This window comes from Mobula birostris, chromosome 6, assembly GCF_030028105.1.
Source record: "Mobula birostris isolate sMobBir1 chromosome 6, sMobBir1.hap1, whole genome shotgun sequence".
NCBI lineage: Eukaryota > Metazoa > Chordata > Chondrichthyes > Myliobatiformes > Myliobatidae > Mobula > Mobula birostris.
This window is the reverse complement of record NC_092375.1, coordinates 36,946,924-37,235,281: the sequence shown is the minus strand read 5'-3', so window position 1 is coordinate 37,235,281 and position 288,358 is coordinate 36,946,924. Positions and strand designations below refer to the sequence as shown.

The window sequence follows — 288,358 nt, the reverse complement described above, 5'->3', positions numbered from 1 at the left end:
TGCACCTCTATTCATATATTCTAAGTTAATAAAAAGGATACGGAAAAGGTCAAACTACATCATATGAAAATGTTGAATAAGTGGCTTCCAAGTCTCTTCAAATTTAACCGAAGGATCAAAAATGTTTCTTCTGATTTTTTCTAAATTTAAACATGATATAGTTTGGGAAAACCATTGAAATGTAGTAGGGGAGTTGGTCTCTTTCCAATTCAATAAAATGGATCTTCTGGCCATTAATGTAACAAGTGCGATCATCCAACAAGCTGAAGAGGATAAAGATCTATGTTCCGTCATTGGCAAACCAAAAATTGCCGTAATAGGATAAGGTTGTAAATCAAAACGCAAAACTGTTGAAATAATATCAAAAATATCTTTCCAAAATTTTCCCGAGACAGGGCCAAGAAGCCACCTCAGAGTGACATTTGCAACAAACAGGATTTATATGGGAGTAAAAACAAGCTAGTTTATCTTTAGACATGTGGGCCCTATGCACTTCCTTAAATTGTATCAGTGTATGTTTAGCACATATAGAGGAAGAGCTAACTAATTGAAAGATTTTTTCCCATTTCTCTATAGGTAGGCGAAGTTGAAGTTGCCTTTCCCATTCATTTTTAATTTTATCGGATATACCTGGCTGTATTTTCATAATTAGATCATAAATAGTTGCTATTAATCCCTTCTGATAAGGATTTAAACCCAAAATTTTGTCCATGATATCAATAGAGTGTGATATCAGAAAGGTAGGCAGCATGGTATTTAAAAAATTTCTTATTTGTAAATATCTAAAAAAATGGGATCTGGGCAAGTTATATTTATTAGATAACTGTTCAAAAGACATGAAACAGTTATTCAGAAATAAATCACGGAAACATGTTATACCCTTCATTTTCCATATCAAAAAAACTTGATTCATAACAGAGCGTTGGGAAAAAATTAGATATAATAGGGCTTGATAATATAAATTTGTTCAAGCCAAAAAATTTACGAAATTGGAACCATGTTCGTAATGTATGTTTAATTATTGGATTAACAATTTGTTTATTCAATTTAGAAAATACAAAGGGAAGTGAAGTTCCTAAAATAGAAATCAATGCAAACCCTTGGACAGAGTGACCTTCAAGGTTTACCCATTGTGGACTTGGAATTATATCCCAATCTTGTGTCCAAAATATTAAATATCGAATATTAATTGCCCAGTAATAGAATCTTACATTCTGCAATGCTAAACCACCATCTTTCTTGGACTTCTGTAAATATTTTTTACTTAACCTGGGATTTTTATTCTGCCACATATAAGAGGAAATTTTAGAATCAATAGTATCAAAAAAAGATTTAGGAATAAAAATTGGTACCGCTTGAAATAGATATAAAAATTTAGGTAGAATAATCATTTTAATAACATTGATTCTCAGCTTTCTCAGTGTCCAATAAGATGACGGATTCTGGAGTTCTAGGTGAGGAAGCATAAACAATATGCATTAATCTCCTAATGTTAAAGAAGGAGTAACGATTTTTAATAAATCCAGTCTGATCGACAGAAATAATTTGAGGCAATGCATTCTCCAGTCTCGTTGCCAATATTTTAGAAAAAATCTTAGAATCCACATTCAGCAAAGATATAGGCCTATAAGATTCAATTTGTAACCAGAAAAACTACTAAACTGAGCAAGCAGAGATAATACTGCCGGAAAGGATTTCTCAGGGTTAGAAATATATACAGGTAATAGTAAATCATCTGCATATAGTGATAATTTATGTATCTCATTCCCACGGGTAATACCAAAGGAGAGTGACGAATATCAATAGCTAACAGTTCCAGGGCAATTTCGAATAATAAGGGACTAAGAGGGCAACCCTGCCTAGTACCACGAAATAACTGAAAAAATGGGATATCTTTGATTATTGGTAAATACTGAAGCCAAAGGAGTAGGGTATATCAATTTAATCCAAGATAAAAATATCGGACTAAAATTAAATTTCTCAAGCGTACTAAACAAATATGTCCAATCAAAAGCTTTCTCAGTGTCCAATAAGATGATGGATTCTGGAGTTCTAGGTGAGGAAGCATAAACAATATTCATTAATCTCCTAATGTTAAAGAAGGAGTAACGATTTTTAATAAATCCAGTCTGATCGACAGAAATAATTTGAGGCAATGCATTCTCCAGTCTCGTTGCCAATATTTTAGAAAAAATCTTAGAATCCACATTTAGCAAAGGTATAGGCCTATAAGATGCACATTCAGTAGGATCCTTATCTTTTATAAGAATTAGGGGAATAGAAGCTCGATAAAAAGATTGTGGTAATTTACTTATAGATGCTGCATCCCTAAAGGTTCTACATAACCAAGGAGAAAGTATAGTAGAGAAGGATTTAAAAAGTTCTACTGTATAACTGTCTGGATCAGGTGTTTTACCTGAATTCATCGAGAAAATAGCATTTTTTATTTCTTCTACCATAATAGGTACATCTAGTTTTAAACGTTTATTGGGTGGTAATTTTGGAATATTCAATTCGTGCATTATAGTGGAGTCATCAGGAAATTTTGATTGGTATAGAGAGGTATAAAATTCTTGAAAGGATTTGTTTATCTCATCATGATCGACCGTCAGATTACCATCTTTTTTACGAATCTTAACAATCTGGTGTTTAACTGAAGCCGGTTTCAGTTGATTAGCTAGTAGTTTCCCAGTTTTATCACCATGTATATAGAATTGACTCCTAGTTTTAATAAATTGATTTTCAATCGAAGATGATAGTAATAGACTGTGTTCCATGTGAAGTTCGACTCTCTCTTTATAAAGCTCCTGATTAAGAGCAATAGAATATTTCTTGTCAATTTCTTTGATCTTGTCAACCAGCTTAAGTATTTCATTATTAGCTCACTTTTTCAGTCCAGGAATATATGCTTTAAAAGTGCCCCATAGTACCCCGCTGGAAATACCCTCCATAAAATTCGTTGTGAAGAAAAAATTAATCCATTCCTCAATAAAATTAACAAAGTCCGAGTTCTGAAGCAAAGTGGTATTATATCGCCATTGTCTAGTACTAGAAGATGTATCCATTGACTTAATAGATAGTTTCAATGGCGCATGATCGGAGACAGCAATGGAGTCATATTTGCAGTCAATAACAAGTGGAATTAATCGAGAGTCAATAAGGAAGTAATCAGTTCTAGAATAATGATGATATACATGTGAAAACTCTTTATCTTTGAGGTGTAAGAATCTCCAAATTTCTGAAATTCCAGAGTCAACCATAAAAGAGTTAATAAGAGTAGCCAATTTGTTCGGAAGTGCCTGATTAGACATATATCTATCCATCAAAGAATTTAAACAACGGTTGAAATCTCCACCCATAATCAACATATAATCATTTAAGTTAGGAAGGGATGTAAAGAGATGTTTAAAAAATTCAGGACAATCAACATTTGGAGCGTAAACATTAACCACAACAACTTTTTTGTTAAATAACAAACCAGTAATTAACAAAAACTACCATTCGGATCTGAAATAGTCTCATAATGCACAAAGGAAATTGAAGGATCTATAAAAATAGAAACGCCTTTCACTTTGGCTTGTGAATTCGAATGGTACTGTTGTTCCTTCCAAAACCTAAAAAAATCGCTGATTATCCTCTTTCTGCACATGAGTTTCTTGTACGAAAATAATATCAGCATTCATCCTATGGAATACTTTTAAAATTTTCTTCCGTTTAATTGGGTGGTTTAAACCATTTGTATTCTAAGGAATCAAATTAGTAATCTTATCCATAGTACTGAAATTGAACATAAGGTTTGTAAAGGGTTAACCAGAATACAAACTCATAACCCCGGAAAAAGAAAAAAGGTTCAAAGAGGAACTGGAAGTCACAACATTTCAGACATTTTGGTAGTTTCAAGTCAGCCCATTTAAAGAAAAAATCTAAATTAAAAGTAAGAACAAAAAATACCACCCCCTTCCACAAAAACCCAGAAAAAGCCAGTAAGTGGCCAATGCTAAATCTAATACTAAATCTAACCCCATCTCTCCAGAAGGCAACCCAAAAGAAATGATTTTCTTAAAAAACACTGCCCATGGTCAAAAAAGTAAAAAAAGCAATTAGTATAAATGTAAAGAAAAGATTACAACAATTACAAACATAAAATAGTTTCTTCTTACTCATATTTCAAAAAAAAAGAGACCAAGCACCAACTCATATTATTAGTTTTTTCATATATAAATGATCGGAAATGACACAGCAAGAAAAAATAAATTCTGAGAAGAAGGAGAGAGCAATCCACCATCTTAAGATGTAATACTTCTCCAATAAATTTTCAAAGAAAAGGAAAATCAAACACTGAATCTACTACTTAATTACTCTCAAAAGAAAAAGATTAGAAGTGAAAAATACAAAATCACTAACGAAAAAGAAAAAAAGAATACTTTTATTCAAAAGTACGAAAAATACCTACACTACAAAACCAAGGAAAGAACCCTCAAAATATAGAAATCTAAATCTGTAAGCTAGATATTAGCTTTTTTTTAAAAAAACGAAAAGCAAGTTAGAAAAAAGAAAAAAAAACAGTACATTAATTAGTCCTTAGCAGAGGAAGACAGATTGTCGAGAAAACTTTGAGCTTCGTCCGGAGTCTTAAACAAACGATGAGAGTTATCCGCCAGAGCAATCCTCAGACACGCTGGGAACAGCGACGCTAATTTGAAGCCCTTACGATAAAGTTCTGATATCTGTGATTTAAAAGCCATCCATTCCCTCAATACTTCTTGGTTGAAATCCTCAACAATGTGAAATCTGAAACTTTGAAATTCGATCATACCTTTCTGCCGAGCAGCTTGTATCACTCGATCCTTAATATGAACATAGTGAAACCAAACAATAATAGGCCTCGGTTTAAATTCTTTGGAAGGTTTGGGGCATAAAGTACGATGTGCACGATCTAGCAATGGGAAGGGGGAGCCTCCAAGACTTCTGGACCAAACACATCCATTAACAATTTAGAAAAGTATTTAGTAGGATTGCCTGTCTCAACATCTTCGGGAAGCCCGATTATTCACAGATTCGGTCACCGAGATCGATAATCTTTGATTTATAATGTTCTAACTGCTGAGATGTCGAAGCTAGATTTTTCTCCAAGGATTCAGTTTTTCGGTCTCTCTTCCGACCGGCTTCATCCAGCTCTGAAATTCTAATCTGTTTTGATCGACTTCGCGTCTAAACGATTCAACATCATCTTGAATCGTCTTCAAAACTTCTTCAAACATAGCAAACCTTTGGTTAAGTGTATCCTCTAGAAGTTTCAACATTGTTTCAAAAGTTAATGGAATTTGCTTAGGTGCTTTGGGATCGCCACCTTTTTTCCCGGTCCCGCCAGAATCTTTCCCATTTTTAACATCTCGTCCTCTGGTCAGCATTTTCAGTAAGTTCAAATCGAAGTTCAAAGATATATTTGTGGTATAAACCCTTTAGTGTAGGCATAGATAAAGTAAATAAGGGTGGTTACAGGTAAAAGAGGTAAAGGGAATGGAGCGAAGCCAATGTGTACCTCACGCCACGAGTGCCTCCTGGAGAGTCCCAGTTACTTCACATCTGATGCTACGCTTTCCCCTATGCCTGTGGAGTCAGATGTTATACACACAGGTCCTGACAAAGTGGTCATCTGTGTACGTGATGAAAGGGGCTACTGAGAAGGCAGTATGTCAAGTAACTATCTCTTGTCCTGACTTTGGTTTCCATGGGTGAAAAGGGAGTACCATTCTGTTCTGTCTCCAGATAAGGTCTCCCTAGTTTTGAGTTCATTCTGAATAGTGTTCACGCCCTGCCTGTAGATGTTCTTACTCCATCATGTGCACAAGCCTCCTCACCTTCAAGGACATCTTCAAAAGGCCTCAAGAAGTCGACATCCATTAAGTAGGACCCTCGCCATCCAGAACATGCTCTCTTCTTATTACTACCAATAGGAAGGAGGTACAGAAGCCTGAAAACCCACAGTCAAAGTTTTAAGAGCAGCTTCTTCTCCTCTGCCATCAGACTTCTGAATGGTCCACGAACACTACCTCACTAATCCTCTTTCGCACTACTTATTTATCTATTTTTATTACAACTTATCGTGATTTTTAATGTCTTTCACTCTATTGCTGCCACAAAACATTATTTCATGATATATGTTGCTGATAGTAAACTTAATCCTGATTCTGACTCTGGAGAACATTTTCCAAATCCTTTCTCTTTCCTCTCCCACTGCAGTCTGCTCTTACAAAATACAAGTGTTCGAGTGGTGAATTCAACAGGTCAGCTCTGGTGCCCACCACATGTCGATGATTCTCTCTTGTCGTTGGGTGTTATGGTGGAAGCTGTTGATGCTTTTTTTGATATGTATGCATTGGCCATGGCTCGCCAACATACACAATTTTGTCTGAGATTTAGAGTGGCGAGGTGAAGATATGCCTCTGGACAAGGTGCAGCACCTGCTTAGCCCCCCGATCAGGTTCACGTGAAGCCTTGGAAGCTAGTGGTGGATGGCTGTATGAGCAGCTGGTGTCCATCACAAGTCCTGGTTATGCAACCACTGCCAGCCTCTGAAGGGTATTGATAATGGCTGGGGTCACTTGTCTTGTAAAGGCACTGCCCAGAAGAAGGCAATGGTAAACCACGTCTGTGTAAAAATTTGCCAGAAACAATCATGGTCAAGGAAAGACCATGATGTATGCATACACTTGCCATAATACACAAATATTCTGAGAATGCAGGGCATGTGTCCATGTCATAACAACATGGCACATAACGATGAATGATTTAGAGAACTCACTGAGATTGGAAGCAACCTTTTCATTAAGTGCACATTAGTCTTCATCTAGTGGTAGGTTGTCATTCAGCATAGATCCAAGGGGCAGAATCATCCATTTCCTTGAGGTCCTAGAGTAACAGAGCACTGCAGTACAGAAACAGACACATCTAGTCCATGCCGAGCTATTATTCTACCTAGTCTCATCGACCAGCACCTGGAACATAGCCCTCCATACCACCCCTCCTATCAACGTACTTACCAAGTTCCTTTTAAATCTTGCAAAGGATAATCGTTAGGACTAAAGACCATGCAGTCCTGGGGCCACCCTCGTGAGGATAACGGTCAGGGCAAATATCCTGCAGGAATACGAGAGGCAAGTCTTGAAGATCTGTAATTACTCCTCACATTCTGAGTACAGTCATTGGCAAAAGTCTCTTACAGTGTGTAATTACCCCATGGAAATCTTGGTCCTTTGGCATAATAATTGTAAAGTTCACTATCTATCTTGAGTGTAGTTCTGTCTGTCCAAGGTGCTTCAGCAGCTATCTGTTAAATTATTCACCAAGCAGTTAGCAGGAACATGACGCAGAGGGTAATTGACTCCTAACACACACTAACCTATGCCTTCAAGCTACAGCTAGCATAAATAGCCTATATATGTAATAATATAAGAACACAAATGGGCTATTCAACCCTCTAAACTATTAGTCTTTGGTTCCCTATTTTCATTTGAGATGCTGCTTTGATCTCTCTTCAAAGCATTCATATTCCCCTTGAATACCATAATTCCAAAGTTTTGTATCAGTTTTGATGGCTATCTCAAGTTTATTTCCATATTATCATTTGGCATCCCTTCTTCCCTTTTTGATCAGTGTTTGGTATTTTGTTATAAAATGGGGAAAATTTGGAAGAATATTAATGTATCTCACTTTAATGATAAAACTTAATAGTCTCCAGAATTGGAATGGGAACAGAAGCTGCTCCTAAACTCTTCAAACCAGACATCAGGAAATCAGACTCACTAAATAACTACCTTTGCCACTTTTGCCACAATGAGAACTTGTATTTATATAGCACCCTTAACATGGTAAAGCACCATCAAATTAAATTCTACATTAGGAAATAACACAGGACAGGTGAGTAAACAGGAAGGAGGTCTGGATAGGGACCTGTCTATTTCTGTACCAGAGAACTGCCCATAATCCGAACAGTTTGTAAATTCTAAATGAATGAAAACATCACATGGGAGAGGACCACAGAAATGGGCGTGATGGGAGTGCAAGCAGGCACAGGAATATTGGCCGTCAACCAGCCTCAGTGACTTAGTGATTAAGCCCCAACACTCCCAGCTAGGCTTGGCCTGTAGAAATGTCCTTTTCCCAACTGGCGGAAGATGCCTGCAGCCTCTTAGCGCCAGTTAAACCATCTCATCGATCTCCACATTTTTGGTCCTAAGTACATTCTATGCAATAAGTCAAGCATTTGTAACTTGGAGAACAGCAGGAGTGGAATAGGCTCTCGGAAAGTGATAACTATTAAAATTGGACACCCATTATATTCAAAGGACTTTTTTTAAGAATTCTTGAATAAGTTCAAACCTATTTCTAACCCAGTCTATATCTGGCGGGGCATAAAGATAATAGAGTCCTGTATACTGGTATTCTAAACCATTAATCCCTGCAGAAAGTGTTTCAAATAAACATTATGTTCTAACTACTAATTGATCGTGAAGATAAGTGCCATGGACAGACTGCACAGTCTAAAATCTGAAAAAACCGGATAGCATGTGACCTTTAAGTTTGCATGTTATATCTGATTCTAAAAAAAGGACACCTAAACCAGATGATGAAAGTGATAGCAATGATGAAATAGGAGTCGGAAGGATGTGATCTGATGGCAAGCAAAGCCACAGATGATAAACAATCTAATACAAGTCTCCCTAATGTGAAACAAAATTTAACCCTGACATAGATAAAGCAAATTGCGCTGATGTAGCACTGTGTACAGAATTGCACAAAAAGAGAGGTCAGACCAAATCACCAAAGGGCTTACCTCAGAGGAATAGAGGGAGTTTGAAAGGCGAAGAGGAATTACCAACTGCTCAGAGCTCTAATCAAGGGCCCCCTACATGAAATATTGTTTCCTCTCCACAGACAGATCATCATTGGGTATATTCATAGTGGAGGTTGATAGGTTTCTGATTAATCAGGGTGTCAAAGATTACAAGAAGGAGGCAGGAGGAATCAATCTAGTCTAAAAAGGATTTCGGAATAAAAACTGGCACCGCTTGAAATAAATATAAAAATTTAAGTAAAATAATCATCTTGATAGCATTAATCCGACCTATCAATGATAGAGACATTGGTGACCATTTAGTAAACAAAAGTTTAATCTGATCAATTAGAGGTAAAAAATTAGCCTTAAATAAATCCTTATGCTTTTTTGTAATTTTAACCCCTAAGTATGTAAAGAAATCGGAACCAATTTACATGGTAAGCATCCATAAATTGGAACCTGCGTATTTAGGGAAAATAGTTCACTCTTATTAAGGTTTAATTTATAATCAGAAAAATTACTAAACTGAGCCAACAAGGATAAAACAGCAGGAATAGATTTCTCAGGGTTAGAGATATATAATAGTAACTCGTCTGCATATAATGATACCTTATGTATTTCATTCACACGGGTAATACCAAGAATGCCAGGTGAATCTTGAATAGCAATTGCTAAAGGTTCAAGGGCAATATCAAATAATAATGGACTAAGACCCTGAAATAAATGAAAAATGGGAGAGCTTTGATTATTGATAAAAACTGAAGCTACATGGGTATAATATATCAATTTTATCAATTTTATCCAAGATATAAATATTAGGCTAAAATTAAACTTCTCAACCACAGTAAATAAATACAGCCATTCAACTCTGTCAAAAGCCTTCTCAGCATCTAGTGAAATAACACATTCTGGAGTAGTAAGTGATGAAGTATAAATAATATTAATTAATCTCCTAATATTAAAAGATGAATAACGGTTTTTAATAAATCCAGTTTGGTCCACAAAGATAATTTGAGGTAATACCTTCTCTAACCTAGCTGCTAATATTTTAGAAGAAATCTTCAATTCTCTTCATACATATGGCAGAATAAAAGTCCTAGGATAGATAAAAGATACTTACAGAAATTTAAAAAGGCGGTGGGAGGGTGGTGTCTGGCATTGCTGAATTTTAGATTTTATTATTAGGAAATTAATATTTGATATTTAAAATTTTGGTCATGGGACTTGGACATTACTTCAAGTCCACATTGGATAAAACTTGAATGTAAATCTTTACAAGGGTTTTCACTGGGTTCTATTTTAGGGACCTCGCTTCCCTTTTCTCTTTCTAAATTGCATAAACAAATGGTTAACCCAATAGTAAAATACACTTTACGAATATGGATTCAATTTCAAAAATTTTTTGGGTTGAATCAATTTATTCTAGCAAGTCCTATTATATTTAATTTGTTTTTTCAACCCTCTATCATGGATCAAGCCTATTTGGCTTGGAAAACTAAAGGCATATTAAGGTTTTGTGATCTATTTTTGGATAATTGTTTCATGTCTTTTGAACAATTATCTAACAAATACAATTTGCCTAGATCCCATTTCTTTAGATATTTACAGATTAGAAATTTTAAAAATATTGTTCTTCCTACCTTCTCAAATTTATATTCATCGGATATTTTGGAAAAAATTTAGGTTTAAATCCTTTTCAGAAAGGAGTAATAACAAATATTTATAATATAATTATGAAAATACATCCAGACATATCTATTAAAGTTAAGATCGATTGGGAAAGGGAACTTACGTTTACTTTACCTATTGAAAAATGGGAAAACATTCTTCAATTAGTTAATTCATCCTCTATATGTGCTAAACATGTGTTAATACAGTTTAAAGTAGTGCATACGGTTCATATGTCTAAGGATAAATTAGCTCGTTATTACTCTCATATAAATCCTATATGTGATAGATGTCATTCCGAGATATCTTTTTTAACTCGTATGTTTTGGTCATGTCCTCTTTTAAAAAAATACTGGAAAGATATCTTTGATACTATTTCAACTGTTTTGAGTATTGATTTACAACCGTACCCTATTACTGCAATTTTTGGTTTACCAATGATAGAACCAAATCATTTAACATCTTCAGCCTGTCGGATGATTGTATTTCTTACACTGATGGCCGGAAGATCCATTTTTCTAAATTGGAAAGAGATCAATCCCCCTACTACATTTCATTGGTTCTCTCAAACTATTATGTGTTTAAATTTAGAAAAAAAATAGAAGTGTTATTTATGATCCCTCTATTAAATTTGAAAAGACTTGGAGGCCACTTATTCAATACTTTCATATGATGTAATTTGACCTTTTCCAAACCTACGCTATTTCTTTTTAGTATATGTTGAGGGGAGCAGAGTCAACGACACTAATGATTCTTTTTTTTAATGTTCCACAACTGCCCATGTCTTTTTTTTTCTGTAGTTTAGTTGGTCTATCTTGTTACATTAGTTTTTTGGGGGGTATATGTGTTTTTTCTTTTTTCCTTTTTCATGTTAATTTGTCTATATATAATATTTGTATCCTGTAAGATTGGGAGGTTTAATATCCATGTATTAATTGGGTTTATATTTATATATGATAATTACATCAATGTAATCCCAATAACTTTGTATGATTACTATGTTATGTTAATCTTTATCATTATGATACCAATAAAAAGATTGAAAAAGAAAGAAGGAGGATGAGGTTGAGATGGATAATAAATCATCCAGAATGGAATGGCAGAGCAGACTCGATGCGCCGAGTGGCCTAATTCTGCTCCTATGTCTTATGGTCTAACATGCAGAGTGCTTCCAGTAATTCCTCTTATTACAAGTGTCTACCCCCTGAAGCTTAATATTTTTGCTACTTTCTTTTACTTTTAAACAATGAATCAAATATTATTGCACCTGTGTTGGCAGTATCTACTTTGAGTATTCCTCAGTTTCTTGACAGTTATAACTCATGATATTAACACTAGGTACTGTCACTCCTACAGTTTTACTATTTTTCAGAATTAACCATAATTTAATCAATTTAAAGTTTTGTAGCACATAAAACCTGTCAGGGAATGTAAAGGCTCGACCCAAATGCAGAGCAACAGAAGCAATTTAGCAGTGAGTGATCGCTTTAATAATAAACTGCAAAATAACAAGCCTTGAAAGGGCCACAAAACAAGAGAGAATGAATACTTAATGATGAGGCAACAAAGCAACTGAAGGCTAAAAGCAATTGGTTGAAGCTAGCTGGCTTGATGGATGAACAAAGACTATGGATGAGAGCTGGGTTTAAGTAGGCTGCAGGTGATCAGTTGGAAACGTGTGGCAGGTGACTCCTGTTAGCTGGGTGGAGACTGGGAGGCGCCTGTCTATGCAGGTCTGACAAGACACATCCCTCCTATCCCCTTACAGTTGGCACCCGACAGCCCAGGTCTACCCAGATGGTCCACTGTGTTACGTTTTGTAACTTCAAAACATTAAACTAATTCAAAGAAACTCATGGGAGTCCGAAAATATGAGTGTAGTTTGAGTTTACTTCAAGCGAGGTGCGCTCGTATCACATGGTAGCATGATTACATGTGCAGTTAACTAACCAAACAATATATATACAAGATTACTCAAACATTATTGAAATATTAAATACACAACACTCCTCCCTGTTTAGCTATAAACACCAACTCAGTACTGAAAGCATCATAATTAAATACACAGCTTATTACATAATACACATATTATACACAGACATCTGCAGCATAGTAAATTTTAAATTGTCCCATTCGGGCTTAAAGGTTTAATCTCTGTGGAGGATTTTGTACTCTTGTGGGATAACGTCTTTCCTGACAAGGGTTACCAGATAAGGCTTGTAGCTGTGAAAACAATCTCTGGTTCTGGGGCCTCCTTTGTCGTGATTGTAAGATTTGACTCTGAGACTGCAGGAAGTGTTTTTGACGGCCCTTGACACATTTTTTTCTCCTTTTCTCTCTCTGGATCTACTTCGATCCCTTTCCTTTTCTTTCTCATATTCCTTCTCTCGTTCACATCTTTCTCTTTCTTGTTCACATTCTTTCTCTCCATCTCCTCCTCCTTTTTCTTCTTCTAGTTTGTGCATCTTGATCTTAGGAAGGAGTATTTAGTTCACTGAAACATTCTCTTATTATTCTTTCTATTGCTCGCTTTACGATCTGATCTCTCTTCTTGCTTTCCTCATCCACAACATCATCTGACGAATCATCTTGTTTTGTATTTCCATTAACTCCTGTCTTTTTTTTGGCCTTCCATTCATCCAGCTGGGCTTTGGTCTTTGCATTTACTTTTACAAGCAGCTTTTTGTCTCCCACTTGAAGTTCATGCATTAACCTTAGAGCACGCAGAGTAGATTCTGGTTGTTTATACTCACAGAAGCTGAATGCTTGCAGCTTTCCTGAAGCTCCTTGAACTCTCTTCCAGCTTAAGACCAAGCCACATTTCACAAATAACTGCCTGATTAACATATCAGAAGCTTTCTCAGATATGTTGCCAACAAAAACTGTTGGAGGCAGACCACGACTTTCTTCACTTGCATGATTCCTCTAAGCAGCATGGTCCTTCCTTGATCCAATATGCTTCCCAACCAGAGGCACAGAGGTTGACACCAACACATGTTTGTTCTCTGCTGGGCAGTGGTTCATGATGTTCGGCATGGAGACAGTTGTGGCATCATCCAGCTCCTTTCTTTGTTCACTTTCAGTTGACTTCATTGCAGGGGATTTGGCACGCAAATGGTTAATGGATCTCCAATCAAGTTGTAGTTGTCTCAGCCAATCAGATCCCCAGAGTGCTGGTCCTTCTGTTTTCACCACATACAAGCACAATGTGGCTTGTTGGTTGTTGTATTTCACAGTCACGAATGTCATTCCCACAGAAGTTATCTTTTCTCCAGTACAAGTTCTCAGTTGAATAACTGCAGGCTTCAGTTTAGTATCTTTGAAATGCTTTTTGAAACTCATATTGTGGAATGTCTGAAACAGCTGAGCCAGTGTCCAATTCCATTTTAATTAATTTTCCATGCACTTCCGGTGCAGGCCATATTGCTGGTCTGTTAGTTTTCAAACTGCAAATCTCAAGGCTACGCAATCCTATGTCACTCTCATCATTATCAGATTTTTCATCAACAGTATACAGATCGTGCTCTTTTTGAAACTGCAACTTGACGTTTTATCTTTTTCTCTTCCCTGAGCAGACCATTCATTTTATTCTTTGTACATGTCCTACTTTGTTTCATTTTGTGTAAGTTTCGCTTTTAAATCTGCATTTGTTTAATGAACGTGACCCCTTTTGCAATGGTAACACAATTTGTTCAGTCAGGCTGGTTTCAGTTTGGACGCTGCATTTTTAGCCACACTCACTTTCATTCCTGACTGCAACTCAATTGCACCTCCGTCTGCGGTTTCCATTACTCATTTGAGTGTAACCTGTTCTTCAGTTATGAGTTGTTTTTGAATGCTTTCTTTTAAGATTCCACAAACTAAATGATCTCTCAGTGTATCATTAAGACTATTAAGAAACTGAAAATGCTCACCAATCTCTTCAATTCAGCCACGTACGCTAAAATGAAGGCCCCTACTCTTTGATTCTGCTTATGAAACGTAAAGTGTTCTACAATTAACAATGGCTTTTGTTCTAGGTGTTCCAGCATCACTTTTTACAAGCTCATTTCTAACGGTTTGGTTGGGGCAGTCAAACTTCGAAGCAACTGAACACCTTTAAACCTAATACACTTAGCAAAATTAGCACTCGTTTCTTGTTGGTTATTTCAAAATACTGTTTGAATAGCTCAGTATACATAAGCTTTTTACCCTTTGTGCAACCAAAGTCATTAATTTTTTCTTTATAGCCAGCCATTTCTGATTTTTTTAATGAGTAGTATCACCTGGTGCTCACAGTTTATGAAGAGTGGATTATTTTGGGTGCTCAATCAGACATGGTTCCCAGGCTGGAATAGTCTGGCTGGGCTCCACGGGTGGTTGGCCTGGAAGCAGTAGGTGTGGTTGGCAGCTAGGATTGCCCTCTGTTCCCTCTGAAGCATTCTGGCAGTGGCAAACAATGGCCCTGGAAGACTGGACTTTCACCGGTGTTCCTCTGTGGGGAAAGGGTGGGGGTTGGTAGTCTTGAAGAACTTCAACCGGTGATTACCCTGGCAGTGGAGGTGTGTAGGTTGTGGGACAGTTCGGCCCAGAATCAATGCTTCTTCCACGTGGAAAGGTTTGAGGCAGCAAAGCATTGCAGAAACCTCACCATTTGCAGATTGGCTTTTTCGGACTGATCATTGGTCTGCAGCTGCTGATAACCAAAGAACAAACTCAGTGAGGTGTGGAGGTGGGAACCAACGGCTTGCCAGAAGCAGGGGACAGATTGTGAGCCTTGGTCAGACAATATGTCCTCAGGGAATTAGTGGAGATGAACTACACATTGCAGAACCAAGTCCACCATCTCAATGGCTGACGGGGGGTTGGAGAGGACAATGAAGCTGGATGCTTAGAGAACCAGCCCACCACCATCATGATCACCATGTCCCCATCAGAAGTCGGCAAACCAGTGATGAAATCTATGGAGATGTAGGGCCACAGCTGTTCGTGACCACAGGAGCCCAGAGGGCCATTGGCTGGAGGAATTGGACTGGGCTCATTGAAGGCTGGAGGGGTTTGAGGTGTGAGCCCACTGGAATGCATCAGACCACACTGTCATCAGCACAGTCATGTGGTTGTGGACAGAGCAGGCTCACGCTGTAGCGTCTGGTGGATCTACCAGGTGTTCTGGGCCAGGATCGGCAAGTATGGACTACTACACTGAGAGCCAATCTAAATTTCAGCTGGGCCAAACTGCTTGAAGTGGAGGACCCAGTGAGCCTGACATGAATTGAGTTGGCGATTTTTTTGTGTAGATATAGGTTCTGGTGATTAGTGAAGAGGTTAAGTATTTCCTTTCAGCCAATGTCTCTATTCTTCCAAGGCCCACTTAATGGCAAGTACCTCCCTGTCTCCTACTCTATAAAGGCGCTGTGTAGAGTTCAACTTGCACGAGAAGAAGGCACAAGGGATGTCTTCCCATTTGGTCCTCGCTGGGAAAGGATGACCCCGACACCATGTCAGATCCATCTACTTCTACCACGTGAGGTCTGGATGGTGAAGATCAGGAGTAGTGGTGAAGCATCCCTTGACTTCGAAAACGTGGCCCATGGCAACAGGCCAGGTTTTCCATGAGGAAGGGAATTGGTGAGGAAGGTGAGAGGATCAGCAACTCGGCTGCAGTTCCTGATGAAATGGCAGTAGAAGTTGGAGAAAGCCAACAAGCACTGTAGCTGTTTGAGGGAGTGTGGTCAGGGCCATTCAACTATGGTGAGCACTTTCTGTGGTTCCTTGGTTATGCCCTGGGGTGGCAGGACGTAAGCCTGGAAGGAAATGACTGGGGTGTGAACTGGCACTTTTCTAACTTGCAGTACAGTTGTTTTTTAATGAGATGCTGAAGGACTGGTCAGACATGACAGGTGTTTTCTTAGGGATCCTGGGAGAAGATGAGAATGTCGTGGAGGCAGATGAAGACATATCTGTATAGCATGTCCCAAAAGATCTCTTTAATGTAGACTTGGAAAACAGCTGAAGTGCGAGAAAGTCCAAAAAGCATCATCAAGTATTCGTAGTGGCCAGTGGGTGTTATGAACGCCATCTTCCACTCAACCCCCAGCAGATGAAAATCACGTTGTATGCACTCCTTAAATCGAGTTTGGCAAAGATCTGAGTCCTGCAAAGTGTTTGAATATTCTATCAATCAAAGGAAGAGGGTAGTGTTTCTTAATGGTGATTTTGTTGAGTACATGGAATTGTATTCAATATTGAGGGACAGTGCAGACCACACCAAGACATCAGCATGCAGGATATTCAGGTGAGCTTTATTGATAACCCTCCTTGTAGAGTATGTGAACTCCTCCCATGTGGGAGCGGCTAACTGAGTGACACTATTAACACTATTTTACGAACTTATTTTTCCCTGGCCCCATGGCCACTTTCTTTGTTGGATTTAGTGTAATGTCTGTTTTCTTCACCAGTTTTATGAACAGACATTCAACGATGGCTATGACATCTGCCCCGGTCTCCATTTTGAATGCCACTGTCTGATTTTTCAGCTAAACCACGGTATACCAGCCTTGTCTTTCTGGCTTTTATAATGGCCAATTCTATGCATTGGTGGCATTTCAATTCTTTTGCTGGATTGAGCTCTTTGACATGGAATGAAGATCTGCTGCATCTCCTACAGGTGGACATTTTACCTGCCCTTTGTTTCGCTTGCCTGTTTTATTTGAACTGAGCTCTACTGTCACCTTTTCTGTAGTCTTTCTGACTGCACCTTGTTTGCACCCTTCTTCTTGTACAACTTCTAGCTTTACCTCGGTATCGTTTTCATGCCTGAGTTCCGCCTATTGCTGACGAACATCCTCAATCTGCCTGACTATAGTAATAGCTTTCTCCAGTGTGAGATCTGCCTGCAACTGGTCTTTCTGACGGTTTGCTGTCCAGTGGCCATATAGCAGTCCTATCCTGAATGAGCTCACCTCTCAGATTTCCAAATGCACAGTTGTCTGAAGGGGCATACAATGTTGAGCTGATGTTATTTACATTTGGCTCCTCTTTTCTGAACTTTGCCATTTCATATATCACATTTCACTTTCCTGTGAAATATGCTTTGAAATTATCCTGCACTGTTTTGTACACCTTTTCCTTAGCATCTGTCAGTCCTAATCCTCCCACAATGCTCTCTGCTTTGTCACCCATGCAGTATATCAGTGTGCTTACTTGATGCTCTTCTGAAGCCTGAGTGAGATTGTTTGCAACCCTAAAGTCCCATCTCTCAAAGTCCCCTCATTTAGAGAAATCAGATGACTCAGGCAGGCTTTATTAGGTAACTAGATGTAGGAACTGCAGGATTTGCTCCATTTTCCTGTTTCTTTGTTTATTATTATATTTAGATTAGATTATGAGGACACGCAGTCCTCTTCTATTGTCATTAAGTAATGCATGCATTAAGAAATGATACAGTATTCCTCCGATGTGATATCACAGAAACACAGGACAGACCAAGACTGAAAAACTGACAAAAATCACATAATTATAACATACAGTTACAACAGTGCAACAATACCTTAACTTGATGAGGAACAGGCCATGGGCACAGTAAAAAAAGTTCAAAGTCTCTCGAAAGTCCCACATCTCACGCAGACAGGAGAAGGAAGAAAACTCTCCCTGCCATACCCAACCACAGTCCGACTCTGAGTCGTCCAAAAACTTCAAGCCTCTGACACCGAGCACCGAGCACCATCTCTGCCGAGCACTTCGACCCTAACCCTGGCCGCCAGCAGCAGGCAAAGCCGAGGATTTGGGGCATTCCCTCCGGAGATTCTCAATCACACAGTAGCGAACCAGGCATTTCAGAAGTTTCTCCGGATGTTCCTCTGTGCTTCTCACGGCTGTCTCCATCAAATCAGAATTGTGCACGGTACCCCATTTAACAAATACAATATCATTTCACCGGAGAGGTTGCGTGCGCTGCATCGTGCCGCCATCTTCTCCTCCCGTATTTATTTGGACTACAAAAGTCCTCTTTTCTCTCCGAGAGTTTGACTGACTTCTCTGCTGTGTCTGTGTCTCTGTGCACTTCCCCAGGCTAGCAGCTCGCAGATTATTATTACAATTTTTTGGGTGTAGCTTGAAGGCATGGACTAGCAACCCTGGGCCTTTCTCAGTTCTTGCCTCAAATAGTGCATACAGAAACTAGCACAGGCAGTTTAGGTTGGATAGGCCTCCAGATATTTTTCTTTTTCTCCACAGATTTATGGGGTGAAGTCAACTGAGGTTACAGGCAAACAGGTCCCCAATTCAGCAGTGAACTGGATGACCAGGCCAAGTGAGGGTCGTGACTGCAGAGCTGGGGGAACCCAAGATGAGAGGGGTGTTGGGTTAGTCAATGAGGAGGAATTGGATGCTGGAAATCCGAAGTAACAGGCACAAAATGCTGGAGGAACTCAGCAGGTCAGGCAGCATCTGTGAAATGAACAGCTGACAAATAGGTATCCTTCTTTCCCCTCCACCAACGTTTTTATTCTGGCATCTTCCCCCTTCCTTTCCAGTCCTGAAGAAGTGATTCAGCCCAAAACAACAACTGTTCTTTCATACCATAGATGCTGCCTGACCCACTGAGTTTCCGCAGCATTTTGTGTGTCATATATCCGTATTGAGATAATCCTCTGCACCATGCCAGGCCACTAGCTGGTGAGTAGATGACCAAGGTTATATGCAAATAAGAGCGCTGTGCAACCATGCATGCATGGCCAGTATGTCTACAGTAATGACTACAACTACAAATGAAAGTATGATGCAGCTGCTTCGGAAGGGTCCTTCAGTACTTGATAGGATGAGTATCGAAATGTATAAACACAAGTGACTCTGTAGGTACTGGAAATCTTGAGCAGGACATGTAGAAGACTGGAGGATCTCAGCAAGCCAGGCATCAGCTATGGAGGGAAAAGATGAAGGGTCAGGTCCAAAACATCAATTGGTTACTCCCCTTCGTGGATGCTGCCTGACTTGTTGATTCCCTCCAGCAATTTGTATGTGTTGCCCGACTGTCAACATAGTCATAGTCATAATCGTACTTTATTGATCCCAGGGGGAAATTGGTTTTCGTTACAGTTGCACCATAAATAATAAATAGTCATAGAACCATAAATAGTTAAATAGTAATATGTAAATTATGCCAGTAAATTATGAAATAAGTCCAGGACCAGCCTGTTGGCACAGGGTGTCTGACCCTCCAAGGGAGGAGTTGTAAAGTTTGATGGCCACAGGCAGGAATGACTTCCTATGACGCTCTGTGTTGCATCTTGGTGGAATGAGTCTCTGGCTGAATGTACTCCTGTGCCCAAACAGTACATTATGTAGTGGATGGGAGACATTGTCCAAGATGGCATGCAACTTAGACAGCATCCCCTTTTCAGACACCACCGTCAGAGAGTCCAGTTCCATCCCCACAACATCACTGGCCTTACGAATGAGTTTGTTGATTCTGTTGGTGCCTGCTGCCCTCAGCCTGCTGCCCCAGCACACAACAGCAAACATGATAGCACTGGCCACCACAGACTCGTAGAACACCCTCAGCATCGTCCAGCAGGACCTCAGTCTCTTCAGGAAATAGAGACGGCTCTGACCCTTCTTGTAGACAGCCTCAGTTCTGTTGACAATAAACTGTTCTTTGACCAGTCCAGTTTATTGTCAATTTGTATCCCCAGGTATTTGTAATTCTCCACCATGTCCACACTGACCCCCTGGATGGAAACAGGGGTCACCGGTGCCTTAGTTCTCCTCAGGTCTACCATCAACTCCTTAGTCTTTTTCACATTAAGCTGCAGATAATTCTGCTCACACCACGTGACAAAGTTTCCTACCGTAGCCCTGTACTCAGCCTCATCTCCCTTGCTGTGCCTGGTTTGCGACTTGTTGCACAATCTCAGTCTCACACAGCCTCTGCCCTAGGGTGGAGGAGTGTTTACAGCAGCAGTGTTCCACTTGTTATCAGCGTTAGGTCTAGAGTTAGTGATAACGAGAAATATTGCAGCATTTATTTTTTTTCCCCTGACCTTAATTATGTTATAGGTAGCTGAAACCAGGTCAAATACGAAAATCTTGAAAGGAAGTTTATCCTGTGTTCTTGTTCCATTTCATCTTTTGTTTTCTCTTAAACAAAAGAGAATGTCTTAGCTGGGTTCTCTTAACATAAATTTGTACGTAGGTTGAGATAACGTTTCCCTGCCTTGTAGAGTTTATAGAATTATTTTATTCAGTTTCTGACCCTAAATACTCTTCTTCTTTTGGGAGAGTACTCTACCACTCTCATGAGCTTTCCTTTCTGCAAACTATCATGTATTGTTTGGACTTCTAAGTGTTGCCTGCAGGCAAGCCTCCACACAGGAGCAACACTTCTTCCCCCACGAATGCTTAAGCAGAAATATACTACCATGAAGCATCAGGTACAGGCCACCAATCAACCATCCAATGGCGCGGTCTACCATCAGGCAGAATGGGAAACGTATGGACTTCTAAGTGCTTGCATGGTGCATGAGTATCATGAAATGACGGTAACCGTGGTATCATTGATAGCAGAACCAGTGAAGACTGCAGAATGACAGCAGATGCTAGAATCGAGGCAAATAATAAACTCATGTCAAGCAGTAACTGGAGGAGAACAAGGATCATGGACGTCTAGGGTTGAGATCTTGCATCACCCGAAATAGAGCCATTGGGTAATGTGGAAAAGCTATTGCTTGTGACAGGGGTTGGCTAGTGAAGTTCAAAGTGAATCTTGCATTATTATCCCAGCCAGAGGTTGACATCTGATGATAGTTATGGTTATCACTTTTCTTTCCTTCATCCTCCTCCTCGGAATTGTGCCAGATGGACCTAAGATTTTTGGCCTTTTTTTAGACTTGGTCACAGTGTAACTACTTTCCATAATGGCAATTAAATTGCACCCAACAACATCCATATATGCTGCTACTTCTGCTTTATTCTGAATGCCTCCCTCTAGAGTACCTTTATAGTTGTCTTGATAATATTATTAGACAATATAGAACTTTCTGCACAATTTTTCATGTTTTGTATTTGTCTTATTAATTTCATTTCTGACCCAGCCCAGATTTATTAATGCATTCTTTAGCTTGTGTGTTCTGTCCTTTCCCAAAACAATTTGGCAATATTTTTCCCAGTCTCTTTCTTGACTACATCCTTACCATTTTTTTGTTGCATTCTAGATTTTTCTCCAGCAAGACACTCCAGACATACTGAATTTATATCTGGGAGCATCTTGCTAGAGAAAATTCTGGAACATTAATGAGTCATCTCATCCTCCCAGTTATTCCATTTGATAGTTCACAGTATCATTTTGTGTGAGGATAGTCAACGGTTTCTATGTTTTTCTTGTGCCAGAAAAGAAATGTGGTAGGACTTCTAATGTATTGTTGTATTAGACACAGGTATTTGACAAAAGTTAACTGGCTTCAATAAGTAATATTACACTGATAACTCTGTTGTCAGTTTTTGCAAATACCCACAGCAAAGAGTCTGAAAACATTCTTAAACAGGTGTTCCTGAACATCATTTTTTAAGTGTTGAACGGTTTTGTCAGGCCTGCACAGGCAGACACCTCCCAGTCTCCACCCAGCTAAGAGGAGTCACCTACCACTCATGTCCAACCCATCACCTGCAGCCTATTTAAACCCAACTCTCATCCACAGTCCTTATTCACCCATTGAACCAGCCAGCCACTTGTTGATTTTTTTGTGTTAAGTATCCATTCTCTCTTGTTGCGTGCTTCCCCTCTTCCTCCGGTTTGTTATTTCGAAGTTTATTATTAATAGGATCACTCACTGCTAAATTGTCTCCACTACTTTGCATTGGGTCAAGCTTCCTCTACACTTCTTGACAAGATGGGTGAAGCAGCAATTGATCCAGCAAAGTTTTCTTGCCTAAAGGAAATTGTCCACTGACACAAGTACATCAACGTTCAAAGCACATTAATTATCAAAGTATGTATAAATTGTACAACCATGAGATTGTAAAGCAGGAAACCTGAAAGAACCCAATAAAAAAAAGACCAACACACAATGTGCAGAGAAAGAGGGGAAAGTACAAATCATGCAAACAATAAAAGCAAGTGACAGCATTGCAAACCAAGTTGAGTCCATAGACTGAATCGCGGAGCAGCCGGGGCAGGCCCATAGCCTCGGTTTCAGAAGCAGCAGAAAACCATTGCATATCTGTTCACCACTCCCAATCAACTCACCATCTTGTTACAGCAACCCTGTGCCAGTCAGTCTCTTCCCTCAGGATCCCGGATTCTGGAGGGCAAATGCTTCAATGGATCCCAACCCGATGCCGTAACTTCCTGCCCCAGTGCATCTTACCGTCTGAACTGCAGCCATCTCTGTATTCTATAGACTGAGTCAAGATTGCCTTTGTCATGTCTCTCCTGACTGGGCGAGCTCTGGCCTGGGCTGTCACTGACTGGGACAACAGAACCTCCATCTGCAATAAACATGTGGAATTCACCGCTGAGATGCACCAAATTTTCAATGATCTGAGAAGTGGAAGGGAGGCAGTGAATCGGATACTTCACAGTATCAAGGCTCACGCTCTGTGTTGGATTGCACTGTGGAATTCAGGGCTCTCCGGCTGACTGCGTAAGTGTTGCTGGCCCGTTACATCACAGCCTTGGGGAGTGTTCGAAAGATGAGCTGTCTACCCGAGAGGTGACCACCTTCGTTGAAGGTCTCATCACTCTGGCTGTCCGTGCTGACACTCCAGACCACTGCTAGAACCCCTCATCAGCAACACCTTCAGCACCCATGCAGTTAGGGAGAACTTCCTTGACCCTTGTGCACACCACCACCCCCCCCCACCCCCACCTGGGACGTAAGCATTGGTGGAGAAACAACTTCTGCGCTTAACTGCAGAGCCCCGCCAATCACCCACTCATCAAATGCTCCCTGCATCCGGGACAACAGCGCCACTAGATAGAGATGAGGGGTCTTCCATCTAGTAAGCTCTTCCAAGCCCCTCGTTCCAGCACCATAGCCCAATTTACTCTCTCTGTCCTCCTCCACTTTCCAGTGTACATGCATAGGAGGCTCTGCTGGATTCTGGCACAGTAGGCAACATTCTAGTCTGACACTGTGTGCAACTTGGACTCACTACCAAGCCTGACCGTAGACTGAATGTGCTCCCTGATGTTCAGTGCACAGGCCATTCGTGTTCTGATCAACCCAGACCTAATCAACGTCAGTCAATGGCTGTGATGCAGAGGGGATGTCAAAGGTAGGACTTCCAGGAAGTTGGTGAATCAGACGGAGAGGGTTTGTGCTGGTTTTCCATAAGGATGTGAGAGCGCTGGAAATCTAAGATGCAGAGGAGCAAGATAAATACAATGTCAAGGACATCCATTTCTGTTGCAATCTCATCTCATGTCCACGACAAGTATCTACTCACATTCCATCTATCTTTCTCTTCAACATTACTCCTTTTACTTGCACGGTATCAGTGTGTTCTGAAGAAAGCACTTAATAATCCAAAGGATGCTGGTGGAGTAAATATGAAAATAAGATAAATGAATTGGAAGAGGAAGAATACTCAATAACAAATCTTCTATTGGTCCCATTTTGCCAGCAGCAAGTCACACCAGCAAATTGTGTTAGCCCCAACATGGCTGTTATAAACAGGAGGAAGTATAAATGCTTAAGATAAGTGAAAGCATTGAATGATAATTGTTGAAGATCATATCCATTTCCAGTTACGATGTATGTGATTAAGTTCTAAACACAGACATCTGTTATGAAGAAGCCAGTAGAGGAAACCAACTTCACGTATATGTTTTTAGAAAAAGAGTCCACGCTGAGAACATGCACATTGGAAAATCAAACAATTTTGCATCATTTAGAAAGTTAAATAGATCTTAATTGTGGGTAAAATATCCACAAATTTTTGCATGGATAAGATAACAGAATGTGTAAGAGGTTTGAAAGATACAAATGGTGTATATCAGGAGGAAAGATCCAATGATGATTTTCACCAGTGATCAGAGGGAGACAGTATGAAAAGCATTATGAACTCTTCATAGACTAATTGTGAAGAAATATCATTATGGATTAAAAATTAACTCTTTACAAATGAAAACTGGACAATGAGTGGCTCAGGAAGCTAAAGCTTGTGGAGTTGAGTCCAGTAATTTCTGAATTAACTCAAGGAATTCTACAAACAACAGGAATTCTGCAGATGCTGGAAATTCAAGCAACACACATCAAAGTTGCTGGTGAACTCAGCAGGCCAGGCAGCACCTCTAGGAAGAGGTACAGTCGACGTTTCAGGCCGAGACCCTTCGTCAGGACTAACTGAAGGAAAAGTTAGTAAGAGATTTGAAAGCGGGTGGGGGAGTGGGAGATCCAAAATGATAGGAGAAGACAGGAGGGGGAGGGATGGAGCCAAGAGCTGGACGGGTGATTGGCAAAGGGGATATGAGAGGATCATGGGACAGGAGGCCGAGGGAGAAAGACGGGTGGGGGGGGGGGAACCCAGAGGATGGGCAAGGGGTATAGTTAGAGGGACAGAGGGAGAAAAAGGAGAGTGAGAGAAAGAATGTGTGTATAAAAATAAATAACGGATGGGATACGAGGGGGAGGTGGGGCATTAGCGAAGTTAGAGAAGTTAATGTTCATGCCATCAGGTTGGAGGCTACCCAGACGGAATATAAGGTGTTGTTCCTCCAACCTGAGTGTGGCTTCATCTTTACAGTAGAGGAGGCCGTGGATAGATGTGTCAGAATGGGAATGGGATGTGGAATTAAAATGTGTGGCCACTGGGAGATCCTGCTTTCTCTGGCGGACAGAGCGTAGGTGTTCAGCAAAGTGGTCTCCCAGTCTGCATCGGGTCTTGCCAATATATAGAAGGCCACATTGGGAACACTGGACACAGTATATCACCCCAGCCGACTCACAGGTGAAGTGTCACCTCACCTGAAAGGACTGTCTGGGGCCCTGAATGGTGGTGAGGGAGGAAGTGTAAGGGCATGTGTAGCACTTGTTCCGCTTACAAGGATAAGTGCCAAGAGGGAGATCAGTGGGGAGGGATGGGGGAGACGAATGGACAAGGGAGTCGCGAAGGGAGCAAACCCTGTGGAAAGCGGGGGGGGGGGAGGGAAAGATGTGCTTAGTGGTGGGATCCTGTTGGAGGTGGCGGTACACCCAAGCCAAAGGATGAATCTTCACAGAAATGAGTGAGGAAATATTTAGGTTTAGGCAGAATATTTTTTCTCTAAAAACAGCATGCAAACACTTGTGAATTGAATATAATATTATTGCAAAAGACTTTGAAATAGCTACAAATGAAAAATCTGGGGAATCAGATCAGATCAATGTACCCTTTGTATTTAAAAACTGAGCCTTTTCCCCAGTGCCACACACCACGGGGGTTACCCCACAGAAAACTGCATTACCGCTTCATTCAATGGCGATGCACCTATGAGAGATTGCACCTACTGTATAATGTCATTATGTACAACAAAATTTAGTATTCATTTTAGTGTCAAATTAAATTTTAATTCAAATTATTGCAGTGGGTAGAAATTCCCCGAAACAGAGGATGCATATCGGGTGTAATCGTGTTCTTCCAAAAAAGGAGGTGCTGACACTAGCTACAGTTACTCTCTCATTCAGCAGCAGACAAACATATTTGTCCTCAATTTCATGTAAGTACTTTATTTCATTATCCTTTACAAACATATAATATGTCGTTACTGTATATACTAAACTCTCCGAGCTAATTGCAATTCGGGAGTAGCACACAATGAAACCTATCCAGGGAATGATTCTAACTGGCAAACAGATCCAGAGGTAGAAATAACTGTGGCTGCAGTTTCACTACTGATGTTAGCAGTATTCCAGATACTTCCCATTCTGAACAGAATTCTATAAGGATTGTGATACTTTTTACTCGTATTTGGTAAGACGGACAGAATTTTTGACTTTTATTTATTCTCTTTCAGCTCCTTCCCACATCAATGTTGTTTCTTTTAATGGTGCACTTTTCTTATGAGTTAAAGCATATGTAAGGTATTAAACCAAGTTGTGCTCAAATATTATGTTAAGCAGTAAATCAGAGCTTGATATGAATTTAGTTGAGGCTTGTTTCTCTAACAAAGGAATGTTGGAAATATATAGTTATAGAAATTATGTAACATGTCACATTAGTGTTAATATCTCTGATATGATTAATCAGCACAATCTTCAGGAATATTATTAACAGACATTTTATAAAACCTGATAGATAAATTTAGTTTTAAAAATATAATGTTTTTTATTTTGAATTTTCTTCATTTTGGGCAAAGAAATTTCTTCAACCAGATAAATACTCCTAACTAGTGCTTGACTAATAATACTTGGTTCAGGTGAACTACATTTAAAGACAAAGTCAAGTTGATTGTCATATGCCTAAGTACATGTCTGCACAGGTGCAATGAAAATCTTACTTGCAGCAGCATCACAGGCACATACACAATATCAGATACACAGTATTGACAAGAAAACATAAATTAAACATTAATTATAAACTAATTTTAGGGATACAATGTTGCACTACATTCTTTGTCAATATTTAAAAATGAATTGTGTCATCTCATGTCTATGGTAGAAAAATCCCATTTCTTCTTTCGTTATGAGAAATCGTTAAACAATTAGACAGGAGAACAGAACATGAACATTTACAACCAAATATTCATTGCTATCAATTGTGCAATTTTATATTATTTATAAACATTCACCAACAAAATATTTTTTCAAATGACAGTATCATTAAATAACTGAAATATTAATCAACAGTAAGTTTTAAAATGTTATTTTTTATGTATTATTTTTCAAATTTATTCATCATAATATCCTCTAATGATTATCATTAAAAATCAATATCCCTCTGATTTTCTCAAAAGCCTGGTTATTATCACCATATTTTTGTCTAGAGCTGTGCCTGTCAGCTGATGTTATAATGTGAAATGTAACAACATGCCATGTTCCAAACTTCATGCATCAGTCAGATTTAACTTGATAAAGGCAAAGAGGCTCTTTTGGACTCTTAATACAAATTTAGTTACTTGCTGCTTGATTCAAAATTATTTTTAGGAGAACTTGAAATGTTTTGAAGTGTTTATTTCCAAACTCCACAGCGGTTATCCTATCTTAGAATCACTAAATAAAAATAATAGATATTAAATTCTGCTACTCTCTCTTGTCTACCATCTTACAAAGTATTTTAATAGTAAAACGGGATAAGGAATTGAAATCCAAGTATATATCATAAAGAAATGGATATAAAATAGCAACACATTTATAGTGAATGTAGTCGTGGACCAATCCAAAATATTTGGTATTCATCCCAGAATATAATTCAAACATGGAATTTATTTAATTAGTTATGTAAATTATAGTTTCAGAAAGTATAAATGTTCCTTTGTTACAAATAAGTGTATCTTCTGGTTGGTTAGTGGGGATGGTAAGGGAATCTGCTGGTAATGCATATACACACACTTTAAAATATTATATGCATTGGATATTAAATATAAAATAGATTCTTTTGCAGTTTGTACTCAATATCCTGTTAATCAGACCTTTTGCTAAGCATATTATAATCACTACATTCATAAATATAGTGAGGTGGTGCAGTTTTGCTATAGAGATTACTTTAAATTCAGTGTTAACCTTGAAGTAGCAGCTTCAAAAATATTCTGTACAGTTTTCCTATTCAATTAAGCCTATTTCTTATTCACCTAAGTCTATTAAATTAGTTTGAACTAAATGCTGACTCTTCCTAAAGAAGGGTGTTAAATAGTGAGGAATTACATTTAAATAGTTAATTATACATTCCCGTATTTTATTCACCAAGAGGATATGAACACGACTGATAAAGCAAGCATTTACTGCATGCCACTCTTGCTGCCATGGTGCGCTTCAAAATCACATCATTAGACTAATAAACCTCTGTATATTAATAAAGCATTTTAATCATGATTAATAATATCTTATAATATCAGTGTGTTAGGTCTGCGTTCTGATGAAAGGTCTTTGACCCAAAATTGTAACTCTTTTTCTCTTTTCCACGGGCACAGCCTGACCTGCTAAGTGCTTCTAGCTTTATGTTTTATAACATCAGGTCAACTTTGTTGCCTTTCACAATGATTCAAAGCTGGCTATTTTCCCTCAGCTTCTGTTTCACCTAAGAGTTTTGTGAACTTGACCTTGGTCTAATGAAACTAAAATAGTGCTGCTTCCTCTTCACTGATTTCTCCTCAATGAAACTCCACTGGAGTTTTCCAAAGCCTGTTCAAAACCATTTTTTTCAAGTGTGCCATCATCTTCCAAATCAAAACTTGTCATTTTTTAAATAACTGCTTAACATAGGTTGCTTTTTACATCCCTTAAGATAAATATGGCAACTTCTTCCTGCTGGTGAGCCATACTGCAGAAATCCATCACTTTTGCCTGGTGACCTGGATAAATCAAAGCAGTCTTCCACCGTATTACAGTATTGCCAACAAAAGACCTTCATTTGAAAGTTATTTCATTGATAATTTTATGCATCGACAAATACCAACTAATCTCATTGCTTGCCTCGAGTGTCAAAGCACCTTTTCTGTCTTTACTGAATGATAGCATGTAATAAGCTAGCGAACCGGATAAACTCATTCCATTTTAGAACTCTGAATTAGAAAACAGTAGTATACATTTAAATTTGACCCAGTTCTATGCCTGATTTGTTCTGCTGTCTGCGTAGCCCATTGGATTCCTTCAGAGTTTGGTTGAATAATTTTCACTGAACTGTTTGGTTAGAAAAAAGACACTTTAAAATAACAAATCTAGTTCCACCCATGGTCTAGGGCAGAGTGGCAAAATCATATCCCATGTCATCACAGTCATGGAGTAGGAACATAGCATATCAGCCTTTAATACAAGATCAGGTCTTACATTCAGTTTGTGTTGTACCACACTGTACATGCATGTGTAATTCATGTGATGAACTTTTGGCTTGGGAGATTTGGGAATTTGCTGATACTTGCAATTATTCCTTCATTGTTGAATAAAGCTTAATTCATTACACCAAGATCATTAAGTATTAATAGGGTGAAATACATGAAAATACAAGGAGATTATGATTTCAACTTCATGTGTTCTCTAGCAGTACAATAAAGAAACATAAAAATAGAGGAGTAGGAGTAGGTCTTTCGAGATCGTGGTTGTGCCCCTATCTCGATTCCATGTTCCTCTTACCCTTTAATGCTTTTAATGCCTAGTTATCTGACTGCCTTCTTCTTAACCATATTTAGTAAATTGATCGCTCATTCCTAAAGGCTCACCATCCAATGTGTGAAAGAATTTCTTCTTATTTCAGCCCTTACCACATTTTCTGATACTGTGACCTCTGGTTCTAGTGTGCTGAGACCTGCCAGGATTTTGTACATCTCAATTACCTCTCATTCTTTCTTCTAACTCTAACAAATACAGACCTAATCAACTCAATCTCTCTTCAGAAGGCACTGATGTCATCTCAGGAACTGGCCTGATGAAACTCCATGCCATCTATGACAAGTATTGATCCATGTTATGAAAAGCTGAAATTCATGTCCTGATCCAAGTGGTCAACACTGGATGCCCAGAAAATATCTCATTTTTTCCTACTCTATTTTTATGTGTCTGTCAATTCTGAATCCATGTCTGTATACAGGTACTTGTACACAGTGTTTTATAGAATTTTGCTTTATCTTTACATGTATTGTGTGTTTTTTGCTTACTGTGTTTCTTCAAGGTGCATCAAGTTCAGAGTAACAATCAGTTTGTTCTCCTCTACACTCATGTACTGAAGAATAGCAATAAACAATCTTTAATTTTGAATATAACCCCAACCCCGTACACTGTTATTTTAGTCACTAAATACTTCATGGGATTTTATTAAAATCCAAATACACCAGTTCTCCTGGTTTCTCATTATCTGTTCTACAAGTACATCCTCAGAAAGGCTAGTTTATTTATTAAATGTGATATCCATTAGTTGATCCATGTTGACTTTGCTTACAGTTTTTTTTGAAGTGTTGCACTCTCACATTCTTTGTAATAGAGTTCAGAAGTTTCTCTACATCTGATGAAAGGCTAATGTACTTTAGTTTCTCGTTTCCTCTTTAAATAGTTGGGTTTCATTTGTTACCCTCCAATCTACAGGAACCATTGCTTAACTTCTAGAATTTTGGAGGGTGACAACCATTGTATCTACTATTCCCATAGTTAATTCGTTCATTTCTGGGATGCAGATTATAGGTGATCGGAATTTGCTGATTTTCACTCATTATCTTTCCAGCACTCATTTTACTTATATCATTTTTGTTAATTCCTTCTTCTCATCAAGTTAATCATTCACTAACATTTCTAGTAAGTTATTTGTATATCCTTCTAAAGAGACAAAAAATTAATGCTCTAACATTTCTTTTTTTGCCATTATGAATCCTCCCTCTCTAACTGTACAGAGCCTATCTTTGAATTCACTTATCTTTTACACATTTGTAGAATTTTTAAGGACCTTGTGAATTTTCATGATTCCAACAAGTACGTGTGTTTATACATTTACTTCTTTAATTCATGACCTTTCTCTTCTCATGATGAGGCCACTAAGAGCAACAGATGTAATGCTGAGCTTTGCAAGGATTTGGCCAGTTCACATTTGGAGTGCTGCGAGCACTTTTGGATCCGTTATCTAAGAAAGGATGTGCTGGCATGTGCTGAGAGGGAAAATAAGGCAGATAAGACTTAATGAGCCAAATTGCCTAATTCTGCTCCCATGTCTTATGGCTGGGGAAAGATGTTTGGTGTGAGAAGCAGAATAAACAGGAGATAGGAGACACTTTGTCCCATGACTTATTTGCCATTTACAATTTGAATAAATGAGTATTTAACATCATGTTATAGCATCTAACAAATAACTGGGTTGTGATTCCAGTGTTATGTCACAGTGTCTCCTTCCATCTGATGAATTAATCATTCCAGCACTCTAATGGTGAAAATGTATTAGGTAATTGAGATACACCCAGGCAATCTTCACTGTAATTATGTAACTTAAATTCTGTGCTTTTATCGTTTCCTTTTCTATTTTGTTTAGAAAACTCATCAGTAATGTCTGCACTGGGAAAGCAATTGCTTCTTATTTTACTACATTCCCTTCTCAGTGAAGGTAAGGGAGCTTACAATGTCAGCTGGTTCCTGTGTGTGGAGTTTTGGACACTGTGAATGAATGTTTTAAAACTGACTCCTTTAAGCTTTCCATTGAAGTGGAAGCTCCACCTGAAACATTTGACTGATACTCTTTCAGAAACTTTAGTCAGTATGACAAATTTAAGCAGATGGGGTGATAATAATTCTCAACAGGTCAGATAACAGGTGTGGATGAAGAAACAACTTAAGGTCAATAACATTTCATAGAGTCTATTTCAAAGAGAAAAGAAACACATAAACAGACACTTCTTCCCATCCTGCCCTTGTTGGCCTTTGTGTCTATCCACACTAATCCCATTTGCCTGCATTAGGACTGTATCCTTCTATGCTTTTCCTATTCAAAGTTCATTGTGAATGTATCTTATACTATTGCATATATAATATATGCAATTCCACTACCTCCTTAATGAGGATATTTCAGATATCAACCACTCTCCGTATGAACAACTTCCCTCTCAAATTCCATTTAATCCTTCTAACCCTCCCCTTAAAACAATGGCATATGGTTTTTGATACCTTACAATAGGGAAAAAAGTCTGATTGCCTACACCCCGTCTATGCCTTTCATTATCTTTTATGCTTTTATAAGGCCACCTGCTGACCTCCCCACCCCCAGCCTCTTTTGCTCCTGGGAAAATAAACCCATTGTATCCAGTCTCTCCTCAGACTAAAGTCCTCCAATCCAGGGAGCATCCTGGTGAGTCTCCTCTAAACCCTCTCCAATGCAATCAAATCCTTCCTTCCAAAAGATTGGTAACACTACTCCAAATGTGGCTTAAGCAGTATTTTGTAAAGATGCTATATAACGTCCCAGCCCTATGTTTCTGTACCCTGACCTACGAAGGCAAGCATGCCATGTACTTTCTTCAAGACCTATGGTGCCGCTTTCAAGGAACTAAGGACTTGGACCAAGGTCTCTCTGTACATCTCAGAGACCTGTTTCTTAGAGACCCACCAATTGCTCTACAGTGTATGTCTTATCCCTAATTGACTTCCCAAAGTGCATCACTTCATGCATGTCAGGATTAAATTCCATCTGCAGATGGTCTGCCCAACTTTCCATCTGACCTATATCTCACTGAAAAGCATTATAACTATTGAAACATTAACTCTCTGAGCAACAAGGCCAGTTACCCTACCTCTGTTCAGGGACATGTAAAACTAGTTCAATAAATTTAAGAGCAGCAGTCTTCCAACAAGAAATCACAGTGGTCCTCAGGGTGAAGCCTGAGATCTGGTGAAGAATTGGCTGGAGTGGATTGGAAAGGTAAAACAGAAATTGAGAGTGTGGAGAGTACATTCCCTCTCAATAATGGGGAAGAATTTGGTCATCATGTGTGAGGTGCTCTCAGACTCGCAGGTGTGACCTATCCACCGCTTATCCATCTTGGAAATCACCTGGGGATCCAAGATGGAGCCAATCAGGCAGGTCATGAAACACACATCGATGGACAATGGAGGCAAAGACATACCTAATGCTGCCCTCACACCACCTTCCCCTAATCTGAGGAAAGACATCCTTGCCATAGAGGGAGTACAAAGAAGGTTCACCAGATTGATTTCTGGGATGGCAGGACTTTCATATGAAGAAAGACTGGATGAACTGGGCTTGTACTCGTTGGAATTTAGAAGATTGAGGGGGGATCTCATTGAAACATATAAAATCCTAAAGGGATTGGACAGGCTAGATGCAGGAAGATTGTTCCCAATGTTGGGGAAGTCCAGAACGAGGAGTCACAGTTTGAGGATAAAGGGGAAGCCTTTTAGGACCGAGATTAGGAAAAACTTCTTCACACAGAGAGTGGTGAATCTGTGGAATTCTCTGCCACAGGAAACAGTTGAGGCCAGTTCATTGGCTATATTTAAGAGGGAGTTAGATATGGCCCTTGTGGCTACGGGGATCAGGGGGTATGGAGGGAAGGCTGGTGCAGGGTTCTGAGTTGGATGATCAGCCATGATCATAATAAATGGCGGTGCAGGCTCAAAGGGCCGAATGGCCTACTCCTGCACCTATTTTCTATGTTTCTATGTTTCATGTGTGTGTGTGCATCCAGGTACATGTGGAATCGAAGTATGTGGGTGCCAAGTAGAGCTACCTGTCGAAGGATGGGTCTGGCCCCATGGCTGTGCAATGTCCCAGTTAGCTGGATGCTGCTACACCACCTGTTCTTTGTGGAAAAGTTCTTCCAGACCAATGCCTTTGACTACAAGGCAATTAGGCAGTAGCCAAAATGGAATGCCCTGCAGACATTGCAGAAGTACTCAGTGGGGTGGTTCCCTAAGCAGAGACTCAGACCATCTGACAGAATGCCTCAATGCTAGACCTCACCAACAGGCACCAGCACCCTTCCCGGCTGACAGTGAGGGTCCCTTCCAGAATGACCCTTCATGTATGCCTGGAGCATCGCTCTCACTGTGTGCTTTAGTGGGGATGAGAAGGTAGCTCGCCTCTTTGTGGACTGTGGGTTTGCGAAGAGTGTATGGAGGAAGATGCAAGGGCCTGAGTCACGGTTCATCCTGGGCAGCTGTGTGACAGAGGACGCTCTCATCTACGGGCTGTTCCCAGGGAGACACTTACTGATCGACACCAGGTGCTGCTGGAAGATCAGCAACTCAACAAAAGACCCTCTTTGGTCTACCTGAAACTTGTCAGTATGCCAGCACATCGAGATGTCTGTGGGGGAATGCCTCCAGCAGGCACACTCCAGGTTGCAGGAGTATATGCTGAGGAACACTTCCTGGGGCAGCCTCTACAGTGGGGGAGGGCCACAGTGTGGGGTTCCTCCACTGCTGGACAGGGATGGCCCAGGTCAGGTAAGGAAGTCGCTCAATTATTGTAGTATAGTTCCGCCCTAGAGGGCCACATCAGTGGTAGCCATCCTATTGGTGTTAAGAAGATGTAAATTAACACCACTCAACACATTGACTAGAAATGTAAGAATGAACAGGCATTACACTATTTATTCTTGTAAATACTTTATATTATGAATAAAGTTTACTTTGGTATAAGAAATACTCTTGCACCACACCACCTTGCTGTACAGCTGCTGCAGCCAGTCCACTGGGACACTTAGACCCAGGGCTGAAGTGCAACCATGGCATAGCACAAGGAGCTGTACTGAAGATGAACTCACTGTGGGTTGAAATGTAGTAATATATAATACACAAATTATTAATGCTGGCCTTTCTACACAAATTAATTCTGTTTATCTCTGTCTCAAGGAAAATATCAAGATCTGATGGTTTCCCAGACACCGTTCATGATAAACGCACTGAAAGGACAGACAGTGAAAATAAATTGTTCCTACAGCCATGAAAACTATGAGCAATTGTTGATTGAATGGCGAAGAAATAACTCTGCACAGAAGCTTTGTGATTATATTTTCAATAGAAATATGATAAATTATACTCAATGCCATTGTATACAACGTACCAACATTAATCTGGACACCTCAATGAATTTGTTTATATTAACAATCTACAATCTTCAGTTGAGTGATTCTGACATTTACTTCTGCCGGGTTTACTTTCAAATACCCCCTCCGGTACAAGGCGTAGAGGGAAAAGGCACCAACTTAACAGTGGAAGGTGAGTTTATCTGATTAACAGCCCATAGAACAAGGTAACACAAACATTTGAAAGGAGTAACAATAAGGACAGGTGATTTGATGCTCCTCTTTGTAGCACTGGTAGTTGCTCCTCCGGGATCAGCCAGACCTGATCCCCATCCATTTTGCTCTATGATTGCCCCACTTTTCCTTGGCCAAGAGGTTGCCCAATATTCCTGTCTCCCAGAGATGGCAGGTTGTTCATGTACAGAGAAACCAGCACAAGAGTCAAATCTCCAAATGCACCAGGGTAACAAGTTGGCAATCTTCATGCCCGGCTTCACCAAACTTCTCACAGGGTCAAAGTCTGTCCACAATTTTCTTTCAGTCAGCTAAATCAGTGAGTTTGATTTGTGATCAGAATGACTTGTGAGTATAAGTGCCCATTTGTGCTTCTCATCCTTTGGATCATCTGTTGAAGTGTGATCTCTGTTGTGTATAGGATATCGCAGCAATTAGATTAAATGAAGCAAGATCCCACAATGACAGTGCATAGAGGGCTAGTTAATGAGTTTTTCATAGCTGAGGGACAAATGGATACCAGATGAATTTCTTACTTTTCACTGCATAATACACTAGACAAACAAGCGTCTGGTTACATTAGCCCATATTGCAAGGTTTTGCCAGTTACTCACTCATCCATTCATTAACGGCTGTAAGGTTTAGGGTCCCTGGAGTCATGAACTTGTTAGCTGAATGCTGCTAAACCTTTTCAGCTGTCCCCAGCAGCCCAGCTCCCCACAGGGTTCAATAGCAGAGTAAAAGCTTGCTGAGATCCCATGGCGCTTACATTATGGAATCTGCTCACCTATTGAAACTCAGCATGACTGCAAAGTAAGGAAGGGAAGAGAAAAGTAAGTAAGTAAGTTGCATAACTTATATGCTTTAATTACTTTATGTGTTTAAAGTATTATTTAAAATAATGCGTACAGTTTTGTGACAAATTATTTATTTCAATAATTGTAAAACTGATTTTGAATGTTGAGGATTGGAACTCTCAGCAAAAGCCAGAGTTAAAGGAGTCAAAGAATTGTGGAAAGATACAGCCCGAAAGCAGGCCCTTCAGCCCATTGAGTCCATGCTGACCCCACCCTTTTATTCTAATTCTTTAGTAATTCCGTTTTTATTCTCTGCAAATTTTCTTCAGTTTCCCTCAGATTCTCTCACCTACTGTATATATTAGGGCAATTTACAGTAGCTAATTAATGTACAGAACCATGAGCTTTGAATGTGGGAGGAAACCAAAGCACCTGGAAGAAATCCATGTGTTCACGGGGAGAATGTGCAAACTTCACACCCAAACAGCACCCAAGATCAGGATTGAAACTTGTTCTCTAGCGTGTCAGTCAGTGGACTTACTAGTTGTACTAAAAACGCAAACAACAGGAATACTGCAGATGCTGGAAATTCAAGCAACACACATCAAAGTTGCTGGTGAACGCAGCAGGCCAGGCAGCATCTCTAGGAAGAGGTACAGTTAACGGTTCAGGCCGAGACCCTTCGTCAGGACTAACAGATCTCTTACTAACTCTTCCTTCAGTTAGTCCTGACAAAGGGTCTCGGCCTGAAACGTCAACTGTACCTCTTCCTAGAGATGCTGTCTGGCCTGCTGCGTTCACCAGCAACTTTGATGTGTGTTGCTTACTAGTTGTACTACTGTGTTTGTCAAATATTTCCTGGACAGGCCTGCCCAAATCCATCAGTTATGTTGCTAGAGGTTCTGTCATCATTGTTGGCTTGCTGCCAGACCCTGGGCAATCCTGGCCAGCAAAATCCATCTTCAGGGCACAGAATATGAATCTGAAGCTTTTAGAAATGTGCTTGGTGAGTGTACCCAATTTACCCTTGAGCAATTGATTCTCGTCCCTTCCTCCTTCACTGGAGCTCACTCACCTTATGGACATTTCCAATATTTTCTGCTTTTTTCTGAAGTTGGATTTGGAATAATGATCTCACTGCAGAGCATTTTGTAAACTTCACTGAAGCAACACTGGGAAACGATGCAAGGTAGCGTGGACAATGGAATTAATTTTTGTATTTGTTTTTCAGCTTTCCCAAGGGTTTACCTGAAAGCTGAGCCCCTGCCTGCCCCTAACGCTAGCGTACAGCTCAACTGCACATCAGTGGAGTTCTACCCGGGCAACATTCAAGTGTCCTGGTTTAGAGATGGGCAGTTGATCACCAACGGGACAGAGGATGGGCCCCTCTATTCTAATAGCGACGGCTCGTTCTCCATGGCAAGCTTCCTGAATCTGTCTGTATCTGACTGGAGTGATGGTGGGAATTATTCCTGTCAGGTGAACCACTCAAGGCTCTCTAAACCTATTGTCCAATACATTTCTGTCCAACTTGGAGGTAAGAATAATGTTGTATTGTTATTATTGAATACACCAAGGAGGTGCAAATGACAATAAACTCAACTTTGATTTAGATTGAAAACAGTTGTGACTAGCAAAAAATATTTCGGCAAGCAGCTTCTATCCAGTAAATGGGTATCACTCTCTCGCCCACTCTGCTGCTATTTCAGGACACGCCCCCCTCCCCCCCCCCCCGTATGATTTGAACTGCCTCTTGAATCTCGCTAGAGGATTGTTTTTCAATCTATATGGTCAAAATCCCCTCCATTTTGCATGAGCACCAAGTCACTGTTGTTTGATGCAGACAGGAACAAGCATTTCTTTTTTTCTCTCTATGCCCACGAATATTTATTTTCATTCATTGATTTCAATTTGCAATTGCATCTATTCCTGTTTTTTATCCCTTATTTCTTCTCATTCGGTGACCAAAATGTCAGGTAGATCTCCCCTCTGTGCTTTAAGCACGATCCCTGCACCATCTCCAGCGTTCCACTGACACCATTTACAGTGTAAATGCAAGTGGCAGTTTTAATGTTGAGCCAGAAGACGCTACGGATATTGAAAGCACTTGCTTGAAAGAGCAAGAGATTCTCTTGCACATCCGATTGTGTATTCCAGCATCTCACTGCTCAGGATGCATTCCCGAGAACATGGATAGAATCATCACTAAAAGTACTATTTACGGAGATGAGCGACATGCCTTGGGATGCCGTGTAGGAATCTGGGTACCAGGGAACTGGCGTGAACCTCTAACCTTCATTGACGAGTCCCCACCAGTTGGGTGTGGAGAGCCCGCCTGTGAGTACTGCTGCTGGCAGGCTAGGGAGACTGGTGCATCTGATCAGACTGAGATCTGGGGGTGCAGGAGTGGACCCTGGCCGGCAGAGTAGGTACAGGCCAACGCTATGGGAACGGGCAGTACCTGATCATGTGTTCCCAGAACTTACAGTGTCTGTCATCACTGGTTAGGTGTGACAGATGCTGCCGTCTCCCTCCTTGTTTGGCCGTCTAGCTCCCCCCAGCACAGAGTAACGGGAGAGAGCAGCTTCCCAGAAATCCATTGCACTACTGAGAGAAATGGCAGTAGGACGTGAACCGTATCCGATTGATTGCGAGAATGTGGCGAGTGCGCATGCGGCCAATTGATCCCGCACGAGTTGATTGAGCCTCTTCTTCGCGGAGGGCTCGCTCTTTTTCCGCGACCTTTGGAATGAGCATGTTTTTTTTTGGTCTCGAGTCATTGCCCAGCTTGTACCGTGGCTCGTACTGTTCCGTTGCCGTTCTGGATCCACGCATTTGTAAGGGGATCCAGGTGGCCTGTGTCAATGTAAGGAACAGGGATTCCCAGTAACGCTCACACTCACTGTGCCGGCGGGCGCAAGGTTTACCTCCCCCGTCTGAGTAGCCACTCGGCTTGGGCTCAAGGCGTCCCTTCCCGCGCAGCATCGCCGCACAGAACCGCGGGGCTATCCGCGTATGGCAGGAGTCTGCGCCGGCTTCCCGGCACAACAGCCTGCAGCCTGAGAGTACCCTGAGTGTTCAGACTGGAGAACACAGAGGGACTGCGAAGCAGCACTCTCTTTGATCGTACTTAGTAGGATGGCAGTGTATTTTAACTCAAACCCCATGAAAGTTCAACAGTTGCAAAAAAAATAACGGCAACTAGAAGCTTTACTGATTAAATAAAACAAAGCTTAATTGTATTCAGAATCGCTGCCGCCAGATATCATCATCATCATCATCAAGTGCCGTGCCCGCCCAGTTTGAGCTTTGACTGCCATGGCCCACACACTCCCGTTTTGGGTCAAGTGGATCAATTCATTGGTATTCGTTTCCAGTTCTCTGGCTGCTGTCTCCATCATCATCTGTCTTTGCCTTCCTTTTGCTTTCTTCCCTTCAATCTTTCCCATAATTACCATGCATTCTAACTCCTCTTTCCTAATCACATGTCCAATGAAGTTACGTTGCTGTTTCATGATCTCATACATTATTTCTCTTTTGTGCTTGCTCTGTTCATAACATCCTCATTAGATATTCATTCCATGATATTCTTTGCACCCTCCTCAAAAACCACATCTCTGCCCCTTCAATTTGTTTCCTCATGTTACTAGATATTGTCCAACATTTTGATCCATATAACATAACTGGATTAACGTAACATTTCAGTACTCTGAGGTGGGTTGTCATGCCTAGTTTAGTATTGGTCAGCATACTCTTCATTCTCGTAAAGGTGCCTTTTGCCATCCTTATTCTTCTTTTGATGTCCGTGTCGCATCTGCCATCTGATCACCCAGCTTCCTAAGTAGCAAAAGTTCTTTACTTGTTTTATGTCTTCCCCGTTTATTTTCAGCCTGCAGATAGGATTCTCCTTCTTTTTGGATATCACCATACATTGTCTTTTTGCAATTGATAGATAGACCCATTTTTGCACTTTCTTCAACAACTATATCAATTAAGTTTTGTAGTTCTTCCTCCGTACTTGCAATTAACACAGTGTCATCTGCATATCTGAAATTATTGATGTTTTCACCGCCAACTTTGATTCCCAAGATGTCTCCTATTTTTTGTAATATTGTTTCACTGTACACATTAAATAAATCAGGGGAGAAAACACACCCTTGTCTAACGCCTTTCTTGATTTTCGTGAACTGACTCACTTTTCCATCTATTCTTACAGCAACAGTTTGTTCCCAGTACAGATTTCTGATTAGGCGGAGGTCTTTCGAATCTAGATCTAGAGTTTTCTGTAATTTTTCAAATAACTTATTGTGCTTCACTTTATCAAATGCTTTTTGCACTTGAATAGCTTGTTCTGATAGTATCCTTAACATCAATATTGCGTTTCTTGTACCTTTGTCTTTCACAAAACCACATTGTTCTTTACCTATTTCAGCTTGTATCTTACTTTTAGCTCTTGTCATCAAAATTCTTAGAAGTATCTTGGTGATATGACTCATTAAACTTATGGTCCTATGTAATTAACATTCTATTGCTCCAGGTTTCTTAGGAAGACTGATGATTACTGATATTATATATATAAAACCAAAAATCGTTCATTTAAAGCTATGTGCAGATAATGGAACAATGTTTTTATCAATGTCTGCTGATCGGTGGATAATCATCTAAAGCCTTATCAATAATTTTACAGATAATGAGAATATTACATGCGCAATAGAAACAAGAGTCGCTGCCTTAGCTGTGGCAACGTTGATTGTGATAACAGGACTTACTCTGTACTTCAAAACAAAAAGTATGTACTCTCAATTAAGTTAAATTGGAAATTTGTTTTATTATTGACACATGTACCCAGATACCGTGATTAACTTGCCCTGCATTCTGTTCATACAGATCAATTCATTATAACAGAGCATTGAGGTACTGTATAGTATAGGGTAAAACAATAACAGAGTGCAGGATAAAGTGTTACAGTTGCAGAGAAAGAGCAGTGGAGATAGGCAATGAGGTGCTGAGTCGTAAGGTATTGTGAGGGCAAGAGGCTATCATATGGAAGCTGTCCTTAAGCTTATGGTAGGTGTGTTCAGGCTTGTGTGTCTTATGGGACTGGGGAGATAGAATGTCCGGGGTTGGTTGGGTGTTTGATTATGTTGGCTGCTTTACTGAGGCAGCAAGAAGTGTAGGCAGAGTTCAGATATATCAGTTGTGTTTTTTTTTATATTTTGGAAGTGTTGGCTGTTTAAGGGAAGATATTTGTTTAAGTTTCAAAGGAAATAAGGTTCTCCCAGCACCTTAAATTCAACAGCTGACTCAATAGGATTGATGTAATGAAGCTGCGTGAGGTGAGTATTACAAGGCCATATTCTCCAACACTAATAAACTTACCATGCTGAATAACACTTTTAAAACTGAACTGGAAAAACAGTTGTGATCAAATACAAGGTATAAATGATAACTCATAGAATGGATACATTTGGTGGTTGAGTTTTATTGCAGTGGGAAATTGAGTAAACTAGGAAAAACCTATGAAAATTTTTACCAGACAGAGCACACTGCCCACCTCATTCCCATGTCTGTCCCCTACAGGTCCCCGCAGTATGAGCCATGATTTTCCTCATCTAAAACCCATGTCATCTGCACCTATGTTAAGAAATGTGGGTTGAACAAAAAAGTTATGTTGATTTATATACCTTTTTCACACAAGTTCTGAGCAAGAACTTTATTCTGTATCTCAAACACTTGGGTTGTTATTTTTTGAATTCTGTGAAGGCGAATTTTGTTACCCGAACGGCTGTAATGCAGGGGTCACCTGTTAATGAAGAATTCCCACAGGCTCCAGAGACCCAGGCTCATTGCTGGCCTCTCAGCTCCAGTTTCCTCCCACATCCGGTAGGTAGAATTCCCCTGAACTTGGGTAGAATTCTTCCTGATAGGTAGAATTCCCCTGAGTTTATGTCAGTGGTCAAAGAACCAAAAGGCAATTGAAGGGTATGCAAGAGTTAAATAAAGCATACACAGCTACTTAAAAAAATTATAAATGTTATTTAAAAATATGTTGGTGAGAAACCCCGCAAAATTTACTCTAAAAAGTGGCAGGTTATAAGTAAAATGAGAAAAGTTGCCTGTATTAAATGAAAACAGTAAAAGCACCGGGCACAATTAGCATTTAAAAGAAAAGTATTTAAGTGATTGTTTGGTACTTACTGGATTTGATAGCTAATTGTTAAATGATTGAATTGAGGTTCATGAGGCCTCCATTGGTCAGAGCCTACCATGGATATTGCTTCCTCGCTGTCTGGATACGCAAGCCAGGGCAGTATGATATGGAGAGCAAGCTGTTGCCCATGTAGCAAGCACCCCCCCCCCTCCCCCATCTGACGGACCCAAAGGAACGGCAGGGACCGATACAGTTTGGCACCAGCAGCATCGTGGGAGTTGCCAGTCAACATTGAACTCAATGTAGGACTGCCTTAGGGACTCCAGCTCCGGATTCTTCCCTTGGGGTTTACTCTCGAAGCTTTCCCCAAGAGTGGCAGCAGAGGTTTGAGTGAGATCAGTTTTCCTTCTAGATGAGATGCCAACCACGGCTGACGAGCCCCATCTGCCCAAAGTGAATGTGGGGCTACTGATTGATTTAAAATAATCAAAATTAAATTATTTATGTGTTTCTTTAAGTCCATCTTGAATTTCAGTTTTAGCACATTATGTGCTAATTGTTTCTTTCTTTTTTTCTAGACTTAACGATGAATTTGAACTCTGCCAAGTGTTCAAGCATCAACTGTAACATTCATTAGTTCAACAAGCATGGGAAACTTGACCTTGGGGTCCACAAGTGCCTAATTCAAAGGTTACAAATTTGAGTTTCCTATTTAAAATAAGAATAATTTACAGTACCTTTTGAAGTGTATGATTTTCCATATTTCTTTGAGAAATCTTTCTATCGATGAAGAGATTGTTCATGATCAAAAGATGAAATTTCACATACAAGTTCTTTTGAATAGCTATTGTATTCAGATTATTATTCATTCTTGTAATTCACCACGAGCTGTTCTTTGTGTTTGAGAGGTAATGACCTAAAGCTTCAATACCTTGTTTCCTTGGTCCCAAATTTATTTAACTAACAAAACTTCAATTGTCCCAGTGCCATAGTGTGATTTGATTTCCCATTTGGATTTATAGTCCAAGACTCCTTTGCATCAGTCTTCACTGTGATAGACACTAGCAGTATGGTGGGAGTTCCAGGTGTCAGGGGGCATGAAGTGTATGAAGTTTCCATAACTAGAGAGAAGGCTGTTTGGAAATGGAAAGGTCTGAAGGAAGATAAGTCACCTGGACCAGATGGTGTACACTCCAGAGTTCTGAAAGAGGTAGCTGAAGAGATTGTGGAGGCAAGAATCACTAGATTCTGGAATAGTTCCCTAAGACTAGAAAATTGCAAATGTCACTCCACTGTTCAAGAAGGGAGAGAGGCAGAAGAAAGGAAATGATAGGCCAGTTAGTCTGACCTCAGTTGCTGGGAAGATGTTGAAGTTGATTATTAAGGATGAGTTCTTGGGGTATTTGGAGGTACGTGATAACATAGGTCATATTCAGCATGGGAAAATCTTCTGGAATTCTTTGAAGAAATAACAAGCAGGATAGACAGAGGAGAATCAGGTGAAGTTGTGTACTTGGATTTTCAGAAGGCCTTTGACAAGATGCCACATGAGGCTGCTTAACAAGCTATGAGCCTATGGTGTTATAGGAAAGATTCTAGCATGGATAAAGCAGTGGCTGATTGGCAGTAGGCAAAGGGTGGGAATAAAGGGAGCCTATTCTGACTGGCTGCCTGTGACTTGTGCTGTTCCATGGGGTCCGTGTTGGGATTGATTCTTTTCACATTATATGTAAATGATTTGGATCATGGAATCGATGGCTTTGTTGCAAAGTTTGCAGACAATTATGAAGACAGGTGGTTTGAGGAAGTAGAGAGGCTAGAGCAGGACTTAGACAGATTAGGAGAATGGGTAAGGAATGGGTGAGATGGAATGCAGTGTTAGGAAGTGTATGGTTGTGCACTTTTGTGGAAGAAATTAAAGGGTTGACTATTTTCAAAATGGAGAAAAAAATACAAAAATCTGAGGTGCAGGATTCCCCAAAGGTTAATTTGCACATTGAGTCTGTGGTGAGGAAGGTGAATGCAATGTTAGCATTCATTTTAAGAGGACTAGAATGTTGAGACTTTATAAAGCACTGGTGAAGCCTCACTTGGAGTGTTGTGAGTAGGTTCGGGCCCCTCATCTTAGAAAGGATGTGCTGAAACTGGAGACAGTTACAAGGAGGTTCTCAAAAACAATTCCAGGATTGAATGGCTTGTCATATAAAGAGTATTTGATGGCTCTGGGCTTGTACTCAGTAGAATTCCGAAGAATGAGGGGTGACCTCATTGAAACCTATCGAATGGTGAAAAGGCCTTGATAGAGTGGCTGTGGAGAGGATGTTTCCTATAGTGGGAGAGTTTAAGAATAGAGGGGGCGATCTTTCAGAACGGAGATGAGGAGGAATTTCTTTAGCTAGACAGTGGTGAATCTGTGGAATTCTTTGCCACAGGCAGCTGTGGAGGCCAAGCCTTTATGTGTATTTAAGGCTGAGGTTGATGATTCATGATTGGTCAGGGCATGAAGGGATATGGGGAGAAGGCAGGGGACTGGGGCTTGGAGGAAAATTGGATCAGCTGTGATGAAATGGCAGAACAGACGCAATGCGCCAAATAGCCTAATTCTGCTCCTAAATTTTATGGCCTTATGGACTCAGAATATTAGTTCAAAAATTTGCCATAATGCTACTGATCTATCCATTTGATACAAAAGAGCTGTACAAATGATCTACATCGTGCTTAGAGAAGCACCTTTCTATCCTACACTGAATCAGGTTTAATAGCACCGGCATTTGTCATGAAATTTGTTACCTTTTTGACAGTAGTACAATGCAATACATAGTAATAGAGAAAAAACTGTATATACGTAATAAATAGCTAAATTAAATTAGTGCAAAATAAAAATATAAAAGAGTAGAGAGCACTGTATCTGCAGTGCATCTTTGATTGGGCATGAACTTAGAAATGTTGAATATTAATGGATCATTTAAATATAGGACCTTTACAAAATCAACTCGCATAGCAAAATCTGAGGTAACTCAGCCTAATTCTTGCCGCAGTCCAAATTATAGCACCCAATGTGGATGCGTCCTTACTGATCAACTCAAATGTAGGCTTTGAAGTACAACTGATCACCATGAAAGCTACTGCTTGGCTTAGAATGCAAATGTTAAATAAAAAGAACGATTAATAATGTTACAGTGTTTATTGACTTTGTGTACAAAAAACAGCTTTTGCTTGGATTGTTAAAGTATTAATAATCAATTAACTGATTTCAATGTCATCCCACAATGTATTAAGATTAAAACTCATTGAATTTACTGAGGTCTAAAGTATTCATGAAGTCATGTACCTTCTGATATTCAAAAAACTGAGACTAGTTTGTGTGTGTGTGTGTGTGTGTGTGTGTGTTTGCCTGAAATCTGAATTAAAATGGAGAATATTGCAAACACTCAGTTCTCAGTTCTTCTGGCATAATCCAGTGAAAATGAAACAGTTTCACTGTTGAAATTGTTTTGGCAGAACTGCGAGACAGAGGAGACAAGTTAGTTTTAAGTTGCAGAGAGGGCCAGGGAGGAATGGACAAGACAAAGGAGATAACTCTGATAGGCCGAGACCCAGGTTGTTGACGTGATTCTACTATTTATAGAGTTGTCTGGTTAAAAAGATGAGAGTAATTAAAGAGAGAGTGAAAAGGGAAAGCTGAAGGATGCAAACCTACAATTCAGACCTGACACGTGGAGAACTTTCTTCAGAACTGACCTGCTTTGACAAGGAAAGCAAGTTACTATGACTTGTTGATTTCCAGAAAAATATCTTGAAATCTGCAATGTGTTGAGGAGAGGAGATGCTCTTTATGAAGCTAACGACAGGCAGCGTTGCAACTGTGCAGGAAGTCACAGGTAACTAACCTTTTGCCAGAACCATCATCGGCCCTCAGATGTTCTAGTGGCTGTTAAAATTCAGACTTTTACCTTCAAATATGGAAGTCGAAGAGTCACATCAGATCTGTTGCTAGGCTTCACGTGGAGGTTGGGCTGGGATTCCTGGCATTATGCTGGGCAAATCATCATTCAGATCCTGCATCTCTGTTGATTTCAGTTGCTATGTTTAAAAGGCATTTAAGTAAGTACTTGAATAGGCAAGGCAGAAGACTGAGGCATAGTGTAGATTGGGACTGGTATTTTTGTACAAAAAGGTCAGCTTGGACACGTTGGGTTGAAGGGCCCATTTCTGTCCTGTACATCTCTGTGATTTTATTAGGAAAGGGGAGGTAAGTTGCTTAGTGAAAAAAAAATTGTTTTTTTAAAATGTATTAGTATTTTAATTAAGTATTTTGAAATTCTTTTCAATTTTACGGTTTCTATTTGTCCATCAATGTCAGAAACATACAAAATCAGATATGACAGGTTTTGGGACAGCAGTGCCAACTTCACCTTCCATAAGGGCATTTCAAGTGTGGCATGTCTTTCATGCCATTGTGGTTGGTCTCCAACTCAGGCCCACATTTAAGTGCAGGAATTACCTGAACCAACCTGAGGAGCAATTGATTCAAGTAAGATGGTTACATTTGAGATTGAGGGAGAACAAATCTGACACCTAAGGTGGCCTGTTGAGACCTCAGGTAGTCTGGATGCACAACCACTCCTCCCTCCCCATCACCCTCAACACGGGTGTCCCCTCCAGGACTGTGTACTGATCCCACTGCTCACACAACTGCATAGCCAAACAACTGAGCAAACACATCACCGGGTTTGCTGATGACACAACAGAGGTGGGGTTCATCACCACCAACGATGAGGCAGCCTACATAGAGTAGGTGGCAGAGCTTGAGGTCTATTGCCACATAAATAACCTTGTTGTCAATGTCGACAACGCAAAAGCGATGGTCGTTGTCTTCAGGAGAACTCATACCATCCACACACCCTTTGAAACTGGCAAGCAATTTCAATTCCTAGGTGGGTACATCACACTAAAACCTCTCCTGGCCCCAGAACAAATCCTACAGAGTCAAGAAAGCTCATCAACGCCTCTACTTTCTGAACAGGCAGAAGAAAGCTGGAGTTTGCACATCCATACTCTCACCGTTCTACAAATGTGCCGCAAAGAGCAACTCGACAAGCTACACTTTACAACGGGTAGTCAAGACTGCCCAACCCATCATCGGCTCCAGCCTACTTGGCATCAAGGACAGACTGTATAGCGTATACAGAAAGGTGTTGGAAAAGGGTCAGTAAAATCATGAAGAATCCCATACACCCTGTGCATGGTCTGTCTGTCCCTCTCCCTTCAGGGAGCAGGCTATGTCACATCCACACCAGGATAACCAGACTCGAAAAGTTACTTTCCCCAAGCAGCGAGGCTGATCAACACCCCCACCATTACTTCATTATTTCCTGTCAGTCACCTTATGTACAGCTTGGCACCACGTTATGGACACAAATCAATCTATGTATATAAGCTACAGTATTTATTTGTTTGTTTTTTAAAATTATTATTGCATCCTTTCAAGTTATTTTTTGCTGCATCCACTTGCATTAGAGCCCTGCCAATTCACAATTTTTGTTGCATAGCATAAAACTACTGGAAGAACTCAGCAGGACAGGCAACATCTTCAAAGGGAAATGGCCAGTCAATGTTTTGAGTTGATCTGGTCCAGACCCAGTTGTCCAGTTTCTTCTACAAATGCACAGTTGCAATTTGTTTCTTGCTGTAGATTATTAGCAGCCTATTTTGTCCCCTCTTTGTACTGCAGTTTATTTGGTGTATACGGTTGTTAAACGCAGCACAGTTCACTGAGCTTTTCTATTTTATCTAAAAATAACCTGCAGATGCATTGGTGTGGATAATTTCACTCACCACAACTCTAGAACTCATTCTATGACCTACAGATGTACTTCCAAGGAGAGTTTACAATTAATGTTCTCAATATTTGTTATTTGTAGTCTGTCTTCCTTTGCACATCGGTTGCTCACAGTCTTAGCATTTAAGAAAAACTATCTATTCTATTCCTTTATTTTTCCTGTAAATGCCAGCAAGAAAATGATTCTCAGGTAACATATTACTTTGATAATTAATTTACTTTGAATTTTGATGCTGAAAATCTGAAACAAAAAAGAAAATGTGAGCTTATCCAGCATTTTTCTGTTTCTGGGTCACATTTCATGTGACCATGCTACTGTTCAGTTACTGTTTTGGAAGTTGTATTTTTTATGTACAATTATACTTGTACTTCATTGTGCAAGTTAAAGAGACTCATCTTTATCTCAAAATCATCAGCCAAACATCTTGTGAAATGATCAGTGAGGTTTCTAATTCAATAAACATGTTTTAACTGAAGTTCACAATTACATATTCTTTCAGCAAAATGTAAATGCCGGGGATGTTTGTCTAGGATAGAATCTGTGTGTCCAGAATCTTGTCTTTCTAATTGACCTTAAATATGCTGTGCACCCAGGACAGGTGGAAATAGCAAAGTTGTCTAGATGTTGTATCCTGTCTGCATCTTATAAGGAGAGTGGGTATGATAACAGCATCATACACCTTCAGATGATTCCTCTTTGTTTCCCCATTTCCTAATTTTCCAAAAGCAGAGCCTATTTTTCCTATCCTCTTGTTGACTTTGATCTTGGGAGGATGCAGCTAAGGTATGTGAACTTGTCCTTCTTCAACCATTATAACTTTGAAGAAGGTACCTTCTTCAACCATTATAGTCTTTCTGTTGAAGGCATGTTTTTAATGCAGCTGGGAGGAACTTACAGGTTTTGGATTTGGTATCTATGAAAGGCCAGCAATATATTTCCAAATCAGGATGATGAGAGACTACTGGAGGGGAACCTGCAGTTGGTTAAGTTGCTGAACCTGAAGATCTCGTGCTTTTTTGGCAGTTAAAATATTGAAATGCATAAAATGTTTTGCAAAGCATAGGCTTCTGTGTTTTTTTTTAACCATCTTCTCAATTTAGCCCAGGGGTTCCTTACCTAGGGTCCATGGACCCCTTGCTTAATGATATTTGTTCATAGCATAAAAAAGTTTGTGAGCATGATTTACCCCAGTTTCAACAACTTTGCATCTGTACCCCTATTCCAGTATGCCTTATAGCATTGCTTCCCTTTCATATATATGAAACACTTAATTTTTTTTAAATATTAAATTTCATCTGCTGTATTTGCTCATTCTACCAGCACATTTATATCCTCACACAGTTCATTACTATCCTGTTCACAGTTCACTACTATTCCAAGTTTTGTGTCGTGCTGGTTAGGCATTGTACACACCAGTCCCAGTCAATTATATTAAGCCATGATCTGAGGTCTGCCCTTTGGGAATACACTGTACACAATTCTTCATCCAAAAAAAAACAACTATTCACAACGGCATGCAGATGGGAGGAAATCGCTTCATTGAATACCTTCACTCCATCTGCTGTAAAAGTCAGATTTCTCAGTGGCCAGCCATTCTAATTTCATTTTCCATTTGACACCAACATGTATATGCACGGCCTCCTCTACTGATGAGTTGAGGCTTAGACAGATTAGAGGAATACCACCTCAAATTCTGGAATGGTAGTCTCCAACCTGATGTCATAAACATCAATCTCTTTAACTTGCATTAACCGTTCCACTCTGTCCCCATTTTCCCCTCATCCAACCAGTTCCCTTCTCGTTCCCCTTCCCTGCCTTCTCAATTTGCCTATCATCCACGCATTGGTTCCCATTGGTTACCTCTTCACTGCCTTCCCTTTATTCCATGGTCAAGTGACCTCTCCATCTTCTCAGCACCCTGTCACTTCCACTTATCACCCCCCAACTTCTTATATATTCCAATTCTCACCCCTCACTCACCTGGCAGCTCTTACTCCACCCCTTCCCTCCACCTTTTATACTGGCCATCTCCCCTCTTTCTTTCCAGTCCTGATGGAGGGTCTCGACTTAAAACAATGACCATTCATTTACGTCCAAGGACGCTGTCTGACTTGCAGAGTTCTTCCAGCTTTTTCTGTGTTGCTCCAGATTTCCATCATCTGCAATCGTGTGTCTCCTATTCACTACCAATCTGTTCCCTCTTCAATACAACCTTACACCCATGTTGTTACTGCTCCTTTTGTTCTATGGTTTTTCGATTTTGATGCTAAGCTAGTCAACTTATCAAATGCCTTTAGAAGGTCATCACGCATATCAATTGCATTTCTCCCATCATACCCATTAACCCACTAAAAAATCCTCCATTAAACACAAGTTGTCATTCTGAATTACCCTATCAATCTACATTATAATGTCCAAATCACTGCTAATCCTTTCTACATCAGAGGTTAAACAGACCAAGTCTGGATTTATCCCTGTAACTTTTCTTGAACACTGATCCAATGGTTACAATTTAAAGCTTGACCACACTAACAGGTGTTTGGAAGATTTTGGCCAATTTCTTTGCAACTTTCATTGTTATTTCCCTTAAAAAGTTTGGATACATCCCATCTGGATCAGGTGATTTATCCGCTGTAAGAATGACCAGTTTTTGTTACACCTCATGAAACTCTAGTCTTCACTGATCACTTCTCAATTCTAAATTTTCCAAATCCGGGAGGATTTGTAGCAATGCCCGTAGTCAAGTTAATTTTTAAGACACGGGGCTCGACAATGTAACTTAATGCAATTTGATACAGTTATTAAATGAAAACACATATCTAAGGAGTTGGAACATTTACGCATCCAGAATCAATTAGCTGAATTGAATGCATCATGTTCATTTACTTTCCTGTAAAACTAATTCAGTAGATTGAATAACTTTGGGATTGACTTTGGTTGTATATTAAGACAACTTTTTGCTATAAATAATAATCTTACTCAATTGTATAATACTGTACAATATGCTTTATTGCCTGCTTGGAAATAATGAGAATAACACTGCAGCAGCATACAGCATTATAACATAGTGAAAAGGAAAACTGTGTTTCAATCACAAAACTAAACAGACAGGCAATAAACAGTACGCAATATAAAATGATCATCTGTCAAATTATGCAACTTTTATATAATTAGTGGCTTTAAACTCTTAATTATCAGTAGTAAAATTTCTGAATTCAATTTCTACAGAGCATATTAGTAAGAAATATATAAGGGACTCTGCTCAAAGCAATACAAAGGAGCTATATACACAGGCACCTTCTGTAACAAGAACTAATTCTCATGTAATAGGGATCTCCTAACATCACCAAGAATTTTGCTTCATGTTTTTGAAATTATACATCACTGGCATTACTCTTTCAGGAACCTATAGCAGTCTCCTAGTTACCACAAGTATGTTTAAATGAATAGCTTAGAACCACAGTGCCTTGCAAGACTTAGCAACGACTTTCAGCCATACTATTAACCCTTTCAATTAATATTATGAACTGTGGTACTCCATTAAACGGTGCAGTTAAATGCTACGTCATCTACTTTGTTGCCTGCAACAAGAGTAAAAAAAAAGGCAAATAGTTCAGTATACTGAGGATCAACACCATCATCATAACTGCTCTGTGCATTTCTAATGTGTACCAAGCCTACAAGCAATTTTAAATGCCATCGTCTTAGGAACCACAGTTAGCCCCCTTCAAACATTGTGATTTTGTACTTGGATCAAATTACAGATGACAGTGGCGGTTAGCTGTTTTTCTTTTAAACATCAATGTATCTTGGTGCTTCAGAACTGATGGGAGGATTACTAGCCATTGAATGTCCTGCTCTTTGGGAGTCTACTGACAGAGACACAACATCCAAAGTGCCTGTTAAGTAAGCTTATAGAGGAGGAACCAGCACTGAGCAGAGTGGTCAGGCTCAGACTGTGATCTTTGGGTCTGTATGAGTAATATTATTAAAGGAAATATCATGTTTTTAATGACCTTAGATGTTTTTATAAATGAAGGTATATATAAAGTGCCTTCAATGAATTTGATCAGTCCCTTCATGAGTTTTCAAACTGTAAATGGATTATTTGCCAACAAAACACTACCATAATGGCTCTATTGGTTTCATGATTGCAGTGACACATCCGAAACTCTGAACTTACATTTTACCAGTATAAACGATTTAAAGTATCTGGATCACCAAAGGCCTCCAAACACTGAAGGGAAGAATTGTTGATTGTGATCTGTCTATCTCAAAAAATTATGGCCTTTTCCTAATGCAGTGTTAATATCAAAATTATTGGTTCATTCAGTGACAGTGACCTAGCTTCCTCAAAGCTCACCAATGCATTCTTTCCACCTCTCAGGAGAAGGAATAGAAATTCAAATCAAACTAACAGTTAAAAGAGAGTGGTCCAAATATTTCCAGGAACTTCTAAAAACCAGATGGTTGGCATTTCATTTGAAAGAATATTATAATAGCACTATTTAAACAAGCCCTCCAAACTAATTTTTAATTGGAATCAAAATTACTATGTGATCATTTTTGAAAGAGAATGAACAATTAAACTAAATTAAAGTTTTCTTGTGCTCCATAATTGATTTATTTCATCAACTCAAGGATAAAATGGACACTTTCTGTCTTTCAACAAGTGCCTTGAATGTGTAAAATTGAAACTGCAGACAATGCAATTCTGTGTGTGCAGTCTGCTCTTAATTTAGTTATTTATTTCAAATGGTCTGATATTAATTTTCTCAAGCATTAAACAAACATTGCTGTTAATAGCCTTGTTTAATTTAACCATTAGAAATTTTAATTTGAAGTTCAAAAACAATTGACAATTATTAGAAGTATGCCCAAACATTTCCCTGTTGGTCTGGAATGAGTGCGCAAGGTGTTGATCTTCATTTTAACTGTTTTAACTAAACCCTAATGGTTCGAATAGTGACAGAAATTAATGCTGGTCTTCAAAGTTAGTAAATATCATTCAGACTGTCTATGTATTTATAAATTTGCTTTTTATTCTAATGAAATATAATTCCTTTAATACTTTTTTGTGAATCAGAAAACATCCCTGCATTTTTGGTATTAAAATTAAAATGAACTGTACATTATTACATCATTCTACCCCTTTCCAAAAAAAAAATTAAATATTTCAGCCTACTTGGTGAGCCATCATTTACAAATATACTACTGAAATCATTTTAATTGGCCAAAAACAAATATTTATAAATTATTAAATTGCATCATACATTTGGTCAATAGATTAGGTGCATTACAGCTTCCCGCCTCCCTTTTTAGGCCACACTCCATGCTTTTAATGGTACATTACACAATGTTTTATCATTGTATTCCTCTTGTTATTTGGAATTTCTACTGGACTAATTATTGTGGCCAAGGCTTCAACCTGACCAAATGGGTGTAATATAAAAGATGTTAGTTTGTCGACACAACTAGGTCAGTAGACTTATTTTCCTTTCAATATATATATATTTTAAAAAGTAAACATTTTCTTCATTCAACTTCAAACAATGTGTAAGAAATACTACTACAAATGAACCCTTTGGCTACATTGTTACTGCAGCAATTATAACTAAGACATAACAATATTAAAAAGTTTAAATTTTGTAAAGCTGTCTTTGTTTTCAATTCCAATTTAAGAAAAACTTAAGTAATTTTAAGGCCAGAGAACTGTCTTCTAGACACTGCACATTTTCAGTTTCTTAAGCTATGCCTTACAATAGAAGGTAAAAAAGAAATTACATTATATTATCTGTTAAAGTTCTAATATTTAAAATAAACATCTACAATAAAGATGTGCATGTTATATCTGAATTACGAAATTCCATCTAGAAAGCATATTTTCACATCTACAATGAAATTAGATCAATATCCCAGGATTTCTTGTCTGAATGATTATTAGTTACTTGACAATAATAATCTGCTGCCATCTCCATTCTAATTCAGAGTAATCTTTAACAATAAATCTATTAATGCTCAGTTTAACAAATTATTATTCATTTTTACAGCACAGGCTTTGAAACATTGAGTGACTTATCAACTTGGTCTTCAACAAATTTAAATGAGCTAAATGTTTGCAATCAAAATTAGTCTTTTTTGTCTCTGTATGCAGGTAATAGAGTTATGCCTTTAAGACTGTTCGATTGCTTTCTACCTTTTCTACAGGAGAATGAACTCCAAATATACATACAATCCTACCCTTAACTCTCTTTCATTGTACTCACAATAGAAAAAGTGATTGGTTATTGCATTTCTTAATACCAAAAGCTATTTAAAATATGCTACCATAAATTATGCATGTGATGCTTTGTAAATAAAACACTTAAATCAAGGATTAGATAAACCTTCTGTACATATCAGACTGAAATTGCCTGGACTATTCCCATGCAGATTAATGGAAATTCTTAGGTTGCTAAAACTAAAAGTGTAACTTGTAATACCATGTAGATTGGCAGATCATTACATCATTTTAGTTACACAAACAATTCCAGCAGGAGGAACAAATTAGAAGCCTTACATAACTATTATTGCAACTCACTTAAAAGAAATATAATCATAGGATGTTTTCTATGTAGAAATAATCTCTGAACTGATTTAATAACTAACTTTCAATGATTCAGCATTTTTAAAAATGATCAAAATAAAATTTGGTAATATGTAATCCCAATGTATAAATGTTCTATGAATTTTTCCAATAGTTATATCAAGTATCAAATCTTCAACAAACCAAACTCCCCAAGATATATGTTTGTTTAAAGATGGTAATGAAGTTGAATGCATATCAGGGTTAATTGCCTGGTTGTTAAATTTCTACTGTGGGCCTTCCTACATTCACTCCCACAGAACGTATTTTTACAGGGTATCCATCAAACAACTTCTAAGGTTCTGGCATTGGAGCAGAAGCCTGGAGAGATTTCTGGCACAGACCCAAGTTTCACACGATGTGTCCATTCAAATATGCACAGTGGGCAAAATTTAAGTGTGCTAATGCTTCAGGAAAGGAAAGATTGAGCCACAAAGAAAAATTCAGCAATATCCATCCTACTGTCCACTTCTGCACAATGGTGGCAAGAACAGTACATTCACTCTGTAATAGCTCCTGCTATTTCCACTGCTTCTCCCATAACAATTTACTGTAGTGAAAACAGAAGCAGTATTATACAGATATGATTCATCAATTCTCCCTGTTATTTGCTTTGCTCAATCCATGAATAGTAAAGCTCTTTGTAAGCAAATGGGTACACTTCCAGAATAGGCACCAGGACAGCTGATAGGCATTCAATTACCTGGTTTAGGAACTCACACTTCTCTACATTGGTGATCAAATTTTGCAGTCTTTTCACATGCTAAAAAAGTGATATCAAGTGCAATAAGCTATACTTCAAAATAGTCACACTCTCTTTCTATAATTCAAAGGAGGAGCTCACTATTAAACTCCATACCCACCTATCAATGTCATGGAAACGTCACTTAACAGTAAAACAAACAAAATTAATGCAAAAATACAATGAATTGTATTCTACTTGGTCAGGCATAAAAAGTAGACATTTTTATCATTATACTCAACTTTTGTGAAAAAGCATTGTAACATTTAAATACAGTTACTTTTGTGTACTTCTCCATTTTTAAATATTAGCTAGACTTTGGGCAGAAGCTGGTTTCTACAACAAGGAAAAGACGATATTTCTAATGACAAGCGAAGGATGACAATTTCACAAAACTTTAACAAGATGTTATTTACAGCTAGAGTGAAAAGAGAAACAAAATATTGTATAAAGCTGCATACAATTGTATAAAGGATCATGTTACCAGGATGGAGTGTTCCAGCTACTTTATGCCTAATCATGGCCTGTACTCCGTGGCTGGAAAAATAAATGGCAAATTTCAAATTGCGCGCAAAGAAAAATCGGGATGTTTGTTTTACAGTTTCATATATTGTTGGTTGAGAAAAGTGCATCTATCTTCTGTGTCAGCAGTTAAGACCGAAGCCCAGAATACAGTAATACAGCCTTAGCTTTCTAAAATATATGTGGCTAGTTTGGTATTGCAATTCAATCAACAATTCTGATACATTAATTTCCCTGTTGATGATGTGCCAGTTCCAAAACTCATCCTAGGGATTGTGTCTTTGCAGCCAAAAATTCACTTTGGTAAAGGATTTGATGGATGATATTTGCAGATCCAGGTGAACCAGTTTCATATATCTGGGCAATGTTTAGAACTTACTAATCATTTTTATGATCTTCCCAATGTATTCAAAGTTGAAATATGAACCATAAACTAACACAACATTTAAGTGGATCCTGCAGTTGGTTGTACATTTCAAATAAGAAAACAATACATGCTCTAGTAGCTGAAGTTTCTTTGAACAGTGCAGTATATATTTATTTCCCTTATCTGAGTCATACAAGTAGATGTATTCAGGTTTCTGTGCTTTGCATTCTGTAGAGAATCAAATCCCCTCCCGATTCCTCCACCAGCTCCTATAACCACAGCTACTATTTTCCCCACGCATCCCCAGCCTCTCTTCTTCACTATGATTTCACTGCAGAACTAACATGGTGAGCTTACTTCTGGTTTCATTTGCCGCCCACATACTATTACGTTCAGTGGCACATGCTGTTGGAAGACATCATTGGTCATATATTTGGTACAAGTCCTCAGCAATAGTTTTATTTGTTCCTCATTGCTAGCAGATTATACCTGGGGTAAAGATACAATGTAGAACTGTCAGTATAATTAACAAAAACAGCACAAGAGTGCAAATTTAAATAAAAACAGAATCATGATGGCTTGTACCATTTAAGGCGTTACTGAAAGCTTTTTATATCACTTTTAGAAGTCCTGAGAATGACCAACATTACCACAAATCTTCTTTGAGGCAAACACTTTAGATCTTCAAAGCACCTGTCTAGTTCACAAGGCCAAATCAAGTTCCTTTACTGAGTTTGAAAAAGCACATTAACCTGACAATCAAGATTACTTTTGAATTTATAATAATGAATCTATTATTAAAGTAACTGTTAAGTGTATCTTATTTTAGAACTCTGAAGTAATGGCACATACTCTGAAATAATGGCTCTTTGCTATTCTGTCACTCGTCTGATTCACTAATTCTACTCATCAATCTAAAATATAAATCTTGAAAGTTTAAATTTTAACTTTGCAAATGTAAATTGTAGGGCATATGATCATTTTGTCAAAAGATGTATAAAATTAGTACAAAGGCTCAATGAGCCCAGTTAACATCTCTGTTATAAGTGTCACGCCAAATTTAAGATTAATTCAGACCTAGTCCAGAAAAAAGTGTTTAATCAGTAGGAATGCTTTGGAAAAATTTGTTTCATTTTAACTGTACTATTTCATTGCAAATTCCAATAAAAATTTACTAAAATAACCAAGTTTCATTGCTGTGAACAGCATGTACCATTCCATTCTGTGGTGCTTATTAAATATTAAATGATCCTTGCGAATGTCCTGAAAATAAGACTACTGCTTGCACAGTATTAATCTATTTTCAGGATTACTGGTATCAAGATGTTGAACTAACAACCATAAAATACAACATAGCTTATAATTACATCTGTATTACTGTGACTTCACTGAACTGCATAAGAACTGTGTTTGAGACTGTAGAATAATATCCTTAAAATTTGAACAACTACTTTGAAATGTTCTTTGTAATTCCCAGTTGTTTTCCCATTCTGGTAACATGATCTTCAACTATAATAGGATAAAATATTTTGCATTTAAACAAAGTAGTACAAAACATCAGTAATTCTAGCTGTTGGTCTGACAGAAGATGTTGATTTCTTTGTGCTGATATACTTCTGCAACCTGAAACAAAACCTGAATTTCTCTTCAGTAATTTGCTGAATTAGTAACCCTACAACCATCATAATAATCATTCACTGTAAAAAACACAGCAGTGCAACAGTTGGGACCTAAAAAGCTTACAGGATTTATGCCACTATTAGTGCCTAATTGCTTAAAAAAATAAGCAAATTATTTTACATATCTTGACAGTATATAGGAAAACAGTCATGTCCAGTAAACTGGCCCAGTGCAGGGTCAGTGAGGTTTAGCAATATAAAGCGAAAACAATAGGTATGAAGTCATAATGGAAAAAAAACTCAAGCAAAAACAGTGTGTAAAAAAAAAATGTACCATCTGTTCAGAGGCAGATTCGCTTTTAAACTCAACTACAGAGTAAGAGATACTTTCAACTAAGTAGATGCTGTTGAAATAAAATTTCTTAATGTAATGAGCAAAATGTTAAGTATTTTTAATAATATATTTTCTTCCCACCATCATTTCAGTGATCAGGTAGAAGTTCATGATTACAGTTTTTGTAAAACTTAAATCATAATGTGCTTCTTTTTTAAAAATAGGGAAAATAAAGAGAACTTGACGATATCTAGTCACTAGCACAGTGCATCAGTGTTACTTGAGAAAAGCTAAAATTTGCAGCAAATCTGAGTAGCTCACACTCTAATCGCACAGCGTCCAACTGCAAGAGTTGCCAGTAGATTTCATGGCCTTTTGTTCTGTGTAACAGCGATTCTTTTATATAACCAAGTTGTCTTCAGATTGGGTGCAACAGCTGAGGAAACTGGATTAGCCCCATTCGTTTATATTCTGAGTTTATGGGACATTATTCAGACTGTGCCTCCCTGTCCAGCCATGGAAAGGTGAGGTTCCCACAATGCAGTCAATATCAGGCCTTATGCATTCATCCCTCTGCGTTGCAGGTTTTGTTGGGATACAAATCAATCACAGATTATTGGTCTGCACAGGAGATAAGTACTGCCGTTTGCGCCATTTCCTTGGGCTGTCCATCGTGGTTCAGAGAAACTGAATGTTGGCCTCTGCAGATGAAAGATAAACTGAGAATCAGCACAACAGAAATAAATATTGATGGAGTGTTTTAATTAGTAGCATTCTAAGGCCAGATTTCCTTGGGACTCAATTTATTGCAATTTGATGAGCTTTCTGCATCTGGATCTATGTGTACATATGCAACGGTAGGTGTGTGAGTGAAGCTTTGATTAAACTATTAAGCTGATACCCCAATCTTGGGCCCTTGGTTCTTGGATTGCCTACTCTGGTCTCCTACAGGATCCCACTAACCAGAGAATCTCAAAGAGCCCTATTGGAAGGTGAAAGGCTGAACAGTAAATATTAAGTATGGACCCATTACTATGGAGGAAATATCATGTACCCATTGGATCAAACACTCCCAACTAGTACGAGTCTGTCAGAGGTGTTAGGTTAAGCAAATAACCAACAAAATTATCCTAAATGTAGACCTAAAAAATTACTGTGAAAAGCATTAATGGGCTGGATTGCGTGGGGAAATGCTACAAATCCAAACTTCTTGATATTTCTTCGACGGGCTCCAATATTGACTTCCATATAGAGTCCAGAGGCTGAGTGGAAAGCTACAGGAATTTCACGCCACTTGAGTAAGTTCTTATACACTGATATCTTCCCCACTGAAATAAACAATGAGTAGCTGCAAAGAATTAAGGATTTTTATTCACTTTATCATTATATGCATCTTAACTTTTAAAACTGTAACATATTAAATATGCTAACAGCTTGTCTACAGGGAAAACCTTCGCAAGCTTTCTTGCTGCTGCGTTAGAAGTGGCTCCCACGGAATGGCATTTATGGCTCAGGAGCTTTGCTATACTGTAATGTCTCAGATTCATTTCGCAAATTCTCAAATTTGCTTTGTTAGTCGATATTAATTTGAGTGCCTCACTGGCAACATCTTAATCTGGGTCATTATCACATTTTCATAAAATGATTGTAAAATAATTTATTTAATGATTCTGGTGTGTGCTCTCTCACCCATTTATTGAAATCGTCTTCATCTGCTGAGCAGTTCTCTTTGTCACTCTGTAGTTTCTCTATTATTATACAGGAACTGATACCTAGTTTACTTCTCACCTGTGTGCATTTTCCATTGCCGCAACCTCTGCCAAGGCAGCTAAACTGAAGAATGCTGGGATAGCTGATGTAGTTTGCACTTCTGGTGAAATACTGCAAGCCTGTTCATTTTCTGAGCTACCATAGTTGACTCCACTAGTCAAAGCATCTGTCTTTACTGGCTGCTTTTTCTTCTCCTGTTTACATAACATCTTCTCCTTTGTTAGGTCTGCAGAAATTGAAAAGCAATTTTAAGATATGTTACGTACTTTTCCTTTTCAACATTACAAGTGAATTATTTTCCACAACGGATTAAGCCTCTGCCAATTGTGCTGTGGTGTTAATGATGTTAGCAGATACATGTACACAGACTGGATGATTAGATCTGTCCATTACCTTTCCCTGGAGCTACATGCTTACTCCTCATTAATGCTTATGCATGAGAGATCAGAGACTCACTGTGATATGAACTGTTTAACATCCAAAAGATCCAACAGAATTGTTCATATTTATTAGCCAGAAGAATCTATATTTAAGGTGAAATTACACTCCCATTTTCTGCTGCTGTTTCCATGGATTCCAGGAAACTTTGCATAGGGAGTTCATCAGTGCACTTTATATAGTTTATCACATTGTACAGGGTTACAGTGATCATATTGAACTGTAATATTGAGAACATGGCCAGGTTTACTGATAAACTGCTTCACAATGTTCTCCAAGGAACAGTTGTCCCATTTACAACTCGAGACACACTACATAAATAACTCCCTCTCATTGGAACAGTTCAAGTTAGCTTGTACTCAATGATAAACTTGGTTTCTTTGCCACTAACTAAAATCTGCCATAATGTACTCACCCCCTGCAGGTGACAATCGTCCATCAGCTGTTCGGATTAGGTGTGTTATTTTTGTTTTTCTGGCCTTGCGCTTTTGGCTGCCAACGAGTGGTTCTTGTGTGACCATTAGTAGACTGCTTGAAATTGATGGTGCATGATCTTCTTTCTCTGCATGTTCCTCAGAGTTTGTATCTTGTGGGAATATGGCTGAAGTAGAAGAAACAACTATGCTAAATTACAAACATCACAGCTGTAAACCTGAACTTGAATCAAGGCTTCTTCAGTAGTTTATTCAGAGACAATGTACACATATATTTAATGCCAAGTTATATCTTAATGGTTAGATCTCCCTTATTGATTTTTGTGTGGACTTCAAACAAATGGTCCACCTAAGCAGCAATTTTTACTTAGTGTCTCCATCTGAAGAAGCTATTGGATCTAAAAGGAAACCTAATTACATGTAGTAACATTACAGAGAACAGCAGAATGTTCATCTTTATTTGAAATGAACACTTCAATAGAATCTAAATATACATGTATATAATTATTATCTGACATAGTTAAATTGTATTGTTAATCATAGTTGTATCAGAGCAAGTTCAAAATTCAATTCCAAAATCATTGTACAGAGGTCTACTCTGTTTTAAGTTTCTCTTCCTAAGTAAGATTTCATGCTACTTAGCATTACTGGCAACACAAAGCAGTGTGACTTTTAAGAACTAATAGTAAAACAAACGCCTTGAAACAATTTCATAGCAGTAATTCATGTTAATGGATACTCCGCTGGAAGAAAGCACAATCTGTCTCAGAAATATTGTAATTAATGACCCCTGTAATATGCAGAGGTTACCAGAAATGATTATCATGGGTGTGATTACTATTTAACAGATTACAATGTCACAATATAACCTAACAGTTTCACACAGGCAGTTAAATCTGTATATGTTTTAATGTGTGGAAATGCCACTGGATTTGTTTTGTTCACATTTCTGTCTATGCACTGTCACCTGAATAAATGGACTTACAACTCTTACGCTGAACCTGGATGACACAATAAATCTGAAAGGATCAAGAGGTGCAAGCATCCTGACACTTACCTTGACACCCACACCCTATGAGAAAATGTATACAGCAATGTTAACCCCTTTTAGTACCTTTATCAGTTAAATGAAGTGTGTCCTTTTGGTGTTTAAACTTGCTGACTATTTTCTGAGGTGCAGATGATCCTAAAAAATATAAATAAAAATATAAAAAAAAGAAAATGCTGGCCTTCACCAAACTGATTTGTGATACATGGTAAATCCATAATCTATTCCAATTTATGGAAAGTCAAGATATAGGTAACCTTTAAGCTCCTTACATTAGCCTTTGTCACTTGCACTACGAGGATAATACAGCACAATATCTCTGTATATGCTGTGTTGATGACAGCATTATTAGTGTGGCTACGTATGAAATCATACAAATTTTGTCACTTTTGAATAGAGTGTTATTATTAAAGATCACATCTATTATTATTGTATGAAAATAAGCTCTGTCCATTCTAAGATCAGTTGATAGAAGGTGGTCCATGGCTACTTGTGTGAAATATAAATGTTTAAATAGCAGCTATTGTACGTATTGTAATCTCCTTTCTGCCTCGTACCTACCTATTTATTGTCAAGCTACTTTGCCTTATCGATAACTCTGACTCTTAGATCCCATCGCTGAAGTACGTAACTCCACACTTGACCACTTACCCTCGTACTAAATCTCTGCCTGTACTGAATGCCTCACCCCTGGATCTGAGCAATACATTTCCAAACACAAAATATGCAATATACATTTACAAAAAAAGTTTATAGAGGGGCATCATGAGTGTAAGCTTTTTAGTACACTGATCTAACATTCATCTACAGCACACATTTCTGGGTGTATTAACATTTCTAAGCTTACACATTTAACAATATGGCAACCCCAGGAACAGAAGTGGAAGATGACAACACAGCTCCTCAAGCCTGCTTCATTATAAAACACAATGAATTGTGCTTCTCACTCTCCGAATCCCCAAAACTCCACCCATCTGAACCTACAACACAGTGTGACCAACCACAGCTATCTAAGGTGTAAGGTAGAGTTCAAAAGACCTTGCAGAAAGAAAAGTCTCTATTTCACTCCCAGCTTGATCTTTCCTCCGTCCAAAGGCAAGATCTCTAGTTCGAGGTTTCCAGCTCAATCTCCCTCAGGCAAGTTGAGCAGAGGAACAGTGGTGAAAAACATTGATAAGGAGTGGGACACAATCAACAATGGGAGGAGAAGAGAGACAGCAAGGAGTAGGAGTAGAGGGAATACAAGGTGCACAATTACAAAGCACAGATCTAAAGTACAGCTAAGATCAGAAGCACCAGATGAGATCATCAAAAGGTGAGGCAGAAACTGCATAAGTAATGACAAAGTAGCATTCGATCCAGCGCAAAGGGTTAGCAGAATCTGAGAGAATTACGCAAGCACTAAGATAAAGTAAGTTCTACTTTAAAGAACACCGTTTGATTAATCTAGGTCAACCAAGAATTGTGTGGGCAGTGTTGGGCAATGCTCATGTCCGGGCTCACGGTTACCAGTTGATTGTACAGCAAAGTCAATACTGGCAAGAGCTAGTTCTTTTGAGAAGTACACTCAGAACCATGACCACAGTGCCATGCATGGATCTGCTGCATAGTACTGGGTAGAAGATGATCAACAAAAGCTGTGGGGGATGAGTGGAAAGGAGAATCAATTCTCTTCCACAGATAGCATCCAGAAATGGACTGTTGCGTCCCTGATGCCCGAGACAAAGCCGAGCCTGCAAACATAAATCTCAAACAACAGGAATTCTGCAGATGCTGGAAATTCAAGCAACACACATCAAAGTTGCTGGTGAACGCAGCGGGCCAGGCAGCATCTCTAGGAAGAGGTACATTCGACGTTTCAGGCCGAGACCCTTCATCAGGACTAACTGAAGGAAGAGTTAGTAAGAGATTTGAAAGTGGGAGGGGGAGGGGGAGATCCAAAATGATAGGAGAAGACAGGAGGGGGAGGGATGGAGCCAAGAGCTGGACAGGTGATTGGCAAAGGGGATATGAGAAGATCATGGGACAGGAGGCCCAGGGAGAAATACAAGGGGTGGGGGGGACCCAGAGGATGGGCAAGGGGTATAGTCAGAGGGACAGAGGGAGAAAAAGGAGAGTGAGAGAAATAATGTGTGTATAAAAATAAATAACGGATGGGGTACAAGGGGGAGGTGGGGCATTAACGGAAGTTAGAGAAGTCAATGTTCATGCCATCAGGTTGGAAGCTACCCAGACGGAATATAAGGTGTTGTTCCTCCAACCTGAGTGCGGCTTCATCTTTACGGTAGAGGAGGCCGTGGATAGACATGTCAGAATGGGAATGGGATGTGGAATTAAAATGTGTGGCCACTGGGAGATTCTGCTTTCTCTGGCGGACAGAGCGTAGGTGTTCAGCAAAGCGGTCTCCCAGTCTGCGTCGGGTCTCGCCAATATATAGAAGGCTACATCGGGAGCACCGGACGCAGTATATCACCCCAGCCGACTCACAGGTGAAGTGTCGCCTCACCTGGAAGGACTGTCTGGGGCCCTGAATGGTGGTGAGGGAGGATGTGTAAGGGCATGTGTAGCACTTGTTCCGCTTACAAGGATAAGTGCCAGGAGGGAGATCAGTGGGGAGGGATGGGGGGGGAACGAATGGACAAGGGAGTCGCGTAGGGAGCGATCCCTGCGGAAAGTGGGGGGGAGGGGAAAGATGTGTTTAGTGATGGGATCCCGTTGGAGGTGGCAGAAGTTACGGAGAATAATATGTTGGACCTGGAGGCTGGTGGAGTGGTAGGTGAGGACCAGGGGAACCCTATTCCTAGTGGGGTGGCGGGAGGATGGAGTGAGAGCAGATGTGCGTGAAATGGGGGAGATGCGTTTGAGAGCAGAGTTGATGGTGGAGGAAGGGAAGCCCCTTTCTTTAAAAAAGGAGAACATCTCCCTCGTCCTGGAATGAAAAGCCTCATCTTGACAGCAGATGCGGTGGAGACGGAGGAATTGCGAGAAGGGGATGGCGTTTTTGCAAGAGACAGGGTGAGAAGAGGAATAGTCCAGATAGCTGTGAGAGTCAGTAGGCTTATAGTAGACATCAGTGGATAAGCTGTCTCCAGAGATAGAGACAGAAAGATCTAGAAAGGGGAGGGAGGTGTCGGAAATGGACCAGGTAAACTTGAGGGCAGGGTGAAAGTTGGAGGCAAAGTTAATAAAGTCAACGAGCTCAGCATGCATGCAGGAAGCAGCGCCAATGCAGTCATCGATGTAGCGAAGGAAAAGTGGGAGACAGATACCAGAATAGGTACGGAACATAGATTGTTCCACAAACCCAACAAAAGGGCAGGCATAGCTAGGACCCATACGGGTGCCCATAGCTACACCTTTAGTTTGGAGGAAGTGGGAGGAGCCAAAGGAGAAATTATTAAGAGTAAGGACTAATTCCGCTAGACGGAGCAGAGTGGTGGTAGAGGGGAACTGATTAGGTCTGGAATCCAAAAAGAAGCGGAGAGCTTTGAGACCTTCCTGATGGGGGATGGAAGTATATAGGGACTGGACATCCATGGTGAAAATAAAGCGGTGGGGGCCAGGGAACTTAAAATCATCGAAAAGTTTAAGAGCATGAGAAGTGTCACGAACATAGGTAGGAAGGGATTGAATAAGGGGGGATAAAACCGTGTCGAGGTATGCAGAAACGAGTTCAGTGGGGCAGGAGCAAGCTGAGACAAATAGGTCTGCCAGGACAGGCAGGTTTGTGGATCTTGGGTAGGAGGTAGAAACGGGAAGTGCGAGGTGTGGGAACTATAAGGTTGGTAGCAGTGGATGGGAGATCCCCTGAGCGGATAAAGTCGGTGATGGTGTGGGAGACAATGGCCTGGTGCTCCTTAGTGGGGTCACGATCGAGGGGTAAATAAAAGGAAGTATCCGCAAGTTGTCGCTGTGCCTCGGCAAGGTAGAGGTCAGTACGCCAGACTACAACAGCAACCCCCTTATCGGCGGGTTTAATAGTAAGGTTAGGATTAGTGCGGAGGGAGTGGAGAGCAGAGCGTTCGCAAGGAGTGAAGTTGGAACGGGAACAAGATGCGGTGAAGTCGAGACGGTTGATGTCCCATCGGCAGATAGCGATAAAGAGATCCAGAGCAGGCAGAAGACCACAGCAGGGTGTCCATGAAGAAGAGGAGGGTTGAAGACGGGAGAAGGGGTCATTGGTGGGGGTGGAAGAGTCCTTGCCGAAGAAGTAGGCTCGGAGACGGAGACGGCGGAAGAAAAGTTCCGCATCATGGTGAACACAGAACGCGCTGTGTGGGCGAAGGGGGACAAAGGTGAGGCCTTTACTGAGGACAGAGCGTTCTGCCTCTGACAGTTGAAGGTCGGAGGGGATGGTAAAGACCCGGCACGGATGAGAGCTGGTATCAGAGGGGGGAGGGGGAGGCTGGGGGTGTCAGTGGAGAGGGGAGGGTTGGGGTGAGAGGAAGATGGAGCCTCTGAGTACCCAGGAGCTGACGATGGGATCTGAAAGAGACGGGATTGCAGAGTATTGGTGGGGGAAGGGGAGATGGGAGTCACAATAGCAGCACATAAAGACCCGGCCTGGAGCCCAAGGCTGGAGTCGCAGTTGGTGGTTGTGCTAGCGCTTTGAATGTGTCCATGGTCGTTGCTGGAGTCTGGGTTTTGAATATGCCCTGAGGTGTTGGAGCCGGCGAGATCAATGGCAGAGGCAATCTGAAGTTCATGCCTGCTAGCTTCAGGACCAGCAGGCTCTGGGGTCCGCAGATGTAGGATCTTGCGATCTTTGCCTAACATGACAAAGTCAAAAAAATGGCGATTGCAGGCATGGATCCGACGGAGGATGAAATAACGGGTAGGACCATTACAGATGGCAAAGAAAGTGTCCCGAAGGTGTGGAAGGGTCTGGGATAGGGACACCAAATACCTCCTCATGGCGGAGAGGGTCGCCTTCAGAGCATGACGGGAGAAGCGACGAGAGGCAGAGTCAATAAAATGATAAAACATCAATAAAACATAAATCTCACTTCATTCAATTTAACACTCTCACCTCTTGTAAAAGGGAAAGAGATGAAAGCTCACATTGAGGAGCAGTTTATCTATCACAGTGAGGTTTGTGGCCAACCTTGCTGTGGCAGAAATGATAGCACTGACTAGCCCTGTTGGTAGTGGCATTATAGATTTCAAGTGAACACTCACAATGCGCTGGAGGAACTCAGCAGGTCAGTCAGCATCAGTTGAAAAGATTAGGTGACGTTTCGGGCCGAAACCCTTTGACAGGACTGAAGGAAGAACTTTGGGGAGGGTTTGAAGAATGCTGGTAGTTGGAAAAAAACAATAATTTTAAAGACAAAGGGGTGGGGGACAATGCGAAGTAGTAGAAGGAGGTGGAACTATGAGGGTGGTGATGTAAAATAGGGATAGAGGAAGGGAGGGGGAGGGAATTACCAGAAGTTGGAGAATTCTATGTTCATACCAAGGGGCTGGAGACTACCTAGACGGTATATGAGGTGTTGCTTCACAAAACTCACCTAATATCACAATCAAGATATAAACTAGTAACTGGTTTGATGTTGTGGTGTTCACCGAGCTTCGCAATTAGTTATTGGTCCCTCAAAACTACCAATCTGAAATACGCATGCTTAATAATCTACCCCTCATACCACTAACCTTTTCTGAACCCAGCAATAGCTAAAACTTAGTTCTGTAAATTCTCATATGCTGTGAGTTCTCTTAGTTTCATTATTTGCAGTGCATAATTTTTTTTTATTTTACGTATTTAAGATATAGCATGGAATTGGCCCTTCTGGCCCTTCGAGCCACGCTGCCTGGTAGCCCTCTATTTAACCGTAGCCTAATCATGGGACAATTTACAATGAGATAATAATTATTTGGGTCCTTCTTTTTCTTTTGGGGCATTAATGTAAAGTAACTGAATATGTCCATTTAAAATAAAGTACAAAATCAAAATAATGCAGATACTGCAAATTTGAAATAAAAACAATTAATGTAAATACTTGTCACGCAGGAAGCACTTGTGGAATAAGAGACAGAATTATGTTTCAGTTTGGTAGCTATCCATGAAAGATCTTCACCTTAAAAGGTTAATTATGCTTCTTTCCCCAATGTGACCGTCTGATCTGCTAATTGTTTCCCAGGGGTTCCTGCAAAGTATACAGGTACCTGAAGTGGCAATTACTATTACTGAAATCTAAAGACAATGAACACTTAAATCACAGCCAATGTTTGGCATTTCTACTTCTGTTCATGATTTAAATATCCCTGAATATTTCATTCTTTCTGGTCCCACCTTTATCACACTTCAGTTGCTCAGTAGATCCACTCCTATTCTTCTTCTTTTTCCTTGTCATTGTTGAGTTCTTGCGGTCAAAGGTTACTGGACTGTATTGAGGAAGGCTGTTGAATTTCTTTTCAAATTCCTGCTCTAGATTCCCTAAGCTGGAATGAAAGAAACAGAACCCTTAAATCCTTGTTATAATCACAATGTTGGTCAAGTCATCAAACTTCAGTAGATTCCCCTTTAGTGAAGTTTCTTCAACTGAGATAACATTGTTTCAGATAACAATGAAGTTTTGTTGGATTCTTGATGAATATGTGGACTATTTATGTTACTCAATGCATGATCTATAATGCAGTTCAATGGTAACGTGCCCCCTCATCCCGACCACTGCTTCGTCATGGTTGATTCGTTAACAAAACTGATCAGCAAAAAAAAAAGGGTGCTTTCACCAGGTTTCTGTTTGCTAAATTACATATTCTAATCACAGTTTACAGATAGTGAGTTATTAAAACTATTAATAACAACATCCAAAATATTAAAGAAATAAGTTTAAAGATGATTTTGGCAATAGTAAAACATAGTAAACCATTGCAAGGTTTTTTTCTAACCCTAAGCCAAGCTCTGATAACAAAAATAAATTATAGTAGACACATTTTGACATATTCCATACGGCACCTGACAAAAGAAAGTACTATTTGCTAAAAGCTGCATGTTAATCTTGTAGAGAAGTATCACCTAATAAGAGATACAAGTATCAGCTAGAAGCATACAAACAGATTGCTGGGGCCACAATATCATTTCTTTCAAGACTCACTGAAAATCAAGTTGTAGCAATGCTCACCTCAGAACATTTCTTAGAAATTATGTACGAATAATTGGTAGGCATAAAAATCCATTTGCTGAATGAGTGAACTGCAGGTTAAATTTCTAATAGCAGTGAAGAAGAAAACGGATTTCTTACCCAAGGGCTGATTCATCTTTTTGTTTCAATTTCTTCAACTTTTTGGTTCCACTGCTTCCAACATTTGAAAATGTCCAGTCTTCCTCCTTCCAACATCCTTCATGATCAGACGATCCCCCTTTCCCTGAAGCTTTCTTGCCTGTAAGTATAAGCATATATTCAGTGAACAGATGCAAATTACAGCCACATCCATAACACTAACTGATAGCAACCCATTTCCCAAGTTAATCTGGTTCCTTAAGAACACCAGTGCTTACGTTCCGTGATAGATCTAGCTCAAGGCTAACATGCAAGGCTTCTTTCTGTGACCGACAGCTGAAGTACAAGGAATACGAGGTTAGAAATTCCAACTTATAAATTGGTTTGGTGTTCCACTAGCAATATGGTGTATTCAATGGAAAACACTACATCTACTCTTTTGTATTTCTGATCTAAATAAGATCTGCAGTGCTCCTTAGAGCAGAAGTTCCGCCGTTATACAGCTGATGGTAATTGCCTGTAACTGCAGTTTCCAAGCCAGCACAGATCAAAACATGATGGACAAAATGTACCCTTATACAAATGAAATTTGTTTTTTTTATCTCCCAGTTACATAAGGTGAACATTAAAGCTAGTAAATTCACTTCCTGCCTGATGAAGACAATATACTTAAGAAGGCACACTGTATACTACTAACTCTCCGAACATCAGCAATTTCCAATGTGATATTCAACCAGACTGGAATCTGACTAAACCTTATTCAGCATTTGCATACACAAGGGTGCTGATCAGTGAATAGTTATCACAAAAGACAGAGCTGCCTGTACATTTTTTTGTTCTCCACTTTCTAGTTACTGAAGGCGGATGTAATTCCTCTGTCGAGTGCCCTTGTTGAAACTAACATTTCCTTGGATGATGCATTTCAACAATAACATCATCACTTCTGAATCTTGAACAGATTCCAGGACAGAGCCTAATACACAGCACAGCTTATAAGGGCTCTGTGGAAAATCGATACAATATTTCTCACAGGGCAACCATTACTACGGAATTATTTGCAATGCTGCCATCTAGAGACAACAAACTTCAATTGTTTGGAATTTCCCTGTGCTCTAAATTAGTTATCAAAGATGTGAATGGAAGTTATTTCACTTCAGTCATTCTAACAAATTAAATTGTAATTTATATAGCTGTTTGAAAAATCATATCAGGATCTAAATAATTATGAAAACAGTGGATTTTTGTCACGTTGAACTCAACAAAGAGGGAAAGAAACAGCTTCTCAGTTGGGCTGGGGTGAGAGCTGTGGGTTGGAAAGCAGAGATGGGGTGATGAAACAAGAACGTAGGATTGAGGAGAACCCCAAGGCATTCTATGCATATGTGAACAACAGAAGGATGACAAGAATGAAGGTGGGGCCGCTAAAGGATAAAGAAGGCAACAGGTACCTGGAAGTGGAGGAGGTTGGGGAGGTCCTAAATGAATACTTTACTTCAGTATTCACAAGTGAAAAGGACCTTGATCAGGGTGCGGTCGAAACAGAACAGGCCTGTGTGCTGGACAATGTGGAGATTAAGGAAGAACCGTTGGATCTTCTTAAAAACATCAAGATTGATAAGTCCCCAGGGCAGGATATGATATACCCCAGGTTGCTGTGGGAAGTGAGAGAAGAGATTGCTGGAGCAGTAGCTATGATCTTTGAATCCCCTTTGGCTGCAGGGGAGGTGCCGGAGGATTGGAAAATGGCAAATGTTTAAAAAAGGTAATAGGGAGAATCCTGGGAACTATAGACCAGTGAATCTTACGTCAGTGGTCTGCAAATTATTGGAAAGGATTCTTAAGAATAGGATCTACAAGCATATGGAGAAGTACAATCTACTCAAGGATAGTCAACATGGCTTTGTGAAGGGAAGGTCGTGCCTCACGAGCCTAATTGAGTTTTTTTTTGAAGAGGTAACAAAAGAAATTGATGAAGGTAGGGCAGTAGATGTGGTCTACATGGATTTTAGCAAGGCATTTGACAAGGTCCCCCACGAGAGACTCATCGAGGAGGTTATGAGGCATGGGATCAGTGGCTGTTTGGATAAAAAATTGGCTTACAGGAAGAAAGCAGAGGGTAGTAGTGGAAGGAAAGTATCCTGCCTAGAGGTCGGAGACTAGTGGAGTGTTGCAAGGATCTGTCCAGGGACACCTGTTCTTTGTTATTTTTACAAATGACCTGGATGAAGAGGCAGAAGGATGGGTGAGTAAGTTTGCAGATGACACCAAGATTGGAGGATTTGCAGATGACACCAAGATTGGAGGAGTTGCAGATGGAGCTGTAGGTTGTTGAAGCTTACAAGAGGATATAGACAGGATGCAGAGTTGGGCAGAAAAGTGGCAGATGGAGTTCAATCCGGATAAGTGTGAGGTGATGCATTTTGGAAGGACAAACCAGAAGGCTGAGTACAGGGTTAATGGTCAGCTACTTAAGAGTGTGGATGAACAGAAGGACCTTGGGGTTCAAATCCATACATCCCTCAAGGTCGCTGCACAGGTTGATAGGATAGTTAAGGAGGCCTATGGGATGCTAGGCTTTATTAATAGGGGGGTTGAGTTCAAGAGTATAGAGGTCATGTTGCAATTCTACAAATCTCCGGTGAGACCACACTTAACAGTATTGTGTTCAGTTCTGGTCACCTCATTATAGGAAGGATGTGGAAGCTATGGAGAGGGTGCAGAGGAGATTTATCAGGACGTTGCCTGGATTGGAAAACAAGTCTTAAGAGGCAAGGTGAGCAGAGCTGGGACTTTTCTCTTTGGAGTGTAGAAGGATGAGAGGAGACTTGACAGAGGTCTGCAAGATTATGAGAGGCATAGATAAGGTGGATAGCCAGTACCTGTTTCCCAGGGCACAAATAGCTAACACCAGAGGGCATATGTACAAAGTTAAGGGAGGGAAGTTTAGGGGAGACATCAGGGGTAAGTTTTTTTTTTTTGTTTTGTTTTTACACAGAGGGTTGTGGGTGCCTGGAATGACTTGCCAGGGATGGTGGTGGAGGCTAAAACATTAGGGGTATTCCTAAAACATTAGGGGTATTCCTAATTAGGGATAGTAATCCACCCACCTCCCCACTAGGGATAGGTTTCCCCTTGTCCTCACCTACCACCCCATCAGCCTCCGGGTCCAACATATAATTCTCCGTAACGTCTGCCATCTCTAATGGGATCCCACCACCAAGCACAACTTTCCCTCCCCCCCTTTCTGCTTTCCACAGGGATCGCTCCCTATGCGACTCCCTTGTCCATTTGTTCCCCCCCCCCATCCCTTCCCACCGATCTCCCTCCGGGCACTTATCCTTGTAAGCGGAACAAGTGCTACACATGCCCTTACACGTCCTCCCTCACCACCATTCAGGGCCCCAGACAGTCCTTCCAGGTGAGGCGACACATCACCTGTGAGTCAGCTGGGATGATATACTGCGTCCGGTGCTCCCGGTGCAGCCTTCTATATATTGGTGAGACCCGACGCAGACTGGGAGACCGTTTCGCTGAACACCTACGCTCTGTCCGCCAGAGAAAGCAGGATCTCCCAGTGGCCACACATTTTATTTCCATGTCCCATGTCCCATTCTGATATGTCCACCCACGGCCTTCTCTACTGTCAAGATGAAGCCACCCTCAGGTTGGAGGAACAATACCTTATATTCCGTCTGGGTAGCCTCCAACCTGATGGCATGAACTCTAATCTCTGTTAATACCCCTCCTCTCCTTCTTACCCCATCCTTTATTTATTTATTTGTTTGTTTTCCCTGTTTTCCTCTCTCTGTCCTTCTCACAATAACTCCTTGCCTGCTCTCCATCTGCCTCTGGTGCTCCCCTCCCCCTTTCTTTCTCCCTAGGCCTCCCATCCCATGATCCTCTCCCTTCTCCAGCCTGGTATCCCTTTTGCCAATCAACTTTCCAGCTCTTAGCTCTATCCCATCTTCTCCTGTCATTTCAGATCTCCCCCTCCCACTTTCAAATCTCTTACTATCTCTTCTTTCAGTTAGTCCTGACTAAGGGTCTCGGCCTGAAACATTGACTGTAGCTCTTCCTATGGATGCTGTCTGGCCTGCTGCGTTCCACCAGTATTTTGTGTGTGGGATGTTTAAGAGCCTCTTGGACAGGCACATAGATGAAAGAAAAATAGAAGGTTACAGGGTAGTGTGGGTTTAGTACGTTTTTTTTTAAGGAATATATGGGTCAGCACAACATCGAGGGCCGAAGGGCCCGTACTGTGCTGTAGTATTCTAGTGTCCAGTGTCTACTGTCTAATTCTAGATTCTAAATCAATATATAGAGGTACCAACTACAGCGGATGCAATATTGGATCTCCTGTTAGGAAACGAGTTAGGACAAGTGATGGAAGTGTGTGTAGGGGAGCACTTTGGTTCCAGTGATCACAACACCATAGTTTCAACTTGATCATGGACAAGGATAGATCTGATCCTAGGGTCGAGGTTCTGAATTGGAAGAAGACCAAATTTGAAGAAATGAGAAAGGATCTAAAAAGCGTGGATTGGGACAGGTTGTTCTCTGGCAAGGATGTGATCGATAGGTGGGAAGCCTTCAAAGGAGAAATTTTGAGAGTGCAGAGCTTGTATGTTCCTGTCAGAATTATAGGCAAAGTGAATAGGAATAAGGAACCTTGGTTCTTAAGGGATATTGCAACTCTGATAAAGAAGAAGAGAGAGTTGTATGACATGTATAGGAAACGGAGTAAATAAGGTGCATGAGGAGTATAAAAAGTGCAAGAAAATACTTAAGAAATAAATCAGGAGGGCTAAAAGACATGAGGTTGCCTTGGCAGTCAAAGTGAAGGATAATCCAAAGAGTTTTTACAGGTATATAAGAGTAAAAGGATTGTAAGGGATAAAATTGGTCCTCTTGAAGATCACAGTGGTTGGGTATGTGCGGAACCAAAAGAAATGGGGGAGATCTTAAATGGCTTTTTTGCATCTGTATTTACTAAGGAAACTGGCATGAGGTCTATGGAATTAAGGGAACCAAGTTGTGAGATCATGGAAACTGTACAGATTGAAAAGGAGGAGGTGCTTGCTATCTTGAGGCAAATTAAGTGGATAAATCCCCAGGACCTGACAGGGTATTCCCTCGGACCTTGAAGGAGACTAGCGTTGAAATTGCAGGGGCCCTGGCAGATATATTTAAAAAGAAGCAACACACATCAAAGTTGCTGCTGAACGCAGCAGGCCAGGCAGCATCTCTAGGAAGAGGTTCAGTCGAAGTTTCGAGCCGAGACCCTTCGTCATTTAAAATGTCAGTGTCTATGGGTGAGGTGCCGGAGGATTAGAGAGTGGCTCATGTTGTTCCGTTGTTTGAAAAAGGGCCGAAAAGTGATCCGGGAAATTATAGGCTGGTAAATTTGACGTCGGTAGGGGGTAGGTTATTGGAGGGAGTACTAAGAGACAGAATCTATAAGCATTTGGATAGACAGGGACTTATTAGGGAGAGTCAACATGGCTTGTGCGTGGTAGGTCATGTTTGACCAATCTATTAGAGTTTTTCGAGGAGGTTACCAGGAAAGTGGATGAAGGGAAGGCAGTGGATGTTGTCTACATGGACTTCAGTAAGACTTTTGACAAGGTCCCGCATGGGAGGTTAGTTAGGAAAATTCAGTCGCTAGGTATACATGGAGAGGTGGTAAATTGGATTAGACATTGGCTCAATGGAAGAAGCCAAAGAGTGGTAGTAGAGAATTGCTTCTCTGAGTGGAGGCCTGTGACTAGTGGTGTGCCACAAGGATCATTGCTGGGTCCATTGTTATTTGTCATCTATATCAATGATCTGGATGATAATGTGGTAAACTGGATCAGCAAATTTGCTGATGATACCAAGATTGGAGGTGTAGTGGACAGTGAGGAAGGTTTTCAGAGCCTGCAGAGGGACTTGGACCAGCTGGAAAAATGGGCTGAAAAATGGCAGATGGAGTTTAATACAGACAAGTGTGAGGTATTGCACTTTGGAAGGACAAACCAAGGTAGAACATACAGGGTAAATGGTAAGGCACTGAGGAGAACAGTAGAACAGAGGGATCTGGGAATACAGATACAAAATTCCCTAAAAGTAGCGTCACAGGTAGATAGGGTTGTAAAGACAGCTTTTGGTACAATGGCCTTTATTAATCAAAGTATTGAGTATAAGAGCTGGAATGTTATGATGAGGTTGTATAAGGCATTGGTGAGGCCGAATCTGGAGTATTGTGTTCAGTTTTGGTCACCAAATTACAGGAGGGATATAAATAAGGTTGAAAGAGTGCAGAGAAGGTTTACAAGGATGTTGCCGGGACTTGAGAAACTCAGTTACAGAGAAAGGTTGAATAGGTTAGGATCTTATTCCTTGGGGCGTAGAAGAATGAGGGGAGATTTGATAGAGGTATATAAAATTATGATGGGTATAGATAGAGTGAATGCAAGCAGGCTTTTTCCACTGAGGCTAGGGGAGAAAAAAAAACTAGAGGACATGGGTTAAGGGTGGGGGGGGTAAAGTTTAAAGGGAACATTGGGGGGGGCTTCTTCACACACAGAGTGGTGGGAGTATGGAATGAGCTGCCAGACGAGGTGGTAAATGCGGGTTCTTTTTTAACATTTAAAATTAAATTGGACAGATACATGGATGGGAGATATATGGAGGGATATGGCCCGTGTGCAGGTCAGTGGGACTAGGCAGAAAATAGTTCGGCACAGCCAAGAAGGGCCAAAAGGCCTGTTTCTGTGCTGCAATTTTTCTATGGTTTCTAGACCGAGCTGAGAGGATAAAAAAAAGAAAGAATACGAGTCTGGACAGGGTGGATTAGAGAATGGGAAATTTGTTTGTGAAGGATACAAAAATCTACAATAGCTCAGGTGAACTTTTTGGTAGTTGTGGCTAGGCTGTCAGCATGCAACTTCTAAATTGGTAAACATTGATTTCACCTCAGTCATACAGTGATGAAAATATATTTTCAGCATAAAGAACTGAGATTCATTTAAACAGAAGCCATCAGACAACCCATTCAAATTGAAAAGAAAACCTGAGTTTATATTTGTATCTGCCAAGTCAGTTTTCTTATAAAATTTAATGCTGTTGCCAAGCATAGTGATTTAAAATAATTATATTATTGATTTATGCATATTTACATTTTTATACATTAAAATGCAACAATGTACGTTAAGTCACGATAATTTGTTTGCCCCAACTTCCTAATTTTGAGAAATCCTTAAATTTCTGATCCATTAGGTCAATGTCTTCAATCTCAAACCTGCAAATCAAATCAAATCTCAAATTTGCCAAATTGTTGAGAAATAAAGATCGATTTCCACAAGCCTAACCATGACTGATTGCAGAAAGAGTTGAGGTTTAAAAATTACAGTTTACAAGCAGCATCAATAAGCTGAACTACATTTATTGATCAAAATATACAAAGAAGTTGTTTAAGATTGCAAGAAAATCTCTTAAATTAGAGGCTTCCAAACCATGGTCAACATATTGAACTGATTAGCTACCGCTGGGTGAAAAGTTTCCCTTCACTTCTGCTTGCAGTGCACCGCGGTGCACTTGATGGCCTCTCAGTGTCAGATACTCAGCTAACAACACCAACATTCCAGTAATTCTCACTTTCATCCACATCAGCGTGGCATGAACCGGAATCAGTTTCAATTTACAAGCACCTGGAAAAGTCTTTGTAAATTAGTAGCACAAAGTGCTTGTTTGTTTTTTTTGTGGTATATAAGGGAACACTCTGCTGACAATGGGAGAACTGACTAGCAGCTTCAATACTGATGTAGGCTACTCAAACGCCTTCAAAAGATCACAGAATGTATTAAAATAGCAGCAAGTGTTCTATCCAGAGTTTAACTGCTGAGATACTTAACCAATAGATGCAGTGACAACACTGGCACCTCTCCATCACTGGAAGAATCTTTATAGCCATAGATGACCACGCAGCTTTGATTGGAGACTTTGAGGCATGAGATGAAACAAGGGTTGCTATCAGAGTCTTCAGAAGCACCATATACCGTTAAAGTGGCCTCACAGATGGATAGGGTCATAAACAGATCTTTTGGCATATTGTTTTTCATAAATCAGAGTATTGAGTACAGGAGTTGTGATGTTGGATGTTGGAATGAGCAGTTTTGGGCCCCTTATCATAGAAAGGATGTGCTGAAACTGGACAGGGTTCAAAGAAGGTTCACTAAGATAACTCCAATATTGAATGGCTTGTCATATGAAGAGTGTTTGATGCCTCTGGGCCAGTATTCACTAGAACTTAGAAGAATAAGGGGTGACCTCGTTGAAATCTATTGAATGGTGAAAGACCTTGATATAGAGGATGTGGAGGGGATATTTCTTATGGTAGGAGAGTCTAAGACCAGAGGACATAGCCTCAGAATAGAGGAGCATCCTTTTAGAACAGAGATGGGGAGGAATTTCTTTCGCCAGAGAGTTGTGAATCTGTGGAATTTGTTGCCACAGGTAGTTGTGGAGTCTTTATGCATATTTAAGGCAGAGGTTGATAGGTTCTTGATTGCTCAGGGCATGAAAGGGATACGGGGAGAAGGTAGGAGATTGTGGCTGAGGAAAAAAATGGATCAGCCATGATGAAATGGCGAAGCAGACTTGATGGGCCAAATGGCTTAATTCTGCTCCAATAATTTATTGTCTTATGGTTACATTGAAGTTATTCAAGACATTGTTGAGGCCATATATGGAGTATTGCATGCAGTTCTGGTCACCTACCTACAGGAAAGATGTCCAGTAAGATTGAAAGAGTACAGAGAAAATTTACAGCATCTATAAAAAACATTCATCCCCCTTGAAAGTTTTCATGTTTTATTGTTTTACAACATTGAATCACAGTGAATTCACTTGCTTTTTTGGACACAGATCAATAAAAAAATACACTTTTGTGTCAAAGTGAAAGCAGATTCTACAAATTAATTTGAAATATAAAACACAAAATAATTGAATGAATAAGTATTCACCCTCTTTAATATGACACACCAAATCATCACTGGTGCAGTCAATTTTATTTTAAGAAGTCACATAATTAGTTAAATGGAGATCTGTTTTTGGAGACCTGTGGGCACTCAAAGTGCTTCCATTCATAGTAGTAAAAATACACCTGTATTTGGAAGGTCAGTTGATGAGTCAGTATCTTCGCAAATATTACACCAGGAATACAAAAGAACACTCCAAGTAACTCCAAGAAAAGGTTATTGAAAAGCACAAGTCAGGAGATGGATACAAGAACATTTCCAAGTCACTGACTATCCCTTGGAGTACAGTTAAGTCAATCATCCAGAAATGGAAAGAATATGGCACAGTTGTAAATCTGCCTAGAGCAGGCCGTCCTCAAAAACAGAGAGACTGTGCAAGGAGACTAGTGAGGGAGGCAACCAAGAGACCCATCACAACTTTGCAGGAGATACAAGCTTCAATGGCTGAGATGGGAGAGACTGTGCATACAACCACTTTTGCACGGGTGCTTCACCAGTCACCTTTGTGAGAGTGGCAAAGAGAAAGCCACTGTTGGAAAAAACTCACATGAAATCTCGGCTAGAGTATGCCAGAGAGTATGCATGTGGGAGACTCTGAAGTCAGCTGAAAGAGGGGTCTCAGCTTTTCAGTCATCAGACTAAATGCTATGCTTGGCATAAGCCAAACACTGCACATCAAAAACACACCATCCCGGCCATGAAGCATGGCGGTGGCTGCATCATGCTGTGAGGATGCTTCACTGTAACAGGCCCTGGAAGGCTTGTAAAGGTAGAGGGTAAAATGAATGCAGCAAAATACAGGAAAACTTGATGCAGTCTGCTAGAGAACTGTGACCTTGGGAGAAGATTTGTTTTCCAGCAAGACAATGACCCCAAGCATAAAGCCAAAGCTACACAGCAATGGCTTAAAAACAACAAAGTTAATGCCCTGGTGTGGCCAAGTCAGAGTCCAGACCTCAATCTAATTGAGAATTTGTGACTGGACTTGAAAAGTGCTGTTCACTCATGATCCCCATGCAATCTAACAGAGCTTGACCAGTTTTGTAAAGAAGATTGGGGTAAATTTGCAGTGTCCAGATGCGCAAGGCTGATAGAGATCTATCCACACAGACTCAAAGCTGTAATTGCTGCCAAAGGTGCATGTACTAAATACTGACTTAAAGGGGATGAATACCTATGCAATTATTTTGTGTTTAATAATTGTAATAAATTTAGACAAGTTTGTAGAAATTTGTTTTCACTTTGACACAAAAGGAGTCTTTTCTGTTGACCAGTGTAAAAAAAGCCAAAGTAACTCCACTGTGATACAATGTTGTACAACAATAATACATGAAAACTTCCATGGGGGGCAGGGGGGTGAATACTTCTTATAGGCACTGCACATGGATGTTGCTGGAGCTTGAGGACCAGTATTGTAGGGAAAGTTTGAATATGTTAAGAGTTTATTCTCTGCAACATAGGAGAAAGAGGGGATATTTGATAGAGATGTATAAAATTATGAGGAGTTTAGATAGTGTAACACCCTGAGAAAGGATTCACTGCAAATGTAATGGTCTTTCTGTAGAAGCAGTGTTTGGTTATGGTTAGAGATAATGGGTGCTTTGGAATGTGAGCTGTCCAATGAAAGGAGTGTGTTTTCATATTTTGTGCCTGACACCGGTATGAGCTGGGTCTTTTTTTTTCCAGTGGGAGATGAAGGGGAAAAGACACCGGAGAGAAGAGGGTGTAGGACTCAATCCGGAGCCGGGCCATAATTCGACGAAGCCCAGGGAGAGCGAAGGAGGATTGGCAAAGGAGAAACTGTGAGCTCCAACATGTGCACGTTAGACTGTTTCATTAAAATGGGCCCTTTTCTCTTTTTTTCGCTTTTTCTTTACTAACCCTTTTGTCAAATTAAGAATTATAAAGCTAAAGCTTTTAATTGTATTCGTGGTTCTTAATTGTAATAGAGTAATGAATCACACAGCCTCCACACAAACCCGAGGTTCTCGGGTTTTGCAACTCAATCTGACACGTTTGGCAGGGCCGGAGGGTGTGTTCCCTAGACTTATGCAGTCGATGGAACCAGAGTGTTTCAATTGGATAAAAGCAAACAGGCTTTTCCCACTAGACTGGGTGGACTACAACTGGAGGTCATAGTTTAAGGGAGAAAGGTAAAATATTTAAGGAGAACCTGCAGGGGAACTTCTTCACACAGAGGATAGTGCAAAGGTAGAACAGGCTGACAGCAGGAGTGATGGATGCGGGTTTCATTGCAGCATTTAGAGATTATTGAGTAAGTACATGGATGGAAGGGTATTGAGGTCAATGGCCCAGGTGTGGGTCGATGTGACTAGGAAAAATGGGCTGAATGCCTACTTCAGCACTGTAGTGCTCTGTGACTCTACACTCTATGCTACTTTAGCCTCTCTGATGAACAATGTATTTATGGCTCATGGTTTTGGGAAATATTGCAGAGAAAACCCATTGTCACATTTGTCTATGCCTCAACTGCTCTCATGGAGGTCAAGGTCATGATGAACCTCAGCTTCCTAGCCACAGTAAAGGTCTATAATTTTCTCTGTGCATTTCTCCAAGTTGCTGCTCAATAAGCACTAGAGAGGTGCTTTCATCTACTTCGAGAACCAGGTGGTATTCAATGCACTGGTATTTACCACCATTACCGGCAGACACCCATTGACCACACTGGGATCCATTAAGGCTCCCATTAAGAACCTTTCCATCAACTGGTAAAGGTTTACACTCCTTCAAAGCTGAAGCAGGATTAAGAGAAGGAAGAAGGGGATGTTTTGCTTGGCATCCAAAGATTAATCTCTCCAATGAGCAGAGATGGCAGGTATTATTCATGTAGAATTTTGGCAACAACCTTATAAATTGGTGGTAAAATTATAACACCCAATGTAAAATAAGCAACCTCAACACTCCAATCATTGCTACCAATATGGTAATCAGGCAGGGTATTTCAGCTAACACATAATAATCCTTCAGATATTTTGCAAGGATACCCTGAACAAACAAATCTGTGATTCAATATTTGCTTGTCACATCTGTTTTTAATTGTTTGCAGCTCATCCTGACAGCGCTACTGTTCCTCTACCATGGGGAATATCATTGAGGGCTGACACCTTATCCGGTCTAGTGCATGGTGACTTGTCAGAGAATGCATTTGTGCATTTTTGGGGTGGGGGAGAACAAATTATCTTAATGCTGTTTCAAATGCCTTTTCATCAACCTTATGGCATTTTACAGTGGACTAGAATTACTGCATTAAAAGCAAGTGAAATCCAATTGCTTGACTTCTATGTGCTAAATTTGGAGACATCTTTATAAACATATAGAAGTTCAAGAACAGCTTGGAAAAATTATTTATATATAATTGCTACTGGACTTATAAGCATATAATTGGCAACTCAGAAAAGCTCTGCAGAATTGTGACTTTAGTTATTTTAATTCAACCTCCTTACACTACTTGCTGCGCGTGGTGGTGGTACAGTTGGTTGAAACAGGGCCGCGACGTGAACGCTTCCACCTTGGCCCGACAACTTGAATATGTGGAACTGAGCCACAAACTATGCAACATCTCCTGCAATGCCCATCGCTAGGGGAACCCCGTACTGTTGCAGATCTTGCTGAATTCAACAACAAGGCGCAAAAATATGTCCAGTTCTGGCTGGACCATGTATAGACTATCCGTGGACACGATAAGAAGACCACCTTACATTTTTGAGTTTCAAAATACAAAGTTCTATTAAAAAACAATGGTCATCAAACATATTCATAACTTCCAAGGTGTAATACAAGAATCCCAAAAATATAACCAGGAAATCTATGTTTTGAAATCTTCACTTACCTCTGTCAACATTAGCCCGTAAAGATGTCAACATGCCTTCTGACACTAAAGTCTTGTAAAGGGCACCTTTACATGCTCGTTCAGATTTTCTGGACCCAGAAGCTTCTGTTTTTTTGTTGATTTCCTTGCTTTCACCTTTCACTTCACTTAGTGCACTATGTGAAAGCAGTTGATCAGTTATAGGAAACGTTTCAGTTTTGACAGGGCTGGTGGTAATCTTCTCAGAATCAGACACCTTTGAGTGTTTGTTGAGTTCTGAAACTTTCTCAGCAGATAATTTTATTGGTTTTGGTTTAATTTTTTTCTTTGGTGGGCTGGAAACAGAGTGTAATTGATTTTCAGTTGACTTTGCTGAGCATCGTCCACTTTTTACTGGACTTACTGAAGGCTTTTCAGTACCCCAGTCACCTTTAGCCACAGCATCAATAGTATACATTAAACTATCTATGTCAGACTCAGAAGATTTCCGTTTCTTTCCACTTTTTTTAAATGTCTGTTTATCAACTTTGGTAGAGTCAAGTTTAACTTTCTTCTTCTTCTTCTTCTTAATTTTTTCACCTTTGTTAAGACTTGCCATAGAATTGTCAGTTAGCAAAGACAATGGTTTTTCATTAGCAATCCACTCCCTTGGCTTAGTATCAATGTCATTCTTTGTATCAATTGGAGAATTAACAGTGGGGATTTCAGGCTTATGTTCATCTTCCAGGATAATTGTAGAAGATTCAGTTTTTACTCCTTCTGTTACCAACCGGTCTGAACACATCTGAAGCAAATAATACACAGTGCAATTAAACAGAATTTCAAAAAAACCCATACTGGAATACACAAACCTTCCAATTTCCAATTTAGAAAACAGAGGATAGCATGTGATTTGAACTGCCAACTTCAGTTGGCTCTATTCTTAGCAGTTTCATAAAAATTCCATATTTATAATAGTGTTATAAAATTAATAAATTTTAAATATTCAAATAAAAACCCTACAATTTTTTTGAGTGGAAATATGACTTTTCTACTCCCCCAGAATTCACCCTCCAGCCCCATCCCTCCTGATTGTTCACTGTCTGATGGACTAATCGTTAATTTATAGAGACACCATAATCCTGTAAGGCTGGCAATGATATTTGAAAACAAATAGCCAAGAGGCTGCTGGCAATTCTAATTAACACCATGGTAACAGCAGTGTGTTTTAATACCACCACTAGAACTATAACATTTAAGCTAAAAACAACTTATGGCCAAGTGTCAAAAGGCAAGTTCCTGAATTTGACGACACGGCATAAAGCTCTGATAAGTGTGGTTCACTTGAACGGGAAACATGATTAATGGCCAGAGTCACTATAAAATAAAACACTTATTTGAATTCTAAAAAGGAGGAACAGAAACTTCATCCAGCTGAGGTTGAACTAAACACATCTCAGTTCCTTGTGATCACAGGTTACAAGCTGACATCCATAGATGATGAAAATTGATGCCTTAGTACAGGGGTCCCCAACCTTTTCTGCACCGCGGACCGGTTTGATATTGACAATATTCTTGCGGACCAGTCAACCAGTCTGGGGGGGGGGGGGGGGGGGGGTGTTAATCATGACCGGAATATAGGTGATAAGTCAACTAAGTCACTTATAAGTGGCTAATACACTCAATTTCCTTTCTAAAAAGGTTTATCTAACAAATTTAATATTAAACACACAGCACATATTTTCCCCGTAGGAACATATAAACTCATTGCAAGAAGATGGTCCCATCGAAGGGTAATGGGAGACAGCGATACTCGAAGGGGGTTCCTTGTGTCCAGTCTATTTGGCAATTTAGTTTTCGTTGCATTCATTGCAGAAAAGCCCACTTCGCAGAGATATGTTGGAAATGGAAGCAACGTTTCGGTGCTTTCATGGCTATCTCAGGATATTTAGCCTTGACTTTGATCCAGAATGCTGGCAGAGATGTTATGTCAAACATACTTTTCAGCCCACTGTCATTTGCAAGCTCGAGGAGTTGATCTTCTTCCCGTGCTGATATGGATGACGCGTGGGTCATGACCACACGTGCGTTCAAGTTCCAACAGTGGGCGTGACAGGGAATGAGGAAAGGTGCAGCTGACTCATATTGTTTCATATCGCCAAATCATATCATTTCCTTGCGGCCCGGTAGCACATACTTTGCGGCCCGGTGGTTGGGGAACACTGCCTTAGTACATTAATATAACTTTAGTTCTAATACACTGTAAGTTGGCAAGTACTGGGGAAAAGTATTGACTGTTTAAAATAACACACACAAAAAATGCTGGTGAACGCAGCAGGCCAGGCAGCACCTATAGGAAGAGGTACAGTCAACATTTCGGGCTGGGACCCTTCATCAGAAATGTCAACTGTACCTCTTCCTATAGATGCTGTCTGGCCTGCTGCGTTCACCAGCATTTTTTGTGTGTGTTGCTTGAATTTCCAGCATCTGCAGATTTTCTTGTGACTGTTTAAAATACATCGTTTACTTGACTTTTGTCGATGAATTTAATATATTTCAGAGCAATTCAACATATCACTGACTGCAAAGTACTGTGATTTTATTTCAATTGGCTTTTGTACAATGAAGAATATTTGGCTGTCCTTGTCATCAAGAACACATTCATGTTCTCACTTGAACTATTCAGCTGATAAGTCTCAAGGTCAAGAGATTTATAGACTGACAGTTCTGTTTTATTTTTCTGTAGAACTACTTAAGTTATTTTATTCACTATAAACTGAGGTGACTTTAAACTAAAATGGTTGGGGGGTGGGAATCAAATTAAAGAGACTAGAAGAGAGGAGGTTAGTTCACAGATAGAGAAAGCCAGTAGACAGTGTGTGAGGGAGGATAGGCAGGGGACAGAGATCAGGAGCACTCAGACCAAAGATGTAGGGGACAAGGAAGAAAAAGATAACAAAGTTGTTTGCTCCATTAAGGATAAACAGAGAGTAAGAGGTGGAGAGTTTCTTAAATGCATCTATTTTAATGCTAGGAGCATTGTAAGAAAGGTGGATGAGTTTAGAGCATGGATGGATACCTGGAAATATGATGTTGTAGCTATTAGTGAAACGTGGTTGCAGGAGGGGTGTGACTGGCAACTAAATATTCCAGGATTTCGTTGCTTCAGGTGTGATAGAATAGGAAGGGCAAGATGTGGAGGTGTTGCATTGCTTGTCAGAGAAAATATAACAGTGGTGCTCTGGCAGGATAGATTAGTGGACTCGTCTAGGGAGGCTATTTGGGTGGAATTGAGGAATAGGAAAGGTGTAGTGACGCTTATAGGGGTGTATTATAGACCACCTAATGGGGACCGAGAACTGGAGGAGCAAATTTGTAAGGAGATAGCAGATATTTGTAGTAAGCACAAGGTTGTGATTGTGGGAGATTTTAATTTTCCACACATAGACTGGGAAGCCCATTCTGTAAAAGGGCTGGATGGTTTGGAGTTTGTCAAATGTGTGCAAGATAGTTTTTTCCAGCAATACATAGAGGTACCAACTAGAGAAGGGGCAGTGTTGGATCTCCTATTAGGGAATGAGATAGGGCAGGTGACAGAGGTATGTGTTGGGGGGCACTTCGGGTCCAGTGATCACAATATCATTAGTTTCAATATAATTATGGAGAAGGATAAGACTGGACCCAGGGTTGAGATTTTTGATTGGAGAAAGGCTAACTTTGAGGAGATGCGAAAGGATTTAGAAGGAGTGGATTGGGACAATTTGTTTTATGGGAAGGATGTACAAACCCCATTTCCAGAAAAGTTGGGATATTTTCCAAAATGTAATAAAAACAAAAATCTGTGATATGTTAATTCACCTGAACCTTTATTTAACTGACAAAAGTACAACGAAAAGATTTTCAATAGTTTTACTGACCAACTTAATTGTACTTTGTAAATATACACAAATCTAGGAATTGATGGGTGCAACACACTCAACAAAAGTTGGGGCAGAGGCATGTTTACCATTGTGTTACATCACCTTTCCTTTTAATAACACTTTTTAATTATTTTGGAACTGAGGATACTAATTGTAGTAGATTTGCAATTGGAACTTTTGTCCATTCTTGCTTGATATAAGACTTCAGCTGCTCAACAGTCCGTGGTCTCCGTTGTCTGATTCTCCTCTTCATGATGCGCCATACATTTTCAATAGGAGATAGATCTGGACTGGCAGTAGGCCAGTCAAGCACACGCACTCTGTGTCTACAAAGCCACGCTGTTGTAGCCCCTGCAGAATGTGGTCTGGCATTGTCCTGCTGAAATAAGCATGGACATCCCGGGAAGAGACGTCGCCTTGATGGCAACGTATGTCTCTCTAAGATCCTAATATACGCCTCAGTCAATGGTACCTTCATATACATGCAACTCACCCATGCCGTGGGCATTGATGCACCCCCCGCACCCCCATACCACCACAGATGCTGGCTTTTGCACCTTTCGCTGATAACAACCTGGATGGTCGTTTTCATCTTTGGCACGGAGGACTCAACACCCATTTTTTCCCAAAACTAGCTGAAATGTGGACTCATCTGATCACAGCACACAGTTCCACAGTCTTTCAGTCCATCTGAGATGAGCTCGGGCCCAGAGAACTCGCCGGCGTTTCTGCATAGAGTTGATGTATGGCTTCCCCCTTGCGTAATACAGTTTCAAGTTTAATTTCTGGATGCAGCGACGGACTGTGTTGAATGACAATGGTTTTCCGAAGTACTCCTGAGCGCAGGTGGCCATAATTGTCACAGTAGCATGACTTTTCTGTGCACTTTTCAATCTTATTTTAACTCTGTCCCAACTTTTGTTGAGTGTGTTGCAGCCATCAAATTCTAATTTTGTGTATATTTACAAAATACAATTAAGTTGGTCAGTAAAACTATTGAAAATCTTTTCTTTGTACTTTTGTCAGTTAAATAAAGGTTCACGTGAATTAACATATCACAGATTTTTGTTTTTATTGCATTTTGGAAAATATCCCAACTTTTCTGGAAATGGGGTTTGTAATAGAGAAATGGAGGACATTTAAAGGTAAAATTTTGAGGGTACAGGATCTTTATGTTCTTGTTAGTTTGAAAGGAAAGGTTAAAAGTTTGAGAGAACCATGGTTTTCAAGGGATACAGGAAACTTGGTTTGGAAAAAGAGAGGGATCTACAATAAATACAGGCAGCTTGGAGTTAATGATGTGCTCGAGGAATATAAAGAATGTAAAAAATTCTTAAGAAAGAAATTAGAAAAGCTAAAAGAATATACAAGGCTGCTTTGGCAAGTAAGGTGAAAATAAATCCAAAGGGTTTCTACAGTTATATTAATAGCACAAGGATAGTGAGGGATAAAATTGGTCCCTTAGAGAATCAGAGTGGACGGCTATGTGCGGAGCCAAAAGAGATGGGGGAGATTTTGAACTATTCCCTTTCTTCGGTATTCACTAAGGAGAAGGATATTGAATTGTGTAAGGTAAAGGAAGGGTAGATATGGAAAGTATGACAATTAAAGAAGAGGAAGTACTGGCGCTTTTAAGGAATATAAAAGTGGATAAGTCTCCAGGTCCGGACAAGATATTCCCCAGGACCTTGAGGAAAGTTAGTGTGGAAATAGCAGGGGCTCTGACAGAAATACTTCAAAAATCATTAGAAACGGGGATGGTGCCGGAGGATTGGCGTATTGCTCATGTGGTTCCATTGTTTAAAATGGGTTCTAAGAGTAAACCTAGCAATTATCGGCCTGTGAGTTTGACGTCAGTGGTGGGTAATTTGATGGAAAGTATTCTTAGAGATGGTATATATAATTATCTGGATAGACAGGGTCTGATTAGGAACAGTCAACATGGATTTGTGCGTGGAAGGTCATGTTTGACAAATCTTACTGAATTTTTTGATGAGGTTACTAGGAAAGTTGACGAGGGTAAAGCGGTGGATGTTGTCTATATGGACTTCAGTAAGGTCTTTGACAAGTTTCCACACGTAAGGTTAGTTAGGAAGGTTCAATCGTTGGGCATTAATATCGAAGTAGTAAAATGGATTCAGCAGTGGCTGGATGGGAGACGCCAGAGAGGAGTGGTGGATAACTGTGTGTCAGATTGGAGGATGGTGTGTAGTGGTGTGCCTCAGGGATCTGTACTGGGTCCAATGTTGTTTGTCAGATATATTAATGATCTTTTTGATGGGGTGGTAAATTGGATTAGTAAGTATGCAGATGATACTAAGATAGGTGGCGTTGTGGATAATGAAGTAGGTTTTCAAAGCTTGCAGAGAGATTTAGGCCAATTAGAAGAGTGGGCTGAAAGATGGCAGATGGAGTTTAATGCTGAAAAATGTGAGGTGCTACATTTTGGTAGGACTAATCAAAATAGGACATACAGGTGTCCCCTGCTTTTCGAACGTTCGCTTTACGAAACCTCACTGTTACGAAAGGCCTACATTAGTTCCCTGTTTTCACTAACAGAAGGTGTTTTCACTGTTACGAAAAAAGCAGCGCACGAGAAAAAGCAACGCGCTGCGAGCCTCGAGCAGCTGCTCTCCCCCAGATTCGGAACGGCATTCTCGCTGGCATTGTTTAAACACGTGCCTGTGAGCAGCTGTTAGCAAGATGAGTTCTAAGGTATCGGAAAAGCCTGAAAGAGCTTGTAAGGGTGTTACACAGCGCAAAACTAGACATAATTAAGCATTTCGATCATGGTGAATGAAGTAAGGACTAAGTGAGTTTGGCTTGTGGAAGTTGATGAAGATGATATTGAAGAGGTTTTGGCATCCCATGACCAAGAACTGATAGATGAAGAGCTGATGCAATTGGAAGAGGAAAGGATAACAATTGAAACCGAATGCAGTAGCAAACGGACCAAAAGTGACTGCGTGAGATTTTCGCTGCAATGATAAAGTACGACTTTAATTTTGAAAGGGTACGTCGGTTTAGGGCATATTTGCAAGATGGTTTGAGTGCTTACAAAGAACTGTATGATCTAAAAATGCGCAAGGCTAAGCAGTCAAGCAAGCCTTCCACATCAGCCACAGCAGACGACGAACCTCGACCTTTGACATTGAGGCAGGCAGTCATAGGAGAAGACAACCTGCCTGCCGTAATGGAAACAGATGACGATGAGATGACACCCCAGTGTCCCACCACCCCAACCCCCAGGCCACGGACAGATTCCGATTCGCGGAGAATGCAGCGGTAGCCAGGGGGCACACAGCACATCTTTAAGAAAAAAGCCGAAATAAACAAGCTAATTAATTAGGTGCTGCCCGGCACGTAACTGTCGGCCCAGATCAGAGGCGATTGCCGATTGCGTCGCCTCTGATCTGGGCCAACAATTACGTGCCGGGCGGCACCTAATTAATTAACTTGTTTATTTCGGCTTTTTTCTTAAAGATATGCTGTGTGCCTCCCGGATACCGCTGGACCGCTGCATTCTTTGCGGATCGGTATCGGGTCGCTGCCCAGAGGGTGGGGGCCACTGCACCACCCCAACCTCCAACGACTGAGCCTAACACACCATCATCAGTGTGCTTGCTGTCTTCCCAATTCCGGTAAGTGATACTACACTGTACATACATTATTTCTATTTCACATAGGCTGTGTATTTTTACGTGTTATTTGGTATGATTTGACAATTTCATAGCTTAAAGGTTACTGGAGAGAGTGTTTTTGCCAACAGCGCTTGCGTGAGATTTTCGCTAAATGATTGTGGAAAGGTTCTACTTTATATAGGCTATGTATTTCTCATATCATTCTTGTTTTTACTATATGTTATTGTTATTTTAGGTTTTATGTGTTATTTGGCATGACTTAGTAGGTTACTTTTGGGTCTGCGAACGCTCACAAAAATTTCCCATATAAATAAATGGTAATTGCTTCTTCACTTTTTGACATTCCAGCTTACGAACCATTTCATAGAAACGCTCTACCTTCGAATGGCGGGGGAAATCTGTACATGGTAAATGGTAGGGCATTGAAGAACGCTGTAGAACAGAGGGATCTAGGAATAATGGTGCATAGTTCCCTGAAGGTGGAAGCTCATGTGGATAGGGTAGTGAAGAAAGCTTTTAGTATGCTGCCCTTTATTAATTACAGCATTGAGTATAAGAGTTGGGATGTAATGTTGAAATTGTATAAGGCATTGGTAAGGCCAAATTTGGAGTACTGTGTACAGTTCTGGTCACCGAATTATAGGAAAGATGTCAATAAAATTGAGAGAGTACAGAGGAGGTTTACTAAAATGTTGCCTGGGTTTCACCTCCTAAGTTACAGAGAAAGGTTGAACAAGTTAGGTCTTTATTCTTTGGAGCATAGAAGGTTGAGGGGGGACTTGATAGAGGTGTTTAAAATTATGAGGGGGATTGATAGAGTTGATATGGATAGGCTTTTTCCATTGAGAATGGGGGAGATTCAAACAAGAGGACATGAGTTGAGAGTTAAAGGGCAAAAGTTTAGGGGTAACATGAGGGGGAACTTCTTTACTCAGAGAGTGGTAGCTGTGTGGAATGAGCTTCCAGCAGAAGTGGTTGAGGCGGGTTCAATGTTGTCACTTAAAGTTAAATTGGATAGATATATGGACAGGAAAGGAATGGAGGGTTATGGGCTAAGTGCAGGCCGGTGGGACTAGGTGAGAGTAAGAGTTCGGCACGGACTAGAAGGGCCAAGATGGCCTGTTTCGGTGCTGTAATTGTTATATGGTTATAAACACACACACATTCCAGTGGCCAGAGCAAGCAACTCAAGCAGTAGATTGTAGAAGTACCTAGCCTTTTAATGAATTAAGATGCATATATTTACACGTTATTTCAATTTTAGATGACATACCTCTGCTAGCTGAAATAATGCAGAATTCCCACACTGCTTTGAATCAGGAACCCCTGGCTGTGTTGTATTGGATGAAATCTGCATGAAGAAGAAAAATAAAATCACTTTGATTAATTGTCATATCCTTTATTATAATTATATTTCTATGGCTGAGAAGAATTGTAACCAGCATAAAGAAGTATTTTTTGTTATGAGTACTTGAATATTACTGCTGTTATATTCATGATAAGTATCGAACATTGTGAGTAAGCAGTCTTCATTAAGGGTAGTTTAAAAACTGTCAGCTATTGACAGCAACTTCTCATTTCTGCATGGAAAATTTATAAGCAGCCCTACTTAATTTAACATACAGCATCCAGTTAAAGGTGATTACACAAGACCAATACATTCTCTGTAAAATATAAAACACAGAAGAGTACCATCACTGAGATATACATGAATTACTGTAAATAAAGATATCTATCATATAATACAACTCAAAGGTAGGGAGAACTATATCTAACTTAAGATGGTGAGGAATGCCTGATACCCATGTGGAAAAGCTTTATCTGAAGAAATAACTGTTTGTTCAACAGAACATGACTGTTGCAATCGAGGACTACTGACACAATGTGGTAAATTTACGGTAGAAAGGTCATTCCATATTGGTATCTACAATTTTGCCTGAATCAATGAACATTTGTCTTTGGTGGGAAGTATAACCACTGGCCATTTTATTCGATATAGGAGTGGAACCCACTCTTGTGCTGTTGCCCATCCACTTCAAGGTTTGACATGTTGTGTGTTCTGCACACTACTGTTGTAATGTGTGGTTATTTGAGTTAATGTCACTTTCTTGTCAGCATAAACTAGTCTGGCCATTCTCCCCTGACCTCTCTCATTAACAAGGTATTTTCATTCACAGAGCTGAGGCTCACTGGATGTTCTTGTTTGTCACACCATTCTCTGTAAACTCCAGAGACTGTTGTGCATGAAAATCCCAAGAGATCAGCAGTTTCTGAGAAGGTCAAACCATCCCGCTTGGCACCAACGTTCGTTTCATGGTCAAAGTCACTTCGTCAGTTAGGTAACTTCTTTCCCATTCTGATGTTTGGTCTGAACAAAAATGGAACCTCTTGACCATGCCTGCATATTTTTATGCACTGAGTTTCCCCCACATGATTGCTAATTAGATATTTGCATTGACGAGCAGCTACACTGATGTACCTAAAAAAGTGGCCACTGAGTGCATGTATTGCCCTTCTTACGAGGGTAATCAAATTTGTGGATGTGTGGATGACCACAAATCTCAGGCATTGGGATATTTAAATTGTCAATTAAACTTGAAAAAATCCACAAGATCTTTGCAGTTATAAAACTTTTGAAAGTTACATGCATAAAATACTGATGAATATTTCAAATCGGTGACAATAGATCTGTTACCTATAGCAAGACAGAAAACACTGCAGGCCTTGTATGTGCTGGTATAGGCAATAAGTAAAAGAAGAACAGACAGTATCTTAAAGGGAAATATGTTCTTTCCTCAGAGAAGAGCAATATTTTGTGTTATGTAAAATGGCAATTAGTTTGTGATTTCAATATAATGGGTATACAACGGGAATCGGGAATGGAGATGGCCATCAAAAACTACTGTACAATTTGCAAGAAATTACAACGATCAATTTATTATTAAGATGAAAATTTGCTCATTAAGTTAACCTGTAATAAAACCTATACTTTTGTTTCCACAAGACGAACTTTCCTAATTTTACTTCTTTTCATAGTTTTTAAGTTGTGGGGTATAAAGCAAGACAAAGTGAGGAATACAGTGACAATGCACTTTTAAATAAAGCAACCTTACTAAACTCGCTCAAGTTCTGAAACTAATCCGTGCCAAAGTCCATCCTATCAACTTACCTCCTTGGCTGTTAAGGCATGTTCTCCCGCTAACAGCAGCATGCTGAGTCCTCCCATTTGAGTGGGATCTATCAGTAATGAGATACATGTATGTGTTATTCATTCCCAAAATAATCCCATGACACCATCTATCACAAATAACTACAACTTAGACAATAAAATGTTTCTCATTTGACAGCTACAAATTCATCTCCATTCTGCCATCTAGTAAACAAAACAATTATTGTTGTATTATTGCAATATACTACTTTGAACAAATATTTTCCTGTCTGCTCAGTGGGCAAGTGAATTGGAGGTGTGGATCCTAAACTATACACATTTTCATCCCATCATTTCGTTAAAATCATTTCAAAGAACAAATAGAAACATGCAGTATAGACACTATACTGTAGTAAAAGAATTAATGCAGATAGATACTAAGGGAATCCTTGTTAGTTTACTTTCCTCTGCTTAGTAACATGCATACATTCAACAAGTTGTCACGTCTGATCTGAGGTCAACATCTTCGTGGTTTCATGCCTTCTTGACACAAAAAGATAGGAAAAATGACATGTTACATCTGTGAGCTAGACTGTAGTAGATCTTCACCTTCTGATTAAGGCCCTTCCATATGTGTGAAATAACAGTTCCTTAAGCTAATCACATGCACAGAGAAACAACTTTATCACTTTTTCCCACTGTGCGTGCAAGTGCTTGAGTTGCTGATTGAAATTAGCCCACTAGTTTTCACATAAAAGTTCTATTCTACAGGGCTACACAACAGGATTCTGGTCCAGGTCCCAAAGCAAACACCTGAATTCCTTCTTCACCCCTTGTTTACAACTGACTTCAATATTATGTGCATGACACTAATCTGACTTTCAGTTTCATAAAGAATATTCTCCAATTATTGCTAGTTATTTCCCATTCACACCTTGTAAAATGTATAGGAATAGGGACAAAGAGATTTAATGATATTTAATGAAATGCGGAATATGTTAGATAAAATATGGATGCAAATTATGCTGAATTCTTTAAAAGATCGCTGGAGCCAATCTTGAGTCAGCTGGAATTCTGACTTTTAAAATATTATCCAGATGTAAATAAATTATGGCTCAAAGTTGATTTATGGTTTGGCTCACAGATAACAAGGGAGTTTCACGATTTGAGATGTAGTGATTTTAAAGTAACTTTCCATCTGTGGTAAATACTACAATCTGGATTGTTCATAAAAAAAAGGTGAGGAATTCAGCTTGCGTTTAAATCTGGTGGAACAAGCTTCTTGGTTGAAATGCATTTCTGCTTATTTGTACACTCTAAATAGGTTTCCTTTGAATCTGTGAGCTGCAGATGCCAATTCTATATCTCTGTTGGGGCCTTGTCAATACTGTGATCGGGTTAAGTTGGTATAAACATGGGAAAATTGAATGGGGTACAAGTCCACATTGTGTCATATTTGGAAATGGGATGCTCTAAAATATGGGCTCTAATCAAGGAGCAGGAGACACTGAAGGGAAGACCAGCAACAACCAGATAGGAGAGAACTCTAAGTAGTCAAAACTGAGATTTCCTGCTTGTTAAGCTCTAAAATAATGATAAATGCCTTTGAACCATTCATCAGATTATCTACCTGCCATAGCAAAGTTGATTTGTGGCATTTCCTCAGTCTTTACCACCCTTTTGATGATGGGAAAGTCCTTTGTTGGTTCTGTTGGAAATGTCCAAAGCTTCTTCCTTGTTGTGACAGTAGGTGATGGACTCTTCAGTGGCTTGTTTGTTGTTGGACACCATTTGTAACCAGGGTTGGCCTTTAGAAAAGCATCCTTATACTGAGAAAAAGCAAAAGTAGAGTCATTGTTAAGAACAATCCAATACTTTATTAAATCCATTACCAGCTTATTGTCACAACTATTCATCCAAAGAACAGAAAATACACCCAAATAAATATTATGATAGAATTTATATACAAATTTCAAAAGGCATACAAATGAAAAGGCTGGTGACCTGAAAGTCATTTTCTATGGATGATAGAATTCATGATTTTGTGGCCAAGTTAGCGACCGAGACAAAGAAAGGTGAAGGGGCAGGTAGTGTTGAGGAAACAGGGAGTCTCCAGCACTCAGATGAGGAGAATGGGTATATAATTTCAGATCCAATACAGCGTAGGGAAGTGCATGGTCATGCACTTTGGTAATAGGAATAAAGGTGTAGACGATTTCTTAAACTGGGATGTAATTCAAAAATCCGAGGTGCAACGAGAATTGGGAGTTCTCATATCGGATTTCCTGAAGGGCAACTTGCAGGTTGAGTCAGTGTTAAGGAAGGCAAGTGCAATCTTAGCGTTCATTTTGAGAGGGCTAGAATATAAAAGCAAGGATGTAATGCTGATGCACTAGTCAGGCCACATTTGGGAACATTGTGAGTGAGTTTTGGCCTCTTACTAAGGATGGTTGTGTTGGCATTGGAGAGGGTTCAGAAAATGATCCCAGGAATGAAAGGAGCAGGAATGATTGTGAGGAGCATTTGACGTTTCTGGGCCTGTACTCACTGGAGAATGAGGGGCTAACATTGAAACATATAAAATATTAAAAGGATATATACAGAGTGGATGTGGAGAGCATGTTTCTTATAGTGGGTGAGTCCACAATCTCAGAATAGAAGGATATACGTTGAGAACAGGAATGCGGAGGAGTTTTTTTAGACGGGCTGGTAGATCTGTGAAATCATTGCCACAGATAGTTGTGGAGGGCAACTCAATGGGTATACTTAAAACAGAGGTTGATAGGTTCTTGATTAGCAAGGGGGTCAAAGGTTACAGGGAGAAGGCAAGATAACTGGGTTGAGAAAAATAATACATCAGCCATGATGGAATAGCGGAGCAGACTTGAAAGACCAAATGGCCTAATTCTGCTCCTATGTCTTATGGTCATGTAGTCAAATGCAGTCTGACTTGATGAAAAATTCAAACACCCAGTTTTCATTTCAGTAAACATAATTTTGAGTGTACTTGCAACAATTTAGCATAAACTCTAGAGGAATTAAATGCACATTTAAGAATACACTGTGTTGACAAGCTCGAATCCTGATTCCTATGTTCCTTAGACAGGTTGTAACAATAAAATTGTATGTAGTCTGTCTTAAGGAATTTGCAATAAGTTGAGTGAACTTGCCACTCTTAAACATTTAGGTCATTTGTAATAAGGCCCAGAAAAAATACTATGCTTTCTGTATGTCCTATACTACCAAAGCAAAGTTAAAAGATATAACAGAGAACCTATTCTAATACTGTTCACTTGTTAACATACAATAAAATCAGTATATTATTATCAAGTTTTGAAATAAAAGTTCAGATTCTGTTACCTAATCAGTGACAGTTTCCAAATTGATTGGAAGCATTAAAAACTAAAAAGAAAATCTCTAATCGCAATCATTCTGAGCCAACAGCCTAACCTGATTCATTGGCTCAAGATGAAGTACCAATGATCATATGGGCAAAGTAACCAGTGGAGTCAGGGTTATGCTTATGAGGAAAATTGAAGAATGGAACTGAAGTTAACCATTTTATTGATTATTGCAATTAGGGAAACATTCTTACATTTCACTGTGTCAAATGAAGACAATGAATTCAGAAGTTAGATAAATTAATCCTAATTACTCACCTGTACTTTTGAGCCATTACTCATTTTTTCCCTCACCTAAATCAATCAGTATAAACTCCCAAGCATTTCTCTCACAATTGTCCAGCCTCCACTTGTATGTATTCATACTATTCATTTCAACTATTTACTGTGGTAGTGTGAGCCACATGGGTAAAGCCATTTCTAACAATTCCCTATTGGATTTCTAGGTCTCTCTCACCAATTTTCTATTACTGAAGAAACTAATGCAATTAGAATGCACGCACCTTTTCCTGTACGGGTAGTAATTTTAATACTGTCCACCTTGCCACTTAAATGCCACAAGCCTTATGCACTGAATTGAGATCATAGCATACAGGTTTCAATGTTGTATTGCTCACCTCTTTAGCAAGGTCAGTGTATTTCTGCTTTTCCTTTGGATCTAAGACAGACCACCAGTCTGCCAGAATTTTTGTAGCACCACGGTTGTCTAGACGAGGATGTTGTTGCCGAACCAAAGAGCGGTGCCGTTTGCAGAACAGAAGAAACGCATTCATTGGCCTGCGAGCTCGCTGTTCAGAAGAGTCATCATCTGTCTCATCTGCCTCATGTTCAAGTCCCTCTGTGCTCAGAGCATCCTGCAGAAAGCATAATGTAACTCAGAATATCAATACAAGAATCTTTGCTGCAAAGCATCTTCACTTTCATACTGAAATCAGATTTAGAGATTTTCAGTTTTCCAAATTATATCCTGTAATAAAAAGATCTCAAATTAAAGAGTAATCTTGAATGTTCTCACAAAATTAACAGTATTATGAATATTTCTTTCCATTTACATCTAATAATGAATTTAATTATTCCCTTCTCACTACAAGTACACACACAAGTGATGTCAATTGCACATCACATAGGTGCTGATAGTTTTAAACTGCATGTCAATTATGGTGCTCACTTTGCAATATTAAACGAAATGTCACTGCATTTTGATTGTCAAATGAATAATAATATTTTGCTATATTAATATAGTTGAATCATTTTACTGAGCCTGCTCTCCTACGATAAGTTAAAGTCAATCTTCTAAAATAAAAGAGGCAATTACTGACTATGTGAATGTTTCTCCAAATCAGCTGTGTTTGTATAACATAAAAAAGGTTCAAATTATTGTCAAAGTATGCATGTATAATACAATTCTGTTATTTGTCTACAACCTATGTCCATTAGGTCTCTGCTTCAGTCTCCATATCAGAAGGCCAGTGGCACCTCACCTCTTCAGTAACGGCCATGAGATAAGATCATACAATATTTCACGTCATTTGATGTTATGTACTCGAACACAAGTAATACATAAAATACTTTTAAATCCTGTTTTTTTCTGAGCTTAACGATTATGAGCCACAGCAATAGGAATAATATTCTCATAATTTAGAAAAGCCAGAAAGTAGAAAGCATAGAGCAGGGGTCCCAAACCCTTTTTGCACAGCGGACCGGTTTAATATTGACAATATTCTTGCTGACCGGCCAACCGGGGGGTGGGGGAGGTAGGGTTGCCAACGGACAAGAGTACAAGAGTAGCAGTCAAATACGTTGGGTTTACCCCGAGAAAGACTACAATGACCATGAAGCCTTGCGGGGCACCAGTGTGCATGCGTAACCTGTGTACGCATGCGCCAGCCGATTTTTTCCCCCTGCAAATCGTTTTTGTTGATTCTGTTCGGGGGGGGGGGTAATCACGACCGGAGCATAGGTGTTAAGTGGCTAAAAAACTTAGTTTCGTTTCTAAAAGGGTTTATCTAATGAATTTAATATTAAACACACAGCACATATTTTCCTCGCATGAATACAGTGATAAGTCAATTATCAGGGGAGGACAGGGGAGCTTGAAGTAAGTGTTGAACGAACTTCCAGTAGAAGTGGCAGAAACAGGTTCGATATCATCATTTAAAGAAAAATTGGATAGGTATATGGACAGGGAAGGAATGCTCGAGGAGTTGATCTCCTTCCCGCACTGACATGGATGACGCGCGGATAATGACCTCACGTGCGTAATGGCTCAACAGTGGCCGTGACAAGGAATGAGGAAAGGTGTAGCTGACTCATATGGCCAAATCATATCATTTCCTCACGGCCCGGTAGCACATGCTTTGCGGCCCAGTACCAGTCCGCGGCCCAGTGGTTGGGGACCGCTGGCATAGAGCATTCCCCAGAATCTATCCTGCAGAACAACTGGAACAGATAATCATTTTTTGTTGGGTTTAAGGTATCACAAGCAGTCACTTGTTTGGAGAACAAAAAAGTAAATCAAAGAGTTGAGATATGACTAGAGATAATGGAAAAATAAGCTAGAAATATGAAGAGTCTTGACCAATATTTTAAGCAGAAAAGATTCCCTTTAGGTAGTGTAGCCAGGTAAATTAAGCAGGAACTTCGCATTGGATTTCACCACCGTGGATACACTAATATTCTAAAAATGGCTGTAAACAGGAATTAAAACAAAAGGAAAGACTCAGGATAATTATAATAACCATGGTAGTGATACTAATGCAAACAGCTGGAGCAACGAGCTGGCAAGTTTCTTGGTCCTGGTTGACGCTTTCCTTGGGTCTTAAAAGAAGTTGCTAGTTAGCTAGTTGAGGTGCTTCTTTAAATTTTTTAAATTGCCTAGATTTCAGAAAGGTTATATTGGATTTTGAAATAGCCAAAAGTAATTCCTTTACTCAAAAAGGGACAAAGAAACCAGAAAACTACAGTCTATCATCTGTCATGGGGAAAACATTAGAAATTATTATAAAAAACATTATAGCAAGACACTTAGATACTTACTGACTTGAGGATGCCACCTTAACATTGAATGTAAAGCCTTTTTCTCCCTGCCCCCCATGAAAGCCAAGTCACTAACATGGCAAACAGAAGTTAGAAGAATTTCAGCATTTAAAAATCAGAATGATTTCTACAAAACTCAAAACAACATGGGAACATCTTGTAATGTACCTAATCCCAGGAATGGATACTAAACTTCAAATGAACAACTGTGGCACAGATTTATATTATTATTCATAATTTTACAGTCTGGCCCCCTCACACTAGAAACAACACTAGCACATCTATTTTATTAAGAATGCCAGAGCCAAAGAGCAGGACAGAATGTGAAAGCACAGTTGAAAGATTTTAATTATGAGTACATACAGGAAAAACTGGGAGTCCTTCCAAAAACACAGAGCAGGCTGAGAAAAGTCTGATGCAAATATTCAAGAGGTGATTTAATAAGCTGTTGCTACTTTTAATAACTAGACCTATACATGTATCAAAAGCAGCAAGTGAGTGCTCACCAAGACTAATGTTGCTGAAAGGAACAAAATCTTGACGTAGAAAAACGTCCTGAGTCACAGATACTGTTGCATCTGTTGCTTCAGTCCTTTGCTGGGTTCCCCATGGAGTTAATTCAGCGAAGCCTACATCAGTTGTGGTTCCCAACAATAACCAAGAGAATGTACCATTTGATTTCTATGTAGTCAGATGTGGTATAGGGTCAGAGATTCTATATGTTTCAGTGGAGTTTCTTAAGCTCAGAAAATGAGGACTTTTAATTATTTTTAATTGATCAGTAAATAATATAGTGTCTCAAGGAATGTGCAATTTTAATGCTTTTTAATACTTTATGATACCTTGGTATTAGAGACATTCAAAAACTGTTAAAGGTGTTACAAGGTTTGACAGAAGACAAAGTTTCACCCAGCGATGCCTCCTGTTAAAGTCCGGATATTCCAGGAGTGGAGAGTCACCAAGGGTTCCATTGTTGCTGAAACCTTGAAATGCCTCACAAAGTTTAGCAGAGTCAGCCCTTTGGACTGACTGGTGCAAGTTTGGGTGGAGACCCTAGGTCAAAATTCTGAATGGTGAGCTGGCATCAGCGTGATCCAGCCCATTACCAACGGTGGAGTGTAGTTGGGTGGTTCATTTCACTGACCACATCCAAAGATGAAAATACCAAATAGAAGCCTGCCAATGACAGACAGAGAGGGAAAGAGCAAAATCTGGCAAACAACACAGAAGTAATCCAAGCAGCTGAAACTGGGATAGATACAAATGGATCCAGCGAATAAAATTACTAAAAGCAGGCAAAGTAGAGAATTCAGCAGATAAATGCCAGTAGTGTTAAAAGATCAGGTGGGACAAGGCATATAACCAAATATGTTGATGTTTAAGTCACTGGAGGCTCCTTTTTTATGGAATATGGTGTGATGGCAAACATTTAGCACTTATATTGGAATATCAGCACAGGCAGGAATAGACCAATCAGGTCCCAAGTTTAAAAATAGCTCTAAGTCTATAATACAAACTCCTATTTCTACCTTATCAATATCTTCATCTTCCTCATCCTCCTCCTCCTCCTCAGAGAAGTCCAGCATCTTTTTGGCAAGCAACGGATGCCACTGAAGACACTTCCGTTTTGGTCTCTTTCCAGTTCCATCGCCATCTGCTGAGTGGTCTTTATTTCTGCTGCTAGCTTTCATGGTGCTGTGCTGCATAACATAAATAGAAACAGCACATGATTAGCAACTCGGGACGTCATGGTGCATCAGAACTGTAGTGGCATATTGCAATATACCTAACCTCAGGCATGGATACTAATCTTCAAATGATACAAATATAAGGAACTGTGACACACCTCATTGTTACAGAGATTCATATTGTGGTTCAGGGATCTGTAAGGGCAACAGCACCCTCTAGTGCACAATTGTCAGCCAGTAACAAGCATAAAGGAGCAACATTCTCAGCACTCGCAGGCTTGCTGCAGAGGTTCTTAAAGGGGAAGGCGCATCTTCGAATGGTAAGTCTTTGCACACTGTCAGAATGGCTTAAAAGGAATTTGTATTGTTTCATGTCCATAGCTGTTTCTTATCCTAGAGCTTGTGAATTTGTGAACTAAAGCTTACAGAGAATATCAATAACCAATAATGGTAATGAAGTCAAAGTTAATGAAATAGAGGGTTTCTCATTTGCCAGTTCCTCATACAACGTCACCCAAAAAAAATCACTTGAACAGATCCTAGTTAATTGATGAGCCACAAAAATCGTGGTCGTTTTAGCAGTGCACCCACTAGTTCAGATCCTGGCACCTTCCAGACATGAGAATGTAGTTTAAAGGACTACAGGTAGGCTGGGCAAAGGGAAGCTCATATTAACTCCCCACAGGGTTAGTCTTAGCAGCAGTTTTGCTTGAGAGAACCTGGATGGTGAATTGGGCGGAGAGCCGAGAAATGTTTGGAGCATTGTCTAGCCTCTGGAAATCCCGGTTAAGTCACCTGGGAGCATGGCACCTCCAATAGAAACATAGAAAATAGGTGCAGGAGTAGGCCATTCAGCCCTTCGAGCCTGCACCGCCATTCAGTATGATCATGGCTGATCATCCAACTCAGAACCCTGTACCTGCCTTCTCTCCATACCCTCTGATCCCTTTAGCCACAAGGGCCATATCTAACTCCCTCTTAAATATAGCCAATGAACTGGCCTCAACTGTTTCCTGAGGCAGAGAATTCCACAGATTCACCACTCTCTGTGTGAAGAAGTTTTTCCTCATCTCGGTCCTAAAAAGCTTCCCCTTTATCCTTAAACTGTGACCCCTCGTTCTGGACTTCCCCAACATCGGGAACAATCTTCCCGCATCTAGCCTGTCCAATCCCTTTAGGATTTTATACGTTTCAATATGATCCCCCATCAATCTTCTAAATTCCAGCAAGTATAAGCCTAGTCGATCCAGTCTTTCATGATACGAAAGTCCTGCCATCGCAGGAATCAATCTGATGAACCCTCTTTGTACTCCCTCTACGACAAGAATGTCCTTCCTCAGATTAGGGGACCAAAACTGCACACAATACTCCAGACAACAGGAATTCTGCAGATGCTGGAAATTCAAGCAACACACATCAAAGTTGCTGGTGAACGCAGCAGGCCAAGCAGCATCTGTAGGAAGAGGTGCAGTCGACGTTTCAGGCCGAGACCCTTCGTCAGGACTAACTGAAGGAAGAGTGAGTAAGGGATCCCTTACTCACTCATCCTTCAGTTAGTCCTGACGAAGGGTCTCGGCCTGAAACGTCGACTGCACCTCTTCCTACAGATGCTGCTTGGCCTGCTGCGTTCACCAGCAACTTTGATGCGTGTTGCCACAATACTCCAGGTGTGGTTTCACCAAGGCCTTGTACAACTGCAGTAGTACCTCCCTGCTCCTGTACTCGAATCCTCTTGCTATGAATGCCAGCATACCATTGGCCATTTTCACCGCCTGCTGTACCTGCATGCCCACTTTCAATGACTGGTGTATAATGACACCCAGGTCTCGTTGCACCTCTCCTTTTCCTGATCCACCATTCAGATAATAATGTTTTCCTGTTCTTGCCACCTAAGTGGATAACCTCACATTTATCCACATTAAATTGCATCTGCCATGAATTTGCCCACTCACCTAACCTATCCAAGTCCCCCTGCATCCCCTTAGCATCCTTCTCACAGCTAACACTGCCGCCCAGCTTCGTGTCATCCGCAAACTTGGAGATGCTGCATTTAGTTCCCTCATCTAAATCATTAATATATATTGTAAACAACTGGGGTCCCAGCACTGAGCCTTGTGGTACCCCACTAGTCACTGCCTGCCATTCTGAAAAGGTCTTGTTTATTCCCACTCTTTGCTTCCTGTCTGCCAACCAATTCTCTATCCACATCAATACCATACCCCCAATACCGTGTGCTTTAAGTTTGCACACTAATCCCCTGTGTGGGACCTTGTCAAAAGCCTTTTGAAAATCCAAATATACCACATCCACTGGTTCACCGCTATCCATTCTACTGGTTACATCCGCAAAAAATTCTATAGGATTCGTCACACATGATTTTCCTTTCATAAATCCATGCTGACTTTGTCTGATGATTTCACCGCTTTCCAAATGTGCTGTTATCACATCTTTGATAACTGACTCTAACATTTTCCCCACCACCGATGTTAGGCTAACTGGTTTATAATTCCCCGGTTTCTCTCTCACTCCTTTTTTAAAGAGCGGGGTTACATTAGCCACCCTCTAATACTCAGGAACTAGTCCAGAATCTAAAGAGTTTTGAAAAATTATCACTAATGCATCCACTATTTCTTGGGATCTTTCCTTAAGCACTCTGGGATGCAGACCATCTGGCCCTGGGGATTTATCTGCCTTCAATCCCTTCAATTTCCCTAACACCACTTCCCTACTAACATGTATTTCCCTCAGTTCCTCCATCTCACTAGACCCTTGGTCCCCTACTATTTCTGGAAGATTATTTATGTCTTTCTTAATGAAGACAGAACCAAAGTAGTTATTCAATTGGTCTGCCATGTCCTTGTTCCCCATGATCAATTCACCTGTTTCTGACTGTAAGGGACTTAATTTGTCTTAAACAACCTTTTTTCTTTTCACATATCTATAAAAGCTTTTACAGCTAGTTTTTATGTTCCCTGTCAGTTTTCTCTCATAATCTTTTTTCCCTTTCCTAACTAAGCCCTTTGTCCTCCTCTGCTGGACTCTGAATTTCTCCCAGTCTTCAGGTGTGCCGCTTTTTCTGGCTAATTTGTATGATTCTTCTTTGGAATTGATACTATCCCTAATTTCCCTTGTCAGCCATGGGTGCACTACCTTCCCTGGTTTATTCTTTTGCCAAACTGGGATGAACAATTGTTGTAGTTTAACCATGCGAGCTTTAAATGCTTGCCATTGCATATCCATCGTCAACCCTTTAAGTATCATTTGCCAGTCTCTCTTAGTTAATTCACGTCTCATACCTTCAAATTACCCTTCTTTATGTTCAGAACCCTTGTTACTGAATTAACTAAGTCACTCTCCATCGTAATGAAGAATTCCACCATATTATGGTCACTCTTACCCAAGGGGCCTCTCATGACAAGATTGCTAACTAACCCTTCCTCATTGCTCAATACCCAGTCTAGAATAGCCTGCTCTCTAGTTGGTTCCTCGACATGTTGGTTCAGAAAACCATCCCGCATACATTCCAAGAAATCCTCTTCCTCAGCACCCTTACCAATTTGGTTCACCCAATCTATATGTAGATTGAAGTCACCCATATAACTGCTGTTTCTTTATTGCAGGCATTTCTAATTTCCTGTTTAATGCCATTCCCAACCTCACTACTACTGTTAGGTGGCCAGTACACAACTCCCACCAGCGTTTTCTGCCCCTTAGTGTTATGCAGCTCTACCCATATCGATTCCACATCCTCCCGGCTAATGTCCTTCCTTTCTATTGCGTTAATCTGCTCTCTAACCAGCAATGCTACCCCACCTCCTTTTCTTTCATGTCTATCCCTCCTGAATATTGAACATCCCTGAATGTTGAGCTCCCATCCTTGGTCACCCTGGAGCCATGTCTCTGTGATCCCAACTGTATCATATCCATTAATAACTATCTGCACTTTCAATTCATCCACCTTGTTACGAATGCTCCTTGCATTGACACACAAAGCCTTCAGGCTTGCTTTTACAACACTCTTAGCCCTTATACAATTATGTTGAAAAGTGGCCCTTTTTGATTTTTGCCTTGGTTTTGCCTGCCTGCCACTTCTACTTTTCACCTTACTACTTTTTGCTTCTACCCTCATTTTACACCCCTCTGTCTCTCTGCACTTGTTCCCATCCCTCTTGCACATTAGTTTAGCAAATGCTCCCCCTAGGACATTGGTTCCAGTCCAGCCCATGGAATGCATATGGATTGGTTGGGTCTGAAGATTCTCCTTTCTAGAATGCCTGAATTTGCTAGTTTCACGACTTTGCTTAGGTAGATTACGTGATGACAAAAGTCAGTTTCCACTATTGCACAGGCTGAGGCTACCAATGTGTGAATGCTGCACCAGCTCAAACTTCTGCCATCGAAGGTCGGACTGCTGTCCTGTGAGCACTAACTGCAGCCATTATGCTTCTAGATTCCATAGATGCCAGTGTTTAGGGATGTCATGACAGCTGAGTGAGCTGTTCTCAGACTCCTGAAATGGGAGTTGGCCATGGCTCTGCAGTACAGGTTTGCTCATCTCTCTGAAGATGCTTGATCTATTTGGACTGCTCCAACAATGCCTCCACGACTGCCATTTCTTGTTGCAGTTAACAGTACAATGGTACAGTGGCAAATTGTATCACCTTGGCACAGAACTGCTTGTGATTGGCTCCCCGTGGCATTTGGAACAATCCAAACAATCATCCATCTATCTGTCTCTTGGCTATAGTAAGGGATAAAAGGTAGGTAGTACAAAGGTATTTACTGGGTGAATAAAAAATGGTTTAATCTTAATTTGATTGGTTCTACATTTCATCATTTGTGTAGAAGGTGATAATAGGATTCTCAATAAAATGACACCAACATACAAACCATCTCTTTAGAGGAAATTAGGTCTCCATTTATTTAAGACAGCTTATCCACTGATGTCTACTATAAGCCTACCGACTCTCACAGCTATCTGGACTATTCCTCTTCTCACCCTGTCTCTTGCAAAAACGCCATCCCCTTCTTGCAATTCCTCCGTCTCCGCCGCATCTGCTCTCAGGATGAGGCTTTTCATTCCAGGACGAGGGAGATGTCTTCATTTTTTAAAGAAAGGGGCTTCCCTTCCTCCACTATCAACTCTGCTCTTAAACGCATCTCCCCCATTTCACGTACATCTGCTCTCACTCCATCCTCCCGCCACCCCACTAGGAATAGGGTTCCCCTGGTCCTCACCTACCACCCCACCAGCCTCCGGATCCAACATATTATTCTCCGTAACTTCCGCCACCTCCAACGGGATCCCACCACTAAGCACATCTTTCCCTCCCACCCTCTCTCTGCATTCCGCAGGGATCGCTCCCTACACAACTCCCTTGTCCATTCGTCCCCCCCATCCCTCCCCACTGATCTCCCTCCTGGCAATTATCCATGTAAGCGGAACAAGTGCTACACATGCCCTTACACTTCCTCCCTTACCACCATTCAGGGCCCCAAACAGTCCTTCCAGGTGAGGCAACACTTCACCTGTGAGTCGACTGGGGTGATATACTGCGTCCGGTGCTCCCGATGTGGCCTTTTATATATTGGCGAGACCCGACGCAGACTGGGAGACCGCTTTGTTGAACACCTACGCTCTGTCCGCCAGAGAAAGCAGGATCTCCCAGTGGCCACACATTTTAATTCCATATCCCATTCCCATTCTGACATGTCTATCCACGGCCTCCTCTACTGTAAAGATGAAGCCACACTCAGGTTGGAGGAACAACATCTTATATTCCGTCTGGGTAGCCTCCAACCTGATGGCATGAACATCGACTTCTCTAACTTCCGCTAGGCCCCACCTCCCCCTCGTACCCCATCTGTTACTTATTTTTATGCACACATTCTTTCTCTCACTCTCCTTTTTCTCCCTCTGTCTCTCTGAATATACCTCTTGCCCATCCTCTGGGTCCCCCCCCCCCTTGTCTTTCTTCTCGGACCTCCTGTCCCATGATCCTCTCGTATCCCCTTTTGCCTATCACCTGTCCAGCTCTTGGCTCCATCCCTCCCCCTCCTGTCTTCTCCTATCATTTTGGATCTCCCCCTCCCCCTCCAACTTTCAAATCCCTTACTCACTCTTCCTTCAGTTAGTCCTGACGAAGGGTCTCGGCCTGAAACGTCGACTGCACCTCTTCCTACAGATGCTGCCTGGCCTGCTGCGTTCACCAGCAACTTTGATGTGTGTTTCTCCATTTATTTGTTATCATCTGAGCGTGAGAGGTGCCTTTGGAAGGTCAGCGTTATTTAATGATCCCTGACTACACTGAGTAGCCTTCCTGACGTGCCAGAGTGCTTGCAGTGAGGAAATTCCTATACAGTGTTTATGAGTATATTCCAATAAAGTAAAAGATCAAGTATTTAGGAGGAGGGAAAATAAATTTCTAAGTGAGGACATTGTTTGATCTGAAGTCCATCTTCTAATCATTGAAGTACCAAAAAGGAAGCTTCTTTTGAATTTCTAGCTGGTACACATTGAGGCTTTCTCTTGAATTTAATAGAAAGCTTTGATGACTTGTATCAAATGGATGGAAGCATGATATGCACTAATTATTTGTTTCAAAAGCAAATAGTATATGATCTGTAGGAGGAAAAAGTGTGGCTTCATGCCAGATCTTTTCTGTGAAACCCACGCAGGAAATCCCACCCACCCCTCAAAATGGAGGAAACTAACCTGACCCGAGGCCACAATGTTCAAAAAGCTGCATAAATACCACATTTCCCTGTATTGTTAACATTTGAGGTTGCTGTCAGAGCATTTCACTCCAGTGCCAGCAACCCAGAAGAGAAATGGAAGAGAACGCCAATGGTGCTGATGGAAGAAGGTGGCCTATTGTTGGTCCACTTAAACCCTTTCATCTTTACAGTCAATCTTATATTAAATTCATTGAAATATTTAGGTCACTCTACCTTTGTAGAGGCTTCTTTTCTTTCTGATATTCCAATCTACTCCCACTATCAGTGTTTATTAAGCCTTTAAATTAAATGTAATTTAGAAAAAAGTTGTGGCAATTGACAGCAGCAAAAATCCTCTGAAAGAATTCAAGAAGCAAATGCTGACATGGACAGTTGTCCAGGACACCAGTTCCCATCTTGTATTCAGTTTGAGTTTATAATTATTATCTAATGCACATCTAGATGTTACCCAATATCACAGCACATCTTGGAGTACATTACAAAGCACAGTCTTTACCTCAAACGAACACTATTTTCATGTGCAATGATAAACACAAGTAATAAAGTTCCACAAGAAATTTACCAAGATAGATTTTTTACAAAATAAAAATGACCAGAAAAAAAGGTACCATGCTCGACAATGGAGTAAATGGCACTGCATTTACAAAAGCTGTTAAAATATCAATATTACATAATCAGAACTTAGTTATGGAAAATTGCCCAGGAATTTTCTATCCAAAAAAAAAAAACAAGGTCTCCTCAACCCCGAACAATTATTACCCTATCAACAAAGTAACAAAAGTTGTAAAACAAGAGTGCCATGAAATATTGTTTCTAATAAACTGCATAATGATTCTCAGCTTCGTTTCTGCCAGAACAGTTTAAGCATACAAAAAGGGTGGATTTCTAGCAATGAAGTGTGAGTTTACTGTATAGCACTGTTCTTTCCTGAATGCACATTCCTGAACAATGTGAACTTCCCTCTGCTGATCACCAGCGAATGTTTTTCATAACTTCACGTCTTTTGACAATGCTTAATTCATTTGAACAGGCTCATTGACGGTCGATCTACCCAGGACCAGTAGGTGGCATGATTCTCCTGCCTCGAATCAAAGCAACATTTTACCATTTCGGAAAGGAACGCCTATATAAAAAAAATGAAGTCAACGCTGTGCGAGTGAAAACCTTCCTGCCCAGAGTTGTTCTTTGGTGCAAAGGTCATGGCTGTTAGACACTAATCAACTCAGTCCAAGTACAATGCTGAAGAAGCACTCAGAGCAGCTTCTTTTTAACATCAGCTGCTCAACCACTGTTTTATTAAGAAGATTATTGCAGTATTCAGCTCCATTCACATATTTGCAGATGTAAATAGTCCATGGCACATGAAGAAAACCCTGGAGAACTTGGATGCAACACAGTTGCTAGTCAATGTTCCCCTACAACAAGAGCGCCAAAGCAGCTCCCTTGGACATTCAATATTATCACTGCTTAATCTGGACAAACAAAATCCTGGATGCACACTATTGACCACAGCTCAGTAAATTCTATGGAAGTGACAAGTCAGATGCTAAACATTCTACAAAGGAAGTGGCTGAACTCCTGCTTACTTACTCACTCTCATGCAAAGGCAGGATGAAGTGGGCACAAGCGCAACAATACTTGAAAACTTTTGAGTCCATTATGCTAAACCCCATTATGCATATTGTAACTGTATAACGCAGCACCTTGCCTCGGAGGAGTGCACTAGTGCAGCAGGTGGTGCTGCTGCCTCACAGATCTTGCTGACCCTGTGTGCGGTTTGGAATTTCTACATTCTCCGTGGGTTCACGTGAGTTTTCCTTGGCTGCTGTAGTTTATTCCAACACCCCAAAGATTGTGGATTGATCAGTGAACTTGCAATTGTCAATTCCTCCATGAAGCTGGTGTAATTAAATACATCAATATAAAAATAATGTATAAAAAAAAACATCTATTTACTTCATAGACCCTTTGCAATGGCAGTCAATGACACCATTCATGGACGACACCATTTACACCAGCTAAGGGCCACAAGGAACAGTATCCCCATCCTTCAGGTCGGTGCAAGTGAGCTGCACCCCAGAGCCAGTGTACTGAATAGGAGGCCTGACAAAGAAGTTAGGAATGCACATCCCTGTGCAATTCTGCCTCTTGGCTATCTAATGCACAATTTGTTAGCTGATTAAGGCCACTGAATTAAAGTTTATTTTGAAAAAATATTCATGTAAAACAAATTCAAACACTCATAAATAATTAGAAAAGTTAAAATAAGCGAAAAAAAAGACCCTTTAGTTTCCAGCTGGAAATCCCTACTATGACAGAGTCCTTCCTATGCAGGGGTCCAGCTGGTGTAAAATTGAAAAAGCATGATGTTGGGGAATCCCTGTACAATCAGGCCTTGCTGTTCATCTCCATTTAAGTTCAGCAACCAAAAATCATAAATAGTCCAATAGTTCCATTTAATATCAGATAATGTATTACATATACAACCTGAAAATCTTGTTCTTTGCAGACATCCACAAAAACGGAAGAGTGCCCCAAAGAATGAGTGACAATAAAATATTAGCACCCCAAAGCCCCCCCACTCCCCCCTCCCCCCTCCCATGCACAAGCAGCAGCAAAGCAAAGCACTTGCATCTTATTTAGCTGGTTTTTTTTGACACACCCAATATTCGATAATTGGCTGTACACCAAATCCTCATTCCTTGGTTTATTCAGTACAAAATGTGTGCAGAAGCAACTAGCCTGTACCTACTAATTGAGAAAATATAAGGAATTTTTCATTCCCGGTAGATGGTAGGTATATACTTCGCTGGTATGATGGACAAGAAAATCAGTGCAGCAATGTTTAGCTTTCTTTATAAAAATATTTCCCTCAACCTCTCCCTGAATCACTTTGAATGTGAATTATGATGACATTAACATCATTTAGTTTGAGAATGGTTGTAGATTTTTCCTGAATGAGAAACAGCTTATTACTACACTCAGTGGACTCTTTATTATGTACACATGCTCATTAATGCAAATATCTCATCAGCCAATCATATGGTAACATCTCCATGTATAACAGCATGCAGACATGGTCAAAACGTTGTTGTTATTCATTAGGGGTTTCCCAACCTTATTTTTTTAATGCCAAGGGACCCCTACCATTAACCAAGGGAATCTAGTGAATGACAGCTTGATGGCAAAATTTCCTTATCAATGAGAGGTCAGTGGAGAATGGCCAGACTGGTTCAAGCTTTCAGGAAAGCAACAGCAACTCAAAACTACGCATTACAACAGTGGTGCGCAGAACAGCCTCTCTGAATGCACAACACATCAAACCTTGAAGTGATGGGCTGCAGCGGCAGAAGACAACAAACATACACTCAGTGGCCACTTTATTAGGTACAGGAGGTCCCTAAAAAAGTAGCCACTGATGGTATATGTCACCATATATTACCCTGAGGTTCACTTTCTTGCAAAATGTGTGCAGAAGCAACCACCCTAAGTCTAGGTAATACAGAATTTCCCCATTCAGTGTGGATGGTCAAAATGTAAACTAAATGTACACTTGGCTAGTGGGGTGGGTCAAGAAAATCAGTGCAGCAGAGTCCATCTTTCTTTATAAACATATTTTCCTCAACCTCTCCTTGAATTGCTTTGAATGTAAATTCTGATTTGACACTAACAATGTCTTTAAATATGAGTAAAGGTGCAGATTTGTCCTGAATGAGAAACTGCCTCCAACTGTCTGGCTCTGAACAATATTATTCTTCTCCTTAGGGAGTGCTTGCTTCTGCTTTAGCTCTCTGGGTTCAGGAGTGATTGAAGGCCAATATGGGAATTACTGACTCTGCCACAAATGGGGGAGGAGGTGCTTCACTGGGCAGGCAGGTAGGTAATTGCTGAGATGCACCGCTTATGCAGCACTTCTGTGTACTCCCAATGCACAGACTCAAGGTTTACAACAGCATTCTGACTGCTGGGTCTTCACTTTAAGCAGTCATGGGCCTAGGGATTCCAAACTGCCAATGAGGATGTGTTTTTCTTTCCCTGAGGAAGATTTGAGCATTTTCTTTGAATCTTTTTCTCTATCTGCCTGGCAATATCTTCCTTTTGAAGACACTGGAACAGCGATGTTTGTTAGAGGCTGATGCCAAACATACAAATGATAAATCCTGCAGCCAAGTGAACGTTACTAGAGTCTCAATGACCTAGTCACTTTAATGGCATTGTCATCACATTTCTAATACCAGGTTTTACATAGGAGCCTTTCCTTTCTCTAATATGGAAGACTTTAAAGTATACCTGATAAAGCAGGCACTATCAATTCATGTAGAATTTGAATAAAGTGTTTCCTGAATGAACCAGAAGAGTTCTCTTATGAAAAGGAAAATAAAGCTGGTCACAGCCATCTGCGACCGATAAGGATGTGAAATTTCCTGGAGAAATACTCCATTTGCAGATTTCAATTAGAAATATCACAGATTTAAAGTACCTTGCAATGAAGTAAGTTCCACCTATGCCATTTTATACTTGATAGGATGCATAATTTTAAAATCAAAAGGCAAAAATGTCAAATTGCTACTAAGCTAAAATTAGAGTCTAGTATTATCCTGCAATTACAGTGAAGCTTCCAAGACAATATCATGAAAGACTGGCTAAAAGCACCACGTTACTTTAGGTGAATACCTAATTTTAGCCAACACTCTAAGAACATCCCTCAGTTATTTTATTCAGTGAATACACAAATCACATGTCTGGGAATTCCCAGATCCTGTCCCAGCTCGACTGAGTAAGCTGTTCTCAGCTGTGCAGCAGGTGGAATATGATGATCGCTCTCAGTGTCCATGTTTTGCAGTAGGGTAAAAATAAAAAAGGAAAGGTACATCACATCTGGAGTTTCTCCCGTTAGCGGACAATTTCCCTCCATGCCTCTCTGACGTAGTGGGGAACTGCGTACGAGGCAAGTTACAGCAGTGGTTTGCCATTGTCTTCTGCTGGGTGAGTTTCCAAAGAGACCACCAGCTCGTAACCCAGCACAGATGGAAAGTGTGCAGGGGAGCCGGCTGGATTCAAACTCGGGACCTTTCGTCCCGAAGTCCGACGCTGATGCCACTACGCCACCACCCATCACACAGTCACAGAAACGGACAGCACAGGGGAGTCCACCCAGCTCACAATGCTTGAATTTATGAGATTTCCAAGAGATGTACGGATAGAATTTGACCTTACTCACTAATAATCTATTCACTTACTCCAATTTCATTATCAACAGGACCATTCACCTCTGAGCCCCACAAGTGCCTTGGCTGAAATGTGGGCCAAGAGCTGAAATTCAGATACGAGCAGAAACTGAAACTAAGGCAGCACTTGACTGAACATGGCACCTCGTAGGTGGCACCAAGTCAATGAGAATCTAAAGAAAGCTCTTCAGTGGCTGAAGTCATGGTTTGGTAATTTAAATGTACAGGAGCATAAAAAGCTGCAGAGAGTAGTGAATTCTGTCGAATATATCACAGGCTTATTCCTACCCAGCACTGGTAGTGTCTGCAGAAGGTGCCACCTGAAGTAGGTAATAATTATCATGAAATATTCCTACCTACCATCTACAAAATGCACATTTATTCATACAAGCTACTCCAACAGCATCCCCTAAACACAAAACCTGTACCACTAAGGACAAAGACTGTAAGGACATTTGAATATTTGCAGATTACTCTTCAAATTGGAAATAGGCTGTCAGGCCTTCATCAATGCCAGGTCTAAATCCTGGAACGCACCACTAAGCAGCAACATTGGCGTATCTTCACCAGAAGCACTGTAGCAGTTCAAGGCAGCCACTCAACATCAGTTTGTCCATGGGTAAATAGCAATAGGCAATAAAATCAGCCCAACAGCACGTCGTTCCCAGCTCTTGGTCCTGGGCCCAGCTACTTTGAATCAGCTCCAAGTTCACTCCAGTAATAACCAAATATTGGCTCATTCCCCACTCTCGGACTCAGACCCCGCTGCCTCGGTTCAGATCATACCCGCCACACCATAACCATCCTGCACCTTTGGGAACACACATCAAAGTTGCTGGTGAACGCAGCAGGCCAGGCAGCATCTCTAGGAAGAGGAGCAGTCAACGTTTCAAGCCGAGACCCTTCGTCAGGACTAACTGAAGGAAGAGTGAGTAAGGGATTTGAAAGTTGGAGGGGGAGAGGGAGATCCAAAATGATAGGAGAAGACAGGAGGGGGAGGGATGGAGCCAAGAGCTGGACAGGTGATTGGCAAAAGGGGATACAAGAGGATCATGGGACAGGAGGTCCGAGAAGAAAGACAAGGGGGGGGGACCCAGAGGATGGGCAAGAGGTATATTCAGAGGGACAGAGGGAGAAAAACGAGAGTGAGAGAAAAGAATGTGTGCATAAAAATGAGTAACAGATGGGATACGAGGGGGAGGTGGGGCCTTAGCGGAAGTTAGAGAAGTCGATGTTCATGCCATCAGGTTGGAGGCTACCCAGACGGAATATAAGGTGTTGTTCCTCCAACCTGTGTGTGGCTTCATCTTTACAGTAGAGGAGGCCGTGGATGGACATGTCAGAATGGGAATGGGATGTGGAATTAAAATGTGTGGCCACTGGGAGATTCTGCTTTCTCTGGCGGACAGAGCGTAGATGTTCAGCAAAGCGGTCTCCCAGTCTGCGTCGGGTCTCGCCAATATAAAAAAGGCCACATCGGGAGCACCGGACGCAGTATATCACCCCAGTCGACTCACAGGTGAAGTGTTGCCTCACCTGGAAGGACTGTTTGGGGCCCTGAATGGTGGTAAGGGAGGAAGTGTAAGGGCATGTGTAGCACTTGTTCCGCTTACACGGATAAGTGCCAGGAAGGAGATCAGTGGGGAGGGATGGGGGGGACGAATGGACAAGGGAGTTGTGTAGGGAGCGATCCCTGCGGAATGCGGGGGGGGGGGGGAGGGAAAGATGTGCTTAGTGGTGGGATCCCGTTGGAGGTGGCGGAAGTTATGGAGAATAATATGTTGGACCCGGAGGCAGGTGGGGTGGTAGGTGAGGACCAGGGGAACCCTATTCCTAGTGGGGTGGCGAGAGGATGGAGTGAGAGCAGATGTACGTGAAATGGGGGAGATGCGTTTAAGAGCAGAGTTGATAGTGGAGGAAGGGAAGCCCCTTTCTTTAAAAAAGGAAAACATCTCCCTCATCCTAGAATGAAAAGCCTCATCCTGAGAGCAGATGCGGCGGAGACGGAGGAATTGCGAGAAGGGGATGGCGTTTTTGCAAGAGACAGGGTGAGGAGAGGAATAGTCCAGAAGCACCTTTGGGACTTCAGTTCACACTGCAAAAAAATGCCAGGCGGTACAGGTGGTTCAAAAGCTCAAATCTGAAAGGCAAGTTGCAGGCTATTGATGGCAGTGACTGTTTCCAAGAAAAAGTGAGAGTTATAAAGTAGTTAATAGTTCTGTTTCCTACTAGCAAGTTGTCATTGTGTTTCACCAGTGCCATCTTAAACCATACTCCATGATGTTTCATATAAACTACTGAAATGAACAGTCTTTAAAAAAATTACACATTCATGTTTGGAACGGCCTTTATCAGTGAGAAAGATACATTTCACCTCCATTTTAAAAAAAATGGAGCATAGTTCTCTGGCTCCACATGAAACAATATCACAGGAAAGTTATAAACAATGATAACTAACTTGAAACCCTAATTAGAACACAGAACAGTACAAATCAGAAATACGCCCTTTGACTCATGATGTCTACACCTAAAATGATGCCAATTTAAAGTAAATCTCTTCTGCCTGTATATGATCAGTATCTCTCCACATTCCGATATGTCTACCTTATTACCTCTAAAACACAACTATTGCATTTGCTTCCACCATTGTCCCTAACAGCCTCTTCACTATTAATCACTGTTAATATTGATAACATCAGTAACCACAGTATTCTCTTAAAAGATATAAATTTCTTCTACATGTAGAAAAACAGAACTGCATGTCAATGTTTCCACTTTAGGATAACTGACTGTTATTGATTTGGGCAAAATCAAACATAAATCATAGAACGTAAAACAGTTCAGCACAGTTCTGGCCCTTCAGCCCACGGTGTTGTGCTGACCTATATAAAACTACACCAGAATCAATCTATCCCTTCCCTCCTATATTGCCATTTTCTTCCATCCATGTGTTTATTTAAGAGTCTCTTAAATCTCCTTAAGATGTCAACCTTTACCACCACCTCCAACAGTGTGCTCCAGACACCTGTCACTCTGTAGAAAAAACCTATGTCTGATATCTCCCCTGAACTTTCCTCCACTCACCTTAAAAGGATGTCCTCTTAAGAGGGAACATGTTTCAAAAAGGACTACCTTAAACGTACAACATAAGAAATGAGCACCAGGAGGCCCAAGGTCCCTTGAATTCACAATTCAGTAAGATTATTATTGATCTTTGACATTAACTTTTTCTTTTTAAAAACTGTTGTTCTATCTAAATATCCCTCAAACTTCTTCCAAGTTCAAAAGCTACTGACCATGGTCATTAATTTCCTCAAACAACTATGTATTTACATCTCTCTGGGGTAGAGAATTCCAAAGATTATTTTTTCCTCAGGAAAGGGAATTCCATCTTCAATAGTCAACTCCACATGCCAAAATTATTTATTTTTGTTCTTGATTTTCTAGGTGAGGAAAACTACCCATCCTTTCCTGTCTTTCAAGAACCTAATGAAACTCATTGTCAATCCCTACGCTAACTGAAAGTGGCAATCTTACAAATAATTAGCTTGTCAATTTATTTGCATTAGGTTACTGAACTAAATTGGTGATACTCTATACCCACTATGTACGTAAAAATATTTTCTTTAAACATGACCTTTTCTAACCTTGCCCTCTCCTCATGAGACATACAAAGAGTAGATCAACATAAGCAATTGCAGTTAAGCTTCATGTAGCAAGGCGCACTTCAAGGAGAATTTTTATGTATGAAATGATTTTCCCTACTTGTTTCTAAGCCTGCCCTTAGCATATTTTTTGACTGAACTCTAATAACACATTAGTCACAGTCATAAAAACCATTAAATCCAATTCTGCGATATGATATTGTGCTACATAATATCATTATCTGGACCAGAATGAGCCTTGTTCACAAAAACAGCAGAAAAACTGACAGCTGGCTAATTCACACCCAGGTTTAGCCTGTCCAAACTGACAAGGATAAGGAAAGATGTTGAAATTCCTAGACATTCAAGAACTAGTACTGGAAAAGAAATAATTTAAAATAATCAAAATGCAAATTTCTCACAAAAAAAATCTACCCAAAATTAAATCAGCAAAAAAATGTTCTTGTACCTTGTGTCAGATTATTTCAAGTGAAATGAATGTATTTTCTATTCCTAAACCGAGGTGTAAACTGGTACAGGTCCAATAGGAATATCAATCAGTATTAAGAGAAATACTACTAATCCTTAAGCTGCCTCCACAAAGCATCATCATTATCTCAGAGCAGACATCAAAACACTTGAGGAGAGTAGCAACATGATCAGGATATCCAGTATTGGGTGAACCTAGTGAAACGTGTAGAGAGAAATTTCATGCAGTCATGCCAGGATGTTCCAACCAGCTCCAGCCCACAAATCACAAACTCTGTCTAGCAGAAAACTGATCAAAGTGAGGAACTGAACTTTGTAGCTTTGCTTGCAAGGACCTTCAGAAGTCATTGAACAGGTACCACCAAACAACACCACTTTTCAATACAATGTTATGCTTGTTAATTTAAAGTAAGATGGTTACTAGCAAAATTCTCTGCAATATAACTAGTTCAAACTTTACAGCTCACAGATGGGTGTGTAGAAATGCAACACATTTAATACATTATACAGAATGCACCATAAAGGAAACTGATTAGATGGCATTTTGGCATTAAAGTAAATATGAACAAAGCTAAGGAGTTAACTTCATTCTAGTCTGTGGCACAAGCCAGCTACACAGTGATTTCTTAGGGAGAAAAGTAAGTTTTATATTTTAAAAAATAAATATTGAGGAATGCTAATAGAACAATTTCAACGAGAGACTATTTGATCCGAGCATTTTAAAATCACCTGAAAAATGGAACTTCTTTCTATGTTTCTTTGAAACCCTGGGAGTTGGAACAACAATGAGTACTTATATATTTGCTACATTAAACTGAAAACAATGAATCAATGCTTCAATTTAGTGCTAAACAAGCTTTCATAGTTCAATAATCTACAGGTTAGATGGGTTAAGTGACCACTCAGTTGCACATTACAACTCTTTAGTCACAGAAGCCTTGTGAAGGCGCACAGATATATTCAAAAACAGTATGCACCCTTCAAATATTTATGAAATGTAGCTACAGAATTCTTATTTAAGAATCACTGCTGTGAATTCATGAATAATGCACTACAGGGTAATCTGCTGCACAATTACACAACAGTGACAGATTAATTCTTATGTATTTGTAGAATATCTTCCATCAATGACTAGTTGCAGTAATATATTTTATACTGGCCAAATTACTAATCAGCCAGTTGTAGGTGTTTATCAGGTGAGAAGAAACAATTAAGAAATCATTACAAACTCTTTTTTTCATTCTTTGAAATTCAATGACAAAGCAAACTGAGGTGAACTACCTTATTTTTTTCCATCATTTGGTTATCAAAGATATTCTTAATCAGAAAGCAGAATATACAAGCCACAAGTCACACTGTCACAGTGGTAAATCTCAGAACAAATGGGGCAAACCTCCCAGCAATATGCCACTGGCTCTGTCAACAGATATCCTATAAGGGAAGCAAAAACAGAGGCTCCTGATCAAAACAGCAGGCCCACTCAAATGAATAAGAGGAATCAGCTGCTGACAGAAAAGTAGGTAGGGATTTTGGACTGATTTAATAAAGTTATTTTAATTGCTTTTAATAATGTGTGTTTAATTTAAACAGAAGCTTGACAGTCATCAATCAAGCCTTTCAGCTGACCATCCCATTCTTGTCAGTACACTTGTGCCAGGAGAGGTGCTGCTTTGCCCCACAGCACCATGGGCCTTGCCAAAGTGTGGGCAGATGAACTCCCAGTGCAGGGACACACCCAATGCCAAGCTCAATGACAACTCCGGGCTCAGGTAATGGCACAGTTGAGTTAAAGATCTGACTAACGCTGTTAAGAATACACAATGGATTGGGTGAAGAAAAGAAAGTGGCCAATTCTCATGTCCCACTTCAAAAGAATTTCAATTTATCAATCCGTCAGAGCTTCACTGATACAACAACAGTGGTTGGTGAATTCAAGTATTTGGAAGCATCAAACATGTAAATTTTTAACACCCTCTTCAGATGGAGATTACATTTTATCTATTCTTAATTATCAACGAATGAAGATCGAGAAAATAGGCAACATACAAAATGCTGGAGGAATTCAGCAGGCCAGGCAGCATCTATGGAAAACAGTAAACAGTCGATATATCAGGCAGAGACCCTTCATCAGGACTGCCCATCAGGAATGATTTGAATGGCAGATCATCAGTGCATTTTAACATCGACTGTCAATAATAACCAACAATGCCATTTCTCCAAAATAAAAACACAAAGTTATCAAAATTCATTACTTTTTGAATTGGCGCCCGTCGGCCTAAATGGATAACATAACAAGCACACACAACTGGTGCTATTTAAAAACTGTTCTCTCTGTAGTGTCTAATGGCCACGAGTGCACACAACGGATGCTAGTTAGAAACTATTTGGCAACAGTCCACTGTCGCAATTATGCGATGTAGTGTCCCAAATAAACAAAGAGAATTCTGACAATGTCCTGGATTAGATTTTGTTCTTTAAGAATTGTCCCAAATATGTGCCTGCTCTGATTCGCAGATAGGCCAATTAATCAGAATTTACTGTATAGAGAAGCACAATTTTCACAGACAAGGAAGAAGCAATCTGGGGATTGACTAAGAACTTTGCTAAGACTATTCTGCAGAAAGGTGAACAAGGAGGGTTGGTGCTGCATGACTTCCAACAGGCAGGCATAATGTATCTATAACAGTACATACTCATGTTCCCTCTTGCAACATCTTCTAAACAGACGGTGTCAGATGTTGCACAGGTATTCCTTCATATCACTAGCCTTTACAGGAATTTTCCTTAGACTGGTAATTTGATATCAAACTCTAGATGTGCAGTAATTTCAAGCAACTAAACAAAATCCAGACTCCTGTAGCCCATCATAATTCCATCACCTTCCATAACCACCACCTCGAGAAAACTATATTGTATCTATCCTTGCTATCTACCCCAAAATGAACATCAACCCCATATTCTCTCCATCACAAATATGATGTACTTCTAATTCTGTGAATAGCAAACAGCTCCTCTTCTGCTTTAGTGCATTTGCCTCTTCAATACTTTTCAACTCCTGAAGATTTGGCTGGTATTCTGTACAAGGTTCTTCTGGCTAGCTTCCCTGTTTTCACTCCCAACAAACTCCAGTTCGTCCAACCAGTCACTAATTGCAAACAATTCTGCAACAAATCCCAAATGAATATTACCACCTGTAGTTATTTCCTTACAATGCCCATCAGTTCTTTACCTTCTGATTCTCAGCCAGTTTTCAGGATCAAGGATGGCTTACCTCCACTCTAAACTTGTGCATTCTGAGGTAGCCAGTGAACCAATGTTGAAACTTAGGCTTTCACAGATGGAGAAGCTGACAGCTGATGGTGCATTTGGATGGTCAGTTTGCAAGATGGGGCACTTTTCGCACAGAGCATACCCTTCTTGGTTCTCAATACCATCAGAAATGCTGCTTCTCCACTTTTCAGTGGTCATGGGCCAAAGACATTTGTCTTGAAGGGAGTTTTGCAGCACATCTCAGAAAGCACAATTAAGGGTAGCAATAATTACTGTCCGGTAGACCATGAATTTTGTGTCAGGTTCTGTGATCTTGATCTTCAATCCATTCCTCAGTTAACTAAAGACTGATAACACACTGAAAGCAATGGTGAATTTCATTATTGATGTCTGCCTTGGGTGGCTCCAGAGATGTGGCAAGTGGTTCACACCTCTGATTAAAACTCCATCTGAGGGTTGAAATTCATGTATGGTTTCTCCTTTTCCTAACCCTTCAAAATACAACAGAATTGATAATGGGTTTACCAAGTTTGATGTGCATCCCAGAGCCTCTTCACCTATTCCAAACAGCCATGCCTTCAACCCAGAACTATTAAAATTCAGTCTTTCACCCCTCTCCATAAATGAACTGACTGGATAAGGTTGTAAACAGCGTAGCCTGTGGGGATGCACTGAATTACTGCCAACAAGATCAACATTAGGGTTTCCACATTAAACTTTGTGCAGAATTTTTAAAGTTGCTGACAGTGTAATTTCAGTTCAAATGGGCAAATGGCATGAACTGTAATACCCTTTCTGATATAGTCACTGTGACGGCTGTGCTAGGAATTTCCAATTTCAATTGCAAATTCAGATTTGACTATACTTTGCAAACTGCCTACTGCATAAGTAGATAAGGTCAGCATGAGTTACATTTCATTATGAAAGACACTCTTAACTATTTAGGGGAGAAACTGCTTGAACTTGAGCAGACTTGAATTAACATAAACTGATTCCAAACCATAGCAGAGAAGTATTGCGATACTATCTGAGAATTCTTTAAGTTCAAATTCAAATTGAAATACCCATTGAAAGTCAAGCCTGTGTTATATAAAAAGAATGATATACTACAGTAGTGAATCAAATTCATATTTTAAGTTTGATTGACAACCAATCAAAAACACTTATTAATGGTGCACAAATTAAAAAAGATATTTTGCCTGCTTGACAGCATATTTAAACAAATTAATAATGTTATTTAATGATTTGATATTTCCTCCTTCATTCTTTAAAATGGCAATTAGTTACAGGGTTTGAACTCTGAATTATCATTCACACTGCTTTTATTGCTGGTAATATTTGTTTCATAATACTCTTTTGATTTATATAAACATTAACATCTAGTTCTGCCAATTATTCCACCTTTCACTAAATTTCGCCAGTTTACTTCCTTGATAATTTATTAACCCCTGTCTATCTACCACATTTTAATTAGAATCAGAATCAGGTTTATTATCACTGGCATGTGACGTGAAATTAGCCGCACTTCTACAGCAGGAACTAAATACAAATGTGTTAAGATGAGATGATATCAAGCAATAGTGCAAACAGATCTCTGCGCAAAACAAAACATGAAATCATAAAACATAGATGTCAAAATAAATTCAGGCATATTCAATATTGTGCTACATAACTGTATTTCCTCTCCTGTAAAATTTGACTACTTGTTGGGATAGGATTCTACAACTGCTGGTACACTTTGCTCAAGTGACTGTTAATCATGTTTGAATGTTTTCAGAGTGCAATCAGGCAGGCGCTTAGGCATCCTGAATCAAGATTCAAGTAGATTTATTATCAAAGTATGTATAAATTGTATGACATTGAAATTTGCTTGCTCACAGGTAGCCACAAAGCAAGAAACCAGAAAGAACCCAATTTAAAAATGAATAAAAATAAAAATAAAAGACCAACACTCAAAGAGAAAGAAAGAAAAAAATACAAGTCATGCAAACAATTGGAGAGAACACTAGCATTCTGAAACAAAAATGAGTCCAAGATGTAAATCCAGGAGCAGCCCGGAGTAGGATCAAGCCTGTATCATTCAGTTCTCCAAATTCCTCGTCCTCATCCAAAACATTACAGTGGGATGTAGAGGAGGCTAATTGGGAATGAAAGAAGACTGGACTATGGAAGAGATATTCTAAGACTTTGAGGCATTATGCAGAATTCTGGAAGTGCATAAACTACTATAAAGCCAGTTGTCATGATATTGTTATTTTCTACTTGTACTTGAAAAGAGAAGCTACACTTCAAATGAATAAAAATGTATTCCAAGTTTATAAAACCTGACATTTACAGTCATGTACAGGTATGAAAATAATTCAAAAGTAAGGCTTAAAAGTACTGCTAAGTAAGCTACCCTTGACTATCTTAAATAAATTGACATTACAACCTATACAATGCTATCAAAAGATCTCGACAGGAATTGTGAAACAAGTGTAAACATTTTGATGGTGTTAAGATTTGTGTTACGATAATTGTCCTCTGGGATTTACTTTGCTCTTCCAATCACTACAGTTATTGGTTACGGTTAAATTAAAATTATGCAGATAATGAACTGGCCCATAGTCAATAATGAAGACTACAAAAAAAATCACAAGATGATAATTGTAGGGTGGCAATAGTGTGCCGATCCTGACCTTAGGTTTGTGTGGAATTGGCTGTGTGACTTTCCCTTCAGATACACAAGTTTCCTCCTAGAAGATGTACAGGTTAGTAAGTGGCAGTGGAACATGTCACTGATATATAGTTGAGTGTTTGAATCTGGGGAAGGGAGATGGGGGAGAATAAAAATGGGAGCAATGTAAAATGGGTGTTCCAAGTCCATAAAAAGATAGTGTTAGGGTTTATTTCTAGAGGGATAGAATTAAGGAACATTTATGTTAAATGTGTATTGAAGCCTGGTTTGCATTGCACATAGTTGTAGATGCCATGTTATAAGAAGAAACGAGAGACAGAGACAGTGACAGTGCAAAGGTGGGGCAGGACTCTGGTGCAGCTGATAGTTTCTCAGCTTCAGGGACTTGGGTTCAATCCTGTCCTGAATATGTTACTCGAAAATATGATCTAGAATAGAGAGAAGATTTATAATTATACCAAAATCAAATGATTACACACAGTAAGAAAGGATAAAAAGATTGGGTCAATGGAATTTAGATGAACAAAAATGTCAACAAATAGAATTTGGATATAAAATCAATATGGCTGTAATGGTATTGATTTTAACTTTATATTGACTAGTCCTTTCTTAGTGGGAGTGGTGTATATGAAACAGAATTTGTTAAATGTATCTAAGAAGGGTTTTTTAAAAAAATAGTACTTGAAGAGTCTTACTATGGAGGGAGCTATACAAAGCCTAATTTTAGGGAATGAGAATGGACAAGAGGTAGAAATTTCTGTGCCAGAACACTTTACAAACAATGACCGCAGTTTGATAAGCTTTACGGTAGTCATGTGAAGAGATATGGATGGACCTATAGATAAGGTCTTAAATTGGGGGGGTGGGGGGTGGAGGGCTGACTTCAATAAAACAAGATAGAAACTGGTGAACATATACAGGGAGTGGTTGCTAGAGGGAGCAATGATATCTAATACATGGGAAGCATTTAAAAAGCAAAATAGTAAAAATCCTAAATTAGCATGTCCTTTAAGAGTATGAAAAAAGGCAAGATTAAGAAACCTTGATTAATAAAGGAAATTAGGGGCACTAAAACAACAAAGAACAGTACAGGCTCATCAGACCATGATGTTGTGCCAACCTTTAAACTAACTCAAAGATTATTCTAACCCTACCCTCCTATATAGCTTTCTATTTTTTTCTATCATCCATGTGCCTATCCAAGCGTTTCTTAAATGCCCCTAAATGTACCTGCCTCTATCACCACAACTGACAGGGCTTTCCATGTACCCACCATTCTCCATGTAAAGAACATGTGACGTTCCTCCAATCACCTTAAAATTATGCTGTCTGTATTAGCCATTTCCACCTTGGTAACGAACACAATATTCCAAGTGTGGTCTACAAGGTTTTATAGAGCTGCAACACTACCTCATTGATCTTGAACTCAATCCCCCGACTAATGAAGGCAACACACCATATACCTTTGATAATTTTTATCAAATTACAGCTATCCACTCAATCCGTGCATCTTATCACCTTATACATCTCTTGTCAAGTCACCCCACTTTCTCCTCCACTACAAAGAGAAAAGCCCTAGCTCATTCAACCTATCTTCACAAGACATGCCGTTTGGTCTCGGCAGCATCCTGGTAAATCTCCTCTGCACCTTCTCTAAAGCTTCCCCATCCATCAGAGAGGAGAAGATGGTGACACAATGTAGCGCGCAGCAGCCACTCCAGTGATGAGTATCTGTTATTTGTCAAATAGGATGCCGTGCACCATTCTGGTTTGATGGAGCCAGATGTGAGAGCACGGAGGAACATCTGGTGAATCTTCTGAAATGCCTGTTTCACTGCCGCTGCTACTGTGTGATCCGAAATCTCCGGAGGAGAAGACCCCGAGTCCTTGGCTTTGCTTGTTGCTCGGCGGCCGGGGCGGGATCGAGGCGCTTGGTGGAGATGGTGCTCGGTGTTGGAGGGCTGGTCAGAGGCTCGAAGTTTTCGAACAGACTCGAAGTCGGCTGTGATTGGGTGCTTCCAGGTTGCTGCATCAGTGGGTTTGTGGTGCTGGGGGTTCATGGCAGGGAGAGTTTCTCCCTTCTACCGTCTGCATGAGCTGTTAGGGCTGTCGGGACTTAAGACTTTTTTTTTAATCCATGCCCATGGTCTGTTCTTTATCAAATTACGGTATTGCTTTGCACTGTTGTAACTATATGTTATAATTATGTGGTTTTTGTCAGTTTTTGTTCTGGTCTATCCTGTGTTTCTGTGATATCATACTGGAGGAACATTGTATCATTTCTTAATGCATGCATTTCTAAATGACAATAAACGAGGACTGAGTGTCCTCATAATCTAATCCTTCCTATAATAAGCTGACCAGAAACGAACACAATATTCCAAGTGTGGTCTACAAGGTTTTATAGAGCTGCAACACTACCTCATTGATCTTGAACTCAATCCCCTGACTAATGAAGGCAACACACCACATACCTTTACAACTCTAACAACCTGCATGGCAACTTTGAGGGATCTCACAACAGAAAGTGCTCGGCAGGCTACAGAAAAGATATGGTGATGCTAGAAATAGTGCAGAAGAGATTCATCCAGATATTGAATGTAATGGAGGGTTTAAGGTACAAGCAGAGATTGGATGCTCTGGCATTGTTCTCAGTGAAAAACAGTAGGCTGAAGAGTGACAATATAGAGGTTTATCAAATTAAGAAGGTCTATTTTTTAAACAAGCGTCAGGAAGAATAAAAGCTGAGGGCAGGGGCTTAAGGTCAAGGAGAAATATTTAAAGGGGACTTAACAGGCAAGTTTTTCCCACACAGGGGCTGGGAGTATACATGTGGCAGAGGTAGATACATGGGTAGGAAAAGAACATGGGAATATGGGCCAAAAGCAAGAAAATTGGATTAGTGCAGATATAGGCATCTCAGTCCACATAGACAATTTGGGCTGAAGGGCTTGTTCTCTGTGCTGTGTGACTTCTTTCTCTTCAGAAAAGGACCGTACAGAGGCAAGTTATGCAAGGTTTTGAGAGACTGGACACAGAATGTTTCCTTTTCTGGATATAACCAGAGACCATGATTATATAAGGGAAACATAAATTCTTTAGATGAGATTATGCACTTAAGGGGAGGTTAGAACCAGAAGAAGGGTCTTAGAAGGTAATGCCAATAAATTTAGAGGAGGAAGGGCAGGAAGAGGATCATGTGGCACCTAAGTTTAAGCTTATTGTCATTCAACTGCATACATGTATACCCCAAAAGAACCAACATTCCTCCAGACTAAGATACACCGCAGTACATATAATTCACATACAACACATAAAGTGATTACCAGAAATAAATTAATAATAAAATGTATTCCAAAAGATTGATATTTAGCATAAGGTTCATTTACGACACAAGTTAAAAAGTAAACAGTCAATAGTGTTTCACTACTGGACCATCATACATGATGAGACCTGGGTGATGGCAGGGAGTTCAGCAGTCCCATGGCCTGGGGGAAAAAAAAAACTGTTTCCTATCCTAACAGTCCTTGTCCTAATGCTACAGTACCTCCTGCCTGATGGTACAGATTATGGGACGGATGCTGAGGGGGTTTGTGTACACAGTGCTCCTGATAAATATCTAGGATGAATGGAAGAGAGATGCCAATGATCTATTCAGCAGTTCTGCAATCCTTTATCAGGTCTTGTGATCAGGTACCTTGCCATTCCTGTACCAGACCTGATGCATCTGGTCAGGACACTCTCAATAGTACTCCTGTAAAAACTGGTTAGCTTGCTGTCATTGGAAATGTCATTGAAATATTGACTCGCCACCTTAATGACATGGTCATTCTATAAGATACAGCAAGTAGATAGATATCTGAATTCCAGAAGGTGCTGCCTGTCCACATTCACTCATTTACATATTCCAGCTAGATAGCATCTGGGCTGAACACAAGCTTAGTATACTGAACATACATCAAAAAGGCAGAAATAATCTATTTGAATTTATTTGGGGCCAATGCATTGTGCACTTGTGGCAGAGATAGCTGCAGTGATTAGCAGAAACGATCAACAGGTTGCCAGAGGTACTACAGTACACTATCCTTCTGCCTGACGTCACCAACTTACTCAGTCTTTAGTCTAAGAATACTCTGGTGTAAACATCCAGCATGGGCTAAACTTTGAAACACCATAGACTAAATCAGCATGCTGATTTATCAATGAGTTCCCATTTGTTGCTATCTCAGTATTATACTATCCAGACTGTACTGGGGGGACTTTCAGAAAACATGCTGCCTTCAAATGGACTTTGTACAGAGAACTATGAAAGGAAGCATGGCTGTGTATGAATGTTAATTTGTACAATAATAATCTGAATGCCTGATGCCCGGAGTTATTAAATCGCATACAAGCCACCCGGGTTTTATAGACAATGCCCCAGATGTTGGAGAATTCTATACAGTGAGTTTGATTATTGTTCAGTGATTGCCTATGATGTCAAATATGATCTTAACTCCTTAGCTAAACCAAACATTTTGTAGCCTACTTGTATCTGTGTGCTAAGAAATCATGCCCAAATGTTATTTAAAGAAAGTGCAGGAATAAAAGTTCCAGTTGTAATGACTGTTTTCCCATTAAAGTAAACTGTCCAGGGTATTGAATCACCAAAAAAAAAGTCATTGTTTTGGTAAATCAAAGCCTTCAATGGCAATTTTCCTCAGAAAATGCCAAGGAAGACAATACTGTGTTAAGGGCAGATTCAGTTGAACCGGTTAGAATCTTTCCATGTGTTTTTTCTCTCTCCTCCAATCAATATAGAAACCCCCACTTGAACTCCTAATTTTCTGCCTTTATTGTAGTAACTAGAAATCATGCTGGAAGTTATCTAGGTCATTGTACTTCAAGGGTAAACAAACTGCTTTAAAACAAAAAGAACATTTAGCATTTGTCATAAATCCCTACCCTTAAAGGCCACTTTCATGTCTGCTAGAATAGCAGTTGATTTAACGGATTAAAATTCAGGGAACTGGACCACTGGTTCAGAGGCATGAATATGAATTTTTATCATGCAAATGGAAAAATTAAATCAGACTAAGATTAGATTTACTTGTCACATGTACACTGAAACATAGTGACATGCTTTGTTTTCGCATCAAAGACCAACACAGTCCGAGGATTGTGCTAGGTATAGCTCACAAGTGTTGCCACACTTCCGGTGCTGAAATAGTATTTCTGCAACTCACTAACTCTAATTGCACAGTTCTGGAACGTGGGAGGAAATTAGAGCACACAGGGGAAACCCACGTGGTCACGGGGAGAACATATAGACTCCTTACTGACAGTGGTGGGAATTGAAACCCAATCGGTGATTGTAAGATCTGTAAAGCAATTGAACTAACTGCTACACTACCATATTGCCCACAGAATTACATTTGAGTCATTAAATAAATCCGGAATCAGAAAGCTGATGTCTATAAGGTGACATACCTGTCATTAAAAACCAATCAGGTTTACTAATGTCCAAAGAAAGAAATCATCCATTCATATCTGTCATATGTGACTTCAGACCCACCACTGTTGTTCTTAACTACCTCTTAAGGTTATTGGCATTCAGGAGTAAGCAATAAATTCTAGCCCTGTCAATGATGTTTATATATTGTGACCAAATACACTTTGATGTAATCTAAACAACCTTGTACTTTTGAACAGACTTCTACCAAAATTTTCCCCTAATTTCCAACTTTAACTCAAATGATCTGAATGCACAGGTATTTGGAAGGAGAATACAAGGATTGTTTGTATTTAATTCAATATATTTCCATATTATGAGGTTCCCTCATGACTATAAAATACAGCAACATATCTAAATGCTAGCTGTAAGTTAAGTGGGGCATACAACTGGTACAAATCAAGCAAGCAATCATCTGATTCTCACTTGCCTGTTCACTTATGGCACAGTACAGAACTGCAAATACAGCCTGAATTCTGGTGTGCCATTTGACTACAAATTGCCAAACCTCATCTTTAATTATATACATGTAATTACCTTTGTTATTTTTAATGTGTTTCTTACTGGAGGAAGCAAAATCCAACAAGTACTTTTCTACGGGCATAACTCTGATACTGCAAGATTAGAATGAATTTAAATAATAATATTAAAGAATATTATTGAAAAGCTTCAAAGCTTTTCATTTCCACCTTGGTGCCAATGGCTGATTGTACTGCTTTGTCAGTCCTTCTCCTGAAACTCCAAGCTCAGGATTTTCACCTCTAGATCTAATTCTCTGTCTTCTTTCTGTGTTGCATCTTGCTCATTGCAAATATTTTATCTTCACAACAGAAAGGTGCAACAAGTTTAAATTACCCATTTACCCCCACCCAACACTGGTCCTGACTTTGCTGAATTCCAAATGATTCTTTTCCAAAGCATAAAATTTCATTTTTACCTTCTTCAAAATCCTTTAATGCCTCAACCTTTCATATCCGTTTTACATATACAGGTGTCCCCTGCTTTTCGAACGTTCGCTTTATGAAACCTCATTGTTACGAAAGACCTACATTAGTTACCTGTTTTCGCTAACAGGAGGTGTCTTCACTGTTACAAAGAAAGGCAGTGCGCGAAAAAAGCAGCGTGCGAAAAAAAGCAGCGCGCGCCCCAAGCAGCCGCACCTCCCCGGGAATGGCATTCTCGCCAGCATTGCTTAAACACGTGCCTGTGAGCAGCCGTTAGCAAAGTGAGTTCTACGGTATCGGAAACACCTAAAAGAGCTCGTAAAGGTGTTACACTTAGCGTAAAACTAGACATAATTAAGCGTTTCAATCATGGTGAACGAAGTAAGGACAAAGTGAGTTTGGCTTGTGGAAGCTGATGAAGATGATGTTGAAGAGGTTTTGGCATCCCATGACCAAGAACTGATAGATGAAGAGCTGAAGCAATTGGAAGAGGAAAGAATAACAATCAAAACTGAATTCAGTAGCGAAAGTGAAGTCGTCCAGGAACTGAACTTGAAGCAACTGCGTGAGATTTTCGCTACTAAAGTACAACTTTAATTTTGAAAGGGTACGTTGGGTTAGGGAATACACTATTTGCAAGATGGTTTGAGTGCTTACAAAGAACTGTATGATAGAAAAATGCGCGAGGCTCAGCAGTCAAGCAAGCCTTCCACATTAGCCACAGCAGACAATGAACCTCGACCTTCGACATTGAGGCGGGCAGTCATAGGAGAAGATGAGCTGCCTGCCCCAATGGAAACAGACGATGATGAGATGACACCTCAGTGTCCCACCACCCCAACCCCCAGGCCGCGGCCCAGATGGGCCAACATTTACGTGCCAGGCGGCACCTAATTAATTAGCTTGTTTATTTTGGCTTTTTTCTTAAAGATGTGCTGTGTGCCTCCCGGCTACTGCTGCAATCTCCACGGATCGGTATCGGTTCGCTGCTCGGAGGATGAGGGCCACTGTACCACCCAAACTCCAACGACTCAGTCTAACACACCATCGTCAGTGTGCTCGGCAAGCTGTCTTCCCGATTCTCATAAGTGATACTACACTGTACATACATTATTTCTACTTTATATAGGCTGTGTATTTTTACGTGTTATTTGGTATGATTTGGCAGCTTCATAGCTTAAAGGTTACTGGAGAGAGTGTTTCTGCCGAGAGCATTTGCGTGCGATTTTCGCTATGGAGAACAGTGCCGGCAATGATTGTGGAAAAGTATTTCTACTTTATATAGGCTGTGTATTTATCATATCATTCCTGCTTTTACTATATGTTACTGTTATTTTAGGTTTTATGTGTTATTTGGCATGATTTGGTAGGTTATTTTTGGGTCTGCAAACGCTCACAAAATTTTCCCATATAAATAAATGGTAATTGCTTCTTCGCTTTACGACATTCCGGCTTACGAACCATTTTATAGGAACGCTCTACCTTCGGATGGCGGGGGAAACCTGTAGATACATAATTTACAAACATTTTGTGCTGAACCTTTTAAATGGATTTTCCACCTTGGTATTGCTTTAATTAACACCTTGGTCTCCACTTGAATTGCATTTTTTAAATAACATTTATCAAGATTTTGTTCACCTGCTTAATCCCCATGTGCAGGTTTACAACTCTTATTTCTGTGAAGGAATATTTAAAGGTGTTGCACACAAATTTGCTTCTTCAACAGTTTACTTTAGTGATCCAACAGTCTTTGAAAAAGCGCTAAAAGTTTGAATATGATTTGAAAATCTGTTCAAATGGGATATTCAGATTCTTATGCAATTTGTTACAATTAGTAAGCTTAACTCCCAGAATATTTAACCATCAACTCATGAAATGGCTGATTATAGTTTTTTGAGCCCCTGTTCCAGCCAACTTTGTGTGATACTGAGATGCAGGGCAATTGGATGTCTGTAGTGAAGATGGGCAAGTGGAAGCTGCAAACTAGGAGTTCATAAACAAAAGAAAAGGAAATCAAATCTATTGATTTTGAGTAAGAGGCAAATGGAAATCCCTTCGAAAGCAGCAGAGATTCCTGAACCCATTTTCTATCATGATTTTTGTATAAGTACTAGGCTAAGCAAGAGAATAAAATATTTTGATGTATTAGCTACTTAAGTGACAATTTGTATGCCAGTACCTATAAAGACAATGTACTTTTGTTTTTGTTTCTGATTTCATGTTCTCCCAACTTTTCAATAGCTGACTGCTATTTGTAGACATATTCCTGAATTGCAAGAAAAACACGTTTCCTATTAATTTTGATTAAATAAACAGTAAATGGTTTGTATAGTTATTGAATAATAATAGTCCACTTCCAGCCATGATGAAATGGCAGGGTAGACTTGATGGGCTGATTGGTCTAATTCTGCTCATATGGTCTTACAACTTATTTTTTCATGTTGATCGGATGAAATCTTGAATGATGAGAGGAGGGATAAAAACAGACATAAATTGAACTGAACTTTGTGAAAGAATAGTGTGGACACCACTGCTATTTCATAATTACAATAAATAAGGCATTAACCACTGGTGGGCAGATGCAGAATTACACAGCCAGATACCCTGCTCTTCCACAGGATGCACTAAATGATGAGCTCAGCACAGATATATAGTGGCACAGACATTTACTTTGTTAACATTGATATCACCGGCAAGTTAACAGTTAGCGTTCATCCCTAAATGCTCCTTGAACTGAATGACTTGCAAAACCATTTCAGAGCAGTAAATGTTAAATGCATGGATAGATTTGGACTCCCACACTGGTTAGCCAAGATAAAGAGATGGCAGAGTTTCTTCCTAAAGGACATTAATGAAACGGATAAATGGCCTGATAACTGTTTTTCCTGACTGATTCCATAATTTTATCCCTGAAGTAGTTTGTTACATGAATTTAACATTCCTCAGCTGTTGTGCTGAGACTCAAATTCACTTCTCAGAACAATAGTTGAGGCCTCTAAATATTAACCCAGTAAATTAACCATTATGCTACCATACTTAATTGTTTTCCACTAAAGGCAGCAGAAATTGTTAAGGCTATTGTACACAGCAAATAGGTTTTTAAATAGCATGATAAGTGAAACATGAAACCAAACCATCTCTCTGCACATTAAATTTTAACGTGGAAGCCTCATTCCTTCAAATCAGTTCATTCTTTCTGTCAGGATTTTTCTTAGCTCATTTCATCACCACTGCCTTTCCTAAACTTCATTTTATTCTTTATTTAATTGAATTAAATTTCATCATTCAGATGTACGGCTCAGATTCCGTAACTGAGAAACCATAAACCAAATAAAATGCCACACTGAAATGGATCATCACAAAGTCTCTTTCTAGTTTGTTCCAAAGATCGTGTAGAGTGATTTTCAAGTATGGGCACTGTGTAGTGTATTTTCTGGGCCTGTAGCACAGGAGCTGCATCCACAGCCTGAACTTAACTGCATGATGCCCCACCATAGTTTTAGCTAATAGAGCAGTGGCTTTCAAGAAAAATACCATTGCTGCTAACACTTTCTGGTTTTATTTAGATATACAGGATGGTGACAGGCAATTGTGGCCCAATGAGCTTCTGGCCCCCAATTACACCCATGTGATTAATTAACCTATTCACCCATACGTCTAATGTATGGGGAGCACCCAGAGGAAATCCACGCAATCACAAGGAAAACGTGCAAACTCCTTACAGACAGCAGCAGGAATGGAATCCTGGTCACTGGCACAGTAAAAGCATTACACTAACCACTATACTATCGTACCTGATATGGGTAGATTTGGGTGACATTTTGGCAACTGTGTTAAAACAGCCATGTGAGTGGCCATCTCGCTTCTCCATGACTCAATTCAACATTGTGGCATCAGAGGCAGGTTAAGGTGGCAGAGGAAAGGAGCAATTCCCACTGGCTCCCACCCTCCAACATCCTACAAAGAGAGATGCCTATGTGCAATCAGGTCAGATAAGAATCTGTATTACATTGCACATCAGATTCCCCAAAAACAGATCAGCTAAAGACCATTTCTTAAAAGGTATACCCAAGTGAACCTTCCTTCTTGTACTTGGGTGTGGTTTCAAGGTCAAGGACCAAGGTGTTTTATAACCGGATATCCATACTCCACATGACAATTGCTGACAATTTGTTGTCAGTCCAACAGCTTTAGTGTGTATCCAAATTTGTACACGGAGGAGCATGATTCACATTCCCATTACACACAGTACTCGGCAAGAAGTGCAAATAAAGACTAGCACTCATATTTACACAATCGATTCAGTCACTATGTATAAAATCATTAAGATTTTCAACAGCATATTTTTAACATTACCAATATTTCCTATGAACCAGAATCTCTACTGTGTCATAGGGAAGTCCTTCATCCTTAACCAATTTGGCAGTTGGTTAATTAGGCTAGACAGAAAGCATTAAGAAAATGATAGAATTCTTTCAGCCTGATCACAGACACCATAGGTTATTGATAGCTGTGCACTGAAAATTGCCTGTCCGAGACTATGCTGATATTTTCATATGGCAGACTGATACAAATGAGTGGGTTGCTAACCCATCAGGAATCACAATTGCTAATCTCCATCAGAATGAGGGACTTCTTTCCCAAAAGGGCAACAGTCAACTAGTTGGGTTCACATGACAAGCTGATAAATTTGTGACAATGTACTCCAAATTATTTAATTCAACTTACATCTCTCAAAATTTTAAGTTCAGCCCTCAATAATTAATACTCATCGATGATAACTATGTAATGAAACAAACTGTACAATGCAGCTTGTTTTTCCTCATAATACAAGGCCCATCTTTCAAAGTAACTGCTAGCTTAACTAACACACACAAAATGCTGGAGGAACTCAGCATGCTAGATAGCATCTATGGAAAAGAGCAAAGGTGATGTTTCGGGCTGAGACCTTTCAGTAACTTGTTTGTTTACTTAACTGTTTCTATTCACTGACAGATAATCACGTCACTTTTTATAATTGAGTACTGTGCACGCTTTCCATCCGTGCTGGGTTACGAGCTGGTGATCTCTTTGGAAACTCACCCGGCAGAAAGCAATGGTAAACCACTGCTGTAACTTGCCTTGTACGCGATTCCCCACTACATCAGAGAGGCGTGGAGGGAAATCGTTGGCTAACCGGAGAAACTCCGGATGCGATATACCTTTCCTTTTACTGTAGAAAACCTGTTGCTAAAATTCTGTTCCACTTTCACAGCAACTGTACTGCAAAATATACAGATTTATCCAGAACTTACATTCCACATCAGTACTATGGACAGACAGGATGTTCTGTGCTTTTCAGAGGAACTTCTGGTTTCTATGCAGGACTGGCATTTTCTGAACAATGATGATGTATATTCTTTGAGTGTTTTAATTGTCAAAAGAAATCTCACAATTCCCAATTGTTACTGAATGATTGTGTCAATGACATACACAAATATCCAGTAACAAAGACAGTTTTGACAGCTGGTGACCCCAGAGGAAGGGGGTTTTCACCAGCTGTCACCACTATTCCAAGGGTGGAACAGGTCAGCAGAACTGAGATACTCCAAGCTCGCATTCTACCTCTGAAGTAGCAGAAACCCATTTCCTAGCAGAAGAATGCACCTGGGGCAATATTTAGAGGGAAAGAGTATGACCGAAAAGCAGGTAAATAGCAAATTTGAGCCAACAGGAGACCTGCCTCAAATTCTGTTTGCATATAAAAGCAAACCTTTACAAGACAAGGAAACAACAAGTACAAACTTCAAATACTCTGCTCCCCATACCAAGATTATAAACTCCAAAATGTCTAACTTAAGTGGAGCAGAAAGAATACTTCAGCTGGCAAAAAATAAAATTTATCGGTCATTTATCATAGTAGCCTGAAAAGTTATTAAGCATTTTTATTACAATTGGTAAAGTTTGAAGCAACTTATGGAGTGCAATGAATACAGCAGTGTCCTGAAATTCTAGATTTATAATTAGATATTGTAGAATGTCTTTTTTTTAAATATCAGTAAATATCAATTTTACCTCACACAAAAAAAATATTTTTTTAATTATTGGAACTCAGTAAAAATAAACCATCACGTAAGTATTTCAAGAAGGAAAATGACTGTCGAAGGAGTTGGTATTCTTACAAAAAGGAAAACTGATTACACCAAAATAGCCCAAAGAGCCAAGTTATTTTATGATATATGCATAATTGCTTCCTTTAGTTTCACGGAAAAGCACATGACCACTGTAAACTGTTTGCTCTGAACTCCGAGTTTTGTGTAACTTGAAAAAATGAATCCCAGAAAAATTAAAAAAGAATTTTCGTCAACAAAAATAAAATCCTGCCAACTGGTTGTAACAATTCTAGCTACACCATCCCATCTTGTTAATCTCTACAAGAGGCTCTCATTGTTACAATGCTTTCAGTTTCACTTTGCAATTCAGAGCAAGTTAAAGTACCTCCTTGTACCTGTTAGTGGCAGGATTGAGCTATTAGACAATCCTTTTTAAACAAGTACAGGTCCTCTCCGGGTTACGAGTGTCTGACTTCTGTACAGCCCCTGCATAAAACTGAACATTTGGTGGCGCGCATGATGGATTTTTGCTGGCTGCTTTTCCAGGCACCAGGCATCTGCTGCCACATGTAAACTCAATTCATGGCTGTATTTCTGAATTGCAAACTCTTCAGGTTATGAAGAGTTTACAGGAAGGCAATCCATCAGAACCTGAGGAGGGACTACATCACCAGGAAAAATGCAACATTTACAAAAATTCTGATCATATTAGATATTGGATTTAAAAAAGAACATGTTAAACTCTAGCAGAGTACAGGCATTTCAGCCCACAACACTAAGCCAACCTTTTAACCTATTCCTAAATCATTCTGACAGGCTGCATCACTGTATGGTATGGGTACAGCACAGGACCGAAAAAAGCTGCACAGGGTTGTAAATTTAGGCGGCTCCATCTTGGTAGTACTAACCTACAAAGCATCCAGGACATCTTCAAGGAGCGGTGTCTCAGAGAGGCAGCATCCATTATTAAGGACCTCTAGCACCCAGGGCATGCCCTTTTCTCACTGTTACCAGCAGGTGGGAAGTACAGAAGCCTGAAGGCACACACTCAGTGATTCAGGCACAGCTTCTTCCCCTTTGCCATCTGATTCCTGGGCAGAAGTTGAACCCTTGGGCACCATCTCACTTTTTTAATATATATTATTTCTGGTTTTATGCATGGTTTTTGATTTGTTCAATATACATATGCCATAATTGATTTGCTTATTTATTATTAATTTTTATTTATTCATTTTTTTCTTCTATATTATATGTTGCATTGAACTGCTGCTGCCAGGTTAACAAATTTCAGAACACATACTGGTGATAATAAACCTGATTCTGATTCAATCTAACCCTTTCCTTCTACATAGCCAATAACTCTCCAAATTTTCTTTCATCCATGTCCCAATCTAAGAATCTGTTGTATGCCCCTAATTTGTCAGCGTCTACCACCACATCCAGCTGTGCATTCCAGACACTCACCACTCTGTGTAAAAGACCTACCTCTGACATCCCCACTGTATTTTCCAACGTCCATCTTACCAACCCTTCCTTCTACTTCCTCATCCAAATCATTTATAAAACTAAAACAAAGAGCAGGGCTGCCAAAACAAATGCCTGTGGAACACGAGTAGTCACCAACCTCTGGACAGAATACGCTCCATCTACTACTACCCGCTGCCTACTGTGCGCTAGCCAATCCTGAATTCACACTGCCAGTTTCCATGGATTCCATGCCTCATGACTTCAGATGATCTAATGAAGATATTCATTTTTCTCCACAAGACTATTTAAAAAACACTTTGTAACTTTTGTGGATTCAATAACAATAATTCAATGATTTAACTTTGCCATATATCCGTAATTCAATCTTTGATTCCTTCAATAAGGTTATAATCTCCAATGAAAGCAAAACTGTAGACAAGGAAAAACAATAGGCACAGTAATTTCATATAAAACAGCAACAATAAAAGTTCTAGACAGTCATCTATCTTACAGAAACCTCCACGAAAACACTGGATCTTGTAAATTCCCCTACTATTACCTGCTGAATCTAAAATCTGTTCAGTTTCTTTCTAAATACCTTAGTTAGTAAATTAATAAATCCAAGATTGACAAAGTTAACACTAGGCTTAATTAAAATAAGTGACATAGCCCCAGCAACCAGATTTTAATTCAATAGAAAGTCTTTTAAAATTAGAAGTACAGATTAAAGTTGAAAACTGGCCAAAACACATGGTTAGTGACTACTTTTTAAATCACCAAGAAAAATAAAATATATTAAACTATAAACATTCATCTTGTGTGCCTCGTGTGAAACAAGTTTCTGGCTGCTACTTGGGCTATAATTTGAGCAGATTATACATACATTGATAGTAATAAAGTGAAATTAGTATATTAGATTCAATATTCCTTTGTCATTGACAAATCTTTCTGTAAATACTCTCTATCATCTGATTCCAAGTGTAAACAAAATATATTGTATACTCAGCCATCTGGAGCAGGGTTTCAGCCACTAAACCTTTGATAAAGGCAAATGGATTTAGTTACGGCTGACAGGTTTTCCGGGTACTCTCTGAAATGAACCTCCAGTTTGACATTTTTCCACTCATTTTCTTATGGCTTTGAAGGAGGTTGTTTTGGGGTCAACTAGTCAAAAGTACTCTCATTCCAACAATTAATTTGCTTATAGTCTCTTTTTCCTCACACGCCTGTCAACTCCCACAGGACGATGGCACTGGTCACACAGAATAATTTTTAAACCAAATAAAACAGTAAAGCAGCAGTTGGTGAGTGTTAAATAACAAATCACCCTGAGAATTAGAACAGAATTTCCACACTGCCCCAAAATAGTTAATTTCACAGATTTTACAGCAGCAATGTTCACATAATTGACACCATTTGCTAGCACTATGAAACTGACAGCAACTTTTGGACATCCCCACACACTCCCATCCAAAGTTACACCAATCAGGGCATCTCTGCAGATTGCACCGATGTCTCTGGGGTTGAAACCAATACTAAGGACAAAAAGGAATCAAGAATCCAGGCTAACTTTTAAAAACATCTCAAAGGCACAAAAGATTATGCAGATTTTGGAAACCTTGAGCAACACAAACAAAATCCTTGGAAAAACTTAGCAAATCTGGCAGCATCTATGTAGAGAAATAAGCAGTATGATGAAAAGACTCGGCTTGAAACTGTTCATTGACCTCTATAAGTGCTGCCTGACCTGCTGAGTTCCTCTAGCATTTTGTATATCTCATTTAAAGGTTACAAGTTACGCCTGGAGGTAGAGACCTGTTTAAATATATCTGAAAATTTTAGGTGGAACAAGAACAGGCCCTTTGGTCTATGATGTTCTGCCAAACTAATTGCACAATTAAATGTCGATATCCCTCCATTCTCTGCACATTTATGCACTTATCTAAGAGCCTCTTAAATATTTCTATCCTATTTACCTCCAGTATCAGCCCTGGCAGCAGTTCCCGAGAGCTGGGCGTCTGCAATGATGTTTGTAAATAAAATTCACATCAGATGTTGAAGCTGACCGGTTCCTACCACAGTACAAAATGCTGAAAGGATGGCAAGGTTTCTCATTCACAATTATTGGAACATTGGTACATGAAGAAGTATTTTCTCCATCGGAACACAAGAAATATTAGAGAAAACACCATTATCTTTTGTGCAAATTAAAGGCGACCTGTGCATAATAGTCATTGGGTAACTGTATTGGATCTTTACAGAATTCACAAGTCACTACTCAGAAGTTTGTGATATAGAATACAATTTGCTCTCATGGAACTTAGTTAAATGAAATAACTAACTGCAAATTTTATTTCATTTCAACTTGCAAGTCTTGACATATGTGTGGATGACATGGCTTCACAAAATGAAAGATAGCAAAGCAAACCACTTTCTAGGTACATAATTCCTACCACCGTCCTCGCAAATTAAAAATACCCTGTGATTCCCTGCAAGCACAAATCCAACTTCCTTGTTGTTTTTAGTCTCTTCAATGTCCCTTTCTATTCTTATTCCAATCTTTACATTATTGTGAAATGAAGATTTAGAAAATGAGGAGAAATTCATATTCTCAGTCTTCAAGCAGGAATCAGACCGTGGAAAATATAGAGCACTAGGACTACTACGTCTAATGGCAGAGCACACCATCATTCTTCAGGCCTCTGATCCCCTGATCCCAACACTTGTTTCCACTTTTGAACATGGACATCACCTCTGACTGGTTTATATTCTCATTCCATCTCCACTGCATTGTTTTCAAGTCATTCCTCTCTTACTCCTTTGTCTTCCATTTATCTTGTCAAGTACCTGATAGCGCTGTTCGCTTTGCAAGTATATTGTACAGTATTTCACACAACGATCCCAGCTTTCCAGATCTGCCAAACACACCTGTTTGTAAGTAATAAATTAAAAATGTATTATTTTAATAATGTAAACTAGCTCTTAAGGTAAGAAGGACAGGATAAGCAGTATTGAAAACTTTAGAGAATTGCACACGCAACAAACTGAAACAGTCAGCTCTAAAAGGAGCATAGATCTAAATCATAGATTAAATTATTTCTATTCTAAACTGAAATATAATTAATCTCAATATAAATTAGAATAGACTTAAACTGACAAAAGATTGCTGTACGTATTAGGCAAACTTAATCCTTCAATAATAATGAAGGAGGCCTGTGATGGTTGACATCACATTAACAAGAGCTCTGAGGGTTCAAATGAAGCCCACATAAAATTATTACAAGTGTATTTAAAGTATTTCATTTAAAAGTTGACATTTAGTATGTGGTGTCTGATTGCTAAATTCAAGTTATCATAGAAGAGTTGACGGTCTAAAGCTCTTTAGCTGTTAAAAATCCCTCAGTAGTAACATCCAGAAAAATTTACATAATTTTGTCATTAGCATGCTGTGACATACATAGTAGGCTTAAAATGGCTAATGTGGGAGTAGTGATAATTGAATGTTTCCATATTAAAACTATTTTACGGTTCATTTATAGTGGGAATGTTTCTGACAGCTTGACAGTTTTTTTCATTCTTAATCTGTAACCAAGCAATTCTGAGCATTCATTTATATAAATCAATTGACTGTCAGTTGTGAATCACTAACCTATTACTGTAAGAACTGTACTAACAAGGCAGGATTTGCCATGGGAAAATAAACAAACATATTTTTTAAAAATCGTAATTAATTTGATATCAATCCTTACACACCAAGAGGTCAACCCCACAGCATGGGGCAAAAATTACTTGATCGACAATCCAAGTCACAAGTCCAAGACTCCTGGTAGCCTGGCTCTAATACGCCAGTCTCAGTTGTGTTATGTCTGATCGGCTTTTGGAAGTGCAGGCAAATGGATGGCCTTGTGACAGTGAAGCACACAAACACAAGAGATAGACAGATGCTGTCAGTGTAGTAACAAGGAAAAAATAAACTACTGATGGCCAATTAAAACATTGGTGACATTTTATTTCAGGTTTTAGTGACTTAACTGATGGTAACTTAAACCACAATAAAAAACAATTTTTTCGTCATTATTGTCAGGAGAATAGAAACCATGGAGGTACCTACAAATATAAAATAACTAAATGTACACAACCAGTTTTGCACATGAAACCCTGAATTTCAAGTAATAATGCAGTAACCATTTCCTCAATCAGTAGGAACAGTATATAGAACTTTTCACTAATAATGCAACTTATTTTGTAGCCATCATAAATTCATTACTTTTACTCTTACCAGTCAGAGGTGGAAATAAGTGTATGTTAAGCTCTAGGAGACGAAAAAGCGGAGAAATCAAAAAGTAGAAACGCAAGCCTGTCTTTACACTGTGGAACATTCACTTTAATTGGCAAGTTCCTTTCATTAAATAACATTCAATTGGGCTTCAAGGAAATTCCCTACCGTAATGTTTCATTAAAGCTGTGAAAAGGAAGCACACAATTGGAGAGTGCTGGTTTGTCTCATTTTGAAAAGCATTTTAAAAAATTGTCCTTTCCCTCCACCACCCCCCAACCCACCACAAAACACAATACAGTACCACTAAAAATGACTGTTTTCTATATTACATGTCTAACTCAGATGCATAAAACAAGGTTATTTTGAAGGTGCCCAGAAAATAGAATATAAGAATGGTTGTGAAGTATACACAAGATTAAGACAGAAACACATTTTAAATGATAACAAGAATTAAAAGAATATGAAAGCATAGTACTTTTAAATAATTGTTAGAACATAAGAGATTAGAGTAAATGGCCCTCAAGCCCACTTCAACATTCAATGACCATGACAAATCCTTCACTTCATTCACATTCCCATTTAATATCCATATAGAAACATAGAAAACCTACAGTACAATACAAACCCTTCGGCCCACAAAGCTGTGCTGAACATGTACTTACTTTAGAAATTACCTATGGTTACCTATAGTCCCCCCTTTTTTTTTAAGCTCCATGTACCTATCCAGGTGCCTCTTAAAAGACCCTATTGTATCCGCCATGCTTAGATTTGCTAAGTATGCCGCAGAAAAGGAACCTCAGGGTTTACATGGTGACATGTATGTACTCTGATAATAAATCTTACTTTCAACTTTGATCTACCTTATTCTGAATCCTTTGCTTTCCTTCATGTCAAAAACTTAATTTATCTTAACCTTACATAAACTCAATGAGCCAGAAACTCTACTGCATGGCACCATTCCTGTGTGTTATATCAGGAAGTTGATTTAAAATCTCATTGATAGATGTGAACTAGTCCATTCAGCAAAATTCTAACAACATACTGATTTAGGTTTTACCTGTGCCTCTGGGTGTATGACAACATACAAATGGAAGCTGTTCAACATTTATAAAACTGAGGTAACACTTTTTGACACATAGAAGAATCTAAACTGCACTAAGTTCAGTACTTCCTTCCTACAAATGGAAACCATAGCACTCTTGGTGTGGTCTGAGATTTCTCTAAGGTAATTAGACTTTACCTACGTGAGATCCTAGCATTGCAGTCTATTGTATCTTGGGACACAGGTCACACTGGATCTGAAAGGCAGCACTGGACAGGGGTGGTGGTGTGGATACAGAAGAGACATTGGGTGGGGGAAGCTATGGTTAGTGAAATTATGGAGGCAAAGGATAACTGGATAACTGACTGTGGAGCTATTAAATATTGTCATTACTAATTTAGTTATAGTGTATTATTGAAATGGAAAATTTATCAATGTACTTGTACTATTGATTTTTTCCCCAATAGAATGACAATAATGCACTGAATCAAACAAAAAGATAAAAAAGCAAAAACATAGATCCTATTTATAAAATTTAAGTTTCAAGAAAGTAAACACAAAGCAGCTACCTGGAGGAAACTGCAGGTAAATTGCCAGGCAAAGACTATTTATACCATTAACATCATATATCCTTAGATAATTTTAAAATAATTGCAAAATATTCCTTTATAAAACAAGCTAACAAATTAGGAGAAGTAGCAGGAGCAGATGACTCAGCCTATCTGGCCTGCTCCATGTTTCAAAAGATCAGGGAAGATTCTATTATATCATCTACTCTGCATTCATACCTACGTCTGGTTACTTATATAAAGAAAAATCATGTCATCTGTATTAAATGGGTGACTTTTTAAAGTTTTAAATGGTAACCATTAGCTCTAGATTATCCCTTGAGAAAACATCATTTCCACAATTGCAGACATCCCACCTCTCCCAGAAGTTCCAGGAGTCTCTTGCATATTAATAGCGGCTCCCTGATGCCCGCAAATTATATACAAAATCTCGGAAATCAATTTTTTGAGAGCGAGCGAGAGAGCGTGAGAGAGTGCGTGAGAGAATGAGAGAGAAAGATGAGAGCGAGCGCGAGAGCGCACCATGGCAGAGTGTTCCAAAAAAAGAAAATATAAAACGTACGTCACCCCAGACTACCCTAAAGTGTACCCCTGCCTAATAGGGTCGAAATAATGAGAGTGTTGCTCACTGCACTGTTTGCAACAGTGACTTTTCTATTGCCCATGGTGAGTTAAGACTGTAAAAGACATGTTGAGGTGAGTTTAACAGGTGTCATTCCTTCATTAGCATAGTTAACATTATTTAAACTAGCTGGCTAGCTGCTAAGGAGCTACTCTATTGCAGACATCCCAACTCTCCCAGAAGTTCCCAGAGTCTCCTGCAAATTGATGGTGCTACCTCCCTGATATGAGTTTTTGCAGGGTGGGATGTCTGCAATTGCCTTTAGGATCTTATGTGTTGCAAACAATTCTCCTCAAACTCTTGTAGATAAAAACTTAGCCAAAGTCCAAAGTAAATTTATTATCAAAGTACATATATGTCTCCATAAACAAACACAAGATTCATTTTCTTGTGGGCATAAGCAGTAAATCCAAGAAACACAACAGAATCAATGAAAGAATGCACCCAACAGGATGGTTGTTGGACAAAAACCAATGTGCAAAAGACAATAAATTGCATAACAAGAAGAAAAAAAAACTAAGCAAGCAAGCAATAGAGAACATGAGATGAAGAGTCCTTGAAAGTCCTTGAATTACGGAAATAATTCAATGATGGGGCAAATGAGGTTGAGTGAAGTTATACCCTCTGGTTCAAGAGCCTGATGTTTGAGGGCTAATAACTGTTCCCAAACCTGGTGGTGTGGGTGCCTGATGACAGATACTGCTTCTTATGACAGTGCCTTGTGTAAGATGTACTTAATAATGGGGAGGGCTTTATTCACCACTTTTTCTAGGAATTTCCATTCAAGGGCAAGGGGCTTCCATATCAGGCTGTGATGCAACCCCACCTGTACTCACCACCACACAATTATACAGTCCAATCATTCCTGATGCAAAAGCCCCATCATTCCAGGTGTCAGTCTCGTAATATTGTTTGATTTCCATCATTTTACTTTTCTTGAGAAGCTCAATGATCTTACCTATAATAAAACTATCATAGTTCACAGTTGTTTAATCTTTGCACCAAGAGGAAGATACCCTTTCTTAAGTCCTTAAATTTTATTTATTTCAGGGTCTGGTGACTAAAATAGCATAATTTTCCAAACTCAGTCAAATTAAGCCACCATGGTTATTATTACCTAAAATATGTGTCTGCCTAAACGTCTGATCATCCAACTGGCTTTGCCAAGAGGCTGATTTTCTAAGGAATAACTTTTCCAAATCACTTCCTCGAACCCTCTTCTGAGTGAATCTAAACTATGTTTAGACACTTAATTTCACTTGTGGGTAAGAAGGACTGGGGGTGAGGGTCAATGTATATTGAAAAGCTATTTCAATGGACAAGGGGAAGCTCAACCAGCATCTATGAGTTACATCTCATTCAAATTCATTACGCAATAATAGGTCCAATAGTTCCCCATCTCAGTCCATGGTTTCAAACTTGCTCAATTTCACATTTTGCAGAATTAAGCTCCGTAAATTCTTCCAATTTATGTTTGGATGTCAATGAAGCAGTATGACAAGTTAGAAAAGAAGGGGGTCAAGAGAGATGGTGGTGTGGTAGAGAAATGAGCTGTTAAGAGTATATGAGGAAAGTAGTACCATTTCTGCTGGATATTGTCAAAGAATACAATTAAGATGAGAACCAAGAGACACTGAAAGTAGTTTCCCGGAAGAAACAAGAGCAAATGATATAAGCATTGATGTTATGCCAGATCGGATAATAAAATAGTGAGAAATCATTAAGTTACTGGAGTTTCGAATCTATCAATATGGAAATTATGTGCAATGATATTCCTTTAATAACACAGATGAGCAACCAGAAAATACTATTTGCACTATTAGTATAAGTTGGCTATTATGACTGCAGAACAATTTTCCTGATGCTACGATACTATTTTAAATGTTCATGCCACAAAAGTGAAATGTCACAGATAATACAGACTACACTCATACACGTACACACAAATCTTACACAATGGGCTTAAGAAATTTAGAAAACATCATTATTCAATCATTGCTATCTCTGACTTGTTCCAAGAAAATAATTTCACACTCAATAACTGCATACAAAAATGTGTCACCCAAATTAATTTTTATCATGTGAAATACAAATTACAAATGAACGAAGCATTAAAATCAAACCATCTGCGCAAATACAACACAAAATTCCTCATGAACTAAAATGCAGCCACAGAAGGGGAAGGCCCAAGTCCAATAATCAATTTATTGACCTGATTGGCATACACAACTCTATTCCAAGATGAGATGCATAAACATGTTCTCTTCATTTGACATAATCAATTCCATAAACAAACACAAGTTGCGATGTAAACTACTTTGAGAAATGAACTACCCTCAGTGTACTTGAATTTAACTTTAATTAATCTCTTGCATGAACCACTAAAACCGCAAACAGATTGCAGCCAATCAGTCCCACCCACTTATAAATCCAATAGCCACTCTCTAACTTTGCTTGGAGGGGAAAAAAAACTTTCAGAAATTAAAAAACTCTCCCAGTTTACCTAATCCAGAAAACGAATGCGGCCTGCCCAGACAATTGTTGAATCAGACCACTGACAGAAATTTTGGCTGAAAAGGAACCTTGAATAGCCTACTTTGCATAGAGATCAAAGTGTCAAAAGGGATGGTTAAGGTTTCTCATCCATGATGTCTTGCTATTATGAAGAGTGTAGATTGCATAGGAAATGTATTGGGAACAAAATTATGGGATATCAGAGTGATAATCAAGCAGTTGGTCGTAGGGTAGGCTGCATATGCAGAATGTTTTGGCTACCAGCCAAATAAGCAAAGTTAAAGGAAACACCTACCTGATCAGCAGGACACCAGCAAATAATGAGAAAGTGAGGCAAGGAGGAAATGGACATCACACTGGGCATGATGCAATGATAGGATTATAAAGCAAAACAGTGGACTGAGAGAGTGACACCTTTAACTCCCAAACAGCAGCAATACTAGGTTTTGGCCAGTTAATTTAGGACACCAGAAATATTAGCACAAGTTCAGCCACAGGTTTCTGTTCCAATCTAAAAACTACCCTGCAAGCACACAATTTTTTGAGTGCCTTCAGATTTATAATGTTCGACTCAGTAAGTGGGTCCTTAAGGAGTACAACTTTTCTTAATGTGCATACGGCTAAAGGTAGTTTAACCAAATTCCTCTTCAGCCAAAGCAAAAAAAAACATGTCAGTTTAATTTAGATATTAAAGCAACTGGGAAGAAAACACCCATTCAATTTATTCAACTTTGGGATTCATTTAAAGATGTTCAATTTAAATTGAAATATTTTCTGTTTAAGTTAAATTAAAATGAACTCAAACAGCTTTTAATACACAGGAATTTTTTTGTACACAGAATAGCACTGTAAAAGTGCCCCATAGATAATTGATTCATTATATATTACAGATCCAATCCCACCCAGATTTAAAAAAAACAAAAAATTCCATAGTTATTTTTTCTGCATTATGGTTTTCTTTTAAAAAGCAGAACATACCACAAACGATAAAGAAGTCACCTCCTATTTTTAAATTGCTGCATTATATAAAATCTTAAACACAATCCTCAATTGTACTTTATATTTCATGATAAAAGCTTGCAGCAATTTTGTATGATCCTAAAATGTTTATTCACAGCATTTTTAAATGTATATAATTAATTTTAAATCAAGTCCAACTAACTTTTGCTTAACAAATTTAAGCATCAGAACAAGAGGAATGAGTTATTTGCAACAATTCAAGAGTCAAGAATCATATGAAGAATTTAATTATTTACCTGCACAAGGACTTTTTTCCCAGCAAAGTGTTGCTTACCTTTCTCGCAAGCACTGAATAAGCAAACTGCGCATTTGTAACTATTTTTACCTACAGAAAATATTCTGGTATCTGACAAATTAGGTTCAGGAGCTTGAAAAGGAAAGAAAGTGAAATGCTATACACACTTCATAATCCATAAGCTACTTTTCTCCTCCATTGATAACTTTGTTGGAAGAAAAACTGTATTGTTGATTTTCATTACATCACTCATATTTGCAAATGATAGTTGTTTCTAAATTTAACCAATCCTTGGGTACCAAGCTTGTTTCATCAGCAGACAGAGCTCATGGTGTGGGATACCAAGGCTTTTTTTGGACAAGGATTCTCACTTTCAAAGGGAAAGTGTGGTGGTGATTGCAGGGAGGCAAAAAAAGAGGGCACTGACAAAGCAGAATAATCTGAACTGATTCAGTACAGAAATCTGTGGGCAGGAGGAGGATGGTTGGAATCTGTGCCAGGGACAGGGAAAATAACCAGTGCAGTAGCAGCTTCCTATGGAGAATCAGGTGGCTAGAAAAATTGGAGGAGTCTTAGAGTGGCCAGTGCTGAAATGGATTGGGGAGGGGAGGGGAGGGGAAAACATGGAAAAGAAGAAGAATGATAAAAGAACTGCATCCCGTGGAATGTCAGTCCATCCACAACTAATGCAGCATCAGGCTGAATTATGCTTGAAAGGTCCTGGTTGAATGACTCAAGTTCTGCAGAACAGCCCATAGAGGTTTATTGTTCCATTCTAAGAGAAAAAAAGATATTCAGCCATTTTCTGCACAAATATACAGCATTATAGAATTGTACTTCAGGCAACTCTAACTTGAAGAGAACTGGAAACTTCGATACAAAGCAACATGGAACTGTGGAAAACATAGTTACCGAGAAAGGGTGGAGTAATACAAAAGAATAAACAGAGAACTATTAAAATAACTGAGCTCAATTATGAAAGCACAGGCTGGCAAAATGCATAATATGCAACAGTGGAGTAAAATCTAATTATGTATCAAAAAGGCAAAACCAAGCAGAAATCTGTTAACCCCATTAAATGGACAACTGCTCAATCAAAATTTGTAGTTGTTTTGTTACATTGTTGGATGACACATTGGATATGAGGCAATGTTTCAGTCAATGTTTTCTTTCATGTGACTTTCTTTAAAACTAGTTACTTCTTACACACACACACACACACACACACACACACACACACACACACTTGTTTTTTTTGGCCAAACACCCTTTCTGTTCAGGGAATTGTTCACAGCTCTTGGTGTACTAAGGAAAGGAGGGCCTTTATCCATGTGAAAACCTCAACATAAAATGTAGGCATTAATATTTGACTGACTGGAGATTGAAGGTTGTAAGAATTGTTAACACTGCAGAACTTAACACAGCTTTCCCTCAGGATTCATGCTAGCATTTTCCTGGCAGGAATTACAGAAGGCAAAAAGACAGACAACTAAATAACTATCCTCAAAAGGCAATGAAACCTCTATTTACAGAATTATTAAAATTTACAGCAAAGGAGTTGACCATTCAGCTCATCAAAATCATACTACCTAAAAGCCCTGTCTGTTATTTCTTTTTCTTGGAAAATGTAATAATACGCTCCAAGTGCTCATCCGACAACTTTCACTGATCCCAAGGATGCTTCGAGTTATGGCAACTATTGTCAATGAGATGTAGTTACAATTTTTTTTAAATCAACACAGTAACTTTTCACTTTGAAAAGTAAAAATAAATTAATGAATTCATAGCCATCACCTGCTAAATGTATCCTTCGGCACTGTAAAGACAGACTTCAAGCGAGGCAGATGAATTTAGAAATATATCAAAAGCAAACCCCAAGACTACAACAGAGCATTAAAATACTTTTCTAATATATAGTGAAGGAGCTGATAATATTCCTGTGGACTTTCCAGCTGGTCAACTATATAAAATAAAACGTTATTAGATGTGCACAGCCAAAAAATACTGCAGTATCTATCCCTAAAAAGCGAACAGCATTCACCATTATGCTGTAATAATGATCAAATTACAACATACACGAGGTCATTTAGTAGTTGGCTTTGGTTGAATAAATACAAGATAATACCTGGGAAAGCATATGCAACTGAGCACTGATGCCTTTTGTACTATGATTTTTATCCTGTATATACACTGCAGGGCCATGAATTCAGTTTGGCAAGTGAATCATCGCCCATTTATTGACTCATAACAAACAAATAACATGTTTGTAACTACAACCTTGAAAATCCCAGTACAGTAGCATGCTCATTAACTCAAGTGTATACACACACCTTCTGAATTAGTTTTGGCCTATTTTCTCCTCCTTTGGGAGTCCCTTAGGATTGGGATTGACAATTCCCCCCCCGCCCCCCAGTGGATTCAGAGGTGACAGGCGAGGTGCAAAATCCGTGAGGCAGTGCACCGCTAATGCTGTAATGCTCTGATGAATGGATTTATGGTTCTCAAATAGGCATCTGTTAGTCTCGTGAGGATATGGATTTGCGCCTTAGAAGGTTTCCAGGGCGCAGGCCTGGGCAAGGTTGTATGGAAGACCAGCAGTTGCCCAGGCTGCAAGTCTCCCCTCTCCACACATAGATGTTGTCCAAGGGAAGGGCACTAGCGCCAATACAGCTTGGCACCGGTCTCGTCACAGAGCTCTCACTCACTTATGGCTTGGCTTCGCGAACGAAGATTTAGGAAGGGGGCTGCCCACGTCTGCTGCAGGCTCGCTGGCGGCTGACGAGGCCAATATGGGACAGGCAGGCCGGCCACAGTGGCTGCAAGGGAAATTCTGTTCTGAGTTTGGTACTGCTGTGTCACAGTTCTTCCTCCTTCTCCTTTTGTCCTCAATGCCAGCCCTGCGTGCATTCTTGAAGGAAGAGACAGACTGGTGAATGGTGTGTCACCAGGCCTCGCGATCGGAGGCTAGATTAGACTACTGGCGATGGTCAATGTGACAGGCACCAAGGGATTTCTTCAGAGAGTCCTTGTACCTCTTCTTCGTTGCCCCTCTGTCACGGTGGCCAGTGGAGAGTTCACCAAACAGCACAATCTTGGGCAGGTGATGATCCTTCATCCTGGAGATGTGCTCTGCCCAGCGCAGTTGTGTCTTCAACAGCCTGGCCTCGATGCTGGTGACCTCCATCTGTTTGAGGACTTCGATGTTGGTGGTGAAGTCACTCCAGTGGATGTTGAGGATGGTGCAGAGGCAGCACTGGTGGAGACACTCAAGGAGTCGTAGGTGGTTACGGTAGGTGACCCACGACTCGTAGCCGTACAGGAGGGTGGTCAGTACAACGGCTCAGTACACGCTGATCTTTGTGCCTTTCTTCAAATGCATGTTGTTCCAGACTCTTTTGTACAGCCTGCCAAATGCACTGTTTGTCTTTGCCAGTCTGTTGTCAATCTCTCTGTCAATCTTGGCATCTGACGAGATGGTGCACCCCAGGTAGCTGAACTGGTGGACTGTCTTCAGCTCTACCTCACCGATGGTGATGTGGGGAGGGTGGTAATTTTCCTGAGGTGCGGGCTGATGGAGAACTTCTGTCTTCTTCAAGCTGATTTCCAGTCCAAAGAGCTCAGCAGCCTCTGCGAAGCAGGATGTTATATGCTGCAGGGCTGTCTCTGTGTGGGCAACTGTCCGCGAAGAGTAGCTCTCGGATGAGTTGCTCCAGTGTCTTGGTGTGGGACTGTAGTCACCTCAGGTTGAACAGGATGCCATCAGTGCGGTATTGGATATAGTCTCCGTCCTCGTCATCAAGGTCTTCTGTGGCCCTTTCGAGCATCATGCTGAAGATGGTGAAGAGAGTCGGCGCGAGGATACAGCCTTGCTTTATTCCGTTGCCTATTGGGAAGGGTTCTGAGAGGTTGTTGTTGTGTCTGACTTGGCCACTCTGATCTTCATGTAGCTGGGTGACCATGTTGAGGAACTTTGGGGGGCATCCCAATCGTTCCATGATTTGCCACAGACCTTCCCTGCTCACAGTGTCGAACGCTTTGGTAAGGTCGACAAACGTCATATACAATCCCTTGATCTGTTCCCTACATTTCTCTTGAAGCTGCCCAATAACAAATACCATGTTGGTGGTGCTCTTGTTGGTTCTGAAGCCACACTGGCTCTCTGGGAGGTGTTCTTCTGCAGTGATGGGCACCAATCTGTTCAGGAGTACTCTTGCAAGGATTTTTCTGGCGATAGAGAGAAGAGTTATCCCCCAGTAGTTGGAGTAGTCGGACTTTTCCCCCTTGTTCTTATACAGGGCAATGAAGACTGCATCACGGAGGTCTTGTGGTAGTTTACTTTGTTCCCAACAGCAGACAAAGAACTCGTAGAGTTTGGTGTGTAAAGCTGGGCCCCCATGCTTCCAAATTTCAGATGGAATTTCATCAACTCCCACTGCCTTGCCACTTCTCAGCTGCTCTATGGCCTTGACTGTCTCTTCTAGGGTTGGAATCTTGTCCAGCTCTGTTTTCTCTGGCTGTTGTGGGATGCGATGAATTGCTGAGCCTTGGACCATGTGGTTGGCGCTGAAGAGAGTCTGGAAATGTCCGACCACCTGTTCAGGATGGACGCCTTGACTGTGAAGAGCGCCTGACTGTCTGCACTGCTCAAGGGACTCTGGACCTGATACGAAGGGCTGTACACTGCTCACAGGGCTTCATAAAACCCTGTATTCACTGGTGTCTGCACAAAGCTGAGTTCTCTTTGCAAGATTGGTCCACCACAGGTTCTGAATCTCTCGAAACTTGCGCTGGAGGTTGATGCATACAAGGCAGAGGCTGTTTTCTTATCAAAACAAGATGGCTGAGCAAGGTGTGCCTGATGGGCGGATCTCTTCTTCGCCAGCAATTCTTGGATCTCCTGGTTGTTTTCATCCAACCAGTCCTTGTTCCTCTTCGTGGAAAATCCTAGGACTTCTTCAGAGGTTTGCAGGATGGTGGTTTTTAGGTGTTCCCAAAGCACTTCTGGAGAGGAGACTGTAGGGAAACTGGGATCCTGAAGCCTCGACTGAAGATTCGTCTGAAAGTCAGCTTTCACTTCAGCTGACTGGAGGTTGCCAACCTGAAACTTCTTCCTTGGAGTGCCTCCTCTGTTTGGCTTGGGTTTTTAAATGGAAACTGAGTTTGCAGTGGACAAGAAGGTGGTCTGTATGACACTCTGTGCTGGGCATCACTCAGGTGAGTAAGACGTCCCGAAGGTCTCTCTGGCGCACCAAGATGTGCTCTATGAGGTGCCAATGCTTGGACCGAGGATGCATCCAGGTTGTCTTCAGACTGTCTTTCTGCTGGAAAATGGTGCTAATGATGGTGAATTGCTGCTCCGTGCAAAACTCTAACAGAAGGTGCCTTGTGTGGTTAAGTGCCTTGCTCAAGGACACAACACGTTGCCTCAACTGAGGCTCGAACTAGCGACCTTCAGATCACTAGATCGACGCCTTAACCACTTGGTTCTCAATGTATAGTTCTCAATACATTTCTGAATAGTTGTGCTCCACTTTGAGCAGTGTTAGGGCACAGAATCAGAGAATTCTATGAGAAGTGAGCACGTTACATTTTTTTTAAAAAAAGCAAGCTTTTAGAACATCTTGAATCTTCTGTCAAGTTGAATCACTTCCTTTGACAAAGCTCCGTTTCATGTGCTTAATGTCAGGTATTCAACATTACCTCAATGCTGGGATGTTGACCTGGGACAGCATGCGTACTTCCAGCAAATTTGCAATATTTTGTTAAGTGTTGGTGACTCCTTTGCAGAACCTTGAGATGCCAAATGTAGGGAGTACAGGTCTTAGAAACATACCTGCTGCCCAAGCTGCCATGTATTTTGTAGCAGATTTGAGGTTTTGACCTTCAATCACACTGTTCTTCAATTAACGAGGGCAGTGCTAGTAATTGAAGGCAATGTAAAACTTTTGGTTGATGTCTGCCATCGCTGAGGAGTGGCTCTTTAGAAATGAGATATAGCCCATGTTTCTCAGGATCTTTAACATGAACCGATACTTATTTTTAAAAAAATGGCATCATACAGCAGGCACTGTTTGGAAGAGTACCTTTTGTATGTTGCGACAAGACCTACTACCTCTTAAGTTAAGAGAATCTTGGAATTCAGTTTCTGAGGATAAAATACAAGCATTATTTGCATACTGAGCTACTGAGGTTGGGATGACTTGGTTGTGGAATACAGTTGCTGCAGATTGAAGAGTTTCCCATTACTTCTGATGATTAGCTTCACTTTCACAGCAAGTTTCTTGGAAGTGAGGTGCGACAAGAAAAACAGAAATAAAATATCAGCGCAATGATGCGACCTTGTTTGACAATAGTCTTCACTGATTTTAATACCATTCGTTAAGGTCCAGACTGTGGGTCATTATGATCCTAATGTAAACAAAGAAAGGGATGAATTTCTGTGAACAGCTAATTTTGAGCAGATGTTCCAGTCACTCCTGATTAATTAGAGGCTTTAGTGGGGTTGAGAAGTCCATACAGTGTTTTGTGTAGATTTTGCACTTTCTTGAGAGTGCTATTCAATAAAGATCTCACCCACTCCACTTCACTTCAGGATAGTCAGTCTGCACAGTAATGTGGGCGGAAGCTATTCTGCCACTGGAATTAAATAGTTCAGAAGAAACCTTGCAATGACTTTCCCTGTGGCAGACATCTAGTAGATCTTTCTGTAGTTAACTCAGGAGTTCTGTAGTAAAAGAGGACTGCGTGTCCTCATAATCTAAATCTAAACTCTATTGAACCAAATCTATTTTGAAGGTGACAGTTAGTGCAATTGAGAGGTTGTCTGACCTATCCTCCTCTTCCAAGATGTGGACAATGAGATTGTAGAAATATAACTGAAGTTCTTCAGCACAAACTCCAATAACTTTAGCAGGGATACCATCTGCTCCCAAGCGCTTCTTGTTCTTTAGCTGGAATATGCCTTTCTTGAATTCTTATTAGTCAGGTATGGTAGCAAGGTGGATCTGAACAGACTGCCGTGGGATGGAATCAAGGAGCTCATATCAAGGACAGAATGACAGCTGGTCAGATCTTCAAACTTTCCTTTCCAGCAGGCTTTAATTGCCTCCCTGCCCTTGATATGTTCAATTTCAAAATCCAACATTTTTAAATAAAGAAATGTACTTAAAAGCTTATCAACTAGATTGCCACGAATAAAGTGATATTATACAGTTTCTGAAATCTACAATGAACTTAAGAAACTTTTTAAAAGTAATAACTCAGCTTTCTGAAACTCAGTTAAAGGTTTTGCACCATTCCAAATTGCATTTCTATTCTTCCCCATTCAAGGAACATATCAATAGATGTTATATTCCCTTGTATTGCTGTTCAGGCCTTTTAAACATAGAGTTTGTAGCACTTAAGAAAATTCACTTCAGTGACCTATAGCATTCTTCCTTCATACCAACACTCTCTCTCCAGCTTCCTCCTTCTTCAAACTAATCCATACTATTACCTCAAGTTTTCCTAATGTTATGCTCCACATTTTAGCCATTCCCTGGACAAAGCAGTTTATTTCCTGGATTTATTAGCTGTTTATCCATGATTTCTAGTTTAAGGTCCCCAACTGGAAAGAAACATCTCTCCTCTACCCTACCAAATTCTTTTTCAGTCTGTTGCTTTTCGTAAAGGACAGAAAATGTGTTCAGTCTCACTGCAGATATAGCCTCTGATCCTTAAGCTTCCTCATTTCCCTTTAAATATCTTCATCTCATTTTTGCAATACTGAAAGCAGATCCTCTCACAGTATTCAAATAATCGAGGCATAGATCTATACAGTTACTGTGACATAACTTCTCTCATTTTCAATTCCATTCCTTTGGAAATGAAACACTGAAATTGGTTAATACTTTTATTTAAACTATTTTACCAATCTACAGTACATTGCTTGCTTTAATATATTATTGGGCTGATAAATATTTGAAAATGGTTTGAATCACATCAGAGATAACACAGGATATCAACAACCTTTTGAATCATGGAGATAAAATCATTTCAAATTTTCACTTTAAATTGTTTTGCTTTTTCTCTTATGAGTATTTTGAAATATCAGGGAAAAATAAAAACCACTGAATATTTGTGACGTGTTTGACAGATAGTTAACTAAAGCCTGTTGCTCAGCCACTATTAAAAAAAATCAATTTTATGAAGACAGCATGCTGCTCATCTCCAACACACTTCATCATCTTCCTCTCCTTAAACCTCCTCTAACCTCTACACTCCCCCAGTGCCCTGACACTAACACTGCCCATCCTACCACATCCAATGTACAGCAATGATACAAGCAGGGCTAGACCACAGAATTCACAAAGATTCAGGGAAGAACATTAAGTTCAAGCAGCCAATTGAGTGGTGGGGTAGGGTAGTGGCCCCCAAATGAAAAATAATGACAGCCTTTAAGTATCTCAAAAAAGATCCATTACAGTTGTCTTCAGAAAAGAGGGGGGCACTAATAAATGCTTAAGAGTTTGAAATATTGGACAGATAAACATAGAAAGAGGGGAAGTAGTAAGTAGTTTATAATAAAACTCTGTTAATCTTGCATGCTCAGGGCTCTGGTAGTACAGAACTAGCAGATTTTCTAGTCCATCTAATGTTATTATATAATCAAACACATTCTAATTCACCATTTAAAGATGTTATACAGCATGGAAACAAGCACTTTGGCACAACCCATCTACACCAACCAAAGTGCCTTCCGGTGCAAATCCCATTTGCCTCCATTTGGTCCCAGCATCTTTTAAACATTCCAAATACACCAGCCTCTACCTCCTCTTCTGACAGCTCACACCTATGCCAAAGACCCTGTATGTAAAAGATTTGTCCCTCAGGTCCCCTTTAAATCACTCCCCTTTCCACTTAAACCTATGCCCGATAGTTTTAGGTTCCCCCCCCCCCCCACCAGCTGACCCCAAGGAAAATGATTCTTGATAATCCACCACATCTGTGCATGATATTATAAACCTCTATCAGATTACCCTTCAGTCTCCTTCATTCCAGGAAAACAGTCCCAGCTTCCCCAGCCTCTCTTTATAAAACTGGACCTAGAGACCCAGCAAAATTCTCATGAAACTCTTCTGCACCATCTCTGGCTTAGTTACACTCTTCGCACAATATTCTCGGTGGTCTTGTACACTTGCAAAATGACACTCGAATATTTGTACTCAAATTCTTAGTGAAGTTGGCAAGCTTAAAGTTGGGATGGGGAAACAAGGTCCTGGCAAATTTAAAGACAGCACAGGAAATGGAGCCCCAGTGAATGGAAGGGGAACACGATAAACCTGGGAACAGAATGGAAACCAGGCCCCTATAAGTAAAAGGAAGCATAGGAACCAAGACCCCAGTGAATGTATGGGGAATACAATAAATATCACTTGGGTGGGCAAGATGCTGAACATAATGGGATTTTGGAATGGTCAGACAGTGGACTATTGGAGATTTACTGTATTATGCTTGAATATAGTGGATAAAGCTGGGCCAGATAAAATATATCAGAAGCCATTAACAGTAGCAAAAGAGGAAATTGGTCAAGTTCTATTCATCAGCATTCAATCCTCCTTAGCTAAAGTAGTAGTCTCGAAGATTATACAAGTTTCACAAACATCCAATTTTTAAAAAAGGCGATAAACCAAATAATCACAGGTCATTTAGTTTAGAATTCCAAAGGGAATTAATTGAAATCAGAATAATTGGAATAGATTCTGAAGGGGCTGCATATGCCTTCATTTACAAAACAGATTAATTAAGACAGCCAGCATGGATTTGTTAATAGAAGGTTCTGTCCGATTAACTTGGTTCAGTTTTCTGAAGTGCTAACAGGGAGAGGTCAATATGCTTAATCTGGTCTACTAAGGTTACATGGATTTTAGCCAGACTTTTGTTATATCCCACCATGCCAAGATGGTCAAAAACTCCATGGGATAAGAAAAGCAAGAGATGAAACAGATCCAAGATTGTGTGACAAGCCTATTATAGTATTTTTGTAACTTTTAATTAGGTAACTCCTCGATGGTTTTATTTCATTCATTTGGCTCAATACACAAATTGTTCAGAATGCTGCAGTGTCAAACATGATCTAACTACACATTAAACTCCATGTCTCATTTTATCACAAATCTTCATTTTCAGTTATTTATTGCTGCCATTGCATTTTGTTTTAACCCTTGCTTGGTATTCAGCTTTTACCTGTGTCATTGATTTCACACAATATACGCATTTTTTTTAGAAACAGAATTTGAGAACAAAGAATTTTTATAAGACAATCTCAAGTCTTTTTAATGACTAATAAAAATAAATGTTCATACTCAAATGATTTGAAATACATTGATTCCATTGGTAGAAAGTACGTTGTTATTGTACTCTAAAGTAAACTGGGACTCACTTTATACAAATTTTACAAAGGTGTTCAAGATGTTGTGAGACATTGGTTAGCTTTACTTAAGAATGGAAACATCTTCAGATTGTCCATACCAATTTAACATTCATTTTTCACTTAACAATAAAAGCTTTTCCAACAAAAGACCAATAGGTATAGGAGCAGAATTCTGCCAGTTGGTCCATCGAGTCTGCCCCACCATTTCATCATGGCCAGGAGTGAACTATTAGCTTACATTCAATAACTATACAAACTATTTTACTGTTTGTTTCAGTTAATCAAAATTGCCTTTCAAGCAATTCAAGAATATATCTACAATTAGCAGTCAGGTATTGAGAAGTTGGGAAAATACGAAATCAGAAACAAAGACAAAAGTACATTGTCTTTACAGTTACAGGTATACAAGTTGTCACTAAATTGGCTAATCCATCAAAATCTTTTATTCCATGGGTTAGCCTAGTACCTTTACAAAGATCATGATTTTTAAAAACGGGCTCAGGAATCTCTGATGCCTTCAAAAGGATTTCCATTTGTTTCTTAGTCATAATCCATGAGATATAGGAGCCGAATAAGGCCATTTGGCCCATTGAGTCTGCGCTACCATTTCAACATGGCTGATCTATTTTCCTTCTCAGTCCCAATCTCCTGCCTTTTCCCCGTATCCCTTCATGCCCTAACCAATCAGAAACCTATCAACATCTGCCTTGAATATACAAGAAGACTTGGCAATGAATTCCACAGATTCACCACACCCTGGCTAAAGAAATTCCTCATCTCCATTCTAAAAGGACATCCTTCAATTCAATTCTGAGGCTGTCTCCTCTGGTCTTAAGACTCTCCCACCATAGGAAACATCCTCTCCACATCCACCGTATCAAGGCCTTTCAACATTGATAGATTTCAGTTAGGTCACCCCTCATTCTTATGAATTCTAGTGAAAACAGGCCCAGAGCCATCAAGCACTCTTCATATGACAAACCATTCAATCCTGGAATCATTTTCGTGAACCTCCTTTGAACTCTCTCCAATTTTGGTCATCCATTCGAAGATAAGGGGCCCAAGACTGCTCAAAATACTCCAACTGAGGCCTCACCAGTGCTTTATGAAGTCTCAACATCACATCCTTGCTTTTAAATTATAGTCCTATTGAAATGAATGCCAACATTGCATTTGCCATCCTCACCACAGACTCAACCTGCAAATTAACCTTTAGGGAATCCTGCACAGGGACTCACTCCCATGTTCCTTTGCACCTCAGTTTTTTGTATTTCCTATCCATTTAGAAAATAGTCAATACTTTCATTTCTTCTACCAAAATGCATGACCATACACTTCCTGACACTGTATTCCATCTGCCTTTTCTTTGCCCATTCTCCTAATCTTTAAGTCCTTCTGTAGCCTCTCTACTTCCTCAAAACTACCTGTCCCTCAACCTATCTTCATATCATCTACAAACCTTGCAACAAAGCCATTAATTCCATCATCCAAATCATTGACGTATAATATAAAAAGAATTGGTCCCAACTCCGACCCTGTGGAGCACCACCAGTTCTGGTAACCAACCACAAGAGGCTCCCTTTATTTCCACTCTTTGCCTCCTGCCAATCAGCCACTGTTTTATCTATGCTAGAATCTTACCTGTGATTCCCATGGGTTCCTAACTTGTTAAACAGCCTTGTGTGTGGCACCTTATCAAAGGCCTTCTGGAAATCCAAGTACATAACATCAACCGATTCTCCTTTGTCTGTCCTGTTTGTTTATTTCTTTCAAAGAGTTTTCCCTTGAGGGAACCACATTGACTACGGCCTATTTTATCATATGCCTCCAAGTACCCCAATACCTCATCCTTAATATTTGACTCCAACATGTTCCCAATCACTGAGGTCAGACTAACTGGCCTATTGTTTCCTTTCATCTGCCTCTCTGCCTTCTTGAAGAATGGAGTGACAATTTTCCAGTTTTCTGGAACCATTCCAGAATCTAGTGGTTCTTGAAAGATCATTACTAATGTGTCCATGATCTATTTAGCCAACTTTCAGAACTCTGGGGTGTACACCATCTGGTCCAGGTGACTTATCTACTTTCAGGCCTTTCAGTTTCCCCAAGAACCTTCTCTCTAGTAATGGCAACTTCACACATTTCATGAACCCTGACACCTGGAACTTCCACCACACTGCTAGTGTTTTCCCACAGTGAAGACTGATGCAAAATACTTCTTCAGTTCCTCTGCCATTTCGTTATCCCCAATTACTATCCACTCTCGCCTCTTTTTACGTATCTGAAGAAACTTTTGGTATCCTCTTTAATATTATTGGCTAGCTTACTTTCGTAATCCATCTTTACCTTCTTAATAACTTTTTAAATTGCCTTCTGTTGGTTTTTAAAAGCTTCCCAATCCTCTAACATCCCACTAAATTTTGTTCTATTATATGGCCTCTCTTTGGCTTTTATTTTGGCTTTGACTTCTCTTGTTAGCCACGGTTGTATCATCTTGCCTTTAGAATATTACTTCTTCTTTGGGATGTATATATCTTCTGAATTTCCAGAAATTCCACCCATTGCTGCTCTGACATCATCCCTGCCAATGTTCTTTTCTAATCAATTCTGGACAACACCTCTCTCATGTCTCTGACTATTGTAACATTGCCCTTTTGACATGCATTTTCTAACTTCCTTTGTAGGTCACATCCTTACTTCTATTTGGGGAGCCTGTATACAACTCCCATTGGGGATTTTTTTTCCCCCTTTCAGTTCCTTAACTCTATACACAATGATTCAACACCTTCCAACCCTATGTCACCCCTTTCTAATGATTTGATTTCATTTTTTACCAACAGAGAAATGCTGCCCCCATCCCTTCCTGCTTATCCTTTTGATATAATGTGTATCCTTGGACCTTAAGCTCCCTGCTATACTCTTCTTTCAGCCATGGTTCAGTGATGCTTACATCATACCTGCTGATCTGCAACTGTACTATAAGTTCAACTGCACGTTCTACATTTGCGCACGTTCAAATATAACAATTCAATTATGACAATCAATGGATTTGATTTCCCTTGCTTTTGTTTCTGAACTCCTAGTTTGCAGCTTCCAATCGCCCATCTTCACTATGGACATCCAATTGCTCTGCATCTCAGTCTCACACGAAGTTGGCCTGAACAGGGGCTCAAGACATAACAATCAAACATTTCATGAGTTAGTGCTTAAATTATTCTGGAGTTAAGATTACTAATTGTAACAAATTGCCTAAAAATCTGAATATCCCATTTGAACAGATTTTGAAATTACATTCAAACGTTTACTGCATTTTCAAAGATTTTCACAATTTCTAGCCTAGGGTCATTTCATCATCAATTGCTATTAACCTGATAAACATCTACAGAATTTGGTTCATTCACTAAAGTAAACTGTTGAAGAAGCAGGTTAGTGTGCAACACCTTTAAATGTAGAACATTTTAAATGTTCCTTCACAGAAGCAAAATATGAAAAGCTGCACAGAGGGATTAAGGTGGTAAACAAATTCTTTCCAAAAGTAAACATTTCAATATCTGTTATTTTAAAAATGCAATTAAAGTGGAGTCCAAGGTGTTAATTACAGCAATACCAAGGTAAAAATTGGTTTAAATGGTCCAGAACAAAATGTTTGTAATTATGTATCTATATGTAATATGGATATGAAGGTTTGAGGCATTAGAGGATTTTGAAGAAAGCAAATATGAAATTTTATGCTTTGGAGAAGGAGCATTTGGAGTTCAGCAAAGTCAGGACCAGTGTTGGGTGGGGGTAAATGGGTGTTTTAAACTTGTTGCACCTTTCTGTTGTGAAGATAAAATATTTGCAATGAGCAAGATGCAACACAGCAAGAAGACAGAGAATTAGCTCTGGAGGTGAAAATCCTGAGCTAGGAGTTTCAGGAAAGGGACTGACAAAGCAGTACAATCAGCCATTGGCACCAAGGTGGAAATAAAAAGCTTTGAAGCTTTTCAATAATATTCTTTAATATTATTATTTAAATTCATTCTAATCTTGCAGTATCAGAGTTATGCCTGTAGAAAAGTATTTGTTGGATTTGGCTTCCTTCAGTTCGGAACACATAATAAAACAATGTTTTAAAATGATTGAATTATTATAAACTGTTCCATGACCTATTTTTTATTGTAATCATCTTCAGAGGATAATAAGTATATTGCTAAATGCACCTTTTCAATTAACGACATCATGGCATGCGAATTTTGCTGGCAAGGTGACTGCACTAGTCCTAATTGTCCTCAAGTAAAGAGTGGATATGGAGGGGACATTTCCTATAATGGGGTATTCTAGGTCAAGTGAGCATAACCTCAGAACAGAGGGACATCCATATAGAACAGAGATGAGTAGGAATTTCTTTAGCCAGAGGGTGGTGAATCTGTGGAATTCGAAGCCATTGATTGCTGTGGAGACCAGGTCAATGGGTGTATGTAAGGTGGAGGTTGATAGTTCTTGATTAGTCAGGGCATGGAAGGTTATGGGGAGAAAGCAGAAGAATAGAGTTGAGAAGAAAATGGATCAGCCATGATCAAATGGCAGAGCAGGCTCGATGGGCTGAACGGCCTTTTCCTGCTCCTTTGTCTTGTGGTCTTATAAGATGGCAGGGAAGAGCCAGCTTTTTAAAATTGCGATGCCTCACTATCAGATGAGCTCAATGCCTTCTACACACGCTCTGAAGATCCCTACTGCACCTGATGACCCTGTGATCTCTTTTTCAGAGGCCAATGTTAGGCTGTCTTTAAAGACAGTGAACCCTCGCAAGGCAGAAGGTCCAGATGGAGTATCTGGTAAGGCTCTGAAAACCTGTGCCAACCAACTAGCAGGAGTATTCAAGGACATTTTCAACCACACTGCTATGGGCGGAAGTTCCCACTTGCTTCAAAAAGGCAACAATTATACCAGTACCTGAGAAGAATAATGTGAGTTGCCTTAATGACTATAGCCTGGTAGCACTCACATCCACAGTGATGAAATGCTTTGAGAGGTTGGTCATGAATAGACTGAACTCCTGCCTCAGAAAGGACTTGGACCCATTGCAATTTGCCTATCGCCACAATAGGTCAACGGCAGATGCAATCTCAATGGCTCTTCACATGGCTTTAGAACACCTGGACAACACAAACACCTACATCAGGATGCTGTTCATTGACTATAGCTCAGCATTTAATACCATCATCCCCACAATCCTGATTGACAAGTTGCAGAGCCTTGGCCTCTGTACCTCCCTCTGCAAATGGATCCTCGACTTCCTAACCAGAAGACCACAATCTGTGCAGATTGGTGATAACACATCCTCCTCGTTGACGATCAACACTGGCGTACCTCAGGGGTGTGTGCTTAGCCCACTGCTCTACTGTCTCTATACCCATGACTGTGTGGCTAGGTATAACTCAAAACCATCTGTAAATTTGCTGATGATACAACTATTGTTGGTAGAATCTCAGATGGTGACGGGAGGGCATACAGGAGTGAGATATGCCAACTAGTGGAGTGGTGGCGCAGCAACAACCTGGCACTCAACCTCAGTAAGACAAAAGAGCTGATTGTGAATTTCAGGAAGGGTAAGATGAAGGAACACATACCAATCCTCAGGGGGATCAGAAGTGGAGAGAGTGAACAGTTTCAAGTTCCTGGGTGACAAGATCTGTGACAACCTAACCTGGTCCTAACATATCGATGTAGTCATAAAGAAGGCAAGACAGTGGATAAAATTCATTAGGAGTTTGAAGAGATTTGGTATGTCGACAAATACACTCAGAAACTTCTATATATGTACCACAGAGAGCATTCTGACAGGCTGCATCACTGTCTGGTACGGGGGTGGGGGGGGGGGGGTACTGCACAGGACCAAAAGAAGTTGCAGAGGGTTGTAAATCTAGTCAGCTCCATCTTGCGTACTAGCTTACAAAGTACCCCAGGATATCTTCAGGGAGCGGTGTCTCAGAAACGCAGTCTCCATTATTAAGGACCTCCAGCACCCAGGACATGCCCTTTTCTCATTAGGTAAGCGGTACAGAATCCTGAAGGCACACACTCAGCGATTCAGGAACAGCTTCTTCCCCTCTGCCATCCGATTCCTAAATGGACATTGAACCCTTGAACTAACTACCTCACTTTTTTTTAATATATAGTATTCCTGTTTTTTTGATCTACTCAATAGGTATACTGTAAATGATTTGCTTATTTTTTTTCTCTTCTATATTACGTATTGCACTGAACTGCTGCTGCTAAGTTAACAAGTTTCATGTCACATGCCGGCGATGATAAACCAGATTCTGATTCTGTTTTGTTAAGACACTCCTTTGCTATTAGCGAGTTCCAAGACTTTGAACCAGAAAGAACAAATTAATGGCAATACGTTTCCACATCTGTGACTTGCAAAAGAATGTGCATATGGTTCTTCGACTTCACTCATATACCTCGTTAACCTCATCAAAACATCATTAACTTGGCAGGGCCACCTAACTGCTTTATCAGTGATGCTAGTCAGATCCTCATCCTGAAGGAGCAGATGTGTTGTTGCACATGCAAGGTGATCAGCTGGCTGTGGGAGCTCAATGTTACGTTGCCCTTTTATTAATTTTGAAAGATGTGGCATTAAAGGACAAATCCAGTGCAATTACTGGGGCACTTGTATGCAGACAGATGAAGCACTTCAGACTGGTATCACTGTCATCTCACTTGAGGTATTTTTATGCAAGTGACTTAGAGTTGCTGATCCCACTACATATTATTTCAACATTACTTGTGCTCTGTGTCTGAATGCAAATGCAAGTAGTGGGCTTCCTGCCTGACAGCACTAGTAATTATGATGTTAAAGCTTTCCTTTTATTTTGCTGAAAAATGAAAGTAGATTAATTGGACAATAACTGGCAGATCTACTGTCCAGAAAATCCCAGTGAAATCTAAATTTCCTCTTTATTGGATAGATAAGACATTTACAGTTGCTCTAGCAAAACTTAGCCTGTGTTCCAATACTAGTTACGTTTGTACTATCAGCACCTCAGCCAGATTATGGTTAGCATTTGTATTCAACTATTAATCATACACCATATGAAGCGGCTAGTCTGATACCTGTAATGATACAAATGCAAAGAGGTTAAATGAATCCTCCCCTCACATTACTAGTGGAGGATGGCTACATGAACTTTAACTTCGACTTCTGGCCTCTGCCGTGCTCATAGGATGTAGATCTCCACAAACTAAGTGAATATTCCATTAGTGGTTTACCCTACCACCAATGTTCATTGCAGGATCCAGTAGGCCTAAGAAACACAGATTTGATTCACTGGATTTGCAACCCTTGGCCCTGTCATTACTTTGAAATGCAACTCTTGCTATAATTTCAGTTTAATAATCACATTACTCCAACTTCTAACTACCAAACATTTCCTTTGAATGCCAGTTACCCATATATTATCTCTGTTCATCCCCAAAATTGATTACAGAATCTTTATACTTCTCATCATTTACTTTTGGAGCTCTATCCTTCACACTGTTTCTTTCCATTTTAAAACTGTTCACAATCCATTTTGCTTAGACATTCTACTTAGGAAAGGATTTCTTTTTATATTCATGAAATTATTTAAACACATGTAGCTAGTAACGTGCCTGCTCAGCATGTTGCAGAAAACAAGGCAACGTAAAGCCTGAATAGTCAGTAAAGTACATGATTTTATACTTTAATACAACTTTCAACTGTGGTAATTGAGCACATCTTTAATTTATTCAGTCATTTAAAAAAATACTTGAAATCAAGATTTTAAACACTGCAACTAATGAATTTGCTAGTTGATAAGAGACCATAGCTGTACCCACCAAACAAGAAATTATTAGAAATTGTGAATTTTTAATGTACTCACTGAAGGATACACCTTAATAGACAAAACATTCTGTATTTCTAGATCAGAGGAAACCATGAAAATTAGCAGCAGAACTGTGTACTCATGTCTATACTGTTAGTTACTAGAAAGGAATAATTATTTGATAAAGCAGTAGCTTTTATTTCCCACCTTAAATGGTCTAACTGCTGGATACAAGGCTATAGATAAGTACTATGAAACTACACTTGACGCACACCACACTAAGCCCAACCAATTTTTTTTTTCTGTGAAATTAAATGCAATTTTAAATCTTACACATTCATATTTGGTACACGAGAAAGGTCAATTATTGAACAAAAATACAAATAAAACAATTATATGTTTTCTTTCTCTTTCAGCAATAGGTGCTGATGTATTACAGAAAAGAGGTTCCTGGTACATTAACATAAAGCTATCACATTCCTATTAAGTGAGAAATAATTGAGTATCAGCATTTTCCCCTTCAGCTAGGATATTTCAGATTTCCAGTATATCTATTGTGATGGAGTGCTTTGAAAGGTGGGTGATGAAACATAACAACTCCTGCCTGAGAAGCAACTTGGATCCACTCCAAATTGCCTCCTGGCACAACAGGTAACAACAGATACCATTTCATGGCGCTTCACTCGACTCCAGATCATCTGGACAGTGAAAATGCATACATCAGGATGCTCTTCATTGGCTATAGCTCTGCATCCAATATTATCACCCCCTCAAAATTAATCAATATGCTTCATGGCCTGGGCCTCAATATCTACTTGTGCAATTCGATCCTTGGTTTCCTGACTTGCACACCACAGTCAGTTCGAATTGGTAACAGCATGCCATCCACAATCACCATCAGCACAAGTGCACCACAAGGCTGCGTGCTTAGCACTCTACTCTACTTGCTTATGACTGTGATGCTAAGAACAACTCCAATGCCATATTTAAGTTTGATGACGACAACCCTGTCATTGGCCCAATTGGTGATGACGAATCATTATATAGGAGGGAGATAGAAAATCTGGCTGAGTGGTGCCACAACAACAACAACCTCCTCTTACTCAATGCCAGCAGGACCAAGGAGCTGATTATCGACTTCAGGAGGAAACAGAAGGTCCATGAATCAGACCTCGTTAGGGAGTCAGAGGTGGAGAGAGTCAATAACTTTAAAATTCTCAGTGTTAGCTGTCCTGGGTCCAGCACGCAAGTGCCATAACAAAGAAAGCATGGCAGCACCTCTACTTTCTTAGGAATTTGCAAAGATTCGTTGACTTCTATAGATGTGCAGTGGAGAGTATATTGATTGGAGTTGCATCATGCTCTGGTATGGAAACACCACTACCCTACAAAAAGTAGTGGATACAGCCCAATCCATCATGGGTAAAGCTCACCCCACCATTGAGCACATCTACATGGTGTGTTGCACAGGAAAGCAGCATCCATCATCAAGGACCCCACCATCCAGGGCACACTCTCTTTGCTGTTAGGATTAGGAAGGAGGTACAGAAAACTCGGGACTCACACCACCAGGTTCAGGAAAAAAAAGTTATTACCCCTCAACCAGCAGGCTCTTGAACCAGAGGGGATAACTTCACTCATCCCATCACTGAACTGTTCCCACAACCTATAGTCTCACTTTCAAGGACTCTTCAGCACATGTTCTCGATATTAATTGTTTATTTATTGCTTTTTTTTTTCTTTTTGCATTTGCACAGGTTTTTGTCTTTTGCACATTGGTTGTTGTCTGGTCTTGTTGCATGTGGTCTTTTATTGATTCTATTGTTTTTCTTGTATTTACTAAGATTGCCCACAAGAAACAGAATCTCAGGGTTGTATATGGTGACATACTGTATATGCACTTTAAACTTATTTTTCCTGAATTCAAAATCTACGTTTACATTAGAAATACAATTTGAAGTTTCCAATTTTAGTTTTGGTTCATTACCGTGAACAGTGGGGTGATTAATGGTCAAAATTGGTTAAATTCAACTGGCAATTAAAAATCTCTAATCAATGAATGATCAGTCAAACAACAGGAATTCTGCAGATGCTGGAAATTCAAGCAACACACATCAAAGTTGCTGGTGAACGCAGCAGGCCAGGCAGTATCTCTAGGAAGGGGTACAGTCGACGTTTCAGGCCGAGACCCTTTGTTGGGACTAACTGAAGGAAGAGTTAGTAAGAGATTTGAAGGTGGGAGGGGGAGGGGGAGATCCAAAATGATAGGAGAAGACAGGAGGGGGAGGGATGGAACCAAGAGCTGGACAGGTGATTGGCAAAGGGGATATGAGAGGATCATGGGACAGGAGGTCAGGGGAGAAAGACAAGGGGGGGGGGAAACCAGAGGATGGGCAAAGGGTATAGTCAGAGGAACAGAGGGAGAAAAAGGAGAGTGAGAGAAAGAATGTGTGTATAAAAATAAATAACGGATGGGGTACGAGGGGGAGGTGGGGCATTAGTGGAAGCTAGAGAAGTCGGTGTTCATGCCATCAGGTTGGAGGCTACCCAGACGAAATATAAGGTGTTGTTCCTCCAACCTGAGTGTGGCTTCATCCTTACAGTAGAAGAGGCCGTGGATAGACATGTCAGAATGGGAATGGGATGTGGAATTAAAAGGTGTGGCCACTGGGAGATCCTGCTTTCTCTGGCGGACAGAGCGTAGGTGTTCAGCAAAGCGGTCTCCCAGTCTGCGTCGGGTCTCGTCAATCATGCCCTTACACTTCCTCCCTTACCACTATTCAGAGCCGCAGACAGTCCTTCCAGGTGAGGCGACACTTCACCTGTGAGTCGGCTGGGGTGATATACTGCGTCCGGTGCTCCTGATGTGGCCTTCTATATATTGGCAAGACCCGAACAACACCTTATATTCCGTCTGGGTAGCCTCCAACCTGATGGCATGAACATCGACTTCTCTAACATCCACTAATGCCCCACCTCCCCCTCGTACCCCATCCGTTATTTATTTTTAATACACACATTCCCCCCCCCCCGTCTTTCTCCCCGGACCTCGGGTCCCATGATCCTCTCATATCCCCTTTGCCAATCACCTGTCCAGCTCCTGGCTGCATCCCTCCCCCTTCTGTCTTCTCCTATCATTTTGGATCTCCCCCTCCCCCTCCCACTTTCAAATCTCTTACTAACTCTTCCTTCAGTTAGTCCTGACGAAGGGTCTCGGCCTGAAACGTCGACTGTACCTCTTCCTAGAGATGCTGCCTGGCCTGCTGCGTTCACCAGCAACTTTGAAATGAATGATCAGCATTAGATTTTTATGTGCAATATGCTGAATATGTTGAGAGCTTTTCTTGCAATACTGCTTGAGCAAGGCAACTAAATACTTAGAGAATTTCCATTTCAGCTTTTAGAGTACGTCACCCACTTTTAGGCTTGTACAGTAGGATTTTCTTGCATTTCTGGGTTTGAATCATTCCCTACTCACATTGCTTACACTGCTTGGCAATGATTATTTTTAGAAAACTTACAAAATACTTGCTATAAACATGGTATACATGTTATTTCCCCTGAGGAGTTCTTTTGTAGAACAGTTTACCAAATGGCTTATTACTTTTATTCACCTTGATTCCCTTATTGTGTTAATGTACCACGAAGTTTATGAAAGATGTCAGCCTCTTTATTTTAGCTTGTCATCATTAATGACATCCTTTACTATCGACAAAACTGAATGTTAATTTTGTGTGCAATGCACCAGTTAGATACTCTGGAAATCTTACAGTCCATTTTATTGGAAACTTCAGAAATAATCTTGAAGATTTTATGAACTAATCATTTTTTCAACAGCATCACATTTTCTTTTATGTAACCAGACACACAGCTCTTTCACCCTATTTCTACCCTTACTTTTACTCTGAGCACTTTTCACCACTGTCAAGCAGTAAACCACAGTAATGCACAGACAAATGCAATTAATAGTCTGCATGAACATTCTGAAGGGCTTTTGGAGCATCCTTAAAGCAAAATGTAAATTCTGCTGAGTTGCCTTTGATTGTCAAAATTCATTACCAAGTTTTAAAATATGATTCTCTTTTACTTAAAATTTTTTTAAAAAACCAAAAGACAAAAGTTAACAATGTGGTTACTACAATCAATTTGTAACTTTAACATGCCTTCAGAAATAACCTGCATTGTGTTCGACTGCAGACTGCTTCAACATTCATGGACTCAGGGTCTTGGATTATAGGATTTTTTGTGTGTATTTTACTGATATCTTGTATGTGCTATGTGTGCCTTGTGCTGTGTGTGATTGTTGGTATTGTGTTTTGAGCCTCGGCCCCAGAGTAACACTGTTTCGTTTGGCTGTATTCATGTATGGTTGAATGACAATTGAACTTGAACTAAACATGTGATTGTGTTGAATGAAACTGACTATAGAACAGAAAGTGTGAAGCTCTAATGCTGGAAGTTGTTTCCCGACCTCACTAATCTCACCTGGAAGAGAGAATGAAGACAACATCATATTAGCTAATTTCTGTTTGAGCCTGGGCTGCAATTGACTGACTCAATTTATGTCCACCGGTTTGCAGAGTTGCTGTACTCGCTGTCTATAGTACTGACCTGGACTATGTTGACAAGAACTTCCATATTGAAGTTTTAGTACTAAGTGGTACGTGTATCCCAGTGTATATGGATAATTGCACAGGGTATAATATCAACTTACTACTCTGGTTATCTTGAGTCCAAACAATTAACTAGATAATGAGTTATAATTTACCTCTCTTCTAATTAGAATCAAGTTTATATATAGCAAAACAGCTCCCATACATGGTGAAAAAAGTTCAAACAGAATCGCAAGTTCAGCCAACTAAAATGGAAAATCGTTCTGTTTGAAATCAGAGTTATTGTCTCCTTCCAAACTCTACACTTCACCAGTATGTCACTGAGATCCAACATTAAAACCCGGAAGATAACATGAAGTTTTGAAAATGTACATACACAAAACATCAGAAAGAATTAGGTTTAATCAGATCAATATAACAGCTGTTTAGGTCTTTATAAACAGAGATTTTTTTTTACTTCAGATTTTACTTTTTGTCTGAGATTCCAGAATGAATATTTTTCTAACTGAAACTGAATTTTGGAAAGGTGCCATGTTCAGTGACCTCTGTAAAGATCATTTAACACTATTCTCTGTATAGAACATTTAACATTTCTCCGCAACATATATTATGTGTCATATTCTCAGTTGCTTTTTATCCTTCACCCTTGATTCTATTTCTTAGTCTCTTTTACTTTGTATGCTGTTTTGCAATGAACTTAATTTACTTTTAATACATAGAAATACTTGTTATAATGGAACTACACTATGCCACAGTTTTTAGGGTTCCAGAGCAGGGATTTTCTAATGTGATTGGCATACAAGGAACTTTGAGTGAAAGAGGCACAAATCTTACAACTCACAAATCTCAGGAGTTGAACGAGAGACACCAAATTACCTGTATGACTTCCTACCTCAGAGGAAGATCTTAAAATGTCTGTTGTCAATGGCAACTATCGCTTTGTAATATATACCCAATCTGTTAAAAAGACAGCAGTGTACCCACCTAGGATATATCTATTCACAGAAAAGGCCATTATGTACAAATAATTCCTTCATACATGTATTCAAGCTTAATCCTTCTATTAGATTTTTTTAATTTTAATCCACATCAAATATATTATCAATTCAATGACCATAGACTCTGCATACAATAAGGTGCTGCAATACACAATTTAAGCCTGAAATTGAAAATGCTCTTTCAAACTTCATCAGTTTCTTCTTTTCAGTAAATATAAATCTCTCACTAAGGACAAATTATTTCCAAAGCATCAATGTCACCAGCCACACTGAAAAATACAAGTTTTAGATAACTTATAATTTTTAAAATTAGTATCTTGGTTCATTATTGCCACATGTAACAAGGTGTAGTGAAAATCTTGGCTTACGTACCATTGCACCAGTTCACTGAGGTGGCACAAGGTTAAACAATAACAGAATGAAGCTTTACAGTTACAGAAAAAGTACAGTGCAGGTAGATAATAAGGTGCAAGATCATAATGAGGTAAACTGAGATCAAGGTTCCACCTTAGCATACAAAGGAACCATTCAATCGTCTAATAACAGAACCTGTTCCTTGAACCTGATCGAATGTGTTTTCAGGCTTTTGTATCTTCTGCCTTATGATAATGGGGGAAGAAGAGATACAGTGCCTTGTCAAATTTTCAGTCCCTAATTCTTTGTTCACATAAATGAGTATAACAACCAGGGATGTTGATCAATTTAACTGAGAATTTTTTGTGAATCACGTGCACCTTTCCCCCCCTCCACCCCATAGTGCAGCCCAAAAACATGGAAAAACTTAAAGAATGAAAAACTAAAAAATCAAAACTGCAATGTCAGCAGTTCAAAAGCATTCATCTCCCTTTGCTCAGTACTTAGCTCAACCACCTCTCGCAGCTATTACAGCTTTTTGGATAAGACTCGATTTGCTCTGCACAACGTGATGGAACAAGATTTGCCCATTGTTCATTGCAAACTTGCTCAAACTGTGCCAGATTAGCTGGGGAGCAGCGGTGGACAGCAATTTTGAGGTCAATTTTGGGATATTCTATTGGGTTGAAATCAGGACTCTGAATGGGCCAGTCAAGGACATCAATTTTCTTCATTTGAAGCCACTCCATAGCTGCTCTGTCAGTGCGCTACTAGGTGGAGGTCCTACTAAATACGAACTTTCTCCCCAGTTTAAGCTTCCTGGTAGAGGCTGGCAAGTTTTAGCTGGCAGAGGCTAGCAGGTTTTTAAACATGGTTTCTCTGTATTTAGCAGTATTCATCTTCCCATCAATCTTGACCAGGTTTCCAGTCACTGCTGAGAAACATCCCCATAGCATGATGCTATCTCCAGCACACTTTACAGTAGGGTTAGTATTACCCGGGTGATGTCCAGTAGTAGATTTATACCACGCTTAGTATTGAAGCCAAAAGGTTCCACTTTAGTCTCATTTGATCACAAGACCTTGTCCCACATTTTTACAGTATCTTCTAAGTGACGCTTTGCGAAGTTTTTATAGGCAAGGATATACATTTTTTAAAGCCAGGACTTCTTCCTTGCCAATCTTCCATAAATGCCCTTTTTCTACAAGATCTTAGAGATGGTGGAGCTATGAACTTCGTCTCCAGTTGCAGCCACTGATTTCTGCAGCTCACTCACAGTGACTGTTGGTGTCATGGTAGCCTCCTTACAAATGACATTCTTCTCTGTTAACTAAGTTTCGAGGTGTGGCCTGCTCTCAGCAGTGTGGCTGAGGTTTCATATTTTTTCCCCACTTTTTCACAATGGACTGAACTGAGCTCCACGCCCTGCTTCAAATTTTGACTTCTCTATTAACAATATTGTCAATAAACTGGACTGGTCAAAGAACACTGAGGCTGTCTACAAGAAGGGTCAGAGCCGTCTCTATTTCCTGAGGAGACTGAGGTCCTTTAACATCTGCCGGATGATGCTGAGGATGTTCTACGAATCTGTGGTGGCCAGTGTTATCATGTTTGCTGTTGTGTGCTAGGGCAGCAGGCTGAGGGTAACAGACACCAACAGAATCAACAAACTCATCCATAAGGCCAGTGATGTTGTGGGGATGGAACTGGACTCTCTCACAGTGGTGTCTGAAAAGAGGATGCTGTCTAAGTTGCATGCCATCTTAGACAATGTTTCCCATCCACGACATAATGTACTAGGTGGGCACAGGAGTACATTCAGCCAGAGACTCATTCCACCAAGATGCTGCACAGAGCGTCATAGGAAGTCATTCCTGCCTGTGGCCATCAAACTTTACAACTCCTCCCTTGGAGGGTCAGACACCCTGAGCCAATAGGCTGGTCCTGGACTTACTTCATAATTTACTGGTATAATTTACATATTACTATTTAACTATTATGGTTCTATTACTATTTATTATTTATGGTGCAACTGTAACGAAAGCCAATTTCCCCCGGGATCAATAAAGTATGACTATGACAATGACTATTATCATTTTCCTGACTTATTTTGAATTCTCTTTTGTCTTCATTTTGGTTTGATCTGTTGAAAATCTACCATATTGTTGGAACTTACAGAGAGGTGGGGTATTTATTCTAATGAATTCACTGAAAACAGGTGTTCCTCAAATTAGGTGAGTTTGTAAGGTATTATACACTTTGCACCCGAGGAAAGTTAGCATTGTAATTACAAAGGGGGTGAATACTTTCTCAGCTTCACAATTTTGGTTTTTAATTTTTAGTAAATTGCTGATGGGTTTTGGAATTTTTCTTTTGTTTTGACATGATGCACAATGTTTTGTAGATTAGCTCAAAAATCCTACTTCAATATATTTTAAATTTAGAAAATGAGACAGTAAAATATGAAAATAGTTGTGAGAGCTGAATATTTCTTCAAGGCACTGTAATGCCCAGTGTTTCTGGGGGTTCTTTGATTATGCTAGCTGCTTTACAGAGGCAGCAAAAAATGTAGACGCAGTCTAGGAAGTGGAGGCTGGTTTCCGTGACGTGTCAAGCTGTGTCCACAACTCTCTGTCATTGTTGTTGTTTTAAAAAACACTGTCACGGGCACAGCAGTTGCCATACCGAGCCATCCGGTTAGGATGGAGCATCAATAAAATTGATGAGGTTCAAAAGGAACGTGACTAATTTCTTGGGCCTCCTGAGAGAGTACCTCTGGTGAACCTTCGTAGCCATGATGCCAATGTGGTTGGAACAGGACAGGTTATTTGCAGTGTACACTCCTTGGAACATGAAGGTATTTTTCCCATTCATTGAACATGGGTTAACAGTGCAGTCATTTCAGCTTGCATCAGCATGCAAGAATGAGCTTAACACCATATTTTACATTGCTGTGCAGTTTGGCTTTTAGCCAAATGCACAAGAATGTGTATTGCAATATCATGGAGCCTAGAAACCAAGAATGAACTCATCATTTTCCATATGTAAAATAAAGGTAAAAGGTAAATACAACAAACTTCAATCAATGAAAACAAGACTTTTGTGGTTTGCTTACTATTTCTTATTTGAAAAAGAGAAACATTTACCACTGTTCTCTTCTGACACTCCAGATCATTTTTTTCCCATTTCAATTATGCCAGATAACTTGGCAGATTATTATAATATTCAACTACACCATAGATTTAAGAAGTAGGAGAAACTGCCATTCATTGACTACAAATCCAGTTTTTCTGTGCCTTTTCCTCAATACCCTTTGTATCCACACATGCTTACTTTTCAGTCTTTAATAAACTGGATAATTGTACAATGTTGTCAATGTTCTAGAATAAAGTTTTGGAGATTCACAACTCTAAGTGATGAAATTTGTCTTCACATTCAAAAACAATCTTGCCAGCTTTGGCCACCTCTTTTATTAAAGATCATCCTTTTGTTTGAATATTAATCCACTATGCATTTCAAATGTTATTCTTATAGAAATAAAGAGTAATACGTTTTCATACAATTAGTTTCACAAAAGCCTTGTAACTTCATTCACTCTCAGTAATAACATCATTCTATCTTCCTGTTGATATGGACAATAAAGTAGCTGGAAACAAATTTATTTGTAAAATCAAAATAAAATTGGTTAGGAAGAATGTGGGTATAAGAATTGAATCCTGATATAATATAGGTATTAGAGACAAGTATGTCATCAAAACAGAAACAGCCTTCCGGATAAAGCATCAGATTTCTAGAAACTATTGCAGAAATTTTTCAGCTAAGCACAGTTGGAAATTCTGTACAGTAAGAAACGAGAATATCTGGATACACTTTCTCTTGCCAGAGGGTTTTTGTTTTTGTCCAACAATGCAGAAATCTATTACATGTATTTCACAACTTGTTTCAAGCTTAAAAATTGTACTTGGGCTAATAAAAATACACTATTGTTTAAATGAAGACAATAATGTGAAAACAGTTTAAAAGTTAAGGTTAAACAGATTCAACTTGTATACATTTTCAATTATACCCACAGTATTACTATTGGAAATTTGTAGAGCTCTTTGCCATTTTCCTGCTTCAAAATTTGTCTACATGACGGACTACTGATGAATGGCACAACCTCTCTAGACAATTTCAGAAAAAAATGCTTTCCTTTCTACGGAAATAAGTATCACAGATCTAAAAAGACTGAACTGTAACATAGCAACTAAAAACTCAATACATGATCAGCAATTTCTCACAGCAATAGCATTAACAATTAGAAGTAGAGGTCAAGTGTAGTCAAAACTCCATTGTAATAAATATCTTCAGAACAATAATCTTAATTCCTGAAATATTTAGAATCATAGTCAACTGAACAATTTCATAAGATAAATGCCAAAGAGTTTTCTGCCAAAACCTACTAGCCTGGAAATAAGGATTGCACTCTAGTCTAGATGGACTTGTACATCAAAAACAATTTGCATTTTTCTTACCCAAACAATTAAAATGGAAATTGATGTGATGAAGATGAATCTTTTCAAAATCCTTCTCACTTGATCACGACCTATCAAGAAACAGATATTTTATGAAATGACTCATTCCAAATACATACAAGATTAATAAACTGGTCTGATGCTACACTTAAGATTTGTGAGCCTATACAGTACCATTTTTTCAACTTGTGAAAGCGCTATTGCAAAGAATTAGGAGATACACACACACACTCCCTCTCTCTCTTTAATGGTTTTTAAAAACCCAATCCCATTCCATTCAACTCTATCAACTCATCTACCCACAACAAACAGAACAGCTTCAATTTAAAGGTGCCACAGACTTCAATAACACATATGTATCATGAGAAATCTGCTAGCAAGTGGTTTTGTAATCAAATTGCAAAATGTTCTTTTCATTAACCTACAAAAACAATAAAAATTAGATCAGAATCAAATAAGCTCATCTGGCATAAACACAGAATACCAAATGTGCAGATATTGAAATGGGAAAGCCGTAATCAAAATTTGCAATTACATGAAATTACTGCATTGAAATAGCCTCTTCAAATCTGCATTTATCCTCACAAAGATCATTTGATCATTTACCCACCTGATTTTTTTGTGCTTCAAACTCCAGTTTCGATGGAGACAGATAGACATCACCCATCTGTCTAACTTAACCTTGGAGGTTTAATGTCAGAGGTGAAACTACCCTGGCATAGATCAGTAAATGATACTGGTAAGAAAGGGGCAGATACCGTATAGTTTATACAAATGGGTTAGTGATATCTTTGCTTAATGTTGATATTTATTCATATGGTAGATAACTCCACACAATTCAACACAGAACTGTTCTACAACCCATGAACTCACTTTCAAGGACTCTACAACTCATGGTCTCAATATTAATTTTTTTTTTAGTAATTGCACAGTTTGACTTCTTATGCACATTGATTGTCCATCTTTGTGTGCATAATTGATTTTATTGCATTTCTTTGTATCTATTGTGAAAGCCCACAAGAAAATGAATACACACTAAAAAGAGGGCGTTTAGAGATGGAAATAGGGAGGAGCTGAGGGCAATACAGAGGGACCTGAAAGCCAGGATCAGGGAGGCTACAGACAGGTACAGAAACAACAGGAATTCTGCAGATGCTGGGAATTCAAGCAACACACATCAAAGTTGCTGGTGAACGCAGTAGGCCAGGCAGCATCTCTAGGAAGAGGTACAGTTGACGTTTCAGGCCGAGACCCTTCGTCAGGAGGAAGCTTGAGTGGAAACTTCAGCAGAACAACATGAGACAGGTCTGGAGTGGGATGAGAACCATCACTGGGTTCCAGCAAACTAGCAACAGAGGAGCTGAAGGCAGTGTGGACAGGGCCAACTAACTTAACCTGTTCTTTAACAGATTTGACATTGTGGCCCCTGCTCATCCCCCACATGAGTCATCTGTTGTCGGCCCCCAACCAACACATATTCCACTCTCCCCTCCTACCCCTCCTCACAGTCCCCCATCCTGCTCTCATGACTATACCCCTTCCCCACACGAAACCACCACGGTGGGCTTCACAGCTGAACAGGTGAGAAGACAGCTGAAACGTCTCAACCCAAGCAAGGCTGCAGGACCGGATGGTGTCAGTACCGGGGTGCCCAACACCTGTGCCCCTCAGCTATGTGGAGTACTTCGCCATGTCTTCAACCTGAGCCTGAGGCTCTGGAGGATTCCTGTGCTGTGAAAGACATCCTGCCTTGTCCCTGTGCCGAAGACGCCGCGCCCCAGCGGCCTCAATGACTACAGACCCACGGCTTGACCTCTCACATCATGAAGACCCTGGAGAGACTTGTTCTGGAGCTGCTCCAGCCTATGGTCAGGCCACACTTAGATCCCCTCCAGTTCCGACTAGGAGTAAAGGATGCCATCGTCTACCTGCTGAACCGTGTCTACGCCCACCTGGACAAGCCAGCGAGCACTGTGAGGGTCATGTTTTTTGACTTCTCCAGTGCATTCAACACCATTCGTCCTGCTCTGCTGGGGGAGAAGCTGACAGCGATGCAGGTGGATGCTTTCCTGGTGTCATGGATTCTTGATTACCTGACTGGCAGACCACAGTACGTGTGCTTGCAACACTGTGTGTCCGACAGGGTGATCAGCAGCACTGGGACTCCACAGGGGACTGTCTTGTCTCCCTTTCTCTTCACCATTTACACCTCTGACTTCAACTACTGCACAGAGTCTTGTCATCTTCAGAAGTTTTCTGATGACTCTGCCATAGCTGGATGCATCAGCAAGGGAGAGAGGCTGAGTACAGGGCTACGGTAGGAAACTTTGTCACATGGTGTGAACAGAATTATCTGCAGCTTAATGTGAAAAAGACTAAGGAGCTGGTGGTAGACTTGAGGAAAGCTAAGGTACCGGCGACCCCTGTTTCCATCCAGGGGGTCAGTGTGGACATGGTGGAGGATTACAAATACCTGGGGATACGAATTGACAATAAACTGGACTGGTCAAAGAACACTGAGGCTGTCTACAAGAAGGGTCAAAGCCGTCTCTATTTCCTGAGGAGACTGAGGTCCTTTAACATCTGCCGGACGATGCTGAGGATGTTCTATGAGTCTGTGGTGGCCAGTGCAACCACGTTTGCTGTTGTGTGCTGAGGCAGCAGGCTGAGGGTAACAGACACCAACAGAATCAACAAAATCATTCGTAAGGCCAGTGATGTTGTGGGGATGGAACTGAACTCTCTGATGGTGGTGTCTGAAAAGAGGATGCTGTCCAAGTTGCATGCCATCTTGGACAATGTCTCCCATCCACTACATAATGTACTGGTTGGGCACAGGAGTACATTCGGCCAGAGACTCATTCCACCGAGATGCAACACAGAGCGTCGTAGGAGGTCACTCCTGCCTGTGGCCATCAAACTTTACAACTCCTCCCTTGGAGGGTCAGACACCCTGAGCCAATAGGCTGGTCCTGGACTTATTTCCTGGCATAATTTACATATTACTATTTAACTATTTATGGTGTAATTACTATTTAATTATTTATGGTGCAACTGTAACGAAAACCAATTTCCCCTGGGATCAATAAAGTATGACTATGACTTACTTGACAATAAATTTACTTTGACTTATTCTACCTCAATAATTAATTCCAGAAGTTCCACAGCCTTACAATTCTCCTGCTCTTTGTTCTAAAGCTCTTAAATTTATTCTTGTATCCGAGGCCACTCAAAAATGGTCTTTTTCCATCATTTTGCTCTATAATCTGCATCAGTCTCAACTGCTCAAGTACTTCTCGTTACATTTGTGGTTATACTGCAGTAGCTTCAACAAAAATAAGTTAATTGCAGTGCAGTCGAAATCACCAATTTGCACAAGGCATCCTCAATTATGGTCAAACGACAGCAATCGGGAACGAAAAATATGCGCAATTATTACTTCCTAGCCTTAGGTAGACGAGGCCAATCACCCTACCCTACATATTCACCAAGCCCAAAGGGCATAATAGACAGGACAGAAAGAACTTGCAATGTACGTATGTACAAATGAACGTATAAATGAGTGTCTCACGTACAAACAGCTGCTTTTGTAGTGTAGTCAATGTTACAATTTGGGAAACAAATCAGTTAATTTATATAGAGAGTTCCCAGTAACAACAATATGATCAAGACTAGATATTCTGAATTAGTCAGTTGAAGGATGATCCTTCAGGGACAACTATTGAAAAGACTCCTTTTTCTTCTCTGAAATAAAACACAATCATTTACAATCATGCAAAGTGAGCAGAACAGTTCCTTCAATTAAAAGCTCACATGAAACACCATATCACTCCCCATTATTGCTTTGCAGCTACCCTAAGTGTTGGTGTCAATTCTTTGAAATTATCTTTATTGAAAAAACTGTCAAGCAGTAAGCATATAGAAAAAAAAACTTAATTAGGTGTATACTTCTTGTGGAAATATGAGGACAAAGTTAATGGAACACATAATTCACCAACATTGAAATTCTTACTTCAGAAGATATTATTAAAGAAAGCAAGATCCTATACACTATTACCCCACGAGTTGGTGACGTATGAACAAGTAGGAAGACTGCTGGTAATATTTGGGAGTTACTTCCAAAAAAATAACTCTCCAGAGACCCTCAGGACTACTTAATTAATACTATCCTTTTTCCTCATCCATTTGATATCAAATAATAGTCATTTGTAAGAGTGGATTCCTCTACTGTGTGCCCATCTCTGTCACACTGACTACTTGTCCAAAATTGAGTCACAAATAGACTAAAACAAAGTATATTATGGGATTTGGGGGGAATTGCAGGTACATGGAATTAGGCTGTTGAACACTCTGTCTAAATTAATGACAGAATTGCATCAGGAGGACTAAATTGCACATTTGTGGTTGTTTATTCTTAATACATTCCTAAAGCTTCTAATTACACACCAGGAAGACAAAACACATTGCTTTCACTGCACTTCAACATCTCTGTTCCAACACACCATTTCTCAGCTAACTCTATCGACTAAAACAGTGCCTGCAAACTTGTGCTCTTTTCCCCAAAAATTTTAAACCACTTCCACTCTATTACGCTGGGTATTTTTACCTTATAAAATGCCTCTGACACCACTTCTAGACTATTATTAACAGCACTGCATAGCACGTATCCTTTAGTTGGTTTAAGTTGTCATCCTTAGACTAAATACCACAGCCAGGATCTTGCTGGTAAATGCCACACATTCAGTCCTGACGAAGGGTCTCGGCCTGAAACGTCGACTGCACCTCTTCCTACAGATGCTGCCTGGCCTGCTGCGTTCACCAGCAACTTTGATGTGTGTTGCTTGAATTTCCAGCATCTGCAGAATTCCTGTTGTTTGCAATTCAGAATTTGCCTGTATTCACTATCATATGCAAAATTTGTCATCGTGCTGCACCATTAGACTTCATCTGCTGAAATTTACATTTTGAAAGGAAAAATGTTAACCAGTGCTGTGCTCACTAGTTTCAAAGGGGGTGTAGGAATATGCTTATGAAGCAAAGAGAAGGGTTTTAAAATAATTTTCTGCTCAAAAAAATCCCCAAATACCTCAATAAATTAAACCTGCAATAATGTGAAGATTTTGAATATTTAGCCTTCATTAATACCCCATGATTATATAAACAATGGTAGTTTCCAACCCTTGTCCCCTGCAAAATAATGTCATGAAGTTAACAGCAATTTTTACCGCAGTTGTAAGACGTAGATTTCACTGAGAAACCTAATGGGCATGTTCAGTCTAGGTACAAAACCTTACATTAAAGTCATTCTATGTTGGCCTCTTTATTATCTACTTTAAGTTGACAAAGAAGATCAATTTCTACAATTCACTATTCAGATGACCCATCAAGTTTTCCTAAATTTTCCAACACTTAAATACGATTTAATTTTTTTTTAAATGGTTTGAATGTTTTGCAAACTGCTGATATTTACCCCTGTAAATACAATCAAGTTTGGAAATTAAATGCAAAACTTTGACAGATTCCATTCAGCAAACGTCCCCGTTAAGTTCAACAGCAGAGCACTAATTTACAGAGACCCCACAGTACATTCTGCCAAGTGCAGGATCTGTGAACTCGTTTATGTTTTATTTTAAATCATGTGTTTTGTCAGAAAAAGTGACATTTAAAAATTTTTAGTATCTTTCATTTTTGCTCATTTTAAAAATAATTTTTGGATGGTTATGAATATCTGAACACATCATTTTCTGATAAATAGCACGGGCAAGGACATAGCTTTGCCACCGGTCAAAGGGTAGCTCAGCAATTTCCTAGGTGGTCTTATTTATGCCTATACAAATGATTTGACTGAACCGTGCAAGTCCCAAACCATGGCAATGAAAAATCAAAGAAACAAATGCACTGAAAAGTCCAGAACAACACGCTATAAAGAATACCCACATGATGAGTGTAACAGTGGATATGTATCTATTTTTCCAGGCAGTTACAAATCCCAGCTAGATGCATTAAAAGACACATTGTTTTGGCTCCAGAGTTAGAAAGAAAGTTAATGCAGTGACAGAAGTTAGACAGATTTGTATATTTCAGTATAAAAAGGTCCCCAAATTTAATTTTACCTCATCATACAAATATGTTGCTGTCTTGTACAAGCATATATATAATTTTCAACTTTATACCTGTCACAAATACACACGTACAAGGTCGAAATTACATTTTAGAAATAAATTTACCGTTAATAAAACAAGTCATCTTGTAACTTCAAATCAAAATCAAATCATATGTGTATCAATCTGTATTCACAACAATGTAATTTCACTCATGAAATTCATTCAAGTGGATGTAATGAGAAAATGATCTACTGAAGTGGCTACCTTCACAAGTTAGTTCTCAATTAAAGGACATTTGGAGATATAGCCCAATACATCAAGCAGCTCGGGATACGGCTAATTTCACGAGAACCTCTCTCTGGTACAATTTTGAAGTGTTATTAAAATGTTTTTGAACATTTTAACATAAACTAAAATCTACTTATAGCTAGACAGTACACAATTAGAAATCACTGCCCCAATATAGACTCTCAAAAGAAAAGCAAGACAAAAAATGGTGACAATGCAAACATTACTAACACAAAATTTAGAAAAGTACATGAAAATGCAAGTGAAGAAAACAGATTACCTTATTATTTTAAAATAGCTTGACTTCATTTTCAAATCTGCAGTTGATTAATATTGTTCGCAAATCAAAGTAACTCAGAAATCTATGCAGTAGAGACTTAGGACAGCTACACTCACTTCTACGACTTTAGGGGGTGCCCTGTCAAAAGGTTATGCAGAAAAAAAATCTTCAAAATTTTCAGTATTATGTTCTCCAAGTAGAGGTTATGTTAAAAACTGTGCAAAAATGAAATCACCATTTAAACTGAAAGTTGTGAAAGTGAAAACTGAGGTTTACTCCAACATAAATTAATTAAAGCAGAATCTTCCTGGCCACTGATCAGACAACAGACACGGAGGGCTGAGCTCAAGAATCACAAGCTGGTAGGACGAATAAACTTAAAAGTTCAAAGTAAATTTATTATCAAAGTACATGCAGCATTTACAACCTGAGGTTCATTTTCTTGCAGGCATACTCAATAAATCCATAACAGAATAATAACCACAATAGAATCAATGAAAGACCACACCAACTTAGGTGTTCAACCAGTATGAAAAAAGACAACAAATTATAACAACAAATAAATATGAAGAACATGAGATGGAGATTCCTTGAAAGTGAGTCTAACACTTCAGTGTGGGCCAAGTGAAGTTGAGTGAAGTTATTGATTCCCTTTGGTTAAGGGGTACAGTAATACTGTGAAAGAACCTTCATCAAGGAGAAGACTGAGACAAAAGTTAAAAAATGTCTGGAATATTTTGCTGACCGTGACTCATTAACCTTGAATGGTCCAGAAGCAGAAGTGATGAATCTTTCAGATGTATTTATTGTTACATTTTGAAACTCTGAAGGATTAAACATGGGACCTGGAACGCGAGTCAAACTTGTGCCGTGTTTTTTTTTTACTTTAAGCCAGGCACTCATCTATAGTGTGGTAGCATCATGACGTATGCAATTCACTTATTTTACATACAACTCATAATGAATTATTTAAATGAAGAATGCTTAATCAAATACATTTACAATATTATTCAAATATTACTGAAATACTAAATACACAACACTCCTCCGTTTTTTTTTATTAAGTGCAATCGTGAACAATAGCCAGATCAGAAATGCTGATCAAGTCAACTAGCTCCCAAAGAGAACTCTGATAGGCCAATCAGATGGTTCACTGCTCAGGCACAAGGGTCGCTAGCCCCTGTACCCCAGAAACACACCTGAGCAGCGCAGCAGAGGTATGTGCTAAGGATGACCTGATCTGAAAGAATCATGTTAACTCGTAACAGATCGTGTTCACGGTGGAACAGCCTAGTCAAGGATGGGGTGATCAGCACAGATGGACAAATTATACCTCCACTACCTCAAGTAGTGCTTAGCTATAAACTCCAACTCAATGATGAATGCAGCTCAATTATATACACAGTATATTACACAATGCAACTACTATGCAGACATCCACAGCATAAAAGAAATTAATTGTTCCATTCAGGCCTAAATATTTAATGTCTCTGGATGATGACTTAGTCTTGTGGGATAACATCTTTTCTGACAAGGGGGTCACTCTACTTGGCAGGAAAGGTTTGTAGCTGTGAATCAATCCCAGGTTCTGTGGACTCCTCTGTGGTGGCTGTAGGAGTTAACTTTGAGATTGCAGTAAGTGGTTCTGACAGCTCTGGATACAGTGGCATCCCAAACTGGACAATGTGGATCATGTGTGAGTAGTGTCAGACATCACCTCGCCTTTTTGAAAAGCCACTTTACGCTGCTTTGTCCATTGCAATTTCTTCCCAATCCATAGTAATGAATTCAAGGGGTGGAGCACAGTAGCCAGGTTTGGCAGGAACCTGTTATAGTAATTGACAAATCGCAAAAAGTACTGCAACTGTGACACGTCCTTTGGTCTTGAAGCAGGGAATCCATCACTGCTTGAATTTTTTCAGCACACTTGTGTAATCCTTGTATAATTAAGTAGTGCTTGGTTTAAAGAATTCACATTTGTCACATAGCGCTCTGAGCCCTTAATCTTCTTATCTTTTTAACATTGCATTGAGATTTTGGAGATGTTCCTTGTCATCCTCACTGGTGACAATGACGTCATCCAGGTAATACTGAGTGCTTGGGCAGCCTTGCAGCACCTGATCCGTAGCTTCCTGCCAGGGTGCAGGTGCAGATGCTACTCCATAGCGATAGAGTCCTTTTGAGTGTTTATGGTGAGAAATACTTTGCACTCTCCTTTCGTCTCCATCTGTAGGTAGGCCTCAGCTAAGTCCACTTTGCTGAAGTGTTTCCCTCCAGAAAGATTTCCAAAGGTATCCTCTACCCTGTGTAGAGGTTATTGATCCATGTGATCTAACTCACTGACTACTTTATCACGGTGGAATAAGGAATCAGACAGGCTTTGCAAAGCTTGGGGATGCACTTTCATTTAACACTGTTTTACCCTTGATATGTTTTGAGTTTTTCTCGATGTCATCCTTGAACACTGCTGTAGCATCATCCAGTACATTTCTTAAAACGTTTTTAGTTGGCCTTATTTTTGGGGAGGTGGTACACAAATGACAGATGGATCTCCAATCAAGTTGTAGTTATCTCAGCCAATCACGTTCCCACAATGCCAACCCTCTTGTTTTTACCACATACAAGCCCAATTTGGCTTGTTGGTTGTTGTATTTCACTGTTACGAATGTAATTCCCACAGGAGTTATCTTTTCTCTAGTACAAGTTCTTAGATGGGTATCTGCAGACTTTAGTAGCTTTAGCTTGGCCGTTTCAGTCATTCCACAAAATGAGTTTGAGCAACATTTCAGTGTCCAATTCCATTTTAATTAGTTTGCTCTTCACTTCTGGTATAAGACATACTGTTTGTCCAATATTAGTTTTCACATTTTAAATCCCAAGGTTATTCAGTCCTGTGCACCTCTCAGCAATATCAGAGTTTTCTTCACCAGCATGAAGATTTGTACACTTTTTGAAACTACAATTTGACATCTTAGGTTTTTCCTCTTCCCAGTGAAGTCCATTTATTTTTGCCTGTTCGACAAGCTCTTTATATGGGTCCCAACTTTGTTGCAGTTTTCTGCAAGTTTCACCTTTAATTAAACCTGCATTGATCTGGTCTATGTGAGGCCCCACCACAACAATTTGTTCAGCCAGGCCAGTTTTTGTTGCCACTTTATTCATGCTCACTTTCATTCCTGACTGCAACTCAATTTCATCTCTGTCTGCTGTTTCCATTGATGTGGCAATTTCCATTGTTGTTTTAAATGCAACTTGTGCTTCAATTAAGAGCAGTTTTTGAATGTTTTCTTGTAAGATTCCACAAACTAAAAAATCTCTCAGTCATAATTAAGTCCATTACCAAACTGACAATGCTCAGACAACTTCTTCAATTCAACCATGTTCAATGAAATGAACTCCCCTTCCTTCTGATTCCACTTATGAAACTTAAAGCATTCTGCAATCAACAACCGTTTCTGTTCTAAATGTTCCTCTTACTTTCACAATATCAGCAAAGGTCATTTCGGCTGGTTTGGTTGGAGTAGTCAAACTCCTAAGCAAACTATATGCTCTTCCATGCAATGCATTCAGCAAAACTGATATTTGTTTCTCACTGGCTATTTCATTTGCTTTAAGATAATGCTCAATTTGTTCAGTATACCTGAGCCAGTTATCCATTGAGCAATTTTCCCAATGTAACCAGCCATTTCTGCTTTTTAAAAAAACTATCACCTGTTACTCACTTTTTATGAACCCATGAATTCTTCTGTTTTCTGTCTTTTTTTAAAAAAGCGATTATCTCTGTACATGCTACTTCTTTTTAAGTTCTTACTGTGCTTTCTTTTAAATTCAAAGATCTTGCTGTGCTTCAACAGGGGGGTGGCTTGTGTTTGCTTAAAACCTCCTCATCGCTGCCGTTATGTTTTGTAACTCCAAAACATTAAACTAATTCAAGGAAAGACACCGGATCGGGAATGCAAGTCTAATTTAGTTTTTTTCTTTAAGCAGGATGTGCATGTATTACTTGATAGTGACATAATATACGCAATTCACTTATTTTTACATACAATTTGTAATGAATTATTTAAATGAACAAGAATGTTTAATCAAACAATATAGTTACAATATTACACCAATGCTTCTGAAATATTAAATGCACATTTATCCTCAAATTTTTCAACTGTACTATACAACTTGGTTTTTTGGGAGGGTGTTGAGTGGAATCAGATCAGCTATGGCACTGGCTCTGACAGGAGCTCTGTTTAACCATAAGGCTCTGTGCTTAGCCCCCTGATCTACTCGCTTTACACTTATTACTGTGTGGCCAAGCATAGCTTCAATGCCATATTCAAGTTTGCTGACGACTCCACTGTCGTGGACCAAATCAAAGGTGGTGATGAATTGCATTATAGGAGAGAGATTGAAAATCTGGCTGAGTGTTGTCAGAACAACAACCTCTTACTCAATGTCAGCAAGACCAAGGAGCTGATTATTCACTTCAGGAGGAGGAATCCAGAGGACAAGGAGGCACTGGAGGATCAGAAGTGGACAGGGTCAGCAACTTTAAATTCCTTGATGTTGTTATTTTGGAGGACCTGTCCTGGGCCCAACACACAAGTGCAATTGCGAAGAAAGCATGGCAGCGCCTCTACTTCTTTTGAAGTCTGCAGAGTTACGACACAGCATTTAAAATTTTGACACACTCTTACGAATGTGTAGTGGAGAGTATATTGACTGGCTGCATCACAGCCTGGTATGGAAACACCCTTGAACAGAAAATCCTGCAAAAGAGTAGTGGATACAGCCCAGCCTATCATAGGTAAAGCCCTCCCACCATTGAGCACATCTACATGAAACACAAGCGCAGGAAAGCAGCATCCATCAGCAGGGACCCCCACAACCCAGGACATGCTCTTTTCTTGCTGCTGCCATCAGGAAAGTGGTACAGGAGCCTCAGGACTCTCACCACTAGATTCAGGCAGAGTTACTACTCCTCCACCATCAGGCTCTTGAACCAAAAGGGATAACTTCACTTGCCCCATCATTGGAAGGTTCCTACAACTAATGGACTCACTTTCAAGGACTCTTCATCTTATGTTTTCAATATTTATTGTCTATTTATTATTATTTCTTTTTGTATTTGCAGTTTGTTGTCTTTTGCACACTGGTTGAATGCCCAAGTTGGTGAGGCCTTTCATTTACTTTGTTCTGGTCTTAGCCTATAGATTTATTGAGTACACTTGCAAGAAATTAATCCTAGGGTTGTATATAGCGACATATAGTTACTTTGACAATAAATTTACTTTGAACTTTGGTACCCTGCAAAACAAAAAAAAAAAATCACCTCTCCAATGCCAGCACATCCTTTCTTTGAAATAGGGCCCCAAACAACTCACAATACTCAAAGCCTTAAAGTCTCAGTCTCATTACAACCTTGCTTTTATATTCTAGCCCTCTTGAAATAAACATTAACATTGTACTTATCATCCATTCTGACAACTCAACCTGCAAGTTAATTTAGGGAGTCCTGTATGAGGACTCCCCAGTCCCTCTGCACTTTTGAATTTGCTCTCGGTTTAGAAAGTGGTCTATGCCTTTATTTCTTCCACCAAAGTGCATGACCATGCACATCTCTGCAGTGTATCGCACGTGCCACTTCTTCGCCCATTAACCTTATCTGTCCTTGTCCACTCTTCTGCAGACTCCCTGCTTCTTCAATTCTACCTGCCCCTTCGCCTATCTTTGTGTCATCCACAAACTTAGCTACAAAGCCAACAATTCCGTCATCCTAGTCATTAAATTATAATGATGAACGTCGCGGACCCAACACAGACCCAAGGAACAGCACTTGGTGCTGGCAGGCAACTAGTAAAGACCCATTTATCCCACTTTTCGCCTTCTTCCAGCCAGCCAAACTTCTGTCCATGCCAGTATCCTTCCGATAATACTGAGGGCTTTTTATCTCGTTTAGCAACCTTGTGTGTGGTAACTTGTTAAAGGGTCTGCTGAAAATTCAAGTAAATTACATTCATTGATTCACTTTTGTCCATTCTGTCTGTTATTTCCTCGAAATATTCCATGCTCAGAACCCTTTACCTTTTTCACCTATCACCTCTCAACTTCTCTGTTCACCGCCCCCTCCCCCACCCACCTACCTTCCCTGGCTTCACCCACCACCTTCTAGCCTGTACTCCTCCTCCCCCCACCACCTCCTTATTCTGGCTTCTTCCACCTTTCCTCTCCAGTCTTGATGAAGGGTTTTGGTCAACTGTATTCCTTTCCATAGATGCTGGCTGACCTGCTGAGTTCCTCCAGCATTTTACTCCGAGTAACTTCTCTAATGTTGTCAGAACTCAAGATTACAAAAAATAACAGATCGATTTATTAGTAACTCAGGATGCAATAGACAATAAGCACTGCAGGGGCTTACCAACTTGAATCACTGAGAAGCTAGAATTGTCCAAAAACAATAAAATCAGATTCAATCACAATGCCCTTTCTAATCATCTGCCCAAGCTCATTAACCATTGCTTTAACACTGTTAATCTTTTGGAAGGGTATACTCCCAGTTAGTCTCATCAATGTGCAGTACACAGATATCGACTATTACCAAAATTTATTATTCAACTTAGATAATATTGAACTATATGCAAGAATGGTAAAACTATTGGCATTCACCATCAGTACCTTGCAAATTTGGCAATGAATCAGGATTTCTGAACAAGCATAGTTTAATTCCTAAATTTCTAATTTTCTGAGACAGAGTGCACTTCTAGTCTGCACTTTGTTGTCGTACCCACTGAAATCAAGGAGAATAATGTCAAAAGATCAAACTTTTCAAGTAACTGGAAAACCAATCTATAAGACACCATATTAATAAGTTTGAATTTTTGATGCTACAAATCTGTAATTACTCCAAAACATATATGTAAAAATAAATGTCCAATATATTTCCCTGCATAAATATTACTAAGCATAAAAGTTTGATTTTAAGTACATTTATGCTATTTGTCTCTTACTTTAACATATTAAATTTACTATATTAAATTTTAAGTTTATATTTTAATACTGAACATGTTGTATAATGTTAAAAAGTTTTCAGCTACCTAGTCTGCTATCTGTGCAAATTCTTCAAAGTAATAAGCCAAGAGTGGCAAACTTTTTTTTGATTATTGATGATAATCTAAAAAACTTCTCTCAAGTGCCAAGGTAATTTTGAACAGAGATTAGCAATAATAAACGAATTAGTAACAATAATTGAGGACTTAAAAAAAAGGATAAGTCCTGTTGCTTATTCACATGTATTAAGTTTGCTGACAAAAACTACTGTTGATGGCCAAATCAAAGGAAGTGAAAAATCAGCAATCAGAGGGATATTTAAAATCTGGTTGAATGGTGCCACAACAACAAACTCTCACTCAACATTAGCAAAGCCAAAGAAATTGATTATTGACTACAGGAAGTTCAAACCCAAGGCCTATGAGTAGTCCTCATTAGGGGATCAATAGGGGATTATAGGGTCAATAACTTTAAATTTCTTACTGTAATCATTTTGGAGGACCTGTCCTGGGTCCAGCGCACAGATGCCATTTGAAAGAAAGCACAGCAGCGCTTCTATTTCTTAGAAGTTTGCAGAGATTCAGCGCGTCATCTAAAAAACTTTTATGGATGCACGTTGGAAATTATATTGATAGGTTGCACTACAACCTGGTATGGAAACACCAATGCTGTTGAATGGAAAAGCCTACAAAAAGTAGTGGATACAGTCCAGTGCGTCACAGGTAAAAGCCCACCTCACTACATCTACAGGGAGCATTGTCGCAGGAAAGCAGCATCCATCACCAAGAACCCCCACCACCCAGGCCATGCTTTCTTCTCACTGCTGCCATCAGGAGGGAGGTACAGAAGCCTTAGGACTCACAAAAGCAGGTTCAGGATTAGTTACTACCCCTCAACCAAGCACCTAAACCAGAGTGGATAACGTCACTCATCCCAACAGTGAATTGATGCCACTATCAATGGGGTAACTTTCAAGAACTCTACAACTCATTTATCAATGTTTATTATTTATTAGTTATTTTGCTCCTTTTCGTATTTAGTCACAGTCATAGTCATACTTTATTGATCCCGGGGGAAATTGGTTTTCGTTACAGTTGCACCATAAATAATTAAGTAGTAATAAATCCATAAACAGTTAAATAGTAATATGTAAATTATGCCAGGAAATAAGTCCAGGACCAGCCTATTGGCTCAGGGTGTCTGACCCTCCAAGGGAGGAGTTGTAAAGTTTCATGGCCACAGGCAGGAATGATTTCCTATGATGCTCTGTGTGGCATCTCGGAGGAGTGAGTCTCTGGCTGAATGTACTGCTGTGCCCAACCAGTACATTATGTAGTGGATGGGAGACATGACCAAGATGGCATGCAACTTGGACAGCATCCTCTTTTCAGACACCACCGTGAGAGAGTCCAGTTCCATCCCTACAACATCACTGGCCTTACGTATTTGCACAATTTATTATATTTTGAACATTGGTTGCTTGTCTTTGTGTGCAGTTTTTCATTGATTCTATTATGTTCCTTTATACTTACTGTGAATGCACACAAGAAAAGGAATCTCAGCATAATATTCAAAGCACAAATAAGAGAAAATCTGCAGATGCTGGAAATCCAGGCTGTACCTTTTTCCCCCCAGTAGATGCTGCCTGGCCCACCAAGTTCCTCCAGCATTTTGTGTGAGTTGCTCAGGGAAATATATTATGAGGGTATATATTATCAGGGGGTATATATAATATATATTTGGATTTATATATATATATATACATACACACACACATACATATACACACATATTTGGATAATAAATTTATTTTGACTTTTTTATTATTAATAAAAGTATAAACAGACAAGACTTGGCACGTGGCCAAGTGGTTAAGGCATTGGACTAGCAACCTGAAGGTCGTGAGTTCAAGCCCCAGCTGAGGCAACGTGTTGTGTCCTTGAGCAAGACAACTTAATCACACATTGCTCTGCAACGACACTGGTGCCAAGCTGTATGGGGCCCAATGCCCTTCCCTTGGACAACATTGGTGTCATGGAGAGGGGAGACTTGCAGGATGGGCAACTGCTGGTCTTCCATACAACCTTGTCCAGGCCTGCACCCTGGAGAGTGAAGACTTTCCAGGCACAGATCCATGGTCTTGAAAGACTAACGGATACCTTTTCAAACAGATAAGATGGAAAACCTGTGCAAAAACATTTCTAAGTAGTATTGTAATTGTAACCATTTGCTATACTAATATGTCCACGAGCTCTGTGAGGATTTCAAAATGTTTCATCCATCGTCACATATTCTAGCAACCATCAAGCTGCAACCAAAACAATGTGCGATGCTTCCTGTGAAAACATCTCACTGTTCTCCAGTTGTAAAAAAAACATTTACTTCATCACTTAGCAGTAAAGATAATCATTATGTATCTTTTTATTATGGGTGGGGTTTAAAGAATCAAAGGGTGGCACTACATGCTGGGTGCCAACAACCCTTTTTATACGTGCCATCTTAGGCATGCATGCCATTGGTTCGCCACACCTGTTAGGCTATTCTGTCAGCATTTCTTAATCATTTGCCAAGTACCAGGGATTCTTCTCAAACACATGTATGACAGGAGCAAACATTAGAAGATCACTAGAATGAACTTTGCTGATGATTGCTGGACTACTGGTCTCACTTTCTAACTATTATTCAAATTGCTTGGTAAACCCATGTAAAACCCATTAAATTTAGTAATTGTTCCACTTTTTAAAAAAATTTTAAAGGTAACAATTCCTCAGCGCATTTACCAGGCTGAGTGCTTAGGCGCCTGCTCTACTCACTTTACACACATGACTGTGCGCCTAAGCACAGCTCCAATGCCATATTCAAGTTTGCTGATGAGACCAATGTTGTGGGCCAAATCTAAGACGGTGATGAATCAGCATAAAGGAGGGAGATAGAAAATCTGGCCAAGTGGTGTCATAATAACAACCTCTCACTCGATGTCATCAAGACCAAGAAACTGATTATAGACGAAGCATCCATCATTAGAGATCCTCAGCACCAAAGTCATGCACTCTTCTCATTGCTGCCGTCAGGTGGAAGGTCCCAGAGCCTCAGGGCTCATACCATGAGGTTCAAGAACAGTTACTATCCCTCAGCTATTAGGCCTAAGAATAAAAGGAGATAACTATACTCAAACATGAGGAATTCTGCAGATGCTGGAAATTCAAGCAACACACATCAAAGTTGCTGGTGAACGCAGCAGGTCAGGCAGCATCTCTAGGAGGAGGTACAGTCGATGTTTCAGGCCAAGACCCTTCGCCAGGACTAACTGAAGAAAGAGCTAGTAAGAGATTTGAAAGTGGGAGGGAGAGGGGGAGATCCAAAATGAGTGGAGAAGACAGGAGGGGGAGGGATGGAGCCAAGAGCTGGGCTATACTCAACTGCACTTGCACCATCACTGAAATGTTCCCACACCAATGATTGCACTTTCAAGAACTCTATCTCATTATCACATGTTCACGTTATTTATTGCTATTTATTTATACTTGCATTTGCACAGCTTGTTGCCTTCTGCACTCTGGTTGATCTTTCATGGATCCTGTTATCGTTACTATCCTATAGATTTGCTGAATATGCCCACAAAAAAAATGAGTCTCAGGATTGTATATGGTGGCATATATGTACTTTGACAATAAAATTTACTTTGAATCAATTAATATTTGGATCAACTTGTCAGAGTTCATCCATGGTGTTCTGGCAAGAAAGGATTAATTCATTCACTCAGTATCTTGCACTAGTTAGGTAAACTCAAATTCAACCAAAATTGGATGCTGTAGGATGCTATGGTGAGCTAATTTTGGTATTATTCAACCACTGACCTGAGTAAAGTAATACACTATTCCTTAATGTGGCGTCAAACCAGGAGGTTAAAAGTCTATCAGTTTTCTAGCATACCCATTCCTAAACAAAGGTATTTTTACAGCATATTTCGTCCTATTGAAATGTAATGCTGACGGGTCTCAGTTTCAGAAAGGGTACATTACAAGTTTAAATGGAAGTCATTCATGTCACAGTGCAAGAATGGTAAAGGTAAAATTAACACTTTAGCATATCTACATATTAACATTAATAGACAACTAGGGAGGAGCTTCAAAGCCATAAAGAGAGATATTTTGGATGATTAAAAAGCTAAGAATGAAGTTATGCGTTTTAGAGAAATTAGCTTTGCCTAAAAGTGGGTATTGATCAAAGGCCAACACAAAAGATCTTGATTTTCCCTGCAAACTCCATGGGTGGCACCATACTGTCCCCTTCAGTATTGGTGATTTTTATACAAGATATTCACAGCAAAGAATGTCATTTATGGGAAAATAACAAACAATAATTCCCAACTGCTTAGCATGAATTAGTTGGATAGTGTATTTTTGTTTTGTTTTATGATAGTTTATGTTTTAGCATTTTACCAATCCTTAGCATACTTAAAATGCCAACAGTAACTAAAAAAAAGCTCAAGATTTTCATTTTAGAGAAACAAAGTGCCAATCTTACTGAATCAGCAGCAAGTTTCACACTTGTAAAATGATGAAACCAGTCATTAGTCAGATTTTAAAATCAAATTTTCTGAAAGAAGCCCTTATTAAAATTATTATTTTTTCATAATTCTGTTTGCAAAAAAATTTGATAAGGATACCTGATTTGGTACAATTTTCCAGCTGAATCATATAACAATTATCTAAGTAATAAATAGTAAGAATTTCAATTTCACATATTTTCCTCAATTTTCCCCAAAGGATACCAAACACTATTTTAAACAAAATACCAATGCATCTCTACTACAATTGTCTGAGACACAACTGCACAAAGTTGTGATAAAAATTTAAAAAAAAACTCAAGCACAGAGTGTTGTAGCTAAATGTTCTTATTTGAGATAGGAGACTGTAAGAATTAATACTCAACTACACTTTTGGTTGAAGCCATAATTGTTTAACTAACAAGCACTGGTACTTATATGGCTACAGGAAATAAAAACACAAGAACATCTACAGGCAATATGAAATAGCTAAGTTAGAAGTTAATTACAGGCAGTTCTTGCATGTACCTTTCGTGCATTGCAGAAAAAAGTTAGCATCTAATGCTGTGTTACACAAATGTTTTCTAATTTATTGAAAAAAATCCTGATTCCATATTTGTGTTTTAATCATGAAGGAAATAATTATGATTATAAACTGAAAAAAGAATTGGTGACATGTGTTGTATCTTTTTTCAGATAGGGACAAATGGCCAGAACTTCAGAAGCAGCTACAAGATTTTTTTAAAAAATTACAATTGTTTCATTTAAATACTCTCAACATCCAAAAAATAGAAAGGGAGATAAATGTTGTTTGTCAGACCTTAGCAAATCTTTATGTTCCCTCTGCTAAATAGCGTTAATATTATTAAAGTTCAAAGTTAAATTACGGGCTGTTAGCTGAGACCCAGGTTTCCCTTATCTATAACATAATCATACTGTATAAATGGTTCCCCTAGCACCAAGGCCCACAGTATTTTCTGGCCAGTAAGGGGAGCCAGAGTGTTCAACAGCCTCTACAGGCATCAAAGTAGCTTTCATTATTAACTCATTTACACTGATCACTTACTTATCATGAAATTTCAGCAACATGAAATAAATATACTTACAGCACAAACACATAATGCAGGAACTCAGCAAGTTAGGCAGCATATATGAAGGGGAATAAAAAGTCAACATTTTGGGCCAAGGCACTTCATCAGGATTATGAATATAAAGTTTACATTATTTATTAAAGTTCATATTATAAAATTATTAAGCAATCATTACAAATTTTACATAGGCCTCCACAACTAACTTCCTGATGCATGCCTCCATTGCTTAACGTTTGATATCAGAACATTAATTTATCTCCCTTAAAAAGTAATTCTGTATAATTTTAATCCAGTTGTTTGTGATCCAATCCCAGAGCAAAATCATTACACTTCAGCTCTGAATTGGTAACATTAATTTGAACGGGAGAAGGATATGTGTTGTAAAATAGGAAAAAATTGGCTCCATTTTTTTCCTATTTTACAACACATATCCTTCTCCATTTAGAGAGGATGCTTAATAGTACATATGCCACTTTAAAATGCTGACAGTAAATGAGGAGAAAGTAAAAGCCTTAAATGAATACATATTATTTCTCTTAAACAGACTAACCAAGCTATGATAAATATTTCTGGTCTCCATAAAAAAAATTGCCTAGATCTACAATTACATCACTCTGTATAATGGAATAGAAAACTGCATTATTCCCCCCCCCCCCACCAAATTCCAACATACACAAGATATAGTCATGACCATTTTCAGGTCACTTCACTTCACTCTGCAAATCTGACCTGTTGTTTTTGGGTACATTAAGCAATATTATTTACCACAAAGAGATCGTTGAAAAGACCATGTTATCTGTAAAGTGCCCAGCAATGATTCTTCCAGAATACCATCTGTGATACCCTTTAGTGCTTTAAAATACAGTGTTGAATTGGGGTACCCGCCATATAATAGGATTAGCAATGTCACACTCCGCCTAACACCACCTCATCACTCTGACTCTCAACCTCACTTGACTGCTCATCGCCTCCCTCTGGTGCTCCTCCCTCCCTTTTCTTTCTTCAATGGCATTTTGTCCAATCAGCTTCCCAGCTCCTTACTTCACACCCCCTCCCAGTTTCACCTATCACCTTGCCTTTCTCCTTCCACTCCCACCCCCCCCACCTTTTGGCTCGACTCATCTTTTTTCCTCCAGTCCTGCTGAAGGGTTTCAGCCCGAAACATCAACTGTACTCTTTTCCATAGATGCTGCTTGGCCTGCTGAGTTCCTCTAGCATTTTATGTGTGTTTCTTAGATTGCCAGCATCTACAGATTTTCTCTTGTTTGTGATTGGATCACTCCCAACCCTCCTTCACCAACTGTCTCCAGTAACTCCAAAACCCCTCTCACTAATGCAGCTAGCTCTAAAGTCCTTTGCATTTCTGATCTGATACTCTCCTAGTTTCATCCTGCATTCTCTGCACTGCTGATCCCCAATCAGCACTCCCTCCACCTTGATTCTTCCCTATTCAAAGGCTTTAATCCCTCCATCTCATGGCCAAAGTGGGCCAATCAAGCCTGTGGCTTTCAACCATTCGGAACCTGGTCTCTGCACAGAGAACAGCTGGCACGTTTGCCACTACAATTATGCAACTGAACTTTTCAGTAAAGGGGTCAACAGCAGAAATAGGCCATAAGTACCTGGGTGCTGGGTGCTGCACTGATCGAGCACTCCATTCAGGGTGCACTCAGGAAATTCACGGTGCATCTGAATTTCCAGTCAAGCCCCTTCATAGTGCTAAGCATATCAGGAATCATGGCAAGCTCTACTGCTTAATGTTTTGACAATCAAAGTACTATATAACATTCCTGCAATTATAAGAGAGTTTCAGCAGTCTGAAACTGATAGTCTATAAGACAGTGAGACAGATAGGAATACAGAAAGGGGAAGAGAAAGAGAAACCATAAAGAGATTTAGATGGAGACTTACAAAAAGGGGGAAGCAGTATCAGAATGAGGGGGAGGGACAAAGAAAAGAGATTGACAGCTAGACAGAGAAGTCAACAGAAAATGAACTGAAAAAGAATGTTTAGAAAGAGTGCATTCAAATAATTTCTGTGTGAAGCCCAAATGGCGATCAAAACTTTCAGCCACAGAGCTAGAGCAAAGACTAAAGAACAGTACATCACAGAAAAAGGCTCTTCAGTCCACCATGTTTGCCTGCACATTTTCAAATCCCTCCAGTCTCTGTTTATCCTCCTAAACACTGTCATCATATCTGCTTCTCCTACCTCCCCTGGCATACGCTGCAGGCACCAACCACATCGTGTAAAAATATTGCCTTACAAATCTCCTTTAAACTTTCAGCCTCTCAGTTCAAACCTATTTCTTCAAGCACTTGACATTTCCTACCTGAGAAAGACTCTGATAATCCATCTTATCTATGCCTTTCATTATTTTATGTCATCCCTGAGCACAGACCTCCAGAAGAAACAAATCCAAATTTTTGTAACCTCTTCTTATAGCTAATAGACTCCAATCCTGGCAATGACCTGATAAACCTCTCTGCACCCTCTCCAAAGCCTCCATATACTTCCTATACTGTGGTGACCAAAACAGCACAAAACACCAAATCAAAATCCTTAAACTGCTGAAATATGAATGGAAAAATAAGTCATAAAGCAAAGCAACAAACTGAAGATTCCAGGAATCTGAAATAAAAAGAGAAAATGTTTGAAATACTCAAGCCAGGAAGCTTCTGAGGAGACATGGAGTTAACATTTCAGGCTAATGAGCTTTCACCTGATAGAAACATAGAAAATAGGTGCAGGAGTAGGCCATTCAGCCCTTCGAGCCTGCACTGCCATTCAGTATGATCATGGCTGATCATCCAACTTAGAACCCTGCACCAGCCTTCCCTCCATACCCCCGATCCCTTTAGCCACAAGGGCCATATCTAACTCCCTCTTAAATATAGCCAATGAATTGGCCTCGACTGTTTCCTGTGCCAGAGAATTCCACAGATTCACCACTCTCTGTGTGAAGAAGTTTTTCCTCATCTCGGTCCTAAAAGGCTTCCCCTTTATCCTCAAACTGTGACCCCTCGTTCTGGACTTCCCCAACATCGGGAACAATCTTCCTGCATCTAGCCTGTCCAATCCCTTTAGGATTTTATACGTTTCAATCAGATCCCCCCTCAATCTTCTAAATTCCAACGAGTATAAGCCTAGTTCATCCAGTCTTTCATCATATGAAAGTCCTGCCATCCCAGGAATCAATCTGGTGAACCTTCTTTGTACTCCCTCTATGGCAAGGATATCTTTCCTCAGATTAGGGGACCAAAACTGCACACAATACTCCAGGTGTGGTCTCACCAAGGCCTTGTACAACTGCAGTAGTACCTCCCTGCTCCTGTACTCGAATCCTCTTGCTATGAATGCCAGCTTACCATTCGCCTTTTTCACCGCTTGCTATACCTGCATGCCCACTTTCAATGACTGGTGTATAACGACACCCAGGTCTCGTTGCACCTCTCCTTTTCCTAATCCACCATTCAGATAATAATGTTTTCCTGTTCTTGCCACCTAAGTGGATAACCTCACATTTATCCACATTAAATTGCATCTGCCATGAATTTGCCCACTCACCTAACCTATCCAAGTCACCATGCACCCTCTTAGCATCTTCCTCACAGCTAACACTGCCGCCCAGCTTCGTGTCATCCGCAAACTTGGAGATGCTGCATTTAATTCCCTCATCCAAGTCATTAATATATATTGTAAACAACTGGGGTCCCAGCACTGAGCCTTGCAGTACCCCACTAGTCACTGCCTGCCATTCTGAAAAGGTCCCGTTTATTCCCACTCTTTGCTTCCTGTCTGCCAACCAATTCTCTATCCACATCAATACCTTACCCCCAATACCGTGTGCTTTACGTTTGCACACTAATCTCCTGTGTGGAACTTTGTCAAAAGCCTTTTGAAAATCCAAATATACCACATCCACTGGTTCTCCCCTATCCACTCTAATGGTTACATCCTCAAAAAATTCTGAGATTCGTCAGACATGATTTTCCTTTCACAAATCCATGCTGACTTTGTCCGATGATTTCACCGCTTTCCAAATGTGCTGTTATCACATCTTTGATAACTGACTCTAGCAGCTTCCCCACCACCGATGTTAGGCTAACCGGTCTATAATTCCCTGGTTTCTCTCTCCCTCCCTTTTTTAAAAAGTGGGGTTACATTAGCCACCCTCCAATCCTCAGGAACTAGTCCAGAATCTAAAGAGTTTTGAAAAATTATCACTAATGCATCCACTATTTCTTGGGTTACTTCCTTAAGCAGTCTGGGTTGCAGACCATCTGGCCCTGGGGATTTATCTGCCTTTAATCCCTCCAATTTACCTAACACCACTTCCCTACTAACATGTATTTCCCTCAGTTCCTCCATCTCACTGGATCCTCTGTCCCCTACTATTTCCGGAAGATTATTTATGTCCTCTTTAGTGAAGACAGAACCAAAGTAATTATTCAGTTGGTCTGCCATGTCCTTGCTCCCCATAATCAATTCACCTGTTTCTGTCTGTAGGGGACCTACATTTGTCTTAACCAAACTTTTTCTTTTCACATATCTATAAAAGCTAAATATATATGATTTAGAAAATGTATTTAAAAAACGTTTAGAAAATAAGGTTAGCGAACAATGCAAAGGTCAAACAGAAAGTAATATTTCCATCTTCTAGTTACCCCAAGCCACAGTGTATTTAAACAGTTATTATATTTAAAAAATATTCAGAAACTGCTGAAAATGATCAGATATGGGAACTTTTGCACAAGAGAAATATTCAAAGTTCAATTTTTCGGATTGATGCCTGGCCTTCCATGACTTTAACCCAAATACCTAAGATTTTAACACTCGTCTTTCTTTTCACAAATTCTGCATAGGCTGTTAAGTATTTCTGAAAATACTTTTATTTCAAATTTCTTTCACTAAAAACAGCACACACCTATTGCAACAGCAACAACCAACTTCAGTGATGAATGAGTATTTAATATTCAGTGACAGAGTCCCATCACTTGTAGTATGACAGAAAGTGTTCCATTCAGACCAAGTCATAAAATCCAATCTTAATCCATTTAAAAACATGAATAAAAAGCAGGGGTAGACTGTTTGGCCCTTTGATCCATTCTGATATTATTTATGATCTTGGTTGATCATCTCCCTCAACTCTACCTTCTTACAAGAGCTGTAAATTTCAATGATTTTAATAAAGTCTTTTTTCCAATAATGTCAATAAAGCACACATAGTTTTACTTATCATTGTCTACAGAAACAGTCCTTCAATATTTCTAGTCAGATTTTAAAATTTTTTTTTGTATTGCAAATAAAAACTCTTTTTATCTCCATACATTTATTTACCAATGCCAGATCAAATCCTGTAGTATTTATTCAGTTTCTTGAGACTCAGACACCACTGGCAAGGCCAACATTTATAGGTCATTTCTCATAGTCCTTAAGAGGTGGCAGTGAACCAACTTGAAAAACTGAGCTCCTTCCAGGGAAGGTATTCCTATTCTGCTAATGAAGAGGGTGCCCCACAGTTTAAACCCAGGGACAATGATTGTACGGTTATATGTTTTTAAATCAACTTGGTATGGGTCTTCGAAGAAAATCAATGGGTTCTGGTGTTAATGTGCACTTGCTACCCTTGTCCTTTCAGTGGTAAAGTTCACAAGTGATGTCTCAAAAGTTGAGACATGTAATTACAGTGACCATGCTCACTGCATCCATCAGAGAAGAGAATGAATGTTTAAGATTGATGAATAGTTTGTCTTGGAGAGTGGTGGTTTCATAGCCTGGTATTTTTATTGAATATGATAATTAATTGGTCAAAATAGAAATATGTTAAAGGGACTGTCAAAGAATAATCAGAGAAGCCCAGATTTGAGAAAAGTGAAACAGATGTTTCTTCCCAAGTGAGAATGCTGCCAAAGGTCATGGCACCAAAATATGAATGTTGCTTTTGAGGAGGTGTAAAATAGGAGGTGTAAAAAATATTTGGAATGCAAAAAGGAGTTAATTTTTTTGGTGCATAAGTGTTAAAAGCAATAAAATATTCCACTGCAGTTATTTCTATGATAATGCCCAAAATTCTATCCTTACAAAATTAACTGATCAAAATCTATCTGGAGCCCACTACCATGAACTAAAAGCGCAGAGAAAAGTTTGATCAAGAATGAGCACCAAGTTCTGGCTTACCACTGATGTCCATACCCCATGATTAGATGAATAAAGATCACAGCTTAGCATATTTCTCACAACCAATAAATCAAGATGCACCCTGGTTCACAGAATATAGATAGGTATTAAATAAGATGACAACATGGTAAAGATACAACACTCTACTACACATCTGTTAAATCACCAGAAGAGCCAAGAAATTGCACAAAAAAGGAATCAGATCATGGCTCCGTTTCCTACCACATCCAGTTGTAAACAATGGCAATCAAATAAACCCGATAGAAATCCCCAACCTCAACAAAAACAAAGCTAAGCACGCAAGTGCAAAAGACATTAGGAACCATATTCAAATAGTAGTATCCAGCACATGAATCATTCTGCCTCACCATAAAGTCCACAGCATCACAAATAAGTCTTCAGCTAACTCAATTTACTTTGTGTAGTATTATTAAACATCTGAAATACATAGTACAGCAAAATATTCCCAGGCACTTCACAAGGAATATTATCAAGCAAAATTTGACACCAAACCACTTCAAGCAATATTACTACAAATGACCCAAAGCCTCTAGAGAAGAAAGAAAGGAATGAAAAGAATCAAAATGGGAATTAGGGTACTCGCTGCCAATGGTAAAGTGACTAAATTCTGTAATTTTCACTGGAGATAATCAGGAGGGCTGAAATATTTTGAAACTGGAGATTACAGAGATCCAGAAGAATAAGATATTGGAAGAATCTGAAAACAAGAGCAAGATCTTTAAATTTAAGGCAGTGTTTAAGCAGGACACACTATAGGTCACTAAACAGAGATGAAGACGAAAGCATCCTATCCGAATGGATCACATTCACAGATTTGCTCAAGACCATAAGCACCTGCAGAAAGTTGTGGGCACAGCTCAGCGCATCATGACAACCAGCTTCTCCTCTCTGGAGGTATACTTCCCACTGCCTCGGCACAATGCCAGCATAATCAAGGACCCCCCACAACCCCAGACATTCTGTATTCTCCCACCTCCCATCAGGCAGTAGATACAAAAGCCTGGAAGGGTATACCATCAAGCTGAAGGACGCCTTTGATCTCACTGTTAGACTACTGAATTGTCCCCTTGTCAAATAAGATTGACTCTTGACCTCACAACCTACCTCATTATGGCCTTACACCTGATTGTTTGCCTACTCTACATTTTCTCTGTAACTGTAACATGTTTATTCTGCATTGTTTTCCTTTTTACTATCTGAATGCATCATTGTAATGAAATGATCTGTATGGTGGCAGGCAAAATAGTTTTTCACTGTATGTTAGTACTTCTGACAATAATAAATATATTCAGTTGAAGAATATATGAAATAGGAGCAGACTGGAGAGTTTATTGCGCTTTCACCATTTATCTGGTGTGCAAAAGATATAGAAGCAGAACTAGGCTATTCAGCCCATCTCTGCTCCACCATTCCATCATGGTTAATCCTGGATCACACTCAACCCCAGATCTGACCTTTGACTTCCAAACATTCCTTTCTGGCCCCCAAGATCCAGGATTCCCCTGTAATCAAAACAATTCCTCAATCTTGGTATTCTTTCTGAATCAACATCTGCAGATATCTTAAGGCAACTCCATATATTTATAAACTTCAGTGGAGAAATGAGAGTCCTTTTTTTTCCTGAGACTATTCCATTTAGTTTGGAAACTGTCACAGCAACTTTCTTATCAAGTTCCCTCAGGAGCTTAAATATTTCAATAACTTCAAATTAGTCTCGACTCCAAGGACTCCAAGTTGCCCTGTAAAGCCATGAACACATCCTAGAAACCGAACTAGTGATTCTTCAATGAAACATGACAGAAGAGTTCTGAATGATCCCAAATTGACAGTAGCCAGCTAGAAGTGTGTGTTCACAGCTAATAATAACCCTTACCACTAACCAAATGTTTCCAACACAGGTACAAAATATAACATTTAACTTGTAGTTCAAAAATTTCAGATGATGGCAAAGTAAAACAGAGAGAGAGAGAAAAAAAAATCAGAAAATGCTGGAATGACTCAGTAGGTCAGGCCATACATAGGAAGAGAAAAGAATCAACGTTTCAACTTGGAGGCCCTTTGTCAGAACACAATGGCATGTACCCTACTAAGTGGGAAAACTGCCTTGAATTGTCCAGTTCCAGAAATAAACAAAGCAAAATCCAGTCGGGCCAGTTGCTACACCATCAACTAGTCTCAATCATCAGCAAAATGATGATGTAATTATATACATGCAAACAACAGGAATTCTGCAGATGCTGGAAATTCAAGCAACACACATCAAAGTTGCTGGTGAACGCAGCAGGGCAGGCAGCATCTCTAGGAAGAGGTACAGTCGACGTTTCAGGCCGAGACCCTACGTCAGGAATTATATACATGCTCAGATTTATTTCCATTAGGAGCACTTTGCTCCAGATCTCATTGCATGGACAAAGAAATTAAACTCCATAGGCAAATTGCAAGAGTTTGCATTTGACTTCAAAGCAGCAATTGTAATGTCAAAGAACCTCATTAAAACTAAAGGAAATGTAAATCTAAGGAAACTATTCTTTCCTGGCTGAAGCAATACACATTTGCTAGAGACCAATCCCTGTGACATCATTGCAGAAAATCATTGGAACAGTCAAATCCATTACTTCTCAAAAATGAAGCAGTCTGATTCTATAGATAGGAAGACTTGGACAATACCATGGCTGATCTTACATATGGCAAGTAAAATGCAGATCAAGCAAACACGTGGAAAAAACGTTCTCCAGGAGAATGAACCACCGTTCTTGGAGGTTTCATCACATTGCCACGGTCAAATTTTGCCTCAAGTCGATCCATCATAAAATACTACGCTAATTGGACAAAATTCTGGAAATCCTTCAACACTCAAAAAGTCTCAGCCACCTAATGAAGTGCAATTTGGCAATAACAAGCATATCAAAGGACCACACTGAATAATCAGGATATCATAAAGCATGCTTCATAATTTACACCACATAATCAAGAAACTTAAGTTTTCTGCATGTGAACAGAAATACAAATATTCCAATATTGTGGCACAAATGGCATAGCTAAAGTGTATGTACTATGAAAGAATGCTCTACCAGCTTATATACCAGATTATTATTTATTTTATGTTTATTTAGAGATACAGTATGGAACACACTCTTCCAGTCCAGCGAGCTGTGCCACCCATCAACTCACCACTAGCCTAGTCACAGGACAATTTACAATGACCAATTAACCTACTAACCAGTACAGCTTTGGAGCACCCAGAGGAAACCCACATGCTCACAGGAAGAATGTACAGACTTTCTTACTCAGGACACCGGAATTGAGCTCCAACGCCCCGAGCTACAAGAGCATCACACTAACTGCTGCACTACCATAGTGCCTGTAGGAGAGATAAAAATAAATAAATAATATCTATGGGTTTTTTGGCCCTCTCTCATATAATACATGTCTGGTATGGGTGGAGGGGGCTACTGTACAGGACCGAATGAAGCTGCAGAGGGTCGTAAATTTAGTCAGCTCCATTTTGGGTACTAGCCTACAAAGTCCCCAAGACATCTTCAAGGAGCGGTGTCACAGAAAGGCAGTGTCCATTAATAAGGACCCCCAGTACCCAGGGAGTGCCCTTTTCTCATTGTTACTATCAGGTAGGAGGTACAGAAGCCTGAAGGCACATACTCTGCGATTCAGGAACAGTTTCTTCCCCTCTGCCATCCGATTCCTAAATGGACACTGAACCTGTGAACATGACCTCATTTTTAAAATATATAGTATTTCTGTTTTTGCACAATTTTTAATCTATTCAATATACATATACTGTAATTTATTTATTTTCCTTCTATATTATGTATTGCATTAAACCACTGCTAAGTTAACAAAGTTCATGACACATGCCGGTGATAACAAACCAGATTCTGATTATTTACCTGCACAGAAACTCAGAAAGACAAACTGACCACTTAAAAAAAAATTTAAGTATCCAATTAATCAACTTTTAACAAGAAATTTTAGTCCCTCACATTTGTGTCATCATTTAATATAAGTTATGCTTGATATTCTTACTATGGTGCCGCTTTCCTTTACATCCACATGACCTTTAACTTCTTCTGCATCTCCAATTGCAAGAAAGAGCAATTTGACACAAATTGTGATCAAACAAATAATTCATCCTGTGGCAAATTCATTCATACTCCTAATATTCCAATGAGATGGATAGTCACTGTCCAGGGCCACATGGCCTTCTTTCTTAACCAAGCCCAGCTTTCTGACGCAGCAGCTGTGAGCTTCCAGAGATCAAAGAGTTGTTTTTGAGCAAGATAAACTTCCAACTAATATTCTTTGCTCAACTTCTTGATGTAAACAGGAGCCAGTATTCAGTTAATGCAAGCAATAATCAGTTGAAAGTTAAAAGCACAGTTTGCAGACAACAGTACTGTCTAAAGGACCACAGGATGCTGGCCCAAAGCACCTGTGGTGACTGCTTATGAGATGCAGTGCAAGACAATAAGGTTATGTTAACTGGCCTGCTTCAAACCAAACAATGATATCCAGATTATTTACTGCATGAAAGTTTGCAGGCCAGATTCATACTATCACTTAACAGATAAAATAGCTGATCTGTTAATAGTTGGAAGGTTTGTGTACTCAAAGAATCAACTTCACAGCATTAATTGTGAGAAACTTGGAGCTCTGTCTCCAGAAACTTTAGGACCGTGTGTAAAAATGTATCTGAAAAAATAATACAACATGCATGTGAAGTCGCCTAAGTGGCAGAAAAACAGTAGAAGTGTAAGAGAGCAGACAGGCTTGTTAGGAATGGTAAAAACAATAAGAAGAATGACAAAAAGACAGGATGAATTAGAATCCATTCATCTGCCTTCGATTCCTGCGATGGATGATTCATTCGTCTGCAACTCACTGGTACTGTTTGTCTTTTTAGCTTATAAGAATTGTACTTGTGCTTGGGAAATCCTGTGTTTTAGAAATAGTTTGCAATTTGGAAATCATTTACAATATAGAAAACTTCAGTTTTAAATGTGTTTTAAGAATTTTGTCTGGATTTAAACATAGATCACTAAAAATAGATGAACTGCGTTTAAACCACTTTGTTAGCTGGAAGTATTATCTACTTCGTAGGGAAGAGGGAACCCACAACTCAAATAGTGGGTATTAGCAGTTAAACTCACTTGGGAAGATAAACAATGAGGTGAACTAACCTTTGAAGTGTAGGTAGCGACAGCACAACCTCCCTTTAATAAGGGTACCTGTAGCTATCTATATCAGATAGGGCTCAAGATCTTCATTTGAGTTTAGAACTTCGCAGTCAGCAAACTCAATACCATTACAATGTGCTTCCCATGAACACCTGCATATACATGAAGTAAGTACATTTTTGTTTCAATTTCTCATAGTACTGCAGCAAACTTGGCCTAGCCATCAGCCCAACTGAACAGCAGTCAAAACTTTAGTTCTGATGCATCTGGCCTCTCATTGCTACTATCAATGTCATTTAGACTACCAACTTAAAGTGGAACAATTCTACATATTTATCTTTAATTGGTATAACACTTTGTTTAGCACAAAAATGAAGGTAAGCCGTACCAGACTTGTGTGTCATCCCTGATGTGCTGAAGGTTGTCAGGTGATTTAACTGGGGTACTTAAAATGTTAATAAGATTAGATGTGGAAGCAAAAGAGTGATTTTCCTCTGGTGATGAAATCGAGATCAAGATGATATAATCTTAATTTAAAGCATATACGAGCAAAATAATTTTTACATTATAGTAGAGACCCTTCCTCAAAAGGCAGAGTTATCCTAGTTGATTAAGAGGTTTCTTTGCAGGAATCAATAGTTTTATTTGGTGTGTGGATCAAAGCAATGGAGTATGAGGTCATGATCTTAAATGAATCATGAAACAAATAGGCCGAATGGCCTATACCAAACGACGAACTCCATCATTGACAAAGGAAGTTATCACTTGGGTTTGTCACTTCCATTTCTTAATATGCTATTTCACAAGACATAATAACACAAAATTAATGTGGTTTAAATTCCCATTAAACAAAACAGCATTCACAAAATAAATGCATAATTCTGTGGTGTTCAAATAGGCAATACATACAAACTTCTAACTCAAAATCAATTCAAACAACGTGATACAATTTCAGGTTGGGTCTAAGATATTAAAACTGGTTAGTTCTCTCTTTTACAAATACCGCAATTGTGATGTAATTCAAAGCTTATTTACCTTTATCACCCTGAAAGTAATGAATTAGTACTAATATGATGGAAGAATGAACACATTCAGGTGTAATTTATATATAAAACCAAAATTATACTGAGCATACTTAAAGTTTACTAAACTGTATTAACTTATACCTGCATCCAAGAGCTCTGCCGCAATAACGATATTTTCAAAGCAAACCCCACTTTACTATATCTTGCAGTGGTCAAATATTAGTAAACTGACATTCTCCTACACAAGAAATTAATTTGTTAACAGAAATTACATTCTTAAAATATTGAATGTACATAATACTACATAAAAAGTTGCATTTAGCAGTCACTTTCTCTATCAAAAAAAAGACTCCTTCATGGTGGAGTTTAATTTAACAGAAATTACTCATTCTGTAACGTCTCACCAAGTAACCATTCTTCATTAGAATTATGCAACACATTATACGATCACAAATCATAACTGGTATAGTATATTTCCAAAAAAGTTGCCACCAAGAAGAGAAACACACACAAAAAGCTAGAGGAACTCAGAAGGTTGGAACACATCTATGGAAATGAATAAACAGTTGACATTTCTGCCTGAGAACCTTCATCAGGATTGGAAGGGGAGGAAGCTGATGAAAGTGTCTCAGCTCAAAATTAATTTCCATAGATGCTGCCTAACCTGCTGAGTTCTGGCATTTTGAATACATTGCTCTGGATTTCCAGCATCTGCAGAATTTTGTGTTTACCAGGAAGAGAAAGTAGGATTTAAACTAGAAAGAGATAAATGTTAGCTATCCTAAGCCTTACTGAAATCACAGTTGCATAGATAAATAGTCAAGTATTAGACTTCCTTGTTTAAGTTCAGGGACTCACCATCATAAGCAGTTGAAATATTAACTGGATATTTTCTTTGAAGCTTCCAATGATCACCTACTCCTGCTCTCATTTTAATGTCAGTCTTTACATTGACATAAATACTGTGACTAAAAGAACAGGTCAGATTCCAAACGTCTTCTGCAATGGCATAACCTTCACTGCCTGGATGAGTTCAACACCATCAACAAAAGGTTGACATTCCAGGAAAAAGTAGCCCATTTCATTGGTGCTTCATGCACCACACTAAATATCTATTCCCTCCAGTATTGGTGTTCAGTGGCAGTAGTTTTGTACCATCGCCAAGACACACTGCAGTTACTCTCCTCAGCAACTACAGCAAATCTGTAACCTCTTTCACCAAAAGCAAGTGCTTCAAATGCCACCAATTCATCATTCTTTTCCAAGTGGCAGACCACTAGCAATATATTTGCCATTTTTTTTCATCATCCCTGGATGTAAATCCAGGATCTCTTTCCCCAACCACACTACAGGTACATCTGAAACCAATACAGTCCTGGTAAAGGTGGTAGCTCGCTACTGTGGCTTCAAGGACAGTTAGAGACAGCAAACAAATGCTGGCCTTACCACAATGCGCAGATCCTAAAAAAAAATACAAACAAACAAACTTCATACATGTGAATCTGACTTCACATTTAGTGTTAATTTCAATTTTCTATCTCACAAAAAGAGACAATATGCAGTAATAAGGATGTTACTTCTAGGCAATTTCATTTTTATCCAAGTTTTTTTTGTTAGAAATGTGTGAAAAGTTATTGCCATTGTTCAAAATTCTAAAATCAGATGGCCAAGCAATACTTTAAACTTCATACTGCTTAAATTAAGAAATATTGGGTATTGAAACACAACAGCCAATTTGTCCACAATGAGGTTTCACAATAGCAAGTTGATAAAGTCACACATTTAACTTATGTTGGTAGATGTTCTAATATTGACCAAAAAATCTCCATAGCCTTTCCGAGAAAAATGCCAGGGCATACCTAGCCAAATTATCTAACAACAGCGCTAATCCTGATGATCACAATAATAAGTTAAGAATTGTTAACTAATACCTTGAAATGTTAAAGACCTTCAGAACTTGGGCATTATATTGCAGAATCCACCCCGATCACCCATTACCAGATATAATCACTTGGCGGCAGAAAAACAAACTTAACTCCTTCCGATTTCCCTTCATCTAGTAGTCACTAGTTAGCGTTTAGACCATCTAGTTAAACAGACAGTTACAAATACTCTGTAAAAGCAGCATTAGAACTCAACACAACACTGGTAGGGTCTGCAACCTTATATCCATCAGCATGGATACTGATCATACCCAAACAAACACAAGTTTTGCCAGTTGGAAGGTATAACACTTAAGCAGAATTGCTTTTCTGCACCTGATACAAGTAGTCTTGACAGATAAACACAAGATCACATTCTCACCGTCAAACGTAATTTTTAAGCCCAACATTTTATACTAACATTTCTCATTAGTAATAGCTTAATCAAGGTCTTACTGTGAAAAAAATCTTCTCTGAAATGGCCTTGCAATCCACTGAGTTGTATCAATACCTTACCACATAGCCTGCAATGGCTCAAAAATGCTGTACACCACCAACTTCTTGAGGCCAACAGGCATGTCTATGTAGGAATAAAATTTACAAATTAATGGAAAACGTGTGGAGTAAAGGGTAAGAGGGTTAAACAATGAACTGTTCTAAAACTAGGTCAACTCTACCTTTTATTTTTTCCCTCTTTGCAACCAAACATATGGATTAGTCCTTATTTTTGTTCCTGAATTTTTTTTTAAATGAACTGAGAATTGAACCAGTGAGAACTAATTGGGCACATTATGTACACCAGAAGCTTAGCACAAATGGAATTTAAGTCATAGGAAAGAAATGGAATGCAAAATAAGGCCTTTTTGATACGACTTTAACAAAATTGCTTACAATTCTACTTTAGAATTCCCTTTCACGCTCTGAAATCACAGCCGAAAGTACTATTTTACAACCTAAAAAGTTCAGATGCATGTTCATCTTCATCACTTTTGAAAGCAGAATACTTTAAATTACTGGACTACATTTCCAGCTTTTTGATTCAGGCAAACATAAGTGCAATGAAGACGTCAATCAGGATTGATAAACTCACCAATTAATGGCAGTCTTAGTGATCCTTTTGCCAAAATGTGGAGGTAAACTACATTATTTTAGATCGGGGTTCCCAACCTGGGGTCCACAGACTCCTTGGTTAAAGGTAGGGGTCCATCACACAGAAAACGTTAGGAATCCCTGACCTAGGTAAATTCCAACATGTGAAAATATACTCTCGCAGCCTTCACCTGTTTATGCAGATTGTACAACATATTATTGATGAAAATTGTTAAGTAAAATACAATTTCTGTCTAAAATCATAATTATTCCCCAGAATACAATGGACACTTTATTTTTGTTACACCATATGCTTCGATTTTTTTCTAGTACAATTATCTGAATAACATTAAAAAAAGTTGCTGATATCAAGTAGTAATTGTTGTTCAACACACCAACTGTATACACGCTTCAAACAAATTCATTTTCCACCTCCATTTTGGGTCGACAGCTCTTGGCAACAACCATTAAGATACTTGCCATTCTTACATTCTTTCTCCACAGTCTTTTTTGTAAGAATCACTTAACTGTGCTTGCCACCGGTAATGCAAACAGTGCAACTGCTAGAAAATACTAATAATGGCAGTTTGAACATAGAATACCCTTCAAAACACACATGGGCTTTCATTTAGCCAAAATCTTTAAAGCTGACAGTTGAAGTTTTCTTGAACTTAGTCAAATCATTTGGTGATACTTCTATAATAAACTTCAAATCTGGCTAGCCACTGCTCCAATTGGCTACTTTATGACCAATCAAGAAAGCTTCAGTTCATCTTCCTTATAATGAAGACCACCAACAATCAGCACAGAATATATTAGCTATACATTAAGTATTTTAATGAATGAAATCTTTTTTTAATAATACAGCTACAGCCATTTCCTATGAAGTACTCGACAATTGCAAGATATTTTGATTAATTCCTTTGGGTCATTTTCTTCCAGCAATAACTTTTACCCATTGATGTTCAGCAATATCCTACTGAATTAATTGATATGTTGAAAACAATAGCATTTTCTGAGATTTTGAAATACTCAACACCTCAATAATACACCTGTACTTAATCTGAATACAAATTAAAACTTACAATGACTCGAAGTGCAAATTACCGATATCATAATTGACTTAAAAGGATGTTAGTATTTAACTAATTCGGTAAAATGCGACGAATTTGCATAAGATCAACTGTAAATCTTGTACGTACTAGCTACTGACTCACTAGCCCCAACCAGTAGTTACAGGACTTGTCAGCGGCACACGACAGGGCTATACATACTCGGCACATGGGACGTACACTACGCCTTACGTATTAAAATAGTACAATATGCTGTATTTTTACAGTTTTGCACAGTACTGAAGAATGATATAAAGTGTGAAATCAATCACTTTTATAAGCTCACAACACAGGTACACTGTAACCGTACGTCAAAATACGGGGTGTTCCGGAAAAGGACTACTTGCAACAACAGACAAAAAAAATCTGATACATGCAACTCGGCAGAAGCAAACCCAACAACAAAAAGTACAGTGACTAAGTTATATTTTAAAGTCATCACCGTTTAAATATTACCGAATTCTTCCAACCCACCATAATTATTGCAGAGCAAAGTAGGCCAAGCTCAAGTTTGCATCGCTGTGTGCAAAATGTCGATCTAAAGGCTGACAAGACACAGCGCGAGAGTCCATCTTGCTTCGGGGAAACGAAGTGCAAACCTCACTCTGTGTGAGAGGAAAAACTCCCCAAAACAAGCGGCATTTGCTGCCATTTCAGTGCTGGTTTCTCAGTCCTGGCTCGACCCAACCGTCCTTTAGTTGCAAGGTTAGATTTCTGATGAATTATCACCAGGCGATTCAGTGATCTGTCCGCGTATTTTTGCAAACTAATAATATTTTAAGAGGAAAAAAAGTGCCCTGGTCTGAGTGACTGTATGCAAGGCTTGGACGTGTAATTTGCAGGGCATGGAATGGTTTCAGCTCTATCCTCACCAACGCCATCGGTCCTCATAAACGGTGAGGGGAAGGGGGTATCCAATCAACAGGACTAGGAAATTTCACTTTATAAAAAGTGCAACCTTAAAAAGACAAACAGGAGGGACTTTACAGCACGACTGTATTCAACACCAGATCTCGTGGGAAGCGATAATGCGATTTGATCACAGCAAGGAAAGGGCAGAAAAAGCAGGTATAATAGAGCAGACAGCGATATTGTCTCTACCTTATTTATCCATCATATTTTCTTCGGCCGAGGTCACGACGGTAACTAAAACTCTTTCCATGGAAAGAGAGACAGAAAATAAACGGCGATGTGGCCGCAGAACGTTCTCAGGAAAGATTAAAACGTGGTGAATTGGGCTTCTCTCTCCCTCTCTCCCATTAGCAGAGACTTTGTTATAACCGGGGCTGAACGCACCAGCTGATCTCTCGCCGTTACACACACGGATCTCTCTTTCAGAAACGATCCAGTTCCTTCTCTCCACCCACAACCCCCCCCTTCACCCGTCCTTATTTTTGTTTTACCATGACAGAAAACCGAAGGCAATAAACGCCCTCCGACCCCCAAGCAGCAAACGTTGATTCCACGGTGAACGAGAGAAACAAAAACAAATCGGAGAGTTAGTGCGAGACAACAACAGAAAATATTAGAAGGGGTGGGGGTGGTGTTGAAGTACTAGGCCTCCCTCCCTCCCTCTCTCTCTGGCACCCAAGTTATTGACAACATCACATTATTGTACAGTATGGAGACAGCCAGCGCTGACTGACTGTAATCTGTGGATTTAGCCCCCTCCCCCGCCCACACTCAACCCCAGCACGGATGCCGGCTAGCCCCCGGTGGAGTTTTTAAGTCACCACAAACCCCACTCGCAGCTGCCCTGCCCTGCCCTGGGCTAACAGTTTATCAGCCGGCTCCCTCTCTGTTACCACTGGCCTAGCTAGCTCACTCTCTCCTGGCCTACTCGAGTCCCTCACACGGAACGCCACAACCCATCAGTGTCGTGAAAAGCACACAACAAAACAAAAATTAAAGAGGAAAAGTTTACAAGTGGCTGAGAAACGGTCGATGGCAAGTGTCTTATGGTACACACCTGGCGGGCGGGTGGCGGCGGCCCAGACTCCAGTCCGGCGCTAGCGGCCGGTTAAAGCCTCCCTCTCTCTCAGTCTCTCTCTCTCTCTCCTCTCTGTCCTCTCTCTCTCTCTCTCTCTCCCTCCCGTATTAATGTGCAGGATGATCACCGGCCCGATGACAGAAAGAGAGAGAGAGAGAAGTTGTGTGTTTGAAAAGTCGGTTGTTGTATGAGTGACAGTCAGCAGGAGAAGTTGCCCACTGACCCGAGGGTGCTCTCCCTTTGCCCCCTCTCTCTCTCTCTCTCTCTCTCTCTCTCTCTCTCTCTCACTCACACTCACTTACTCACTCACACTCTCTCTCTCTCTCTCTCCTCTTCTGTCCCCGGCTGTTTGTACGAGGGCGAGAAGCGCTGCCACTAACAGGGACCCTCATTGGTTGCCAGGCCCGTGCAGGAGCCGTGAGCAACCAAAGAGACAGACTGTAACAACTACCAGAAACAGGCACAACACACACAGTTTAACTAACCTTCCCTTGCAAAAAGAAAAAAAAGATTATATAAATATGTGCACGCACAGCAGTGCTGCATATGGTTCTTTTTTTCCTCTCGCTCTCTCTCTCTCACAGAGACACAGAAAGAACTGGCTTATTGCAAGAACTCGATGTTTTTAGTTCGTTTAAACTGGACCAGCAGAACAAGAAAAGGGGAAGGGAGGGGGATTGAAAGAGAAACCAGTCGACCGAGAGATTCGTTCTCTTCACCCCCCCCCCCCCATTACCAAACCATGTTCAGGATGCAGTTAAGATTTTTTAAAATGTGCGTTTAGAGAGATGGGGAGAAACAAGCCGGAGCTACTGTAATAGGGACTCGTCATCAGGCATATTGCATGCGGTTTCACTACAGGATTACAACACGGAAAGGAGCAAGCTACAGAGAATGCATTGGGACATTTGCAACAGATGCAACATACAGTATGTAACCATATCTTTGAAAAACCAATGCGACACAAAGAACAAGCTCTAAAACGGTGTGACGCTGGATAAATAGCATATACTCTCTTAAAGTATTCTCAGGCGTGTTGCATGCTAGGTATGAGAATGGATTAGACATAAAGCAACAAATACATAAATTATATACTCCATTAATGTCATAGCTTTCACCTCTCCAAAAATATTCAAGAGATAGAAAGGTGTTGGTAGGAGCTCAGGTGTTGGACTTTTAATCCAATTACATTATTATAATACCAGGAAATAGCAGCAAGAGGCAAGACGTTGGAACTGTGTAAATCCCACTTGGCCCAAATAGTTAACAGCAAATGCTACAAATGGTAAGAATGTGAACAGCTAAATTCAGGGCAAGGTGAGCCTAGAGAACCCCTTTTGCAGTGCCTTATTCTCTTCACTGAGTGTAAATGAAGACTACTTTTCCAGGTAACATTGTCAAAATACTGGAGGTTTAGCAGCATCTATGGAGAGGAAAATACTTTTCCTCTGTACAAGATTGAGGAAGCCAATGCTGTCACCAAATAAAGCTAGTGAATGTTGATATGTTTTAAACCAGGTGAGTGTTTCCGGTGTCCAGTCAGTGAAACTAGTGCAGTGTTTATGAGACAGAAAGAGACGACGGCAATATATGAAGACATATCCAAATTTAGACATATTTCTAATATTTTCTTACAATATCGAAGGAACTCATTTGTTTCACCTAATCTATGTGAACTCTGAACATTCCCATTCCCTCACCTATTTCCTTGGAATCTGTCAATTCTAAAGCCACTCACCATCAATAATTTACAATAGCCAAGTAATCTATCCATACATATTCCGGACATAGGAGGAGGAAGCTAGAGCACCCAGATGAGATCCATCCTGGTCAAAGGTAGAATGTGCAAACTCCGCACAAGATACTACCCAAGGCCAGGATCAAGCCCAGGTAACATGGAGCTGTGAAACGGCAGTGCTAACTGCTGTGACACCATAAGAAAGTGTAGATAACACTTGATATTTAGAGAACATGATCTTCATGGAAGAAGTCAGGAAATTTCTTTTGTCTGGTAAGAAAATAACATTTATGCATGATTTTCAGCATAATGTGTAACTAAAATATACATCTCAATCAAAACTGTTTGAGTTACAATGGAAAACTACTTATTCAGATCCTTAAAGTGAATCAATTTCTGTATTTTCTAGATTCAGTCTTATCAATCTAAACTAAAACAAACAGCATCAGAAATGGTCCTTTCTGTGTCATATTACTATGAACGATTAATGAAGAAATAAAAGTGATTTTGAGAATGTTGACAATATCCATGCAAAATTTTGTAGCTAATTTTTATAAAATCACGAATCACAGAAACATTCAGAATAGATTGTGGCCCTTCAGCCTGTCATGCCAATGCTTATCCATTGAAAGAGTTATGTTTGTTTACATTTCCATGCTATCTGCTATTACACTGTAAGTTTCACATGATCAAGTATATTTCCGATCTCATTTTATAGTTATTTATCAAATCAGTCTTCTTCTCGGGTAGAGTGTTCCAGATCATGAGAAGTGGAGTGAAATGCTTCTCACCTCCTCTCAAAATCTTTTATCTTTGTTAATGTATTTGTTGATCAACCCACCAAAATTTGAGGAATGTTGAGGAAGCAGGGAGTCTGCAGAAGGATGTAGACATACTGGGAGAAGGAGCAAAGGAGTATAGTGTAGGGAAGTATATGATCATGCACTTTGCTAGAAGGAATAAAGGCATAGACTATTTTCTAAATGAGGAGAAAATTCACAAATTTGTGATGCACAGGGACTTGGGAGTCCTTGTGCGGGATTCCCTAAAGCAGGGGCTCCCAACCTGGAGTCCACAGACCCCTTGTTTAATGGTATTGGTCCATGGCATAAAAAGATAAGAAGCCCCTGAAAAGTTTAACTTGCAGGTTGAGTTAGTGGTAAGGAAGGTAAATGCAATATTTGCTTCATTTCAAGAGGACTAGAATATAAGAGCAAGGATGTAATGCTGAGGCTTTACAAGGCATCGGTCAGACTGCATTTGGAGTGTTATGAGCAGTTTTGGGCCTGTTATCTAAGAAACGATGTGCTGGCATTGGAGAGGGTCCAGGAGAGATTCACGGGAATGATTCGGAAAATGAAGAGTTAACACTTGAGGAGCATTTAATGATGTTCTGGGCCTGTACTCGTTGGAGTACAGAAGAATGAGTGGGGACCTCATTGAAACCTATTGAATATTGAAAGATCTAGATAGTGTGAATGTGGAGGAGGATGTTTCCTATAGTGGGGGAGTCAAAGACCAGAGGGAATAGCCTCACAATCGAGGGATATCCAGTTAGAACAAAGTGGAGGAGTTTCTTTAGCCAGAGGGCAGTGAATCTGTGGGATTCATTACCATGGACAGCTGTGGAGGCCAAGTCGTTGGGTATATTTAAAGTTGAGGTTGATAGGTTCTTGATTAGTCAGGGTGTCAAAGGTTATGGGGAAAAGGCAGGAGAATGGGATTGAGAGGGATAATAAATCAGCCATGATGGAATAGTGTAGGAGATTTAATGAGCCGAATAGCCTAATTCTGCTCCCATGTCTTATGGTCGTATTCGAGATTCAAGAGTGTCTATTGGCATTTTTCTATACACAAGTGTAAAGGAGAACAAAGTGATTGTTACTCCAGATCCAATTCAGCATTAGAAAAACAATAAGCATAAAGAATATATATATACACACTGATTGTATGTGCATAAAGTGACTGCTGTACGTATACAATAGGTGACTCTGAAAGGAAATGATGAAGCAGGGAAGTGGGGAGCATGATGGAGTGGGTTAATAGGTGGAGGTGTTGATCAGCCTGGTAGCTTGTGAGAAGTTCTTTTTTGAGCCTGAAGGTCCTGGCATGAAGAATCCGTACCATGGGATCCGTGGTTCTCCAAAAGAACATCAAGGTTATTTAGAAGATTCTAAACTGATCTCCAGGCTTTTGTAATCTACTCCTTAGCAGCTTCATCATTATCTTTCTTTCCATATTAAGTTCATAATTGTAGATGTTCCCTGATGATTGAACATATACAATTTCCTTTAGAATGTGAAGCAGTCCTTGCCTGCATGTAATAATAAGGTCGATTATTAGCACCTACTTTTAGGCAATTAGCAATATATATAGACATCCATTAGTCTTGTGAGACCATGGATTTGCGCCTTGGAAGGTTTCCAGGGTGCAGGCCTGGGCAAGGTTGTATGGAAGACCGGCAGTTGCCCATGCTGCAAGTCTCCCCTCTCCATGCCACCGATGTTGTCCAAGGGAAGGGCACCAGGGCCGATACAGCTTGGCACCAGTGTCGTCGCAGAGCAATGTGCGGTTAAGTACCTTGCTCAAGGACACAACACGCTGCCTCAACTGAGGCTCAAACTAGCGACCTTCAGATCACTAGACCGATGCCTTAACCACTTGGCCACGCGCCAGCACAATTAGCAATACGATCGCCAATAAGTGAATAATCTAAGAATGCAAGAATTTCAGGAATTAGAGTAAATGGAAACTAAGGCTCCTATTTTCTCTGCGCTTTACAAAATTTTGCTCTTTTGTTTTTCATATTAAGTCCGCCAAAGTGCACCAAATTTCTCAATATTAAATCCCATCTACCAGTCTTATGACCATTTAATACTCTGCTCTTGTTAAGACGAAGTCCATAAATATCCATGTATGTCATTCACATTATAGTGCCACTATAGTAGGTGACAACAAAGATCTACACCTTTAATGTAAACATTATAAAAGGGAGTGAAAGTTGTTAATGTCATCAACACAGAATTACAATTCATTGTGAAAATGGTATTTTGTGCTTAACGATATATAAATTTGAACTCTCACACATATCAATATACAGTTACTTTACTCAGAGCCACAATAAAAGCACCAAATGTCATGCATTCAACTACAGGTGTACGACTCATTAACTAAGTAGTAACATATGGCAACATCTTCAGAGTACTGAGAACCGTTAGAGATGTTATAATATATCAAGCAATAAAAAAGATTTATTTCTCTTTTTTTAAATCTGGATTTTTCTCTGGTGGAGAATTAAAGACAATCTTGAGGCAGTTATCGGTGCAGTATCTCCAGATTTTCATCTTATATATTAATGATTTAGTGCAAGGATAAAGGGATATATACCTGATATTTATGATTTGAGATTACATCACTAAAGAAACAGAAATTATGTAGATGGAAACGGAAGACTCAATAAATGGGAAAAAAATTACAGCAATTGAAGTTCAGTTTAGGAAACAGTGAGGTTGTCCACTTCAATCTGAGAAAGATAAATGTGAATATCTTCTTGATGGTGAGACTTGAATTGTGTAAAAAGAATTCAAACCAAAAAAGGCTAAATAACAAATAGAAAAAGCAATTTAAAAAGTTGGATTGCAAAAATGAGAAATGGTGTTTCAGCTATATCGTTCTTTATTCAGTGTCCATTGCATTGCAGGGAAGATATTTTGAGGGAATATTAACCAAGATGTTACGAATGTTGAAATGATTAAATTATGACAAGTTATATAAATGTGATTTGGACTGTATTAAGTTTAATACACAGTCTGATTATGGTTTTAAAAATGATAAAGAGATTGAAATCATAGGTTCATAGGAACTATTTATTCTGGAAGAAAAATATAAAAACCTAATATTAAAATTAAAGTTAGGCCAACCAGCAGTGAAGTGAAAAAGCATATATTGGCACAAGCCATAGTGAAAATTTAGAGCTGTCATCCCCAAAATTAAAATCAGGTTTATTATCACTGACATACTGCATGCTGTGACATGCTGCATGTCCATGCTTCTCCACTTCCCATCCCCTTTCCCCTCTCTCACCTCATCTCCTTGCCCGCTCATCACCTCCCTCCGGTGCTCCTTCCCCCCTTTTTCTTTCTTTCATGGCCTTCTGTCTCTTTCAGCAATCAACCCCAGCTCTTTACTTCTTCCCTCCCCCTCCAGGTTTCACCTACCGTCTGGTGTTTTTCTCTCTCACTCACCCCACCTTTTAAATCTACTCCTCAGCTCTTCTTCTCCAGCACTGCAAAAGGGTTTTGGCCCGAAATGTGGACAGTACTTTTTTCCTTAGATGCTGCCTGGCCTGCTGAGTTCCTCCAGCATTTTATGTGTGTTGTGAAATTTGTTTTTTTGTGTAGTAGTTTAGTGCAATAAAAATTGCTATAAGTTACAAAAACTAAATACACAGTTCAAAGGAGGAGTAGTGAGGTAGTATTCGTGGGTTCGTAGACCACTCAGGAATCTGCTAGCAGAGGAGAAGAAGCTGTTCCTAAAACATTGAATGCAAGTCTTCATGCTCCTATACCTCCTGCCCAATGGTAGTAATGAGAAGAAGCATGCTGAGCAAAGTGAGCATTGTTAATGATGGATGCTGTCTCCTTGAGGTGCTTCTTTTTGAAGGTGAACTCCCTGATGGGAGGGTTATTCAGGTGATGGTGTTGGCTGAGTATACATACCTGCACATTGGAGCATACCAGCCAGTGATAGAACAAATCAGAATACTCTCCACTATACATCTGTAGAAATTTGCTGTAGTCTTTGGTGATATAAAATCTCAAATTTCTAATGAAGTATACTTTATACTTTATTGTCGCCAAACAATTGATACTAGAACGTACAATCATCACAGCGATATTTGATTCTGCGCTTCCTGCTCCCTGGAGTATAAGTCGATAGTAAATATTAAAAATTTTAATTATAAATCATAAATAGAAAATAGAAAATAGAAAGTAAGGTAGTTAAAAAAAAAATGAGAGGCAGGTCCGGATATTTGGAGGGTACGGCCCAGATCCAGGTCAGGATCCGTTCAGCAGTCTTATCACAGTTGGAAAGAAGCTGTTCCCAAATCTGGCCGTACGAGTCTTCAAGCTCCTGAGCCTTCTCCCGGAGGGAAGAGGGACGAAAAGTGTGTTGGCTAGGTGGGTCGTGTCCTTAATTATCCTGGCAGCACTGCTCCAACAGCGTGCGGTGTAAAGTGAGTCCAGGGATGGAAGATTGGTTTGTGTGATGTGCTGCGCTGTGTTCACAATCTTCTGCAGGTCCTTCCAGTCTTGGACAGGACAACTTCCATATCAGGTTGCGATGCACCCTAGAAGAACGCTTTCTAAGGTGCATCTATAAAAATTAGTGAGGGTTTTAGGGGACAGGCCAAATTTCTTCAGTTTTCTCAGGAAGTAAAGGCGCTGGTGGGCCTTCTTGGCAGTGGACTCTGCTTGGTTGGACCAAGTCAGGTCATTTGTGATATTGACCCCGAGGAACTTAAAGCTTTTGACCTGTTCCACTTGCGCACCACCGATGTAAATTGGGTCATGCGGTCCGCTACTCCTTCTGAAGTCAACAACCAATTCCTTCGTCTTGCTGACATTGAGGGATAGGTTATTGTCTTCGCACCATGCCACCAGGTTCTTAATTTCCTCTCTGTACTCAAACTCATCATTACCCGAGATACGGCCCACAATTGTTGTGTCATCAGCAAACTTATATATTGAGTTTGATGGAAACTTGGCTACACAATCATGGGTGTACAGTGAGTACAGCAGGGGGCTGAGTACACAGCCTTGTGGGGCACCGGTGCTCAGAGTGATTGTAGAAGAGAGCTTGTCCCCTATTTTTACAGCCTGGCTCCTGTCTATGAGGAAGTTGAAGATCCAGCTGCAGATCTGAGTGCTAAGACCCAGGTTCCGGAGCTTAGGAATCAGTTTATTTGGAATGATGGTATTAAAGGCAGAGCTGTAGTCAATGAAAAGGAGCCTTACGTATGCGTCTTTATTCTCCAGGTGTTCTAAGGAGGAATGTAGGGCCAGAGAGATGGCATCTACCATTGACCTGTTGCTCCGGTAGGCGAATTGCAAGGCGTCGAGGTTGACCGGTAGGCTGTGGTTGATGTGTGCCATAACCAATCGCTCGAAGCACTTCATAGCAATTGATGTCAGAGCCACAGGTCGATAGTCATTCAGGCATGCCACCTTGCTCTTCTTCGGCACCGGGATTATCGTTGCCTTCTTAAAACACGAGAGGATCTTAGACTGAAGCAAGGAGCAGTTGAAGATGTCAGCAAACTCTCCAAATAGCTCACTTGCACAGGCTGGGAGAACCCGTGCCGGGACACCATCTGGGCCCTTCGCCTATACTGGACACCAGTATAGCCACTGGTGTGCCTTCTTCATGATTGCATCAGTGTGTTGGATCTAGAATAGATCCTCTGAGATGTTGCCTCCCAGGAACTTGAAGTTGCTCACCCTTTTGATCGCTGATCCCTCAGTGAGGATTTGTGTGTCTTCTCCTGATTGTCCCTTTTTGAAATTTACCATCAATTCCTTGGTCTGGTTTATATTGAGGGCAAGGTTGTTGCTGTGACACTACTCAACCAGCCAATTTACTTCACTCCAGTACACCTTCTTGTCACCATCTGAAATTCTGCCAACAACAGTGGTGTCGTCATGTGCCTAGCCATATAATCATGAATGTGGACAGAGTAGAACATCCTGGAGGAGTGCCTGTGTTGATTGTCAGCGAGGAGAAGATGTTATTATTGATCCATCCTGACTGCTGAGGAAGTCAAGGGAGGTACAGAGGCCCAAGTTTTGAAGATTGTTGATTAGTACTGAGGGAATGATGGTGAAGAACACCAAGCTGTAATCAATAAGTAGCAGACTGGTGTATGTATTACTGTTGTCCAGGTGCGCCAAAGCTAAGTGGAGAACCAGTGAGATTACATCCCGGTGTGAGTGCTACTGAGCTATAGTCATTGAGGTAGCTCAACCTGCTCTTGTTGGGCACCGGTAAGATTAATGCCCTTTTGAAGCAGGTGAGGACCTGTGATTCAGCAATGAGAGTTTGAAGATGTACTTGATAACTCCAGCCAGTTGATCATTACAGGTTTTCAATACCTTGTGTATTACTGTACATCATAGGGGCCTGATGCCCTAGTGATCACTATGTTGGGACCAAGATAGATCCTCTAATATGTTGACGGCAAATTAATACATATTATAATATTATAAACATAATAAAGTAATACAATTAACATATCTTAATCAGAAAGAAATGCATTATTGAAAGCTCATTGGGCCAGATATTGCAGTTAAAACAATTGTGAGTTTATTTAGTTTTCATCTTAATGCACAAGTTGTATAGCAATTTCTAGTGAAAGTTCTTGCCCATTTGTAGGTGGCATTATGATAGAAGCTGAAAAAAGATGCTTTGCTCCCCTGAAGCTTCTGAAAAATACCATCCTATCATCCAACAGACCATTCAAATGCAAAGGTGTTCTACTTCTCTCATTGATTCAGAAAGTAAGCTAGGACATGTACATTATAATCTAAATACTCCATGAAATGTATGGTAAGTCGTAATTATTGCCAACCTGTTTATTACGGAAAATTAAAAATTATTAGAAAGCATTATTATTCAGCTTTTAATTGTTGTTAATTCTTTGTTATGCAATTTAGAAGATTTTCATTTACTTTTCTCGCTCTTTTTTATACCTTTCCATCAAGTTCTTTTTTGTCCATTCTATTTTGTAGAATGGGACAACTTCACTCAGTGGCCTCTTTATTAGGTACAGCTGCGCAGCTGCTCGTTAATGCTAATATCTAATCAGACAATCATATGGCTGCAACTTAATGCATAAAAGCATGCAGATATGGTCAAGAGGTTCAGTTGTTATTCAGACCAAATATCAGAATAGGGAAGAAATGTGACCTAAATGACTTAGACCGTGGAATGATTGATAGTTACAGATGGGGGTTTGAATATCTCAGAAACTGCAGACTTGCTGGGATTTTCATGCACGGTGGTTTCTAGAGTTTCTAGAGAATGGTATGAAAAACAAATACAAAAATTCCAGTGAGTGGCAGTTTTGTGGAGATCAGAGGAGAAGGGCCAGACTTGTTCAAGCTGACAGGAGGGCAATGGTAACTCAAATAACCATGCATTACAGTAGTGGCGTGCAGAAGAGCATTTCCATATGGACATCGTGTTGAATTTTGAAGTGGATGGGTTACAGCATCAGAAGACCACAAACGTTTGGCTGAGGGTCCTAGCAACAAACTCTTATTCGATGTCAGTAAAGCCAGGGAAATGATTGTAGACTACAGGAGAGAGAAACCAGAGGTCCATGAACCAGTACTCATCAAGGAGCAGAGGTGGAAGGGTCAGTAACTTTAAATTCCTGGGTGTCCCTATCTCAGAGGACCTGTCCTGGAGACATCATATAAATGTAATTACAAAGAAAGCACAACAGCACCTCTTCTTCCTTAGGAGTTAGTGGAGGTTTGGTAGGTCATCAAAATACCTTGACAAACTTTTATAGATGCGTGTTGGAGAGTGTATTGACTGGCTGCTTTATGGACTGGTATGGGAACCTTTGAGCAGAAAATCCTACAAAAGCTAGTGGATTTGGCCCAGTTTATCATGGGTAAAGCCCTCCCAACTACTGAGCACATCTACATGAAACATCGTCGTAGAAAAGCAGCATCCATCATCAAAGATCCTCACCACCCAGGCCATGCATTTTTCTCGCTGCTGCCATCAGGTAGAAGGTACAGGTGCCTCAGGACTCACACCACCAAGTTCAAGAACAGTTACCACCCCTCAACCATCAGGCTCTTGAACAAAAGAAAATAAATACATTCATTCTATTTCTGGTGTTTCCACAACCAATGATCTCACTTTACGGGCTCTTTATCTTGTTATTTCATGCTCTCATTATTTATTGCTATTGATTTATATTTGAATTTGCACAGTTTTTTATTCATTGATCCTGTTTACAGTTACTGTTCTTTTGATTTAATGTGTATGCCCACAGCAAAAAGAATTTCAGGGCTGTATGTGGTAACATGTATGTACTTTTGAACTTTGAACATATTCTCTGTGGCCACTTTGTTAGGTATGGGAGATACCTAACAAAGAGGCCACTGAGTGTATATAGACCAGATTTCATATTGAATAAAATATTTTAACTTACTCTTCTTGCTTAGGGTGCTGTGCTGCCCATTTACAAGTTTTCTAATTAAATTGGTTAAGTGGATGTACAATTACTTTCCCTCTCCATAAGTATCCTGGATAAGCTGTAAAGAGTGTACCATTAGAAGTGTATTGGCAAATGGAACTCTAATAATAATAAGGAAACTTCTTCCATGAACATAAGTATTTACAAGCACTCTTATGGTTGGAACTGTCATTGGTTTTTTCAAATTTTAGTGGTGAAATACTATGTCTTACACAATCAATGCTATTCAATAGTAAGAGTGGATCCTGCTAAGGCTATACAATGTGGCCATCAGATTCCCGGAAACAGACATTTTTGTTTGAAAATGTTACTCCTTTCAGTGTGTTATTACTTCTATCACTTCTATTATAATATCAGTTGTGTCCAACGTTATGCTAATAATGTAAAAAAAAAGAAAAAAGGAAATAAAATTTGGAAAATAGGAATTTTTGCTGTCAGTTTAAATCTGTTAATAATTATATATCTCACAAGGTCATAATTAAAGCTATGAACTGAACAGTGTTTTGATTCCTTTCATGTCTTTATTAACATCTTTAAGTGAAGGTTTCTTTCCCAAATGCCACTGAATGAATATTTTACCCTAAACTGAGAATGTGTGAGCTGAATTTAGATTATGCAGTGTGCTCATGTACATTGCCTTTAATTTTTCTGGTTGCATCCTTCAACTACACTGAAATATTTTTCTTTGGTGCTCTATTCACTAACTCTAAAGTTACGTGCCTCTGATGCAGGTGCAAGCAAATTTTGTATTGTACCTTTAACTTACTGTACTTGTGCACAAGACAACAAACTCAACTTAGCTCTTTTGGAAACAGTATTTATTCTTTTTTTCCTCTTGCTCACAAAAAGAAAAATGCATGATACTGTATCTCTGATTTTTTAACATTGAATATAAGTTTTACATTAATAAAGTTTGTGATTTCATATATATAAAATCCTTAGGACAAACTTCTGAAATTTCTCCTCAATGTTTTCAACATTAATTCAAGAAACTATCAAAAAATATTAATTTTGAAAAGAAACAAAGTATGAGGTATTGTTCCTCTGGTATCAATTGTGATTTCCTCAAATGTATAAATTAGGATGCATATGAGATAGAAAATTAAAATGATGCATAATCAGGTGATTAGGGTCATGCTGCCTGACCAAAAGGACATACTCCATAAAATGATGAAACCAATAGTGTTTGTTCAAGGAGACAACATCATGAGCAACAAATACAGTGCAATAAATTGGAAAAAAGTATTAATAAATTACCAAAATCACCAAAAATGAATGATTTGGATGCTGGATGGAAATAAACAAGACGTAACAAAAATTTATGCTGCATATCACATGCTTACGTGGGGAGAAACTTGGAAAAGATAATGTGTTGCTTGGGATGATTAAAGGGTAGACCAAGGTGTCTCAGAACAATTGCTCTATTAGATTACTGAAGGGAGGGGAAGGTGTGTTTCTTGCTGACATAACTTTGGAGTAGCAGAAGTGGTGTCCTGTGAACTTGGTGACTGGATGCAAAATGAAGGCATCAGGACACATATTTCTCATAGAAATTTGGAGAATATAATCATTTGATAAGCATTGCTAAGACCCATTATCTGTTCATTAACACTTGTATTTTCTGGTTTTATGCCACTCTGAAGATTGCTGCAATAAACTGCTTGCCCTAACAATAAACCTGGAGGTTGGCATCTAACACGATTGGACTGCACAGCATTAATCAACCTTTCTATATGCTGTAAGATCCATTGCTAAAATTGGTGACTTCTCCCTTCTACTAATCTCCATCACCTTTGGTAGACATTTCTGGATGCTCAACTAAAGCAATTCTTCCCAAAAAATATAATTATTCATAATTTAGCGCCATAGAGCTATGCAGCACAGAAATAGGCCCTTTGGTCTAACTCATCCATATCAACCAAATTGCCTAACTGAGCATTTGGCCCATATGCATCTAAACCTTTCTATCCATATACCTGTCCAAGTGTCTTTTAAATAACAAAATTATACCTGCCTCTCTCACTCCTTTAACAGGTCATTTCATATATGCACCATATTATGTATGGAAAAGTTGCCTCTCCAGTTCCTTTTAAATCTTACCCCCTCACCTTATAACAATGTCTTCTAAGTCTTGCAGCTTTGGATTCCCCTACCCTGGGAAATATTGGCTATTCATCTTATCTATGCCTCTCAGAATTTTATAAATCTCAATATCACCATCCATCAGCCTCCTCTTCTCCGGGGTGAAAAATCATTGTCCCAGCCTAGTCTCACTTTATAACTCAAACTTCCAGTCCCAGAAATATCCTTGTAAATCTTTTTTCTCACACCCTTTCCCATTTAATAACATTCTTCCTCTTACAGGGCTATCAGACCTTACAGGGCTATCAGAACTGTATGTAGTACTCCAATTATTCAGACTATTAAATGGTCTCTTAGTACAGTAAGATAGACCCTTGATCTCTCAATCTACCTCATTACAGCCTTGCATGTTACTGTCGGCCTGCACTGCACTTTCTCAGTAATTGTTAACTTTATTCTGCATAGCTCTACCTCAATGCATTGTTGTAACAAAGTGAACTGTATAGAAGGATGTAGAACAAAGTTTTTTACTGTACTGTACTTCAATACATGTGATAGTAATAACAAACCAATTTACCAAATGTGGGCTTATCAATGTTTTCTGCAGCTTCAACATCATGTCACAATTCCTGTAATCAATATCCTAACTGATTAAGGCAAGTATGCCAAAACACCTTTTTCTTAACGTTGTTTACCTCCATCGACACTCTCAGGGAATGATGTAGCTGTACACCTAGATCTCTGTTCTACAACGCTGCCCTACCATTTACTGTGTATGTCCTGCTCCGGTTTTGTCTTCTCAAAATGTAATGCCTCACATTTATCAGAATTAAAATCCATCTGCCATTTCCCAGTTCACTTGCCCAGTTGATTAAGATTCCACTGCAATTGTAAATGACCTTTGCTGTTTATTATAGAACCAATTTTAGTGTCATCTGCAAACCTAATGGCCATGCCACCTACATTCTGATTGCAATGCAACTGGCATGATAAATGATCAATAACGTGGATCCAGTGGATCCAACACTGATCCCTGAAGCACATGGCTGGTCACAGGCTTCTAGTCTGTAAAACAACCCTCCCCTACCACTCTGTCTGCTACTGCCAAGCCAACTTTGTATCCAATTGTCCAGGTCAAAGTCAAGAGAAGTTTATTGTCATGTACACAGTATAGTGAAATGCAGGTACAATGAAACACTCGCAGCACCATCACAGGCATGTAGGCAACAGGAATTCTGCAGGTGCTGGAAATTCAAGCAACACACTTCAAAGTTGCTGGTGAACGCAGCAGGCCAGGCAGCATCTCTAGGAAGAGGTACAGTCGCCGTTCCAGGCCGAGACCCTTCGTCAGGACTAACTGAAGGAAGAGTTAGTAACAAATATGAAAGTGATACTTACTCTTCCTTCAGTTAGTCCTGATGAAGGGTCTCGGCCTGAAACATCGACTGTACCTCTTCCTAGAGATGCTGTCTGGCCTGCTGCGTTCACCAGCAACTTTGATGTGTGTTACAGGCATGTAGGTTCAGACTACACACAAAACATAAATTATACACAAATTATACAGATATTGTTGTATATAAGCCCCCTAAAGAGAATAAAAACACTGTGCAAAATAAGACATTAGTGCAAACCCTGCCCCCCCCCCCACGAGGTCCATAGTAATGCTAAAGGTGGTTAGTAGTGTTCTACTGTTGAGATAGGGTGAGGTTTGACCAAGTTGGTTCATAAGCTGTTGGCTGTAGGAAAGTAACTGTTCTTGAACCTGGTGGAGTGGGACATCAGACTTTTACAACTCCTGCCTAATGATAAGATTGAGAAGAGGGAATGACCCACTTGGTGGAGATCCTCGTGGTAAGTCCTACATTCCGGAGTCAGTGCCTCCTGTAGATGTTGTTAGGGGTGAGAAGAGCCGTGCCAATGATGGATTAGGCTACAGTACATCAGTATGCAGCTGCTTGCATTCATTGGAATGGAGTTGTTACCAGCTAGTTGGAATACTTTCAACAGGGCAGCTGTAGAAGTTAGCTCATTTGGAAGGCTATCACATCTCATAAGTTTCTAAGAAAATACAAGTGCTGAGGCACCTTCGTTAAGATTGTATCAATGTTCTGGGCCCAGGAGAAGGGACCCGAGATGTAAACACCCAGGAATTTGAAATTGCTTACCTCTGTCTATCTCTGCACCCCCCCCCCCACACCGCATGAGAACTGGCATGTGGTCTCCCAACTTCTCACCTCTGAAGTCAACAAATTTCTCTGTGATTTTATTGATGTTAAAGATGAGGTTGTTATTGCAATACCACTCAACTATTCCTATACCTCAACTTATCGCACCCATGACTTAGCCAATAACAATGGTGTCATTGGTGAATTTATAGATGATATTGAAGCTGTGTTTAGCCAAGCACTCATGAATCTAAACAGAGTAGAGCAGGGGCTGGGGATGCAGCCTGAGGCTGAAGTACGCAGGTGTTTCCAACGAATGAACAGCCACAAGGTTGTGGGACCGGATGGCAGCCCAGAGTGGATACTCAGTGTGCACAGCACAACTGGCTGGTGTGTTTGCAGACATTTTTAATCTCTTCCTCTGCCAGTGTAGAGTGCCCTCTTGCTTCAAAACATCCACCATTGTCCCTGTACCTAAAAAGACCAAAGTAACATGTCTGAATGTTTGGCATCCTGTCACACTCACCTCAATAATAAGCAAATGCTTTGAGAGGCTGGTCAAGGACTACATCTGTAGCTTGCTGCCACCCAAAGTGGCCCCCCTACAATTCACCTACTGACACAACCAATTGACATACAATGCAATAGCCACAGCTCTACACATAGTCCTTACACACCTGGAGAGGAGGGATGCTTATGTGAGAATGCTGTTCTTGAACTACAGTCCAGCATTCAACACCACAATTCCCTCCAGGCTTGACAAGAAGCTCAGAGACCTCGGCCTTCACCTTGTGCAGCTGGATCCTGGACTTCCTGTCAGATCGCCTGCAGGTGATAAGAGTGGGCTCCCTCACCTCTGCCCCTCTGACCCTCAGGGCTATGTACTAAGCCCCCTCCTTTACTCTCTATACCAATGACTGTGTCGCCACCCACAGCTCCAATCTGCTAATTAAATTTGCAGATGATACTATATTGATTGGCCTAAACTCAAATAATGACGAGGCGGCCTACAGAGAAAAAGTCATCATCCCGACACAGTGGTGTCAAGGAAACAACCCCTCCCTGAATGTCACAAAAACAAAGGAGCTGGTCTGGTTGTGGACTACAGGAGGAATGGAGACAGGCTCATCGCCATTGACATCAATGGATCTGGGGCTGAGAGGGTGAACAGCTTCAAGTTCCTCAGAATACACATCACCAAGGACCTCACAGTGCCTCTTCCACCTTAGACGGTTGAAGAAATTTGGTATGGGCCCCCAGATCCTAAGAACTTTCCACAGGGGCGCAACTGAGAGCATCCTGACTGGCTGCATCACTGCCTGGTATGGGAACTGTACCTCCCTTAATCGTAGGACCCTGCAGAGAGTGGTGAGGACAGCCCAGCGCATCTGTAGATCTGAACTTCCCACTATTCAGGACATTTACAAAGACAGGTCTGTAAAAACGGCCCGAAGGATAATTGGGGACCCGAGTCACCCCAACCACAAACTGTTCCAGCTGCTGCCATCTGGGAAATGGTCCCACAGCATAAAATCCAGGACCAACAGGTTCCAGGACAGCTTCTTCCACCAGGCCTTCAGACTGCTTAATTCACGCTGACACAACTGTATTTCTAAGCTATATTGACTGTTCTGTTGTATATTTTACTGTAAATACTATTTATTACAAATTACTATAATTTGCACATTCAGATGGAGACGTAACGTAAAGATTTTTACTCCTTACGTATGTGAAGGATGTAAGAAATAAAGTTAATTCAATTGAGGTGCGTCTGTGTTGAGTATCTCTGAGAAGATATTGTTACTGGTCTGTACTGATTAAGGTCTGCCAATCTAGTTGCAGAAGGCAGTAGAGAAGCCCAGTCTTTAGAGTTGGCTGATAATTTTAGAGGAGATGATTGTGTTAAATGCCGAGCTGTGGTTGATGAACACAGCAGCCTGACAAATGCATTACTGTTGTCTAGAGTAGAGTGGAAAGCAGGGAAATAGCATCTGCTGTTGACCTGTTGTGGTGATAGGTAAACTGAAGGGGATCCTGGTCATCTGTCAATCCTACCATACAGTACCTTGTCAACAGCCTTGTTAAAGTCTATATTGACTGTGTCTACTGCATTCCTCTGAACTAATTTCTCAGTCTCCTTTTCAAAAACTCAGTCAAATTTCTGAGATATGATATCGCATGGACAAAGCCATTTCTATGTTTCTATGTTTCTATGTTAAGCCATGATAACTATCCCTAAACTGCTCTTGCCTTTTCAGATGCATGTTGATTCTATCTCTCAGAATCCCCTCCAGTAACTTACTCACCACTGACATTAAGCTCAGCCATCTGTAGCTCCAGGCCTTTTCCTTGCAGCCATTTTTAAATAAAGGCCCAACATTAGCCACCCCCCAATCTTCTGGTACCTCTCCTGTGGCTAGTGATGATACCAATGAGGAGAGTCTGCAGAGCGTTATAGATAGATTAAGTGAGTGGGCAAATGTCTAGCAGATGGAGTACAATGTCAATGAATGTCAGCTTTGGAAGGAAAAATAATAGATCAGATTACTATTTAAATTATGAAAGTTTGGAGCATGGTGTTGTGCAAAGGGACTTGGGAGTGCTTGTGCATGAATTGTAAAAGTTTGGTTTTCAGGTGCTAGATGGATTGAATTTAAGAGCAGAGGAGCTAAGCTGCAACTGTACAGGCTACTGAAGGGTCTCAGCCCAAAACATCAACTGTACCCTTTTCCATAGATACTGCCTGGCCTGCTGAGTTCCTCCAGCATTTTGTTTTTGATACTTGGATTTCCGGCATCTGCAGTTTTTCTCTTGCTTATGATTGGGCTACTGTGTGCACTGTGTGCAGTTCTGGTCTCCCTGCTTGACAAAACCTATACTGTAATGGCTTTGGAGGCGATGCAGAGGAGGTTCACCAAATTGATTCCAGGGATGAAGATGTTATCTCTGGGACTATATTCACTTGAATTCAGGTGAATCAGAGGGGATCTTACAGAAGCATATACAATTACAAAAGGGATAGATAAGATAGAGGCTGGAAAATAGTTTCCACTGGTATGTGAAACTAGAACTAAGCGACATAGCTTTATGATTCAGGGGAGTAGACTTAGGTCGAAGATGAGGAGGAACTATTTTTCTCAGTGAGTAGTGAATCTTTGGAATCCTCTGCCCAAGGAAGTGGTAGAAGTTACCTCATTAAATACATTTTGGTGTAGTAGGGGAATTATGGGTTATGGGGGGGGGAAAGCATATCGGTGGATCCAAGTCTAAGGCCAGATCATCCATAATTTTATTGAATGGTGGAGCAAGTTCAATGGGCCAGATGTCCTATTCCTGCTCCTATTTCTTGTGTCTTATTTTCTCATTACCTATCTCTGATAGGAGTGGCACAGTTTCTTCCCGAGCTTCCCAAAATGTTCTAAGATACAATTGATTGGGTCCCAGGTATTTATCTACCTTTATGCTTTTTAAGATCCCCATCACCTCCTCTTCTGTCACATGGATTCTTTTCATGACGTCATTATTAACTTCCCCAAGTTTCAAGCATCAATGTGTACCTCCATTGTAAGTATAGATGAGAAATATTCATTTAGAACCTTGGTCATCTCCTGTGACTCCACACATAGATGATTTTGCTGATACTTAAGGAGCTCCACTTTCTCCTACATACTTTTTTCCCGTAATATAGAATTTTTCAGGTTGGTGCTTTGTAGTTTGAGTAAAAGCCTTTGCACAGTACGGGAGCTTGGAAAAAAATCATCATGAAAGATACATTCACCATCAGGGATCGTCTTCTCCCCTAACCTCCCTACAGTTTTACAAGGCTCGACCTGAAAAGTTGACTCCACTTCTCTTCCCACAAATAATCTGCCTAACCTGTGGAATATTATCTGCATTTTCAGTTTTTGTTTGAGATTTTCAGCATCTACAGCTTTAATGATTTCCAGTAATAAATTCCATCTCAAAAATAATAATCTTCTGGATTTGACCAGCAAGAAGTATAGAAGACTCTAATTCAGATTCTCATCAAACGTAGCCCCATGATGACTAGGTGCACCAGTGCAGATTACAGGGCTTGCAAAATGCGACTCTAGCAAAGTTAATCAAACCATTAACCATATTAGAACTCTGTGCCTTCTGTGCAGATTTTATGTTGACATTGCAAAGACATATCCTCTGTATAGAAGAACATTAAACTAGCTAAGTAATGTGGCCAATATTGTTGCTTCAAGTCCGCAGCAGGAAAGAAGAAAAATGAAAATCAAAGATCTGCAGACTCTGGAAATAAAAGCAGAAAATGCTGGAATAATTCAGTGGGTCAGACAGTATCTATGAAAAGAGAAGCAGAGCTGGTTTCTGGGAAATGACTAGAAGCATTACACCTGTAACTACAACTAAAAGAAGTTTGTTATTGGCTATGAAGTGCTTTGGAAAGTCCTGATGAATCATGTTATATATATTAGTCTTTATTGCAGTTTCATTTTATTCATATGCCCTGCTTTTCTTAATATATGTAATTTATTACTTAATAAATGCACTTGAATTGCATCCAGTGCCATGGTGTTACCATAAGACATAGAAGCAGAATTAGGCCACTTGGCCCATCGGGTCTGCTCTGCCACTTACCACTGATAGCTTGAGGTATCATTTGGTAAGACAGCATTTTCCTTGTCCTAACCTGTATGAAATGCTGTTAGATGAGAGAGTTTTCTTGTTTCTCAGTCATCTACTTTTGAAAATCGCATTCAGGAGATATCGAGAACCACTGTTCAGTTTTAAGATACTCGATGTAGGTGCGTCTTCTGGATTATACAATGATGAACTCTCAGACAGGAATTAGGCCACAAATCCGTAAAAGAATATATACTTGGCATATTAATACAATAAGCATCAAGTAGATGCTCCAAACAAATTATAGAAGAACATTTGTATACTGATAATTACATTTTTGTGGTATATTCGATGAGAATATTGAGTATGTACCACCAGGCTCAAGGACAGCTTCTGTTCCACTATTATCAGACTCTTGAATTGACCTCTTGTACGTAAAGATGGACTCTTGCCTCAAAATCCACCTCATTATGATCTGTTGTGATTGGTTAGTTTAGAAACTGCAGCTGCTTTTCTCACTGGATAGATGCCTGGTGTCCAGTTTTAAATATCTTTGGTGTATAAAATAGCGCATGGAAGGGGCTTGCCCTCCTCTTGTTTTGTTTAAGGGAAAACCATTGGGAAGGTATGCTCTGCGTGCATTTTTAACTAAGTATGCTTGTTGAATGTACATATGTTTGTTGAGTATTCAGCTTTGTAGTGTCTGTAACTTGGGGAACATGAATGTTTGGTCGAATTTTTATTGTCTATAAATAAATGATGAATATACCTATTTGAAGTCAGTGCATTTCCCGTCTCACTTGCCAGACCCGTGAACCTGATTTAATATTACAATTGTTTATCTGCACTGCACATTTTTGGTAGCTTTTACACTTTATTCTGCATTGTAATTATTTACCTTATTCTAGCTCAATGCACTGTGTAATGACTTGATTTATATAAAGCGTGTGCAAGGTAAACTTGGTACATATGACAATAATGAATCAATAATGCATTCAGCAGATTATGGATAAATTTGCAAACAGCCTTGTAGGCTCTCCTGGTACTAAACCACACAATTAATCTTGAACAGATTGAAGGATCAAGAAACAATCTGTAATGATATTCAGTGTGGGATTAATAATAAAATAATTGTTAATATAGAATAAAAATTATCTTTGATGAGTCAAACAAACGTCCTTCAACTTGGCCAATATCAACAATACCAATGAGGTAAAGGCAGCTCAGGGCGTTGTCAAAAGCAATCCTCAGTATGCATTCAAAGTATTGACACGCCACAGGAAACCCACTCAACAGAAATTTCGACCAGAGATACCTTGTACCTTACTTTATATAAAACTGCAGCATGACATCACAGTCTAGTGCAGGCATATACTGATAATGTCACAAACGAAATAGAATCATGAATACTTTGTTTGATTCTGCAGGATTAGGAGATTGGAGAGATTTGGTTTGCCACTCAAAACACTCAAAAATTTCCATGGATGTACCGTGGAGAGCATTCTGACAGGCTGCATCAGTATCAGGTATGTGGGGGGTGCTACTGCACAGGACTGAAAGAAGCTACAGAAAGTTGTAAAATTAGTCAGCTACATCCTGAGTACTAGTCTCCTTAGTATCCAAGTCCTCTTCAAGGCGTGGTGCCTCAGAAAGGCGGCATCCATTATTAAGGACCCCACCACCCAGGACATGCTCTCTTCTCATTGTTACTGTCAGGAAGGAGGTACAGAAGCCTGAAGGTACACACTCAGTGATTCAGGAACAGCTTCTTCCCCTCCACCGTATGATTTATTAATGAACTTTGAATCTATGAACACTACCTCACTTTTTAAAATATATATTATTTCTGTCTTGCACTATTTTAAATCTAACTATTTAATATACATATATATATATATATATATATATATATATATATATACTTACTGTAATTGATCTACTTATTTTTTCTTTCTATATTATCATGTATTGCATTGTACTGCTGCTGCTAAGTTAACAAATTTCACAACACATGCCAGTGATAATAAACCTGATTCTGATATATGATCAGCTTCACGACATGAACGCTATAAAAGGGGCTTTATAATAAATTGGTGAATGGCAGAAGAAAGCATAATGGCATCAATGGTAGATGTAGATTGAGAATTTACAAAGGATGAATTTCCTAGATCATGAATAAAAAGGTCTAGAATAAAGATCAGGAAGTATGTTTATGATCCCTATAACATCCAAAAATTAATACAATTAATTAAATACTCTGCAATTAGAAAGATAGTATTAGTCATGGTGACTGGAAGATTCACATAAAAACCCATCTGCTTCATCATTATTCTTCTGAGAAATGTGTTCCCTATATAGTCTATTCTTTATGTGACACCAGATTTACTAGCAGGGGTTCCCAACCTACGGTCCGTTGATCCCTCAGTTAATGGTCGGGGTCCATGGCATAAAGAAGGTTGGAAATCCTGCACAAATGTGACAGTTGGTTTTACCAAATTGTTACAACACAGTGTAATGTCCCAGGAATTCTTGCTAATACTGGAAAGCTTTTGTTTGCAATTCAAAAGGATGTAATCTGTTCTATGTCTATGGCCCGATTATGAAGGGAATCATCAAGATGTGCAGTGGCAACAAACACAACATGCATTTCAGTGTCACCGACACAATGTTCCATTGTGAACATAGATGCAGATACATATGTAACATAGAAACATAGAAAATAGGTGCAGGAGTAGGCCATTCGGCCCTTCGAGCCTGCACCGCCATTCAGTATGATCATGGCTGATCATCCAACTCAGAACCCTGTACCTGCCTTCTCTCCATACCCCCTGATCCCTTTAGCCAAAAGGGCCATATCTAACTCCCTCTTAAATATAGCCAATGAACTGGCCTCAACTGTTTCCTGTGGCAGAGAATTCCACAGATTCACCACTCTCTGTGTGAAAAAGTTTTTCCTCATCTCAGTCCTAAAAGGCTTCCCCTCTATCCTCAAACTGTGACCCCTCGTTCTGGACTTCTCCAACATCAGGAACAATCTTCCTGCATCTAGCCTGTCCAATCCCTTTAGGATTTTATATGTTTCAATAAGATCCCCCCTCAATCTTCTAAATTCCAGAGAGTATAAGCCTGGTCGATCCAGTCTTTCACCATATGAAAGTCCTGCCATCCCAGGAATCAATTTGGTGAACCTTCTTTGTACTCCCTCTATGGCAAGAATGTCTTTCCTCAGATTAGGGGACCAAAACTGCACACAAAACTTCAGATGTGGTCTCACCAAGGCCTTGGACAACTGCAGTAGAACCTCCCTGCTCCTGTACTCGAATCCTCCTGTTATGAATGCCAGCATACCATTCACCTTTTTCACCGCCTGCTGTACCTGCATGCCCACTTTCAATGACTGGTGTACAATGACACCCAGGTCTCGTTGCACCTCCCCTTTTCCTAATCGGCCACCATTCAGATAATAATCTGTTTTCCTGTTCTTGCCACCAAAGTGGATAACCTCACATTTATCCACATTAAATTGCATCTGCCATGAATTTGCCCACTCACCTAACCTATCCAAGTCACCCTGCATCCTCTTAGCATCCTCCTCACAGCTAACACTGTAGCCCAGCTTCATGTCATCCGCAAATTTGGAGATGCTACATTTAATTCCCTCGTCTAAGTCATTAATATATATTGTAAACAACTGGGGTCCCAGCACTGAGCCTTGCGGTACCCCACTAGTCACTGCCTGCCATTCTGAAAAGGTCCCGTTTATTCCCACTCTTTGCTTCCTGTCTGCCAACCAATTCTCTATCCACATCAATACCATACCCCCAATACTGTGCGCTTTAAATTTGCACACTAATCTCCTGTGTGGGACCTTGTCAAAAGCCTTTTGAAAATCCAAATATACCACATCCACTGGTTCTCCCCTATCCACTCTACTAGTTACATCCTCAAAAAAATTCTATGAGATTCGATGTAAGGCCTGCTTCTGCACAATTTGTACGATACTAGGCAGACTAGATCCACAGCTGTGAAATCAATGTGCGGATCTTCCTGCAGGCGCAGTTGCTGTAAGAATTTTACTTAACCGTCACTCACGCCATATCACCTTGGACTTCCTGCAAATTTTCTTCAGACACACCACCTCCATTGAGCACCTGTTCAAAAGATTGCCAAATATTCCTACTAGACTATCACAACCCCACTTCAACAATGCCCAGTTGATATGCTACTACATCAGCGCTCCATAATATCCCAGTAAAACTTTCACTGATCCTCCCTCACCCACCCAAATTGAGTTGAAGATTGAGTACTCCCAGGTACTCCCCAACTTACCACAACTAACTACTCTTCACCACCGTCTTTTCTCCTTCAGATCTGCAGCAGTGAAGGAATTGCATTAAAAAACATTGTATACATTTATTGTGCAAGGCCTATTGTACTGTGCAAATTCCTTTATCATCAAATGATGCCTGTTCCACTTCATATTTCTTTTGTCTTTTACTTTTATGATCTGAAACTTCCTGGGAAATCCTACCCCCACTTTTTGCAAAAGTGCAAGCTAGTTTGGGATTCACATGCAATCAATCCACCGTTGGTTTAACGTATCTTTTAAAGAACACCACAGTACAGCAACAGGCCCTTCAGCCCATCTAGTCCCATCAACCTGCACTCAGACCATAGCCCTCCCATCCATGTACCTATCCAAACTTCTCTTAAACATTGAAATCAAACACGAATCCACCAGTTCCACTGGCAGCTCGTTCCACACTCTCGCCACCCTCTGAGCTTCCACCGAGTGATTCATTAAAATAGTTCACCTTTCACCCTTAACCCATGACCTCTACTTCTAGTCTCACCCTGCCTCAGTGGAAGAAGCCTGCTTGCATTTACCCAATCCATACCTCTCATAATTTTGTATACCTCCATCAAATCTCCTCTCGTTCTCCTACGCTTCAGGGAATAAAGTCCGAACCAATTTAACCTTTCCTTAGAGCTCAGGTCCTCAAGTCCAGGCAATATCTTTGTAAATTTTCTTTACACTCAGACAATCTTACTGATATCTTTCCCGTAGGTAGGTAGGTAACCAGAGCTGTACAGAATGCTCCAAATGAGGCCTCACCAGCATCTTATACAACTTCAACATAACATCCCAACTCCTGAACTCAATCCTTTGATTTATGAAAGCCAATGTGCCAAAGGCTCTCTTTACGACACACTCTGCTTGTGATGCCACTTTTAAGGAATTATGGATCAGTATTCCCTTATCCCTCTGATCTATCCCACGTGTCAATGCCCTTCTGCTTACCGTGTAAGTCCTACCCTGGTTTGTCCTCCCAAAGTGTAACACCTTACACATGTCTGCATTAATTTCCATCTGCCATTTTGCATCCCATTTTTCCATCCGGTCCAGATCCTGCTGCAAACTTTGTTAGCCTTCCTCGCTGTCCACTATGGCTCAATCTTGGTGTCATCCATAAATTTGCTGATCCAGTTTACTACATTATTATCCAGATCATTGATATAGATGAATTGAATTGACTTTATTTCTTACATCCTTCACATATGTGAGGAGTAGAAATCTATGTTACGTCTCCATCTGAATGTGCAATGTGCAAATTATAGTAATTTGTAATAAATAGTATGTACAGTAAGATATACAACATAACAGTCAATATAGCTTAGAAATACAATCGCGCCAGCATGAATTAATCATTCTGATGGCCTGGTGGAAGAAGCTGTCCCGGAACCTGTTGGTCCTGGCTTTAATGCTGCGGGACCATTTCCCAGATGGTAGCAACTGGAACAGTTTGTGGTTGGGGTGACTCGGGTCCCCAATGATCCTTCGGGCACTTTTTACGTACCTGTCTTTGTAAATGTCCTGAAAAGTGGGAAGTTCACATCTACAGATGCACTGGGCTGTCTGCACCACTCTCTGCAGAGTCCTGCGATTAAGGGAGGTACAGTTCCCATACCAGGCAGTGATGCAGCCAGTCAGGATGCTCTCAATTGAACCCCTGTAGAAAGGCCTTAGGATATGGGGACTCATGCCAAACTTCTTCAACTGTCTTAGATGAAAGAGGTGCTGTTGTGCTTTTCTCACCACACAGCCAGTATGTACGAACCATGTGAGATTCTCAGTGATGTGTATACCAAGGAACTTGAAGCTGTTCACTCTCTCAACCCCAGATCCATTGATGTCAATAGGGGTTAGCCTGTCTCTGTTCCTCCTGTAGTCCACAACCAGCTCCTTTGTTTTGCGACATTAAGGGGGAGGTTGTTTTCTTGACACCACTGTGTCGGAGTGATGACTTCTTCTCTGCAGGCTGCCTCATTATTATTTGAGATTAGGCCAATCAATGTAGCATCTTCTGCAAATTTAATTAGCAGATTGGAGCTGTGAGTGGCGTCAAGTCATGGATGTACAGAGAGTAAAGGAGGAGGCTTAGGACACACCCCTGGGGGCACCTGAAATGAGGGTCAGAGGGGCAGAGCTGAGAGAGCCCACTCTTGCCACCTGCAGGCGCTCTGACAGGAAGTCCAGGGTCCAGCTACACAAGGCAGGGTGAAGGCCGAGGTCTCTGAGCTTCTTGTCAAACCTGGAGGGAATTATGGCGTTGATTGCTGAACTGTAGTCCAAGAACAGCATTCTCACATAAGCATCCCTCCTCTCCAGATGTGTAAGGACGACGTGTAGAGCTGTGGCTATTGTGTCATATGTTGATTGGTTATGTTGGTAGGTGAGTTGTAGGGTGTCCACTGTGGGTGGTAGCGGCTACAGATGTAGTCCATGACCAGCCTCTCATAGCATTTGCTTATTAATGAGGTGGGTGCGACAGGACACCAGTCGTTCAGACATGTTACCCTGGTCTTTTTAGGTACATGGACAATGATGGATGTTTTGAAGCAGGAGGGAGAGGGAGCGGGAGAGGGAGAGATTAAAAGTGTCTGTAAAAACACCAGCCCGATGAGAAACAACAATCCAGCAGTAACTGGGATTTAGAGGAGCAAATTTCTAGAAAGATTACAGACTGTTGCAAGAAACATAATGTTGTGATCATAGGTGATTTTAACTGTCCACATATTAATTGGGATACACATACTGTAAAAGGGCTGAATGAAATACAGTTTGTCAGATATGTTGAGAAAAGTTTCCTTAATCAATACATAGAGATCCTGACTAGAGGGAGTGTGATACTAGATCTCCTATTAGGCAATAAGACAGGTTGGTGACAGAAGTTAGTATCAGTGAACTCTTGGCATCTAGTTATCATAATGCTATTAGTTTCAAGATAATTATGGAGAAGGATAGGTCTGGTCCTCAGATTGAGATTCTAAATTGGAGAAAGGCCAATTTTGATGCTATCAGAAAGGATTTGGCAAGTGTGTATTGAGACAGTTTGTTTTCAGGCAAATGTGTGCTTCATAAAGTGGGGGGCCTTCAAAAGTGAAATTTTGAGAGTACTAAGTTTGTGTGTTCCTGTTGAAGTTAAAGGCAAGGAATACAGGTATATGGTACATTGGTTCCTCAGAGATATTGAGGCCCTAGTTAAGAAGAAGAAGGAATTACATAGCAAGTCTAGGCAAGAAGGAACAAATGAGATACTTGAGGACTATAAGAAATGCAAGAGTACATTTAAGAAAGAAATCAGGAGGGCTAAAGGAAGGCATGAGATTGCTCTAGCAGTCAAGGTGAAGGAGAATCACACAAGCTTCTACAGATATATTATGAGCAAAAGAATAACAAGGGACAAAATTGGTCCTCTTGAAGACCAGAGTGGTCATCTATACGTGGAACCGAAAGAGATGGGGGAGATCTTAAATGGAATTTTTGCAACTGTGTTTACTCAGGAGATGGACACCGAGTCTATGGAAATGAGGCAAATAGCAGTGAGGTCATGGACCATTTACAAATTACAGAGGAGGAGGTGCTTGCTGACTGGAGGCAAATTAAGCTGGGTAAATCCCTAGGGCCTGACAAGGTGCTTCCTCTGTCTTTGTGAGAGGCAAGTGCAGAAATTGCAGGGGTCTTTGCAGAAATATTTAATATATCCTTAGCAACGGGTGAGGTGCCAGAGGATTGGAGGATAGCTAATGTTGTTCCATTGTCTAAGAAAGGCTCTAAAAATAAGTTGAAGAATTATAGGCTGATGAGCCTGAAATCAGTGTGGGTAAGTTGCTGGAGGGTATAATAAGGAACCGAGTACTTAGGTATTTAGATAGACAAAGACTGATCAGAATCAGGTTTATTATTGCATGTGATGTGAAATTTGTTAACTTAGCAGCAGCAGCTCAATGCAATACACAATCTAGCAGAGGAAAAAAATAATAAATAAAATAAAACATAATAATAAATAAACAAGTAAATTAATTATGTATATTGAATAGATTTTTTTAAATGTGCAAAAACAGAAATACTGTATATTAAAAAGTGAGGTAGTGTCCAAAGCTTGAATGTCCATTTAGGAATCGAATGGCAGAGGGGAAGGAGCTGTTCCTGAATTGCTGAGTGTGTGCCTTCAGGCTTCTGTATCTCCTACCTGATGATAACAGTAAGAAAAGGGCATGCCCTGGGTGCTGGAGGTCCTTAATAATGGACGCTGCCTTTCTGAGACCCTGCTCCTTGAAGATGTCCTGGGTACTTTGTAGGCCAGTGGCCAAGATGGAGGTGACTAGATTTACAACCTTGTGCAGTTTCTTTTGGTCCTGTGCAGTAGCCTCTCCATACCAGACAGTGATTAGGGATAGTCAACATGGCTTCATGCGTGGTAGCTTGAAACTCAGAATCAGAATCAGTTCCTAACAAATCTTACAGAATTTTTCAAGGACGTTACCAGGAAAGTTGATGAAGGCAAGGCAGTGGATGTTGGCTACATGTACTCTAGCCAGGCCTTTGACAGGGTTCTGCATGGGAGGTTGGTCAAGAAGGTTCAGTCGCTTGGCATTCAGGATGAGGTAGTAAATTGGATTCGATATTGGCTTTGTGGGAGAAGCTAGAGAATGGTGGTAGATGGCTGCCTCTCTGACTAGAGGCCTGTGACAAGTGGTGTGTAACAGGGATCAGTGTTGTGTATGGAACAATTTTTAGACAAATAAAAATCAAACCAAACATCTGATTCTGAAATACATCATTGATCTCTCATGGCCACCAATTCAATATCTTAGCTTTCGATGTTTTTAAAGCCTGGTTTAGCAGAAACTATTAGAGTAAAATTAATCGTAAATTTGTAGTTATATTATTGATGTCTATGCACCATAAGGACCACTATTAATAGCACCAAAGGTTCAAAAGGTTCAAAGTTTCATTTTATTGTCAAAGTACGCATGTAAGATACAATTCTGTTATTCATCTTCTCCAGATAGCCACAAAATACAAACAGAAAAACCATAGAATTCGTTGAAAGAAAAGACACTACCCACCTCCCCGCATGAAGACATCACCCACCTCCCCACATGAAAAGGAAAAATAAGCAAAACTCACAAGCCCCACCCCCCACCTCTCCTCGCACAAAATACAGATTGCCCACCCTGAAGATTACAGCCTGAACATTAAAAACCCCAAACTCCCAACCCCCTCGCTTGCAAAAAAGAACAGTGCCAACAGCACCAAACTCCCAGCCCCCTCTCCCACACACAGAGCCAACAGATCGCCCACACAGAAAAAAACAAATTATGTACGGGGCTGCAATGTGCAAAATCTATCATAGCCAAATTTCTACCCATCCTAACTCCTACCTCCACCGCATAGTACATACTCTCAGAGATGGTTATATTAGATACCATGGTAAATTAAAATAATAAAATGCAGATGCTGGAAATCTGAAATAAAAATAAATATGCTGGAAAAACTCAGCAGGTCAGGCAGCATCTGTGAAAAGAGAAACAATGCTTCACGTCCAAAACTGAGAAAAAGAGAAACAGGTATCAGAGAAGGTGGGAAAAGACAATGATGGAACAGGGAATGCTTCTGATAGGTTGAAATGAAGTGGCAGTTAAAAAAAATCTGATCTCACATAGGAGGGCGTTCTGAGCACTGGCTCCATCCCAGTTCTGAGCAGAACAAGGCCATCAGCACCATTTCCCATCACAGTTGGTAGCAATCTTCAGTCTTCCATCCTCAATCTTTAGTGGGTGACAAAGTAACATAGAGTTAGCACAACATTGTACAGTGCTAGCTTCGAGATCAGGGTAAATCCTACTGTTGTCTGAAAGGAGTTAGTACATAATCCCTGTGACTGTGTGGGTTTTCTCCAGATGCTGTAGTTTTCTCCCTCATTCCAAAGGCGTATAGTTGGGTTCGGTAAGTTGTGGTCATGCTATGTCGGTGCCAGAAGCATGGCATCACTGGCGGGCTTCCCCTAGCACATTTCTTACACTTTATTGGTCATTGACACAAAAGGCACATTTTGTTTTATATTGCAATGTAGATGTGACAAATTAAGCTAATCATTAAGCTCCTTTTTCCCTGTATCCCTCCAATTTATCCTCTTTCACATTCTCAGTAGCTTGCTTTGATTCTTTTGCCACTTACCTGTACTAAGCCATTTTTTAACCAGTTTTTGGAATTGCAGGTAGTGCACGGAATGTAGTTAAACATTTCACAGTGGTCTCAATTCTTTAGCAGCAGTGAGAAGTAAGTCCAGAGCTGTCTGTCAGATTGTTCCGAGATAACTGCTAAGTGCGATCCATCCTAGTTAGATCCCTAAATGGCCAAATTACTCACGATCATCAGCAGGGTCGGAAACTCTCCCCGTTCTTTAATAAATAGCAAAGTTTCAGTGGAAATGGGCAGAACGGTGCTTCCACCTCTATCCCAGGAATGCTTGAAACTACTTTTTTTTTAAACTTCTGTTTTTGTAAATTATGTTTTCCTGTAGGTGCTCTCCAGCAAAGCTTTTATACATAGAGACAGCAAAGAGACAGAAATAAGGGTTGCTTATTTATTCTCTTCAATTAGTCAAGGCTTAATGTGCTGAATGTAATGAAAGTCTTTTTTGTGTCACCAAGCATGCAGTTGTGTTTTATGGTGATTGTAACAGCCATACAAATGTTTCAATGAAATTTAATATAATAGTATATTTAGTATCCAGCACCATAAGCTATTTGATAGCAAAATACTAAAATGTAATGCATATTAAGATTCTCACTTTTAATGAAAGTGTGGTCATTAATATGACTAATATTTTTATACAGTAACAATATTGGAATTCTAATCAAAATGATCACATTACATATTTTATCTATGGAGAATACAGTTTTGGAGTGCTTTTGTAAAGTTGCCCACAAAAAGTGGCAGCAATTTGAGGATATCAAGAGTGGGGAAAATGTTTGAAGATATGATACTGGTCCCAAACAGGACAAATTTACTGGGATCCTTCCCTCTACGATTCCCTTACCTATTCGTCCCAACCTACTAATCTCCCTCCAGGTACGTATCCCTGAAGGTGGCCAAAGTGCTACATCTGCCCATACTCCTCACCCCTCACCTCCATTCAGTGCCCACACTCCTCACCCCTCACCTCCATTCAGTGCCCACACTCCTCACCCCTCACCTCCATTCAGTGCCCACACTCCTCACCCCTCGCCTCCATTCAGGGCCCACACTCCTCACCCCTCGCCTCCATTCAGTGCCCATACTCCTCACCCCTCGCCTCCATTCAGTGCCCACACTCCTCACCCCTCGCCTCCATTCAGGGCCCACACTCCTCACCCCTCACCTCCATTCAGGGCCCACACTCCTCACCCCTCGCCTCCATTCAGGGCCCACACTCCTCACCCCTCACCTCCATTCAGGGCCCCAAACAGTCCTTCGCAGTGAGGCAACACCTCACTTGCAAATCTGCTGGGGTCATGGATTGTGTCCGGTGTTCCCGTTGCGGCCTTGTCTACATTGGTGTGACCCATCGTAACTTGGGGAACCGCTTTTTTGAGCACCTCCACACGATCTGCCACGAGCATGACTTCCTGATGGCCAAACGCTTTAATTCTCATTCCCATCCCAACATGTCAGTCGATGGCCTTCTCTTGTGCCAAGATGAGACTACCCTCAGGGTGGAGGAGTAACACCTTAAATTCTGTCTGGTTACCCTCCAATCTGATGGCATGATATAGATTTCTCTTTCTGGTGAACAAATTCCACCCCTCTCCCCACAGCTCCTTCCTGTTTTCCCCTCTTGGACCTTTTAGTTCTTCTCACTTGCCTATTACCTCTCCCTGGGTCCCACCCTCCCTTTCTTTCTCCTATGGTCCACTCCCTCATGTATACAATCTTAGTGTTTTGGCAATATCCTCCCATATTTCTCTTCCTTATTGCTTGTATATAGCAGCAGAGACACAACATGAAGATTTTTACTCCCTCATGTTGTGAGATGGATGTAAGAAATAAAGTTTTAATTCTAATTCTACTTCTAAAAAAAATCTTTTTTCTCCAGCCCTCGACCCTTCCCAACCACCTGGCTTCACCTGTCACCTTCTGGCTAGTCTCTTCCCCCCCCCCCCCACTTTTTTATTCTGGGATCTTCCCCCTTCCTTCTCAGTCGTGAAGAAGTGGCTCGCCCCAAAACACTGACTGTTAATTCCATAGATGGTGCCTGACCTTTGTGTGTGTTGCTGTGGATTTCCAGCATCTGCAGGCTCTTTCGTGTTTCAAATTTACTGGAATTGCTAACTGCTAGGGTAACGAAGAGAGAACCAGTGGATGTTGTGCATTTGGGTTTTCAGAAGGATTTTGATAACCTCCCACACAGTAGATTAGTCTGCAGAATTAAAGCACATGGGCAAAGGTGTAATAAGCACACAAAATGAAAGTTGGTCAAGAGGCAGGAAACAGAGAGTCGGAACAATGAGTTTTATCTTGTTGTTTATTCTTCAACTTTGATTGAGTGTAAGTGGGAAAGGATCTATTCAGGTAGAGCAATAGTGTTAAGAGACTCTGTAGTTAGGGAGACAGACAGGAGATTCTGGGGCCACAGAAGAGATGTGAGGATGGTGTGTTACTTCCCGAGTGTCTGGATCAAGAATATCTCAGAACCGCTGCAGAATATTCTCAACGGGGAGCGTGAGCAACCAGAGGCCATGGTGCACACTGGCACCAATGACATGGGTAGGAAGGGGAAAGAGGTCCTGTGCAGTGAGTATAGGCAGCTAGGAAAGAGGCTGAGGAGCAGGATAGGGAGGTTCACTAGTGCTACTCGGGAGGGTTTAGAATAGTCTGACAGGGAGATGGGAACCAGAGCACCAGGTCAGAAAGTGGAGGGATTGAGAGGAAGGTAGATGTCACAACCAGGAAGAACAAGCGGGAGCAAAGTAATAGACACAATGAGATAGATGGTTTGAAATATGCATACTTTAATGCTAGGAGTATCACAGGTAAAGAGTATGGATAGTACATGGTACTATGATGTTGTGGCCATAACAGATTTGGTTGAAAGAGGTACAGGATTGGATACTTAACGCTTCAGGGTTTTGACGATTTAGAAAACTTAGAGAAGGAGGCAAAACGTGGTGGTGGGAGGGAGGGGCAGGCGGTATAGTTGCACTATTAATCAGGGACAATATCACAAAATGTGGTGGTGGGAGGGGGCGGGTGGTATAGTTGCACTATTAATCAGGGACAATGTCACAGCTGCACTCATAAGGGATATCACAGAGGGTTTATCTACTGAGACTCTGTGGGTAGAACTCAACAGTAAGAAAGGTCCAATCACTCAGATGGGATTATACTACCCGGCTCACAGTAACCATCAGGACACCGAGGAACAGATATGCAGACAGGTGTTAAAACAACAGGGTTGTTGTGGTGGGTGAGTTCAACTTCTCTACTATAAACTAGGATCTCCTTTATGTAAGAGGTTTAGACAGGGCAGAATTTGTTAGGGAAAAGGCAGGTAGGTGGAGCTAATTGCACCATCAGGTCAGCCGTGATCTTATTGGATAGCAGAGAAGGCTTTGTGGGGTAGATGACCTACGCCTGCTCCTATATGTTTTTATGTTCATCCAGGGGGTTTTTTAAAAATTAAGACATACATAGTCTGGCAAGAGGAGGGTACATACTTGACCTAATGTTGGGTCATGAGCCTGGTCAGGTGACTGACCTTTCAGTGGAACAGTGATCACATCTACTTAATTCTTATGCTTGCTATAGATCAGGATTGGAATGGATCTTGTTGGAGAGTATTGAATTAGAGCAGGCAAAATTGTGAGAGTATTAGGCAGGAACTAGGGAGAGTTAATTGGAAACAGTTGCTTTTGGGTAATTTGACATTTGATATGAGTAGGGTGTTTAAAGATCAACTGCATAGAATATAGGACAGGTAAATTCCAGTGATGGTAAGGGAAGGGAAGGTTGGATGTTGAGGGTGGTGGTGAGTTTTAGTCAAGAAGAAAAAGAAAATGTGCAGTATGAATGGATTAGGAAGCTAAAATCAAACAATATCTTGAGATTATAAAGGAGTCAGAAAAGAACTCAAAAAGAGAATCAGGAGGAGTCAAGAAATGTCACTGGCAAGTACGGTTAAAAAGAATGCCACATTCTATACGCACATCGAGAACAAGAGGATAAATAGGAAGACCACTCAATAATAAAAGAGGGGCATGTACTTGGAGATGGAGGATATGGGTGAGGTTCTATATGAGTACTTTGCCTCAGTATTTACCAAAGAAAAGGACATGGAGAAAAGAGAGATCAGAGTGGGGCCTGTTAATTTGCTGGGCATTTCAAGGTAAAGAAGGAGATAGTGTTGGTGCTCTTAAAGATCATTAAAATGGTTAATGGACTCATGGAATATACCTCAGCTTTTTGAGAGACACAAGAGATAAGATTGACCAATATCTGCGTGTCCTCTCTAGCTACAGATTAGCGAGTAGCTAATGTTCTTCAATTATTCAAGAAGGGAAATGGAGATAATCCTGGAAACTATGGAAAGGTGAATCTCAGTCAAATGGTATGTTGAACAGGAATGTCTTCCTACTATAATAGTGTTTTGGTGAGATATCATCTGGAGTATTGTGCGCATATTTTGTCACCTTACCTGTGAAAAGACACACTAGCCATAAAAAGAGTCGAATAAAGGTTCACCAAATGGATTCCTGGGATTGTGGGACTACTGTATCAGGAATGATTGGATTGACTAGACGTGGCCCACTAAAGTTTAGAAAAGTGAGAGGTGACCTCATGGAACTATGCAAATTATCTAGAGCATTTGAAAGGTTGGCTGTAAGAAGCATGTTTCTCTTGGCTGGGCCTGAAGAGGTTAAGGACTAAGGGTCATAGTCTCAGGACCCAAGGTAAAACTTTTAGCACTGGACTGAGGAAAAATTGATTAATTCCATGGTGGTAAACCCATGGAATTCAGAGAGTGATGGAGACCAAGTTGCTGAAAATATAAAGGAAGGGAATGGTCTAGACACAAAAGCCATCACTAAGTTGAAGGGAGGGGTTTGGAAAATGGTATTGAGTAGCCATGAATGGTGGAGCAGGCTTGAAGTATTCACTAACCTTTACCTGCTCCTATTTTTCCATTTCCATGTGAATTCCAAACTTGGTAGCAGAATGATTTCCCAACAAGTTTCAGGCCATGGAAGAAGAAAGTCTTTGAAATGCAGTAGTACTGGCATCGAATGTAGAGAAAGGAACAGAGTCAATGCTTCAGGTCAAAGGGCTTCCATAAAACTGGGTGACATTTGGGGTGAACAGGCTTTGCAATGCAGGAGAAGCAAATAATGGAGGAGAGATCAAGAGGCAACAAACATATTAGAGTGGATGGCAGAAGAGATTAAATTGTAAAAACATTTGACCATGCAAGTTGAAAGAGGCTGACAATGTGATAAATAACAAAACATAGCATTTCACTGGAGCAGTAAACAGGAGAAACAGGATCATTTTCTGAACTTACCAAAGGAAGATACTGAAAATGAAAATCTGATGTAAAAGGAGGAAGTGCAAGAGCTGTCCTTTATCGGAAATTGGTAAATTACAAGCTGAGCTGGAAAGACTGCACCCTGTCTGTAATTATGGTGAATTTAGCCCATTCTGCCATCTGCATTTGAGGCTCCTTGACAGTTCAAGGTATCACCACTAGATAGCATGTTCTATCTGCTGACAGTGTGGTTTTTGTTTTTGCTAGCAGAGGCAACAGGTCCACAATGAGCTGCCTGCTGCCATCGAAGATCATTAGAGCAGACCATTCACACGGTGTGGCATTAATTCACAGCCTGGATATCCTAGGCCAAATCCTGCAATACTCCACCAGGTGGTCAATGTTGATCTGCTGTAGAATACATCACCAACAGGGAAGGGTGTTCCAATGGGGCGTTTGGGAGCGGCTGGAGCAGACCCAAGTGCAGGACACAGGCACGGAGAGAGGGTTAAGATTCTTACGCAGACTTGAACGTTGACTTGGACTCGGAGCCTGGACTTGGACTTGACTTGGACACCGAGTGACAAAACCAAACAACGACAGACAATTTGTATTGTGGCTTGGAGCAGTGGCAATCGGCCTGCAATACTCAGCCGGACACAAGACAACAAAAACAAACAACAACAGGCAATTCATATCGCGGCTCGGAGCAGTGGCAAACGGCCTGCAATACTCAGCCGGACACGAGACAACAAAAACCAACAACGACAGTCCATTCATATCTCGACTCCGGGTAGCACATGAAGTGGCAAATGGCCGGCAAAACTCAGCTGGACGACAGGCTCTTGACTCGACCCAGGAACTGCGGACGGCAGATTCTCAACTCGTATCGACTCATTCGTGGAGGCCCGCAATGAGAATAGCCACACTGCTGAGGTGACGAACCAGCAGCGAGTAGATGTAAGTCGGAGTTTTTATGCTGCCGGTTCGAATGAGGATCAGGTGCCCAAATCAAGGAGCCCAGTGGAACACGGGGAAAAGGAAATTAACTGAAATGAGGAGTGAACGGACTGGGCCGTGACAAAGGGACAGCCTTTGAGATTGGTCAGGCTGTGCAAAGTTTATCTGACTGCTGCATTCATAATCTCCACCCCGGTCCCGCACTCATCAATTATGCCCGGCCAGTTTTCCTTCACCATCACAGTATTTGATCGGACACAATGCAGAAATATAATTAAATTCAAATTAAATCAACTTTATGGAGTAAAGCTTCCCAAACGACCTGAACATCAAGGAACGATCTCATCTGCCCGTGTCCTACGTACATCTGCCTGCAGAAGTCTCCCTTGCAGTGATTGAAGCATGACTGGCTGAAAGCTGCTGATTCTCAATTGTGGAAATGGTAGATGGGCTTGCAAGTCACCAAGCAGTTCTGAAGCTAGAAATCCCAGCCTTGGACTGCATCTTCTCAACACATTGGTCAGCTGTCGGGCTCAGCATGCTAACACTGGACTGTGATTGCAGTAGAAGGGCAACAATGTAGCTGTCACACTGATCAGTGCACCATGGATCAGTGAGCATCTTGGAACAGCACCTCAGCCATTATAATAATCTATTGAAAAGCAGGTTGTAGGAGTGGTGTGACATTCAATAGTGTAATGATTTTGGACCTATATCTGGTAATCGAGAGATCTAGGCAAATAATCCATTGAATCAAATTCATTTCCCAGCATGAAGTCTTAAAAACAGTTAACTATATAAATCTGGACTACAAAGACAGAATAGTAAAGACAATGATAAGACCTCTAGATTGTCATAAATTTGGTAAAGTGCTTTAAGGAAAGAAATCCTCTGACTATATGTTAGGGTATTTATGACTCTGACCCTTAGAAGTGTGGCTGACACAACTATCCAATGAAATGAAATAGAATATCAAATTCCTTCCTGGCTCTGAATGTGAAAACAAATCATTTCAAAATGTCTTTAATCATTATGACTGAATCCAAATGCTCAGATATTCATGTGGAACAGCTCTGTACGGTGCAGGCCCTTTGGGCCACAATATTGTGCCATCCTTTTAGTCATAGTCATACTTTATTGATCCGGGGGGAAATTGGTTTTCGTTACAGTTGCACCATAAATAATAAATAGTAATAGAACCATAAATAGTTAAATAGTTAACCTACCACTAGATCAATCCTATACAGCCATTCCCTCCTATAAAGCCAATGACCCTCCATTTTTCCGACATCCATGTGCTGACCTAAGAATCTCTTAAATATCCCTAATGTATCAGCCTCTACCACCATCCCCGGTAGTGCATTCCAGGCACCCATCATTCTCGCTGTAAAAGACCTACCAATGTAATCTCCCTTGAACCTTCCTCCACTCACCTTAAAAAGGATGCCTTCTTGCATTAGCCAGTCCCACCTTGGGAAAAAGGTGCTGGCTGTCCATGCTGTACAAGACCATAAGACCATATTACGAAGGAGCAGAAGTAGGCCATTCAGCCCGTCAATTCTGCTCCGCCATTCAATCATGGGCTGATCCAATTCTTCCAGTCATCTCCACTCCCCTGCCTTCACCCCATACCATTTGATGCCCTGGCTAATCAAGAACCTATCTATCTCTGCATTAAATACACCCAATGACATGGCCTCCACAGCTGCTCGTGGCAACAGATTCCACAGATTTACCACCCTCTGACTAAAGTAATTTCTCTGCATCTCAGTTCTAAATGGACGTCCTTCAATCCTGAGGTCGTGCCCTCTTGTCCTAGAATCCCCTACCATAGAAAATAAATTTACCATAGCTAATTTGTTCAGGCCTTTTAACATTCGGAATGTTTCTATGAGATCCCCCCTCATTCTCTTGAACTCCAGGGAATACAGCCCAAGAGCTGCCAGACGTTCCTCATATGGTAACCCTTTCATTCCTGGAATCATTCTCATGAATCTTCTCAGAACCCTCTCGAGTGTCAGTATATCCTTTCTAAAATAAGGAGCCCAAAACTGCACACAATACTCCAAGTGTGGTCTCACAAGTGCCTTATAGAGCCTCAACATCACATCCCTGCTTTTATATTCTATACCTCTAGAAATAAACGCCAACAATGCATTTGCCTTCTTCACCACTGGCTCAATCTGCAGGTTACCCTTTAGGGTATCTTGCACAAGGACTTCCAAGTCCCATTGCATTCCTGCATTTTGAATTCTCTTCCCATCTAAATAATAGTCTGCCTGTTTATTTCTTCCACCAAAGTGTATGACCACACACTCTCCAACATTGTATTTCATTTGCCACTTCTTTGGCCATTCCCCTAAACTATCTAAGGCTCTCTGCAGGCTCTCTGTTTCCTCAACACTACCCGCTCCTCCACCTATATTTGTGTCATCAACAAATTTAGCCACAAATCTATTAATACCGTAGTCCAACATCGTAAAAAGCAGCGGTCCCAACACTGACCCCTGTGGAACTCCACAGGTAACCGGCAGCCAGCCAGAATAGGATCTCTTTATTCCCACTCTCTGCTTTCTGCTGATCAGCCAATGCTCCATCCATGCTAGTAACTTACCTGTAATTCCATGGGCTCTTATCTTGCTAAGCAGTCTCATGTGCAGCACCTTGTCAAAGGCCTTCTAGAAATCCAAGTATACCCCATCCCCTGCATCTCCTTTGTCTACCCTGCTTGTAATTTCCTCAAAGGATTGCAGTTGGTTAAGTCAGGCAGGATTTTCCTTTCAGGAAACCATGCTGCCTTTGGCCTATCTTTTCATGTGCCTCCAGGTATTCCGTAATCTCATCCCTAACAATCGATTCTAACAACTTCCCAACCACTGATGTCAGGCTAACAGGTCTATAATTTCCTTTCTGCTGCCTCCCACCCTTCTTAAATAGCAGAGTAACATTTGCAATTTTCCAGTCATCCAGTACAATGCCAGAATCTATTGATTCTTGAAAAATCATTGTTAATGCCTCTGTAATCTCTCTAGCTACTTCCTTCAGAATCCAAGGGTGCATTCCAGCAGGTCCAGGAAATTTATCCACCCTCAGACCATTAAGCTTCCTGAGCACCTTCTCAGTCATAATTTTCACTGCACAAACTTCACTTCCCTGCCACTCTTGAATTTCCGTTATACCACAGATGTCTTCCACGGTGAAGACTGATGCAAAATACGCATTCATTTCCTCTGCCACTTCTGCATCTCTCATTACAATATCTCCAGCGTATTGTATTGGTCCAATATGTACCCTCGACTCTCATTTACCCTTTATATACTCAAAAAATCTTTTCGTATCTTCTTTGATATTACTTGTCAACTTACTTTTATAATTCATCTTTTCCTTCTTAATGACCTTCTTAGTTTCCTTCTGCAAGTTTTCAAAAGCTCCCCAATCCTCTATCTTCCCACTAGCTCTGGCTTCCTTGTATGCCCTCTCTTTTGCTTTTACTTTGGCTCTGACTTCACTTGTCAGCCACGGTAGTGTTCTTCTTCCCTTTGAAAATTTCTTCTTATCTGGAATATATCTGTCTTGCACATTCCTCATTTTTCACAGAAACTCCAGCCATTGCTACTATGCTGTCCTTCCTGCAAATGTCCCTTTCCAGTCAACTTCGGGCAGTTCCCCTCTCATGCCATTGTAATTTCCTTTATACCACTGAAATACCAACACACTGGATTTTATTTTTTCCTGTCTCAAATTTCAATGTGAACTCGATCGTATTGTGATCACTGTTCCCTAAGGGTTCTTTAACCTTAGTTCTCTTATCACCTCTGGATCATTGCACAACACCCAATCCTGCACAGCCGATCCCCCAGTGGGCTCAACAACAAGCTGTTCTAAAAAGCCATCCCTTAGACATTCTACAAATTCTCTCTTTAGGTCCAGTACTGACCTGGTTTTCCCAATCCAATTTCATGTTAAAATCCCCAACGCTGATCATGACATTGCCTTTCTGACACGCCTTTTCTATCTCCTGCTGTAATTTGTAATCCACATCCTGGCTGCTGTTTGGAAACCTGTATACAACTGCCATTAGGATCCTTTTACCCTTGCCATTTCTTAACTCAACCCATAGAGACTCTACACCTTCCCATCCTACGTCATCCCCTTCTAATGATTTAATATTCTTTCTTACATAAAGCCACACCACCCGCTCTGCCTACTAACCTATCTTTTTGATACACTGTATATCCTTGGACGTTCAGCTCCCAATGGTAGCCGTCCTTTAGCTAAGTTTCAGAGATGGCCACAACGTCATATCTGCCAATATGTAGATTAATTTTAAGTTCATCAATTTTACTTCTTATGCTGCATGCATTGAGCTATAATACTTTCAGTCCAGTATTTGTTGCTTCCTGTTTTAACTGCACCACACATCTATTGCCTTGTAACTCATGCCACTGGCCGTGATTAAGCTTCATCTCCAGCCTGTTCTTTCTGTAATCTCTGTTGTACGCTATCTTTGATTTATTTCTGTCTTCCCCTTCCTCAAGCCTATCTCTCCGGTTCCCATCCCCCTGCCAACTTAGTTTAAACCCTCCCTAACAGCTCTATTAAATGTGCCCGCTAGGATATTGGACCCCTTTGGGTTCAGGTCGTACCTCCCCCAGAAGAGGCCCCAGTGATCCAGGAATCTGAAGCCCTGCCCCCTACACCATTCTGTCAGCCACATATTAATGCACCTGATCATGCTAATCTTGCACTCGCTAGCACGTGGCACAGGCAGCAAACCTGAGATTGCTACCCTTGAGGTCCTGCTTTTCAGCTTCCAACCTAACTCCCTGAAATCTCTCTTCAGTACCTCCTCCCTTTTTCTACCTATGTCTTTGGTACCAACATGTACCAAGACTTCTGGCTGTTCACCTGCTCCCTTCAGAATACTCTGCACCTGATCAGAGACATCCCGTACCCTGGCACCTGGGAGGCAACACACCATGCGGGTATCTCTATCAGGCTGACAGAACCTCCTGTCTGTTCCCCTCACTATGGAATCCCCTATGACTACAGCATTCCTCATCTTCCTCTTTCCCTTTTGCACCATGGAACCAGACTTAGTGCCAGAGGCTGGATCGCTGTGACCGTCCGCTGTCAGGTCACCCTCCCCCCAACCCCATCCAAAACGATATAACAATTACTGAGGGGGATGGCCACAGGGATGCTCTCTACTATCTGAGCTCTTCCCTTCACTTCCCTGACCGTCACCCACTTATCTAACTCCTGCAGCCTCAGGGTGACTAAATCCCTGTAGCTCCTCTCTGTCAGCTGTTCACTCTCCCTAATAAGCTGTAGGTCACTGAGCCACAGCTCCAGATCCCTAATGCAGTCTCTCAGGAGCTGCATCTTGGTGCACCAGGCGCAGATGTGGCCATCTGGGAGACTGTAAGATTCCCAGGATTCCCACATCCGACACTCAGAGCAAAACACTAACCCTACCGACATACTCTCTATTCCTCAAAAAAATGCACAGAGAAACCAAAAATGAAGTCCACCTACCCACTTACCTCGCCGAAGCCCGCTCTCGCCAAAGCCTGTCGCTTCTACTCTCGTCACAGGCCTACTCCTGACAATGGCCGCTCCGCTTGTTCCGTCTGCACCTTTATTTGGTTCGTCGAGCTCAGTTGCTGCCGCTGATAGGCCCCGCGCACCATGTTCTTATACTTTATAATTCCTATTCCAAAGTAAATAAATGAATATTGAGAAACCTGGTATTCTGAACTCCAGCTATTTAATTGGTTCAGATCTTTGAAAAGTTTTTTTTCCATCCCTTGAGCTCAACATTTTCCCACATGGGACCTTTGTTTGCTATTCTCAGCACTGAATTCTTACAGACTTTTTCAATAGATTTGCTAATGTTTGGTGTCCTCATTCAGTCTTATATTATTACATAAATATTGATTTATGAGTTATTTACAACATGTGAAGAGCTGGGAACCTGCAACAGATTCTGCAGAAAGAAAATGCCAAAATACTCAGCAGGTCAGGCAGAATCTGATGAACAGGAGAAAGAACTAATGCTTTAAGTGAATGGTCTTTCTTCTGAGTGAAAAGCATCCTTGGGCATTGTTACTATCTGGATAGTGTATGTGATCATCTCTTTTCATTCACTGAACACATTTCAAAGTTCCAAGTTCAAAGTAAACCTGTTATCAAAGTACATATATCTTACCATATACTAAATTGAGATTTATTTTCTTGCAGGCCTTTACAGGATAAAATAAATAAAATAGAATTTTATGAAAAAAATAAACGAAGATTACCAAACAACAACCAAATTCCTTTTGTCAACAACCAAATTCAGCCCATCACTTCAACAATCTGCTCAGTACCACTCTGATGATTGTAATTTTCCCAAGTCCCTCCCTCCCTCCCTCCCTCCCTTATAATTTCCAAGATACAACTATTTCTGGGGTGCTGCATGGATCCTCTATAGTGAAGGCTGATGCAAAATACCATTTAATTCATCTGTCATTAGAGATCTGCTGCCTGTTATAAAAACTGCCTGGCTTTCTTTTCCATTCATATCATTTCTATGAGTAAGCAATTATTCTCCTTATATGCCTCAGGTGGGCATTTTTCAAGTTTCTTATAAAATTTAAATCGTTAGTATCCAGGTCAACGTTTCCTACCAATTTAAATTTAGGTCCGAGAGCATGAACAGAATTATGAGCTATGACATATATGAATATATATATGACATATATGCATATATCTTTTAAGATAGTTGTGAATTTTCAATGAATGCCACTGGGGTTTAATGCTGTTATTCATTGTTTGGTTATTTCAGACTGAAACAGATTCAGTATTTCCATATTAGGCTACAGCCTGTGCAGTGTAAATATGTTTGGACCACTGTTCAATCCATTAGATTCATTTCTTAGGCAATTTTGGTGGCTGCTTAAACCTCACTTTAGGTCCTCTACATTGCATTAGTTAATGGCATATCATCAGCTCGACAACCCCTCCAGGAAATGAGATTATCATGAACAAAGCATTTGGCAGACTTGTTCCACTCAGGATTCTTCACCGACCTTTATAAGTGACAACACATTTTATCATTTAGTAAAAACTTTGTCATCAAAGGAGTTCCTTGCGGGGCAAACAAACTGCTCTAATTTATTATTGGACCAGTTGTTCTCCCCAGAGCCTCACGCCCATCCCAAGACAAAAGGGCACAAATAGAAAAAGGGAGAGAGTTATAGTACATCGAACATAGAACATTTCAGCACAGTACAGGCCCTTCGGCTCAAGATGCAATGAAGGCAACTTAAATGAAAGGTGTTGAGCCTTCTCTCCTGCTTAGTGTATGTTGTCCAGGTCTCGCTGCTGTACAGCAGTGTGCTGGTGACATGAGCATCGTACATCACCACCTTTGTTTTGACTGAGAGTTTGATGTTCTTCCTGACTCGTATGATGAGGCAGGAAAGAGTTGCTGCAGCCTTATCGATGTGCTTGTCAATCTCTGTGTCCAAGGAGAGGTTGCCACTGATGATAAAACCGAGGTACTGTATGCAAACTGATGAACAACATCCAGTTTGTAGTTATCGATGCTAATGACTGGTCGTTCCTCTATGCCTTGCCCCAAGACATTTGTATAGTTCCCTGAAGGTGGAATCTCATGTGGATAGGGTGGTGTTATATGGTTATATTTGTCTTTTTCGGAATGAAAGTCAGGTCAAGTTCCGTGCAGGCCTGGGGGAAGCGATCCTCCAAGCTCTGGAGCTGCTGTGGAGTGTGTGTCGCGACCGCTGCATCATCAGCAAACAGCATGCCTCCCTCCAATCATAGCCTCCCACAATTTGGTTTTGGCTCTTAGGCGGGTGAGGTTAAAAAGCCTCTGATCTAGTGTGGAGGTAGATCCCCTCTATTGCAGTGCCAAATGTGTGACTCAGGGGAAGGGCAAAGGAGATCCCGAAGAGCATTGGGGAGAGATCAGAGCCTTGCTTAGCGCCGCTGCTTATGTCAAAGAGTTCTGAAGTGCCGCCGTTGTACTGTACAATCCCATTCATATTGCTGTAGAAGGATTTGATCTTGCTCTGTTGTCTTGGTGGGCACCCTATGTTAGAGAGGATCTGGAAGAGCCTGTCTCTGCTGACCAAGTTCAATATCTTCATGAGATCAAGAAACACAATGTGGAGGGGCTTCTTTTGTTCTCTGTACTTCTCCTGGAGTTGGTGGAGAGAGAAACTGATGTCCACAGTTCAAATCAAATCAATTAAAGTTTAATTATCATTCAATCACACGTGGATACAGCCGAATGAAATGGTGTCTCTCTGGGGCCAAGGTGCAAAACATACACATCACATTCAAAATAGTGACCAAGGAAAAGAAAACATAGTCACGCAAGAACAAAACACATGTAGCCCAAGACCCTGAGCGACATGTCCCACAAATTGATGGTACATTTCGTGGCAATCCTGCCTGTCATTCCACCGATTGGTCACTGGATGGCAGCACCAACAGGCGAGGCCAGCCCTCAACTGAACACGGATGCCACGCTACGCAGCCTCCAGCATCTCTTCACCTGGACTGCAGCAGCAGGCAAGCCCGTAGCTTGAGGTCTGGTCCTCGCTACAGCTGAGGCTATGCAGCTCCCATGCCACCAACCAAGGGAAACAGGCATGTGGCATCTGATATTATCAATGTCCAACAGGGTCTTACACTCAACAGAGAAACGTCCAACACTAACACCTATGGTTACACTGCATGCTGCCTTCGCGCGCCAACTCCAATGCCTTTGAGTAGCAGGGAATAACATGATCTGAACCCAGGTCAGCTCCTTCGAACCCAATCTCTGACCAGCCTGACCTCTGACACACAGGCTGGCTCCTTATCTGACACGCCGGCCAGCTCTATGACACCCTGGCCAACTACTCCAATCAACGAGCAGCTCACTGATGCAGTAGACCTACTGAACCTGAAGTTCTTGGAGTCCAGCATAGTCTTGTGATCATAAAAAACACATTTAATGAAGAATTAAACACCTTTGGTTGGCCCCTGAGAGGCCACTGCGTTGGAACACGCCACCATCTTGACCTTCCAGAACGGAATCCACTCTATGGCTCCGAGTAGACATGTCCAGTAGGCAGACCAAGAAGACTCAGCAAAGACTTTGCGAATAACATTCAAGAGGGAGATCCCCCTGTTGTTTTTACAGCCACTTCTCTCACCTTCATTTTTGTAGACGGTAATGATCTTGGATGATAATATGCAATCATAATATCTATAATATGCAATTATATTTTGACCAATTGTAAATTCATGCAGTTTCCTTGTCTTCTTGTTTACCAAACTTTTTGCCAGAAATTATACTGAATATTACTGAAATAGTCACTTCTGGCGATATTGATTCCAATAAACCAAATCATCATATATATTGGGTCTGGCATCCTGTTCTATAGTTGTTGCAGGGACAGAGTTACCTCCTTAATAATGAACCAGCCGAGTGTTTCCAGCAAATTTTGTGTTGCTCCATATTCCAGCGTCTGCACTCTGCTGTGATTCACCTTGTATTACTTGCTCTGGCCGCCTGCATGCAGTGCATAATTTTCACAGAAATTAACATCAGCAACTAATAATAACTTTAAAAAGATAATCACAACAAATATAGTTATAGATTATATGTAGTTGTGTGGTGAAAACAGAAACCAGAGGGCTGATCAACCTTCTATTAACCAGGACAGAGAACTCTGACAAGCTCAAGTTTTATTCTTTGTTAAATGTGTTTTTTTATGATCATAAGACTATACTGGACTCCAAGCCCAGTAGGGGTAATGGGCTTAGGAAGAAAAAGGAGCATAGCAAGAGAGGGAGCATGAAGAGCTATAACATCTTCACTGGAGCCATTTGAAATATAATTCAAGCTGAAAAAGAAGCAAGAGGGGAATTTGCCAAGGTCCAATTTGCCATTACCTTTCAATCCTCCCATGCTAAGGAGTGGTACCAAAGAATTGGAGGACTGCTAACATTGTGTTGTTTAAAAAGAAAGAAAAGGATAGGCTAAGTAATTACAGCTCAGTTAGTTTAACTTCAGCAGTGGGCAAATTATTGGAATTCATTCTAATGAAAACTGTAAACCTTCCTTATAATGGCACAGATTAGTGGGATTATCAGCAAGAATTGTTTTTAAGGAAAGTCACGTCTGTATAAACTGACTGAATTATTTGAGGTGGTATAAAGGGGATTGATGAGGGCATGCATTTGATGTAGACCATACAGTTTTTACAAGGCTCTTAGTGAGGTTCTAGTGGAAGGGTGGTTAAAATAGTAGAAAACCATGGGATCCAAGGATTGAACTAAAACTGGTTTAGTGGCAGGAAGTCAAAGGTTGATGGCTATTTGCGTGATTGTTAACTACTCATTTCCTTGCTTCTCAAGGGTGATGTTATAGAGATTTAAAGGATGACGAGGGGCAGAGAGGATGTAGTCAGAGTATTTTTCTTATGACGGGAAAAACTAAAACAAGAGGATAAGGGTTTAAGGTGAGAGCGGACAAATGTTAAAAGAGATCTAAGGGACAATGTTTTTCCACACAGACTGTGTTGGTTGTATGGAGAGAGCAGCCAGAGGAGGTGGTAGAGGCAGATAGAATTACGCTATCTGGAAGGCATTTAGGCAGTTATTTGGATAGGAGTGGCGTAGAGGAATTTGGGCTTAATGTAGGCTGGCTGACAGTGATTGGTGATCAGGGATCAGTGTTCGGACTGCTTTGTTTCATGTTTTATGTCAATGATTTGAATGATGGAATTGATGGCTTTGCAGATATGTATGCAGATGATTTGAAGATATGTGGAGGGGCATGAAGTGTTGAGGAAGCAGGGAATCTTCAAAAGGACTTAGACTGGGAGAATGGACAAAGAACTGGGAGATAGAATATAGTGTAGTAAAGTGCATGGTCATGCACTTTGGTAGAAGGAACAAAGGTGTAGAGGATTCAAAAATTCAAGACACAGACACTGAAGTACTAGGAACAGGACTAGGTTTGTCAAGAAAGCAAGGGAAATGGGGAAGAAAGGATGCTGGACATGACACAGGCCCAGGACGAGACAAGGATGTAGGGCTTGGGCTAGGACTAGACCGGAGACACGGGACCTGGACGTGGAACTGGGAACCTGGACAAGGCTCCAAGCCAGAGACTGGGCAAGGACCCAGAACCTGGGTCTTGACTCGGGTTCGGACCCCAGAACTAGACGAAGACATGACATGGCTACAGGACTGGATGAGGCTTGGATTCTTTGAGGCTTTCCTGGGCAGGACGAGGTACTCCTGGGCTGGGCGAGGCACAAGGACAGGACGAGACCCCGAAGCCTTGACTTGGTCTTGGAAGAACAGGAATACAGAGACTTGGTCGTGAGAGAGACAGGAACACAGAAACATGGAACACAGAGCCGGGACCCCTCCTTGGAAACAGGACGTAGGGCCAGGACTCATACACAGAATACTGAGAGACAGATCTCCACTCAAGGTAGTGGCAAACGGCCGGACCTACCTAGTGACAGCGTAGACACAGAGACAGTTCCCAACACTAGGTAGCGGCAAACGGCTGGACCTATTTATTGAGAGCGTGGACACAGACAGTCTACAACAATGATAGACAGTTCCTTACCTTGCTCCAGCGGTTGAACTTGACAGCGGTGCAGGCGAGGGTTGCAGGCGAGGGTTACAGGCGAGGCAGGGCTTCAGGCGAGGCGAGGCAAGGCTTCAGGCATTGGTTACAGAAGGAAGGGGCAGAGAAGGGATTCAGACAGGGGGCTTGGACAAAAACAATCCAGCAACTGAAGCTTTTTCTTCTTCTATTTCCGGCAGTTTAGACACATCTAGGCATATTACTGCCCTCCGCAGGATGTATAATTAATTATAGAATTTCAAGGAACTTAAATTCTCAAATATAACCTAGTCTGACGTATAAACTGTCACATGGTTTCCAAATAATTGCATTGCCTTAAATGACATTAATTTCATTTGAATCATTTGTAAAACTAAAAGCTTCTTGTTTGAGAATATTCATTGTCGCATGCTTAACATTTAAAATTGCTGTTTTCCAAGTCTATCTGCTATTTCCAAGTTTTCCTTTTCTTGAATCAAGGCTTGTAGTTGTTTATTGAGATCTTGAAGTTCTTCCTCAGTTGTTTCCATGTTTCCATTTTATAATGCAAATGTAGATAATTCACTTTGCAACAAATTCCTTTTTCCTTTTGTAACTTTGGAATAAGTTTCTCCATTTTTAATCTGTTTTCCATGTCACTGAATTTTGTCAACAAGCATCTTTTCAGAAACTGTCTCCTTTAAATGCAGTACTGCTTCGTCCAACCTCTTTCCAACTCACAGTTGTTCTTATTGAGTACTTCTATTTGTTGATGGAGTTCTGCCCATTTACCCTGGGTTTCAACCATGTTTCTTGTATACATAAAATCTGAGGTTTTCCCCTTAAATACTGGAACATATTTCATAAATTCTTGATCATTTGCAATAAGACTCCTTGCATTCCTTTGTGATATACAGGTGTCCCCCGCTTTTTGAACGTTTGCTTTACGAAACCTCACTGTTACGAAAGACCAACATTAGTACCCTGCTTTTGCTTTCAGAAGGTGTTTTCACTGTTTTGAAAAAAAAGCAGCGCGCGGGGAAAATCAGCGCGCGATAAAAGGCAGCGCGCGCCCCAAGCAGCTGCTCTCCCCCAGATTCGGAACTGCATTCTCGCCGGCATTGCTTTAACACATGCTTGTGAGCAGCCATTAGCAAGATGAGTTCTGAGGTATCGGAAAAGCCTGAAAGATCTCATAAGGGTGTTACACAGCGTAAAACTAGACATAATTAAGCGTTTCGATCGTGGTGAACGAAGTAAAGACTAAGTGAGTTTGGCTTGTGGAAGCTGACGAAGATGATGTTGAAGAGGTTTTGGCATCCCATGACCAAGAACTGATTGATGAAGAGCTGATGCAATTGGAAGAGGAAAGGATAACAATTGAAACCGAATGCAGTAGCGAAAGTGAAGCAGCTACGTGAGATTCTCACCGCAATGATAAAGTACGACTTTAATTTTGAAAGGGTACGTAGGTTTAGGGCATATTTGCAGGATGGTTTGAGTGCTTACAAAGAACTGTATGATAGAAAAATGCGCGAGGATCAGCAGTCAAGCAAGCCTTCCACATCAGTCACAGCAGACGACAAACCTCGACCTTTGACATCGAGGCGGGCAGTCATAGGAGAAGATGAGCTGCCTGCCCTAATGGAAACAGACGGTGAGATGACACCCCAGTGTCCCACCACTCCAACACCCAGGCCACGGACAGACACTGTACCGATTCACGGAGAATGCAGCAGTAGCCGGGAGGCACACAGCACATCTTTAAGAAAAAAGCCGATATAAACATGCTAATTAATTAGGTGCTGCCCCACACGTAAATGTCAGCCCAGATCAAAGGCGATGCAATTGGCAATCGGCACTGATCTGGGCCGACAATTATATGTTGGGCAGCACCTAATTAATTAGCATGTTTATTTCAGCTTTTTTCTTAAAGATGTGCTGTGTGCCTCCCGGCTACCGCTGTACCCCTGCATGCTTCGCGGCAATGTATCGGTCGGCAGCCTGGAGGGTGGGGGCCACTGCACCACCTCAATCTGCGATGACTCAGTCTAACACACCATCATCAGTGTGCTCGGTGCTGTCCTTATTCCAGTAAGTGATACTACACTGTACATACATTATTTCTACTTTATATAGGCTGTGTATTTTTACGTGTTATTTGGTATGATTTGGCAGCTTCATAGCTTAAAGGTTACTGGAGAGCGCTTGCGCCGTGTTTTTGCCAACAGTGCTTGCGTGAGATTTTCTGCCGACGGCGCTTGCGTGAGATTTTCACTACGGAGAACAGTTCAGTAATGATTGTGAAAAAGTATTTCTACTTTATATAGGCTGTGTATTTATCATATCATTCCTGCTTTTACTATATGTTACTGTTATTTTAGGTTTTATGTGTTATTTGGCATGATTTGGTAGGTTATTTTTGGGTCTGCAAACGCTCACAAAATTTTCCCATATAAATAAGTGGTAATTGCTTCTTCACTTTACGACATTTCGGCTTACGAGCCGTTTCATAGGAACGCTTTACCTTTGGATGGCAGGGGAAACCTGTATGTATATATGTGTGTGTGTGTGTATATATATACAGCCATTAATTTAGCACCTCTCCTGCCTATGAACTGTTTGATCTTCCCTTCAGCAATCTTTGACTGCTTCCCAACCAAGCCCTGTAATACCAAGATATTTTTTTGTGGACTTGAGTATAATTTAATTTTTTCAGTTCTTTTTTCTGTTTGCGCTGAACAGTTAATTGCATCTACCATAAACAGTATGAAATCCTTCTTACTCATAATTAGCGTATCCTTATTTATCATATTACAGCCCTCACAATTCACCAGTTTATTATTCCCTGAATTTGTTTGCTTGATAGCCTTCTCTTTTCCAGCAAATGCTTTCACTGCCTCTACGTAACTGATCCCTTGAGTTACTTTTACATATCGTATCTCAGCTTCTCTCTTACTAATAACATACCCTTGATAAGCTGCACTGTGTTCCTCACCACAATTGCAGCATTTCAGCCCAGCTCCCGCCTCACATTTCCCATATTCATGTTCTCCAGCGCATCTTCCACACCTTTGTTTCCCTCTGTAGACCGCCTCAATATGCCTGAATTTCTGACATTTAAGGCATCTTAAAGGTGATGGTATATATATTCTGACCTTATAGCACATATACCCTAAATAAATTTTAGTTGGCAATCTCTCTTCATCAAAGTTAATCATAACCGATAAACTATCACACTTCTTCCCGTTTCTTATAGCTTTCAAATGTTTGGCCTCAATAATTTTTGCTCCTTTTATGTTCTGTTTAATCTCATCCATAGTAACTTTTGTTGGTATCCCTGAAATAACACCCCTAGTCCACTTGCTATTGTTGGGTATTCAGCATTGTACTTTTTTGCCATTTATTTTATTTAATCTTATCACTTTGACTTGTTGAGCACTATCCCAACAAATCACTAATAGCGATCCATTTCATAAAATCTTTGCACTTTTGCCTTCACCGATAAATTTGTTGATTATCTTCGTCAAATGAATCAGGTTCCATTCACCAAAAGACGCTCCATCTTCGCTCAGTTTTATAATTGCTTTAATCTCATCTTCTTTCCATTGTTTTGCTATCCTATTTTGTTTGTCCCCCGACTCTTCAGAGTTTGACATCTCATACCTCTGTTTTCTTTTCTTACTCTTTCCACTCTATTGCTCTTTCTCGCCAACGTCCATCTCTAACTCACTTCCACTATCCGTCGACCAGCAGTTCATCCTGCGGGATATTCTCTTTATCAACTCAGTAGATGGGCCTCCCTACTCGTCTCCTCTTCAGCAGTTCCACCCATGATCGGCACTCTGGTCTGGCTCGAATCTGTGATGAAAACAAACAACATTATCGCCCTCCGTTCCCTGCTGCCCGCAACATACAGGCTCAGCACTCCACAACTCGGCTCTATTCGTTCAATTCGCCTCTCCCCAATTCGGCCTCAATTCGAATCAACTCAATTTGACTGAACCTCCACTCCACTCACCCAGCAACTGAAGCTGAACCAAGGAGCTATTTATGTAGCCAGCCCAAAAAGTGAATCAGCTGCCTCAATTAGAGCACCCAACAGAAAAAGGGAAAACCAGAAAACCTGGAATAAGGAACAATGGACCAGACCGTGAACCAGAATCCAAACTTTACGGACTGGACCATGACAGTCAGAGGGTGGTGATTGCCAAAAACAGCTGTGGAGGCCAAGTCATTGACATATTTAAGGTGGAGGATGATAGCTTCTTGATTAGTCAGGTCATCAGATGTTATGGGGAGAAGGTAGGAAAATGGGGTTAAGAGGGATAATAAATCATGATGGACTAGCAGAGCAGACTTGATGGGTTGAATGGCCTAAATCTGCTCCTATGTCTTATGGTCTTATATGGCACATACTGAATATCATGAACTTGATGTAAGCAGACTCTTTGATTGTCTGTTAACACTCTACATCTTTTTGCTTTCGGTTTGACCCCCTATTTTTGCTGTGTTGGAGCTAAAGAACACACCAAGAGGTGAGCCACTGATTGTGGTGGCTTAATCTTTCATTGCTCAAATTATAGAAAATATTCCAGGCCTTAATTTTGTTTGTTGATTATTTTTGTGGCATCCACTTGAACAGTCATAAGCGACTATAACCTTGAGGTAAATCTGTGTTGTCTTTGAACTTCCTCTGACTTCTCATTGGCTGACTCTTATTTCCATTCATTTTTAGCTTCAACATTCTTCAGAGTGTTAATATATTTATGATCTTGAACCTTAATCCCCTCTGTTGCTTTTATTTGATAGGTGTTAATGCATGTGTATGGCCACTTCCCAATGTATTTTAGCTTGTTGGGTATTCAGCAGTGTAACAGTTTCTTCAAATTTGTGTTGTTATTTTGCTATGAGTATTCTTCAATGTGTATAATCATTTCAAAGCTTTGGCTCAGCCACTTCATACTGAAATTCAATAAATGCAGCCTCCCAAGATTCCAGACCACTTCAAAAGCCAGAAAATTTTATATCTAAGGCACCTTTGAAGGTTTTCTTGAGGTTGACCAGCATCTATTTATGTTTTAAGATTCTTTACAAATGGTGCTCTTCAGCTGCTCTCTGGGTTGCCTTACCTGCTGTGACCTTCAATCAATTTCACTGTAGTTCCAGGTACAGCTTGACTTTTCTTGAGCAGCATTCCTCCTTAATGTCTCTCTGGTCTGAGGACGCTACCTTTTAACTTCTGCTCCAAAGCCTTGCCACTATACCACTTCACATTGTTGCTGGCTTTCCCAGCAGCAAAATATGGCAGATGTTGGATGTAGAGTCATAGAGCAATGTTGCACTGATAGAGGACCTTCAACCCAATGATCAAGATGCTCACCAATCTAGTCCAATTTCCTGCCTTTGACCAATATCCCTCTCTGCTCCACCACTGCACATACCTATCCAAGTGCCTCTGCACCTTAATGATTTACTATTGTACCTGCCTCAACCATTCTATATGCAGCTCATTCCGTATACTCACCCTATGTGTGAAAATGTTGCCTCTCAAGATCCTTTTAGATATTTCCCCTCTCACCCTAAATCTATATCCCTTAATTTTATTCTCCCCTACCATGGGAAAAATACTGCTACCTTATCTATGCCTCTCATGACTTTATAAACCTTTATAAAGTCACTATTCTCCTATACTCCAAGGAATAAGGACCTATCCCTATAACTCAGGCCCTCTAGTTTTGGCAATATCTTCATAAGTCCTTTCTGCATGACTTTCCAATAAAAGGGTGACCAAAACTGTACTTGGTACTTCAAGTGTGACCTCACCAACAACTTATAAAATTGAAACATAATGTTCCAATTTCTATACTCAATGTCCTGACTGATGAAGGCCAGCATACTAAATGCCTTTTTCACCACACCACTTTCAGCAAACTATGCACTAGTACTCTTAGGTCTCTCTGTTATATTGCACTCTCTAATGCCCTACCATTCATAATATTAGTTCCATACTGATGTAACTTTTCAGAATGCATTGCATCACACATCTATATTGAAATCCATTTACCATTTCCTGACCCACTTCCTTAATTGATCAAGATCATCCTGTAATCTACAATAACATTCTTCGCTATCAATGACAACTAATATTGTGTCATCCACAAACCTATTGATCAATGTGCATGTGTATCCAAATCATTGATATAAATAATAAATACCAATGGTCCCAACACCACTGCAGCATACCACTAGTCACTGCCTGCCGTTCTGAGAAACAGCCTTCAACCGCCACTTTCTGCAACCACCAAGCTAATTTTCAATCCACATAACTAGACCTTGCTGGATTCTATGGGATCTAGCCTCCCAGACCAGTCTACCATGAGGAACCTTGTCAAAGGCTTTGCTAAAGTCTTAATAGACAACATCCACTGCCCCACCCTCATCTACCTTTTTTGCTATCTCTTCAAGAAACTCTATACATTCGCCAAGCATTGCTTTCCACACACAAAGCCATGCTGACTTCTTCCAAACAGACTCTGTATCTTCTAGTGCTGGCAGATCCCGACCCTCAGAATTTCCTCTCGTAGTTTCTCTATAACTGATGTCTAGTTGACCAGTAGTTTCCTGGCTTGCCCTTGCTACCCTTCTTAAACAGCAGACTAACATTAGCTACTTGCCAGTCTCTGGAAACATCACCAGTGCCAAACAGTAAAACAAATATCTCCTCAGGGGCCTCTGCAATATTTCCTCTAGCCTCTCACAAACTCTGACAATGCACTTGGTCAGACCTTGGGGATTTATCCACCTTAATGCACCGTCAAGTGTTAAGTCCCTCCTCCCTGGTAATATGAATGTTCTTCAAACCATCTCCATTTGTTTCTCTTATCTCTTGAGCAGCCATGATTTTCTCCTCAGTATACACTGAGGAGAAATATTCTTAAAATTCCCTCCCATCTCCTGCAGCTTGAGACATTGTAGGCTCTGCTGATTTTGTGGCAGATCTGTTCTTTCCTTAGCTACTCTTTTATTATTAATACCGCTATAGAAACCCTTGGCTTTTTCCTCAACCTGACCTGTCAGATTACCAGTCATGTTCCTTTTATGGCTATAACGTGGCAGTCATCAGAGTCATTTCATGCTCTGAATTTGTGCATCTTTAAATTCATGCATTGAAATAATTCCAGTCTAACTTTGTATTCCTTTCCCTGTCTTTACTATCCTCCTGGCTGTTCGGATTACTAATTTCTGGCTATTGCTTTATCCCATGACTTGCTCCTGCTCAGAGTTCCAGCCCCCTGCCAAACTTGTTTAAATCCTCCACTGCAACACTAGTATATTTCCTTGCAAGGTTATTTGTCCCTTTATGGTTCAAGAGCAACCTGTCCTTGTGCTGGTTATCTCTGCCCCAGAAGAGATCCCAGTGGTCCAAGATCCTGAATCCCTGCCTCCTGCACCAGTTTCTCAGCCACAAATTCATCCATCTTTCTATTGCTGACCTCACTAGCCCGTAGCACCAGGAGTAACCTACAGATAGCTACCAACAAGGTCCTGCTTCTTAACTTCTTACCTAACTCCCTATACTCATTCTGCATAACCTCATCCCTCTCTCTGCATATTTCATTTGTACCAACATGTACAATGACCTCTGTCTGTTTGCCCTCCCACTTGGGAATTTTCTGCAGCCACTCCTAGACTGTGGCACCCAGGAGGCAATAAACCGTCTGGCATCTCCTGTCTGTCTCTGTCACTACTGAGTCTTTTATCAGTATCTCTCTGTCCTCATTTACCCATTCCCTCTGAGCATCAGAGCCAGTGGCAGTACCAGAGACCTGACCACTGCTGCTAGCCCTTCCCGCTACAATTTCCAAAGAGATATACCATATCTGGTAGTGAAGGAACTCTGCACTGAATGCCTAATCCCCTTCCTTCTCTTCGTGGTCACCCATCTAGCTGAAGCCTGTGCTCACCTCAGAAAAAGTCTCATTTATGAAGTTCTCAGCTCCTTGGATGATTCTGAGTGCATAAAGATGCAGCTCCATTTCCTAGACCTGGTGTGTCAGGAGCTGCAGCTGGGCGCACTTCCCCACAGTTGTAGTTAGAGAGACGGTGAGCTTCTCTGACTTCCTACAGGAGGAGCATTCCATTCCCCTAACTGCCATCCTGCCTATACTCAGTTAAGTAACAAGGATCAACAGTAAAATAAAATCTTACCTGTGCCTCCTCACCAAAGCTTTTTGAGATTCACTCTCACTCCTGACACCTTGGTCACCTTCCCAGCTTCCTCAGAGCAAACCCTCCAGCCAAGGCCCCAGCTTCTCACTCCTATGCTCGCCTTTCTCACCATGGCTGGTCCAAAACCTGCAATGAACAACTGAGGTAAAAAATAAAGAAAATGCTGGAACCAGGCAACATCTATGGACAAAGTCAGAGAGTTATTTATTTATTTAGAGATTCAGCACAGCAACTGGCCCTTCCAGCCCGACCAGTACTAGGTAATGAACCGGGTCAGGTCACAGATCTGTCAGTGGGTGAGCATCTGGGGGACAGTGACCACCGCTCCCTGGCCTTTAGCATTATCATGGAAAAGGATAGAATCAGAGAGGACTGGAAAATTTTTAATTGGGGAAGGGCAAATTATGAGGCTATAAGGCTAGAACTTGTGGGTATGAATTGGGATGATGTTTTTACAGGGAAATGTACTATGGACATGTGGTCAATGTTTAGAGATCTCTTGCAGGATGTCAGAGATAAATTTGTCCCGGTGAGGAAGATAAAGAATAGTAGGGTGAAGGAGCCATGGGTAACAAGTGAGGTGGAAAATCTAGTCAGGTGGAAGAAGGCAGCATACATGAGGTTTAGGAAGCAAGGATCAGATGTGTCTATTGAGCAATATAGGGAAGCAAGAAAGGAGCTTAAGAAGGGGCTGAGAAGAGCAAGAAGGGGGCATGAGAAGGCCTTGGTGAGTAGGGTAAAGGAAAACCCCAAGGCATTCTTCAATTATGTGAAGAGAAAAAAGGATGACGGGAGTGAATGTAGGACCATTTAGAGATAAAGGTGGGAAGATGTGCCGGGAGGCTGTGGAAGTGAGCGAGGTCCTCAATGAATATTTCTCTTCGGTATTCACCAATGAGAGGGAACTTGATGATGGTGAGGACAATATGAGTGAGGTTGATGTTCTGGAACAGGTTGATATTAAGGGAGAGGAGGTGTTGGAGTTGTTAAAATACATTAGATGGGTAAGTCCCCGGGGCCTGATGGAATATTCCCCAGGCTGCTCCACGAGGCAAGGGAAAAGATTGCTGAGCCTCTGGCTAGGATCTTTATGTCCTCATTGTCCATAGGAATGGTACCGGAGATTGGAGGGAGGCGAATGTTGTCCCCTTGTTCAAAAAAGGTAGTAGGGATAGTCCGGGTAATTATAGACTAGTGAGCCTTATGTCTGTGGTGGGAAAGCTCTTGGAAAAGATTCTTAGAGATAGGATCTATAGGCATTTAGAGAATCATGGTCTGATCAGGGACAGTCAGCATGGGTTTGTGAAGGGCAGATCGTGTCTAACAAGCCTGATAGAGTTCTTTGAGCAGATGACCAGGAATATAGATGAGGGTAGTGCAGTGGATGTGATCTATATGGATTTTAGTAAGGCATTTGACAAGGTTCCACATGGTAGGCTTATTCAGAAAGTCAGAAGGCATGGGATCCAGAGAAGTTTGGCCAGGTGGATTCAGAATTGGCTTGCCTGCAGAAGGCAGAGGGTCATGGTGGAGGGAGTACATTCAGATTGGAGGATTGTGACTGGTGGTGTCCCACAAGGATCTGTTTTGGGACCTCTACTTTTCATGATTTTTATTAATGACCTGGATATGGGAGTAGAAGAGTGGGTTGGCAAGTTTGCAGACAACACAAAGGTTGGTGGTGTTGTAGATAGCATAGAGGATTGTCAAAGATTGCAGAGAGACATTGATAGGATGCAGAAGTGGGCTGAGAAGTGGCAGATGAAGTTTCACCCGGAGGAGTGTGAGGTGGTACACTTTGGAAGGACAAACTCCAAGGCAGAGTACAAAGTAAATGGCAGGATACTTGGTAGTGTGGAGGAGCAGAGGGATCTGGGGGTACATGTCCACAGATCCCTGAAAGTTGCCTCACAGGTGGATAGGGTAGTTAACAAAGCTTATGGGGTGTTAGCTTTCATAAGTCAAGGGATAGAGTTTAAGAGTTGCGATGTAATGATGCAGCTCTATAAAACTCTGGTTAGGCCGCACTTGGAGTACTGTGTTCACTTCTGGTCACCTCACTATAGAAAGGATGTGGAAGCATTGGAAAGGGTACAGAGGAGACTTACCAGGATGCTGCCTGGTTTAGAGGGTATGGATTATGATCAGAGATTAAGGGAGCTAGGGCTTTACTCTTTGGAGAGAAGGAGGATGAGAGGAGATATGATAGAGGTGTACAAGATAATAAGGGGAATAGATAGAATGGATAGCCAGTGCCTCTTCCCCAGGGCACCACTGCTGAATACAAGAGGACATGGCTTTAAGGTAAGGGGTGGGAAGTTCAAGGGGGATATTAGAAGAAGGTTTTTTACTCAGAGAGTGGTTGGTGCGTGGAATGCACTGCCTGAGTCAGTGGTGGAGGCAGATACACTAGTGAAGTTTAAGAGACTACTGGACAGGTATATGGAGGAATTTAAGTTGAGGACTTGTCTGGGAGGCAGGGTTTGAGGGTCGGCACAACATTGTGGGCTGAAACGCCTGTACTGGGCTGTACTATTCTATGTCTATGTCTATGTCTATGAGCCTGCTTTGCTCAATGACATCCATGTGACCAATTAACTTACTAACCCACACTACTTTGGAATGTGGGAGGAAACCAGGGCACCCAGAGGAAACCTACATGGTCGCAGGGAGAATGTGCGAGCTCCTTACAAACAGGGGCGGGATTGAACCCAGGCTTCTGGCACTGTAATAACTTTACACCACTGTGCTACCCCGCTTTCATTTCAGGCTAATAATGTTCATTGTGCTTGCTATCGGCAAGAAATAACAGATCGTACACTACATACAATTATAAAGAAAGAATATTTATGAATGTTAGCATACCCAAACCATCATTAATGAAGAAAGAACAAAAAGAAAATAACAAAAGGGCCCGTTATAATTAAAATGGTCGAATGTGTACAAAGCTGGAGCTCAAATCTTCTAAAAGCTGATGCGTGCAGTGTACTCAGGGCGCCAACTCCTACTCACCGATCACCAGTAGAATTTTCCCCCTTGGACTCCATCAAATTGCGCAATTCCATTGGATTGAATCCTACGGCTGGTTCTCTCGAGTTTCTTCTCTTTCCATCTCCCACCGAAAAGACCTCCAGCCACCCCAGGGTCCGTCACTAAAACCTCTCTGCCCAGCGTTCTCTAGAACCTTCTTCCAATTCCACCATCCTGATTAGATGTCGCGACGTTCCTAAAATGAACATCACAACCCTTTATCTTTAGCGGTAACTTGAACACTACCAGCAGAACATACTGCATCTACAGAAAACCATTAAATGAAATACCCTGCAACATTAGCAGTAAAATCTTAACCAGGGTGTTACACAACCTTGATTAAAGCAACCATTCTCAAACCAAACTGTGTATCTGGTAGAAGAATATATCAAGCATATGTATTTCTCAAAGGTGCATACCCTTGTATACAAGCTACTTTGGCTATTGCTTTTTAAATAACTTATTCATAAATTTTTGAAAAAATTATTCGACAATAAAATTGGGAGGGGCAATGGAGACTATTTTCTAGATCATTACTGTGATGGGAAAAAAGCAAGAGAATCCAAATGGAACAAAAATGTAATGCTTTGCAGCAGTTATTAATGACATTTAACTTTTTTCTTTCTATGTTATGTTTAAAAGGACAGATAATGAGTTTCTGGACCTCTGTGCATATCATGTAAAACAACATCTTCCATTTAACAGCCCATTCAATCAACTTATCTAAATCAGTTTGCTGCCTGCTAATCTAATTTTGTTACTAACCTTAGTACACATTCTGAATCATCTGCAAATTTGCTAAAAGTGTTATTCATGCCCTCCTCAAGCTCATTGATCAAAACAATGCACAATACGAGATAGAGCTGAGGGAAATACTCATACTGGGGCACAGTTTGAACCCTCCCTGTTAATAACCATTGTTCGTTTCAAACAATTCTCAATCCACTCTGTTGTTTCTCCAATAAAACCATGGTGTCTATATTTTATATATTAGATCTGCCTGTACCTCTTACCTAAAACTTTCTGGCCATTCGTGCTGTTAATATGCATCTCATTTCCATCATCCATGATGCTACTTGCTTCGTTGAAAAATCCAGGAGTGTTGATGTTATAATCTATGTTTTCTAAAGCTAGAGCTAGGCCCTAAAGTTCATCCTTGTCATTAGTTGTGTTCCTTTTGATCCCGCAGTTTCTCTACAAAAGCATTGCAGTTAGACTAACCTGTCTAATCTATTCCCACAGCCTTGGATTTTTATTCTTTCAATTACTGATCTTAAACCCTTCAAGAGCAACGATTAAATGAGTCAGGTACTTATTTCCAATGTTAAAAAATTCATGGTGTGAAAATAACATCTCTCCTGTTTGTCTTTGTTTTTTTTTTGCCACTCACCTTCAATATCCTCTGATTCTTTCCACCAACAGGAAGTTTACCTCATCCATTCTGTCTAGGTAGAGTCAATGAATCATAGCGAAGTACAGCACAGGAACAAGTCCTTTATCCCATCTAGTCCATGCTGAAACCATTTAAACTGCCTACTCCCATTGACTTGCACCGAGACCATAACCCTCCCATCCATGCACCTATCCAAACTTCTCTTAAATGTTATAATTGAGCTCGCACGCACCAATTGTACTGGCAGCTCATTCCACACTCTCACAAGTAAAGAATCTTCCCCTTAAATTTCTTACCTTTCACCCTTAACCCAAGACCTCCATTTGTAGTCCCACCCAACCTCAATGGAAAAAGCCTGCTTGCATTAACCTATCTATACCCCTCAATTTTGTATACCTCCATCAAATCTAAATACTTTATAAGTACATTATTATGTTGAGACTTCCTTTCAATCTTCTCTGGTTTATTGAAAATCATCCTGTCTTCTCCACCATTTCAGCCCTCCATCTCTGAAACCACCCTATGGCAAATCTTATCTGCATTTTTTCCAAAGATATCTCATCCTTCCTAATATCTAGTGACTGGAATTGATGAGACAATATAAGAACAGAAGAAATAGGAGCAGGAGTAGGCCATCTGGGGCCATCGAGCCTGCACCGCCATTCAATAAGATTACAGCTGATATGAATGTGGACGCAGCTCCACCTATCTTCCTTTTCCGCAGAACCTTTAACTCTTCTGCATTGCAAAGTTTTTCATCATATATTTACCCTTTTTGTTTATGAAGCTCAGACACTATGTTCTAATTTAAAAGCCTCTGTTTTAGCCTAACATTTCCCTTTCAAAGTTTTATACACAATCACACTCAGTTGTCTCTAATTCTACATCTCCTTTAGAATTATACCCCTTGTATTCCTTTGCCTTACCTCATTTTCTCCACTAAAGTAAATCACAAGTTTCCTCTGCATTAAGTTTCTTTCACAACGTATTTGGCCAATTCCAGTAGCCTGTTTGTGTCCTCCTAGATCTGATGCCCTCCTCCTCAATGTTCACAATAGTTCAGACTTTTCAGTCTCCTGCAAGTTCTGAGATTGTCCATGTATTCTCTGATTCAAGTCAGTAACTTATCAGGAAATGCAGGAGACCCACTACCAGCACCTGTGGACACTACAGTCTAATTTTCTCCTTTCTGAAAAGCAACTCTTAAGAACATAGAATAGTACAGCACAGTACAGGCCCTTTGGCCCACAATGATGTGCCAACCCTCAAACCCTGCCTCCCATATAAGCCCCCACCTTAAATATCTAGTAGTCTCTTAAACTTCACTAGTGTATCTGCCTCTACCACTGACTCAGGCAGTACATTCCACGCACCAACCACTCCCTGAGTAAAAGACCTTCCTCTAATATCCCCCTTGAACTTCCCACCCCTTACCTTAAAGCCATGTCCTCTTGTATTGAGCAGTGGTGCCTTGGGGAAGAGGCGCTGGCTATCCACTCTATCTATTCCTCTTATTATCTTGTACACCTCTATCATGTCTCCTCTCATCCTCCTAAACCAGGCAGCATCCTGGTAAATCTCCTCTGTACCCTTTCCAATGCTTCCACATCCTTCCTATAATGAGGTGACCAGAACTGGACACAGTACTCCAAGTGTGGCCTAACCAGAGTTTCTCCGTGACTCTCATCTTTCATTTACTAACTCAATTTCTCATTTACAGCAAAATTTCTTTTCCCACGTGGGCTTCAAAACCTTGCTGACAAGACCATTACGTGATGCTCTATGAAGCCTATTTTCTGGTATGTTGGAAATCTATGCAACCATATTGTCCTCATCAATCTTACCTGAAACATAATTACAAATCTCAATAAGGTTAGTTAAACATGATTTGATTTTTACAAATCAATGCTGCATACCTTTAGTTAATTTCTACTTATCCAAATGACTGTTAATTTCTCCCAGTTTTGAAGATCATAGCCAGTGCCTTCACAAATTTTCAGCCTTACCTCCCTCAGCAAACAAGGTTGCAATCCCAGGACTGGCTGGCCAACTTGCTTAAGGTACTGACAGCCCTTCTCGTAGTTCCCCTTTATTAATTTTTAAAATGTTCAGCTTTTCAATTACCTCCTGTTTTAATAATATCATGGATGCATCTTCTTTTCATAAAGACATATACAAGGAACTTAGAACCTCAACCATGCCTTCTGTCTCCAGGAATTTGTCTTGATTTTGGCTGGAGTTGGAATAGCCTAGGCAAATAACTGGATTGTGTTTTGTAGATGATCCCACAACAGTCACTGTGCACTGATGGTAAAGGGGATGTTTGTTTAGGTTGCTGGACTTTCCATCAAGTGGTCTGCTTTGTCCTGGACAGTACTTAATTCCCTGAGGTTGATTGCAATCCTCTCAAGCAAGTGGAGAGTATGCCCTTATGGGCATGGAGTGTGCCTTGTAGATGGTGGGAATTTCTTGGGATGTCAGGAAGTGTGTCATATACTGCAGGATACTCTACCTCTGACCAGCTTTTGAAGGCATAACATTTATGTGTCTGGTCCAGCTGAGTTTCAGGTCAATGGCAACATTTTACAATACCTGTGATAGGTGACTCAGCTTTGGGTCAAAGGTTGGGGGTTAAACTCTGTTGTTGGTATTAGTCACTTCGGTGGCATGAGTATTGTGAGGCCTCCGTCGGTCCAAGTTGACCATGGATTTTGTGTCCTAGCTGTCTAGATACACAAGCCTGGGTGGTACGATATAGAGAGCAAGCTGTTGCCCACGTAGCAACCTCCCCCTCCCCATGCACCTGATGAACCTAAAGCACCAGCGGCGACCGACACAGTTTGGCACCAGCAGCATCGTGGGAGTTGCCAGTCAACACTGAACTCAATGTAGGACTGCCTTAGGGACTCCAGCTCTGGATTATTCCCTGGGGGTTTACTCCCAAAGCTTTCCCTATACGTGGGTATAGAGACAAGGCAGAAGAGGTTGAAGAACACCATCTGCCCAAAGCGTCTGGTTTTAAGGTGCCAATAACCCGCCTTTGCCCTTCTCCTGTCGGTAGAAACAGTTCCTCCTGGCTTAGTAGATAAGGCACGCGTGAAGGCCAGGAGCTGGACTTGGTTGTCAGAGGCTAATTGAGGCACACACCATTGGGCATGAATATTATCTGGCATTTATATCCTGTGCCTGAATGATGGCTGTGTCTTGCCATCTACAGACTTGGGCTGCTTCATTTGCTGATGAAGAGCAAATGGGATTGAACATTGTGCACTCATCAGTAATCACCCCACCTTTGTTCTTTGGAAAGAAGTATATAATGAAGCAGATGGAGATAGTTGGGCCTGGGACACTGCACTGAGGAAGCACTGCAGTGTTGTCCTGAAGCTGGGATGATAAACTCCAACAATCACACCATCTTTCTTCCTCTAAATAACCATTGGGCTACTTTCCCTTTGATGCACATTAACTCAGAATTATCATGGCAGCTTGATACTGCACTCAATCAAAAGTTGGCTTAATGTCAGGATTAGCAATTCGGATCTCACCTCTGAAATTCATTTCTTTAATTAATGTAAGGACCAATGTTATGACAAGGCCTAAAATCAAATGCTCCTGGTGAAACCAGGTATTAAAGTGACACTTGGTAGCATTGTGGACAAAAGCTTGTATCGCGTTGATTATTATTGAGAGATCACAGATTGTGTGCTGGTTAGCTGGAATGGATTTGTCCTGTTTCTCTTCATGAACACATCAGACTGGGCCAATGTTCTACCTTGGTGGGTAGACGTTAGTGCAATAACTGCACAGTGAAAGCTTGAGTAGAGGAGTAGATTGTTGTAGAGCACATATTCAGCAATATCTATATGTAATATAACATGGAGTGAATAGAGTGGCTGGAATTTGTCTTCTATAATGGTGGGATCTCTGGGGGAAGCCTAGATAGATCACCTGGATTAGGACTGCATATTAGGGCTTTATCACCTTTTGACATTTCTATTTTCCTTTTGAAAAATATATTTAGTTATACAGAACTTGTTGGATTCTTGGCTCAGTTAACTTATGGACAACTCGATGACCTCTAGAGGGCCCACCTCACACTTAATATTGCTTTATTTCACTAATGTAAGTTTTATAACTGTTTACCTAATCTCTTTTCAGTTTCTCTCTTTGTGTTCTTTCTTTACTATTGTGTGATATACCTACCATGGTTGTTAAAAATGGCAGACTTTTAAATAAATGAATAAAATCTCCAAGGGACCACTTACCAAGCCATCACTAACCTTTCAATAAAAGCAGAGGCCTAAAATAATGTTAAAAAAAAGTAGCAACCCCAAGAATAGGGTAACATTTTAGAATTCAGCTTTGAACACAGAAGTGGCTCTGTGGCCACTTTTTTAGTACACCTGCTCGTTATTGCAAATATCTAATCAGCCAATCATGTGACAGCAACTCAATGCATAAAAGCATGCAGATATTGTCAAGAGGTTCAGTTGTTGTTCAGACCAGATAGCAGAACGGGGAAGAAATGTGATCTAAATGACTTTGACTGTGGAATGATTGTTGGTGCCAGACGGTGTGGTTTGAGTATCACAGAAGCTGCTGATTTTCTGGAATTTTCATGCACAACAGTCTCTCAAGTTAATGGAGAATGGTGCAAAAACAGAAAAAAACACGTGGTGAGTGGCCATTCTGTGGGTGAAGATCCCTTGTTAATGGGTCAGAGAAGAATGGCCAGGCCGGTTCAAGCTGACAGGAAGGTGACAGTACTTCAAATAACCACATGTCACAAGTACTATGTTGACAAATGCAGCTGGTGAATGGTATATATGTGTCAATTACACAGCAATGCAATGCAGCAGTTCTTAGTAATATATAGAGCCTACAGGACAACCTACCTTTGAGGCATTGATCGTGTGGATAACCAGAGGCTTTTTCCCAGGGCTGAAATGGCTATCACGAGAGGGCACAGTTTTAAGGTGCTTGGAAGCAGGTACAGAGGAGATGTCAGGGGTAAGTTTTTTAACACAGAGAGTGATGAGTACGTGGAATGGGCTGCCAGTGACAGTGGTGGAGCCAGATACGATAGGGTCTTTTAGGAGACTCTTGGATCGGTACATGGAGTTTAGAAAAATAGAGGGCTACGGGTAACCCTAGGTAACTTCTAGGTAAGAACATGTTCGGCACAGCTTTGTGGGCCAAAGGGCCTGTATTGTGCTGTAGGTTTTCTATGTTTCTAACAGTGGTATGCAGAACGGCATCTCTGAATGTTCAACACATCAAACCTTGAAGTGGATGGGTAGGAGGCCACAAACGTACCTCCTGAGTGTAGAACAATACCACACAGTACAGGCCTTTCAGCCCATAATATTGTGCCAACCTTTTAACCTTCTCCAAGATCAATCTAACCCTTCCCTCCCATGTAGCCCTCCATTTTCTTTCATCTATATGTCTATCTAAGTGCTTCTTAAATGTCCCTGATGTATCTGCCTCGACCACCTCACTCAGCAGTGCGCTCGCCACTCTCTGTGTAAAAATACCTATAACAGGCATATCCCCTGTATTTTTCTCTAATCACCTTAAAAGTATGTGCTCTTGTATTAGACAAGAGCCGAGGCACTGGCTATGCTTTATATTGCCATTTACATTTACACCACTATCAAATCTTCTCTTATCCTCCCGTGCTCTAAAGAAAAAAGCAGCAGCTTGCACAACCTTTTCTCATGAGGCAAGTTCTCTAATCCAAGCAGCATCCTGGTAAGTCAACATTGCACTCTCTCTAAAATTTCCACATGCCACGAGGTGACCAGAACAGAACACAAAAGTCCAAGTGTGGTCCGCAACATTACCTTGCAGCTTTTGAACTCGGTGCCTTAAATGATGAAAGTGAACAACCGTGCCTGCCTTTTTGTTGGCTATGTAGAGCAGTCCATGTTTTAAGCCTTCCCCAGTAATGCTCCCAAACTCTTCCTCTGCTACATTGACAACTGCATTGGTGCTGCTTCATACACCCATGCTGAGCACGTCAATTTCCTCAACTTTCCCTTAAGTCCCCTTGGTCTATTTCTGACACCTCCCTCCTCTTTCCTCGATCTCTCTCTCTATCTCCATCTCTGGAGACAAACTGTCAACTGACATCTTTCATAAACCTACTGATTCCCACAGCTATCTTGACTATACCTCTTCCCACTCTGTCTCCTGTAAACAATGTTTTCTTTTTCTCATTTCCTTGGACTCTACCACATCTGGTTTCAGGATGAGGCTTTCCTTTCCAGGACTTCAGAGATGTCCTCTTACTTCAAAGAATAGGGGTGTTCCTTCCTCACCTATTGATGCTGCCCTCACCTGCATCTCCTCCATTTTCTGAACGATCATGCTCACCCCATCTTCCTGCCACTTTAACAGTGATAGAGTTCCTCTTGCCCTTACCTACCACTGCACGATCTTCTGCATCCAAAAATTCATTCTCTGCAGCTTCCACAATCTCCAAATGGATTCTACCATCAAACATACCTTTACCTTTCCCCCACTTTCCACTTTCTGCAGGGATCACTCCCTCAGTGATTCCCTTGTCCATTCATCCCTCCCTCCAGGTCCTTATCCCTGCAAGCAGCCTAACTTCTACACTGCCCATACACCTCCTCCCTCACTTCAATTCCGGGCCCCAAACAGTTCTTCCAGGTGAAGCAGCATTTCACCTGTGAATCTATTATGGCTGGTGCTCCTGATGCGGCCTCCTCTACCTCCCAGCGGCCAAACATTTTAATTCTGATTCCCATTCCTGGCCCGCGGCCTTCTCTTGTGCCCCCATGAGGCCACTCCTCCTAGGGTGGAGGAGCAGCACCTTGTATTCCGTCTGGGTAGCCTTCAACCTGATGGCATGAATATCAATTTCTCCTTCCAATTAAAAAAAAACCCTCCCCCTTCCTGCTTCTTCTAATCCCCACTCTGGCCTCTCATCTCCTCTCCTGCATATCACTTTCCCTGGGTCCACTCCTCCTTCCCTTTCTCCTATAGTTCACTCTCCTCTCCTGTCAGTTTCCTTCCTCTCCAACCATTTACCTTTGCAACCCACCTGGCTTCACCTATCACCTTCCAGTTGTCCTCCTTCCCCTCCCTCACCTTTTCATTCTGGTGTCTTCCCCCCTCCTTTACAGTCCTAAAGAAGGGTCTTGGCCTGAATCATTCATTTCCATTGATGCTGCCCGACCTGCTGAGTTCCTCCGGCATTTTGTGTGTGTTGCTTTGAATTTCCAGCATCTGCAGAATTTCGTGTGTTTATGATTCCTAATTGATGAAGTTCGAAGAAAGTGTAATGGAAAATAATGTTAGTAAATTATTCTCTTTCATGGCAGAAGTCAGTAAAATAATTTTTATTGATAATGAGGAAATTTTAAATTTGGACTGAAATATCACAGATGAAATTAATGACACCAAAACCAATCAAATCTCCTTTACCTTGTGGGTTCTAAAAGCAGTAGCTACAAACAGCTGTGGAGACGTTGGTCTAGGCTTACAAATTTGTCTAGGCTTTTGGACATTTTCCATGGAGAGCAAGTGTTATTTAAGAGGGGGAAAAAACAAGGGATATTTAGATCAAATATCTTGATATCAGTGAAAAAAGACTATTATTAGGAATGTGCAATTAGAAAAACATTTTGAAGGGAATTTCTAAGTAATAACCTGCACAACTTTCAGTCACTTTGGGGTTTCTATGTGAAAGGCCCAAAATTATTGATGAGGTTCGCTACTAGCCTCTGGCTCCAGATGGCTCATGGAATTCAGCAACGTTGCACAAAGTTGACAAAGTTCCTAGACCTCCAGTGGAGAATCTTCATGAGAATTTAGTGCCAAAACCCATTCACTTCAATGGCAGCAAAGAGTAGAGAGAGGCAATTTGTTTGTTTAAATTTCAAATTTTTTCAAACGTATGTAAATGTTTAATATTTATGTTATTTGTATTTTCCAATAACATTGTGATAGTTCAAAGGATACTCGTTTTTTTTTGTTATTTTTGACAGGAAATGGATGACTGAAGTATTCTGTATTTGACAATTCGAACCGCCTCAAGGAGCATTTCTTGGGTAACTATCCTCTTTTGTGGAGGAGCTTATTCTTTACATCTTGTAATCCAACTTCAGTGCAGGACCCTCTTGCTTTTCCCCATGTGATGCCACTGAATTAAATCGGAAATGACCTTGAAGTCAACAGTCGATGTGAACAGTTCTTCACAGGCTGGGACTTGTAGCTCAAAAGGACAGAAAAGAGGTGTAACTGAGTTGACCGATGATGCAAAACTGCGAAGGAAATTAGGCTCTGAAGAGGATATGAAGAGGCTGCAAACAGACACAGACAAGTAACGTGCCCAGCTGACCACCCATTGCTGCAGGAAAGAGAAACGGAAGAACAGAAGATTTTTTTTAATTGACAGAGATGGAAATGTTGTTACTCAAAGTAAACTTTTCTTCTTTTACATAAATCATGTTAACATTTAGCTACAAGAAGCAATTAAGAAAGCAAGTGTCAGAAGCATTCGAGAAAAGAAGTAAAAAGTTTAAATAGTATTAATGTTGGAAATATTATACCTGGAATAAAATGAATGATTTTTGTCTTCCATTTATGGAGATAGTTCATCAGACTGATTCCCAGGACAGACACATTATCCTAAAGAAAGGATTAAGTATATTTGGCCAGAATTGCTATACTGTTAGTGCAGAGATTCTTACACTTTTTAAAATTCTGGAACTCCTCCACATTATGTGTAAAATATATATATATATGCATATCTTTCATACGCTGATTATTAACTGTCCGAGCATTGCTCTCACATCTTCCTAACATACTGTCTATTTCCCCTTACTATACCCTCTCAAACACCTCCCTCACCCCTATTTGTCACCTAACCAACCCAACCATCGATCACCTGACTCACACCCTTCCAACCACCTCTCTCCCTCTTATTGATCTTATTGATCACTTGCCCACTGGTCATCCACTCCATCCTCCATCTGACTGTCCACCTAAGTATCTCACCTGCCCTCAGCATCAACTGTTTGAAGCGACTCCAAGCATCTGTTTTACCACCTTCCCAATCATCTGCCCGAAGGTCTGCCCGCGTCCTTTTTATTATGCTTACACTTCTCCTACTGTCTTTCTAATACCAACATCAGAATGACCTCTCCCATAAGCAACATCGTCCCCCTTAATCTATCACTGATTGATTAAGGCAGCTTCTGAACCTGCTTGAAAGGTACTTTGCACATCCTTTGGTTTGCAGAGTACGCTGTTTGGGAGCCCCTGCCCAAGGACTTAGAATGAGGGGATATGTCATCAAAATGTACAACACCTTTCAGGTTATGTTGTGAAGATGTAAACTTTGGTAAGTGAGAGCCTTACTTTCCACGACAAAAATTCATTGATTTTTAGATTCTAAAGGAACCAAGTATGATGGTGATGGGACTGGTAAGTTTGGAGAACTGAGGTAGATATGAATAACAGAGCAGATGGTAAGACAATTTCCTGTTTCGTTCCTTTCTCTTGGGTTCTTGCGTTCCTGTTGTGTCAACCTCTCATTTTAAGCGCCATAATTTTTTCCTAAAGTTCTCAGTTTATCCACATATATTCCTTGCTCAGTTACAGTGCTGTATTTGAAGTTTTATTTTCCTCTTCGGTGCCAGTTGCCTCACTCAGTCTGTATTGTAATAAAATCTACTTTGATAAAAATGTTGTGAAATATTCATTCATCAGATTCAGTTTGTTCTTTGCCATTTGGTTTACACTGCCACTTCCCTTTGTAGGGTTATGGTGCTGGTCAGGGACAGATGAAACATTAGTGGGCTTTGTACACACTTGTTGACCATTTCATCATGCACCTGTCATAACTCCTGATTATAGGGACCACCTGCTCCTTATGCCCATCATCAACATCAAGTATTGCATTAATATTAACGTCCTTTGCCTTTTAAGATGATCCTGTACATTCTGACATTTTCCCAATCTTGATACAATCTATTTTTTAACAATCCAAATGTATCTTAATTTACTTCTGCAATAAAGAATACAAGCATTTTTCACTTTCTAGTTTGATGCTAAAATTTGTTATCTTCTGCTGTGATTTTATCTTGCTTTTTTTAAGCTTTTTTTGTTTTAATGCTTCAAAATTCACTCCTGTTTTATTTTACCCTTTCCATTGCTATCCTGCCAAGTTCAATCTGTCTGCAGCTAATTATTGATTACTGCCCCTTTCCACATCTCATGTGAAGCAGCCAAAAATCTGGGTTTTTTTTCGGGCTGCAAACATTCTGCAATTAGTGTATTTTAAGAATCGGTGTAATCTGCATGGACTCGTGCACAACTTAATGTCGCTCTCCTTTTGAAAGGCAAAGCAAAAAAAAAGTAAAAATAAAGTTCTCAGTATCCATAGTCCTGCAGCTGTCTGTCCATGCACATATTCTTTTAACGTCAATCTGAAGGTTGTTTCACCCCTGTAGGAGAAGGCATATAGAAGGTTAATATTTCTAGCAAAATGCAGAAAAACATATTTCAGAATATGTTGAATAAATATCTAATTTAACAAATAGTTTCTGCCATAATTACTTCCAAGTGTTGATCAGTTTAAATTATAATTCAACTGCTCCATTATTTTAATGTTAAAATAAAGATGATGATTCTAATCTAGAAAAGAAGCAGGAAAATAAATGCTATTATTGATATATATCCCTCTGTCATCATCACAGGCATACACAATGTTGTTTACCAATTATATCACTTCAGGAAGTGAATAGATAATGTTGTTGTGATGTATAGAAAATAAGTCACTAATATGCATATCATATACATATTTGCACATATAAACAGTGTTCCTCTGTTGAATAAACCAGTTGCATGTGTTCCATCAGTTCTTTACTTTATATCCAACAGAATCCTAATTAGAAAAAGGAAATGCAAGCTTAAGCACAATCACCAAAGATAAAAACAAAAGGCAACAATAAAGTAATGACAAATAATTAGTTTTTGATTCTCTTGATTAGCTTAAGTGAACTTAAGAGCTTAAGAAGAATGGGGGGTCACGGAGGGAATCTTATTGAAACCTATCAAATATAGAAAGGCTTAGATAAAGTGGATGTGGAGAGGATGTTTCCTATAGTGGGGGAGTCTTGGAACAGAGGGCACACCCGCAGAGTACAAGAATGACCCTTGAGGACATAGATGAGGAAGAATTTCACTAGCAGAGGTTGGTGAATCTGTGGAATTCATTGCCACAGAAGGCTGGGAAGGCCAAGTTATTGGGTATATTTAAAGTGGAAGTTGAGAGGTTCTTGATTAGTAAGGGGGTCAAAGGTTACGGAGAAAAGGGTTAATAGCATAATAGGGTTCAGGGATACTAAATAAGCCAGGATGGAATGGCAGAGCAGACGGAATGGGCTGAATGGTTTAATTATGTTCCTATGTCTTATGGTTTTATGAATTGTTTGTGAAAACCTGTGAACACTTTCACCTCAAATCATGGAGCAATCAGTCTTATTCCTTAGCAGATACTGTGTTCTGTAGTTGCTAGATAAAGAGCACAACAGATATAATGATGTGGTGCATAGCTCTTAAGAGTTGGAACAGAACTAAATAGATGCTCAGACTCGACTGAGTGAGATTAGAAACCTTGGAGTACCCAATTTAGTGTGTAAGCTTTCCATTTCTATAAAGAATGCGCTGAAATGGTTTTAAAGCACAGTGGAAATTGATGGGGATTGCAATAGCTTCAGAACGTTTACCCAAAGAGAGTTTTTATTTGCCCCACAGCACACTTTAAATGATTTGTATGCTCAGTCTTAAAGACATAGTGCACACTGAGTTTCTTGAACATTTGTAAAATAATGACATTGTTTAAAAAGTAGGCACAGAAGATGTTAGCCTTGTTTATGGAGTTGTTGTGTCCATCACAATGAAACTGGACAATTGAAGTTACTTGCTGAGTTTTGAATAGTCTTGCAACACTTATTGGGGCAGAAATCGATGCAGTAATCCATTCCGACTCAGAATCAGATTTATTATCATTGATATATGGTGTGAAATTTGTTTTGTGGTAACAGTACCATGCAAGACATTAGAAAATTACTATATGAGGGGTGATTGATAAGTTTTTGTGGCCTAAGGTAGAAGGCGATGAGTTATACAGCTCTTGTTACTTGCACATGCAGTTCAACGCTTTGAGTCATTATGCAGAAAGTTTGAAGTTAATAACTCATCAGGGGTGAATGATAAGTTTGTGACCTAGGGTAGAAGGAAATGAGTTAGGCCACGAACTTATCAATCACCCCTGCTGTGGACTCTTTCTGGAGGTCCAAGATCTGTATGCTCCACGACCGCTGGACTAAGTGTGTAAATGTAGGAGGGAACTATGTTGAAAAATAAATGTGCTAGGGGTCCTTCTACCTTAGGCCATGAACTTATCAATCACCCCTCGTATGTTACAATAACAATAATTAAATAAACAGCGCAAAAACAGGAAACACAAGTTAGATTTCTTCAGGTTATGAACTGTTCAGAAATCTGATGGCTGAGGGAAAGAAGCTGTTTTTAAAACATTGAGTGTGAGTCTTCAGGCTCCTGTATCTTCTCCCAGATGGTAGTGCTGAGAAGAGGTCATGTTGCAAATGGAGAGGGTCGAGAATGATGGATGCTCCTTTCTGGAGGCACTGATTTTTGGAGATGCCCTGGATAGTGGGGAGGCTAGTGCCGGTGATGGAGTTGGCTGCTAAACAATCCTCTTTTGATCATGTGCATTGGAGGCCCCATTGCAGGTAGTGATGTAACCAGTCAGAATGTCTCCATGGTACATCTGAAGGAATTTGCCAGAGTTTTTGCTGATGTATAATACTAATAAATAGGCATCCGTTAGTCTCATGAAACCATGGATTTGCGCCTTGGAAAGTTTTCAGGGCGCAGGCCTGGGCAAGGTGGTATGGAAGACCAGCAGTTGCCCATGCTGCAAGTCTCCCCTCTCCACACCACCGATGTTGTCCAAGGGAAGGGTATTAGGACTCTTACAGCTTGGCACCGGTGTCGTCGCAGAGCAATGTGTGGTTAAGTGCCTTGCTCAAGGACACACACGTTGCCTCAGCCAAGGCTCGAACTAGCGACCTTCAAATCACTAGATGAATGCCTTAACCACTTGGCCACGTGCCAACACATCCTCATACTCCAGTTTTTCACTAGTTACTTCCATATTCTATTTTCTCTTTATTTATCAATATCTTGTAAACCTTTGTTATTTCTGAAATATCCCCAATCCTCAGGCTTACATCTATTTCTTACAATATTTTACTGAAATATAATACCATCTTTAATTTCTCCTGTATTTGTATCACATCCTGTTGGGTCTTATGCCTTAAATGAATGCCTATTGTTTGAAAAACATGTGTTACTTCTTTAAATATATATATATACTTACTGCAATTGATTTACTTATTAATTTATTATTTTTTCCTTTCTATTATATCATGTATTGCATTGAACTGCTGCTGCTAAGTTAACAAATTT

At 40.2% G+C, this 288,358-nt stretch overlaps 1 protein-coding gene and 1 gene segment (V, D, J or C); one reads left to right on the top strand and one right to left on the bottom strand.

Moving 5' to 3' along the window:
- The first annotated feature begins 34,976 nt into the window (after positions 1 to 34,976).
- LOC140199758 (M1-specific T cell receptor beta chain-like) lies at positions 34,977 to 42,967 on the top strand. The segment is given in 4 exon segments: positions 34,977 to 35,325; positions 37,395 to 37,700; positions 40,851 to 40,952; positions 42,893 to 42,967. Coding segments are annotated over 4 exon segments (816 nt in total).
- Positions 42,968 to 51,148: 8,181 nt separating this feature from the next.
- bbx (BBX high mobility group box domain containing) lies at positions 51,149 to 214,215 on the bottom strand. Of its 6 annotated transcripts, XM_072260233.1 has the most exons (15): positions 213,843 to 214,215; positions 210,129 to 210,252; positions 175,982 to 176,052; positions 100,777 to 100,947; positions 96,829 to 97,065; positions 94,441 to 94,639; positions 92,832 to 92,899; positions 90,936 to 91,013; positions 82,144 to 82,906; positions 69,298 to 69,436; positions 68,346 to 68,494; positions 62,123 to 62,194; positions 60,990 to 61,175; positions 60,155 to 60,362; positions 51,149 to 59,067 (listed from the first exon to the last, which is right to left on the bottom strand). In XM_072260233.1, exons 4-15 carry the CDS (start codon positions 100,936 to 100,938, stop codon positions 58,980 to 58,982), a joined length of 2,349 nt encoding a protein of 782 aa, XP_072116334.1. In that variant the 5' UTR covers positions 100,939 to 100,947; positions 175,982 to 176,052; positions 210,129 to 210,252; positions 213,843 to 214,215; the 3' UTR covers positions 51,149 to 58,979. The 6 variants fall into 6 exon arrangements, with proteins under 6 accessions (XP_072116334.1, XP_072116332.1, XP_072116333.1 ...); XM_072260231.1 differs by lacking the exon at positions 210,129 to 210,252; XM_072260232.1 differs by lacking the exons at positions 210,129 to 210,252; positions 213,843 to 214,215 and adding an exon at positions 212,975 to 213,209.
- Between the last annotated feature and the right edge of the window lie 74,143 nt (positions 214,216 to 288,358).

Excerpts from the sequence above, each read along its gene's own strand:
- bbx (XM_072260233.1), bottom strand. The coding sequence starts at position 100,938 with ATGAAAGCTAGCAGCAGAAATAAAGACCACTCAGCAGATGGCGATGGA. Across the intron at positions 91,014-92,831 it reads ATGCCTTAACAGCCAAGGAG|ATTTCATCCAATACAACACA; the intron begins GTAAGTTGATAG and ends TTCTTCATGCAG. Across the intron at positions 61,176-62,122 it reads ACTTCATTTAACTGATAAAG|CCATATTCCCACAAGATACA; the intron begins GTACTAAAAGGG and ends CTTCTACTTCAG.